The sequence below is a fragment of the Mustela erminea genome, chromosome 14, assembly GCF_009829155.1.
Source record: "Mustela erminea isolate mMusErm1 chromosome 14, mMusErm1.Pri, whole genome shotgun sequence".
Lineage (NCBI taxonomy): Eukaryota > Metazoa > Chordata > Mammalia > Carnivora > Mustelidae > Mustela > Mustela erminea.
The window spans coordinates 80130537-80370064 of record NC_045627.1 but is presented as its reverse complement, the minus strand read 5'-3'; the positions used below and the strand labels follow the sequence as shown (position 1 = coordinate 80370064).

The window sequence follows — 239528 nt, the reverse complement described above, 5'->3', positions numbered from 1 at the left end:
TTGAAAAGATTTCCAACCCTCATTGGGCACTTTCATGATTAAGAATGCAAGCGTGTAAGGTTTTGGACTTTCTTTATCATCAGGCAGTTGGAACCATCAAGGTGTTCTGAAATATATGCTGAGCAAATACTTCCTGGCTATTGACCATGTGCCAGGCACTGTCTACACATAAAGATGAAATGTCCCAAAGGATTTCCAGTGTCATGGAGGCAACTAACATGCAGATGGGCAATTATAATACAGAAAGCTTGCTTTAACCCATGAAGTCATTTTTTAAGCAAATATTATTAAGGGGCGCCTGGGTGGCTCATTTGCTTAAATGACTGCCTTTGGCTCAGGTCATGACCTTAGGTTCACGGGATCAAGCCCCACATTGGGCTCTCTGCTCAGCGAGGAGTCTGCTTCTCCCTTCCCTCTGCTTTTCCCTCTCCCTCTGCTGCTCCCCCTGCTTGTGCTCTCACTCATGTTCTCTCTCTCTGTCAAAAAAATGAATAAAATATTCTAAAAAAATCCAAATATTTGCTGAGTGCTTACTCTGTGCCAGGCAGTTACAGATGCTAGACAGACAGCAGTTGAACAAAACAGACATCCAATCCCTGCCTTCATCAATCTTACATTCTAGAGCAGTGGATCATGAAATATATCAATGAAATGGAGAGAACTAAATAAATGCTGTGGAGGAAAATCAAGAAAAGGGTGCTTGGAAGTATGGAAGGAAGGGAGGTTGTTATTACTTTAAGAGGTAAGGAAAGACAGCCCTGAAAAGGTGACACTGGCCTGGCATGGCAGGAAGGGGGAGGAGAAGGAGATCTGTAGGATCCTGTGGGCCACGGTAAGGACTTTGACTTTTCCTGCCTGAGCTGGGCAGCCACAAGGGGACCTTGATGAGGGGACTGACATAATCACTTACCTTTTGTTTTAAAAGATCCCCCTGCTTGCTGTGGTGGAGGGTAACAAGAAGGGGGCTGAAGAGAAACAGAAAGACAAGTGAATAGGTTATTACATAGTCTGGGGGAAACAGACTGATGGCTGTGGAGGTGGTAGAAATGGGATTGGCTGATGGATCAATCGGATGTAGGCCTGTGGCAGAAAAAGTAGAGTTAAGGATGATGTCTCCAGTATTTTTGGTTCGAACAACTGGAAGAAGGGGATTGCCATTATTTACATGGGGAAGATAATGGGAGGAGTTGATGGGAGGCCAGAGAGACCAGGAGCCTGGTTTGGGGCAGGTTGGGTATATGTTGTATGTCAAACTCTTAACGGATGTTATCATTTAGTCACTGGGGTGTGAGCCTGGCTTTCAGGAGAGACGCAGAGCCCTGGTGATGTAATTTTGTAACTTCTAAGCACAGGGATGATATCTAAAGCCATGAGCTAGAACCAAGGGATGGATGCAGTTAGAGGAGGGCAGACGTCCAGGGGCTGGGCCCTGGGGCTTTCCAACCTCAGAGGTCAGAGAGAAGAGGAGATGGCAGGTCAAAGAGACAGAGGAGTCAGAGAGGTAGGAGGAAAATCAGGAAAAGGGGATCTTGGGAGCCAAGTGAAGACAGCGTTTCAGGGAGGCTGGAGTGAACAGCCTGCGGTGTGACAGGAGATGGAATCCAGGGCACCAGTCCAAAAGGCTGGCTTTAGACAGGAGCACGGACTGAAGGTAACAGGAGAGAGGCAGTGTCGAGTACAGGAGCAGGGGTGGGTCGATGGCAGAGTGCAGAGCCACGTTCTCTTCTAACGGCTCCACTGCTTGCCGTGCTACAGAAAATGAGGCCAACAGCTGAGGGGAGAGGACTGGAGAGAGGACAAAGTATGGCACAGTCACCAGGGAGAATGGGGACAGAGCCTCGAGAAGCAGAGTAGTAGGAGGGCTGAAGAGCAGCACGGGGCCTGCTGCAGCTTGTGGTCAAGAATTTAAAGTGGGACTTGTTGACACGGTTGTATATTTTTCCCCAGTCATGTTGGGCTGTGGGCAAGGAGCAGAAGGATGCTTGGATTGGCTAGGGTTGGGGCCAGATAAAGGGAAAGCAGAGCAAGGAAAGAACTAAATGATGGAATCCGAGTTGGGTGCGGGGTTAACAGAGGACATGAGGGGGGCACCTGGGTGGCTCAGTGGGTTAAGCCTCTGCCTTCGGCTCAGGTTATGATCTCAGGCTCCTGGGATTGAGCCCTGCATTGGGCTCTCTGCTCGGCAGGGAGCCTGCTTCCTCCTCCCTCTCTCTCTCTCTTTCTCTGCCTGCCTCTCTGCCTACTTGTGATCTCTCTGTCAAATAAATAAATAAATAAAATCTTAAAAAAAAAAAAAAACCCAAAAAAACCACAGAGGACACGAGGGATGGGGAGCAGCGGTGAGTAAAGGAAGGATTGATGGCCAGATTGCAGGTTCATCAGGCAGCAGGATTGTTGGGGGTTGTGGTGTACTGGAATGAACGAGAATGTGAGATGCTTCAAATCAAGATCTGGAAACTGAGAGAGCGGTGTGACAAGGTATAGTGTAGGGGTCAGCAAACAGAGCCTAGGGGCTCAAGTGGGCCCACTGCCTGTATTTACACAGCCTTGAGCTAAGAACAGTCCTTATAGGGTGCCTGGGTGGCTCCATCGTGAAGCGTCTGCCTTCAGCTCAGGTCATGATCCTAGGGTCCTGGGATTGAGCCCCACATTGGCTCCTTGTTCTGCGGGAAGCTTGCTGCTTCTTCTCCCACTGCCTTCTCTGGCTATGTCTCTGTCAAATACATACAATTTTTTTTTTTTTTAAAGAATAACAACAGTCTTCACTATTTTTAGTCATTACATTTAAATTTAAAAAAAAATTTTAATTTCAGTATAGTTAACATATATTATTATATTAGTTTCAGGTATACAATAGAGTGATTCACCAATTCTATATATTGCTCAGTGCTCACCAAGATAGCTTTTACGGTTTTTAAAAATATTTTATTTACTCATTTGAGAGAGAGAGACCCCAAGCTGGGTTGGCAGGGGGGCAGAGGGAGAGGGAGAAGCAGACTCCACACCAAGCAAGAAGCCTGACGAAGGACTTGATCTCAGGACCCCGTGATCACGACCTGAGCCAAAAGTAGGCATTTAACTGACTGAGCCACCCAGACGCCCTAGTTTTTACAGTTTTAAATGTAATATACACACATATATACAAGGACTATTCTTCTTCTTCTTCTTTTTAAGATTTTATTTACGTATTTGACAGACAGAGGTCACAAGCAGGCAGAGAGAGAGGAGGAAACAGGCTCCCTGCTGAGCAGAGAGCCCGATATGGGGCTCCATCCCAGGACCCTGGGATCATGACCTGAGCTGAAGGCAGAGGCTTTAACCCACTGAGCCACCCAGGTGCCCAAAGGACTATTATTTTTTCAGCAAGAACAGTTGCTTCAAGAATTGAAGATATGGCCTCGTGGCCTGCAAAACCTCTAATATTTACTACCTAGTCCTTTAAACAGAACAAATTTCCTGTTTCTTAGTCTAGACTCTAGGGTATCACCATGTGTATGAGTGAGTGAGGTAAGGTAGAGGACACAATTGTGAAGGCCAGGTGGCCAGGATACTGGCAGGACCATCCACATGGGTATAGAAACCACTAATAATTATGACAATCGTGTTGGTGACAGAGAGTTAGAAGTAAGAGTTAAGGAATGAGGGGTTGTGACCTGCAGATCTGCAGATGCCTATAGAGGACTGTCACATAGAGGAATCATGTGTGGTCTAGTCTAATGGCATGAAGTTCAATATTCACAGTTCAAGGGACGAGAGAGAATGTTCTAGAAATAGCTAGAGGGAAGAGCTAGTCAGTCACTGATCCAGGCACCAGTAGTTTGAGGGAGGAGTAGAGCCACCAGTTGCTGGGGCAGCAGAGTGCCCAGAGCTGGCCTGGTTACTCACGTTAATGGTGGCCTGAGCAGCTGCCCACTGGCTTTAAGGCTCTGCAGAGGAAGTCTTTTTTTTTTTTTTTTTAAGATTTTATTTATTTATTTGACAGACAGAGATTACTAGTAGGCAGAGAGACAGTCAGAGAGAGGAGGAAGCAGGCTCCCTGCTGAGCAGAGAGCCCGATGTGGGGCTCGATCCCCAGACCCTGGGATCATGACCTGAGCCGAAGGCAGAGGCTTTAACCCACTGAGCCATCCAAGCGCCCCCTTTTTTTGAGAATCTTATTTGCTCTATTCAAAACCTCCAAACATTATATTACAGAAATTATCCAGTTATATGTAGTACAAAACTAGGTTGGTTAGGGAAACACCTTCACTAGCCTGATCATTTCCCTTTACTACTTCCTAAAGTGGTTTCCAGCATATTCAGGTTACTTGCTTTCTACAAAGTGAGCATTAATCAATAAGCAATTGTGCTTTTCTTCTGGTTCAGAATAGATCCTATCTCGCTCCTCATTGTGTACACATCCATATGCACCAGTGATACATCAACTCCTTGAAAACAGGCTATTAGCTGGTACTTAATACCTACTGGCTGAATTAAAAAAATTTTTTTTTAAAGACTTTATTTATTTATTTGCCTGAGGGAAAGTGAGACCACAAGCAGGAGGGAGCTGCAGGCGCGGAGGGAGAAGCAGGCTCCCTGCTGGGCAGGGAGCCCAATGCACGGAGGATGCTACCCCAGGACCCTGGGATCATGACCTGAGCAAACACTTAACCAACCAAGCCACCCAGGCATCCCCTCCTATCGGCAGAATTTAATAAAATTTATTCTGGAAGTTGAGACTATTCACAAATACAGTACTAGATACTAATTGTACTTAATGCACTTAAATGATCATTGGTTATTATATTACCAAATGCTTTATCTACTTTAACTTGAGAGAAAAGACTGAAGATGCAGAAATATTGAATTTCATTTTTTGCTCCAAATTTTCTAGTGTTTGTCTTGTTTTAGGTCTACCACATAATGAGTAATAATCAATGATATTATTTTACCATCTTCTTCAAGATAGGAGAATGAAAAGATAAGAATGTTGGAAAGCTTTTTCTGATATTTAGGTCAGGTTTCCTTTTATTTTATTCTGTTACATTTCTCTATGGCCTACCAAATAGTTTTCTATATAGAGCATTTAAAAGCTTTATTTGCTCTTACGTTTAGCTCTTTAATTTTGACTTAATTACTGCATACACAAATGAGTCTCTTGATCCTTCCCCATAAAACAGTTCCTATAGCTTCTTAGTACTTGTTATTCAACTCTGTCTGGCTCTTAATTTTGGGGAAGTAAATTTAGACATTTAGAGTGGCCCAAGAATTTTGAGGGAAGAACTCTTTGAAGTTAATTTTTAAATAACCTTTTTTAGAAAATGTGATGTATCTTTGATCTTTTCTGCATTTCTTAAGCTTTCTTTGTAGGGATAAATTTAATTGAATAGAAAAATCTCTTTGCTGAGGCAGAAACAATGAGCGGAACATGCTTTTTGTGTGTATGTGCTGTGGATTCCTTGTTCCCCTGTTACAGTACTGTCATTCATTCGCATAGTCCATGCATCATTACAAAATGTGTTATAAAACTGGAACAACTTCTTCCACTGCTGCTTTCTGAATTTTTCTTTTTCTTTTTTAAATTTTATTTACCCATTTGACAGATCACAAGTAGGCAGAGAGGCAGGGAGAGAGAGACGGGGAAGCAGGCTCCCCGCTGAGAGATCGATCCCAGGACCTTGAGAGCATGACCTGGGCTGAAGGCGGAGGTTTAACCAACCCACTGAGCCACCCAGACGCCCCCTGAATTTTTCTTCTGAACTCCTCTTAACTTCACATTTAGGGCTTGAGTTATTAGATTCAGTTTAAATGGCTTTCAAGTTCTAGGTGTTCTAGTGAGTGACCGAGCATTAAAACTGCAGATCAGTAATAAACGACTGTCTGTAGCAGGGGCCTGAGAAATGGATTCCCTGCAGCTAACACCGGTTTTTCTCATGCTTCTTTGCGGCGAGTGCCGAATGTCAAGGCTAGAACTCTCCCATGTATCTTCAAACATTATGCGAAGCCTGTTCTGATGCAGAACGTCTGTCCTCTTGCCAGAGTACGGTCTCCAGTCTGTCCGCGTCCTTCAGACCTCAGCTCCAAACTCACCTTCTCTGAGGGCTCCCATCCTCCGGACAACCTTTGTGTCAGCAACTTTTTAATTGTACCGACATGAAGTAAGCTTGCTCATGGAATTACCGCGTCCCTCCTTCCTCTGCTAGTCCGTCAAGGGGCAGGTCACTGCTGTTAACCGGCGGTGGGCAGCGCGGGCCTGGCGACGGCTGCTCAGCGCATGTCCGATAAACCAATACATCCGGCATTTTCATTCAGCGGCGACAGACCGTTCCTAGGGCGAACGGGACCTGACTGGAACTTTGCATGACTCCGCACAAAGCGCGTCCAAAAATCTGTGCACACGCCTTCTTTCTCGCCAGGCTGAGACTCTGACACAAGTATCACCTTTCTCACCCCCATACTCCCTCAAGGAGAGAGGGGCCTGAGAACCTTCTCCCACAGCTTCTCCCCGACGAGGCGGGAGGGGGAAGCGGCGCGCGAGCAGGATGGCTACAGCCGCCACGTCAGCCGGCGCGCGCGAGAGCAGCGCGCCTGCGCGCGGAGGACCGCTCCACCCCCCCCCCCCCCCGCTCCCCTACATCCGGGGCCTGGGCGGTGGCGGCGCCGCCGTGCGGAGGTCACGTGGCTCCTTCCTTTCCGTCTCTGGCCGGCTGGGCGCGGGCGACTGCTGGCGAGGCGCGTGGAACCTCGCGCTGGTTCCCCTTCGTCTCCTCTCCCGGCCCGGGCCACTAAGGAGTTCGCTGACGCCGGGTGAGCTGAGCCTGCCGCCAAGATGCCGGCCTATTTTCAGAGGCCGGAAAATGCCCTCAAACGCGCCAACGGTGAGTAGGGTAGGGGATCGGGGTGCGCCGGGCTGGGTCGGCCCGAGGCCTCGGAGGTCGAGGAGCCCCGGCCTGCTTCTCGCTGCTCCGCTGCCCGGCTGAGGCGGGAGAGGTGGCCGTATGCGACCTGCCCGCCGCCGCTCGGGTCCGTGGGTGGGCATGGTTTCCCTTCTCGCTCCGACCGACCGGAGCGGGTGGGAGGTGCGGAGCTGGGAACCGTCGCTTTGGGGGCCCTTCCATCCCCCCGCCCCCTCCTGGTGGGTCCCGGGGGCCGCGGTCCGGGAGACAGGTTTCCGGGGCCCGAGTTCCTTACCCCCCTTGACCGCCTCCGCCCGGAGCCCCAGGTCGCCGGGCTTTCGGTTGCTTAGGCCCCGCGCCCCCAGCCGCCATCTGGGAGTGCCGGGGAGGAAGAAACATGGCTCCCTCCCGGGGACAATGCACGCGAGAACCTCGACTCCACCTCCTGCGGGCGCCGGGAGCCGGGCAGTCCCACCTCCGGCCCTCCTGCAGACACCTCCGCCCCCCAAATCCAGCGCCGGCCTTTGCTGGGTCAGGGTCCACTTACCCTTTTTCCAAGTCACTGTATCTCCACCTCGGGGGCTCTGACCCGTTTAACCTGTTAACCTGTTTTTTTCTGGCATTGATTATTGGCAGCCCCAAAGTCCATTCCTGATCACATGAAGTTGGAACAGAGTTAATACTGTAAAAGAGGGACTTCAGTTTCTCGCTTAAAGATAACGAAATGAGGCCTAGAGAGAGTGTTTACCCAAGGTCACTCGGAGTTAGTTGTTGAGCCAGGAGACTAGAACCAAGGTCTCTAGACTTTGAGATAAGGCGTTTTTTCGCCACAGCGCTACTGCCTGCGATTTTTTATTTCTAGGTGTACTTAAGCCACGGGCCCTCTTCAGGAAAACTTGTGCGTGTGCTGGTGTATTCAAGAGGCATTTATTACGTTGGCATTTTTGGGGTGCAAATGTATTATGCATTGCTCTGGTTTTTAAAAAACTTTATCGTTTAGTGTTTTTTAAGCCCAGCAATTTCTAAGTGTGTAGGGCGTTCATGGCTCTTATTTTCACCCTTTCTTTACCAAAACAGTTTTTTGGGTCTTACCCGTGTTGTAGGTGGACACACCGCGCCTGTTAAGAGTTTTATGTTTATGGAGCTTGTTTTGTTAGCTTGTTTGAAAATTCCTCTTATGAAAAGTTCAATTTCAGTCAATACATAAAATTAATACTGCTGATAACTTTTCAGGACTAAAGGTGTGTTTGTCGCATCCTTGTTATTTTAAAAGTAACAATTTGGAGGGGTGGTAAGAGTGTGGGATATAATTCCACATTCTTGGGAATAGAGTACAGTAATTGTTTAAAAAAATCAGTTAAAACCACAACTTAGATCTGATGACTGCTCATTTTAACCAGTGATCTAATAGAACAGGCAAGAATTAAGACTGTTAATTTCTTTTTTTTTTCCTTTCCTAAGATTTTATTTATGTAAGAGAAAGAGTATGCAGGAAGGGAGGGGGAGGATCAGAGGGAGAGGGAGGAGCAGACTCCCCGCTGGGCAGGGAGTCGGAATGCCAGGACCCCAGGATCATGACCTGAGCTGAAGGCAGACACCCAGCCGCTGAGCTACCCAGGCGCCCAAGGATGTTAATTTCCAGAAAAGAAAATAGATTGAAATGGAAATTTATCACTATAAAATGAACTGTAGCAAAGTTAGAATTTTTTCCTATGTTTAAAAACTTAGAATTATATTATGGTTTACAGAATGACTGGGATTCAGTTACTGTTCTAATTGCTATTGTAGATCTGTTTCACAGTCAGTTGGTTTACCGACAGGCTTTTTCCTATGCTAATAGTCTGAAGCGCTGTAGTCTTGATGGCCTAAATATTAGACATTTGTTGTGTTCAGGCCTTGTTTCTTTCATTACTCCTCCCTTCTGTATCTGAATATGAGCTTAGTGTTTTCACTGATTTTTTTTAATTAGAAGGGTTCTCCAATGTGTAGCAAATCATAAATACTTTTATATGTTTTCTAAGTTGAAATAGATTTGATTCATGAAGGAAAGTTGAGGAAAGCATCTGAAATTAAAGTAGGCAAGATGAGCAAGAAGGTGAAGGGACACCCCGGGGGGGGGGGTTAATTTTGTGTAGGTTTTTATAAGGCTGTACTGTCTCCTTGCTGCAGTCTTTTAAGAGGTAGGTTGGATGTTTCTGTAGTAGAGGCCTTAGCTTTCAAGTAGTACCTTCTGTACCTTTGATCTTGTGAATGAGAGCTGCTGTCTGAAAGTGTTAAAGTGAGCAGAATGTGGATGGCACATGGCACTGCTTACAAAACTTAACAAAAGTAGGATTATCAAAGCACATTTCATTTGATGGAGAGAATCTCATTTTATGTATGTGTTTTATCTGTAACATTTGTGGCCTCAAACATTCAGAACTAATCCATTTTATTTTAATAAAATGTGAATAAGTTTAGAATAGTTCAGGTTACTCTGAGTTTGTAATACAGAACAGTATTTTTGGAAACAATAATAGTAATCATTTGGGAAGGTGAGAACTTGGCCTAGCAGTTACAGGAAAGAAATTCATGCACCAGAATCATTTGGAGAAAGCCCCTTTTCCAGATTATGTTGTCAGTAGTATGGAATTAATTGTTTCTGATCTTGTAACAGCCTTTTAGTTTAGATTCTACCAGTGATTTATAAAGTTGTCATTAAACCCACAAATTGTGTAACGTTGTAGCTTGTCCTCGTCTGTAGCACAAATCAACTAGTAATATTGAAGGGCTGACCTAAACTTTATCTTTTAGGATAGATACAGTTTGTCCTTGTGTCTGAAAGGTAAGCTCAGAATGCTGATCCTCTGAGTATTAGTTCATAATTCTAGATTTTAATCTTTATTTCAAGAATATGAGGGAAGTGAACATTTTTAAAAACACTGTAATAGGTCCTTTAGTGTGTGGTATTTCTAGCCTTAAAAACTTTCTTTTTCCTTATTAGATAATTAAGAGGAACTAAATTCTCCCAGTATGTAAATTAGGGTAAAGACTGGAACTCACCCCTCATGGATTATCATGGTATCTATTCCCATTCCATTTTTTTTCCTTAAAAAACATCTTTGCTTGGTATCCATGTTTGCTTTTTTTTTTTCTTGGTGTTGGTGGTCCTAAAAAATATTTTTTAGTGCATTTGCTTTGGTTTCTTTAAACCTGTTGTTTCAGAGTTTGAGAGTGGAACTTGGAATCATAAATTTTGATTGGCTGTTTAGGAAGTGAAGATTACTTTTAGGGATGTCTGGGTGGCTCAGTTGGTTAAGCGTTTGCCTTCTGCTTGCGTTATGATCCTGGGGTCCTGGGATCCAGTCCTGCATCTGGCTCCTTGCCTGGAGGGGAGCCAACTTCTCCCTATATCTGCCATTCCCTCTGCTTGTGCTCATGCTCTCTCTTTCTCCGACAAATAAATAAATAAAATCTTAAAAAAAAAAGAAAATATAATTTTGCCTCTGTCCATAAACAAGATTTCCAGTTTGACATTAAAAACATCACACTCCCCTATTTAAAAATAAGAGATTGGGTAGGTGAATTATTTTTAGACAGTTTATTATTTTGTCATCACCATGCTGCGGTCAGCTCTCAACTTTAACTCTTTGTGCCTGTTCTGTGTTATTAGCATTTTGACAAGTGTTTATATAGAATACTAAAAGATCTAAATCCTCAGTGTAAGACTGGGAATTGGATACAGTGGATTGTTTTGGGTGCTGCTGCTGTGGTATTTATAATGTGAATGATAAATTTATCTAAAAACATTTACTTCCAAATTTTTGGCTGATAGAAACCTTTTCTGTTAAATAGTTGTTAAAAACACCTGAGGTACTGTTGGATTTTACAAAATAACCTTGCATAGGTATGCTTCAGGAAGAAGATAGGCAGGTCCTCCCCTTAGACCAGGAAAGGCTTATTATTCTAACAAAGTATCTAGTTGTATTACATTTTTGTTCCCTCTTAGGTGTTTTTTGTTTTTGGGTTTTTTGTTTTTGTTTTTGTGATAAAATGGACTCCAATGAAAATGGACTTTTCGCCATTCTGCCAGGATTAATGTTGACATTGACTTGAATTATTGTGGAAGGGTTTGTTTTCATTTGCATATGAAGAATATGATTTGAGGGGCGCCTGGGTGACTCAGTGGGTTAAGCCTCTGCCTTCCCCTTCTGGGATTGAGGCCTGCATCAGGCTCTCTGCTCAGCAGGGGGCCTACTTCCCCCTCTCTCTCTGCCTGGGGCTCTGCCTACTTGTGATCTCTCTGTCAAATAAGTAAATGAAATCTTAAAAAAAAATATGATTTGGTATAATATGGGGTGACATATGTTACTGTGTAAAGATACTTATTTTTGTGTATTTTGTAATTTATCTAATTGCAAACTTGTTAATATACCAGAGTTGGAGTTTTGTTTGTAGTTGTCCTGCTGGAAGGAATGTTCAGAAGCAACATTCCTGAAAGATGGGATAGTTGGGAGAAGAAATAATAGAGAATTACTAAATCTGTAGATCTAGTAAAACTCCCAGTTAAGGAACATTTCTGCATGTTGTCTTCCTAGCACAGTTACATGGTTTATAATGTTGTATGGTGTTAACTCTTGAAAATAATTCTTTGTTAAAGATTTTTTCCAAGGAAAATAGTGATTTTTTTTAAAGATTTTTTTTTTTTTTAAACTTGACAGATCACAAGTAGTCAGAGAGGCAGGCAGAGAGCCTGATGCAGGGCTTGATCTGAGGACCCTCAGATCATGACCTGAGCTGAAAGCAGAGGCTTAACCCACTGAGCCCCCAGGTCCCCCGATTTTTTTTTTTTAAGATTTTATTTATTTGACAGAGCAGGAGAGCACAGAATGGGGAGTGTCAGAGGGAGAAACTGGCTTCCCGCTGAGCAGGGAGCCCAAGGTGGGGGGCTAGATTCCAGGACCCTGGGATCATGACCTGAGCTGAAGGCAGTCACTTAACAAACTGAGCCACCCAGGTGCCCCGAAAAGAATGATTTTTTAACAGTGGAAATGTAGTGTTTAAGACCTTTTTTAAAAATGGTGTAAACTAGTGTTTTGGTTCCCCAAATTACTTTCCAAATGTTGGTGGAAAGATTTTTTTTGTGTGCAATTTGGCAGTTACTGATTTTTAAGTTGGACATAGGAGATGACTTAGGTTAGATTGCTCCCCCGCCATCCATTTACTGAGTTTTGTGCATAGGAAAATAAAAGATGAGAAAAAAATAGGTTAAATTTTAACCTTTGTCAGAAATAACGGGTTGGAGGGTGCCTGGGTGGCCCAGTCGGTTAAGTGGCTGCCTTTGGCTCAGGAGTGATCCCAGGGTTCTGGGATCGAGTTCCACATCAAGCTCCCTGCTTGGAGAGCCTGCTTCTCCCTTTACTTCTGCCTGCTGCTCTACCTACTTGTGCTTTCTGTCTCTCTGTCAAATAAATAAAATATTCAAAAAAAAAAAAAAAGGAATGTGATGGAGGAGTCTTTGCTTTGACTGAATTTCAAAATGAGCAGTATACATAAAACCTGAGATTGAAGCTGGATTTTGAAATACTGCAATATGCAGACAGGTTTAGGTGGTAGTAAATTCGTAAGTATATAATTTTTTTTGCTATGCATTCTAAAATTTTTTGTCTTAAAAATAAACTTTGTTTTTTAATAAACTTTTTAAAAAAGATTTTATTTAATTATTTCAGAGAGAGAGAAAAGCAGGCTCCTGGCTGAGCAGAGAGTCTGATAAGGGGCTCCATCCCAAGACCCTGGGATCCTGACCTGAACCAAAGGCCAGTGCCCAACTAAGTGAGCCACCCAGGCACCCCTATTTTTTTAAATAAACTTAATTTTAGAAGTTCAAGACTTATTTTTACAAAAATAATAGGGTGTTTCCATATAAACCAAGCCTATTGATATTGTATATTATTTTGTTATATTTGTTACAAGTAATGAACCAGTACTGATACATTGTTAACAAAAGTCTATACTTCCTTCACATTTCTCTAGCTTTTTCTTATGTCCTTTTTTGAATTCCAGGATCACTTCTAGGATACCATATTACATTTAATTGTCAAATCTCCTTAGACACCTCCCCTTGTTATGACAGTTCCTTAGATTTTCCTTGTTGATAGCCTTGATAAGTTTGAGGAGTACTGGTCAAGTATTTTGTGGAATGTCCCCCTAATTTGGGGTTTATCTTAATATATTTTTTTTCATGTTTACACTGGAAAAATAAGTGGAGAGCTGTTTTGTAGATTGGAAGACTAAATGTTGTTAAATTGTCAGTTCTTCCAAATTTGATATGTAGATTCAAAATCAAATAAAAAATTTGAATGAAAATTCCAGTGAGCTAATTTTATAGATACTAACAAACTAACTCTGAGTTTATATGGAAAGGTAAAAGACTTAGTAGGCCCAACAATACTGAAGAACAAATTTGGAGTACTCATACTACTTGGTTTGAAGACCATAGTATTCAAGACGGTGAGGTATTAGCAAAAGACGAAAAACGTTGGAATAGAGAGTGATCAGAATAGAGAATCTAAAAGCAGGCCCACATAAACAGTCAGTTGATCTTAAAGGGAACAGAGTCAATCTAATTGACTGTCAAATTGCCAATCTAATGATTTTTCTACCTGGAGTCTTAGCATGAACTAGTAAAAATTTCCTCAGCCAGATCACTGTGACTGAAGATACACTTGAGTTTATGGTGTTTGCTGGGGAGAGATTTTTTTCCCCTCATGACTTCAGTTTCTGGAACTTAAAACACATTTGGTACAATGTAATTGAGTGAAACCCAGTTTTATCTGTAGACCGTATTTTGAGATCGTACCAGTTTTTCATTGTTTTAACTCAGAATTTTGGCATAGCTCTAGATGTCAAAAATAAACGTGATCTAAAAAGAGATGGTAGTGACTTCAGAAATTAAAATAGCCAATTTAAGCAAGATTTAGACTTCTGTATAGTATACATAATGAACTTTGATTTTCCTGAATTATTTTTCCAGAATTTCTTGAGGTTGGCAAAAAGCAGCCTGCTTTGGATGTTCTTTATGATGTTATGAAAAGTAAGAAACACAGAACATGGCAAAAGATACACGAGCCGATTATGTTGAAATACTTGGAACTTTGTGTGGATCTTCGCAAGAGCCATTTGGCTAAAGAGGGATTATACCAGTATAAGAACATTTGTCAACAGGTATGAAGCGAGCTGGGTTTTATATTTTTTAGTAAGTGCTTTTAGTAACTTTCAGAGGCATTTACTTTCCAGAGTATATATAGTACGTTTTATATCCTAAAATTAGCTCTTAAAATATTTCATGGTTTGTTGAAAAAGTGTTTTAAGGCTCCTTGCTCTCTTTCTCTCTCTCTCTCTCTTTGGTTAGGTGAACATCAAATCTCTAGAGGATGTTGTTAGGGCTTATTTGAAGTTGGCAGAGGAGAAAACTGAAGCAGCTAAAGAAGAATCTCAGCAGATGGTCCTGGACATCGAAGATCTGGATAATATTCAAACCCCTGAGAGGTATGGAGGTTCAGTTGCTGATAACATTTTCCTCAGTTTTTCCTCACATGTGTCTCCATCATCCTCATTTGAGGTGTAGATTTTCATTAGAAAGAATGCTTATCTTCGGAATTCTAAATGTATAGTAACAAAACTATACTATTCAAAATTTGTAAGACTGGTAAATCTTCAGATAGAGGCAGATACTGATTTCAGTGGTTGTAATATGTGTTGGGGATTCAGATACTTGGATGCGTGACAGCTTTACAGTGCATCCAGAGTTGCAGGAAGAATTTGCACTTTTTTATATTGACCGTTGTTGGTTTTGGTTTTTTAATCATGGAACAAAGTAGGAAATCATGTCGAAAATGCTTTCAACTTTTTAAATGCGTTTTTTGTTTTGTTTTGTTTTGTTTTGTTTTTTTTAGTGTTCTCTTAAGTGCTGTAAGTGGTGAAGACACTCAGGATCGTACTGACAGACTGCTTTTAACTCCATGGGTGAAGTTCCTTTGGGAATCCTATAGACAGTGTTTGGACCTTCTTCGAAACAATTCTAGAGTAGAGCGTCTCTACCATGATATTGCCCAACAAGGTAAGATGAAAACTGATTTGAAAAGTTAACTTTAAGGAAAATATTTTGCAAAAGATGGACAGAGTTAATCTGTTTGTCTCCACAGTACTTATTTTATAGTTTTTATTCTTATTGAAAGATGATTGGTGTTCATTTAAATATTAAACAAGTGACTATAAGAAATTTGTTTTACTTGTTAGGGTAATTCTGTATGAAATCCACTTCATGACTATTTGAAAGACAAAGTCATTTTGGGACTTTACAGGTGACTAAAACCATAATGGAACTTTTTTGATTGCTTTCTGATAAACTTGAGTTCTTCTTTTGATTTCACTGTTTATATTCTCAACCATGCCATGGATTTCTAAGGTCTTCTTAAACTTTGGACTTCTAGGATTGCTTGAAAAATGCATAGTTTTATTTTCTTAAACAGTATCACTGAATATAGAACTAAGTGATTTTGACGAGTCAGGATAGTCATAAAAAGTATCCAGTTGTTACCCAGCATATACAGATAGCGCTTGAACAGCTAGAGGGGTGGGTTGTTAGAGGTGCTGGCAAACATACCCCTTTTCCCCCACTCCTGCACAGTTGAAAATCCGCCTGCGACTTGACTACCCAGAACCTTAGCTACCACTGGCTTGTTAATCAGAAGCCTTATCAGTAACATAAACAGTTGATAAACACGTATTTTGTAGGTTATATATGTTATATACTGGATTCTTAAAACAGGAAGCTAGGGAAAAGAAAGTGTTAAAATCATAAGGAAGAGAAAATAAATTTATGGACCTATACCAAAAAATCTACATGTTCATGTACCTATGTAGTTCAAACCCTTGTTTAAGGATTAACTGTACTTTGAATCTTGAACTATATGAAGTCTGTTTTCTTAATTTTGTATCTTTTCCTTATTGTCACTTGCTGTTAATGCAGCTTTTTAACTATATATAAATGGAATATGCGTGATTTGAGAGTAGCTTTGGCTTTTTCTTACTTTGCCCTTAGTACAACCTTGTATTGCCATTCTTTGCAATTTGGGGACGATTGGCATTTGTTTATTCAAGTTGTAAGTAACTTTAAGAATATTTTACTGTTAGTATTAGAACCTGTGTTCTGTTTTGCTCACATGGCTAGCATATGTGAATTTTTATTTAACATAAGAACATTTGGGGTTTTTGATAATTGTTGATATAAATGTTAACTTGAAGTTAAGCTGCATCCCTTTGTTTTGGGCCTATTGAAATAGAAATCTCTTTTTTTTTTAAGAGCAAAGAAATTCTGAAACAGTTGTTATTGCATATATGATGGTAGAAATTTATTTTAGTACAGCAAGTAGTTAAGGTACACATCTGTGTACACAGTTGAATCAGGTTACCATAAGCCTGCAGTTTGTTGATAGCAAGACTTTTTATATTTCAGGCTAGAATTTTTTGTTCCTTTAGGATTTGAAGTGGTAGATCTTGGAAAGGTGAGTCCCTTCTACACTTTAATTTCAATGGCTTCCCGTTTGTAAACTCTTCTAGAACACCAGAACCAAGTTTTAGTTCTGGGCCAGGACTATGTCCAAAAGATGGTCAGGACATGAAATGAAGTGACCATTGACTTATGATTTCTGAAGACTGATAATAAGTTTGATAAAATCTTGTTAAAATAACTGATTTTAATATTCGAAATAAAACTAATTCAGATACTTGGTGATGGTGGAAAGTACTTGACATATCTTACAATTATGCTTGTAGCTTTCAAATTCTGCCTCCAATACACCCGTAAGGCGGAATTCCGTAAGCTGTGTGACAATTTGAGAATGCACTTGTCACAGATTCAACGTCACCATAACCAGAGTACAGCAATCAATCTTAATAATCCAGAGAGCCAGTCCATGCATTTGGAAACCAGGCTTGTTCAGTTGGACAGTGCTATCAGTATGGAATTATGGCAGGTATGTTTTGAACTGTTTGCTGTCTTTTGTAGTCATAATAACCCATATTACTTTTTTTCCCCCTTGTGAGTAAATGAGTATCTTCATCTTGATACTTACTGGTTAATTTCAGTAGATAATTGAGAAATTTAAGATTGTCTAGTGGATAACCAAGAGTTCTGGACAGGCAGTCTCAGGATATGGGTTCTAGTTGACTGCTGTGAAATCAGAGCCAAATCAGGTAATCTCTTGGACCAGGTAGCTTTCCATATAAAACAGTATATTCTCATTGCTGCTCAAAGTTCAGTGCCTGTCTGCGAACTATGTACTGCTCCAGGATGAAATAATCTCTTGAACCGGGTGGCTTTCCATATAAAACAGTTTATTCTCATTGCTGCTCAAAGTTCAGTGCCTGTCTGCGAACTATGTACTGCTCTAGGATGAAATAATTACAGAGGGGAATATACATTTATTAAGGGTGGGGTTTTTTGTTTTGTTTTTGGTAGCAGTTTCATGGTAATTTCATGTGTGTTTACTCTGTTTAGGAAAACTAATCTTGTCTTTTCAATTTATTTTTGTAATAATTTAGCTGTATTTATAAAAATATTGGCAGTAGTAGGTTGGAAGCTTTAAAAAAACAATTTGTCCCTTTACTGTGGATGTTGGAGAAACACTATAGTAGATGGTCTCCTAGATTTCTTAGTGTTGCTTCGGCTTAGTGTATCTGTGGGGAGAGCCTACATTGGAAATCTCGGTGGTTTTTGGAGACTTGTCAACTACTTGGGCTTTTTATGTTAAGAATTCCACAAAGATACTTTCACATGATTTTGTAGACCTGTTGGAAGCTTTCAAATATTTGACCAAAGAAAAAATCTAATTGAAATTACAGAGAGAAGGGGCACCTGGGTGGCTCAGTAGGTTAAGCTGCTGCCTTCGGCTCGGGTCATGATCTCAGGGTCCTGGGATCGAGTCCCGCATCGGGCTCTCTGCTCAGCAGGGAGCCTGCTTCCCTCTCTCTCTCTCTGCCTGCTTCTCCATCTACTTGTGATTTCTATCTGTCAAATAAATAAATAAAATCTTTAAAAAAAAAAAAAAGAAATTACAGAGAAAAAAGGTTGGTAGTTTTTCTGCCAATTGAAACTAGGATCTGCTCTCCAAAATATTTTCCTTTCTGTAGGGTCACCCTTAGAACACTGCCTGATGAAATAACGAAAAAGATGTTCTATAGAAGACAAACATGCTCATTATTAGAACAAGTGGATAAGTAGAAAGAAGAAACTATTCACCCCTTATCTTATTACTCAGAAATAACCTCTATATTGTACTTTATGTCCTTCCAGATTTTTTCTTACACATTTTTCGAAGTAGTATAGTGATGCACTTAAAAAAATCTTTGTCACATTTGTTAAACAACTTTATTTTGTTTTTGTTTTTTTTTCAAGTATTTATTTATTTATTTTAAAGATTTTAATTTTATTTATTTGACAGAGAGAGAGCACAAGTAGGCAGAGAGGCAGGCAGAGAGAGAAAGAGAGAGAGGAAAGCAGGCTCTCTGCTCAGCAGAGAGCCCGATGCGGGACTCGATCCCAGGACCCTGAGATCATGACCTGAGCCGAAGGCAGCGGCTTAACCCACTGAGCCACCCAGGCGCCCTTGTCACATTTGTTAAAGTGTAATTGACATTCCGCAAAACTCACCCTGAAAATTGAAAAATAGTCACCACTGTAATCAGGATGTAAAACATGTCCTCAAAACTCCCTTGTGCCCCTTTGCAACTGACTCCGCCCTTATCCTTAAGAATCCATTGATCTGGGGTGCCTGGGGGCTCAGTGGGTTAAGCCTCTGCCTTTGGTTCAGGTCATGATCTCAGGGTCCTGGGATTGAGACCTGCCCCCCCCCCCCAATCAGGCTCTCTGCTCAGCAGGGTACCTGCTTCCCCCCCCCCCCCCCCGCCTACTTATCTGTCATATAAACAAATAAAATCTTTAAAAAAAAAAACATTCTTTTTTTTTTTTTTTTTTTTTAAAGATTTTATTTATTTATTTGACAGAGAGAGAAATCACAAGTAGGCGGAGAGTCAGGCAGAGAGAGAGAGAGAAGCAGGCTCCCGCCGAGCAAAGAGCCCGATGCGGGGCTCGATCCCAGGACACTGAGATCATGACCTGAGCCGAAGGCAGCGGCTTAATCCACTGAGCCACCCAGGCGCCCCAAAAAAAAAGATTCTTGATCTGTTTTCTCTCAGAAGGATGATATTTAATCAATAAAATGATCTGTCATGGAAAAATTTGTAAGCATATAATAACATTTTTTAAAGTAGATTTTGAAACATTTTCAAGACAGTCAATAGGATTTAAAAATAACTTGCAAATTAAAGCACAGTTGACAAAGTTGTCAAGATAGTTGTTAGCTAATCAAGTTAAGTCAGGCTTCAGGCTGGGGCTGGTTGGTAGAAAGACTAATAAAATTGAATTTTAAAAAATTCTCTGGGGCAGATATATATCCTTGCAGATAATTGGCATCTTCTTAAAATTCACCCTTGCTGCCAAGAAAGGGACAAAGAAAGCAACAGCCTCTGTTCTGTTTATATTAGTTGGCACATGTTCAGATATACCTTATCTACTTTAAAAGGTTATGAGCACCAGTGCTGAAGTTCATTAGCATCTTGAAGTGGACTGAGTGGAGTGTTGTGTTGTGGCTGAAAGGCAATGCCCCTCCCCCTTTTTTTCCCTAAGTCTCTTCTAATTTGAAGAAGTTTAAGGATTTAGTATTTTTGTGATAAGGCAGTTTTCTGGAATATATCAGATACTAAATTAAAGGTGAATAAAAGGAACCACACATAAAGGTTTACTTTCTACTTTTTGTAATTCAGTATTTTGTGTTTTGATTTCATAAAGAGGAGATTTGAATTGGATTTGTTTGTTTAGAATACAGTGGCTAATTTATACTACTAATTTTAGGAAGCATTCAAAGCTGTGGAAGATATTCATGGACTGTTCACCTTGTCTAAAAAACCTCCTAAACCTCAGTTGATGGCAAATTATTATAATAAAGTCTCAACTGTGTTTTGGAAATCTGGAAATGCTCTTTTTCATGCATCTACTCTCCATCGTCTTTACCATCTATCCAGAGAAATGAGAAAGAATCTTACACAAGAAGAGATGCAAAGGTAAGAGTGTTACAGTCAAATAGTACTGGAATTATGAAATAAACACCTCCTACTAAATGGCATGGTTCCAGGTTAGGGTTTCTCAGCCTCTGCATCATTGACATTTGGAGCTGGATAATTTATTGTCATGGGGACTGCCCTTAGGATGTTTGGCAGCAGCCCTAGTATACCCACTGGGTGTCGGTATGATGCGTACACTGCTCGAGATCAGAAGTGTCTCCAGGCATGGTTGTTCTCTGGTAGAATTCTTGGTCTTCAAGTAACTGTCTTTTGTCTGATAACTCTGCCGTAAACCTGACTTGAGAAAATAGAATATTAGGAAAGACAGTGTTAAGATATGAGCTTTCTATCCATATAGGGTATTTAAAGTCTAGTCATAGGATAAAATAAAAAATTAAAATAAATGCTGCCATGAGGTCACTTTTTCTCCATTATAAAATAAAACTGATTGTGTGTTCGAATATAGAAAAGGGGTCTATAACCTAGCAGTCTAAAGGCCACTTTATTTTTTTTCAACAGTACATGCAGCCCATTTTCTTTCAGTCATGTTTGTTTTTTTTTTTTTTAATTATGTTTCATTTGGACTCAGGGAGCTCACACCCACACTTTTTCTTAATATTGGTAGACCATGTTATTTTGGCCTCTGCTAGAATTTTGTACACCAAATTGTTTTTCTTTAAGCTTTACACCAATACATGCAGCCAACAAAATGAATTTTGCTAGTGTATTTTCTTTGAAACTCTTAAGGAGAGTGGTTATTACGTCATTCACTGTCCTATATGTAATCCATGTCTGAGATTAAAAAAACAAACTTAAAAAGAGGTACCTTAAGGTACCTCTGTACAGAATATCCCTTTAGAAAGTGCGATCATAATAGTATTATAATAATAAACATTAGGCTATTTAACTCTACATAAATTATTTTCTTAATCTTCACAGTAGCCTCCTGACTCAGAAAATTAAGTATCTTGCCTTAGGTTCTAGTCTTAAAACTGGTGAGGCTGATATTCTAACCCTTGACCCTTGGGCTCCAGAGCCCACTATCCTTAATCTACTATATTGCTCTGAATTCAATCTGACTTCCCTCTTGTGTTCTAAGGAAGCTAAGATTTAGCCCCACCATGAGTCCTTGCTCGACCCCACAGCCCCCAGTCATGTTCACCTACATTTTATTTTATTTTTTTTTATGGTTTTTTTTTTTTTTTAAAGATTTTATTTATTTGACAGAGATCACAAGTAGGCAGAGAGGCAGTCAGAGAGAGAGAGAGGAGGATGCAGGCTCCCTGCTGAGCAGAGAGCCCGATGTGGGACTCGATCCCAGGACCCTGAGATCATGACCCGAGCCGAAGGCAGCGGTTCAACCCACTGAGCCACCCAGGCGCCCCACCTACATTTTAAACCCAGTCTTTTTTTTTTTTTTTAAGATTTTATTTATTTATTTGACAGAGACAATGAGGGAGGGAACACAAGCAGGGGGAGTGGGAGAGGGAGAAGCAGGCTTCCCGCTGAGCAGGGAGCCCAGTGTGGGGCTTGATCCCAGGAAGCTGGGATCATGACCTGAGCTGAAGGCAGGTGGTTAATGACTGAGCCACCCAGGCGCCCCCAGAGTCTTTTTCTGTAGCTGGCAAATATTGACAGTAGTAAGTGGGTGGGTGAAGGTCTGCTTCTCCCAGCTATTCGTTTTAGCACAGTCCGTTTCTCTTCATCTCATGTTTTGATGATTAACGTAGATGAATATGGTCCACCAGTATGGTATACGTGTTCTGTCACTCGCGTGTCTTGCCAGATAGTTAAGAAGTGTTTTTTTTTTTTTTTTTTTAAATCAGTTAACATAAATTTAACAGATTTGTAATTTTCTTCTCCAGAATGTCTACCAGAGTCCTTTTGGCCACTCTTTCTATCCCTATTACTCCTGAGCGTACTGATATTGCTCGACTTCTGGATATGGACGGCATTATAGTCGAGAAACAACGTCGCCTTGCAACACTGCTAGGTCTTCAAGCCCCACCAACACGAATTGGCCTTATTAATGATATGGTTGGTATAAGTTTGAGCATTCTTACAGCTCAGAATGAAAACTTTATGGTCAGGTTTTATAATTCATGGCAGGTGGTTCTGATGGATGGTCTAGTTTGGGTCCTCATCGTACCCATAGATAAGTTCAGAAGTTTATAGGAAGGGTAGTGGTCGATGTCAGGACAATAGCTGACTGAGTCTGTCATAGCATATTTCCTCTTTGGGGAAGGGATGCTAAATGGCGAATCTAGAATAATTTTTTTAAGAGACTTTATTTACAGACCGAGATCACAGGTAGGCAGAGAGGCAGGCAGAGAGAGGAGGAAGCAGGCTCCCCGCTGAGCAGAGAGCCCGATGTGGGGCTCCATCCCAGAACCCTGGGATCATGACCTGAGCCAAAGGCAGAGGCTTCAATGTACGGAGCCACCCAGGTGCCCCAAGAGTTTATTTATTTGACAGAGAGTGAGAGAGGAAATAAAAGCAGGGGTAGTGGGAGAGGGAAAAGGAGGCTTTCCACTGAGCAGAGGGCCCGATGCAGGGCTTGATCCCAGGAGCCACCCAGATGCCCCTAGAATAATTTCTTTTTTTTAATTTTTTTTTATTTTTTATTTACTGGATAGACAGAGATCACAAATAGGCAGAGAGGCAGGCAGAGAGAGAGGAGGAAGCAGGCTCCCTGCTGAGCAGAGACCCTGATGTGGGGCTCGATCCCAGGACCCTGAGATCATGACCTGAGCCGAAGGCAGAGGCTTAACCCTCTGAGCCACCCAGGTGCCCCAATAATTTCTTGATAGGAATAAAATTAGAGCTGGAAGAATTTTATTTGAATTCTTATGTCACGGCTAATTTCAGTAATAAGGGCATATATAAAGAGAAGTATTCAAGAAATGTGGACCGTTAGTCATGCATGTGTTTTGTATTGGGGATAGACTAGAGTGTTTATGTGTGGGGATAGGATCTGCCATTGTTTGCCTCAGTCTCTCTTTTTTTTTTAAAGGATTTTTATTTTATTTATTTGACAGAGATCACAGTAGGCAGAGAGGCAGTCAGAGAGAGGAGGGGAAGCAGGATCCCTGCTGAGCAGAGAGTCTGTTGCAGGGCTTGATCCCAGGACCCTGGGATCATGACCTGAGCTGAAGGCAGAGGCTTTAACCCATTGAGCCACGCAGGTGGCCCTGTTTGCCTCAGTCTTGTGACTAGTAAGTAGGTCTGTATGGGAACACACTCCTGTGCTTGTAGGTCTTGGTGTGCCCCTGCAGTTAATCTGTCGCTGGTTGGCAGTTCCAATTTATGAAGGATAAAGGTCCACATGCATTATGCATTCTAGGTTATAGCTTAGGTGTAAGGTAAGATGTACTTATGGCAGTTTCGAGGTCTATGAAATTAGGCCACTTTTTTGTCTCCTTTTAGGAAATGTTATGCAGTGGCATACTTAGCTGAGTTCTAGTGCTATGTAAGAATATAAATCCTAAATGTAATTGGGTAAATTCTCATAAGGTGGTTTCTAGTCACTGCTCCCCCCCCCCCAATAGCCTACCCTGATTTGTAACACCACATACTAGTTTGCCTTTGTACTTTGTATGAGATTTGAGTTCTGTATATATGGAATATGTTAAATTCTTTTTATTAGCATTATATTTGTAAGACTTACTCATATGTTGAATGTAGCTGTTTTTTCTTTGATCATTTTTGTGTAAGAACATCTTACTGGAGCGCCTGGGTGACTCAGCGTCTGCTTTTGGCTCAGGTCATGATCTCAGGGACCTGGGATCAAGCCTGGATTCTGCCTCCCTGCTCAGTGGGGAACCTGCTTCTCCCTTTGCCCCTCCCCCTGCTCATGCTTTCTCTCTCTCTCAAATAAATAATCTTTTAAAAAAAAATCTTACATTGGGCACCTGGGTGGCTCAGTTGGTTAAGCAACCGCCTTTGGCTCGGGTCACGGTCCGGGAGTCCCAGGATTGAGTCCCGCATCGGGCTCCCAGCTCCATGGAGAGTCTGCTTTTCCCTCTGACCTTCTCGCCTCTCATGCTCTCTCTCACTGTCTCTCAAATAAATAAATAAAAATCTTTAATAATTTAAAAAAAAAACAAATCTTACATGTAATTTTTTTTTCCCCCCTAGTTTGGGGCTATTATGGGTAGTGTTGCTAAGGTAATTTTTGTGTGACACAGTTACTTGTAAGGTGTGGTATTTTACTTACTAGTGGTAATAAATTTGCTTGTACACATGAGTGGTCTTCGTAAATATTTTATTGATCATGTTGATTTAGAGTTTTTATATCCTTACTAAACTCTTGGGAGACATTTAACTGTAGATAGATGTATAATTTGGGGTTAGAGACTCAAACATAGTTTTCCTTTGAGTTCTTCTGATGAATTTAAAGAGAGTTGAGGCCAATTTTTCAGATGTTTTCCAGATTTCCAATCCCCTATTTTTCTTACTTCTACTCAGTTCAGTTGGAAATCTAGTTGGAAAATTTCCTTCAGCAAATTAAACCTTTTGTTTATTGTAGGTCAGATTCAACGTACTACAGTATGTTGTTCCTGAAGTGAAGGACCTTTACAATTGGCTGGAAGTAGAATTTAACCCCCTAAAACTCTGTGAGAGAGTCACAAAGGTAAGACTTTGTATTTTAGTTTGGTTATACTACCATATAGCTGGCCCTTGTGCTATTACAGATTCTCTTTATATCAAGAGACAAGTATTGTCCTATACGTTTGAATTCAGTGCACATTTCATTGTCTTTTTTTCTTTACATCAGGAAAAAAGATATTTCTGATGTGCTAAATAAACCTTTGGAGGTAAATTAGCAGCATGACTGATTTAGCCATTGCTGTCAGTCACCTTCAGACAAGCCTCAGTATAGCTTCGTATTATGTGTGTATTTTCCCTCACTGTGCGATGTTTTTATGTTTAAAAAACCAGAAAAGTTTCACAAATGTGTGAGTGTTACTTAGAAAATATAATTCTTTTTAATGTACTGGATTGTACAGGTTCTAAATTGGGTTCGGGAACAGCCTGAAAAAGAGCCAGAGTTGCAGCAGTATGTTCCACAGCTGCAAAACAACACCATACTCCGTCTTCTGCAGCAGGTAAACAGTTGTAAACAAGCGTTCTATTTACAACTGTAATTTTTCCCCTCGGTTGTTTTTTTCATTACAACAGTAAAAAATGTAGGAACCACTAGAAAGTTAACCCTTCACCAGACTCCAGCCTTGCCAAAACTAGTCTTTCCGTTTGATTTGAAAAGCAGTTATTTTATGTAATTTGTAATTGCTTTTTTTTCCTTTATTGTTGAATATCATCTTTGTACATTTTTCCTCATTATCAGTGTAAATTTATTTTACTCCTTTTAATACCTTCATGGTTTTACATTGTCTAAAGGGTACTACTGTGATTTATTTATTTAGACCCTGTTGATGGAAGTCTGTATTTCTAGGGTTTTTTTGCTGTTAGGAAATGTTGCAGCATTGAACATTTCCATATATACATCTTTGCGTATTTCTGTGGCTTTCTATCATCTAGGAAGTGGAATTAGTTACAGGGCTTACACATTTAAGCTTTAGTAGCTCTACAAGATTCTGTTAATGAACCCTCCTACCAGTAGTGATTGGGAAAGCCTTTTCTGTTTCTCATACTAGTTACTGTTAGTCTTTTGTTATATTTTAGTTTGACTTAAATACGTTTAAAGATTATGGTTTATAATATGGCTTCAGTGTTCCTATTTTGTCTTCATTTGTTTCACGGGGAGGGGCTTTTATGATACATTGGCTTGCAGTATTTGTGCACATTCCATTGGCCTGCTTCTCTTGTATAGGTGAGCAGTGTTATTTCTTATGTGCTACACAAATAGTTGAAGGTTAATTAGCAGTATAACTAAATTGTAATGCTGCCAGTCTCCTTCAGACAAATTTATTGAAAGTGTTTAAGTGAATTAGGTAAGTCGCAGGTCTTTATCTACAAATAAAAGGCGATTTAGGGCTTTCTGTTTTATAAAACTAGAATTTGGAAGGATTGGGCTTCCAAGGAATGGTGCAGTGTGGTGGCTCAAAGCATAGCATTTGGGATTTATAACCTTGAATTGAAATTCCAGCTCCAGCAATGTAGTGTCAACACTTAGTCTAAGCTTCAGTTTCTTTTCTCTGAGAAATGGGCATAATTTCTACTCTCAGGCTTGTGTAAGACTGTACCAAAAAAATACTGAATAGGGGCGCGTGGGTGGTTCATTTGGTTAACCGTCTGCTTTCGCTTCAGGTCATGGTCCCGGGGTCCTGGGATCGAGCCCCGATTTGGGCTCCCTGCTCAGTAGAGAACCTGCTTCTCCCTCTCCCTCTGCCTGCCGCTCTGCCTGCTTGTGCTCTTTCTCTCTGTATCTCTGTCAAATAAAAAATACCTCTGTCAAATAAAACTTTAAAAAAAAATGCTGAATAAATGATAGCTGTTGTTACTAACCTTGTGTTTCTTATGCAGGTGGCACAAATTTATCAGAGCATTGAGTTTTCTCGTTTGACCTCTCTGGTTCCTTTTGTTGATGCTTTCCAACTGGAACGGGCTATAGTAGATGCAGCGAGGCACTGTGACCTGCAGGTATGTGCCGGAAGGGACACGGAGGTGGGAGACTTTTAAGGACTGAAAAACACATACCCTTTGTTTCTCAGCTTTTGGTTCACTGGTACCATTTTAAAGTTGTACTGAGTGAATCTTCTGGCTTTTGTATTTAATTAACATTCTTATTTTTTTCCCTCTTACGATCAGTTGAAATTTTTTGTCAAAAGTTATTTATTTCTAGAATGATTTCATACTTATTTATAGAAACTTATTTATGAAACTATTGATGATGTTACTTGATTCTCCAAAGGTTCGTATTGACCACACTTCTCGGACACTTAGTTTTGGATCTGATTTGAATTACGCTACTCGAGAAGATGCTCCAATTGGTCCTCATTTGCAAAGCATGCCTTCAGAACAGATAAGAAATCAGCTGACAGCGATGTCCTCAGTACTTGCAAAGGCACTTGAAGTCATTAAGCCAGCTCATATACTGGTATGTATCTTTGGGGGAAAATGATCTACAGAATTTTTGAGGGGCCCTTATGCTATGTCTTACATACAAAGGTTTGAGACGAGTCTGAGAAAATGGGCTTATTCTATATTTCCTCTCCAGGTGTATTGGCTAGTTTTGGTATTCTACCTGTTACACACATGACCCCCGCCGACACCCATAGGAAGTACTGTGCTTGGGCTTTTCCTCTCGGCTTAAGTTCTTCTTTGTGTGCTCCGTGAGCATGTCCCTGTGGCTTGCACACTTTAAAGTAGATGGGGTGCAGAGAAAACTTGACTTAGCAAATAAAGGTTCTTTAGCTGCATCACTCCTATTGATAAGACTGTATAGGTCATAGTCTTTGGTGCTGGGAACTAGTAGCTTGAATAACATCATCTGTTCTTAAATGCAGACACATGAGGGTAATGCACCAGGGTTATTTAATAATTATATGATGTCTAATGTCATGGTGTGTCACACAAGAATTTTTAAAAATGCATTTGTCTTTAAAGCAAGAGAAAGAAGAACAACATCAGTTGGCTGTTACTGCATACCTTAAAAATTCACGAAAAGAGCATCAGCGTATTCTGGCCCGCCGTCAGACAATCGAGGAAAGGAAGGAGCGCCTGGAGAGTCTGAATATTCAGCGTGAGAAAGAAGAACTGGAGCAGAGGGAAGCTGAGCTCCAGAAAGTACGGAAGGCTGAAGAAGAGAGGCTGCGACAGGAAGCAAAGGAGAGGGAAAAGGAGCGCATCTTACAGGAACATGAACAGATTAAAAAGAAAACTGTCCGTGAGCGTTTGGAGCAGATCAAGAAAACAGAACTGGGTGCCAAAGCTTTCAAAGATATTGATATCGAAGTATGTAACACGTTACTTCTTAACTTGAATCCATCTCAGAAGCATAGTCCTTTACTGTTTATTGATTACGTTGGGTTGTCTGGTGGTTTTCACTCCCTTTGGTACAGCTGATTCATTAATCGGTGAAGTAAACATTTTGTTTTTAATGGCTCTGCAGTTTTTAACCCTTGTTAAAGTGGAGTTGGGTATGTGCAGTTTAGAGTAACGAGAAATAGATGTTAAGATCGTGTTGTTTTCCCTTCATTGAAGTGGAAATAAGACTATTGTAAAGCATTCTTAAATTACTTAAGTTTACGCAATGTGAGCATTTACTCATTGTATAGAAAGTAATTTAGGTTTTTGATTTTTGAAAAATCACATTTTCCATATACATTTCTCTTGTATTCTTCTTAGTGATTGTGCATTTGTAATACTTTCAGGATCTCGAAGAGTTGGATCCGGATTTCATCATGGCTAAACAGGTTGAACAGCTGGAGAAAGAAAAGAAGGAACTTCAGGAACGCCTGAAAAATCAAGAGAAGAAGGTAGGTGGAAGAACTGGTTGTTGATAAACTTAACGTGCCAGGTTAACAGAAAATTTTCCTTTAAACTGCATTTGTTTTCATGTCATTCAGATTGACTATTTTGAAAGAGCTAAGCGCTTGGAGGAAATCCCGTTGATAAAGAGTGCTTATGAAGAACAGAGAATTAAAGACATGGATCTGTGGGAACAACAGGAAGAAGAAAGGGTAAGGTTTTTGTTTAACTGTAACATTTGCAGGCTGTAAACTGTAATTAAATCCTCTGCCAGTAACGGGGCATGGTTTCAAAACCATGATTATTTTGTGTTCTTTAGCCAGGAATGGTGCTTCAATGGCTGTGTACTAACAGATGGGTTGGCAGATAGAAATTTTCACAACAGAGTTTTAAGAATGAAACTTGTACAATACAAAGGACAGCTGAAAAGTTCACTAAAAAAGCAGCTTTATGGGCATATAATTCACATGCCATACAGTTCTCACATTTAAACTGTACAGTTCATGGTTTTTAGTATTGCATAGCCATTTAATTTTAAAACTTACCCCAAAGGAAGCTCCATACGCTTCGGCAGTCATTCCTCATTTCCTCCCCCTCCACCTGGCCTCTTGTAGTCAGCAGTCCCCTTTCTGTCTCTATATTTGCCTATTTTTTAGACTTTTTATATAAATAGAGCCACATAATGTATGGCAGTTCCTTCTTTGTGACTAGGCGGTTTGTTCTGTAGTTTTGTTAGTATATGTAATATTTACCCTAATGATTCAAAAGAAGGTTTGCGAATGCTTGTTGCAGCCCCATTCTGGTTAAAAATAAAAAGTAACTGTAGACAGCACATCTGTGGGGACTGGTGTGGGGGATGCAGCCTTTTGGTTGCATTGGAGTATTTGCATTCTGAGCTTTGTTTGCCAGTGCCTTGCATTTCTTCACAAGCTAGATTTTTTTTTTTTTTTAAGATTTTATTTATTTATTTATCAGAGAGAGAGAGAGCGCACAAGCAGGCAGAGGCATAGAGAGAAGCAGGCTCCCCACTGAGCAAGGAGCCTGACTCGGGACTTGATCCCACGACCCTGGGATCATGACCTGAGCCAAAGGCAGCGGCTTAACCAACTGAGCCACCCAGGTGCCCCTAGAAAATTTTTTTTTTAAAGATTGTATTTATTTGACAGAGAGGCAGTGAGAGAGGAAACACAAGCACGGGGAGTGGGAGAGGGAGAAGCAGGCTCCCTGCTGAGCAGGGATTCCCAATGTGGGGCTCGATCCCAGGACCCCGGGATCATGACCTGAGCCAAAGGCAGATGCTTAACAACTGAGCCACTGAGGCGCCCCACAAGTTAGAATTTTGTGGTAATATGTAAAATTAGGGAAATAAGAGTGCAGACCAAATAAAGTACTTGAGATGATCTGCTGTAGTCTTTGCCCTGAAGCCTTCCTTTTCCCCCTTGGAGTGCAAAGGAAAAGGCCTCCTTAAATCACCCTGCCTTAACCTCCAGTTTTCTTTAAGGGAGAAAATATCTTTTATCATTAAACCATAGTGCTTGTTATCTCTGAAGTATTTTACAGTATATGTTACAGTTTTGCTTTCATAAAAATTTGCAATACTTTTGGCCTAAATAAAAACAGTTTCTTACAGATGCTCCCAGAACTCCGTCATCCATCCTCTGCCCCTGATTGCCTTCCTAGGGACATTGGGCATAGATGTAGTAACATTTCCGTATTTATGGCAAGATGGATGGAGCAGAGGAGTTGCTTGTCATTCTTCAAGAATATCTGTGAAGAATTAAGAGTAAATAAATCAGATAATGATTGCTTTGAAATTTAACTTTATATTATGTACTTGCAGATTACTACCATGCAACTAGAACGTGAAAAGGCTCTTGAACATAAAAATCGAATGTCACGAATGCTTGAAGACAGAGATTTATTTGTAATGCGACTCAAGGCCGCACGACAGTCTGTTTATGAGGTGAAGTTTTCTGGGGAACATTTATTCATGAGCTTTTTAGTTTTGCCTTAAGGTTCTTCTTTAACACAGTGGTATATTCTGTTTTGACTTTTTGTCGTGATCATTCAAATAATATTTTAGTAGAAAGGTTCTTGAAAATATAGGCTATTAGTCAGCCATCACTATAAACAAATTTTTCTGAAGATGAAACTGAACTGGATAAAATTTGCTTTTGATACAAGCTTGTTTACTATTTGATTTAGAAAGGAAAAAGGCAGATCGAAGTGTTCTGCTCTTAAATTCTAATTTAATCCTTTGGTTTGTTTCACATAAAAGCAAACCCAGTAGGTATAGAAAATAGTTGTCAACAATTTAAATTTTAAAAAATTTGACATGAGGGGTGGGAGGTTGGGATACCAGGTGGTGGGTATTATAGAGGGCACGGATTGCATGGAGCAATGGGTGTGGTGAAAAAATAATGAATACTGTTTTTCTGAAAATAAATAAATTGAAAAAATTAAAAAAAAATTGACATGAAAAAGCTCCACAGTCATTTGGAAATTTTTAAAGATCTTACATATTTATGGAGGTGGGGGGCAGAGAGAATCCCAGGCAGGCTCCATACCTAGCGCAGAGTGTGGGGCTCAAACTCTCGACCAGGAGTCAAATACGCAATGGACTGAGCCACCAGGCACCCCCGTTTGAAGGTTTTTATACTTGAAAGTTGCTTCTTACGGTTTCAGGAAGTTTGTAGTGCTTTAGTAAACTTCAAATTTAACTAGTTTATAGGTCTTCAAAATTTTTGATTTTTGTTTTGTTTTTCTTGTGTCTTTTCTGTTAATAGGAAAAACTTAAACAGTTTGAGGAACGATTAGCAGAAGAAAGGCATAATCGCTTGGAAGAACGTAAAAGGCAACGTAAGGAAGAACGCAGAATAACCTACCACAGGGAAAAAGAAGAGGAGGAACAGAGGAGGGCAGAAGAACAAATGCTAAAAGGTATCTATAGACCACGATTGGAGGTAGTATAAGGCACGGTTGATACTCAGTTTATAGCGGTCATATTCAGGGTGCCTCGGTGGCTCAGTAGGTTAAGCATCTTGCTTTGGCTCAGGTAATAATCAGAGGGTCCTAGGATCAAGTTCCACGTTGGTCTCCCTGCTCAGCAGGGAGTCGACTTCTCCCTCTGTCTCTGCCTCTTCCCCTGGTCGTGCCCACTCTGTGGCTCTCAAATAAATAGCACCTTTAAAAAAAGGAAATTTAAATGTAGTGGTCACATTCAGAAACAAAGGAACAAGAGAACAGGACCATTGGCTTCTTTTTTAAAAAATTTTATTTATTTGTGAGAGAGAGAGCGAGCATGCACAAGCAGGGGGCAGCATGCAGAATGAGAAGCAGGCTCCCCGCTGAGCATGGGGCCCGATGCAGGACTGGATCCTAGGACCCTGAGATGATAACCTGAGCTAAAGCAGATGCTTAACTGACTGAGCTACCCAGGAGTCCCAGATCATTGGCTTCTTCATTGCACCTAACTAGAACCTGACTTTTAGTTGCCTGAAGTTTGTTATAGGCGAGGATGTTATTTCCTCTGCCAACTTTCCACATTTTTGGTGTTTCTTAAACAAAAACAGTATCACTTTTTAATATCATCCCTGTATTTTATGTAGTTGTAACATTTATTGAGGAACGTGTGGCAGATGAAATCTGTTGAATGATTCTTTATCTGGAAATCCAGATGCTCAGGAATTGGGGAGGGATTTACATGGTCATTACAAAACTATTCACGTTGAATGGCATTAATATTTGTTTTACTTGAATATCTTCTTGCCCCTTGGCTGGTTATAAACTACTTAAAAATTCTAAAAAGAATTTTCCTTCTACTTTATGCTGCCTGCTGAATACCAACAAAGTAGACCTAGCAAAGAGGGGAAAGATGCAGGTAGAGGCGCACTTGATAACGCTACCTCCTACATTATGCAGAGCGTGAGGAGAGAGAGCGCGCTGAACGGGCTAAACGCGAGGAAGAGCTCCGAGAGTATCAGGAGCGGGTCAAGAAATTAGAAGAAGTAGAAAGGAAGAAACGTCAAAGAGAGCTGGAAATTGAAGAAAGGGAACGACGCAGAGAGGAGGAGAGAAGACTTGGTGATGATCCACTTTCTAGAAAGGTGAGTGTAGGGGTTACTCTGCTTCTGTGCGATGTGTTTGTTATCCGGCTCTCTGGCATGATCCATACGCCTCTGCGCGTGTCAGTGTCTGGGCTTGGTGTGGAGAATTGGTGGCATTCATCTCTCTTAAAGTCTGGTATTTGGTCTTCCCAGCGATAGGTTCTTAATGGGGGAAGATAAGATGAGACTTAGAGCAAAGCGGGGATTTTAGGCTTCAGTTTAGGAATCTGCTTTGTAAGAATGAAGTCCTTAGTAAGAATGAAGTCTTCTAAGATGTCAATATTTGACGAAAGAACACTCTTTAGTTTATGGAAGGACTGTTGCACCTTCCTTAAATGGGGTTGCTGTGAATTCAGAGATGATGTGAGTTCTCTCACTTCTTAATGCTCAGAGACGGTCCGCCGGACTGTTGCGTATTGCAGCGTATTGCAGCATATTCACCGTCTCCCGGCAGCTTGTTAGAAATGCAGAATCTCAGGCCCAGTGCCAAACCTGAATTAGAACCTGCATTTTAACAATATTGTGGGGTGCCTGTGTGGGTCAGTGGATTAAGCCTCTGCCTTAGGGTCAGGTCATGGTCTCATGGTCCTGGGATGGAGCCCCGCATTGGGCTCTCTGCTCAGCAGGGAGCCTGCTTCCTCTCCTCCATCTCTGTGCCTGCCTCTCTGCCTACTTGTGATTTCTGTCTGTCAAATAAACAAAATCTTTTTAAAAAACCCCATTATTCCCAGGTGATTCAGAGGCTGCTCTGAATATTTATTCTAAATATGCATGCATGTCCAAAACTGACCCATGTTTCCCCTCTGTCTTGTGTCTCTGACTCCGGCTCCTGATTGGTGACTCTGTTACCCACTTAATGGTGGAGTTTTTAATTTACCACTCCCTCTCCTTTCTTTTCCTGCATTACTGCCTTAATTCAGAATTTCCTTTTGCCTGTATTATTTATTGGTCTTCTTACTATTCTCTGTGATTGTAATCATTTCCCAGCTTCAGACCTTCCTCTGCATTGTGGTCTGCTTGATTTTTTTTTTTTCCCCATAATGCATATTTGATTATTATACCTGCTTTTGGGTTTCACATCTCTCTTTTGATTGGTACTCAGTACTTCTGGCCAGAGTACCTGCCTTAGCAGTCCAGGCCTTTCTAGTTTGCTGCTTGTAGTCACTGTCTCTTCCTATGCTTCCTATGTTCTATCTCTTCCAAGCCTTCCCATGTTTCTGTGACATTATCTGCATGTTCTTTGTTTTCCCATGGATATGCCCATGTTCCCCCTTAAAGAAGATACTTTCTAAGTTAAGAGGTGAGTAGCTGGGAGATTTCTTGCCTGCCTTTCTCTATTCCTTTATCTCTGCCATACCATTGTCACTTTTCTTTATTGGAGGGCCTGCTCTTTGATTTCTTTTTAAGATGTTTTGTTACTCCTATTGCTAATTTTTATTTTTATTTCTTCGTTATTAGTGAATATGTCCTCTGTTATTTAAAAAAAATATATTTAGGGGGCACCTGGGTGTCTCAGTGGTTGAAGCCTCTGTTTTCAGCTCAGGTCATGGTCCCAGGGTCCTGGGATCGAGGCCCGCATCAGGCTCTCTGCTCAGTGGGGAGCCTGCTTCCCTCTCTCTCTGCCTGCCTTGCTGCCTACTTGTGATCTCTGTCAAATAAGTAAAATCTTAAAGAAAAAAAAAAAGCGCGCGCGTGTGTATGTCTGTGTATGTTTGTATGTATATGTATATATATAAGGATGCCTGGGTGGCTCAGTCGGTTAAGCAGCTTTCGGCTCAGATTATGATCCCAGAGTCCTGGGATTGAGCCCCACATCGGGCTCCTTGGTCAGTGGGTGGCCTGCTTCTCTCTCTGCCTCTGTCTGCCACTCTGCCTGCTTATGCTCTCTCTCTCTCTCTGACAAATAAATAAATAAAATCTTTTAAAAATACATACATATTTATTTGAGAGAGAGGGCGTGCACATTCGCCTGTGGTAGAAGGGGTAGAAGGGAAGGGAGAGGGACAGACAGACTCCCTGCTGAGCCCCATGTGGCTTGATTTAACCCTGGGATCGTAACCTGAGTTGAAACCAAGCATAGATGCCTAACCGACTGAGCCACCCAAGCATGCCTGGTCTGTATAATTTCTGATTTTTTGGAATTGAATACATTTTCCCCTTGTGTCCTAAAACATGTAGTTACGTGTATTCTTTTTCTGTTGGGCACGAATTTCTGTGGGTATGTCTGGAATCAGAAGTGTTGTGTTATTTTAATTTGCTGCATTCTGTTAATTTATGGGTACTTCATCTTCTGAAGAAAGGGAGGTAACTTGGGGCACCTGGGTGGTTCATTAAGTGTCTGCCTTAGGCTCAGGTCTTGATCTCAGGGTCCTGGGATCAAGCCCATCGTCAGACTCTGCACAGCTGGAAGTCTGCTTCTCTCTCTCCCACTCCCTCTGCTCCTCCTCTCTCTCTCAAATAAAATGTTAAAAAAAAAAAAAAAGAGGTAGCAAATGTGCTGTGATTATGGGTTTCTGTGTTTCTTTTTTTATTTAGTTTTTGCATATCCATTCTTTTGTTCATTTTTGGCATTTTATTTCTTTTTTTTTTTTATTTATTTTTTAAAGATTTTTATTTATTTATTTGACAGAGATCACAAGTAGGCAGAGAGGCAGGCAGAGAGAGAGGAGGAAACAGGCTCCCCGCTGAGCAGAGAGTCCGATGTGGGGCTCGATCCCACGACCCTGGGATCATGACCTGAGCCGAAAGCAGAGGCCTTAACCCACTGAGCCACCCAGGCGCCCCTTTGGCATTTTATTTCTGTTTTGTGCCTCCCTCTCCCTCCTTTCCCTTTCAGTTGGAGAATCTTTAGATTTATCCGTTCATATTTAGCATGGTAGTGACTGTATTTGGTTTTATTCTTAACATTTAGTTTGGAGCTTTTAATTTACTTCCATGTTCTTGCTACTTCTTCCTTTAAGCCAAATTTTAAGAACTTTTCTCCGTTCACTTTTGTTTTTTGTGTTCTTTAGTGATTACCATCCCCCTTTTTCCCCCCTAAAATTTATCTAAACTTAACAGACTGTATATTGATTTGAAGAACCTCTTCTCTGAACAAAAACTTCTGAGCTTGTCTTTACTTTGGTTTCATTGCAGTAAGTGCACTCCTACAGCTGTCTTGGCAAACACTGTTTAGTTTCAGATATGTTTATACTGTATCATCTCTTCTCCTTTGCAGATACATTTTGTTGGTTTTGTATATCCTTTCAGGTTGTTTTTTCCAGGCTGTCTTTGTATATGTCTCAAAAGAGCACCCCCTGCCCCCCAGTTGAAAAATTGTGCAGTGATTCAGTCCCTGCAGAATCCTCCCTCAGAAGTTTCAAGACAGTGCTTACTGTCCTAGTACACGGGATAGGAGGAGATCTGATAAAAGTCTTGGTCTTGTTACCTCTGTACCTAGTTGTTTTATTCCTTGGGAACTTTCAGAATTTTCTCTTTCCTTGGAGTAAAGGGGAGTGTAGAGATTCTACTGAGACTGTCTAGTTACCTCAGTGTATATATACTCTGTATTATTAATCCTTTTTGGCACTTGTGCCTTTTTAGTCAGAGGATGTAATTTTATTTTTCTTAGAGAAGATTAAATTTCCTTAGCTGATGGAAGTTGTCTATATTTGCCTTTCAAAGTCCTGTTCTTTCTATTCTAAGTTTCATTTTTTTCATCTCTTTGTCCTTTTGTAACTGGTTCTCTGAGATTCTTGTTCAGTTTATAAGTTTATTAGCAGGGTCTGTTCTGTTTGATCTATCAGCTGAGTTAAAAATTTTTGGCAATCATGTTACTTTTTAGAATTATTTTTCTTTGTTTAATGGCAATCATAGCCATACCTAAAAATCTCTTTTGAGGGGTTAGTTGTAGGAAAACCTCTAATAACTTGAATTCTTTGTTGAGTGTGATTTGTAGAGTGAGTGTGAAGGGTAGGATAAACTTGGTCTTCTGGATATGTACAGACCCTCCATTGTGGTGACTAAGTTCCATTGGCATTTGTGTTTTTTATCCCACGGTGTCCATTCAGGAAAGTCTCTTAGAACAATGTCCACCACAAGAGTTGAGAGTCACTTACAATGGCAGATGACTTACCATTCGGCTTTTTTCCTTCACTGCAGCTTATACTAGTTGTTGTTGAGGGTTTTGTTTCCAGAACACTTTAAAATTTAAATGAAGATCCTCTTAATCATCTGCTTGGGATTGTTAAATTTGTCAGATTTTTATCTTTCTCTTCCCACCCCCGCCCTAGGTCTTATTTCGGTTTTCCACAGCGTTCTTAATTGCTGGTTGTGGCCTCAAGTTATGTTTGTTGGAGCAATCAAGCTGTGTCAGAGGTGTTGGTGATAACATTGTGTGCGTAGGTCTCTACAAAGACTGTACCACATTTACATTTCTACTTGAAGGGTGTTTATCTCCCCTTTCCATAATTTCTGATGACAGCATAGTATTTCGAAGAGGGAGGTAACTGTTAATTGAACCACTTCCCCATTTGACGTTTCATTTGTTCAACCTCTGTTTAGTAGGAACTGTGATGTATGTTTAGGGCACTGAGCTTTTTTCACATAATCTCAAAAGGAAAATTTGAGGTCAGAGGAAATCTGTAGATATTTTAGTAATTCCAGAGGGCGGGTGGGGGTCAGATTACTTTCAGGTGGTATTTTATTTGATTTATAAAGTCACTCAGAATAAGTGAGAATGCCGGTTTCACTGTACTGTCACTCTGACTTAAGATTAAAAAAGAAACAACTTTAAAACTTGTTTATATTTAAGGGCTTAAGATTGATGTAAGTGGTAATACCAGTAGTTGTAATAAGTGTTGCCATTGTAGTGCCTCATGTTAACTTTGGTGAATGTAGGACTCTCGTTGGGGAGATAGAGATTCAGAAGGCACATGGAGGAAAGGACCTGAAGTAGATTCCGAGTGGAGAAGAGGCCCACCAGAGAAGTAAGTAGAATCGAGGAAAATAGTATTAATTAGTCATAGGTCCTATTTAATGCCTTATCACAGTTTTTAAGTTCAGTTTATTTTGTGGAGTTGGGGAAAGGAGAATCGTCAAGAACTGTGTGAATGTTTGTTCCTGAAATTTTTTTTTTTCTGAAATATTTTTCATAGTTTACCTCAACAGTGCTGTAATTACCGACTTCTAAATATTTTGACAAATATATGCTTCAGATTTGTTTTGTTCCCGGAGTGCTGTAGAGATTACAGTAAGAGTGAACAGTTCTAGAGCTTTTTTTTCTTTTTCTTTAAATTTCTTAAGTAGATTGAACCATCCTTTAAAAATGACTGCTCATGATAAACAAGATTGCTGGTCATAAGTCTTACACAGAAATTAGATTTTGAAAGGCCATCGTAAAGATTAGAAATGGGATGCTTCTTATAAAGTACAGTTAGATAACTTTTTAAGGCAGTTGTCTGCTTAATTTGTTGATGTGTAAGATTTTATATTGTGTTATTTTTTATCAGGCGCATATACTCTTTGAGGAGTAGGAATAATGAATTTAGACTGAAATGGTTTTTAAAAGGGAGAGAAATAATTCCCCCCAAATCATGTGCTTTTAAGAAAATGGACTCTTAAAGATGTTTGCCTTGTTGCTCTGTAGGGAGTGGAGACGTGGAGAGGGGCGGGATGAGGAAAGGCCTCATAGAAGAGAGGAAGATCGACCAAGGCGTCTGGGAGATGAGGAAGAGAGAGAGTGCTCTGTTAGACCAGATGATGATCGCGTTCCCCGGCGTGGCATGGATGATGACAGAGGTCCTAGACGTGGTCTTGATGAAGACCGGTTCTCTCGCCGTGGGGCAGATGACGACCGGCCTTCCTGGCGTAATGCAGATGACGACAGGCCTCCCAGACGAATGGGTGATGAAGATCGGGGGAGCTGGCGTCATGCAGATGATGACAGACCACCTAGACGGGGACTGGATGAGGACAGAGGAAGCTGGCGAACAGCTGATGAGGACAGAGGACCGAGACGTGGGATGGATGAGGACCGGGGGCCACGGCGAGGAGGTGCAGAGGATGAGCGGCCTTCCTGGCGTAATGCTGATGACGACCGGGGTCCCAGGCGGGGCATGGATGACGACCGGGGACCTTGGAGGAGTGCTGATGATGACAGAAGTTCTAGGCGTGGTGCAGATGATGACCGGGGGCCTTGGAGAAACATGGATGACGATCGGATTCCCAGAAGGGGTGACGACTCAAGACCTGGTCCCTGGAGACCATTTGTCAAGCCAGGTAAGATTCTGGTATTCTCTCAACTTGCTTAGATGCTCCATAGAATCTGATGCGTTTTACAAATAGTGAAATCTTACGTGAGTTAATCACTGTTCCATAGTTGATACCAGGTTATTTCAAATAGGGGTCCTCTCAAATGACTGCTTACATTTAGATATCTAAATAAAAAGTTATTTTTTAGCTAAAAATGTGAAATTTTAATTATGTCTGACAGCAATCAGGCTGTATTATTATTAGTTTCCAGATGGATGGGTTTTTTATCTTTCCTTGGTTATCTGTGCAGTGATTTTTATGTTCAGAGTTGGACTTTCATGTCCCACACTCCAAGAGAAGTTAAAGAATTTTACTCCTTTTTCTCCTTTAGTGATAGGCACTTTGTTTTCTTTCTGCCTGTTGACCCCTTTGGGGGCTCTTGTTCCCATGCCTATCCCTGAAGTATTGGTGTTCCTCTGGTTCTGTCCTAGACCAGCATTTGCACATAAACAATGAAAAAGTTACTAAGTATCTGTCTTGCACTCCTCTGTCAAACATGGGGTTATTCTTTTTTTTTTTCCTTTTTTTTTTTCTTTTTAAAAGATTACTTATTTGAGAGAGAGCATGAGAGGGGAGAAAGTCAAAGGGAGAAGCAGACTCCCCTTAGAGCTGGGAGCCTGATGTGGGACTCGATCCCGGGACACCAGCATCATGACCTGAGCTGAAGGCAGTTGCTTAACAAACTGAGCCACCCAGGTGCCCGCCCATGAGGTTATTCTTATGGGAAGAGCTCAGTTTCTTTCTTTCTCAGTCTTGGGCCTGCTCATCTTTTCATATTTTACTGATTTCCAGTACCATCTTCTCCAGGTGCCTTCTTTGCTTACCTTCAGACCCATGTTTCCAGCTGCATGTTGCACATAGTACATTTCTACGTAGAAGTGTCTGTGACATGTCACATTCAACCTTTTGAAACAGTTCTCACCCACACCCATCTCTTAAGGGCCACCACCGTTCATCTGATTGTATAAGTTAGGGGTCTGGGAGTTCCCTTTGCCTTCTTATGTCTTTTTATGTTAAATGTTTCATTTAGTTCAGTTCTACCTTTTTAATGTTCTTCAGATCTGCCCACTTCTCTTTTCCCCTTGCACGTACGTGGGTCTGAGCCGCCATCATTCCTTCCTCGAACTCCTGCTGCTACTGGTCCCCACAGGCTCCCCACTCCCAGGTCTAATCTTGGTGCAGTAGCCAGAGTAATCCATTCTGCACGAAGATTTCAACGAGTAGCCTCTTTCCCTTGCCCTTTGTGTTTCTGTCTCATATTTCTGTCTCCTCTGGTCTCAGTTGATTCCACTGTCTGACTGTGTGACTTTCCTGTTCTTGTGTGAGTGGGGAGAACAGTGTCATAGATTCTTATTAAGTCCCGATAAATGTTTTATGTGAAGTTGCTATGAATACTGAACCATTACTGTTCTCCTAAGTTCTCTGGTCACAAAATTTCTGTCAACCAATGAATGTGACTTTTTGTGTGTTTCTGTTTTATCTTTTTTTTTTTTTTAAATTAAAGATTTTATTTATTTACTTGACAGAGATCACAAGTAGGCAGGGTCAGGCAGAGAGAGAGGAGGAAGCAGGCTCCCCGCTGAGCTGAGAGCCCGATGTGGGACTCGATCCAAGGATCCCGGGATCATGACCTGAGCCGAAGGCAGAGGCTTTAACCCTCTGAGCCACCCAGGCGCCCCTGTGCGTTTCTGTTTTAAAGATAACCTTATTTAATACACGTTGTCGGTTCATTAACATTGAACTCCTGGCCAGTAGCGCTGTAGCTTCTGAATGGGGCTTCTCTAACACAAGTATTTTTCCTGTAAGGCACATCCACTGCCTTCTTGTGCTTGGGACACTAGACAAGCAGCATTTGAGCACAGTGCCTAAGGGCCCTTTGGAACAGTGAAATCCCCAACAATGCAAGAAAATGTGAAAACCTGTCACTAAACAGACCACCAGAAGGGTACTTGGTTTAAAGTATGAGAGCTGCAGCGTGCAGCAGAGCGTTACCTCGTTCAGCCTCGACTGTGAGCGTGCTCTGTGGGCGGCTCAGGGACCCGGTGGGCTCTGCACGAGTGCGGGGGAGGGGCAGAGTGCCCGGGTGTCTGTGGATGATTTGCAGACATGTTTCAGCAAGTAGGTAAATTAGCGGGTATGGGATCTGTGTAGCTCAAAACTGTGGCTAGAATTAAATGAGTTCATACACAGAGAAGGTTTATAGTAGTGCTGTTGGCACATGGTAATACAAATATAGTGACAGTAATTAACCTTGCAACAGATTTTCATTTATATTTGCTCCCTTTGGCCTTTTTGTGCATATATATATGAAGTTCCTTGATTTGGGTATCCCATGTCTAAGTGTGAGATAGTGGTCAAAGGACTTCTCTTTGTCCCATGATTGCATGGGTGGTAAGTGATGGAGAGCAAGAATAGAAAAGGAAGTTATTGGTAATATGTAATTTTGATAATATGTCGTTTTGAAAATGTAGGATGTGAATGAACTTATAATTGGGGCTCTCTCAGAGATCTGGCTCTTACCCCTGACTCTTTAGGTTTTTTGTTTAAAATGAGTTGTCTGTTTACTATCAGAACAGATTTTTACATCTGAAATCTCAGCACATGGAACACTCAACCCAGGCTATGTAAATGTCCCTTGTCTTACATGGTCCTCCCTTTATGTTAGAGAAACAGTGGTAGGTAGTCATAAATAGGAGCTGGTGATTCTGTAAAGTAACATAAATAGCTTTAGTTTTCTCTCTCTCTCTCTCTCTCTCTTTTTTTAAGAGTTTACTTATTTGTCAGAGAACGGAAGCACAAAGAGCTGCAGGCAGAGCAGGCAGAGCAGGCAGAGGGAGAAGCAGGCTCCCTGCTGAGCAAGGAGCGGGATGGGGGACTTGATCCCAGGACTCTGGGATCATGACCTGAGCCAAAGGCAGACACAACCTACTGAGCCACCCAGGTGTCCCAAATTTGGTCTTCTTTTCCCTCTCTTTTTATTTGTTTTTGTTTTTTGTTTTTAAAGATTTTATTTGTTTATTTGACAGAGATCCCAAGTATGCAGAGAGGCAGGCAGAGACGGGAAGCAGGCGCCCTGCCGAGCAGAGAGCCTGATGTGGGGCTCGATCCCAGGACCCTGGGATCATGACCTGAGCCAAAAGCACTGGCTTTAACCCACTGAGCCACCCAGGCGTCCCTTTAGTTTTCTTTGAATGAGGTTTGGAGTGTCTTAAATTAGCACCTGCAGTGGTGATATTAATGTCAGCATTCACATATCTATTCATTGTTCCTGAGTTTCTTGAGTATAAAAATGTTTTTCCTTTTTTAAAAAATAAAAACAGGTGGATGGAGAGAGAAAGAAAAAGCCAGAGAAGAGAGTTGGGGTCCACCTCGAGAATCGAGACCATCAGAAGAACGTGAATGGGATAGGGAAAAGGAGAGAGAGAGAGAAAACCAGGATCGTGATGAAAACGACAAGGACCCAGAGAAAGAAAGAGACCGAGAGAGAGAGCGAGAGCGGGACAGAGAGCGAGATGGGGATCGAGAGGACCGCTTCAGACGACCTAGGTTTGCTTTGGAACTCTCTGGAATTACAGTTAGGAGTCTCTCAAATTCTCTGGGAAACCATGTAGTCTTGAGAAATGGTGTGCCTCATGCCTCAGTTGAACGTTCCCCTCTTTACAAAGTTGAGAGGGTGAGGCTGACAGTGGGCGGCTGTCTGCAGGTGGGTAGGACTCTAGTTCCACAGGTATCTTTGCGAGTCCATGGCCTTTCCCCTGTGGTTTAGTTACTCAGTTTTAGAGCCCTTAAATTATTCAGAGCTCCTTGACTTTTATTAGCGGTAACAGTTCTGACTTGCTCCTTCTGACCTGAGTGGCTTTGTGCTGATGGCACTGTTCAGTGCCGTTTTCTGTGAGGATGAAAGCACACTGTCTGCAGGGCCCAGTGTGGTAGCCGGCAAGCACATTTGGTGTGGAACATTTGGAGTGTGGTTAGTGCTACTGACAGGACGTCTTGATTCTGATTCAGTTAATTGTATTTAAGTGGCTGCATACAAGTAGTGGTTGCCGTGCTGTTGAGCACAGGTCCAGATGTTCTCACTCAGCTTCTACACGTGAGGCACCAGATTGAGATCAAGTTAGAAAATCAGAGGTCATCCCGGTTACATTTGTAAACTCTCGAGCACCAACTTGGATGTGCTGTCTGGAGTCTGACGACAGAACTTAACATGACATTTTGAATGGTTCCAGGGATGAAGGAGGCTGGAGAAGAGGACCAGCGGAAGAGTCTTCGAGCTGGAGAGATTCAAACCGCCGTGAAGATAGGGATCGGGATGACCGTCGTCGGGAGAGAGATGATCGCCGTGATCTAAGGGAAAGGCGGGATGATCGAGACAGAAGAGGACCTCCTCTCCGATCCGAGCGTGAAGAAGGTATGCATGTTGGGCGCGTTGCTGACTATTGGAAAACCATGATCTCAGGAAATTGGCGGTTTTACTACCTCATCTGTTCGTACAAGCATCAAAAATAAGATCGTGAATATTCAGTTTAGGTTTCACAGTTCTCTGGGCGCATGGGTGGCTCAATCAGTTAAGTGTCTCACTCTTGATTTTGGCTCAGGTCGTGATCTTGGGGTTGTAACATGGAGACTCACATGGGGCTCCACGCCCGGCAGTGAGTCTGCTTGAGATTCCCTCCTACCCGCTTCCCCCTCACCCCAGCTCGCTTCCTCTTTCCCTCTCAAATAATAAATAAGTTTTTTAAAAAAATTCACAGTTCTCATAAATTTCGTAGTACCTCTGGAAAGTAGCTCATACCTAAATTGAAAGTATAGTAGTAGGCTAATTGGAGGGTAAGCAGTATATATTGCTCTAGAAGTTTATGTAACTAGGAAACAGTTTGTCAGTTGTTTAAAAGTAAGATTTTGGTAGATAAGTGTAAAGTGTAAAACATTCTTACTCTGAAATTGTGATAGTTGAAACTTGAGTTTAAAAAAAAAAGTTTTAGGGGGGTGGGAAGTTGGGGGAACCAGGTGGTGGGTATTAGGGCACGGATTGCACGGAGCACTGGGTGTGGTGCAAAAAACAATGAGTACTGTTACGCTGAAAAGAAATACAATATTTTAAAAATTAAAAAAAAAAAAGTTTTAAAGTTGAAAATGGCCATTGCACTTAACTAAGTAGTTACTCACAAATGTTTTTCATTTGTACAGGGGGATTACAAGGGTTTTTCTTATACCTGTAAAGTACAGTACGCTAATGGCCATTTTGGTATTATTTCTTCAACGAGAGCCAAAAGGTTTTTTTTTATTTTAAAGTTTTCATTCAGATTTTTTCTTACCTTATCTTAAATTATTGTGACAATTAGAACACCTCCCAGGCCAGTGGTTTCTTCTTGTTGGCAAATTTGAGTTGTCTCTCTCTCTCTTATTTTTTTTCCCCAAAGATTTTATTTATTTATTTGACAGAGAGAGATTACAAGCAGGTGGGAGGGGTGGGGGGGAAGCAGGCTCCCCGCCAAGCAGAGAGCCTGATGCGGGGCTCAATCCCAGGACCCTGAGATCATGACCGAAGCCAAAGGCAGAGGCTTTAACCCACTGAGCCATCCAGGTGCCCCTGAGTTATCTCTTAAGTCTGTATGTTATTTTGAAGGACTTGTCAAAAATTGTATCAAAGTGATTAAAATATATTTAGGTTTTACTGTTTTTTTTTTTTTTTTTTTTAATGGGGATTCTGTATCCTTATTTCTACAGTACAGGATTTCTGAGTAATTGGAGGCATTCCTTTCGCTAAAGTTCTGTTTAGTCTGAGCCAGTACAATATGGTACAAACTTGACTCTTTTTCATTTAATTAAACTTTTTAGTAAGTTCTTGGAGGCGTGCTGATGACAGGAGAGACGAGCGGGCGGAAGAGCGGGAAGCGCCTCGTCGCCTTCCTCCCCCAGCTCTTTCAAGAGACCGAGAAAGAGACCGCGACAGGGAAAGAGAAGGTGAAAAAGAGAAGGCTTCGTGGAGGGCTGAGAAGGATAGAGAATCTCTTCGTCGTACTAAAAACGAGACTGATGAAGATGGATGGACCACGGTACGACGTTAAATCTCAAGATAATGGATTCAGACACATGTCTCACATAGGTTTGGTCACATTCAAGGATTATTATACTTGTGCTTCAACCAGTCTAAATTGGATTCTTTAGTGTTGTCTCACCGTAACACAAAAAGCATGAACTTGTATTAATCCTCTATAATAGATTGATCGTGCACTGTGTCCACAGGAGGTTGGACGGCCAGGCCATTTTCTGGAATTTAAGGTGTTGCATTATTTCATCAATCATTTGTTTACAAAAAAACAAAAACTAAAAAATAAATTTAAAATGTGAACCTGTCGGGTATGGAGTAACACCTGTATCTTGGTATAGAACTGATCTTTCTCTTTTGTTTTTGAAATACTTTATTGATTTGGAATGAGGTATGGTTCTGTTATAGAAAATGTATTTGAAGATTCTTCAAAAGCAGGGGCTGAAATGACTTTCACATCATTAGCGGTTGAGACGTACCTCTAGGTATTTTGAGGTATTTACTATATTAACTACATTTAGAAAGTTTTTAGGTTCACTATAAGTGCAGTAAACATTACAAACATTGGATACAGTGGGATTTTCTGTAGATTTTACTTGAGAGGTGAGTATAAAGCAATTTGCAGTCATTATTGTAATGACAAGAATACTACTCAAGTATGAATCCAAAACAGTTAGAGCTTTTAAATTTTAAAGCATTTGGTAAAACTATTGCTGAGTTTTTTCTGTTGCCAATAGCAGACTGCTTTTCCATTAATGGAGAATTCATGCCTTTCAAGCATTTTAAATATGACAATATTTATAAATGTGTGGTTTGGAGGAATTGTTTAAATTCTTTTTCCTAATTTCCTTTCTCTTCAGGATAGATTCTTTCAACAAGTAATTTGTAGTAATGACTGTGTTGACTTCAATTTTGGAGTGTCGTAGCTATGTCAAAGATTAACTATTTGGTTTTATTGAAGCCAACACAGAACTTGCTGCTGTGTTTTTTCTTCAATGATAAATAAAATACTTACAGAATTTGTTTTAGTGTTGATTTGTAGTTACAGTCAAAGTGTTGTACTTACTGTGGTGAGTTTGCATATCCAGTTGAGTTTGTTGTTTTGAAATTTTTTTTTTTGTTGTTGCCATTAAATGTCTCAGCATTTAGAATCAAAATAACTCAACTAGAAAAACATGGCTAGGATGCTTCCTTCCTTAATTAAGGAACCCCTTAGTTTCCTTGTAATGCTGTCCTCTCTGTGAGCCTTGTATACAAGGGTGTGGGTAGGTGGGTTGTTTACTATTTTGGGTGTTCCCCTGAAATTAGAAAAAATATAATTTGAGAGAATGTTAGTAGCAAATTGATAGTGGCTACAGGTATGCAAATTATTTCCAGTATTGGGTGGTGGTGAGAATACTTGTTGGTACAGCTATAGTAAGGCCAGAAGAGGGAGTATTGATCCTTTTTTTACTTAAATTATCAGATGCAGCCTTTTCTGTTTGATACTACCCGTGACAGAAACCTCCTTTTTTCAACATTCAGTTTCTTAATACCTAGTATTTCAAACAAGTGGAAATCTTAAAAGGTCTTTGAGGAAAGGGCCTGCTCTTTTTAATAAATGACAAAACTTGGGGCAGTAACCTGCTGAGTCTCCCCATTCATTAGAAATAGGACAGCACTGATGGCCCCAGGGGACTGTTCATTTAAGCTGATATTTTAGGTGAGTTATGGATGTATGTCTGATGATTAGGTTAGTCTGCAAACGTACCCTTCCTGTCAGGACCCTTTCCCAGGTAAATACTATGCCCCAAGTTCTTTGTCCTAGGAGTTGGAATCCCAAGCACAGGATGGGGGCAGAAGAGTCTGCTGCTACTTTGTGGTCCAGCTCTTAAGTTTCTACTCAAGGCCTCACAGCCTTCCCCTCCGTCCCCCAGTATTCACATGTGTCAAAGGAAACTTCGGATGTTCAGTCCAGCCTACTCAACTATGTCTAGAATGTCCTCATGTTCCCAGCGGCTTCTGCATTTTTAAAAGGTTTTATTTATTTATTTGAGAGAGAGTGTGTGAGAGAATGAGCATGAGAAGTGGGAGGGTCAGAGGGAGAAGCAGACTCCCTGCCGAGCAGGGAGCCGGATGTGGGACCTGATCCCAGGACTTTAGGATCATGACCTGAGCTGAAGGCAATCACCTAACCAACTGAGCCACCCAGGCACCCCCCACCCCCGCTTTTTTTTTTTTTTTTTTAAGATTTTATTTATTTGAGAGAGGCTTCTGTATTTCTAAACAGGAGCGCCATTGCAGTTAATACATGTGGATCTGAGGGTGGAGACAGTGGCCCAGAGAAGACTACACCCCCCCAGTAGTCCTTACTGGCTTCCAGAAAGAGGTGGTAATGTGGCTATGTGTGGGGATGCTTTTATGTGCTTTACCTGTGTTGTTTTTTTTAACCAAAGATATTTTGGTTAGACATTTAGACATTAGACATTTCTAATCTTACAAGTCTAATTGACATAGATACTGGACACAGGAAGGAATGCAGGAATGTTTCTTATGTGGCTAAGCACAGACCAGAAAGTGAGGACTAACACTGAAACTTCCCTGTCTTTTCCTTTGAGGTAGACCTATGTGTAGTATAATTTTAAAATAGACAATTTTGGCTTACAATTAAAGCCAAAAGTTGTAATCAAAGTTAATTCTGTACTTTCCAAAAGGGACTGCGTAGGAAAATTAAATTCCAAAGAAATAAAAAGCCACTCACTGCAAATGTGTCTATAGAAAAGGATAGGCAAGGTAAGGTAAACAGTCTACCTGCACAGCTGGTAAAGCACTTTCGAGGCTTCCATCCATATGTTTTGTTTTTAGCCAAATACAGACATATTCTTATAAAAACAAGGTAACTTTGTCACACTAATTTTTTTTTTTTTTTACTTTTTTTTTTTTTTTAAATTAAGTAAAGTCAACTTGCCAACATGGGGCTCAGATGTAAAACTCGAAGTGCAAGAGTGACATGCTTTATCATGGAACCAGCCAAGTGCCTCACACCCTAAATTTAATTTTTTGCAAGTACATAAAGTTTTAGATTGAGAGTTCTAGGCTTGTTCCTCTTAAGTGCCTTAGAGTGTGGTTAGTATACTTTTCCTAACGGATTTTTAGAAGATTAACTGTAGTAATACTCTGTGCATGCTCTAACTCTCAGTGTTTTAATATTAGCTGGAAAACAGGCAAATTTGAGGGGGGCCGTTATTAGTGTGTTTCAGATGAATGAACGTGATGGTTGCTGGTAAAACTGTGATGTTGTCAATATGAAACTCTATTAGGCACTTCTCATCACTGAGGGAGTGATGAGAACATTATTGAACATGTCAAAGCCATGTGCTTGACAGCTAGAACACAGTGTAACAGTTTGGCTCTTTGAAAATCCAAAGTAGTTGCCTGCTTAGTCCTTCTAAGTTGGAGAATACTTTGTAGTGCTCTTCGAAAAGGTAGAAGTAGGAGAGGTAACAGGAATTCTATGACCTGACAACTCCCCAAGACCAAAATTAAACCGCTATATCTTCTAGCACAACAAAAGAGAATAATCACATGCTTTTATTAAGCTACTTGAATTTAAGACTGGTCACATCCGGAGTTCTGTATTCTGGGGCTGGACTAGCAGGCATGGATTTTCTCTTGGCCAACGTACTGTCTACCTGCCCCTCTCCCCCCTGTTCTGTTACCCCTTCTTTGACCAAAAAGGCTCACAGCCTTCCAATATTATTTACCTCTGCCTCTATTTGTATCCTCAAAGGAGTGTTCAAGCCAATTTGCTGTGGAGGAAGTTAGCTGTTTGATACAAAAGCAGTCTAGAGCTGAGCTCTACGACTTGAATCTGTATTCATGACTAAGTCTCTTGCTGGCATTTTCAGATAGTGATGTATTTTGTACATTTCATATGCATTCATCCTAATTCACTTCCATTTTTGCCTCTTGGATCTGCCCTGATGGTAGCTACAAGCCATGGTGTGGCATCTGGCATGGCTATTAATGAGGGTGGGAGCTAAAGTTAGGGTTAGGAACGTGCATCTAAGGATAGGGTCTAATCTCCTTTGTGGTAAGTGGTGGGATTCCAGAAACAGACTAGGGTCGTCTAGGGAAAAAGGGAGCACGGGGGGGAAGCTGTGTTTGTCTTCAACCCCCATTCCACAATTTAATTCCTTCAGTGCTTATTCTGGTTTGAGGACGGCTTGCTCCCTAAAGCCAGACAAAGCCCATAGTGGAACCTTCTTGAACACAGGTTGTTACATTAGCCTTCCAGAGCTCAGGATCGCATCTTCCATTTAGTTTGAGAGGCTACAGCTGCAAGGAGCTTTCTGCTATTTGGGAACACTGAAATGGAGCAGGGTGAATTAATATTGTTCCCTTTTGATCTTAATGTCACAAATGTTTTTAAAGAACTGGAAATGGGGAGGTGGGTGCATGGACAAAAGGCCAAGTAGCAAAGTTATAGGCAAGATAAATGAATTCATATACTGTTACTGTATAAATACACAAGTCAAGTTTTTAAACAGCACCAATTTTCAAGTGTATACACAACAGGATTATAACTTGGCACAAATTTTCAAGGTGGAAATGCTAGTTGCTAGTTTAGTAATAAAAAGATCTGGTACATAAAAGATAAGGAGCTATATTCTACCTGCTACGGATTGTGCATTTTTATATCTCCAGCCAAGTCTGAAACAAGCCACAAGGAGGGAATACCCACACAAATTAATACTGGAAAGTTTACTAAACCTTCACTTCTCAAAAGGGTGATGCTGCCAGGGGCTTGCTTCACCTGGAATTAGAGTAACTGATTAAGGACAACTAAGAAATATTGTTTCTAAACAATAAAATAGTCATTTTGCCGACATTTCATAAAATCGCCAGTTTTCAGTAAAGTTATGAGGCTTTTAAAAAAATATTCTAGACCTAGTAAAGTGCCTCCATAAAATTAAACATCCGAGATTAGATTGAGACAATTCATACTGATGCGCATCTAAAATAGATCGACGTATACAGTAAATAAACAGTGCCATTAAGTTGCCAGATTTCAGGTAGTGGGAAACACACCCAGCCTTCACCGTCTGGATGTGCACAAACTAGAAACCAGAGATAAACAAATCAAAATTGTAGCGTCTAGTCTCAACCGCTCTTCGACAGCAAAATAATCTCCGCACGGCCGGCTTGCTTTCAAGAACAAAAAAAACCCAAAACAAGACTTCCCCAGTGGAGCTAACTGCCGAGCTCCACGCCTCTCCAGCAGCGAGGGAAAGCTGGTGCGCAGACCGAAAATGAGAGCGAGCAGGCGGGGGCCCTGGTGGCGTCAGGTGGCAGCAGAACGGAGCCCAGGCCGTCAGCGCGGCTTCTTCCCGGGCTGGCAGTCCCTGGCGCTGCGCGGCGGCGGGCGGGCAGCGGGCGGCGGCGGCACTTTGGAGAGCGGGCAGTACTTGATCGTGTGCGCGTTGTCGCCGCTGGCGCCGCACAGGGGACACGTGTAGCGGCGCAGCACCGGGCACAGCACTCGCCCGTCGGGTCCCTTCAGGATGTGGGTGGTGTAGAGCGCCACCGCCTCCTTGTTGTTCCGGCAGAACACGCACACCTGCAGCTCGGGCTTGAGCAGTCGGGCGGCCGCCGCCCCGGAGGCGGCGTGCAGCCGGGGCTCGGCCGCCCACGCCGGGGCCCGCTCCTCGCGCGGCGCCACCTCGGCGGCGGTCGTGGCTGCAGCGGCGGGCGCGCAGCCCAGCAGCACGGCGGCGGCGCGACCCGCGAACGGGCTCAGCTCGGCGAAGCGCTCCTCCAGCAGCCCGGCCTCGGCGGGGCCCGCGGCGCACAGCTCCAGGGCGCGCAGCTCCAGCGAGCCGCCCAGGTAGCGGCCGCGGGACCCGGGCTCGTCGCTGTCGTCGTCGTCGTCCTCGTAATCGGGCGGCCCCAGCGCCGGCCCCAGCGCCCCGAGCCCGGTCCCCGCGTGGGGGGAGCAGCAGGACGAGGAGGAGGAGGAGGGCGGGGAAGTGCCGCCGCCGCCGTCCCCGCCGCGGGCGCAGCCAAAGCGCGGCTCGCCGTCCACCGCCTTGGTGATGAGCGTGGCGAGCCCCAGGTAGTCGTTCCACGAGCTGAAGGGCTGAGGGTGCGCCGGGCCCTGGGCGCTCACGTAGCGGGCGCTGGGCACGAGCGCCATGGGCGGGGGGGCGCGGCCGCGGCTGGGCGAGCGGGGCGCCCAAGGGAAAGCCTCCATGGGCGGGCTGCGGGCCGCGCGCACCGCCTCCCCGCGACCCGCGCGGGCCGGACGGAAGGGGAGCGCCGAGCCTGCCCGCCGGCCTGCCGCGGGGTGCGGCCGCCTCGCAGCCTTTTATCGGGCCCCGCTCCTCCCCGTCCACCCCCCCCACCACACACACCCCCCTCGGCCCCCCTGCCGCCGCCCTGCCCCCTGCGCTACCCCGCCCCGGCCTCCTCGTCCGCGCCTCGGACGGAGGCGGAGCGGAGGCGGGCGCGCCGGGGGCGGGCGGGCAGTGCGCGCGCTCCGCTCCGGCCCGCGCAGCTCCCGCGCCCCGCGCGCTGCGCCAGGCGAGCCAGCTGCGGGCGGCTTTCATTCTGCGAGGGGGCGGGCGAAGCGCCGCCTCGGGCCCCGGCGCTAATTGGCTGCTGACCAGAGCCCCCTGCGCCACCGGCGCCGCTCGGGACGCCGATTGGTGAATCTGGGGGAGGGGGCGTGCCCTGCCTGCGCTGCTGGGAGGGGAGGGCGAAGTAGGGGGAGACGAGGGGAAGGGAGGGGAGGGGCTGCTGCTGGGGCCCGCCTTCTCCTGAGCGCTGTGCTTTGAGTTTGGAGCAGGTGACCAGGCCTGAGTCTCCCCGGCCGGGTGGCGAGACTCCCCGAGGACACCGGTAGGCGCGGGGGTGGGGGAATGCCCCAAGGTTTGCGCACCGTCCTCCCAGCCCCGAATGCCCCAGGTCAGCCCTTCTCCCCGCTCACCGGCATCAGTAGGGCAGGCTGTGGGGAGGCAGGGTTTGGCGCGCTCTGAGGATGCAGTCATCTAGACAGAGCTGCCCAGCAGTCGAGTAACTTCCGTTTGCACAGTGCCTTGGGCAGCTTTCAGCGGGTGAAATCTTCGCACGAACGTCGGAGGTTGAGACAGGTTATGGTTCTCGCCGAAGTAAGTAGTGGAGGCATCAGGACTTCATCATGCAGCAGACTCCCAACAGGTGTTCAGAGCCTGGGTGGCCATTAGCTGGTGACTTAGGTAGGGATGGGGGCTGGGCCAAAAAATCTGCCATCCTCTGACAGTGGTTGGTGTGTGTGTGAAGGGGAGGCTGCATCAAAAAATGGGCTGTATGTGCAGCTTGAAAAATAAACCATATTCAGGGTCACAATTTAATACTTCAAAATGAGTCAGATATTTTTGTAGAAACGATGGAAAGCATATTGGAAGATTTATGCTTAGGAGGGTGCGGGGTGGTCATGCTCTTCCTAGGAGAAGACACAACACCTTTTAAAAAATGGAAGGTAGGAAAGACCTTAGGTACTGGGAAGGATTCTTCAGGGTTCTGTGGGACTGGGAAAATGCCGCCTCTGGTAACTGGGCGGCCAGGCAGGTGGGCAGGTCAGGACTTTCCTTTCCCTTTCTGGTGGAGTGCTCTGGCTGGGGAAACAGGGGCAGAAGGCAGCTGGGGCTGACAGCCCTCCTGGGGCAGGAGGCTATGCTTCTGGCTCTGTGTCTAGCAGGTTTAGAATGGCCCAGGAGGGGCTGCCCAGAACCTCACGCTGGCACTGGTTTACTTGAGAATGAATGAGGGAATCAGACTGTCAGCTGTGGAAGGTACCTTTGGGATCATTCAATCCAGCCTTACTTTACAGATGAAGAAAATGAGACTCAGAAAGAGAAGGATTTCTTCAGGGTCACATGGTGAATATGTCACAGCCAGAACTAGAACTCAGGGCCCTTCACAAATGGCTTGCTGGCCTTCCTGTTACACATGGACCCCGAAGGTATGTCTGTGTGTGCGTCAGCAGAAACTGAATGTGGAACACGGGGGAATCAAGAGAAATGAGATGGGGCCGTGTGCCTTTTGCTTGGACCCCTACCCTCAGGGAGCGGGCCAGAAGCCAGGTGGCGGCCAAAGGGAAGGACCTGGGGCAGTAACTTGATGCTTTTTCTAGCCCCCTGTCTGCATGAAGGGTTGAAGATATGTTTCTCAGCCTCTTCATCTCCTCCTCCCTAACGGTTGATTTAAGTCATGAAACCGGGCAGTAGTAGTCTGCATGTGCCAACCCAGTTCCTTTTTCAAGTTTGTGTTGGCATTCCAGTTAAAAAGTCATTCCTTTTTTTTCCTCCCCCTCTCCCACCAAAAATAAATAAAAGAGCCCGCAGAAGCGTGGCAGGTTTGCTGACACTGAGCTCCAAGCTCTGACCACAAGAACACCGGCCCCTAGAGTGGTATGAAGATTATTATTCTATAAATGGAAAATTCCATTCTGTTCGCACAGCCCTGCAGCTCTCATACTTTCAAGGTATGCAGACTTTTCAGCTCTGAGGAGTGGGAGTCACTGTTGTGAAAAAACTTGTGGAAGGAAAGGAAAGTTTAAAACTGCCAGCTTCTGGGTCGGCTTCCCCTGGGTTGGGCCAGAGGGAGTGTGGCAAGTAAGTGAGACCTTTCCTCTCCCACATCACATGATTTTTAGCCCTTGTGGGTTTTTTTTTTTTTTTTTTTTTTTTGGGTTTGGTTTGTTTACCAGGGGAATGAAAACTTTTCAGTGAACCCAGGTGAGAACAAATGCCATGCTGTGGGGCTGTGGGCCAAGTGAGTGGGTTGTGGGGACAGTGGAAAGATGCCCTGGAAAGAGGTGGAAGGGAGCTCATGTGTCCTGTGGGGCTTGCTACCTGCCCTTCCCCCAGGCTGCTCACCTTAACTGCTTGGGGCCTTGCCCACAATAAGGCCCACAATAAGGCTTCCCCCCACACCCCCCAGCACGTGCAGCCTCAGTGGACTGGGGAGCCTTTGCTGTTAGTTACCATAGAAAGGCCCAGGCGGGTGCCTGATCCAGTTCTGGCTTTAGTAAACAATTCCTTCTGTCACAGAACACAGACCTTAGCCAAGCCATGAGCTCTCCAGCTCTCTTTGAGGTGGTGGAACTCGCTTTAGAGATATTCTTAGTACCTCGGTGAGGTCTGCCGGCTTTTCATCCCCCTTCCAGAAGTCTGGAACCAAAACAGGCAGAAATGGCCAGAGCGTGAGAATTTCTTCAAGGGATCCCCTTGGATAGGTGGAGGCAGGAGACGGGTTGGGACAGGCCTCCTCTCGGAGGCTGGAGGGTGTGGCTCAGTTTCTTCTGGAATGGGGCCTGCCCAGCACGGGCAGGAGGCTCTGGCGGGACAGGGGTGGGTGTCCAGGTGGGCTGCTGGGACTCAGCATTCCCCCTCTCCGCATGGCTCCCAGCCCCCAGGCCGAGAGGCAACACACAGGCCTCAGGCATCTCGAGGATCTTAAGAAATATGAGGTCAGCCCTGGGGAGTGAGGCAGCTTGGCAGGTGTCCAGGAGGCTCTAGAGATGCTGTTCGTCAGGCTCTGGACTCCTGCTGAGCTGCCTGCCAAGCTCTTTCCAGGTGGGTTGGGCATATTTCGGCACCTTGGGGGTGCTCTTCTGTCACAGGGTTGACTCTGTGTTGACTCTCCATATCATGCCTTTGGCCAAGCTCAGGGAGTCCCAGGGAAACCCCATCCCTGGGCTTAGAGTGAGCTAGAGTTAGTTGAGAAGCGCCGTGGTGAAGTGGGGGTTGCTCCTTGAGCCATGGCTATTTTCATCCTGGCGCTTCTGCAGAGTCCTGTGTGGCCTTGGCTGAGGCCCTTAACCTCTCTGGGCTTCAGCAACTTCCTCTGATCCTCGAGGGGCTCATCGTGTCAAAGGGCAGGTGCTTCACCCTGCTTGCTGACTTACTCCAGTTCCAGACGAGTCTCTCCCGTGGCCTCTGGGGTTGAGCTGTGACAGGTGTAATCCAACCAGACAGATCTCATTTCCCCGGGCCTGATTGGTTTAGGAGGGGCTGATGACCCAGTTCTGGTCCCTGAAATGTCAGGGGAGGTCTGTTAGCACTCCGGGAGGGCATTTGCTCCCTTGTGTAAAAGGAAAAGAAACAAAGACCAGGAGCTTCCCTTTCTTCCAGCCACTGGCAGGTGACGGAGCTGAGGCTGCCCTGAGGTGTGATAAGTCTCAGGGGCCAGAAGCTGGCACACTGGGGATGGCTTCTTTTTTAAGAAGGCGCCATGTGTAGCCCCCACGTGGGGCTCGAACTCACCACTCTGAGATCAAGACCTAAGCCGAGATCAAGAGTCAGACACTTAACCGACTGAGCGACCCAGGTGGCCCCAGAAAAGTTATTAAAAAAAGCCTCAGGGACATTTTTGTGGATGACTTGGTGACTTGTTGCAGAAGACCATTAAACAACTTTATCGTTTCAGCCACTGTCAGGAAGGGATTTTACTTAACAGCTGAGTTCGTTCTAAGTGAAACTCGTAGCACTCTGAAAGAAAAATGCAAAAAGGTAGGATTCAGCAGTCTGGCCAGATGGAGGGGACAGCCACGTCAGAACTGTGGGCTTACGGACGGGGGGGGGGGGGGGGGGGAAACAAAAGGGGAGCCGGAGCAGGGGCTTCATAGTGTCTCCTCTGTCACCAGCCCTGTCTTGCGCCAGAGTCTCCCAGCTGAGAGTAATAACCTACCCCTTCAGACCAGAGGCTTCACATCGTCGCCTCACAGACCCCCCACCTGCTACCCGGCTGCCCCGAGAGGCAGGTTCTATGACTGCCCTCCTGGTGCAAACGGAGAGGGGTCAGGGCTCCCAACCAGTGTTCCTCTCACTCCAAAGCTGGGCTTGTCCCTCCTTGGAAGTACCTGGTCATACCCTGGCCACGGGATGTCTGGGGCCCAAGAGGTGGAGGCGGCCAGCCGGGAGGCAAAATTGGGCTCATTCCACCACGAGTCAGAGATTGTCCCCCAACAGAAACAATTCTGGTTGGAAGAGGTTAGATTTTTCTATTTATCCAGTGGCGAGTGCATTGGTCGAGTGAGGAAGGCTTTCTCTTTGTGACACTCGCCACAGTCTTCCCAGCCACGTCGTCTCCTCTTAGAAACCTGGGTTGTCCCAGTTTTGTTTAAAGCACATACTGCCCGGAAGGCTGACGGCCGGCAAGGCAGGTATCCTGGAGTCGAGGATGCCCAGAGTAATCATAACAATAGCTCACAGGTATGGAGCCCTTTCAAGGCACTGAGCATGAACTCCTGTCCTTTCTTAGACCTTCCCAGCAGTCCTGAGGTGATACCCATTTCACAGAAAGGAAAAATGAGGTTTGGGGAAGCGGAAAGAGTGTACTACTCAGCTTCACCCAGCTAGTTAGTGGGTGGAGTTTCTCCATGGCCTGTGCTGTAGGCCTGGACGGGCTCCTGGCCCGTGGACATTCATTCAGTTAGAATTCACAAATGCTGCCTCCCGTCTCCCTAAATGGGACTACCGGCCTCCCGTCTCCCTAAATGGGACTACCGGCCTTCTCTTGTTCCTCTTCAACACCCTCTGTCTGCAGGAGGGGAGGAATCATACATAAAATGATAAGCTATAAGGTCAAGATTGTTCTCCAGTGATGCATGAAATGGTGAATGATAAGGTCAAGGTTGTTCTCCAGTGGGCCTGAGGGCTGGAGTGGGGGCAGGGAGGAGAAAAGGTCAATGAAGGGGATGAGACCAGAGTGCCAAGCGGGGCTGCTGAGTATGCTTCTGCAAGTTGTGCACTGCACAAGAGCTTTCCACGCAAGGGGGTACCGTTTACTTCACAGCTGGGGTCATGTGTATGAGTGAATCTCAAATAGTTTTCTGGCAGATGTGGAGTAAAGTATCTTTTTCTGATGGACTCGGTATATTATGACAGTTTTTCTCTGACAGATGGTTAAAGATGTCGTGTGGAAGAAGTACCTTTTCTTAATTGGCCCAAAGCCCAAAGCTTTGGCTCTAGGCAGAGGCACGAAATGCTAAGCTTCTTGAAAGCAGACCTCATGTGTGCCATTGGCTAGGTGCCCAAGGAGCCTTTTTAAAGCTGCAGGTGGAAACATCTCGCTAACTGAGCAGACCAGGTAGGGGTCTGGCCCAGGTCTGCTCTCAGAGTTCTGGGTGAATTTTTTCTGTCATTTTGGACATCTTCTCCTGGCCCTAGCTGACTTACGCTTGTATTTTCCCAGCTGTTATGAGTTCCCCAGGGATTTCTGGGGCCCTCAAAGTGCCTGGCTGAGGATGAGTGGGCAGCGGAGTCTGTCCTGGGGCGTCTCCGGCTCAGGAAGCAGAAAGTACAGTGATGGCCTAGGACGGTTTGAGTTGAGTAGCCTTGAGCAAGTCATTTCCTTTCTCTGGACTTCAGTTCTCGCTCACTTACAATGACTAGTTGGGCTGAGTGGTTTCTTGGTCCTCTCTAGTTCTAAAATTTAGGTATTCACCATCAAGGCCTGGGACCGAGTCCCAGACCGAGTGGTGGTTGCGACAGATGTCCTTCTGACTTCATGGAGCAAACAGGTGATGAGGTTTCAGTGGGAGGCATATTAGTTTCCTGCCGTAGCCCATTACCCCCAGCCTAGAGGCTTGAAACAACCAAGAACCTCCTTTCCTACCATCCTGGAGGTCCGAAGTCTGACATGGGTCTCACTGGGCTATGGTCGAGGTGACTGCAGGGCTGGAGGCTCTCAGGGGAAGCTGCCTGCATTCCTTGGGCTCCTGGCCTCCTTCCTTTTTCAAAATCAGCAACAGCAGGTTAAGTCCCTCTCTTTGTTTCTTCTGCCTCCCTCTTCCGCTGTGTGATTTCAGCAAACCTACCCTGATAATCCAGGCTAATCTCCCCATGTTCATGCCATCTCATTAGCAACCTTAGTTCCACCTAGAACCTTAACTCCCCTTTGCCATCTAAGGTAGCATTCTCAGGGATGGGGAATTAGGATGGGGACATCTTTTGGGGCCATTATTCTGCCTCCTCCCGGAGGATAGGGGGAACCCTTAGCAGAGGAGTGTCATCAGTCCCAAGACCTTATCATATCCAGAGGTCACCTGGGCTGGTAAACTTAGGTTTCCTTTGCCTGTCAAGACCTGACATGGTACAGGGGAAGCTGTGGGGTAAGAGGGCCCTGTGCAGTGTGCGTGAGTGTGTGTGTGGCCCTCAGGCAGACGGAAAGGTCCGGGCTGCAGGAAGGAATGGAGAGCAAAGGAAGTAGTTAGTGTGTGTGTCAGGGCCTCTAAACAAACTTAAAATAACAGTTATGATGATGTCACTTAATTTGTGATTAAACCAGACAAAACAAACAGCCAAGTACAACAACAAAATAACTCAGCTAGAATAAATGCTCTACAGTCCTTGCCTTGCTCAGGAGGAGGGTGAAGATACTGACAGCTGGAATATTCTCTAACTTATGGAAAATTTCAAGCATTACAAAAGTAAAGGTCATGGTAAAAAGAACTCTAACCCAATTCACCCTTGATGTATGATGAATCTTATCTCCACTCTGATTTTTCACTCCGTCTCCCATGCCATGGATCATTTTGAAGAAAATTCTGAACATCAGTGTTCATTAAATTTAGATTTTGATAAATTAGGTCTCTATATATAAATAAATAGGAAACCAATGAAAAAGATAGAGGGTATAATAGCAGATGTAAGGAAATGGAATGAGGAAAAATAATCAATTCAGGAGAGAGCATGACAGAAGGAAAATCATCACGGAAATGGGAGAACGAATTGGGAGTATACAATAAGTTGGTGGAAATAAATCCAAACATAAAATTCCTTCTAGTAAATGTAAGTGGACAAAATGGTTCTGTTCAAATACAAAATTTCAGGTCTGGATTTAGAAAACAACTATAAGGGCACCTGAGTGGCTCAGTGGGTTAAGTGTCTGCTTGCGACTTGGGTCATGATCCCAAAATCCTGGAATCGAGGAGCCCCACATCTGGCGCCCTGCTCAGTGGGGAGCCTGCTTCTCCCTCTCCCTCTGCTGCCTCTCTCTGTCTGTTAAATAAATAAATAAAATCTTCGAAACAAAACAAAACAACCCAGCTATATGGGGGTATCTGAGTGGCTCAGTCGGTGAAGTGTCCAACTCTTGATCTCAGCTCAGGTGTTGGTCTCAGGGTCGTGAGTTCAAGCCCTGCATTGGGCTCCACGCTGGGCATGGAGCCTACTTAAAAAAAAAATACAGCTATAGATCCACTGTCAAAAACACATATAAAATGTAAGGATGCAGAAAGGTTAAAGTTAAAAGTATGAGAGAAGACGTGCCAGTAGACGCTGAAAAGGAGCTGACAGAGCTGTGCCAACAGCAGGCTAATAGGCTTTATGGCAAAAAGCTTTACTAGAGATCAAAGGGTGGCTATGTCATGTAAAGGGTTCACTTTACCAGGAAGATATAACAATTCTAAGCTAACATATATCTAACAATTTAGCTTCAAAGCATATGAATGAAAACCTGAAGAAATCTCAGCAAGGATATAGGAGATTTGAATGACAGTTAACAAGTTTGGCTTTATGTATTTTTATGTACCTGTATACATACATACATGTCATTATATAAAATCGTATGTAAACACTGCTTTGATAATTGCAGAATTTGGGGCACCTGGTCAGTTAAGCATCTGCCTTCAGTTCAGGTCGTGATCCCAGGTTCTGGGATCGAGTCCCACATTGGGCTTCCCGCTCCTTGGGGAGTCTGGTTCTCCCTCTCCTGCCCACTCATGCGCTCTCTCTCTCTCTCTCTTTCAAATAAATAAATAAAATCTTAAAGAAAATAATTGCAGAATTTACATTCTTTTCCAGCATTCATAGCGCATTTATAAAAGTTGACCGGATTCTGTACCATCAGCTAGTATTAACAAACTTGATAGGATTGCTGTCACATCGGATTTTCTGGCCGCAATTCCATTTCATTAGGAATCAACAGCCAATGATAACGAGAAAAAGAACATAATACAGGTAAGCGAAGGAATCGATGAAATGGGGAACAAAGATATGATAGATGGCTGACAGAGCTAAACAGTGGCTTCTTATAAAAGACGAATACAGTTAATTTGGCAAGGTTTATCAAGACTAAGACATGATGCAAATGAACAGTTTCTGTGACTTGATGCTTCATAAATCCGAAAATGTATAGGAAATGGAAAAATTGCTGGAAAGCAAGAACTCACTCAAGAAGCAGTATGTATGTATGTATGTATGTATGTACTTATTTATTTGAGGGGGGGAAGGGCAGAGAGAGAGAGAATCTCAAGCAGACCCCCTCTGAACACGGAGCCTGATGCGGGGCTTGATCTCACGACCCTGAGATCATGACCTGAGCCAAAATCAAGAGCAAGGGGTGCCTGGGTGGCGCAGTGGGTTAAGCCTCTGCCTTAGGCTCGGGTCATGATCGGGTCTTGATCTCAGGGTCCTGGGATTGACAAGCCCCGCATCGCATCGGGCTCCCTGCTGAGCAGAGAGCCTGCTTCCTCCTCTCTCTCTGCCTGCCTCTCTGCCTACTTGTGATCTCTCTCTCTCTGTCAAATAAATAAAATAAAATAAATCTTAAAAAAAATAAAATAAAATCAAGAGTAGGATGCTTACCTGACCAAGCCACCTGAGTGCCCCAAGAATTGAAAAACCTCGATGTTCTGCAACATTTATATAAATTGAGTCAGAGTTTAAAAATCTTTTCACAAAACACTAGATCCAGTTGATATAACGTTTTTTCTTCAGTTGACTTCAGAGATAAGTTCTATTTTTCAAGGAATAAATAATTTCAGTTCTACACAATCCATTCTAGAGTTTAGAAAATGAAAGAATCATTTTCTAATTCATTTTACAAGGCTAGTGCAACCTGATATAAAACAACAAATATAAGAAGGAAAAATGACAAGCCATGCTCTGTTTGGACCTACAAGAATCTGAAACAAAACACCAGTGAGCAAGAGAATGAGCAGTGGGGAGGGGCTGGGGGGGGGAGAAGCACACTCCCCGCTGAGCAGGGAGTGGGACTCAGCCTCTGGGCTGGACCCCAGGACCTGAGACCAGGACCTGAGCTGAAGGCAGACACTTAACTGAAATGAGCCACCCAGGCATCCCAAAACTCTAGCTTTTAAAAGACAATGTAGAAAAATATCCTTATGACTTTAGGGCAGGAAAGGATTTCTTAAACAAGACACACACAAACTCCACTAACTGTAACATTAATAAATAGTACCTAATTAAAATTAAGCACTCCTGTCCCACAGAAAGCACCATATAGTAAGTAAAAAGACAAGTCACAGAGAGGAATTATTTGCAATACATTATGATTGGTAAGGAAGGGACTTTGCACCCAGAATATGTAAAAGAATACTTAAAAAGTTGCTATGATTTATATAACCCAAAAGAAAAACTGATGAAAAGTTCCTGATAGCAGAGGAAATTTGAATGGCCAATAAATAAGAGAGTAAATACGATTATAATGTGGGAAGTTTATACTGACTTCTAAGTCCAAGGTTATGTGTGGTTTCAACTTCACTAGACATTGTCAAATTTTTTTCCAAATAGATTTTACCAATTTCACCCCCTGTGGCCATGCACAAGAGTTCCAATTCTGCCACATTGTTTTTTAATTTTTTTATTTTTTAAGATTTTCATTTATTTATTTGACAGAGAGAGATCACAAGTAGGCAGAGAGGGAGGCAGAGAGAGGGGGGAAGCAGGCTCCCTGCTGAGCAGAGAGCCCGATGCGGGGCTCGATCCCAGGACCCTGAGATCATGACCCGAGCCGAAGGCAGAGGCTTAACCCACTGAGCCATCTGCCCCTGCCACATTGTTTTTTAAAGAGGTTTTATTTTAAAGTAATCTCTGTGCCCCACATGGGGCTCAAGCCTACAATCCGCAGATCAAGAGCGGCACACTCTACTGACTGAGCCAGCCAGGCGTCCCCGAGTTCTAGTTCCACCACATTCTGGTCAACATTTAACAGTAACAGAATATTTGATTCTGCCAATCTGGTGGTGTATACATACGTCCTCTGATGTATCACTCTGATGATTGGGCTTCTCCAGTAAAGCTTCTCCACCAAGGCAGACACCAGTCAGGACTTTGGGTGGCTTCGAGGAGTTTCCAGTCTTCCTTCTGGTGGCGGCAGATCATGGATAGGGAAAGGAAGTGCAGGGAGCCCCAGGGTCGGACCCTTGGTCCTTAGTGAAGCTGAAGGTGGTGCGGTGGGATGAGGCAGTCCAGGAAAACACCAGTGTCTACTCTGATGATAAAAACAGGATGAGGAAATTTGAACCTGGGTCTGCTTGTGTGAGGAGCCCTGCTGGGCACAGCAAGAATGCTTGTAATTTAGGTGTGTCGCATTTGGGATTGCTTCTGGCCCAACTTCAATGTCTCCTGGGTAGCTATTTGGCTCTGTTTACGGCTTTAAAAAGTTGCAGGGAACTTTGCCCTCATGGCCAGCAACTCTAGATCATAATGAAGTTATAAATCAAAGAGTTAAATTTAAGAAATGAAATGACACACACGGACAACTGAGAATGAAATGCATGTAAACATTTCCCTATCTCTGACCTGGAAGGGTCTTTCTAAAAATTTAGATGATGGATGCAATCCCAAAGGCAAAAGCATTAGATCAGACAACATGAAAATGTGTAAAAAAGTAACAACAACAAATGCTAAATGGCAACAATTAACAACTATTCATGGCAAATGTTTCCCCCAAACAAAAGTGTATGGCACATATTTTCCAGAACATATTTGTCATATGAAGATACAGGGTCACAATTTTTAAGGACCACATACATAGGGTCGTGTTAAGAGCTGAGCTTTGAAGTCATACAGACCTTCCACTGCCAAAGCCAGCAATGGCCAGTTGAGTCTCTTAATTCAAGTCTCACTGATACTGAGGCTCCTGCCTCCACCTTTTGTAGACAAGGACTCTTGGATTTACGTTGGACCCACCTGGATAATAATCAAGGCTAATCTCCTCTGTTAAGGTCAGCTGATTAACAACCTTGATTTCTTCTCCAGCGTTCATTAGCCTCTGCCGTGTAGGGTGACACACTCACGAGTCTGGGTGCCCGTTATTCTGCCTGCCACACCAGCTGTGTGACCCTGAGCAAGTTATTCTCTTGAACCTCAGTTTGTCTTCAGTGGGGGTTTTTTTTTTTCCCCCACCCAGTGGTGTTTCTTAACCTCAGCCTTATCAACCTATTGGGAAAGATAAGTGTTGGTTGTAAGGGCTATCCTGCACATGATAGGATGTCTAGCAGCCTCTGTGGGCTCTATCCATTAGATGCCATAGCAACCGTCCACCTCCCAACAATGTGATAGCCATATACGTCTCCAAACTTTGCCCCATGTCCCTTATGGGCAGAATTGCCCCTTGTTGAGAAATGGTCTGTACAACAGCTGTTCTCACCTCTTAGTGTAGCCGTTGCGTGTCAGACTAGATGGTACGAGTGTAGCCTTGACTGTCAGGCTAGACGGTACGTATAAAAGATTAATAGAGTGGCATGTGCCTAGCAAGGTCTCCCCACGTGGTATAGATCTGCAGCTTACTTTTCTTTTTTTCCCTTCTTTTTCAAGATTTTATTTAATCTTTACACCCAGTGTGGGGTTTGAATTTAAAAACCTGAGATCAAGAGTCCCAGGCTCCACTGACCAAGCCAGTCAGGTGCCCCTAGGTCTGTTAGTTCACTTTTTTTTCCCCCCAAGATTTTACTTATTAATTTGTCAGAGAGAGAGAGAGTGCACGAGCAGGGGGAATAGAGGAATATGCAGATTTTCCTCTGAGCAGAGAGCCCGATGTGGGGCTCGACCCCAGGACTCTGGGATCATGACCTGAGCCGAAGGCAGACGCCCGACAACTGAGCCACCCTGATGCCCCTGCAGTTTGCTTTTTTAACATTGAATGTGCCTCAGAGGCTTTCCAGGTCAGTATATACAGAGCCACCTCACTCCGTTTAGCTGCTGAGCAGGTGGACCTGCTTATTTCAGGGGTGGTGACAAGCTCCCTGCCCCCTCCTGTGTCTGGCAGGTGCTCAGTGAACAAGGATCTCTCACTGGATCGCCAACGGGGCGAAGTGCTCCGAGGGCTGGAGCAGCCTGTTGATATTTTAGTTTTCATCAACTGTGCGAAGGCTTGGAGTTCTTCTGGTTTGAGTGCGTCAGAGTCTGGTCTAGAAGTCTACCCGAGATTATTTTTAGCCTACTTGGCCGGAGGACCAGCCGCTCAGTGCAAACGTGGGCTTGGGGCTGGAGCCCGTTCTCACATGCTGCCTCTAGCAGTGGCCACAGACTTGGGAAGGTCTGCCCGGGTCTAGGGTGGATCTGACCGATGTGGAACCTTGGGCTCCTGAATCTTAAAGCAGGACTGGGGATTTCCTGGGATCGGCTCCAGCCAGTAAGTAAGGGACCCCAGGGGATGCCTGGGTCCTTTCCTGGCCCTGCGGGGACCGTGTCTGTGTTGTTGGTGCTGATGGGACCTTCACACGCTGGCCTCAGCCTCTGCCCCAGCTCTCCCCGAGCTCCAGATAAGCTCTGAATGTCCGCCTCACTGTGCCTTTGCTCAAGCTGTTTGCTCTGCCAGGACCTTTCCTCCCTCCTTTTTGGCATTCAAAGCTCAGCGCAAATGTCCGCACTTTGGTCAAGCTTCCCCCTTTCCTATAGGGAAGAGCTCGTACCTGTTAACGTCCTGGTCACAAGGTAGGACTGACCTCGTACCTGTTAACGTCCTGGTCACAAGGTAGGACTGACTTCTGCTATCTGCCTGCTCCCCTCCCCAGAGGGGGGCTTCTGGAGGCCAGGAACTTGGTGCCCATCCTAGAGCCTGGCACAGGGTAGAGCTTTGCGAATGTCTGCCGGCGGAGGGGAGCTCCCTGAGTGCAGGGTAGTGGCTGGGAGGAAGGTGCCCGGGGAACGGAGTGAGTTGAGAAGACCAAGCTGAGGGATCATGTGGTGTGGAAACCCCCGCTGTCCAGAAGAGGCCACGCCGTGGCTGTCCTCAGGATAACGTCCGCATTGTCTTCAGAGTGTCCTTATGGGCTAAAACAAGAAACACAGCACATCAGAGGCTTTCGTCCAACTCAGAAGAAATCTCTCATTTCTAGAAAAATACTACAGGAAGATGGCCACTGTTTCAGGGATGATAAGGATACGTCTATGTGAAACCTCTTCAGCCACTCTCCGTGTGAGCAGTGTCATTAGGTAGACACCGCAGTGGTCACTTGTCTAGGGTCTGACCCCCAGACCCTCAGCCATCCATGTGCGATGGGGCTGAGGAGCGGGAAGTGAGTGGAGAGGGCTTGGGTCACGATCTCAGAGTTCTGCGAAAGCATTTTTCTGTGCAGAAGGGTCGGGTCCTCTATGAGAACCTATTAACTTGTACTTTCCGTGCATTCGTAAGCAGCCCTTGTATCCTGTGCCTCAGCTCGGACCGCAAGCTGGTGGTGATGGAGAAGGGAGTGATGTTGAAAGCAGAGAACCTGGCCCGGAGGGAGGAGACCAGCAAACTGTCAGAGAAGCTCGCGCGCGGGTAGAGCAGAGCCACCTTGGGTTGGGTTACTGAACATTTGAGCAGACAACTCGCATCCCGTCCTCTCTATAGAGAATACTGTGTGGGGGCAGGATATAATCATTGGGTGCTGTTAATTCTGAATTATCTGTGTAAGAAGGCAGGCTGTGTAGAGCACCGTTTAGAGAGTGATTAACACATAGACTGGTGTGTGGCGTGTCTATCCTGCACGTGTACTCACTTAGGTGGTCTCTTTCCGTTTAATCACCGGGTAAATAATGGTTGACTGTGGGTCCTGTGTCCAGCAGTGTAGGAAGAGCTCCATGCTGTTACCTAATGTAATCTCCGGCCCCCAGGGAGATAGGTATTATGGATAATCCCATTTTATAGCTGTGGAGGGTGAGGCTCAGAGAGGGAAAGAACACCGCCAAGGTCACACAGCCAGCAAGGGCTGGAAAGGACTTTGATCCCAGGTCGATAGGCTCTGAAGCCAGTGCTCTTACCCCATTGGCCCTGACTCTCCTGTGGTCTTCCTCCCTGGCCTCAGTGGACTGCAGTCCTGTTGGGTGTGTCCCCTGCTGTCCTTTAATCTCTACACTTGCCCTGCTCAGGGAAAGTTTTAGCCCTGATGGAATTACCTCCCGGGAGGCTGGAGACACGTCAGAGCCCCTGAGGTCCCCTGTTGTGACATTTTGCTGATGAAAAGCTCCCTTCCCGGAGCCAAAGAATATTCATTGTCCAGGCACAGGAAAAACACACCACGTGTCCCCTGACAGTCCAAGGATGAGTCCTGACTGTCTGGACACGCTCAGGGTGTACCCATGGCCTTTGGGTGAACCAACCGCACCTTGTCTCCAGGTCAGAGGTATAATTGAGGGCCGTGGGTCTGCCTAGTGACTGGGTCCAGCCGGAGGGCCGGAGATGGCAGTCCCGGGAGGCAAGGCCCAGGGTCCTGGCCGTGGAGTCACGTGATTGCCCCGCAGGCTGCGGTGAGGTTGAGGGGGCGTGAGCCCTGGAATCCGCGGGGGTGTCTGAAGCATGTTGAACAGAACTGTCAGGTTCAGAAGGGAACTCGCCACACAGCTGCAGCATGGACTGGAAAGGGCCCTCAGTGGGCCAGCCCTGGGGCAGCATGAGGGCCCACCTGTGTGATAGCGGCACGTTTCCTCCCCGGAGCTCAGACTCTCCGCTGCTCAATGAAAGGACAGGCACTGGCACGGGAAACGTTAATGCAGATCACCATTAAACAATATCATGGAACAGTAGAACCCCCCCTTTATGGTCCTGTGAAACAGTTGGCATGTATATTTACCTCTGTATATGTTGTGTGAAAAATGTAGAAATTTGTAGGAGCACCTGGTTGGCTCAGTCGATAGAGCATATGACTCTTGATCTTGGGGTTGTGAGTTCAAGCCCCACATTGGGCATAAAAAAAAGTATATATATGTATATATAATATAATATATATATTTCATATATATATGAAAATATATGTAGAATTGTTATACAGTGGTTTTCTCTGGGTGGTGGAATTATGAGTGATTTTTTTTTGTATAGTTATATATTTTACTTATTTCTGAAAGAGACACAAAACTCAAATCCAGGACACTAGATTACAAACCCTGTGCTCTGGGCTCGTCTGTGCTACTGTCAGTGCTACTGAAGCCCAACAGTGACTGTCCCCGCCTGTCCCCCGAGACTGCAGCCAGCTTGCTGCTGGGACCAGGCACACCTGCTGGAAAGGCCTTGGGAGCTACACCTGCTCCTTCGCCTGCTTCCCACTGGGTCCCTTGCACTGCGCATGCGTGTGCTTTCAGCTGGGATTTTGTGGTGCCAGATTCCTTTCTCAAAACAGCCCAAATGAAAGTCTGGGTCCTATATGTTTCTTCACCTCCCACCACTGCATGCCTGGCCCCCACCCCCAGATTCAAACCTCATGATGGCCCTGGAGAGATGGGCTGGGAGAGGGAGGCAGGCGGATGGCGCTGGGTGATGTCTTCTCCTCTTTCCTCTGTCTTAGTTTGGGCTTCTATGAAAGACAGCATGGTATCATAGGTTGGGTGGCTTATAAACAACAAAGATTGAGTTCACTGTTCTGGAGGCTCAAGTCCAAGATCAGGGCACCAGCAGATTTGGTGTCTCGTGGGCATCCTATTTCCTGGTTTATAGACGGCCATTTTCTCCCTGTGTCCTGACATGGTCTCTTTTATCAGGGCTCTAATCCCACTCAGGAGGGCCCCAACCTCATGACCTAATCACCTCCCAAAGACCCCACCTCCTAATACCCTCACACGGGGGGATTAGATTGCAGGTTAGGAATTTAGGGAGAACACAAACATTTAGTCTATGGCACTCTCCTTCTCAGCTACTCTCTGGGGTCACTCCTGTCCCACACCTCTACCCTCTGCTCTCCTCCCTCTCCCCCAGGAAATCCTGCCCAGCAATCTGGGCCAGCTCACCAGCAGCCTTCTCAGTGAGACCCTTAGGAACAGACTAGGAAGGTATGGGAAAATGGGAAAGTATGGGAAAGTATCGTCAGCCTAGCATGCTTTCCCACACTTCTTTCCTCTAGTCCCTCATGCTTCTAGGTTTGGTAGGGCTGTCAGTCACAGCCCAGCCTCTGCCGGAGGGTGGGCATGTGATACAAGCTGACCAGTCAGAGGATACAACACCCCTCGGTCTCAGAGACAGGATCAGCGATGGGCATGTGACTCAAACAGGACCAATCAGACCCCTTCCTGAGATTGGTAGGAGAATATGGCAAGAGAGAAGTATTCTCTGCTTACCCATGATGCCATGACTCTGCAGCTGCTGATGGCCCTTTCGCCTGCATAGAAAGAACACTTCTGTGCAGAAGCAAACCATATACAGACAGAGCCTGAATGACAACATTGCTTCAGCCTCTGGATCCAGCTATACCTGAAGCAGATACTCTTGACTTCCCCGTTAGGTGAGCCAGCACATCTCCTTTTTGGTTGAGCTGGTTTGAAGTGGGGTTCTTCTCCTTGCATCTGAAGGACAAATGACCAGCACAACTTCCTTGACACCCCCGGGGCCTCCCACCATGTGCCTCCTTGGAGTTAGTAACTCATAATTCTGTGCTACACTATTGCCACTGGCAATAGTCGTCCTCCTCAGTAGGACCTCCCTCCTCCTTTATCAGCCCACAGCTCTGAGACCATGTATCACTAAAATGAGTGAATTGAGCGATTGAGCGAATCAGGGGAGGGATGAGTGCATGGAGACCCTTTCTGCAGCGCCTGACAGTTCTACTCAAGGACAAGCTGGATCTGATCTTACCTTGCAAGGAGACTTTAAGAAAACAAACAGACCTAGCCCCACCAGCCAACATTTCTACTTCAGGAATGAGGCTGGGCTGGGGCAGTGCCTTGATGATCCAGTTCGGACCTGCCAGTGGCTGAGAGAAGACAGAACTGTTTCCGGAGGAGTAAGAGAGCCTGAAGCTGTAGCACTGGCACCTGTCGGGGACAGAGCTGACAGCAGAGTGCTTTCTGGCCCCTTGGAGGGCAGCCAGAAGCTGGCCAGGAGGTCAGGGGCACATCCCCTTGTGGTATCGAGGCCAGGATCCAGACAGGAGTCCATTTGAAATGACGGACAGAAAACTGACTTCCTGCCAGGAATCTTAGCCATGCACAGCTTCAGCTCCTGGGGAAGAGTTCAGATTTATTTCGGGTGATGCAACCCTGGGACACAGGCACTGTTTTTAGAGTGGCTACGAGAATAAAAGTTATGATGGATTTTTTTAAAAAAATGGAATCAAGTGATCAGCATGTTTCCAGGTCTGCAACTTGTTGAAACCTTGGTGGACAGTTGAAGAAATGTTTTCCTATAATAAATTAGAAGGTGTTTTATTTTCCTTTGGCTAATCTTTCATCGTAATTTCAATTGTGGTGTGGTGGGGCAGGATTCTTTTTAACGAAGTCTGCCCTGAAACATAACATCTGCTGGTCTCAAATTGCCAGAAAAAACCGTTGATAAGTCTGAAATCGATGGAGATTAAATATTAATTCTACAATTTGTCCATATTTTATTTTCATATGTGGACAGCACCATCTCCTCCTTACACTGGTTCTCCAATAAATACCACGATTGTGACTTGGGTATCATTAAGTCCATGGCATGGTGGTTTCAGCAAAAGCATGGGCAGCAGGAAAGGCAAATCCGTATTTAAATACTCTGTTCCAATGAGAAAACATTGCTACTTCTTCCATGATGGAAGTGATCCATAGTCATCAGCTTGCCACCAGATCACGAGCTGGTCACCTTGGGGAGTGGAGACATTGTCCCCATATGAGCCTTAAGGAGTGGAGGGGCGTGTTGTTGAGCTCATGCATGTTTTCCAAGTGCCAGGTGTCCGTTCAGAGCCAGTGTCCAGTCATCTCTACCAGTCTAGTTATTTTCCCTTCTCCAAAGCAAAACCTGGTAACCTGGTAGAAGGCTGTTTCAGGGCAGCCGAGTTCGTTCTCAAGGGGACTGTGGCAGATTGTGTTTCCCAAACTCATGGCTCACAAAAGGTGGTTCATCCCACACGGTTTTCTGTAGGATACCATGTTGAGATCCCTCCACTGAGTGGTAGGGCCTGTGATCTCTTCCTTTGAATCTGGGTCCATCTTAGTCCTAAAACATGGGCTTAGTCCATGGAATGTGGCTGTGATGGTAAATTTATGGGCCAGTGTGACCAGGTTAAAGGACGCCAGAGACCTGGTAAAACATTATTTCTGCGTGTGTCTGTGAGGGTGTCTCTGGAAGAGATCAGCAATTGAATTGGTGAACTGAGGAAATCAGAGGGTCCTCCCGGGTTTGGGTGGACACATCCAGGGTGCTGAGAGTCTAACTAGAACAAAAAAGCTGAGGCAGGGAAAAAATTCAGACACCAGCACTCCTGGTTCTTGGGCATCCGACTCCCATCTGGGTTCACACCATTAGCTCCCCCCTCCCCACCTGCATGCTCAGGCCTTCGGACTCAGACTGAATGACACCCTGGGTTTCCTGGTTCTCCAGATGGCCCATCGTGGAATTTTCAGCCTCCATAACCATGTGAGACAATTCCAGCAGTAAATCTCCTCTTCTGTCTATGTATATCCTATTGGTTCGTTCCTCTAGAGAACCCTGACTAGTACAAAGGCAGTAGTGATGATTGACGTGAGGCTAGGTTATAAAAAGCAATACAGTTTCCATATGGTTCTCTTTCTCTCTCTTTCTACACACACATATGTATGTATATACACACATATCACAAACACACACATGTTGCACACACCTATACACACACATGCACACATATATGTGGGACATATGCCTTGGAAATCCTAGCCAATGTCTACGAAGTCAACCAGGTTCCCTGAGGCTGCCATCTTGGAGAGAGCACATGTGAAGTCCACATCAAGATAGAGAGGGGTGGTTGAAGGGCCCAGGGGTTCCAGGCCTCAGCTGTGTGCATGTTTATACCCTCTAAGCTTTAACAGCCAGACTTCTGGATGAGACTTCAGATGATTTCAGCCCCCCGCCTTTGCGCTGCCCAGCGGATGCCAAGTAGAATAGAAATAAGCTGACCATAATGCCAATTTATGAGCAGGATAAATGGTGTTTTAAGCACTGAGTTCTGGTTTGGCATAAGCATTATTTTCAGGGCCTCTGGGCCTCTGGACTGGCTAAAGTCTGGGAAGGGTTCAGGGGCTTTGACTCTCTGGTGCTATTCAAGCCAAACCTTTGTTCACCTGGCCTAGAGCTTTCCTCTTTATACAAACGAAATAAGTAGCAGGGTGCCCATCTCTTTAGGTCCTAGGAATGTCATGATCTTTAGCCAATGTCAAACATCTCTGTTTATCAGACCAATGACACTAGGTTCTGCACATTACAGAGGCCATGCTAACCTTGTCTCTGGTGATTGAATACCATCCCTTGGCTTCTGCTTCCTAGGATGTCAGCTTTCCTATTGAATTCGGGAAGCCCAGTTTGATGCCACCATCATTCCTGGTCTACAGAGAACAACCACTAGAAAGACCTTCAAGATGCTGTGCAACTACCAGCAAAGTATTTCTTGGAGTTTTGGTGCAGGGAGTGTCCTCTGGATCCTCCCAAGGGTCTCGGTTTTAGGGTGGGTGAGCAAGACTCCCACAGTCAACCCATGCCAGCATCCCAATCTCCTCAGGTCTTTGGACACCCTCCCCTACAGTGCACCAGGCAATTCTGACTCCTTAGCTTTATTCAAATAGATATGTTTGGGCCTAGGGCTCAGTCAACCCAACAAACCGATGAAAAACTGAAGCCCTGTGCCTGTGACAGTCTTCTGACTGAATTGAAACCCATGGTAGGGGACTTTTCCAACTGAGATAGTGACGTAAAAATGTAGTCCCTCCTAGACACCTTGCAGAAGCAAATATGAAACGTTTAATGGAAATTCTTTCATAAGTGACATCCATGGGACTGCTGTAGATAAATTCAATCCCAAATCACAAAGGATATGATAGGAAGAATCACCAGGAGGAAGAGACAGCATATAGGATCAGAATTTTAAGAACTGGAGAAAATGTAAATGTACTCAAGAAATAAAATGAAAAGAAGCAATAAGGAAAGAACAGGATCCAATAATAAGAGCAAAAGCAGATTTGAAAAAGAATTACATTGAATTTATAGAAATGAAAGAAAGCCACCAAACTGAAGATACGCAGGAGATGGGATGAATCGTAGGTCAGACACAGGCCAGAGAACGTGAGTGATGACATTAACTCAAATGCAATATGAATGATAAAGGGAAAATGAGAGACATTAGGTGATACGGAAGATTGAATGAGAAAGTCCAGTATGCATGTAGGAGCCGTTCCAGGATGAATGGCGGTGGGGAGAATAAGAGAGAAGTAGTGTTCAAAGAGATACTGGCTGAGAGTTTTCTCAAATTAATGAAAATGACGAATCGCCATATGGATAGCAAACAAAGAGTCCTCTGAAGAGAAAAACAAGTAAGTCTACACTTATATATGGTGAGTAAAATTGTAGAAAACCAAAAACAAACAGAAGTCTTAAAAGCAACCATATGGCATTGGTAGATTCCTTATACACGGACGGCGATCAGGCTGATGGCAGACTTAGTAACCATGGAGGCCAGAAGACAATGGAACTGTATAAAATAGATGCCACTATATCAGAAATTATGTAGCCAGCTAAGAGTGAGAGCAGAGAAAGGACATGTTCAGACAAAGAGAAGACTGGGGCTCTCAGACCCTTCCTGAAAGGATCGCTAAAGGGTATGCTTCCTTAAGATGGAGTTTAGCCCAGAAGGAAAAGGTAAGACCTAAGAAATAATTTGAGACAATAATTTGGTAATTGTGTAGGTAAATCCAAAGAAATGTTGAGTGTCTGAAAACCAGTCATTAAGTAATAGCCAGTTTTGAGGACCCAGAAACAGGTAGGACAGAACGACTAGATCACAACAACTTGGTGAGATGGGAAGCAAAGTGTTCTGGTCTTTGTGTCATTGATGTGGGGGGTGGTGACGTTGCTTGACTTGGAACCTTGTTAAGTATTCATATTAAAATATGCTAGGAACTAGCTACAATAGTATTGAGTGTGTGACTTTGAAATCAGCAGAAAAGGAATCTTTAAAAAAAAAAAAAAAACAACAACTCTCAATGGAGCACCAGGATGGGTCAGTTGGTTAAGTGCCTCACTTTTGATTTCGGATCAGGTCAACTCAGGGTTGTGAAATCGAGCCCCACATCAGGCTCTGAGCTGGGTATGGGGCCTGTTTAAGATTCTCTCTCTTCCCCCTGGGGAGCCTGGGCTCAGTCGGTTGAGCGTTGCACTCTTAGTTCTGGCTTAGGTCGTGATCTCTGGGTGGTGGGGTCCAGACCCATGTGGGGCACCGGGGTCAGTGGGGAGTCTGCTTGAGATTCTTTCTCTCCCCCTGCTCCTCTTAAAATAAAACAAAACCCTGATTAATTCAGTAAAAAGCAGGAAAGGATTAAAAAGCAGCAAAGAAAAAGAGTAAATGGAAACCACAAGACAGTAGGAGAGGAAATCTAAACACTCCAGTCATCACAATACCTATCAGTGGGCTGCACTGGGTATCTACAAGAAAATTTCAGAACAGATTAAAAAATGCAAGACCACCAACACCTCACATCCAACTTTGTACAGCCGACGGTGGTTCATTTAAAACAGTAGAAAGATAGAAAGGTAGAAGGATAGGGAAGAAGATACATCCAACAATACCAACCAACAGAAAGCCCCGGTAGAGACGTTATTATTGGACAAAGTGAATGAGAAACACGGCCTTCCATCAGGCAAAAGGAATAACTCACTAGGAAGATACACCTGGACTTGTATCCTCTACCGACATTATTACAAAATATACAGAAAGTACACAGAATTATGAGAAGAATTGGAAGAGTTACAGTTTTAGTGTGAGATTTTCCACAGCTTTCTGGAACATGAGAGCTCTTGTAGATAAAAAAAGTAGTAAAGATACAGAAATTTTGAATAACATCTTTATCAGTCTTGATAGGATGAATACAGAGAGAAGCCTAACCTTGCACTTACCATTTAAATATGCATTTTCAGGCATATGTGGGACATTTAAAATAATTGATCACTTGTGAGCCCAAAGCTAGTCTCAACAAACACCAAAGAATGACTATCATCTGGAGACTATATACAACAGAAGCAAGTTACAAAAGAGGTGAAAAGTTAGCCCAAAAGGAGAAAGATTATTTTCAGAATTTTCCTCTCCACATCCTGACATCGGACACCGGAGCCAGGCTGGCATTTACCGCTGTGGGCAGTGATCGTCTCTTATTCGGGGCAGATCATCCCTCCCTCGGCCAGTGTGTGGGTCGGAGGGAAGCCGGCGAAGTCCGCGGGCATAGTAGCTTGTGTGTGAGTCCCCGAGGCCGGTTCTCCAATGGCCGCGGCTGAGTCAAGGGACAACCTGGGGATGACACCTCAGGTGTCTGCTCTTTCCCTTTCTCCTGGTTCCCCACCGACTCCAGATTCAAGTCTCGATGAAAACAAACAAACAAACAAACAAACCCATGTTCAGGCTCCAGGCAGCCTCTGCCTCAAGCGCTATGGGGCCCCTCTCTTTTTGACCTTCGCTTATCTGTGGTCTGGACCTGGCCAAGTCTTGAGATTGGGGTGGGATGTTGCTGAATGAGCATCTCACTCTGTGTGTTGGCTTTAGGGTGGCTTTGGCTGTGAGCCAATGCCGGACTTCTGGGCAGGCGAGAAGGAGAGGTAACGAGCGCATCATAGGGAGAACGGTCTGCAAGCTAGGCAGCCCTAGTTCTGGGCTCTGCTGTCTCACTAAGCAGCCCCGTGACCTCAAGCAGGTCACCACTCCTTGTGCCCCAGGATGTACGCTCTCTAAGGCGCTCAGTACAACAGAGGCGAGTTAGGCATCTGGGAGTTTTATCCAGGACTCTTTGGTGGTGGGCGACAGAAACCCATCTCAGATGGCTCAAACCAAAGAGGGATTAATTGGTTGATGAAATCAGGAGGCTCAAGAAGGCCACTGGCTTCAGACGTGGCCGGATTCAGAGCTTCACACAAGATCATTAGGATTCTACCTTTCTCTCGGTTGCTCAGCCCTGCCCTCCTCAGAGCCGGCTTCGTCGCGGGCATGTGCTCTCTCCCGCATAGGGGAGTGGACACCTGCAGGTCAGGCTCCCACCCCCTCAGCTGCAGATCCCCCTGTGGGAAGGAAATGCCTCTTTTCTGGCCATTGGAGCACAAATCCCAGGACTGAATCTCACTGGTCTGACTTAGGTCACGTGCCCATCTCTGACCCCATCACTGTGCTCAGAGGGAGCCGAGACCTGCACTGACGCCCGGCTGACCCGGGAACCGGACTTGAGCCTCCGCTCCACCTGCAGGAAGACGTTGAGAACCGGCCGCAACCGTGCAAATCTGATTATGGGGAACAGAATGGCTTCGAAGGACTCCTGAGGACCGTGGTTGTGCATGTCTTAATATGGAAATTTAATAGCCATGCTCGTGCTAACCCTACATCTCTGTGCCGCTCCAGAGAGAAAATTCGTCTTGGTGTTTGCAATCTTACAGACATCAGGAACTGGGGCAAGAAACTCGGGTCCCTGAGCTGGCGGGTCCCAGGTGACAGCAGGCTGGGTTGTGGGTACAGAGTGAGAGACAGAAGGCCTGAGCAGGGATCCGGCCAGGGCCTCTTCGTGTGGAATCTGAGACACTGTGTGTGTGTGTGTGTGTGTGTAAGTGCACGCGTGTGTGCCGTAGGGAGAGGCTTCCTTGCTTTCATCAGATCCACCAAGGGGTCTGTGAGCACCAGAATACTAAGAGGCCCGAACTGGGCCCAAACCTCTCATTGGCTGATGGAAGAAAATGACGCCCCGAGGAAGAGTTACCCCAAGAGAGGCCCTCGGGTCAGTGGCTAAGTGGGTACTGACCCCCAGACACGCAGCTCCTGGGCTGGCGGCTCTTCCTCTAAACCAGGGGTTCCGAAGCCTGCCAGGCCTCAGAACTCTCCGGGAGGCTTGTGAGCCACCTGGTTTCCTGGGTTGGCCCCAGACCCACTGAGGAGATGAGGCCGGGCCCCGGGAACCTATGTGGTCAGCGGGCTCCCCAGGCAGGCGTGAGGCAGGCCCCCAAGACCCGGCAGTGGGACGGAGGGCTGGGTCCACAGCGTGGGGAGAACATGGCCTGAGTGAGTGGAGGGTCAAAGGCCATCTTTCGTGGGGGTGGGGTGGGTCGGTGGGCCTGCAGGGGTTTCATAAGATCACCCTCAGGTTTCCTGAGTCCCTACGGGGACCCCCAGGGCTCAGCAGGTAGTCACGGTAGGGTCATGGCTAAGATTTGCTATAGCAGATACAAAGGACAAGGGGCGGGGACGAAGACCGGAGGACACCGGGCCCAGGTCTCCAGGAGGCCAGACCCCGGGAGTCACCACGGACTCCAGAGTCAGATTGTGACGGCAGGTGTGTGTTGTCTATGCGGAAGCTTGTGTGTGCCTGGGCGTGCAGGGTTTCACTGGGGGTCAGCTACGTAGTTACCCTCCGCCTGGCATGTGCCAGAACTCCAGACCCCCAGGAGGAAAGCGGGTGTCGGCCCAAGCCGCAGACATTTCAGACGTTCCCTCCCCGAGGAGCTGAGACAGGCCTCCTCTCCGTCCGGAGAGGCAGCAACACTAGGCGAGTCCAGGTTCTCGGATGAAGCCTTTCTTAGGGCAGCAGTCCCAGGTCTATTGTGGGAACTCCTTCCTGCCCCACGGGGACACCAGCTGACTTGACCTTGACCAGTGCTTTGTCATCAGTGCTCTGGAGGAAGGGCCGAAGGGTGGCCGTGTGCATCAGCCCACCTGTGTCTGCTGCAGGCAGGTGGTCGCCGCAGCTGTGCAGCCCCCTGGGGGCTGGTGTCGCCGGGACCTGGTGAGCCTTGGTCCTCTCGCTCGACTTCCAGTCCCAGGGCAGCCCCTGGTGTATTTGGCGCCTGCAGTCTCTCATCAAGGCTCACGGGGTGGGGGTAGGGGTGTGTTTGTCTGCTGGGGACAAAGACAGGTGTGTCTACTTGCCTGGTAGACAATAGTGATGTCTTGTCTCACAGTTCTGGAAGCTGGGAGTCTGAGATCCAGGTGCTGGCAGATCTGGTTTCTTCCAAGGCCCTCATCTTGGCCTGGAGAGGGTGGTCTTCTCCGTGTGTTCTTGTATGGTCCACTGCCTGTGTGGGCTAGCGTCCTGATTTCCTCTCTTGGTAAGGACACTAATTGTATTGGATTAGGACCTACCCCAAAGACCTCATTCAACATCCACGACCTTTTCTCCAAACACAGTAACGTTCTGAGGTCCTGAGGGTTAGAATTTTGACATATGAATTTGGGGGTGGACCCAATTTAATTGACAATAGTAGAGAATTCCCCAAACCTAGACCAGCGGCTTGGAAGTGAGGCATTCCCCCCCGCACCCCTCAAAGGACAAAACTGGGGTTTTAATGTCTGGAAGCTTCTGCGGTCATGGTCCTCGTGTTCCGAGCTCTTCCCTCGGCTAATGTGAATGTATTCGCCGCCTCCCAGCCTCTCTATAACCAGCCCGGGGTTTAGAGGAGAAAATGCAAACTGGTTTTTGTGCCATAAAAACAAACCCAGAATCCAAATACAGTCAGTCCGGAACTTGCGGCTGAGGTCGGAAACTGGCCTGGGGTCTCAGCCACACGGGGACTGTGGGAGAAGTCTCTGACCTGCGCCTCACTGGCTGGCTCGCTCCGCCGGCCCTGGGTGCCCTTGGCTCTGACTTGCAGATGGAAGAGCCGGAGGCAACTTCCCCAGCCCGCCCAACAGATCCTTTCTTGGTTTCCTGAAGAAAGCATCCTGGTCCCATAAATGAAAGTCCTTGGGGTGAGGTGACAGCTAAAGGGGCATTTTGGGAGCAGTGGCTGAGCTCTCACATTTCTCAGGCGCAGGCCAGAGACCTCTGAGAGCCTGTGGCTAAAGAGAGAGAAGAGCCCTCAGGGTGGGCACAGGCCTTCCCCCCCCTGTGCCTCCCACTTTGATTTTGCTCCTTGAGGTCCCCTAAGGCCTGCTGTGACCAAGAGGCAAGCTGTCACCTCCTGCACAGAGGTAGAGCCAGGCAGGCAGAGCACTGGCTAGGGGACCCCAGGAGTTTCAAGGGAGAGTCCTATGACTTCCTGGGCCTTCATTTCCCCATCTGCAAAATGGGAGCAATGCTCCTTGCTCCGCCTCCCTCACAGGACTGGGTGAGGATGGTACAAAGAAGGGAAAGCTTCATTCCCAGGGACCTCACAGGTGTAAGGAGGCTGCCTGACTCTAGGGCTCGATGACGGGGAGGCCCAGATTTCAGCCTGTAACTGCCCCAGGCGGGTTCATCGAGTAGGCCCCTACCCACCGAGGAGCCCTCCAGCCCTTGGGCAGCTCTTATGCAGAGGGCGAGTCCGGTGCTGGAGCAGAAGGGGCTGGTGTTCCGGCTTGTATTCCCACTGCACTCACACGAGCTCGAGGCTGCTTTCAGGCCTTCCCAGACCTGGTCCCTTAAAATGACAAAACACGTACCTTTTGGTTTTGAAGGGCAAAGGCTACTGCTTTCCAGCCCGCACACCTGGCGAGAGACGCACACAGAACTGTGATGATTTGCGGGAGTCTGCAGGCTGGGGAGGGCGGGAAACAGGGCACTAGTTCATAGTGCAGCCCGTCGCCCAGGCCAGGGAGGGTGCTCGGGATGCACTCGGAATGTGAATGAATATGGATGACAGCGGGAGTAGCCAGGAGACAGGGGTCAGGGAACAGCTCTGGGAACTGGGACCCCGCCTTCCCAGGCTCTGCTGGCGGTAGCCGCTCGTGGCCTTCTTTGACAGTGAGTTCGGGATGATTTGTTGTCATGCTGGGCTCACTGGCCCTTGAGGTCATTGTCAAGCCACAGATCCTTAACAGACTTGTTTCTCTGGAACCCATCTCCCTGGTCCCAGGTCCCTGAAGCTCAGGTGAACTCCAGACATCAGGAAGGTCTGTTCCCAAGGGCAGGGTGAGAGGGAGCTAGAAACTCCCAACTCAGGCGTGGGGGTGGCCATGGGAAGATTCTGTTAGCTGTCTGAGCACGGGGGCCAGAATAAGGCCTTGACCGTTTGAAATTAAGTCTGTGCTAGACATGGGGCACCCAGCCACCTGGGCCTTGGGTGGGAGGGCAGACTTGCCCTGGGGTATGTAAGGTTAGGAGCTGCACCTCCAGCCCTTAGGAGAATCCTCTTCCAGGAAGAGGAGGCAAAACACATTGCAATTCAGATGGATTTTTAAGTCAGTTCCTGCACTGCTCCTTGTTTGGCTTCTAATACTTAAAGAATGTCTGCGATTATTTTTATGAAGACTTAAAAAGAGCAGTTTTAGGTTCCCAGCAAAACAGAGAGGAAGGTACAGAGTGTTCCCATATCCTCCTGCCCCCACGCGCACAGCCTCCCCCATGATCCACACCCCCCCCTCCACATTTCTTACAGTGGATGAACCTACACTGATACAACGTTGTCACCCAGAGCCCGTAGTCTACAGTATCGTTCCCCCCGTGTTGCACACTCTGTGGCTTTGCCCACAGATATGTCCCGTGTCCATAATAGAGGATCGTGCCCATCCCCCCCCACCAGGTTTATATACTTTGCCCACACTTATGTCTCTAAACCGTGTCATGACGTTTCCCAAGAACCTCTTGGCAGCTGGGATCTGGGCAGTAAGTGGGCACTAGGTTCGGGTGTTGGCCTTGGTATCCACTTGCTGAGAGACCTCAGACAGGTCACCACCCTCTCGCTGAACCTCAGCCACACTGTCAACGACACGGGGGAGAAGCTCCTGACCAGGGGAGGCTAAGGGGAGGAGGTGAAGGCGTTCTGTGAGCTGAGAGGGTTTTGGGGGGCACAGTGGTACCTCAGCCTTTCCTCCCAGTTGCGGACCTCTGCAGGCGGTTCTGATCCTGTCACCTCACTGCCAGAGAGGAAGGGGGGATAGGGACAGCAGGGACACACAGGGCCAATTGACTCCAGCCAGAGCGCAGGCCAGGGCTGGATGCGCTGTCTGAAGGGCGCCCCCTGGTGTCCATCACCCAGAGCATCGGGGCCTCGTTTGGCAAGACACAGTGATGGGCTCCCGTTCCTTGAGCTTCTAACCTTCTCTTTTCCTGACGGAATTCCGAACTGAAATGTGAAGTAGAACTTCATTCGCTGAGCAAATTCTGCCGGGCCGCCCTTCTACTTTCCGTGTGTGCCAGGAGAGACTGTGCATGGGAGGAAATGGGCCAATAACGCCCTTTGCTTGCTCTGAACTCCAGGAAGCTTACAGTTTCTCTGCCCTGCTTATGCAATTTTGGCCCACCCCAAGGTCGTGTAGATAGCCTAGGTACTTTCTAGAAGCTTCTGTTTGACTTCGTGTGGACTTTGCTTAAAAAACAAACTAAAATTTGCTTAAAGCATAGAGATTGGTTGGTCTGGAACGAAATTACATTTGGGGCAAAAAATAGGCGATAACACTTAAGCTTTGGTTTCCTTCACTGGGAAATAACTGGACCAGGACGTTGTGATTTTAAGGGAGATAATAAAGTGCTCAGAGTAGGAGCAGGCTCGCAGTAAGTGAACTTAATGTAGTCTATTACTATTGTTTTGGACCTAATTAGGTCCAAATTAGCTGTAGCTGGGGGGGCAGGCCTGGCAGAGCCCCCGGCTCCTGGGGTCCCAAACAGACCAGGTTCAGCCACTCACCGCTGACAAAATCCAAAGACAGAGAAAACCAGTGACGGGGAACAAAAAACGAGAACTTACTTCAGTGAGGCCAACACTGGTGGCCTCTTAGGTGCTGGAAAGCCTTCCAGGTTTATATAAGGAAAAGGTGGGGCAAAGGTGGGCGTGTGTGGCTAGGTCGGCAGTGAAGGTCAAATCCATTCTTGTCTTGGAGTCATCAAAGGGGTGGGGCTTGAGGGAGTAGTTTTGGTTCCCATCAGGGGGTACTTGGCCTTAGGGTCTAACGCCAGAGCAGAGGTAGACGAGCTGGAAAGAGCCCAGCTAGAAAGTTTGAGGTCAAGATGGAGGCAGCCCAAGTCCTCTTTCGTGGTTCTCCGGTATTCTATTTGACAGTGACGGTCACGGAGGTGGTTTCCTTTTTTTCCACTCTTACAAATCCAGGCTGCATAAATATGCTTGCAAACACAGGCATTTACGAGTATTTTTCTGCAAGACAGATTGTATCTATTTTTTTAAGACTTTTTTTTTTAGAATGGTCTCTGCACCCAACACAGGGCTCAAACTTAGAACCCCGAGATCAACTGTCACACGCTCTACCAACTGAGCCAGCTAGCCGCCCCAGATCGTATCGATTCTCCATGATTGTGCCTTCTTCAAATGTCCCCACCAAGTGAACCAGAGGAGGGGGCGGTGCAGGTGTCCCCCCCAGGTTCCCAGCCCGTCTGCGGGAAAGGGTGGGCGAGTTGCTGGCAGTGGAGAGGCTGCTGGAGGAAGGCCAGGAGAAAGACAAATCTGTACGATTTGCCCTCAAAAGGGGGAGAGTGGCCAGGATGCAGGTGGAGAAGGAGAGTGTTTGCTACAACCGGTGAGAAAATAGCTCCTGGGAGCCTTTGTTCCTTCCGAAGAGTGATTGCCTTTGATGGGCTGTTAATAGAAGTCATTACGTGGTTATTAAGAAGGGAAGGCAATGAGCCCAGCTCCGAAAATGCTAAGTTCAGCGGTCTTCTGTCTTTCCCTCTGCAAGTTAAGGTGTGCAGGTGCCATCGGTGGTGGGAGTGGGGGGGGGGGCTGACATTTTAGCTTTGCAGGATGGATACTGCCTGCAAGGGCCACTCACCACCTGGGGTTGCTAATGGGAGGGCGGGGGTGGGGAAAGCGATGGGCTCGAAGAGGCCAGAAGGGAGGTGGTGGTGGGCATCAGGAATCGGGGTGATGGAGAGACACAGGAAGAGAGGGTGCAGGGGGGTGAGTGGGAGAGAAGCGAGCACAGAGAGAGGCAGAGAGCGGAGGAAGAGGGTGTGGAGAGAGAGAAGGAGGGGGGAGAGGAAAGGGAAATAGGAAGAACCTGAGTCCTTAAGTCTAGAGCCTGGTTTCTGGCCCAGCGTCAGCATCAGCACCTCCGGCAAACGAATGCAGATGCCCACAGCGTCCAGCCCCGCACTGTGCTTTCAGTATTTAACAAGATCCTCTGGTGATTGCTGTGCATGTTCAAGCTCGAGGAGCCCTGGCTGGGAGCCTACCAGGGTGAGGCACCCACACTGGTCCATGGGCCCGGAGCTAGGTAGGGTTGGCCATGCCTGAGCCATGCCTGACTCTGCGTAGGGGCAGGCTGGGTTTGCTCTTGATCTGTGACAGCAGAGATCTGCCCAGTGCCCGCTCTGGGAGACACCGGTGTTCTTCCCACAGCCAGACACCTCTGTGTGTCCGCCAAGAGGGGGGCTAAAAATGCAGTTGGGTAGTGGGTGGGGGGAATGACAATGAGGGGCTATGGGGGGACAGTTCCAGGTGTCCTGTACAATCCCCTTCCAGGGGCTGTGGTCAGGAGGGTGACCTGCTCAGGGTCCTTTGGAGACCCCTGGTCCCGCAGTCAGAGCCTAAACCATACAGGGACGCTGGCCTGTCGGAGCCCGGAGACGGCACCGCAGCCTTCTGTTTGGGGATCTGTGATGTCGGACTCAGGATCGGGAGGCCGGGCTGCGAGTTCAGCCAACGCCATCGGGCAAGTCCCTTTACTTCTCTGGCCTTCACTTTCCTTACCTGTAAAATGGAGGGATTAACAACAGTTCCCAGCTGTAGGGCTGTTGAGAGCGTAGCTGTTAGCAGCCGGGAGAGATGCATTTTGTATCACTTTGCTCTCCTTGACGCTTTGCCTGCCTCCAGCTCTGGCTCCCCAGTTCCTGCTTCTGGAGAGGAGCCAGGGCTGCCTGCAGAGCGCCAGTGGTGCGGAGCCACGTGGGGGCCACGCGGGTCACCCACGAGCCAGGGCGAGCCTGGGTGGGGGTTGAACAAGGCCGGGCATGGAGTTCAGACGGGAGAACGAGGCCTCTGAGCGCAGTGGGGCCGCCAGCGCCCCTCACCCGAATTAGAGGAGTTTGCAAAGTTTGCAGCCACCTGCGGGGACCGGAGGAGGACCTGTGTTCCTCTGCAAGTTACAGTCCTTGGTGACACCCCCCTGGCCAGCTTTCCATCAGCTGCCCCAGGGGTGTTGGAAAGAGATGGCAGGCGTTGGAGGTGTTTCATGAATCTCCCCAAAGGACTCTTACTTTTTTTTTTTTTTTTTAAAGGTTTTATTTATTTATTTGACAGAGATCACAAGCAGGCAGAGAGGCAGGCAGAGAGAGAGGAGGAAGTAGGCTCCCTGCTGAGCAGAGAGCCCAACACGGGGCTCGATCCCAGGACCCTGAGACCATGACCTGAGCCGAAGGCAGCAGCTTAACCCACTGATCCACCCAGGTGCCCCTCTTACTTTCTTTTTACCTTCCGTCTATAAAGGGGCCACATGGGTGTGTGCCAATGACAGGCAGTGGGGAGTGACAGGGGGCTCAGTCCAAAATAGGTTTAAGTACATCCAGGGCTACATGTCAGGCTGGGGACGGCTCAGAGCCTCTGCCCCTACTGGGGTTTTCTCAGACCAGAGTCCAGGTGGCTTGGGCCAAGTCCAGACTCCTCTATGCATAGCCAGTAGCCCTCCAGGGCCCGGACTGGGCCTGTGCCCCAGACCCCCGTGCCCTGGCCTTCTCCCTCTCCTCACCTGAGCAGCTGGAGGCCAGGATATGCCTTCCTGTGTCTCCAAACGTTTGAGGGAGCTGGTCTCCCTGCCCAACAAGCCCTGCCTACCCTGTTCCCTCCTGACTTCCATGGTCAGTCCCTGGCGGGGGAGGGTGCCCACGACTCTCAGGCAAATTGTCCTGCCCCCTCCCTGACCTGGCGGGCACTTCCCACCTGCTTGCGGACCACCTCCCCCAGGCTGTGGGCTCCTTGCTGGGTCAACATCTTGTTTCCAGACTTGCTGGCTCAGTAAGTGAAGGAGTGCTCCCCCGTCTCCCAAAAGAGATCCCTGTGTTTGCTTTCTAGAATTAAGGCTTTCTCGTTACAGTCTCTGCTCCTACTTTCCACCAAAATGTCAAGGAGTTCCCTCTTTTCAGACAGATAGGGAGGGGAAAGGAAACTAAATTTATCTGGGGTTTGTTTTGCATGAATAGCAATGGAGCCAGGCTTTATCAGACTGTGTGTTTCAAACGAGAAGTTCTGGCTGAAATGTTATTTTTCTCCTCCGGTCTTTTCCTTTCCCTCCTCATCCTGCCAGGGCTGCGGCCCTCCTCGTGAACCAGAATCTCTGGGGAGTGGGACGAGGCTTGAATGTTTTTTTTTCCTTTTCCTTGTCTTTCTTTTAGGTCTCCCAGGTAATTCTCAGGGCTTCAGGGAGATTGTTTTCATTAGGACCAGAAATCCCAGAGGCCGTACATGTGGAAGGGGACCAGCAGTAGCTGCAGTGATACCCTGGCATGTCTGTCTTTCCTTTTTCCTCTTGTCCTTTGTGTCGGCTTCTCTTTCAAGCCCTAACCTCAGAGTCACAAGATGGCTGCAGCAGCTCCGTGCTTCACAACCTCTCAGCTTCAAACCCTCAGGAAAGAATGGCTCGGTGATGACTGCATCTCATTGGTGCTTGCCCTCCCCAGCTCTGGCTGGCTTGTTTCTATTTTCATCTCTACATGCAGGCTTTCTCCAGCAGGTGGACTGGTGTAGTTTCAGTTTGGAGGGGGAAGTAGTTGTAATCAGGGATGTGTGAGGTGCTGTGGGAGCAGAGAGTGGTAGTCCTGTCTGGGAGAGGTTTGGTAACAGTGAAGGGAGGCCTAGAGGAAAGAGTGTTCCAGCAGAGGAACTAAAATGTACCAAAGCTAGAGGGGAGCCTGGAAGGATTCAGGGCTGTTTAGATCCCATGGTCATATCCGGTGAGTGGAGGTGTGATATTGTGGTATATAATAAGAAATATGTCTTTGGGTGGCTCAGTCATTAAGCCTCTGCCTTTGGCTGGGGTCATGATCCCAGGGTCCTTGGATCGAGCCCCACATCGGGCTCCCTGCCCTGTGGGAAGCCTGCTTCTCCCTCTCCCTGTCCCCCTGCTTGTGTTTCCTGTCTCGCTGTGTCTCTCTGTCAAATAAATAAAATCTTAAAAAAAAAAGAAAGAAATATGTCTTTGATCTTGATCCTATTCCTGACACCTCCTAAAACCCTTGGAATTTCCTAAGTAGTAAGGACAAAGGTGTCTTTTGTTATTTATAACAAGCCCCTTTCAATATACAGTAGTTTATGTTGGTGAGGGGCCTTTTGGAAAGCCCTTAAGGCTGGGGCCTGCTGACCTGGGGAGCCAACCAAGTAGTGAGAGGCTTGGAACCTTCCGCCCCACCCCCCACCTCCCCTCCCTCGACCTTGGGGAAGGAGAGAGGAGCCAGTTGCCCAAGGCCCATGACTTAATCAGTCTTGGGGATATAATGAAGCCTCGGGTGGGCGCTCCCAGAACTTCAGGATTGGTGAACAAGAACGCACCTGTGTGCTGGGATGGTGACATCCGCACCTCCGTGGGGACAGACCTCCTGTGCTGGCGGCCCTTGCAGACCTTGCCCTACGAATCCCTTCTTCGGGCTCTCCATTTGCATCCATCAGCATACAAACCGGTTATCTAGGAAGTCCACTTCCTAGAAGCTGGGGCCTTCTCATTTATAGTCCGTGGGTCAGAAGTACAGGGGACCGCTTTGGGATTTAGGATTGGCGTCTGAAGCGTGACTGAGGTTGTGTGGGCTTGGGTTGGTGTCAGAATTGCTTGGTGGTATGGGACAGCCTTCCCCCATGTTGAGCGGCCACACGTGCTGGACGTGTTGAGTACGGAGTAGACTGGGCACAGGTGTCTCCCATGCTGGAGGTAATACGTACACACAGCTCAACAAGGTACAGAGTTCGACAAATTAAACGTTAAATAGTGCCCTCTGAGGCTGACAGTGTAAAAACTGCAAACCCTATCCCTGCCCTCATCTTGCTGCGAAGCGGTAACACATGTTTTCTGCTTTTTTCTAGAAATGTCTTCTAGGGGCACCTGGGTGGCCCCGTTGCTTAAATGTCTGATTCAGGTTATTGATCTCAGGGTTGTGAGATTGAGCCCTGTGCAGAGCGTGGGGTCTGCTTAAGATTTTCTCCCTTTGCCTCTCCCCTAACCTCTTAAAAAAAAAGACAGTAAGTTCTTCAAATTTCTGCATCTGTATTCCAATATTTCTGCTGCTCCTTCTTGATGTTCCCATTTTAGACACTGATGACTTCCTACTCTGGAAGATGGGAATTTAAAGCTATGTCAGCCTCCCCTGCCCCAGCCCCTAGATGTCCATCCCTTAATCCCCCAAACCTGTATTACCTTATATGGCAAAAGAGATTTTTTTTTTGCTCATGTGATTCTGGTTAAGAATCTGAACATGGGAGATTATCCCGGGGTGTCTGGGTGGGCTCAGTCTAATCACCTGAGTCCTTAAAAGTGCAAGGCAGCAGAGGGAGTGGGTTGGAGATCTTGACAAGGGAAGGAGAGGCCAGGGAGAGCTGAAGCCCCTTCCTCTGCTGCTGGCTTTGAAGAGGGCAGAGAAGGGGACCTTGAGTCAGGGACTTGTGGGCAGCCTCCAGAACTGGGGACAGACCTCAGCTGAGAGCCAGCAAGGGAATGGAGACTTCAGCCCTACCTATGGTAAGGAACCGAATTCCACCAACAACCAGAATGAACACGGAGATAGATTCTCTCCTGGAAACTCCAGAAAGGATGCAGCCGTGCACACACGTTGATTGTAACCTAGTGAGACCCATTTCAGACTTGACATCCAGAATGGTAAGAAAATAAGTTGGTATTTTTTTAAACTACTATATTGGTTTGTTTAAACTACTAATTTGTTACCACAGCAATAGAAGACTAAAAGACTTCCCACCCTGACACCACATGCTTGCTCTGTCCCTCTTCTGGTGTATTTATACATTCATATGCGATTACAGTGTTCTCATTAATAAGGTGAAATGTTGCTCCCAACTGGCCCATGTAGTGAATCATGATTATTGTTTTCTTACACATTTTGTTTACTTGGAATTAATAATGGTCCTTTCGGTTTACTTAATTTTTGGTATACCTATGAATTCAGCCCTAAGTATTTTGTCACAGTTGATCCATCACAGTTGCAAAAAATAACTCATTCTAGCTAGAAGAGGAGTTCCTTACAGGATGTCGACCAGCTCTAGGAGTTCAGGTTTGGTGATGTCACGACTAGGCACAGTTCTCAGACCGCAGGGCTAAATGTCTGGGATGTCCAGCTTCTGTGGCTCTTGTCCCAGAAAGTTAGGTGCTTCCCCTGAGAAGCAGGGGACACCTGCTGTTTTTTCTCTTGAAATGAAATCTCACGTGGATCCCCCAGTTGGTGGGGCCAAGGCCACATGTTCACACCCTCGCTGCAAGGGACTCTGGGAAAGCTCCACTGCCATCTGGATTAATGGCTTTCCAGATCTGCTTTACAGAAGTGATTCTGGGAGCTCCCTTCAACATCCTTCTATGTGTTCCTTTTTTTTCCTTTCTGTGCCAGACCCCCTGCTTCCTGGATTCCATGTCTTCCTCTTCCTCATTTTAGTGGAACATCTCTAGTAACAAGAGGGAGAATGTTCTTGATTCTTGCAGGTCTGAAAATGTCTCCTCTATTGGTGAATGGACAGTTTAGCTAGAAATAGGGTTCTAGATAGAAAACATTTATCAGAATTTTGAGTTGTTGCATTGTCTCCTAGCTTTTTTTTTTTTCTTAAAGATTTATTTATTTATTTGACAGAGCAAGATCACAAGTAAGCAGAGAGAGAGAGAGAGAGAGGGAAGCAGGCTCCCCGCTGAGCAGGGAGCCTAATGTGGGGCTCGATCCCAGGACCCTGAGGTTATGACCCGAGCAGAAGGCGGAGGCTCTAACCCACTGAACCACCCAGGTGCCCCTTGCCTAGCTTTTTTTTTTTTAAAGATTTTATTTATTTATTTGACAGAGAGATCACAAGTAGGCAGAGAGGCAGGCAGAGAGAGAGAGAGGGAAGCAGGCTCCCTGCTGAGCAGAGAGCCCGATGCGGGGCTCGATCCCAGAATCCTGGGATCATGACTTGAGCCGAAGGCAGAGGCTTTAACCCACTGAGCCACCCAGGCACCCCCCTTGCCTAGCTTTTAATGGGGAGAAACTTCATACCGTTATAATTTTTTATTTTTTTTTCACATGTAGACATTTTCCCCTCCTTATCTCTGTAAACCTGTAGAATCTTCTCCCTGTCTGAAATATCATTGTCACCATGCCTTCATGTAGGGTTGTTTTCCCACATTATGCTGCTACTTGGTAAGCCTTTTTGATCTGGAAGCTCAGGGCCTTCATCTTGGATTATTATTATCATCATACCGTTTTTTTGGATGTTTCTCTTTTCTCTTTTTTGGAACGATGCCAGATCTCTCGACATTGTCTTTTACCCTTCTGTTTTTCTTTCTTCTATCCGCTCTGCTTTTTGGAGAGGTTTTTTGTTTTTTTTTTTTCTTTTTATCTTCAACTTCCAAACCTCAATGGACGATTTTATTTCTACTGTCTTAAGACTGTATTTGGTTCTAAGTATTCTTTTTAAAGTGATAGCATCCTGTTCCAATTTTACAGATTTAATGTTTTTGCTAACTCTTTGAGAATCCAAGAAATTCTCTCCTTCTCACCAAATATTTTTGTTCTCCTCCTGCAGTTTGTTTCTTCCTGATTGTTTTATGTGTAACTGACCCTTGAACAACACAAGCTTTGGGGCACCGACCCACCGTGCAGTTGAAAAATCTGTGTGTAAGTTTTAACTCCTCCCAAACTGAACTCTTCATAGCCTGCTGCAGATCACAGGCCTTACGGATAAGGTCTATCAACACATACTTTGTATACATATCATATATGGTATTCTTACGAAAAGCAAGCTAGAGAAAAGAAAATGTTACTAATCCTAAGGAAGAGAAAATATATTTACAGTATTGTATCCCAAAATTTGCATCTGATGGAGCTTTGGAATGTAGGGGAGGTTGGGTGGGCTGAGGTCTGGAGCCAACGACCAAGAAAGAATTCTTGAGACATCTTTGGGGCAAAATGGTGATTTATTAAAGCACAAGGACAGGGCCCATGGGCAGAAAAACTGCTGTGGTGGGGGCAGGGATGTGTGTGTGTGTGTCTTGAGTGGTGATTATAGACTCAGGAGTTGGGGGAATGAAGGAAAGTGGAGGTATTATTTATTTATTTTTTTAAAAAGGCTTTAAAAATTTATTTATTAGAGATCACAAGTAGGCAGAGAGGCAGGCAGAGAGAGAGGAAGGGAAGCAGGCTCCCTGCTGAGCGGAGAGCCTAATGCAGGGCTTTATTCCAGGACTCTGAGATCATGACCTGAGCCGAAGGCAGAGGCTTTAACCCACTGAGGCACTCAGGCACCCCAAAAGTGGAGGTTTTAAAAGAACTTTAATAGGCTAAAGGAGACCGACCTACAAGACACCAAAGACCTTGTCATTGTCGAGTTAAGGTTGTTTTCTCCTCTAGCAAGGTATTAACATTCAGACCTTTGGGAGATTCCTGAAATCACGCCGCTGTCCCCCTCGGGAGTGAGGGGTGGGGAGAGGTAACAGGGTGTCAACCTCTGCTTTCTCTTCAGCTGGACTTCTGCTCCCTCATCACTTTTTTTTTTTTTTTTTTTTTTATTTTATTTATTTGACAGAAGGACAGAGAGCGAGAGACGGAACACAAGCAAGGGCACTGGGAGAGGGAGGAGCCCACTTCTGGCCGAGCGGGGAGCCTGATGCAGGGGCTGCATCCGCGGACCCTGGGATCACGACCTGAGCTGAAGGCAGACGCTTAACAACTGGGCCACCCAGGCACCCCTTCCTCATCTAAGTGGACCCACACATTCACTTCGTTCAAGGGTCTACTGTCCTTGGTTATTTCGGTCTTTCACATTAGAGATCTTCCTCAGATGCCTGGTGGCCCTGGCCCATCTAGCCGTATTATTTAAAGGTAGATATTAGTGTGCTGGTTGGATACTCTGATTATACGAGTGGGCTTATCAACTCTAGGCCTCACCGAGGCGCTGTGGTTTTCAACTTGGGCTGCACGTTAGAGTCACCTGGGGAGCTCTGACCACGCCAAGGTCTGACCCCTCCCTGACTAATGAAATCAGAATCTCGGAGGGCTGGGCTCTGGGATTGGTTTGTTTTTAAAACTCCCCGGGGAATTCTAATTGCAATTAAGGTTGGCCACGCTGCTGCGGGGTGGTCTAGGTCAGCTGTCCCGGAACACTGATAACAGCAGAAATATAAGTAAATTCCCTACCCTGGTAATCCGACGTGTCAGACCCACTGTACCCTATCCTGTCCTGAAATAGAAACTACAGCAAATAACAGGGAGTAGGTGGAAGAAACTGTGTTTTCTCTGACAGAAGTTAATTCTAAATTATGTATTCCTGAAAGAAAAACAGGGAAAATGTTTTTTTACTTGTCTATCATTTGTCCTTAGAGGACACAAAACAAACACGTCCGTACCCGGAGCTCTTTTCGGTTGAGAACTTCCCCCACAAAGGATTTTCCAGGGGCACGTAGTTGGCTCAGTAGGTTGAGCACCTTTTGATTTTTGACTCAGGTCATGATCTCAGAGTCAGGGGATGGAGACTGCCTCGGGTTCCGTGCTCAGCAGGGAGTCTGCTTCTCGCTCTCTCCCCCTCCCCCACTCACGTGTATACACACACTCTCGCTCTAAAATAAATCTTTAATAAAAAAATTTTCCAATCTCCTGCTTCTTTTTGGCTAGCATTCTGAGATCTGAGTGAAGGAAGAACACTGGGGTTCTCAATATCCAATATATAAGCTTTGATTTAATTTCCTGTTTTTGGCACAGGTTCCCCTCCCTTTCCCCATGGTTCCTGGATGTTCCCCAACGTGGAGACCCTGTTTACTGTCTCCAGGGAACCAGCCTCCTGTCTTCCACAGGGGCAGAAGGGATGTTGGGCGCAGTTACAGGAGGCGGAGAAGTAGTCAGGGTCTCACTGTTCCATAGGTGGGCTTTCAGCCAATCATCATGTTTTCAGTCCTCCTTTTTCCCCTTCCGCAGTGGGTACCCTGATTTGGTGTAGATCAGGTTGAGACTGTTTTCTCCATTCTGTTCTATCAGTGACCAATTATCCCTCGGCTTTCCAGGTTCCAGAATCTCATTGTTGCTGTTTCTCTCATTCTTTTTATCCTGGTGCATTTTGTTCCTTGATTAAGGTTTTAATGGGATTCGGGGAGGAATCCCGAAGGTGAATGTGTCTTTCATCAGATGTTTTCACTGTGCCATAGTAAGAATTTATTGTATCGCTTTGTGAGTTATTTTAACTTCAGGGAATGGCTACTTGAGCAGTTTCACAGTTAACTGCTCAGGTGTAATTTATTTTCCTGTGAAGCACAGGTTTTGCTGCGAACAAAATGGTCTTCTGGAACCTTCCAGGGTGATGGGCTGTGTGGGTGGAAAGGCTCTGTGTTGAACATTGATGGCACAGACTTTTTAATTTATTTTTTTTGGGACCACTTGGTTCCCGTTTAGCACAGAAATGTCATGGAATGTCTCGCAGATGCCGCTGCGTGGTGAGCTTGGGGATATATGGCATACTTCTGGCTTCCTGTGGATTTCCATTCACAATTGCTGCTGGAATGTGTTCTATGGACTTTCTTTGCCAGAGAGTGGTACAACCACTTAAAAATGGTACAACTGCTTAAAAATGTGAAAGATGTCCTGAAATACTTGTACGTTTGATTTTGTTTGGACATAAACATTTTTAAAAAAGACTTTATTTGTTCATTTGACAGAGAGCACAGTAGGCAGAGTGGCAGGCAGAGGGAGAGGGAGAGGGAGAAGCAGGCTCTCCACTGAGTAGGGAGCCGGATTCGGGACTTGATCCCAGGACCCTGGGATCATGGCCTGAGCTGAAGGCAGCTGCCCAACCGACTGAGCCACCCAGGCAGCCCCTGAACATTTTTGTTGCCGAACTTTTAGACTTGTAACCTTGTACTCTGCACTGTGGACTAAGAAATGTGTTTGACTGAAATATGTCTGTGTTCCTGGGTATTGGCTCCCCGGGGAGATGTCCTGAAATAGCGGGGATCCATGTGGCTCTATTTTTGACTAAGTAGTTCAGGCAAGAGTTGGAGGGGTGAGGGTGAGGGGTCCACGGGAGAAGCCGTTGTCTCTGTGGCTCTTGGCCACCAGCTGGGGATGAGTTGGGATGAGGATCAGTTTGCTTGAGAAAGGCCCCAGACAGCAGGTGGGGAAGGAGGCGTCCAGAAATCCGGACTCTTGGCTGCAGGCAGGCTGCCAACTCAGAACTTTGGACGCACCATTTCAGTGTTCTAGCCTCCCCAAGGTGGAAGCAGGGCTGGGGGAGCAGGAAGAGGCCGTATTACAAGGCCGGAACCCAGATCTTCTAGTTAGAGAGCTTTCTTCCCCTCCAGCTCCCTACAGGGGTCTGCAGAATTTTCCTGACCAGCACGACCGCGCACATGATAGGCTCTGTGGGCTGTGCAGTCTCTGTTGCACATATTTTTGGTTTGGTACAAGCCCTTAAAAATGTGAGTGTTTTCAGCTTGCTGGCATCCAAGGAGGCTGAGGGCAGGATTTGGCGGGAGGGTCGTGCTTTGCCAAACCCTGTGCTGTGTCACTCCGTGCATTTCTCTCCTGCGACCTCCCACAATCGGAATGATTTTATTCTGCTTATTTTTTTGTTTGCTCTGTGAACTTCACAAGGGCGAGAGCCTTGGCTGCTCTGTCCTCTGCTCTGTCCTCTAAGGCCTCGGGCCGTGCGTGGCGCAGAGGGGCCCTCCAGTATGAGCTGAATGATTGAATGTGTTATTAGTTCTAATTTCATCTCTGGTAACTCATCTGTGAAACAAGGGACATGACCTGGGTGGTCTCCAGAGGGATCTTCTGGAGCTTAAATTCTGAGATTCGAATTCACAGAGCAGTGTGGGCCTTGGGTTGGTATTACGGCTGCGTGTGGATTCTCTGGGCATCCCGGCCCACGTCTGAGCCCCTCCTGCCTGACCTCAACACAGGAGTTTTCTTTAAAAACAAATTGGATCCTAGCAATCCTAGTTTGCTGCTCTGAGCCCCTGCCCAAACAGGGTCTGATAGTCCAATTGTTTAACAGCTGGTCCGAGCACAGGTACTGACCAATCAGGACAGGTGCTGGCCACAAACAGTTGGAGTTGCCATGGTGACGCCCACAGCTCTCCTCTCTGCCTGCTTCTTCAGCCCTACCCAGCCTGTCCTCCTGGGCACGAGCACTCCATACCTCTCTTCTTTGTCCCTGCTGATTCTTCCAGTTGGAATGGCCTCCCCCGCGCTGCTTTTCTTCTGCCTAGCAAACTCCTATGCATCCTTTAAGACCCAGTTTGGCTCTCCGTGTGTCTGTCCCCCGGGCATACCTAATTGCTCCCTTGCCTACATTCCACTGTACTTTAAGTCTCTGGGTATCACACTTCTCTGGTGAATGTTGTCGTTGACTTCTGTTTGTCTCTAATCTGGACTTGGTCCTCAAAGCCTGGTTCCTAAAAGCCTCAGTAAGTGTTGACAGAATGAAAGCGATTTAAATTAGACGAATGAGACTCACGTGGGACAATGTGTCTGGCGTGAGTATGACATTTCCTCACTTGGCTCCATCACCGTCGGAAGGAGGCACTTCTGTGAGGCTCTTCTGCATGTTGAGTTGGATGGCAGCACCGGGCAGCTGGTCCTTTAAGAACTGGCACCTGTTCTAATGGTTCCCTGGGCCCCTGGGGCTGCCTGCAGGGAGGGGCCAAGCACTGGGAGCTCCCTCACTTCTGGGGCCCTGGCTGCCTTCCTTCTCCTCTGGAGGGATCACTTCTTTGCCTCTGAGGTCGCTTCCGGAAGTAGTGTCCGTGATTCCACAAAGGAAGGGTTGGGTTATTAAGTCGGATTCTTTATCTGCTGATCAAATACTAGCCCGTCCTTAAAGACTGATTTATTTGAGAGAGAGAGAGAGAGAGAGAGAAAACGAGCATGAGGGACAGAGGGAGAGAGAATCTCAAGCCAACCCCCTGCTGAGCCGGGAGCCCGAGGCAGGCTCACCTCATGGCCCTGAGATCATGACCTGAGCTGAAGCCAAGAGTTGGCCGCTCAAGAGTTGTGCCACGCAGGCGCCCCAAACACTACCCAGTCTTTAGATGCCTCCTCTGGGAAGTCTCCCAGGCACCAACCTGCAGGCACCAACCTGCAGTCCCTCTGCGGGATCCCCGTGCTCCGTCCCGTAGCTCATGGACACGTGGCACTGCTGTAGTTCTGGAACGTCGCGGCTGTCCGTGCAGAGCCCTTCTTGACTGCTCAGCACTGTGTGGAGAAGGCTTCTGGAACTTCCTACCACTCAGCCTTCCCAACACGTGTGCCCGTTTCTCAGAGAGGTGAAGGGAGTGGCTGAGGATGTGTTCCCCAGCCCATCCCTGAAGTCCCCTGGATAGTCCCTGCACCCTGGTGACATCCTGTGTCTCTTTCCGAGGCTGTTCTCGGGGGCATGTGCTGGTCTGTGTGCGTGGCTAGTCTGAAGCTCCAGGCAGTGGCTCTCAGTGGGACAACTCCGGGTAGCTCTGCCTGGTCTCCGGGAGTTTGCGGTGGATGAGCCCGCCACCCCTGGTGGTCAGTACCTCTCGCGGGCCTTCCTCCCTTCCCTGCCGTACCTGCTTCAGGAGCCTGTGCTTCTTGTGATCGTGTCCCAGATAAACTACCTGTCCTCCCATCCTTCATCAGGGTCTCCTTTTGGGGACCCCACAAACTACTAAGCTCAGGCTGACTGGATCCCCTTCTCTGATCGGTGGAGACTTGGAAGGTCGAGGCCAGAGCCTAGCCCGCATCTAGGTCTTGTTGTTTATGGTGCAGAGGCGTGATTTTGGGGTGGCCTGGACAACCTTTCGACGTTCGCTGACTGGATGTGTTTTCTTCCATGCCAGACCTTGAGGACAGTCCTGCCTCTCGCCTTGGGGTGGGCCATTGGCTGCAGGAAGCAGGAAGGGGTAGGGGGAGGAGGGTTTGAGGGATGCCTCCACTCTGCCTTGACTCTGGTCACTCATGTTCTTGTTTCTCTTTCCCAAGCTCATCCCGGCTCTCCCGGGGCGTCCTAGCCACTGCCTTCAGGCCCATGAACTTGACAGGGAAAAAGGGGTTTTTCTCCTGAAGGGCTGACCAGCTCAGCCAGATCACTCTCTGTGGGCACTGTGGGAAGGTGAATGGTTTGTACAGTCTGGTTCCTGCCCGGGAGGGCCAAAACAGGCCTGGCCAACTGGACTAGTATCTGAAGACCTACTGTGTTCATTAGCGACTCAAGGAAGGAGGCTGGAGTCGTCCAGGGAGAACTTCTGGAGGTGGGAAGGTCATTTGGGCCTTGGCAGGAACTGAGGGCACACCCAAGGGGGTCCCTGAGGTTGCTGGGCTTAGGCACTGCTCACAGAGGGGAGGATGGGGAAGAAAGGACTGCCCCCCCTTCCTGGGATGAGGTGCTTACCATGCTGGCCAGCTAGTGGTGTCCGAGCCTGGAGCAGAGCAGAGCACCTTATCCAGAGCTGTTGGCTGGAGGGTGGGGGATTGGGAGATTGCGAGATCTCTCTTCCCCCACGACCCTGTCCTGCCATCTTACTCTCTTGCCGGGACCGCCACTGGACAAGCCCAGCCCAAAGCTGAGACGCGCAGAGCCGGGTGGGGAGGCCAGGAAGCCGTCCAGCTGGTGGGGTTGCCGCGGACCAGCCGGTAGTCGCGTCTGAGCCATCTCTGGTACGAAGCACCGCATCCTGTTTGCACTATCCCGCTGCTCCTGCTCAGTCAGAAAATGTGCCAGTCCCGGAACGCGGTGTGTGGCTTCATTTCCAACTGGATGCCTCCCTTTCTCTAAATGTAAAGCGTCTGAACGGTCCCACGTTTGGAGTAATTGCTCCTTCTGTTCCTTTGCTTGTACCGCCCTGACCTTGAAAGAGCCATTTCCCAGGGCTGCTGCTAATGGACCTTCACACGATGACAATAAAATATCCCGGCGCTCAGAGAAAAGCAAGGAGAAGCCGTCTTGAACGATTCTTCGCATTAAACAGTGTCTTATGAATCGGCCAAGGTGACGGATTCCCTCGGCCGCGCTCCCACAGTGCCGCGGCCCCGTTCATTTGGCCCTTGCGGTGCTGGGAGGGAGGCCAGGTTTTAAAATTCTTTACCGTTTTTGCAAAACCCACCTGGGGTAATGTCATGGCCCACTGCTGACGCTCCGGGTGGCTTCACCACCCTACTGAGGGCAGGATCCTGCACGGGGATGCGCTGGCAATGTTCAGTGAGTTATCTGAGACCTGAGAGATGCCTTTCCCTGGGGAGCTGGAACCTCAGGCTCCCATACTCGCCACTTCCCTCCACTTCCAGCACGTAGCTGACCTTGGCGCCTGCTGCCTGTCCAGAAGGGCCCATAGGATATGCAGATCCCCGGCTGGGCCTGCTTAGGCCCTCCCGGCCAGAGGGTGCAAACGAATCGTTGTGGGACAAGCCTCCAGAGCCCTCCCTGGGAATGAGTTTTACCATGTGCTTGGCAGCCTTGGTACTTGTCTCAGCACTGTCTGGAAGCTGCAGGAGGCTTCCCTGAGATGGTGCGGGGCGTTGTGGGGCACCCGGTGGGCTTGTGAGCTGCCTTGGGAACCAGGTCCCCAGAGGCTGCGAGTGCGGGATGCAGGGTTCTTGTGGGACCCGAGATCTGTGCCTAGGTAGAAAACCTCCATCAGGAGCCCTTGCTATGATGCAGGGAGCCTCCGCCGAGGGCTGCAGCCCTCTTGGCCTGCTGGCCTGGATGGTGGGAGACCTTGGTTCTACTTTGGCTCTGGCCGCTAACTTCCTAGGGACCCCGGACAAGTGTCCTTTCTCCGTCATGTTTCTCCTTAGCAAAGCAAGTTTACAGGAGTGATGTGAGGTCCGACAGCCCAGCTTTCCTGTCCTCTGGGGTCCCTTTGCTCATGTCCCGGCCCCAGAGCAGTAACCACAGCTCCGAGCACCAGAGGTCTCCTGCCCCATGAGTCCAGCACCCCAGCAGCCCTTCAGTGCAGCTGTGATGAGCTCCTCACTCTCTGGAGGGGACCCAGTGAGGACCTTTGCAGTTGGAGGGTGGGGACCAGGGTCAGCCTCGCTTCGCTTCTTAGACCCTGCCCGGGCCCATCCTCTTCTCGGGGCCAGAGTGTCCAGCTCCACCCACATGAGCTTTCCCGTGCTGCAACCCGTCATAAACTTAGTGGCTTAAAACCGCACAGACTGATTTTTCTAACAGTTGGGCCAGTGTTTGGCACAAGTCTCACCGGGCTAAAATCAGGTGGGCGGGGCTGTGTTGCTCCTGGAGGCTCAGGGACAACCTGTTTTCTTGCCTCTCCCAGCTTCTAGAGGTCACTGCATCCTTTGCCTTATGGCCCCTTCCTCCCCGCTGCAGAGCCAGGGGTGGAGTCTAATATTTCCGAATGCTCCTTCCTTTTCTCCGTTCTCCCGCTCCCTCTGCCACCTCCTCTTTTAAGGCCTCCAGTGGCTCAGGTACCAGGTGATCCAGGATAGTCTCCCCATCGAAAGATCCTTAACCTTCTTCACATTTGTCAGTCCTGTGGCCATGCAAGGTAATCCCAGCTTCCGGGGCATGAGGGTGTGGACATTTTGGGGGACGGCATTATTTTGTCTACCACGCTACCCGCCCTCTGAGGCTTGGAACTGGAGCCCTAACAGTTTTTCTTTGGTATCTCAGTTCAGGTGCTGGAGAGGAGTCCTGGATCGGAGGAGGCTGGGGAGCCGGGCTCTCCTCTGTGCTCTCCTGGCCCTGGGTGTACTGTCCTGCATGTCACGGTGGCAGGAGTGTGGCCCCGACTCTCAGAGGAGGTGGCAAAACAGAATTCTAACTCTGGCCTGCTCTCAGCCACTGTTCCTCCTTCCTCCATCTCCCTGAGTTCTTCTTCTCAGACTGCCGGTTGGGGGTTGAATGTGACCCCCACAAACTTCCATGTTCAAGTCCTGGTCACCAGTGCCTCCGAATATGGCCCCAGCCCTCAGTGGTAAAGCCCGGCTGAGCCAGCCCCTCCTGGGCCTCCAGCCTCCTCTCCCGTCCCTCTCCGGCCACCCCGGCCTCCCATATTCATTTCTTAACATCTTTGGTGGGCCGTCGTAATGGAGGGTGAGTAAGCTGGACGTTGTGCAGTTCCATGAGCTTTGACACAAGTATACACCTGTGTAGCTGTCACCACCGTCAGGATAGTGAACAGGTCAGTGACCCTTGGTAATCTCTCCCCTGTTCCGCCTCCCAGCCCAGGCAACCACTGCCACCACAGATGGATGACTTTTGCTAGAACCTTCCAGGAAGTGTTCTTGTCTTATATACGGTCTCTTTCCAAGTCCTTGGAATCCTGCTGCCCTCTTGCCATGGGGCCTAACCTTCCTCTTTCCTTACTCTTCCTCACCTCTGTTTGGCATCCCTTAGCTCTCCTTGGCTCCTCAGAGAAGCCTTCCCAGACCTCCTCCCACCCCTGCACCAGAAGGCCTCCATATCCTCCCCTGGCCACCTTCCACGGGTGCATTTTGTGTCGTCCGTGTGATGAAAGCCACCTTTGCCGCCAGCTTCCAAAGGCAGCAGGCTTGGGACGGGCTCTGCTGTCTGTGAGCTGCACCTGGCAAGTCTGTGGCACAGAGGAGGCAGCGGCTGGACAAATCCATACCTGGCACAGGAGCTGGGTCTTTGCCGCCCGCTGCCTGACGATCATAGGCAAGATCGTCCTGCTGCCTTTATGCCTTTGGTTTCCCGTCTTTAAAATGGACACAGCAAAGTGCTCACTTCACTTTGTTGCCCTGAAATCTAATGGAGGTGACACACGGAAGGAATTTCAGAGAGCCCCTGACACATAGTTTGCGCTCAGTTAATGACGGTCACTTCGGGGTTAATGAATATAAATAAGCTTGTTCTCTGACTCAAAGCTAAGCTTCTCTTGTTCCATATGATGAGTCTGCATGCAGGGCTAGTTTTTTTCCCCTTCTTGCTAACAAGCCCATGGTTACAAGTCTCTGGTTGGATCGGTAATCGGGGAGAATTAACTGAGCGGGGATAAATCACTGTGTGAGCCTGGTTCCTGTCCAGGGCTGGGATTTCATTAGCTGTTGGCAGTGCTGTACACTCCTCAAGTCCTCTTCCCGGGGACTCGGGCTAGATTTACTCGGGGCATATGTTTATGCTGTGGACCCTGAATAATGGTCCTGCGGGGCGCATTGGAAAGTAAAGCCGAGGGGCGGGGAAGATGGGACTGCGGCTGTGGAAGGTGGATTTCCTGCTGTGCTGACCTGAGTACAGCCCCCCAGCCTTCTCCAGCCGGTCCTCCTGGGTTGTGCCGTGGCCTCAGATAGGGCTTGGTTTAGAGTGAGAATCGGTTGGGACCAGTAGGCTTTTGAGTGTGATTGTCTGTCCAGGCTGATGAGGCCATGCTCAACTGAAGGAGTCCAGAAGACCAGGGCACAGGGGGCTTTGGGCTCTGTATAACTGGGGGAGATGCTGGGCCAGGCCTCTGTAGGGTCTGGACTCAGGGCAAAACTCTGGGCATTGTACTCCAAGTGAATGGTACTCCCTGGAGTTGTGCAGTGTGCAACCTGTGTGGCTGTTCATGGTTGCTCTGTCCAGGGTACTGGTTTGCAGAGGACTATTTCAAGGCAAGCACTCAGAGCCTTGGGAACATTAAGGAAAGCAGTAGAAAGTGGAAGAGAAAGCTGGCAGTCTGTGCATAGGGCAGATGGCACAGAGCCAGTTCTTCCATTAAAGCTCAGAACATCAGGCAAAGCCCTCAGAGCCTCTGCTGTTTCATCTGTAACACAGGGATCCTTGGTCCTGCCCTGCTCACTGCACAGGGTTCTTGGGAGGATGACGTGAGTTGGGGAAAAGCTGCTGAGTAGGATGGACAGGTACTGCTTTGCTTTCTGTACTCCGGTCCCCTCAAATTACAGTTGTCCCCAAAAGAAGCGTCAGAGCAGGCAGTGCCTTGCCATGAGGTCAAGAGAGAGAGAGCCAGAGCCTCTCCTGGTGCTTGTTGGGAGGCAGAAGGTGGCACGAAGGAGCCCCAGGGCAGATACTCCTCCCACATGGCCTCTTATCCCGGGGACTGTGCTGCAGAAGGAGGCCAGGGAAAAGCTGACAAAGCAGGCTCTTAGGGGCTGGGGCTTGGCGTTCCCCCGGCAGGTGCTTCCTGAGGCCGAGGCAGTGCTCTTCTCAGTGTCCCCACATGACCTCAGTGCACACTGGCAGCAGGCCACGGGCCCGAGGTACCTGGAGCAGGTTCCTTCCCATCTCCTGTGGTATCAAGTAGTAAGCGTGTGGGTTCTGGAGTGAGCCAGAACGTGGTTTGAACCTCCCATGGCTCTCTGGCCTTGGGAGAACTGGTCTACCTCCCTGGGCCTCCGTTTCTCTACCTCAAGTGGGGATAGCAGTAGCCCCTCTCAGAGTCTGCTGTGAGAATTCAGTGAGCTTGATGCTAGGTTTCTCCATGTGGACTTGGCACTCAGGGGAGGCCAGAAACAAGAGATGCCATTGGATGTGACCTGTTTCCCCCGGGGGGTCACCAGGTCCTGAAAGCGGAGAACTGGGAGTGGCTCCCTTTGTGTCTGGGGGCTTTGGGACATAGTTGTGAACCCCGGGCTTTACAACTCGGTTGGGAAGTGGGGGTGACCTTGTCTGCTCACAGGCCTAGGAACTGCTAGGAATTTTTTTTTTTTTTTTGAGGGAAAAACACCAGCAAAAAAAGTCCCTAGAACAAAACCCAAGAAATCTCAAAGACTCCCATAAATGAGATGGTCCCCAAATACTGATCTGCCTTTATAGACCCCTAGGACAGACACCTGCAAAGAAAGTCCCAGATACACCGGTTGCCGTACAGTATCACAAGCTCCTGGTGGTCCCACTTCTTACTTCTAAATTCTCAAGGCAGCCCCCACGGAGGAAAAAGCCAGCATTTCTCTAAGCTGTCACCAGCTGGTCGTGGGTGTTTTCAGGGTGTTTGGAAAAACAGTAGGTTGGCAAACACTCAAAGACACTTCTATCTTTTGGGATGAAGCCTGTGGCTTGAGGCTGCCCCTGGACTCCTGACAGATGAGTTAGGCTCCATCCATCAGCGTTCTGGAACCTTCTGGGCTGCCCAGGGGTCCAATGGGCTGTTCATTTGTGGGTGCCGTGGCCTGACCAGGAGGCACCTTTCTCCGTGGGTCTCTAAACTCGAGGTACATGAACGCTCAAAAAGACAACAACAACAACAACAACAGGCACAGGCTAGGTTGGGTGTCCGTGTGGGGAAGGAGACTAATGACCCAGGGCTTTGGAGGCTTCTATTTGGGGATCCCCCTCCTCGGATCAAACAGTCTGAGTGGATTATTAGTAACAGCCAAAGAAAGATCATTTATTTAGTATTGACTCTTCCAGACACTGAGTTCGAGGTAACCGGGTTATTACCACGGGTCCCCTGTGTCCCGGTCTCTGTGGGAAGCCGCTTTCAAGGAAGAGAGTGTGGCACCTTGGAGGCAATTAAAGGTAGCGCAGATGCCGACTCTGTCTCTCGAGGAACATCAGAGGCAGGAAAGTAGTCTCCGTGTGGCGTGTGAATTTCTTCAGAAACACGTTACCCTCGTGCTTTCTGGTAACTTCCACATGGTTGCTCTCCCCACACTTGACAGTCAGTGGCTCAGTCCTCGGGGCCTTCAGGGGACATTTCTTCTCACGTTTCCCCTCAGCGGCCCCACCCTTCTCTTCTGACCGGCAAGGCGTGAGTCCAGAGAGGCAAACTGTAGCTGGTGGCATTTGTGAGTTGGTGAGTCATTTTATTTTGTTTTTAAGTAAATGAGATTAAAATCCCCTCCTCCCGCAAAGGGCAGTTTCTTCCGTATGATTTATTATAATCAGGGTTATTTTAGAGAATCGGTATTGGGGGCGCCTGGGTGGCTCAGTAGGTTGTTTCGGCTCAGGTCATGATCTCAGGGTCCTGGGATCGAGCCCTGCCTCAGGCTCTGGGCTCAGTGGGGAGCATTCTTAGGATTCTCTCTCTCCCTCTGCCCCTTCCCCGTGTGGCGCTTGTGTGCACGTACTCTCTCTCTCTCTCTTTCTCAAAATAAATCTTTAAACATAAAGAGGGGTGTTTGGAGGCTAGTTGTACAAACCAGAGTAAGACCTGGTTTCTCCCACGGTGGCCTGTGCTCACCATGACTGACCAAGCCTGAAGGCTGTGGAAATACCGAGGTCAAGGGTCAAGGAGCAGCCGCTCCCCCATTAGACCCAGGGTGGCTGAAGACTGGCGTTGGGGTCCTGTTTCCGAGGATTCCCACTAGCTGGGAAGGCCAGATGACCGCTTGAGAAGTTTCCTGGGAAGGTTTCCGCGACTCTGCCCGGAAAGGGATCCAGGTGCGGGTTGCTCCAGCCTACGGTTCTGTCTGGTTATTTCTGTTTTTGTTTTTGTTTTTAAGATTTTGTATTTATTTATTTGTCAGAGAGAGAGAGAGAGAAAGAACACAAGCACGTAAAGTGGCAGGCAGACAGAGAGAGAAGCAGGCTCCCCACTGAGCGAGGAGTAAGGAGCCCGACATGGGACTCGATCTCAGTCCCCGGGGACCATGACCTGAACTGAAGGCAGCGGCCCAACCAACCGAGCCACCCAGGTGTCCCTGTCTGGTTATTTTTAATGGTTACTTTAAACCCGCTGCTTCCCTTCCAAATTCAGGAGCCGTGGGGAGAGCACACCCTTGTCATAGCTCCTGGAGCCTCCTCCCTGCCTGTGCAGCCTGCCCTCCCCACGGCGGGGGCGCTCCACGTGCACCTCCTGCCGTGTTGCCCAGGGACACAGGGGGTCTGGTGAAGAGGCAGGCGGGTGGGGTTTCTCCCTGCTCGGCTGGCTTCCTCACGCGGAGAAACCGCTCCATGTTTTCCTCTGCGCCGTGCGTTTCTGCTTAGGGCTGGGGGAAACTCGCAGTGACCTTTCTTGGAATTTCAGTGCAGCTTCTGGGCTGAGCCTTCTTTTGGGAAGGAGGAGGCAACCTGAAGATTTGGGTCAGTCGTGGGAGGGTGGGTTTCCTGGGGTCTCGCTGATGCCAAGACTTAAGATTCTTCTCCTTCGTGAGAGCCGCAGGCCAGCCTCTCTGCTTCGCTGGACCCTGGGCCGAGTGTTGCCTTGTGTGGGGCTGATGCTCTTGGAGGACAGTGAGGAGGCCCGGAGCCCTGGCCTCTGGAGAGGCCAAGTGCTTGCCGCTCCTGTCACCCTTACGGAGCCCTCTTTGGGAGCTCCTGCTCCTTTCTGCGTGCTCCAGACGGGGGGAGCTGTGGCCCAGAGGGGTGGTTTGCCCAAGGTCACCCAGCTAGGAACAGGTGGGGTCAGAGTTCATATCTAGGTTTTCTAGCTTGAAATATGGCCGAGGGTCAGAGCGCTTCCTTGGACGCAGCTGGCTTTAGTCTCTTGCTGCCCCTCCTTTTCCTTCAAAGGCCCTCGCCATCTTCTGGATTTAGTCTACCACACGTCTGCCTTTCTACCTGGCCAATTCCCACTCCTTTTCAGGACCTGACTCTGCGACTGCTTCCTCCAGGAAGCTCTCCCTGACCAACACCCCCACCCCCTCCCCCTCCAAAGACCAAAGACTGGGTGTTTCTCCTGGCTTTCCCTCAGTAGACTGTTGACCACCCACTGTTATAATTAGGGGCTCTTCTTGTCTGTCTCCTCCAGCAGAGCAAGTGTCTTGAGGGTAGGGTGCTGCTCACCAAATGTTTGATGAATGAATGAAAGCGAATGATGAACCCCTGTCTCTTGCTGCTGTGTCTGGGATTAGCAACTCGTTTGGGGTCAGCATGCAGCCTGGTTGCTGGGCTTCCGTTTCTCATCTGGAAAATGGGGGGGATCGTAGTTCATCCCTCTGCGCTGTCGTGCAGCTGGAACGAGTGAACACACGCAGCACTCAGCAGCTCTGGCTGCCCGCCGGCGGGCCGTACTCAGCCAGGCGCTTCTGCACCCCGGGCTGACCTACTTCTCCCTCAGGCCCTGCTCCGGGGGTGAATGACTCAGCATTTGGAAATCGGTTTTCTTTTTTAAGGAGCCAGACCGTTTGCCCCCTCAAACCAAAGATTTTAGGCGAGGTTAAATGTCAACTGATGGGGTAGGGGGGTTGGGGAGCTGGTTGGAACGGGTGAGGCTGGGGGTTGGGAGGTAGGTAACAAAATCAGATCAAACCAAGAGACTGTTTGCCATGGGGGGCAGCAAATACAGCTGAGAGTGTGTGTGCATGTATGCGTGTGTGCGTGTGTGCGTGTGTGTGTGTGTGTGTGTGTGTGTAGGGTGTGCGGGGGGATGAGGCAGGAGATGCCTGAACATGGCCATGAAATGACACTTGAAGTAACCCTTGTGGCCACAGGTCTGTAGCTGCAGCAGCCTGCAGTCTCTGTGCCCTGACTTGACCCTGGGGTGATGCCACCAGCAGGCAAATGTGTCTTCTGGTGTTGGCAGGGCCGTGCTCCCTCTGCCGCCTCCTGGTGGGTGCTGGCCTGTGACAGCTTCATCCTGGGCTCTGCCTCGGTCTTCGTGTGCCCATCTTCCATCTGTTGATCTGTCTCTGTGTCTCTCTCTCCTTGCACTGGATTAGGGTCCCACCCTACTCCAGTGTGACGTCATCTTGATGAATTGTATCTGCAACAGCCCGAGACGTGAGGTCACATTTTGAGGTCGACAATCTTAAGCATTCAACATATCTTTGGGGGGGTACATAATTCAATCCCTAAGCAAAGCCCTTCTGTGGCAGGTGGCTCTGGGTTGGGAGGGAACTGTCACCATCCAGAAAGACATCTTTTCCGCCTTCCACAGTCTGGCAGCATTTCCTGTGTGTAGAGGGTTCACTGTCCGCCGGTCCCTGAGCTGACGTACCCTAGCATCTCACTGAAACTTACCACAGTCCCCAATGCTGGGTCCCATCATTATCCGGTTTAGAGACGAGCAGGCTCAGAGTGCCTGGACACAGCTAGGGCACGCACTGGAGTGTAGCTCCGGCTGCACAGGCTTTTATGTTCTGTGCTGTGTGGCCTCAAGTGGGCAGGAGTAGTTGGCCTCTGATAAGTCCTTGTCCTTGTCATGTGCATCTTCCACTCCCTCCCTTTTTTTGGTCTTCAGATATTTATTAGCCATTTAGATTGGATTTTTAGTGAATTTATGTCTGTATCCTTTGCCTACTTCTGTTGTCTTTCTTTTATCAATTTGTGAGAACTCTTTATACAGGACAGATAGTAACTCTTTATTCTCTCAAATGAAAATATTTTCCCTACTCAATAATTTTTCCTTTTACTTCTATCCTTTGCTATTAAGGACTGTTTAATATTTTTGGTTAAAACTGCTTTTATAAACTTGGAATTTTCTCTCTCCATTAAAAAGTTTCCTCAGGGGGCACCTGGGTGGCTCAGTGGGTTGAGCCTCTGCTCAGGTCCTGATCTCAGGGTCCTGGGATTGAGCCCCGCATCGGGCTCTCTGCTCAGCAGGGAGCCTGCTTCCTCCTCTCTCTCTGCCTGCCTCTCTGCCTACTTGTGATCTCTGTCTGCCAAATAAATAAATAAAATATTAAAAAAAAAGTTTCCTCAGGCCTCACTTACATTTTGTTTGGTCTCCTAAATTGTGTGATTTTTATTGTTTTACTTTCTTACATGTGAATACGCATTCCATCTTTTGTGAATAGTTTCAGGTAGGTACCTGGTACCATCCAGTGGTTCTTTCTTCCAGAAGGAGAGCTACTTGGGCTAGCATCCTTTGTAAAGAAACTGTCCTTTCCAGTCAAATGACCACTTATTTGCTTTTTCTCCAGGGAGGCTAAAACTGGGAGAGTGTCGTGGAGGAGGTGGGATTTCAGGAGCTGCGGGAAGAGGGGGATGAGGGGGTGGGGTCCTGCGGAAGAGGGTAGAGGGCGGGGGATAGAGGCATCTGGCCTAGAAGGGGCAGTTGCTATGGAGACAGAGAGCCAGGCTGTGCCAGGTTAGGTCTTACAGGATGGGGCACCCCTCCCTGTCCAGTGTGGGCGGACCCAGAACTGCAGGAACACGGAGGCCCTGGACAGAATGTGACCGTGTCCATAGGGTGTGGTCCCAAGTGATTGTCCCTGGAGATCTGGGGTGTTGACAGGAAAGCAGTGCACAGGGCCTGGGAAACCGGGGGATGCCTCAGAGGCTGGAAAACTAAGCGGAAGCCCAGTTGCCCGATGGGGTGGGCACACGTAGCGGCTGCCATTGGACCTGCCCGCCTCCCTGGGTGCTCACGTTTCTGTGAACACTGATGAGTCCATCCTGGAAGCACCTGCTGGTCTGCCTGGGCCTGTACTCGCCCAGCACGCGGGCAGGCCAGGAATGCTAATTAACTAATGTCTCCAGGAGCAGCCCTCAACCCGAGAGGCTCAAATTTGGTGTGTAAACCCTTCGCTTGCTTGGACCTCAGGTGGGCGGGCATCTACACCCTCTCTTGGAGGTCTTGGGAGGGATCGTGGTTACTAATGACCGTAACCCACATGGGGACACTCCTTCCGTATCTCATTTATTCATCCTCTGCCCCGACCCGTGCTTCCTTATCTCAGGCTCTGCTTCTGGGGGAACCCAAACACAGATGTTCGGTCAGGCCCCTGAAGGCTAGCGGGAACCTGTCTCATCTCTCCTGCTGCACACGGTGGGCACCAAGGATGGTGGAAGGGGCGCGGGAGCCTGTGGGGAAGCGGGGAGAGACTTACAGGGCTCGCCACCAGGGAAGGCTCAGCTTTGGAGGTCGTGAGCCACAGAAACTCCATTCTAACTAGTTTAAGCAACGAGGAGGAAATGTTGGCTTATGGAACTGAGAAGTTCTGGTGGTGACACGAACTTGAAGCATGGCTGGTTCATGGAGCTCAAATGAAGTCCTCTGTTGTCTCCATCTCTCCTGTTTTCTTGGCTGTTGGCTTCGTTCTGGAAGGGGGGATGTTCTCCGTGTGGTTTCCCTCTCCCCTAGCCCCAGTTTATATTCTACCGGCTGAGCAATCTCACTAGAAAGACTGCCTCTTTTCAGACGATTTTAGGAACAGTCCCAGCCCAGAACCTACTGAGTAAAGGACCAATGTCCGAAGCAGGCCCTGTGGCCAGGGGAGGGAGGAGTTGACTGGCCAGGACTGGGGCTGGGCTGCCCGCTGGGGAAGGGGCTCGGCCTCCTGAGAACTAAATGGTCTGACACTGGGTTTGACATCCTTTCTCCTTCCAAAGATGGGCTCTGTTCCCTGTGGAGGAGGGACAGGGAAGCGAGACCCACAGATAAGGACGGTGCTGGGCTGAGAGGACAAACAACCACCGGGAGATGAAAGCAAAGGGCCAGGGTCACAGGGAGAGGAAAAACCATTTCGACAGCTCTCTTATGGGGCCCAGGCTGTCCAATGTCCACCCTGAAACACTGTTACACACACACACACACACACACACACACACACACACATTTTTTCTTTTTTTTTGGTGGGGGGAGGTGGTTTGTTTGAAAACTTTGTTTTGCAGTAATTTTAGGTTTAGCTGAGAGTTGCAAGGCTGATGCCGTTTTCCTGTACGCCCTCATCGGGTTTCATGGTAGCAGCTTACATACTTGTCACGCATTTATCAAAACTAGTAAGTGAACATTGCTGGTACTATTAACTGAACTGCAGACTTAATTCAAGTCTCCCCATTTGCCCCCCACTGATGTCCCTTTTCTGTTCCAGGATTGATCCAGGATCCTCCTTTGCTTTTAGTTGTTATGTGTCCTTATTTTTAAAAGGATTTTATAGATTTATTAATTTTTTATTTTTATCTTTATTAACTTTTATTTTTACTAAATTTATTTATTTATTTTTAATTTTTTCAATTTATTTATTTTCAGAGAAACAGTATTCATTATTTTTTCACCACACCCAGTGCTCCATGCAATCTGTGCCCTCTATAATACCCACCACCTGGTACCCCAACCTCCCACCCCCCTGCCACTTCAAACCCCTCAGATTGTTTTTCAGAGTCCATAGTCTCTCATGATTCACCTCCCCTTCCAATTTACCACAACTCCCTTCTCTCTAACACCCCTTGTCCTCCATGATATTTGTTATGCTCCATAAATAAGTGAAACCATATGATAATTGACTCTCTCTGCTTGACTTATTTCACTCAGCATAATCTCTTCCAGTCCCGTCCATGTTGCTACAAAAGTTGGGTATTCGTCCTTTCTGATGGAGGCATAATACTCCATCGTGTATATGGACCACATCTTCCTTATCCATTCATCCGTTGAAGGGCATCTTGGTTCTTTCCATAGTTTGGCAACCGTGGCCATTGCTGCTATAAACATTGGGGTACAGATGGCCCTTCTTTTCATGACATCTGTATCCTTGGGGTAAATACCCAGGAGTGCAATAGCAGGTCCATAGGGAAGCTCTATTTTTAATTTATTGAGGAATCTCCACACTGTTCTCCAAAGAGGCTGCACCAACTTGCCTTCCCACCAACAGTGTAAGAGGTTTCCCCTTTCTCCACATCCTCTCCAACACATGTTGTTTCCTGTTTTGTTAATTTTGGCCATTCTAACTGGGGTAAGGTGATATCTCAATGTGGTATTAATTTGAATCTCCCTGATGGCTAATGATGATGAACATTTTTTCATGTGTCTGATAGCCATTTGTATGTCTTGATTAGAGAAGTGTCTGTTCATACCTTCTGCGCATTTTTTGATATGTTTGCCTGTTTCGTGTGTGTTGAGTTTGAGGAGTTCTTTATAGATCCTGGATATCAACCTTTTGTCTGTACTGTCATTTGCAAATATCTTCTCCCATTCCGTGGGTTGCCTCTTTGTTTTTTTGACTGTTTCCTTTGCTATGCAGAAGCTTTTGACTAAATTTATTTTTATTAATTTTTAAAAAAGAGTTTATTTATTAGAGAGAAAGCATGAGCATGAGTGGCGGGGGCAGTGGGGGAGGGAGAAGACGAGTCTTAAGCAGACTCCCCATTAAGTGCTGAGCCTGATGCCAGCAGGGCTTGATCCCAGGACCATGGGATCACAACCAGAGCCAAAACCAAGAGTCTGGATGCTTAACTGACTGCCGACTGCACCACCCAGGCGCCCCTTCCTCATCTTATTTTATTTTTTAAAGACTTTATTTATTTCTTTGACAGCAGGAGGGACACAGGGAGAGAGGGAACGCAAGCCAGTTGAGCTGCAGAGGGAGAGGGAGAAGCAGGCCTCCTGCTGAACAGGGAGCCCCACTGTGGGGCTTGATCCCAGGACCCCAGCATCATGACCTGAGCCAAAGGCAGATGCTTAATGACTGCACCACCCAGGGCCCCCATCCTCCTCTTATTTCTGAGTCCTCACGTGTCCCCAGCTGGTGAGCATTTTCTCCATCTTTCCTGGCCTTTCGTTACCCGGACACTTTCGAAGAGAAGGGGTCCGATAGACCTGATGTCTTCTCACGAGCTGACTGAGGTGGTGGATTTGGGGAAGAAACCCACAGGGGGACCCCTTCTCTGTGCTTGCTTTCGGAGGGCACAGGTTACCAAGTGATTGAGACTGACCTTGGCTGCTGTTAACCCCATGGCCGCTGGTTCCGCCCCTCCCCCCCCCCCACGGTCCTCCGCAGGCAGGTTCCTCCTCCCTCCCCATGCTCTGCTGGGAGGCAGCGGGTTTTGGACCAGTTTGGCTTCTCTCTGCGGCCAGGCTTCTTCTCAAAGGTCCCGAATCTCAAGCCTATCCTGTTGGCCGGTTCGCAGAACTGATGGGTTTCAGGTACAGCCGGCTGGGGGCTCTGGTCGGCCACCTCCACCACTTCTGCACTGAAGGCAGAATGTGGTTTGCACTGGCTTCCCGGAGGAAGCTGGCATTTTTTCAGAGGGTTGACTCCAGGGGAGGAAGGAGAGTTTCTCACAGAAGCTGGGAGTCCCCGAGTTACGCAGGGGGGCACTTGCTGGGAGGAGGTCGGTGTGTCTATCAACAGGAGGGAGGCAGAGGTGGGGAGCTCACAGTGCGGGAAGGGGCTACACGAGCCCTGGCCCATCCGGAGACACCACTGGGGACAGCCTGTTCGGCAGCGTATCCATTGATCTGTGGCCGCCCTCTGAATGTGAAACAGTTTGCAGATCCATTCGTTAGGGTCCTGTTTGCAGTTATGTCCTGGAGGAGAATCAGTTGTTGGCCCCAGTAAGACCCTGTGCTTTAAAAGGAAACCAAGGAGCGCCTGGTTGGCTCAGGAGGTAGAGCATGTGACTCTTGATCTTGAGGTCATGAGTTTGAGCCTCATGTTGGGTGGAGAATTTACTTAAAAAAAAAAAAAAGAAGGAAACCCAAACTAAAAGTAACTGTGGTTGATGACTGAAAAAAATTGGAGGTTTGTACAATTCCTGTGCTCCTGTGGAATTTAGACACTTCAGCTTTTACCGGAACCGAGGGACAGGCTGGGAAGAAGGTGTTTGGTTTTGTATCAGCCCTGTGAGGTTCTGGCCTTGGCTCTAGCCTTTATTAATCTGGTGTGACCTCTGGCAAGCCGGAGTCGAGTCTCTCCTTTGAGAAGTGGGAATAATAATAGCCCAGCCATCTTGTCTTACAGTATAGGGGCTGTTTGGATTCGAGGTCATTAGGTAGGCAAGAAATTAAAAAACCATCTCGTGAAAGATATTTTCTATTTGGCCCAAGGAGGAGAAATAATATTTGGGCATGGTGTGCCTGGGGCTGAGAGGGGCACTGGGGAGGGAGTATGGAGTCTGTCTGCTTTCCTCCTCAGCTCCAACGACTCGCTTTAGGTCTCTCTAGAAGCAGGAAACGGAAGTAGTTGCTTTTGCAAGACATGGGGCTCAGGCAATGCTGCTTCGGGCTGTGGGGACACCATGGGGCCCTGACTGGGAGGGCCCCTGCACCATTTGAGCCTGGCACACAGAGGGAAGGACGCCCGGCTGGCTGGCACCCTGGGAGATGGTGTCTGAATACCAGCACAAGGGGCAGCATGAGACATAGTCCCTGAATGGTGTGTGGGCAGCAGGGAAAAGGCCAGAGTGGAGGAAGGTGGCAGATTGTAACTGAGCCCCTGGTAGCCCCCAGCGGTTCTGGGGAGGCCCCTCCTTCCCCCCACCGCTGGGCAGAGTTTCGAGGTAAAGCTGGGACTCTGAGGGTGGTGTCCGTGACCTGGCAAGATGCAGGTTCCATGGTCACGGGGCCCACAGATAGTCCCCACCTGTGAGGGTGGCTGAAGACCTCTGGGTCACTGTGCTACCTGCCACCTAAGGCGGGGAGTTGAGCAAGAGCATCCGGCAGCTCCCGGTGCTAGGACGAATGCCGTGCACCCCACCCAGCCGCCTTGCCATTGCTGGGAGACTTGGTTAAACATTTGTGAACTGAGGTTGGTGAGCGTGACCTCCTCCGTCCAGGGTTGTTAGGAGGATCCAATAAAGATTACTTCTGTGAGATTGAAAGACCAGCACAAAGTCCCACAGCTAAGAGAGTTGGACCAGCTTCGGTTTGACCTTGTGGTCCACGCTGCATCCCTGCTCAGCGGATGTGGTCAAAGGAACGAGTGAATACTGTTTCTGTGTCCCATGGTGTCTCATTAGAGCTCAAAAGCCCTATCTGGAGGGTCCTGCCATGAGTACACTGCAGAGGAGAGAGAAGACGGAACCTGACTCACCCTTGGCAGTGAAGGCAGCTAGCGGTCACGGGAGGCTGGCCCCCACCCCCACCTACAGCACTTTGCTCTCTGTAATCCTCACAGGGATCCTCTGAAGCGGGTCCTATCCTGGGACCCAGTGCCCCTTGGATAGAACTCCCGTGGTGCAGAAAGAGAACCCCAGTCTTGGAGGGAATCTGCCCAAGGTCACAAGGAGGAAGGAGGCAAAGCCAGGACTGGAGGCAGGTGGTTTTCTTTAGAACCTGAAGTCTCCAGTCCTTGGCCATTTTGTGGTGGCTGAGACCATGGAACTTGGTCTCTGTTCCCAGTGGGTGGGCTGTGCCTACATGCCCCCCCCCCCCCGCGGTTAACCAACCCTGGACCCCCGCTGTGCCACCCCGCCAACGAGCAGCTTCTAGGAGGTTGCTGCCAGGACACGAAAGACGTCAGGCTTCCTCCAGGAGCTACAGCAGGGGATTAAGAGGCAGAGATGGTTTCCGAAGAGCTGTTGGAGCCAACAGTTATTATTTTTTTGGTACAATGGGTAAAATTTTCCTCTGCGTTCTTACTCCCCTGCTAAAAGACTCCATTGAATAAGTAAGAGAAACAGCAGCATGTGTTATTTGAAAACTGTTTAGTGCAATTACTGCCGCAGACTTTACGGAATTTGAGAATGATAGACGGCAGATCTTAATTTCCCAAGCTCTCCATCCCGGCGAGCAGTTTGTTAAGGACTAGCGATGCGGCTAATCGCCAGTACCTAATGCCCATGAATACACGGTTTTCCTTTTTATATAACACATTATGCTAATCACCCCATATTCCATTTTTCAATAAAAGGTCAGCAGAGCACTGTTTGTTCAGAATGTGCAATTTAAACTTCATGTCTGTCATTAGAGATAATCTAGGTTTGCTGTATCAAGTGGGGTTGTCATAGAAACCAGACCCGCAAGCTCTGTGTACGGCCTTTGGAGAATAAACACTTTGCATTTATTTCTCTGGAAAGAAAAAAAAAAATCAGAAATCACCGAACAATTAAGTAAGGTTTGAAAACAAAGCAGTGATAGCTCAGAAGCGAGAGCTCTGTCATTCATCAAAAATCAATAACTGTCACACTGTTTGTGTACCTAGGCATTCAGGCAGGTGACCGACGGAAGTGGTCAAGTGTTTCCCCTGGGAAGAACAAGTAAGGGAGAGTGGCTGTGTTATTACGCTGAGTGCAGAATTAATTTAAGTGTGCTAATGGGTTTTATCCAAGCTATTATGCCCTTGAAAAACATTTGGTGTAAGTTGTACTGAGTGTCTGATCAGGCTTTTTATGGTCACTTGTGAACCCCGGATAGCTCAGATGATTCCATATTATGGTTTCTCTGATCTTCCTATCATTTAGAAGGACCTGCTCTGGAAGAGATTCAGGGGTCCTACACCTTAGAGTTTTTTTTTTTTTTAAGATCCTGCTTGAAAAGTATCACCATCTTTATTAAGTAAAAATACAGGACACCTGGTTCAATTTGAAACCTCAGAAATCACCGAATATCTTTTAGTATAAGTAGATCTCAAGTATTGCATGGGACATAGTTATGTTACAATTGTTTGTTGCTTGTCTGAAATTCAAATTTTCACTGGATGTGCTGTCACTTTGTGTCTGAGGGTCCAGGGAGATGTGGAGGCAATTCTCTGACCTACCAGCCTCAGGCTTTCTTTCTTTTTTATTATTTTTTCAAAGATTTATTTATTTATTTGTCAGAGTGAGTGAGCACAGGCAGACAGAGTGGTAGGTAGAGGCAGAGGGAGAAGCAGGCTCCCCGCCGAGCAAGAAGTCCGATGTTTGACTCGATCCCAGGACGTTGGGATCATGACCTGAGCCGAAGGCAGCTGCTTAACCAACTGAGCCACCCAGGCGTCCCTCAGGCTCTCTTTAAAAGACGAATGAGAAGTGTGTGCCCAGGATGTGCCTGCATGACTAATCCTGTTAAATTACAATGTAATTGTGGCTCTGATTTGCTGGAGGAACCAACAAAGTCAAGTTGAAAAAAGGTCACCTGCGGGGCGCCTGGGTGGTTCAGTAGGTTAAGCCTCTGCCTTCAGCTCAGGTCAGCATCCCAGGGTCCTGGGATTGAGCCCCCCACTGGGCTCTCTGCTCAGCAGGGAGCCTGCTTCCACCTCTGTCTCTGCCTGCCTCTCTGCCTACTTGTGATCTCTTTCTGTGTCAAATAAATAAGTAAAACCTTAAAAAAAAAAAAAAAAGTCACCTGCTTGCAAATGACCAAACACCTGCTTGGCATAGCTACTCTGTAAGGGGAAAGCTTCTGCTTCTCCACCCGTCCCGACCTGGGGGTTTGTTGGAACCTTCTTTCCTGGGGGAGGAGCTAACCACTCCTGGGTATTTTTAGATCTGGTCTCTCTTTTTTTGGAGCTGGGCCAGGGGAAGGATCTGAGTTTATCTTTTGGGTATGAAGTTCAGTCTGGGGCTGAAAGGGTGGGGTTCTATGAACTGTGATGCTGCCCAAGGGCAACCTCATTGTTGTAACCTGCACCCATGGAACACGGGTCACAGAAGTCTGGTAACTGGTGGAAGTTGCATTCATCAGACTACTCTCAGATTCAGGTTGATGGAGCTGCATAAAACCCAGTACACACACTCAGTTTATACCAAGTAGGAATTCAGTATCTGCTGCCCTGGGTCAGAAGCTCTAGGGGACCCAAAGCCAGATGATGGTTGGTCCTCCAGGGATGCCGTGACCAGGGGAAGAGGGTTGAGCACAGGTGTCATTTTAGAACCAGCAGACGGGGCCAACTGCCTGACGAAGTGCCATGGGAACATGGGAGGAGAAGAAATGAACTTCAGCTGGGGACCAGGGGGCCTTCTTAGAGGAGGGGGATTCTCAGCTGATCTTGGAAGTGGCTGTTTATTAAATCAGATTAGTTAACACTAGAAATGTTTGTCTTACGAGGACACCATCACTGGATTTTGGGGGCACTTCAGTATGATCCCATCTGGATCCTTATACATACATCTGCACAGACCCTATTTCCAGATATGGTCACATTCTGAGTTTCCAGGTGGACATGAGTTTTTGGAGGACACTCTTCAACCCATTCCACTGGGCAGGGATCAAAACTTGATAGCTGTTCACAAACTTCAGAGATTTTTCTTGAACAATCAGCTTGTCCCAATAGGTGTGCAGTAGACCAGGGCAGAGGGGCAGGTGGCCCTTTCCCTAGGCGTGCCTTCTCCAGGCACCTGGGTGCCCTGCTCTGTTCTTCACCTGCCCAGACCCTGATTCGGTTCACGTGGAGTAGTCACAGTTCAATAATTTGGAAAGATACTAAGGTATAAAAGTTTCTTTTTACTGCAGGACTTTTCACAACTTTTAATATGTTAATATGCAGTGTGGATTTCCTAAGTTAGAATAACACATGGAGCATTTCCCAAATATATTTGGCCATAGGAAATGTCTCCTTACCATCCCAGTGTTTGGAACTAGCGTAGTGTGGAGCCCAATGCTGGGAAAATACACCATGATTTTGGATGGCTGTCCCTCCACCAAATGCTAGGCGTTCTTGTAGATTTTAGGAGGCCGCTAATCCTGGATGAAACTGTCCAGCTGCACGGTCCTGTGATTTTTGTTATTTAAAGGACAGGTTGCTCAAGGAGCTTTGGGCATGTAAGGAAACCACCAGGCATGGAGACCATTGACAGATGTCACCTTAAGGGAACTGGGGAGAGATTCCTTCAGGCCATCGGCACACTGCCCAAATAGGAAGGGCTGGGGAGAGCCAGGACAGGGTCCTGCTGCCTGACACAGGCGCTCCTCTCTCTCTGCTTCCACGTCCTTCCGCACCAAGTCTAATCTTCAGAGGAGCTCCTGGCAGCACCTGCTACGGTGCCTGAGCACAGATGGGTCTCCCTGGGGCTGGGGAGGGCCTGTTCTTTGAGTTGTCACCTTTAGGCGCCTTATCTCTCTGCCACCAAATCCCACCACTGACTCGACGCAGCAACCCCTTTTCCACCTGGGCCTGACAAGTCAGGCAAAACCATCCACCTTAAATCCTTTTACTTGGAAGTCACCTGGTATAATTTCTTCACTCATAATCTTGGTAATTCCGTCCCATAATTCTCCTACCTACAAGGGAGGCTGGGAACTAGGTGTTCTTGTTCCCACCAAAAAACGGAGGCTCTCTTAAGAAGGAAGAGAGGCATACCCGGATGGTCCTGGGGTGTAGCTCACAGTCTGCTATCATATCCCTTACTTCGCACAAGACACTCTTTTTTTTTTTTTTTTTTTAAAGATTTTATTTATTTGAGAGAGAGAGGGAGAATGAGCAGGGGCAGAGGAAGAGGGAGGAGCAGGCTTCCCACTGAGCAGGGAGCCCCATGTGGGGCTTGATCCCAGGACCCTGAGATCATGACCTGAGCTGAAGGCAGACACTTAACTGAGCCACCCAGGTGCTCTGGACAAAATACTCGTTTGATTTATTTTTTTTTTAATTAAAAATTCCATACATGCTCATTGATGAAAATTGCAAAATATTGACAATTTTCAAAATAAAAAGAGTAATCAGTGACCACTAATACTGCTTCCTAGAGATAACCATTATTAGTACTATATATAGATGTTCCCCTGCCTCCCAGTTTTCTTAATTTTATTTATTTTTATTTTACCTTAAAGATTTTATTTATTGGGGCACCTGGGTGGCTCAGTTGGTTAAGCAACTGCCTTCGGCTCAGGTCATGATCCTGGATTCCCAGGATCAAGTCCCACATGAGGCCCTCTGCTCATCGGGGAGCCGGCTTCTCCCTCTGCCCCTCGCCCCTTTCATGCTCTCTCTCTCTCTCTCAAATAAATAATATCTTAAAAAAAGATTTATTTATTTGACAGACAGATCACAAGCAGGCAGAGAAGCAGGCAGAGAGAGAGAGAGGGGGGAAGCAGGCTCCCCGCTGAGCAGAGATTCCCGATGCGGGACTCGATCCCAGGACCCTGAGACCATGACCTGAGCACAGGCAGAGGCTTAACTGACTGAGCCACCCAGGTGCCCCAATTTTATTTCATTTTTAAATGTTGTTTCTTCCTTCCTTCCTTTCTTTCTTTCTCTCTCTCTCTCTCTTTCTTTCTTTCTTTCTTTCTTTCTTTCTTTCTTTCTTTCTTTCCTTCTTTCTTTCTTTCTTTCTTTCTTTCTTTCTTTCTTTTAGATTTCATTTGGGACAGACAGAGAGTGAGCATGAACAGATGAACAGGGGAGGGCCATAGGGAGAGGGACAAGCAGACACCTTACTGAGCAGGGAGCCCAATGCAGCCAGGACTCGGTTACAAGAGCCTGGGATCATGACCCGAGCCGAGGGCAGATGCTTAACCAACTGAGCCACCCAGGCGTCCCCCTCCAGGTTTTTAAAAATATTTACTCATTTTCTAGAGAGAACGATAGAGAGCATGAGTGGCAGGGGCAGAGGCAGGGAGAATCCCAAGGCGACACCCCACTGGGCATGGAGGCTGACCCGGGCTGGGTTTCACGACCCAGAGATCACGAGCTGAAACCAAGAGTTGGGCACTAAGGGACTGCACCACCCAGGTGCCCCTTCTGCCCCCCAATTTTGAGGTCATATCTTACATTTGATTTTATAGCCTGCTTTTTCACATTTTTGCATGTCACTGAAAACTCTTCACAAATATGTTTTACCGGTGACATGAGAGTCTATCATATGACCGTAATTATATGTACCACGGTTTACTTAGTCATTCCTCTAATGGATGTTGAAATTGTTAGCAATTTTTCATTAACAATCACGAACATTTCCTGGGCTTTAGCCTCATTTTGGATTATTTCCTCCGGATTGATTCTTAGAAGCGAAATTACTGGTTCATCTAGGCTGATATTTTAGAGTTTTCTTGACATGCAGTGCTGGATTGCTTTCCTGAAAAAGCTGGTTCACATCCCTCTTATTGGGACTAAGAAGAAATACAAATTTAAAAAGTTATCGGGGCACCTGGGTGGCTCAGTGGGTTAAAGCCTCTGCCTTCAGCTCAGGTCATGATCCCAGGGTCCTGGGATCGAGCCCTGCATCGGGCTTTCTGCATAGCGGGGAGCCTGCTTCCTCTTCTCTCTCTGCCTGCCTATCCCCTGTGCCCCTTTAGCTCACTGGTGTGCTACCACATAGCTGATGCCATCATGTTGTGGAGAGGTTGGCAGCCAGAGGCATGGTAGCCCACAGACTGGGCAGCCATCGGGTCTCACTGACATTCCAGAGAGATCTTCAGCCTCAGCTCGGTGCTTTCTGTGTTAGTGTTGCGGACCGTTTCATCAGGAGGGATGTTTCCAGGCTTCTCTCTGTTTTCCTGCTTCTCTCTGCTCAGGGCTGGTTCTTTGAGGACTCTGATGACCAGAAAAGGGGTAAAAAGTTCCATTACATTCCAGTCTGACCATTATGGAGGGTCAATTTTACTGCTGTCCTTGGCTCCTTCCATCACTAGAACTCTTAGCCTTATCTTTAAAAAAAAAAAAAATTAAAACACCCCTTTTATTTTAGAACAGTTTAAAATTTATAGTGAAATTGCAATGATAGTATAGAGAGTTCCCATACACACCACACCCAGTTCCCCCTATTATTAATATTTTACAGTTAGTGTGCCACATTTGTTATCGTGGATGAACAAATATTGATGCATGATTTTTTTAAAAGATTTTACTTATTTATTTGACAGACAGAGATCACAAGTAGGCAGAGAGGCAGGCAGAGATCGAGGAGGAAGCAGGCTCCCTGCTGAGCAGAGAGCCCGACTCGGGGCTCGATCCCAGGACCCTGAGATCATGACCGGAGCCAAAGGCAGAGGCTTTAACCCACTGAGCCACACAGGCGCCCCTCGATGTGTGATTATTAAGCCATACCTTATTCAGATTTCCTTAGTTGTTAACCACATGTTAAAATCCCCATTCCATGGGCACCTGGGTGGCTCAGTGGGTTAAAGCCTCTGCCATTGGCTCAGGTCATGATCCCAAGGTTCTGGTTTTGAGCCCCGAGTCGGGCTCTCTGCTCGACAGAGAGCCTGCTTCTTCCTCTCTCTGCCTCTCTGCCTACTTGTGATCTCTCATTGTGTGTCAAATAAGTAAATAAAATCTTAAAAAAAAAAAATTCCCATTCCAGAATCCCACACAGGAGACCATATTATGTTAGTTGTCATATCTCCTTAGGCTCCTCTTGGCTGTGACAGTTTCTCAGACTTCCCTTGTTTTTGACGACCTTGACTGTTTTTGAGGAATACCTATCAGGTATTTTGTAGAAAGTCCCTCGGTTGAAATTTGTCTATTCTTCCCTCTGTCCCCCCTTGGTTTTTGGGAGGAAGACCACAGAACATAAAAGTTATTCACATCATATCAAGGAAATGTACTACCAACATGATTCATCACTATTGATGTTGATCACCTGGCCTAGGTATTTTCTTCCCTGTAGAGTGGTATTTTTCATCCCTCCTGTCTATACCGTGCTCTTTGGATGGAAGTCACTACATACATGCAGCTTAAGGACTCGGGGGTTATGTTCCACTTCCTTGAGGGCAAAGTGTTTACATAAATTATTTGGAATTCTTTTATACTCAAACTTTGACTATGCTTCCCCATTAAAAAAATTTTTTTTTTCTTTTAAAGATTTTATTTATTTATTTGACAGAGATCACAAGTAGGCAGAGAGGCAGGCAGAGAGAGAGGAAGAAGCAGGCGACCTGTCGAGCAGAGAACCCGATGCGAGGCTCGATCCCAGGACCCTGGGATCATTCCCTGAGCCGAAGCAGAGGCTTTAACCCCCTGAGCCACCCAGGCACCCTATGCTTCTCCATTTATATATTTATTTGTTCAATCATTTATATCAGTATGGACTCATGGATTCCTTTTGCACAAATTAATAAAGCTGTTATATATGTTCATAACAGCTTTATTGACACCATACAATTTGCCCACTTAAAGTATATGATTCAGTATATTTTTTTAAATTTAAATAGTCACTGTACCTGAGGTGGGGCTCAAACTCAGGATCCTGAGATCAGGAGTTGCATGTTCTTCCGACGGAGCCAGGTAGGTGCCCTACGATTCAGTGGTTTTTAGTATACCCAGAGTTGTGCAGCAGCCATAGCCACAATCAATTCCAGAACATTCTTGTCACCTCAAAAAGAGACCCTGTATCTATTAGCAATCTCTCTGCATTTCTTCCAAGTCCCCATGAGCTTAGGTGACTACTAATCTACTTTTTGTCTCTGTAGATTTACTTATTCTGGACACTTCACGTTAATGGAATGATACAATGTGTGGTCTTTTGTGACAAGCTTCTTTTACTTGGCATAGTGTTTTCAAGTTTCACCCATATCGTAGCTTGTGTCAGTAATGTCTTTATTGACAGTTGTATTCCATTGTGTGGATCGACCACATTTTATCTGTTCATCAGTTGACGGTTATCATGTGGTTGCCATTTTTTGACTATTATGAATGATGCTGCTATAAACACGTACAAGTTTTTGTGTGACATGGTTTTAATTTCTCTTGAATATATAACCAAAAGTGGAATTTCTGAGTAGTGGGTGTGAAGTACTATGTCATTGTGGTTTTAATTTGCATATCTATGAAGGTTAATGATGTTGAGCATCTTTTAATGTACTTACTGGCCATTTATGTATCTTTGGAGAAATTTGGGGAGAATTGATATCTTTGTGGTGTTGCGTGTTCCAGTTTATGAACATGGGATATTTCTTTTTATTTAGAAATTATTTGATTTCTGTTGTCAGCATTTTGTCATTTTCAGCATTCAAGTCCTGTCCATATTTTTGAAGGATTTGTTAGATTTATACTCAAGGATTTCAATTTTTTGGAGTAATTTAAAATGATACTATATCATTTTTATTTGTGTCTACATGTTGGTTGCTAATATATAGAAATACAATTGATTTTTATGTTTCTCTCCTGTCCTCTAACCTTGCTGAAATCATTTATTAGTTTCAAGTTTTTGTAGGTTCTTTTAGATTTGCTGTGTAAATAATCATGTTACCTGCACATAGAAACTCTTTTATTTCTTCCTTTCCCATCTGTCTGACTTCCGTTTCCTTTTCTTGCTTTACTGGTCTGGTTAAGACATCTAGCAGTATGTTGAATAAGAGTGATAAGAGTGAATATTTTCCCCTTGTTTCCAGTTTTAGAAAACGTTAGTCTTCACTGTTAAGTAAAATGTTAGTTGTAGGTTTTTTTGTAGATGCTCTTTATTAAGGAAGTTCCCTCTTCCTATTTTGCTGAGAGTTTTTTTTTTTTTTTAACATCCATGTGTTCTAGATTTTGTAAGATGATTTTTGTTTTTGCATCCGTTGAGATGATCATGGCATTGTTCTTTAGCTTGTTAATATGGTAGATTACATTGATTTTTCAGTGTTGAGCTAGTGTTGCATCCATGGAATAAACTTGATCTTAGCATATAATTTTTAGAATAAATGGCTGAATTCTATTTGTTAGCATATTGTTAAGGATTCTTATGTTTATATGTATGAGGGATACTGGTCTGAGTTTTCTCTTATTGTATTGTCTTTTTCTGGTTTTGATATCAAGGTAATAATGCCTTCATAAAATGAATGGGGAAGTTGTTACTTCCTCTTCTGTTTTCTTGCAGAGATTGTGTAGAATTCAGCCTTGAAACTATCAGGGTTTATAGATCTCTGTTTTTGTTTTGTTTTGTTTTTTAGGATGATTTAAGTCATAAATTTCCTCAGTAGAGGGCTATCTAAATGGATCTCTTCCTCATTGGATGAGTTTTTTTTTTTTTTAAGATTTTATTTACTTATTTGACAGACAGAGATCACAAGTAGGCAGAAAGAGAGAAGGAAGCAGGCTCCTTGCTGAGCAGAGAGCCCAATGTGGGGCTTGATCCCAGGACCCTGAGATCATGACCTGAGCCGAGGGCAAAGGCTTTAACCCACTGAGCCACCCAGGCACCCCTGGATGAATTGTTTTTTGACCACTTCATCTAAGTGGTCAAATTTATGTGTGTAGAGTTGTTCATAGTATTCCCTTTTCATCCTTTTGGTGTCTGCAGGGTCAATAGTAAGATCCTCCCTTTTGTTCCTGATACTGATAATTTGTATCTTCTCTCTTTTTCCTTGTCCATCTTGCTAATGGTGTGTCAATTCTATTGACTTTTTTCAAGGAAACAGCTCTTTGTTTTGTTGATTTTTCCTCCTATTGATCCTCTACTAAAAAATTTTTTTCCCTAAAAAAATATTTAAAAAAACTATTTTCCCTCTTCAATTTCATTTTTTTTTCCGCTCATAGCTTTATAATTCCTTTTGTTCTGCTTGTTTTAGTTTTGTTTTGCTCTTTTTGTCTAGGATCTTGAGGTAGTTTAGATTACTAATTTGACACTGTACCTTTTTTCTTTTTCTTTTCTTTTTTTTTTAATTTTTATTTATTTATTTGATAGAGATCACAAGTAGGCAGAGAGACAGGCAGAGAGAGGGTGGGAGTGGGGAAGCAGGCTCTCCCCTGAGCAGAAAGCCGGATGTGGGGCTCGATCCCAGGAGCCTGGGATCATGACCTGAGCTGAAGGCACAGGCTCTAACCCACTGAGCCACTAAGGCACCCCTGTACCTTTTTTCTAATATATGTAGTTAGTACTGTAAATTTCCCTTTCAATACTGCTTTAGATGCGTACCCAAATTTTTGATATATTGTATTTTCATTTTCATTCACTTCAGTCTATTTTTAAAATTTCTCTTGAGACTTCCTTTTTTGCTTAGAAGTATGTGTTGTTTCATTTTCAAGTGTTTGCAGATTTTCCTGTTTTTGTTGTTGTTGTCGATTTCTAGTTTGATTCCGTTGTGGTTGGAAAACACATCCTGTATGATTTCAATTCTCTTCAATTTGTTGAGGTTTGTTTTGAGGCCCAAACTATGGTCTTTCCTGATATATGTTATGTAAAACCAGAAAAGAATGTATATTCTGTTTTTGTTAGGTAGAGGGTTCTAAAAATGTCAATTAGATTCTGTTGGTTGACACCGTTAACTTCTGTATTCTTGCCGACTTTCTGTCCAGATGTTCAATCAATTATTGAGAAAGGGTTTCTGAAATCTATAATTATAATTGTGGGTTTGTTCATATCTTTATCCAGTTTATCAGTTTTCTTTTCATATATTTTGTAGCTCTATTATATGGTATATACACATTTATTTTATTTTATTTTATTTTTTGGTATATACACATTTAGGACTGCTGTGTCCTCTTGGTCATTATCAAATGTTCTTCTTTGTGGCAATTTTCTTTGCTCTGATGTCTCCTTTGTCTAATATCAGTAAAGCCACCCCCCATTTCCTTTTGATTAATGTTTGCATGATTGTTTTTCAGCCTCTTACTTTGAACCTGCCTGTATTATTATACTTTGAGTGAATGTCATGTAGACAGCAGATAGTTGGTTAATATTTTTAATCTACCCTGCCAGTTTCTGTGTTTTAATATGTTAGATCATTTATATTCAATTTTTGGTAGAGTAGGACTAAGTTTGTCGTTTAACTTTTTGTTTTCTAGTCTCTCTTTTTATTTCTCTATTTTCTTTTTTCCTGTGTTCCTGTCAGTTACTTGAACATTCTTTAGAATTCCTTTTTTATTTATCTGTAGTATTGAACGTATCTCTATTTAACTTTTTTATTGATTGTACTATCTATAGGTATTACATTATATATATGTAACTTATCAAGTTAAACCAGTATTGTCATTTTTACCAGTTCAAGTGAGATATAGAAACCTTACTTCCTTTATGTCTCATTACCCTTTTTCGCTTATAATATGATTATCTTCACGGTTTTTTCTACATGCATTTAGAACCACACTGACAGTTTTGCCTCAAGCTTTAAAAGGAATTTAGATAATTCAAGAGAAGGAAAGTTTATTGCATTTACTCCTATTTTTACTTAAGTCCTTTCTTCCTGATGTTCTAAGGGTCTTTTGTTTTGTTTTTAATGTTTTTCTGTTTAGAGAACTTCCTTTAGCTATTCATTTAGAGTTACATCTGCTGGGAAAAATTCTATTAGGTTTTCTCAACCTGAGAATGCCTTTGTTTGCCCTTTGTTCCTGAAGGATATTTTTGTTGGGTATAGGATTCTAGGTTAACAGTTCTTTCTTTCATCACCTAAAAATTATTGTGCCACTTTCTGCTGGTCTCCAGGGATTCTGATGAGAAATCTACTGTCATTTTAATTGTTTTCCCCTAAAGATAAGGTGTCGTTTTTTCCTCTGGTTGCTTTTAAGAATTTTTGCCTTTGGCTAAAAAATTTTTTTTTGAAGATTCTATTTATTTATTTGACAGAGAGAGAGAGGGAGAGAGAGGGAACATAAGCAAAGGGAGTGAGAGAGGGAGAAGCTGGCTTCCTGCTGAGAAGGGAGCCCAGTACGCGACTCGATCCCAGGACCTTGGGATCATGACCTGAGCCGAAGGTAGATGCTTAATGACTGAGCCACCCAGGTGCCCCTAAGTTTAATAATTTTAATTATAATGTGTCTCCTTGTGAATTTCTTTGGGTTTATCCTGTTTGAGGGCTCACTAATCTTAAATTGGTAGATTTATACCTCTTGTTAAATTTGGGGAGTTTTCAGCCATTATTTCTTTGAGTAACTTTTCAGCATCCCCTTTCTCCACTCCTCTGGGATTCTGCTCCTTTTGTTTGTTTTGTTTTTTTGTTTACTTTCTATTGTTCAGATTGGGTAATTTCTATGGTTTGTCATCCAGTTCACTGATTCTTTCCTCTGTTGGAGGAAATTTGGTTATTGAGGCCATTCACTGAGCTTTTATTTCAGTTACTGTATTTTTCAGTTCCAGAATTTCTGGTTCTTCTTTATATATTCTTTTTCTTTGCTGATGCTTTCTGTCTTTTCATTGGCTTCAGGTTCATTTGTAATTTTGCTTGTTTAAGCATTTTTGTTATGGCTGCTTTTAAATTTTAAGTCACATAATCCTCACATTCTTATCTTCTTGATGTTGATGCCTATTGATTGTATTTTTTCATTTGGTTTGAGCTCTTCCTGGGTCTTGCTATGATGAGTGATTTTTGCTTGAAACCTGGACATTTTTGTATTATGTTATGAGATGCTGTATCTTATTTAAACCTTAGGCTGGATTTCTCTGACACCACTTTAGTAGGGAAGTTGTAGTGCTACTTGTAGCTGTCAGGTGGAGGTAGAAGTCCAGGTTTCCTACGTGGCATTTGTTGACATCTGAGGTGGGGGTTTCTCCTTGTGACTGCTGTTTGGGAGTTCTGGATCCCTATGTGGTCTTCACTGACATGGCAGGGCTGTGTTACCACTCTGCAGGGATGAAATAAAAGCCCTGCTTCCCTACTTGGTCTTCTCTGATATTGACTGATATTTGGGGCACCTTGTTATAGCCTCATGAAGATGGAAATACAGGCTCCCCACTTGGCCTTTGCTGGCATCAGTAGAGATGGGATCACAATTTTTATTATAGTATTTGACTTAAGTAGAATGGTTATTGGCTAAAAATGTTCTGTCTTGCTGGACTGGTTCTTTCCAGACCCTTTGGCTAGAGAGAGCAGGATTTTTCTTTTTCTTTTCTTTTTCTTTTATCTTCTTTATCTCCCTGTGTGTGTTGGCATTTCTGGATTGTTGGCTTCTTCATTCTATGTAGGGACTATATGAAGCAAAAAGAAAGCCGAGGGAGCTCACAATCTCATTTCTTGGATACTGAGATCCCTGGCTGATCTACCTTCTGTCCTTTACCTTTCAGTCTACTTATGTATTTTATATATAATGATACAATATTTAGAGTTTTTGGTTGTACATATTAGAAGTAATAAGGAAAAACATGTCTATTCCATCTTCCTGGAAATGGAAATATCTTCTGGACTCTTGGATATTTATTTTATACTTTAGGTTCTAATTCAATATTATTTTCTTTTTTGCTCAGAGTTTTCAGGTATATTGGGAGTGTCGTTGGGAGTGGCTTTCCTTTTTTGCATTTGAATCCACCTGGGTTGCTTCAAGGGTCAGGGAAGGAAGGAACCTCACCTCATGGAAGGGCCAGACCTCCATTTCAGTGTAGAAGGAGAGGCTTGGCTTCTTTCAAGCCCTTCCTCCATCTGACAGCTTGGGTAGAGGCCTTACTTGTAGCCATTTCCGTGGCTCCCCAATAGTTTTCCTACATAAATTGTAGGTAGCTCATTAACTGATTGCCGGGCCAAGGCACCAGACTCCTGTCTCTTTTCCTTGGAGCCTTGATCTTGCCTATTTGATTTCGATGATTCTTCCTCCCATCTTAGCCGTGAGGAAATGGGATACAGCCAAGATGATCACTTATCTGGGGTGACAGCAAGTAAACATGAAAAATGTGCTAAGGAACACAAGAGGACATTGATCAGAAAGGCTTTTTCTTTCAACCTAAATCATGATGTTTTGGGCGTCGGCTAGAGTTTTCCAAGTTATTTATAACTGTCCATCCCTGTTAGGGGATATATGTTTTATCTAAAAATAGGTAATCTCTCCTAATCAAATGATAAATGTGTGTGTCCCAGATGGAGGCCCCATAGTTACCCACCTCATTATGGAAGTTCAGGTGAATAATGAAAATATTACCGCATGACACTGGATCAGATGCCTCAAAATACCCAGTATTTGGAATTTAGGGGTCTTTAAGTATTTTTGGTGAAAGGTCCTTCATGTTAGTAGAGGTAGCACTTACAGGCCAAGTCCTTTTAGAATGATATTCAAAGTACTTCTTATTCCTAGCAGCTAATGATTGTGTGTATAGGAGGTTATCTTGTGTTCCTTTGGAGTTATGTTGCATACAGCCAGCATCTGGCTCTTTATCTCCACTCTTTCTTGAGGGATCCCAATGGGGCATCTCAGCCCCAGACTTAGTGGGTGTCTAGTCCTCATTTCCTTTTCACACAACAGGAAACTCAGAGAGTATTAAAGCTGGTGGGAACCTAATTATTGTTTCTTAACCCTGATTTCTATTTAGAAATATCTGGAAAAATAAAAAACACTAATGCTTGGGCCCCATCTCTAGAGATTTTGACTTTTTACACCAGCCCAATAAAATAGGTAGTGTTATTTTTTTCACTTAACAGATATAGACCCTGAAACCTGAGCTAAATTTCTTTCAGACCCCATAGTTACCCAGGGAAGAGCAGGATTTGAGCCCAAGTGGTCTGAGTTTGGAGTCCCAGATTATAATAATCCACTACCTAGTGGTGGGCCTTGACACACATGGTTTCCTTTTCCTAAGCTAGGGATTCTTTAGTTAGAATCACCTGGGAGGGCGCCTGGGTGGCTCAGTGGGTTAAGCCGCTGCCTTCGGCTCAGGTCATGATCTCAGGGTCCTGGGATCGAGTCCCGCATCGGGCTCTCTGCTCAGCAGGGAGCCTGCTTCCCCCTCTCTCTCTCTGCCTGCCTCTCCATCTACTTGTGATTTCTCTCTGTCAAATAAATAAATAAAATCTTAAAAAAAAAAAAAAAGAATCACCTGGGAGATTTTGACAAACATAAACACCTAGATCCCAACCTCATATTCTGGTCTGGGGTGGGGCCAGCACATTGATTTTTTTTTTTAATATCTCCAGGTGATTTTTAAAAAATGAATTTATTGATTTATTTGAGAGAGAGAGAAAGATTGAGAGCAGGAGATGGGGGAGGGTCAGAGGGAGGAGATTCCTGGCTAGCAGGAGCCTGATGAAGGGCTGGATCACAGGATTCCAGGATCATGACCTGAGCCAAAGGCAGATGCTTAACCAACTGAGCCACCCAGGTGCCCCTCTCCAGGTGATTCAAGTGGGCATCTAGGATCAAGAACCACTGTCTAAGCTTGATCATATGGACCACCTGCCACTTTTAGAAACAGACCCCAATGCCCAGGTGGAAGTGAGTCAGAGGTAGTGGTAGGACTCAGATGCTGCCAAATTTTCTACACAGAAGATGCATGTGCCCAAATGAGGCCCTTGATATTTTTATCTGTTTATTTATTTTTGAGGGTTGCATTTTCATTAAAATATTCTTTAACCTGTTGAGGGCATTGCAAGATTGGGAAATTTCACACAGGGTTCCAGATTTCACTAGAAATGTCAGAGGATCTGGTGACACTTGGCTGAAGTTGAGCTATAGCTGATGCCTTGGGGCAGGACTGTCCTCACCCATCAGACCTACTCCACTGCCTTCCAGGCATTCCCTTTGTTGGCTACCAAGGGTATTGGAGTTTTCAACCACCATATTCCTCCCATGCTGTCCTTCATCACAAAGCATTGTGTTGTTGTCTTAGTGGCTCTTCTAGATTGCGAACGCCTTAAGATTCTCAACCTGGGGCAACTGTGTTCCCTAAGAAACACATGTTGGTGTCTTAGAGATCTGTTTGGTTGTCATACAGTGGGGTGGGGGAGGCTGGGAGAACAGCACTACTAGCTTCTAGTGGGCAGAGGTCACAAAGGCTCATCCTACAACAAATAGGACAGCTCCCGCAACTAAGACTTAAATGGCCCTGAAGGTCCGTAGTCCTGAGGTTGAGAAAGTGCTTCTTGCTCACCTCCAAGTCCCCAGCCTGGCTGGTGGCACATAGTAGACAGTCAATTAAATGTCAGCTGGCGGCCTGACTGATGTCAGATTGTTGGCTTTTCCCCTGCTCCCGCTGAGCTTCTGCCTAACGAGTCCTTGCTTTGCTCTGTGGGCACCATATGGCCCCGCAGTAAATGAGTGATTCAGTAGAAAGCCTGCCATATGCGAAGTCAGTGATCTTATGAATGGAATCCAGAGCAGGGACACAATTATTTCATCTGAAGAAGGAGACTAATTAAACACACAATTGCAGCAAGTGCATTTGTTGGGAGAACTGAAGGTGTTCTGCTGCAGGAAGATGTATTGCTCATTCCTAAAAAGGGGGGATAGGAGGAAGTCTTAATCATGCTTTTAATGACCAAAGGTATCTTTAAAATCAATCCTTTCATTAACTGGATGAAGAATGATACAGACCTAGTAGGACATACATCTCAGGCCATATGAATTAATTATAAATTGCCTCGAATGATCGGCCTGGTGTCTAGCTCCCGTACCTTTGCTGGAAAAGGGAGGAGGAAATTGAGTGAAGGCTCTGAAAGAGCTGATAATAAGTGAAAGAAGCTGGGGTGTGTTGAATTAAGGCTTCATCTTCCTGTCACCCTTTTGGTGACCACTTGGGATCAGAGCCCATGCTGGACTTAGCCTGGCTACCACTGTGTGTGGCCTTGCAGCGGTGTCTGGAGTGAGGTGGCAAATTTAGGCTTGGGAAATGACCAGCCATCTGGGTTTGTCTGGGACTGTCTCAGTTCTAGTCCTGAAAACCTGTGTTCTGGACAACCCCTCCCCAGGATGTGAAAAGTTCTGGATTTCAGTGACGAGCATTGAAGATTGTGGGAAAAGTACAGAAACCACACTCTGACCCAGAATATTGGGCTAAAAGGAACACTGTTTTAGTGTCCAATAGATGTGACACTAGAGGTAGTCCTTTGCATTCTGTAGTTGCTGTGGCTGTTTTTGCCACTGGTTGCTGATGTTGGCAGCCGCGGGCAGCCTTTTGAAGGTTCCCTTTGTTCATCCTTGCTCATCCAAGACTCGTTTCCCCCATTTATTCAGTAGAGATAAGAGACTTGTAATGAGTGTCAAATGAGATAGTGTCATCAACTGCCTACGGAAGAGCTTGGTTCAGAGCAAGTGACCCATGAATGTTAACTGGCACTACTAAAATAATTGCCCTCCAGTGATTATTGTTCTTATTACCATTAGCGTAAACCACCTGGTGGGTGTGATCGGGCAGGATGGGGCTGTACAAGTCTCTGCTTGAACATCTTTCTTGCCAAGCACCCCTCCTCTGTGGATGCACAGGGGTGACGGGGACTTCCATTGTATGTGGCAGGGAGACATGTGAAAATTGCCTTGGATCATGCTCTCTGATTGGCTTGAACTCCAGTCACTTGGGCAGGCACATGGAGGGTGGAGGTGGGAAATAGGGAGACCAGTTGGGGCCCCCAACGACCCAAGTGTAGAGTGATGATGGACTCACTCATCCTTCCCCCAAGGGAAATCCTTTCCATGAGTTGTGATCTTGGTGTCCTAGATACCGTGAAGCTATTGCCGCCATCAAGAAAATGAACACATCCTTCATGCCCACAAGCTTGTAATCTCTCATTCCCTAACCTAAGGCCACAGAGATTTTCTGTTTTCATCCTGAAGTTTACTGCTTAACCTTTTACATTTAGATCTATGATCCATTTTCAGTTGAACTGCAAGGTGTGGATCAAGGGACATGTTTCTGGGCCATTTGTTGATAGCATTGCCTGTGTGTATGTGGCCATTTTCTCAACTCTCTATTCCATTCCATTGATCTCTTTGTCTATTTTGGTGCCCTCAGAACACTGTCTGGACTATTGTAGCTTTATCATCATTCTCCAGTGTTCCTCCTTTTCAGTGTATCCTCTAACACAATATTAAATAGAAGTTATGAGTTGGCATTCTTGCCTTGTTCCTGATCTAAGGGAGAAAGGCATTCAGTTTTTTTTTTTTAATCAAGGATCATGTTGGCTGTATGGTTTTTGTAGATGCTCTTTATAAAAGTAGAGGTTCCCTCTTTTCCTAGTTCACTGAGAGTTTTTATGAAGAATGGATATTGGATTTTGTCAAGTGCTTTTTCTGAGTCTGTCGAGATAATCACATGGTTTTCCAATTTTTAATTTATTAATGTATATTGAATTTTTTTGAAAATATATTGATATTTTGATTTTTTGAAAGATTTTATTTATTTATTTGACAGACAGAGATCACAAGTAGGCAGAGAGGCAGGCAGAGAGAGAGGGAAGCAGGCTCCCTGCTGAGCAGAGAGCCCAATGCAGGGCTTGATCCCAGGACCCTGAGATCATGACCCAAGCTGAAGGCAGAGGCTTAACCCACTGAGCCACCCAGGTGCCCCTGAGTTATATTTAGTTTTTTGAATGTTATACTGGTCTTGCATTTCTAGGGTAAATCCTACTTGGTTACAATGTATATTATTTTTACATATTGTTGGATTTGATTTGATAAAATTCTGTTTAGAATTTTTGCATCTATATTCATGAGGAATATTGGTCTCTATTTTTTTTTTTTTTTGGTGATATCTGTCAGGCTTGGTATTGATCCTGGCCTCAGAGAATGAGTTGGGAAGTATTCTCTCCTCTTCAATTTTCCGAAACACTTGTATAGTATTGGTATTATGCCTTCCTTAAATCTTTAGTAGAATTCACCAGTGAAACCATTTAGACCAGGAGTTTTCTTTGAGTATAGTTAAAAACAATTTTTAAAAAAGATTTTATTTGTTTATTCGTCAGAGAGAGAGAGAGAGAGAGAGCGCACAAGCAGGCAGAGTGGCAGGCAGAGGCAGAGAGAGAAGCAGACTGCCCAATGAGCATGGAGCCTGATGCGGGACTTGATCCCAGGACCTTGGAGTCATGACCCGAGCTGAAGACAGCTGCTTAACTGACCGAGCCACCCAGGCATCCCCCCAAAATTGTTTTTTTAAAGGTTTATTTTTGAGTAATTTCTACACCCAACACGGGGCTTGAATCATGATCCTGAGATCAAGAGCTGCACATTCTACCAACTGAGTCAGTCAGGTGCTCCTCCCTGTGTGTAGTTTTTATATAAAGTTTCTTTAATAAATTAAGGGTTATTCAGGTATTTACTCCTTTTTTTTTAAAAAAAGATTTTATTTATTTATTTGAGAGAGAGAAGGATAGAGAGAGAGCATGACAGGGGAGGGAGAAGAGGGAGAAGAGGGAGAAGCAGGCTCTCTACCAAGCAGGGAACCCGATGCGGGACTCGATCCCTGGACTCCACGATCATGACCTGAGCCGAAGGCAGTCACTTAACTAACTGAGCCACCAGAGTGCCCCAGGCACTTGTTACTTCTTGAGTGAGGTTTGGTAGTTTGTGTTTTTCAAGGAATTTTTCCATTTTATTTAAGTTGCCAAGTTTATTGGCATGAAGTTGATCATAATATCATGTTTGTTATCATTGTATTATCAGTAGAATCTATAATAATATTCTCATTCCTAATGTTGGTAATTTGTGTCTGCTTTCTTATCTTTTTTCCTGAACAGTCTGGCTTAGATTTATCCATTTCATTCCTGTTTTTGAAGAATCAGCTTTGGGTTTTATTGATTTTCTTTATTGTTTTTCTTTTTTCTTTCATTGATTTCTGATCTTTCTGATTTCTGATATTTTTACTTACTTTAGGTTTGATTTGTTCTTTACTTCTTTTAAGAAGCTGAGACCATTGATTTGAGAATTTTATCCCTTATTTAAAAAAGATTTTTATTTACTTATTTACTTGACAGACAGAGATCACAAGTAGGCAGAGAGGCAGGCAGAGAGAGAAGAGGAAGCAGGCTCCCTGCTGAGCAAAGAGCCTGATGCAGGGCTTGATCCCAGGACCTTGATATCATGACCTGAGCTGAAGGCAGAGGCTTAACCCATTGAGCCACCCAGGCACCCTAGAAATTTGTCATTTAGTCTCTAAACATTTGAAGACTTTCTAGAGATCCATTATTAGTTTTTATTTTTAAAAAGAGTTTAATTATTTATTTTGACAGAGAGAGAGAGAGAGCACAAGCAGGGGGAGTAGCAGACAAAGGGAGAAGAGGTTTCCCGCTGAGCAAGGAGCCTGATGCAGGACTTGATTCCAGGACCCTGGGATCATGACCTGAGCTGAAGGGAGATGCTTAATGACTGAGCCACCCAGGCGCCCCATTCTTTGCCTTTAAATGCACTTTGTCTGATATGAATATAGCCCTCCTGACCATGGAAACTGTGAGATAAAATTTGTTTTATTATAAGGCTCCAATTTATGATAGGTAGCAATGGAAAAGTAATACACAGGGTATAGAGTTCTAAGTTAGAGATTTTTCTCTTGTACTTTAGAGATGTAATCCCTCTCTCTTCTTGCTTACATTATTTCTGATAAAAAGTCTGCTGTCACCCTTCTCTTTTTTTCTGTGTATGTGATGTGTCTTTAAAAAAAATTCTGGCTACTTTTAAGTTTTTTTTTTAATAGATGATTTTGAGTAACTTGACTACAATGTGTCTTGGGATCATTTCTTCTTATGTCTTATGTTTAGGTGCATTGAGCTTCTTGATCCGTAGGTTTATAATTTTTATTAGATTTGGAAGTTTCAGCCATGAATTCTTCAAATATTTTTTTCTGTGATCCTTGCTTTCCTGTCTTTTCTCCTTTGGGGACTCAATTACACATATTTGAGGTTGCTCAAAGTTGTCCTACTGCTCACTGATACTTTGTTTATTTAAATAATTTTTTTCTATATATTTTTATTTTGAGAGATTTTATTGCTGTATCTTCAAGTTTGCCAATGGTTTCTTCTGTGATGTTTAGTTTTCCATTAACTCATTGAGTGTATGTTTTTTTTCTTAAGGATTTTATTTACTATTTGACAGACAGAGGTCACAAGTAGGCAGAGAGGCAAGCCGAGAGAGAGAGTGGGGGAGGAGCAGGCTCCCTGCTGAGCAGAGAGTCTGATGTGGGACTCAGTCCCAGGACCCTGGGATCATGACCTGAGCCGAAGGCAGCAGTTAAACCGATAGCCACCCAGGTGCCCCATTGGGTATATTTTCAAACTCAGACATTATAGTTTTAATTTTGTGGCTTCAATTTTTTTTTTTTTTTTTTTTTTACGTCTTCCACTGCTCTCCTTAACTTTTGAAACATATGAAATACAGTTTAATACTATTTTAACATTCTTGTCTGATAGTTCTAGTACTTTTGTCAGTTCTGGAGAAGTTTCAGCTGACTAACTTTTTCCTCATCATGGCTGTTATTTTTCTGTTATTTGTTTTTCTGTTTTCTTTCTTTCTCTTGATTTTTTTTTTCCTTTCCTGGTAATTTCTCACTGGATTCTAGAATTTGACTTTTACCTTTTTTTTACATTGGATGTGTTTTCCTATAAATACTATTGAGCGTTGTTCTGGGATGTACTTACATTACTTGGAAACATTTGATCCTTTGGGGTCTTGTTTTTAAGATCTGTCAGGTTGGACCAGAGTTGTGTTTAGTTTGGGGTTAATTATTGCCACTACTGAAGCAAGGCTCTTGCTCTGTGAATTAGGTGGTTTGGTGGGACAGGAAATTTCTGGTCCTCTGAGTGCTGTGTATTGTTTCCTCTTATCCTTTTGGGTTATCCATTTTCTAGTCTTGGATAGTTTCCTCACACACTGTGCTAATCAGTACTCTGCTGAATGTTCCTAGAGGACCCTCTGCAGGTCTCTAGAGTTTTCTCCCTGTACAGGTGTCTCCTTTGTGATACTTGTCCCGTGAACACTAGCTGCTCTATCTGCCTGGACTCTCCATTCTGTCTCCTCAGCTCAGGGCTTCTCCTGGGTGCTGCCTGGATTCTCCCTCTTAGTGCTGCAATCTGGAAACTCTGCTAAGGCAGCAAGCTTTCCTGACTCTCTGGACCCCACTGTCTTTCATCCTCATAATCAGTCTTTTGAAAATTGTTGTTTCAAACATTTTTGTCCAGATTTTTAGTTTCAGGCAGCAGGGTAAATCTGGTCCTTCTTTTCCACCTTGACTGGAAGTAGAAGTCCAAACTTATTTTATTGATCAGTTTCTACCTACATTCTTTTTTTTAATGAAAGATTTTATTTATTTATTTGACAGACAGAGAATGCAAGTAGGGGGAGTGGGAGAGGGAGAAGCAGGCTCTCTACCGAGCAGGGAGCCTGATGTGGGGCTCGATCCCAGGACCCTAGGATCATGACCTGAGCTGAGGGCAGATGCTTAACAACTGAGCCACCCAGGCGCCCCTCTACCTACATTCTATTTACACTCATTGTTGTGGTTGCAAGAATTAGAATATTTTGGTGTCTTCCTCTTCTTTTTTTTTTTTTTTTAAGATTTTATTTTACTTTATTATTTTTTAAGATTTTATTTATTTATTTGATAGAGATCACAAGTAGGCAGAGAGGCAGGCAGAGAGAGAGGAGGAAGCAGGCTCCCTGCTGAGAAGAGAACCCAATGTGGGGCTCGATTCCAGGACCCTGGTATCATGACCTAAGCCAAAGGCAGAGGCCTTAACCCACTGAGCTACCCAGGTGCCCCTTTAAGATTTTATTTTTAAATAATCCCTACATCCAGCATGGGGTTTGAACTTACACCCCTAGATCAAGTGAGGCATACTCTACAACTGAGCCAGCCAGGTGCCCCCGTCTTCTCTTCTTATCTAGTCTGCTTTCCTATAGTATTTTGGTGACCTCTATGCTTTCCCCTGAATTCTGTGACTTAATAAATTCTATTTTTACTCACTTACTAATCTTGATTGACTTTTGCCCTCTAATGTAATAAATGTCTTTCCTGACCAGTACCATCTGACATACACACAATGTGTGTATTCACTTTCATATCCATCAATGAAGGAATGGCAGTACGGCCCTGTTGCCAGCGACTGAATCGTGTCCCTCTAACATCATATATTCAAGCCCTCATCTCTATCTAGTGTGATAGTATTTGGAGGTGAGATCTTTGGAAGATAATTAGATTTAAATGAGGTCATGAAAGTGGGACCTTATGATGGGATTAGTGTCCCCACTCTCCCTGACCCCTACCTTTTTTTAGTAGTACAGGGCCCAATACAGTACTTGAACTCATGACCCTGAGATCCAGACCTGAGCTGAGATCATGAGTCACATGATTGACCATGTGGGCATCTGGCTGCCCCAGGATTAGTGTCCTTACAACAAGAGCTCCCTTTCTCCAGATGCACACACTGAAAAAAGGCTGTATGAGGACATACTGAGAGGTGGCTGTCTACAAGTCTGGAAGAGCTCTCACAAATCAAACCCTGCTGGGCCTTGATCTTAGACCTTCCAGGCTCCAGAACTATGAGAAAATAAATTTCTGTTGGGTAAGCGGCCCAGTCTGTGGTGTTTTTTTTGGTCACCCAAGTAGACTAATAGACCTGCCATCTTTATGCAGATGTTTGCTCAGTCTCATCAGGTCTTTCTCAGGCTGCCATCTTGGGGTCTTTTTTTTTTTTTTTTTCCCATTCAAGCTATTTTACAACCTGTAGTCTAATCCGTTTCTTCTTCTCCTTCCCTTTTTAACCCTTGAACTACTCTAGGCCAAGCCTTCCTGGTCTGTAACAGCCTTTATCTTTCTGGCCTTCTATTCTACACATGATACCATGGTATTTCTATAAAGCAGGGATCTGTTCATGGCACACCTCTTTCATATACCTTCAGTGACTCCCACTGTCCTCAGATGGGGCACTGAAAGTTTTTGAGTTCCTTGCTCCAGAATGCTATTTTTAATCTGCCAACTGGATGGATATAGTTTCTTCTCTGTGCCCCCATAGGGGATTTCTTTTTTCATTTCCACAAAGATTTTATTTGTTTGTTTTATTTATTTGTCAGAGAGAGGGAGAGATGACAAGCAGGGAGAGCATCAGGCAGAAGGAGAAGCAGACTCCCTGCTGAGCAAAGAGCCTGATACAGAATTTGATCCCAGGACCCTGGGATCATGATCTGAGCTGAACACTTAACCAACTGAGCCATAGGGGGCCTTTTTCCTCTGCAGTCCTTGCACTTACCACTTTCTTCCTGCTAATTAGCTATAAATGCTGTCTTCTTACTAGCCTACAAGCTCCCTGGTAGTGCACCAGGATTAGGGCACTTCCCAGGGCTTTGCATGTAGTAGGTTCTCGCCAAATGTGTGCATCACATGATCTTGATTTCATGGTCTAGATTTAAAAAATGACATTAAAAGAAATGTTTAGGGGCTCCTAGGTGGTACAGTTGGTTGAGTGTCCAACTCTTGGTTTCTCTTCCGGTCATGATCTTGGGGTCCTGGGATGGAGCCCTGTGCCAGCTCCATGCTCAGCACGGAATCTGCTTGATATTCTCTCTCTTCCTCTGCCCCTCCTGCTCATACAGTCTCTCTCTCTAAAATAAAGAAATAAAATCCTTAAAGAAAACCTCAAAAGAAATGTTTAGAAAAGAGGAGAAAACCACCGTAACATCCCTACTTTAACACATCTTGTCTTATTTTTGCTCTTTACCTCTCAGACTTGCGTCTGCACTCTTAGAGCTATATTCACAGCGAACATACAAGTCAAAGTTTGTTTTTTTTTAAAGCTACTACCTTGCACATATCCCCCTGTATATAGCTTTACCATTTTAAGGAACTGTAATATTCCCTTAAGTAGAAGTACCATAATTTACTAGATTATATTAAGATTTAATGAATTCAAACCTGTAGAAATGTAACCTGATATCAGGTCTCCCCTTTTTCCTTAAAAGATTTTATTTATTTATTTGACAGAGAGCACAAGTAGGCAGAGAGGCAGGCAGAGAGATGGGGGAAGCAGGCTCCCCGCTGAGCAGAGAGCCCGATGTGGGGCTCGATCCCAGGACCCTGGGATCATGACCTGAGCTGAAGGCAGATGCTTAACCAACTGAGCCCCCCAAGCGCCCTCAGGTTTCCTCTTGTTTGGGGACTCTGACTCAGTTTTGGTTCCCACCTTGTCCTCCAATTAATATAGCTTAGCCCCTTCCCTGGTTTCCATGAGAAATAAAGGCAGACAAAGCACTTTTTGGCCTTGTTTACTAAAAATGTAAGGGCCTAGGCAGGGATCACATCATGCAGTGGAGAGCCTTTACTTGAAAAATCTTCACTCACTATAACCTCTTCTCTAGAGAGAACCTTCACTTCACCCCCATTCCGCCCCACCCCACACCCGGTGTCTAGCCTTCCTTCTCATTTTCCCTAGAAGAGCACGTTTCTTACTGTGTTATTCAGAGCGGGTCACTTTGCCCCAGTAACTTCTTTCAGTGAGTAGAACCAAACTCAATAAAATAATCCTCCAGGTGTGGGACTCGCCCCCCTGAATGGACACAAAGTGTAGGGGGTTATAAATAACATCCCTCAAACCACTCTCCACCCCAGGCTATATAAGGGCTGGAAAGAAGCATGGTGGGCACAGCATTGGGCTTGCTGTGGGGCCCCCACCTCTCTTTTGGGGTGAAACTTAGTCTGAGTCTCCCTGGGGTGCCCTGCCCCTGAGTAGCAGTGGTGCTCAACCCAACCCAAGGTCTGTCAAGGTGGGTGCTGACTCATCTCAGAGGGTGTTGGCGGGGCTTAGCTTTTGGCATACAGGAAGGGGAAACATGCATGCATGGGTGCTTTCCTGGCAATGCATAAACTTGAACCAGGATTCATGTTGCCATGATATTGCCAAGTCAGGTGCGTCTCTCACCTCAGGGAAGCTGAGCGGCCTGCTTGTCTTGGAGGGGCAGCTGCTGCAGGCTGACTGTACCCGTCTTCTTTATTTCCACCTTCTGGGGAAACCAGGGTCTTAATGGTGCTGGGCCCGTACTTTCCATAGCCAGTTATTGGGATTCTCTGGGTTGAAGTAACCCCAAATCAGACGGGTGTCAGCAAGAGGGGTTTATGGCTTACATTGCTGGAAAGGCTTCTGTGACAGCTCATGGGGTTGGTAAAGGAACTACAGCAACCAGGTTTTGGGCTGACATTTTACTCACACCAACTATGGCTTGCTTTATCTCAAGTATGTCCTCATTTTATCTCATGCTTGGTAAATTTTCTCCAACTGAAAACAGACCCCTTTCTCCATGTTTCAGGGTGGGAAGCCAATGGTACTCACCTCCCACCTCTGTGTTTTTCCAGCACCGATACCTTTGGCTCCATATTGGTCTCAGGGGGTGACATTTCTGCTCAGTCTTTTCTGTTCCTCTGGACCAATCCCACCCTGGAGTACTGGGTACCCTTCTAGGTCTCAAGTCCCAGATGTAGAGGTAGATAGCAGAAGCGGGGTGATTAGAAAGCTTGTATGTCAGGGAAACAATTGTCTGCTCTGGCAGCTGGGGGACTACTCCTTCCTGCATCCAGCAACGGCTGCTCATACTGGTGACTCAGTTTTGAACCGATGTCTCGTTAGATTCTGCACCTGATTCCAGATCATTGAATTTCACTTACCTTGCTTAAGCTCAGGTGCAATTATAACCTTTTTTCTTATTCTAACCATTTTGAAACTCTCTTCTAGAAATTGTATTGAAATGAATGTGATTATATGATCTATCACACAGTAACACAAACGAGCCCCTTTCTACTCCCTTGTATAAAGGTCTTAAATCTCTGGGTATACATTCCATACAATGCTTGTGTGTATGATCAAACACGTCCAATTCGAACTACTTGTGGAAAGAGCAGTCCGGACTAGAAAAACATCTGAATCCTAACTTCTGTTTTAAATAATTCAAGTTCCTGAGTTACTGATTAGGTTGCTAACTACAGACAAATGATACCACTGTGGGTGGTTTAGGTGGAAATGACTCACTGGGAGATCTAGCTAGCCCACAGAATGGTTGGGATGGTGGAAGAGACAGTCTTGAGTCTATTCCAGGAATCACTTCCAAAACTGCACTGCAGAATTCAGTCGCCACGGGAGCTGCTGCCTCTCCATGGTCAGAGAGCTTCTTAACAGGGACGGCACCTGCCGCAGGTCCTGGGCCAGACCTGCACCATCTCTGCTAGGATCAATCAGCAGGATGGATGCCTTTGCATCTCTCTCTCCCCATGTAACTCCTTCCCAAGTCAAAGCTTGCTACAAGCACCTTTCCCTCCATGCGACTTCATTCTCAATATCTTGAGATCTTAAGATGCAAGTGCATGTGACTGTTGGACCTAAATCACACCGAAACCTCTAGCTGCCAGGAAATTTAGGAAAGCCCTTGCATGAGCTTCCTCTGAGCAGACCTCTGGGCAGCACAAGGGGGTTGGAGGTTGGAACAGACGTTGAATGAGCATCTTTTTTTGTTTGGATTCCCCATCAGGGCTCCTATAGAAAAGGTGCTTGATGGATGTTGGTTCCGACGTGTGTGTGCATGTGTGGGCGTGCCCACACTATGGGCTGAATATTTGTGTCCGCCCAGAATTCAAACGTTGAATCCTAATGCCCAGTGTGATGGTATCTGGATGGGGCTTTTGGGTGGTGACCAGGGCATGAGGGTGGACCCGTATACAGGGCCTAGGTGCCTTATAAAAAAGATCTGGGGGCTGCTCGGCTCCTTCTACCACGTGGAACCACAGTGAGAAGATGGTCATTTATGAACCACAGACCAGGCTCTCACCACAAACAGGATCTGCCAGCACCTTGATCTTGGACTTGGTGATTTTTGTGGCCACCCAGTCTGTGGTATTTTTGTGATAGCAGCCTGATGGAGTGAGACGGAGTGTGAATGATAACAGGAAGGCTGACCAGGAGTCAGCCGATCGTCATTCTGGAGTCAGCCGATCGTCATTCTGGAGTCAGCCGATCGTCATTCTGAGTAAGTTCCCTTCCCTATCTGGGCAGCCCCTGTCTGTCAGGTTACAGGATTTGACTCAAGGGTCTTGAAGGTCTCTTCTAGTTTGAATGGTCCATGATCCTCTGAATTCTTTCTTGATAATTGAAATCCACTGAAGGAAATCAGTGAAGTCAGTAGAAAAAGCTTTGGTTTTTGATTTCTTGATGCCTGCCCATTTCTTTAAAAGGATGTGAGGAAAAGAGTGATCTTGAGATATTTTCACTCTGTCTACGCACACCCGATCTGGTCTTTACCTAAGGGAGAGTGACTGTTCTTTTGAAAACATAAGCTCGTTAGCGTGGTAGAAAAGCCAGGGAAATTCCCTTCCTGTCGCTGCTGCCTTCTCCTATCTCAGAACAGCTCTGGTTTTGGGGATCAGAACATCTTGTGCCTGTAAGCTGGATAAAATATGTAAAGAAAATAAGACTTAGGGACATGGTGTAACACGTGCCTCAAGTGATCTCGCCGTGGAAATTTAATTTTGTTTCTAGTTATTTGGGGTTATAGATAGGATTATATCTCTCAGGCAGAGAAAGTCATTAATCAGGAAAGGGGCCTCTTAATCCTCCTCCCGATTTTAATGAGGCAGTGTAAAATGCCTTCCGATGGCAAGTGGCAAGTACCAACTGGGTGTGATTAGCAGGCATCCGTGGCTGTGTGACCATGGTACTGTGCACCCGGTTACCCACCAGCATAATCTCATTTGCCTGTCTTGGGGGCAGAAATGGGCAGAGGCTTTGTGGTCTCCCTCAAATGACAGGCGGACGAGTGAGGATCTGGACTGGGCATCTGGGACAGTCCTTAGGCATCAACCTCGGAATTGTAGTCCCTAAAGAGAATTTCCAAGGTGTGTATTTTATGCCAGGAAGAGAGCATCACTGTCAGCCTGAGGGTTCGTCCCTCCTTTGTTGAGGTCAGGACTTCAGACCTGCTAGAGTGGCATGCGAGAGCCAGTCTCCTTCTTCCCTTCTCCCCTCCCTCCACATACGAGGGGCTGCCCTAGTCCCTAGGGAGATGGCAGTGCCTAAGATGCGGTTCCTATCTGTGAGAAGCCCAAAGAAGAAGAGTGACAGATGTCTTGCATGGTCAGTTATTGGGGCATAATGACAACCTTAAGATCTTGGTTCAAGAGCAAGCGCTTACTTAGCTCACACATCTGTGAGTTGGCTGGAAGTTGATTGATCTAGGCCAAGCACACATGTCCTCCTCATGATGTGAGGAGCAGTTCACCAGGGTAAGCAGACACGGGCCAGGCTTTTTAAGGCCTAGGTTTGGACTGGGCATGCTGTCACTTCTACCTCATTCTAGTGATCAAAGCAAGTCGCATGATTCTGCTTTGAAAAATCAAAGGACGAGCAAATATGCTTTGCCTTGATGGGGAAGATTCCAAAGTCGTATGACAAATGGTGTTGACACGGGGAGAGGTAAAAAACAAAACAAAACAAAACGGGAAAAAAATGCAGTCAATCAGGATGAACCAATCAGAGCGATAAAGCATTCTTAGTATCACACACTTTCTGTTGCAAGTATCAGAAACACTGTGCATACAAGCCCGAGCTCACGTAGCTGGCAAGCGCGGCTCCTGCCTGGCTGGGTCTAGAGGCTCAGATGGTGTTGTCAGGGCTCTGTCTTTCACCGCTTGGCCTGGCTTTCGGCTGTGTTGGCTTCATCTTGCAGTTGGTGTGTTTCATGCAGTTGGATAAGATGGCTACAGCGGTTCCTGTTGTGTCTTCTTCTGGCCTCTCACTGCCCCTGGAGGAAGACTCCCACCTGGTGAGTCTACACCGAAGTCTCAGAGAAGTCTTTGATTGGCCCACGGGAGGCCATGTGTTCATTTCGGAGCCAGTCATGCTATCCAGAGAGAGAGCATTCTGATTGGCTAATCTGTGTCACATGTCCAACTCTACGTTAAAGGGACTCAAGGACCTGTGATAGGCAAGCCAGGTGCAAATAAAGTGGGGAAAGGTAGTTTTCTCAAAAGAATAGCAGAGTGTTTTTACCAGATGGCAGAGGAAGGGGTGCTGGGCACAAGAGAACACCAGATGTCACTTTGGCGCAGAGTCCAGTGGGCAAAAAGGAAGGAATGAAATAATCCTGCTATTATTTATTGATGGCAGACCCATCCCATTGCTATAAGAACAGCACAAGGGCCAGTGATGTATTTGGGGCAATAGGTCATCACCAGGAAAGAGCACTGGTCCGGCAGGCAAAAGACAGGTTTATGACCCTGCTCCACCACCCAGTTAGGGTTGACAATGGACTGTGCCAACCAGATAGGTCACTAAGTAATCTGTAAGGTCCCTTCCTGCTCCCTTGCTTTGTGATTCTGTCATTGACCTTGGTCATAGGATGGGCTGGAGCATCTCAAGGGTGACTTTCTCACCTGAGCCATATAGATGGAGACAGGCATGGGGCGGCCAAGGTGGAAGATGGCGCCCAGCATTAGTGCCCATTTGGATGCAGCTTTTTGGTTTTTAGAGTAGGCAGTGGGCTTTGGTGGGGGACCATGGGGTACAAATGCTTTAGCTCTAAGTTTTTTTGGGTTTTTTGTTTTTGTTTTTAAAGTAGGCTCCATACCCATCATGGTGCCCAGTGTAGGGCTTGAACTCATGATCCAGAGATCAAGACCTGAGCTGAGATCCAGAGTTGGAAGCTTTACCGACTGAGTCACCCAGGGTGCCCCACTTTAGCTCTAAGTTTTATTGATCACCGCAGTCGGTGTGTCTGGCACAGGAAGATGGGCTTTGCAAGTTCACAAGCCAGATGCATATGCTTTCAGACGGAAGCCCAGAGTTTCAGGCTTAGATGATCACTTTGCATCTTTGAGTCTCAGTCTTCTCATCTGAATGGGGCTGATATCTATCTTGCTTACATCTCAGGAGAGTTATTAGGGTAAGTTTATAGAAAAGCAAATGTGTGGCAGTACTGCGTAAAGGCATCATACACCTGTGGAGGATTATATTAAGATGGGATAGTTATCTAGTTGGGAACAGTGATTTCATCTGTTGCTTACTGACACTCTCAGGATTGTCAGAAAACACTCACCAAATGACTGACATGGGGAGACTGGGGTGCAGAGAAGCAGTGTGACATAGGCAGGCTACGTGGCATGTCCCAGAGTGGACTCAGGATGTCAGATCTGTGATCCTTACCTGGAGCCCCGTTAGTGGGAAAGCTTTGATCTAATAGGATCTAATTTGATCTAATAGGATTAGGCCCCCAAGTGGCATTAGAAGGCATCCCTGGCATCTCTTGGGCAGAGCCCACCTGAGCACTTCTGGGAGGAGTGTGTGATGAGGGAGGGGGCTGGTGATAAGATGATGATTCTCCCCTAGAACTTCTGTACTTTCAGCCTCCTACCTGCTTCTTATCTCTCGCATGATGTTTCCTTTTCTCCTCTGCCCTTTGTTAACATCCTGAAGGTCTGGCCCTTTAAATAGCAGCTCTGCTGCACAGCAGCGGGAGACACAACCGTGGCTGCCTCCTCCGGGCACATTGGCCAGACTACGTTTACTGGGGCCACTTGTGTCCTTGAGCTCTGTCCCTACCTAGGGCTGGAGCAGAAGCTTCTTCCTGCAGGTGGGTGGAAGCATGGGTTGGCAGGACAAGGATGCTGGGCCTTCTTGGGTCAGGCCAGGAGAAGCAGCCATGGGATGCAGAAACTGCATTCTGCCTGCTTCCGTGAAGGAGTTGGAAGGGTTTCCTCTGCTTCCATGGGGCTGGAGGAGTTACGGTAAAAACACAACTGTGGGTAGACAGGGTCAAGTAAATTACAGAAAACAAAAACTACGTGGATAAGGAGAGATAGTAGCAGAAACAGAAATTAAGTGATTGCTGTGATTGAGGTCTAAATTTGGTCCTGAACTTCCTGGCAGATGGAACAGAGGCGGAGATACGATGGGCTTCCGATGAGTCTCTTCATGGAAAGAAATGAAGTGTTCAGAGAAGGCATCTTTCCCCCTCTGGCACAAAGAGGGAGATGATGTTTATCGCCTGGGTCCTTATATCAAGGACGTTGACTAACAAATGCCGCATGTACGTACCCTTGATCTTGAGCTCAGAATTAGCAAATACCTCATGAGCTGATGCGTTTGTGGGCTTTGCTGTTTTAGTGTCTGTTTCCTCATGGACTGTAGGCTCTTTGTAGACAGCGGTCTGGTTTGTCTTGTCGATTGCTGGGACTTTGCATGGGACGTAGGTCTCCAAGTGTGTCATTAGGATTTAGTAAGTAGTATTTTGGGGGAAAACTAAGTATTTTGTGAGTCATGAGAGGGGTGTCCAAGCCAGACCTGTGTTGTCAGTGCAAGGGAGACGATGGCTTCCTCGGGGAAGCCACATCTTAGTGGAGACCTGCAGGACTAGTAGGGATTAGATGAAAGGGCAAGACGGGGGGTAGTTTGTCAGGAAGAGAGAATAGCAGTGTGAAGACCTGAGCGAGAACGCCACTGGTAAAAGAGATCAGCTCTGGACTCTGCATGGACATAACATGGAGAGTGGGGAAGGGGAAGGTTGGAGAGACAAGCAGGGGCCTCCAAACAGACAGGAAGTGGGTTCTTCCTTTCAGACCATGGGGAGCCCCTGAGGGGTGGGACATGATCATTCGGCCACGTGTCCCTCCGGATGTCTGGCTCTGGCCTCTCTAGGCTCAGAATGAGGGTCAGGATGGCAGGTACCCCAGGTGGAGCCTCATGCGCATCGGGGCCCGACTGCCAGCTCCACAAGGTCAGGTGCACTGCTGTGCTCCCCAGACGCTGTAACTGGACGCAGAGCCCGGTGACATTTCATCCCTCGCCCAGGGTCGGGTCCAGCTAAGCGCATTCAGCCCAGCTAGCAGACGGAAGCCAAAATATTCTCTTTATTCCTGTGTGAAGGTGGTGTTTGCAGATGTGGCTTGGGCTGATTTCCCAGAGACAGGAGGCCCTGGTGTCGATGAGTGAGGCAGGCCCCTTAGACACTGTCATGCCGAGGGACCTGAGCAGACGGCCCGTTTCTTTCTCCAAACTCACCAACGAGGCCAAGCTCTTCCTCTCTGGGGAAGCGGGAGGTGGTGCAGGAGAGTTTGTTCGTGCAGCGCCTTCCACAGGGAAGGAGACATCAGAAGTAGGAAAAGCGTTACCTGAAAACCCGAAATGGTTCCTACGAACGGAAGGCACTCAATGAATTCTCCCGAAAACTGGATGGGAAGCTTGTATGCATTGCAGGTTGAAAACAGTCTTGTTCTTTACCGACCTGATTCCCAGAAGCCAGTCTTGCCCTCTGTGTTGACAGCTACTGCCACCCATAGACCAGGGCTCCACGTCCGTTCTTTCCCTGAGGAAGGCCATCCCTTCCCCGCCTCTGGAGCTCTTTGCTCCTGGTGCTTAGGTCCCCTGGACTCCCCTGTCCAGCCCACCTCCTTGGATTGCCAGCCCTCTGTGCACCAGTGGGCCTGATGTGACCCATGAGTCACCTGCCGTGCCATCTCATAGGTATGTGTGTGTGTGTTTGTGTGTGTGCCTGTGCTGACGGCTGTCAGCTGTCCAAGCTGGCCCTAGGGATCCATGTGGGCCTGACAGGGAGGGGAGTCAGGTCAGCTCAGGTTTGGGGGGCTGGAAAAGAGCCCAAGGCCTGCGGATTTGCAGAAGGAGGGAATGGACTCATCAGTATTCATGTCCCTGCATTAATCCCTGAGTTGAAATCCTTAAACCAAATCCGAAGTTTCCCTTCCTAGTCTCTCCGGAGCAGGAAGTTGAGGAGAAGAGAGAGGAAAACCTATAGATCAGAACATGAGGATTAAGTCTTGGGGCGTGTGTGTGAAAGCCCTTGGGGTAGGGGTGCTAGCCCGGGGAAGGGAAGGGTCCGTGTCAGTGGCCCATGGCCGGGAGCTGAGCAGCCCTGGGCGCTTCCTGGGCTCTTTCTGGGTTCGGGGCGGTGGCAGCAGGGGTGGCCTGCCCCCTTTAGGGAGGGGTGGGGTGGCTCCGGTGAGACGGGTTCTGATGCCACCTTCCCAGCTGATCGGTGAGAGGGAGAAGAGAGGGGCTGGCCTGGGGGGATTCTCTCGACTGCGCTTCTGTCCCCACAGGGTTGTCGAATGTGAGTGCGCTTGTCTCCCGTTGCTGTCGCCATGAGTTACCCCCGCCTAGAGGATGAGAGCAAATTTATTCTGTCCTGGAGGCCAGAAGTCCTAATACCAAAGTGTGGGCAGAGCCGCATTCCTTCCAGAGGCTCTAAGGGAGACTTCGCCTCCTCACCTTTTCCAGCATCGAGGGGACACCTGTGTTCTTAGGCTCGTCGCCCCTTCCTGTATCACGCTGCCTTCTTCTGCTTCGTGCTCCTGCTTCCTTTTCTTAAAAAAATATTTTATTTATTTATTTATTTGTTTACCACAGGAAAGCGGCAGGGAGAGGGAGAAGCAGGTTCCCGCTGAGCAGAGCGCCTCATGTGGGGCTCGATCCTGGGACCCAAGCCGAAGGCAAACACTTAACCAACTGAGCAACCCAGGCGCCCTTCCTGCCTCTTTAAGAGGATCCCTGGGAACACCTCGGGCCCATCTGGACAGATGTTCCCATCTCAGGATCCTTAATCACATCCCCAAAGTTCCTTTTGCTGTGTAAGGCCACACATCATGGGTTCTGGGGAGGAGGACATGGCCATCTTTGGCGGGCCCGTCACTGGCCTGCCACTGTGGGTATTTGGCTCAGAGTTTTCCAGACGATTGCTCCATGGGTCCCAGCACTTGGGGCTGGGGGGCTTCCAGGGTGGGGCAGGAGGGGCCGCCCTGATGCCCGTCACCTGCCGTCACGAGAAGCTGTATTTTTGCCTCTGGTATCTGGCTTTGGTCTGATCTTGTTAGAAAGAGAGCCAGAGAAGGAAGCTGATTCACCCAATAATGAACAGTTAAATGGTGGACTCAGTGCTAAACTCTGGTCGCCGGACTCCCAGGCAAGTGCCCTTTCTCCGGGCCCTCAGGGATAAAACAGCCACTGAATGAGGAAGGGACGTGTGTGTGTGTGTCCTTATTTATTGGCACAAAGATCCTGAGTGAAAAGCAGAGGGCGTCACATTTTTGTGGTGGCCTCTTGCTTTGTTTCACCTCCATTTATAGTGAGAAAGGCTGTGTCTGGTGACTGCAGGTGAAGTCCCTGGAATGTCACCAGGAAGATTCTGGAACCTGGCTGAGGCCTTCCCACAGGCCCCCATTCCCACCCTCTGCCCCCATGATGCCCCCCTGCCACCCCATCCCGGCTCTGCCTAATTGAAATTGGTGCCGAGTCCGACCCTCCGTTGCATTCCCGCTCTGGGGCTTCAGGACCACAGATTGTCACGAAATTAACTGTGAAGATCTTCTGTGTGCCCTGGGGGGTGGGGACGCCGGGGACATGGCAGGACTCGGGAGCTGTCATTTGCTCCTCTGGCCCCCGCTTAGAGCTGCTGCCTGAGTGCCTGGAGATGCGAGAATTCAATCGGGGGAGCCCTTCCTCCTCCAGCCTGGGCCGGGCCCAGACACACGGTCCCAGCGACCGGCAGCCAGACGGATTTGCGAAATGGAACAATTAAATCTAAAGCGAGCTGTCTGAACTGATTTTTCCCCTTCATCCTCAGCCAGTTCTGCAAACCCTTTCCCGGCATTGTCTTCATTAGCGGCCAGGACACCCGGGACAGGACTCAAATGCCTGCCTCCAGATGGTCCTCCGTGCCCTGAAACATCGGCTTCTGTTCTACGCGCCACCTGCCTGCCCGGTTTAGCTGTCCCTCTCCTGGCTTCCCTGACGTGAACGCTCTGGGGCATGCCGCGCCGTGTCAGGGGTGGGGCAGCTGGGACCAGCCACACGACTGTGCTGCACCCAACCCCCCATGGCAGTGGTTGCTTGGGGCCCGATGGGAATGGTGCCGCCTTTCCGGGCTCCCCTCAGACCAGAAAGGAGGGATCATTCGTGGGGTTGGTGCTTATGTTATGACTCTTGTGTGTCTGGGGCTCAGTGGGGATGTGCTGGAAGAAGGCAGGCATTTCTCTCCACCCATTTCAGTGCTCACTTTCCGTTGGACCTGATGAGGGGACACAGGGTTGGTGACTCTCATCAAGGGGTTTACATTTCTTTAGGTTGAAAGTCCAGGGGCAGGACCAACAGGGCTAGAAGCTCTAGGCAGCATTCAGATGTAGCCTCTCAGATCCCATGCTGGTACTCAAGATGGGGAAACTGAGGCTCAGAGAGGAAAGTGCAGGCTTCCCAAGCACAGTGTGGAAGGAAGGAGATGGGTCAAGCCCAGCTGCTGCTGCTGCTGCCTTTTTTTTTTTTTTTTTAAAGATTTTATTTATTTGACAGAGAGAGACACAGTGAGAGAGGGAAGGCAAGCAGGGGGAGTGGGAGAGGGAGAAGCAGGCTTCCTGCTGAGCGGGGAGCCCGATGCGGGCCTCCATCCCAGGACTCTGGAATCCTGACCTGAGCTGAAGGCAGAGGCTTAGTGACTGAGCCACCCAGGCGCCCCATCTTAGCTTTTTTGTTGTTCCATGAGCTCCTGGGCACAGAGCTCACCTGGTGCTACTGTTTGTTGGTCAGCTGAATTAATGGGAGTAAGAATAAAGTATCGGAGAAGAAATGGCTACTAGACCCTCAGCCAGGGTCACGTTGTTTTCATCTCAGTATTCCTGGAGCCGAGAACAGCTGGGGATGCAGTAGATACTCAGTAAGAATGCATTAAAGGCAGGGCGCCTGGGTGGTCAGTCAGTTAAACATCTACGCCTTTGGCCCAGGTCATGATCCCAGGGTCCTGGGATGGAGCCGCACACATCAGGCTCCCTGCTCAGCAGGGAGTCTGCTTCTCCCTCTGCCCCGCCCCCCATCCATGCTCTCACTTGCTCTCTCCGTCTCTCCAATGAATAAATAAAAAAATCTTTAAAAAATGCATTAAAGACAGTGTAATTGGGAGCAAGATGGCTGGTCTTGAGGCAAAGAGGCCATCCCTCCCCTATCTAGTAGTAGTTTGGGTAAAGTAGAAGGAGCTGTTCTCACTGGGATTTTTGGCCAGCTGCAGGGAGTTCCAGAGCGAGGGACATTCTTCAGCACTGGGGCGGTTGTCAGGAAAGTTGGACTCTGGTCCCCATGATGTATTGACAGCCGAGTCCCTTCTCTTCTCTTTGTAAAAGAAGGTAGTCAGGCCAAGTGGTCCCCTGGCCCCATCCCGCTCCAATGTCTTGAGAAAGCCTAGGGGAATTCTGATGTCGCCAAGACCCAGGGCGCAGGAGGCTGAGCTGCTGGCTTCTTGTCCTCATGACCTGGGAGACATGGAGAGTGTCTTCTTCCCAAACGCTTCCAGTTACTAGTGTCTGGAGCAGCCTGGGTCTCAGGGCCGGGAATCTGGAGGGCAAGTGAGGTCGGGCCCTGGTCTTTGGAGTCGTGAGGGACCAGCTCTTTAGCTGCCCAAGGAAGGAGGGCCTCTGGGAGGAGGCAGGACCAAGCCATCAACTGGACCTTGATGGTCCTGAGGCCGATGACAACCCAGCTCCACATGGGACTTGTTGCTGACCTTGGGACACCACGTGACAAAGTTGCCGTTTCAAATGCCACCGTTGCTGGTCCTGTGGCAGGGGCCGTTTCTGGGGAGACAGGCTGGGCCCTTAGAAGGACTCTGGTTTCTTGGTATTCCTGAGTGAACTCCAAACTGCTCTGCAAGAGCTGAAGGAAGACAGGTCGTCCCGGTGACCTCAGGGTCTGTTCCTGGAACTGCTGAGTGACCGTGATCTGCCGCTGAAGCAGTCCCGTGCAATGACTCCTCTCTTCCCCAGAAATCTTAGGGTTGGTTTTTCTCCTCTAATTCATTCTCTGGCCATATTTCAACATTTCTTATGGTAGACCTTATCCAGGCTCTAAATAACATCATCTCAATAGGTGCAAATGCCAACGTTTAATTATTGTGGTTATACACACATGTGCAAATACACGTATATGTATACCAAATAAAAAAAAATACACAAGCTCTCGATGCTTACATGAATCTCTGGAGCCTCACAGGCCAGAAGTGTCTGAAGCTGTTCAGTGAGGCTGCCCCACATTGCCCGTGGGCCCAGCACAGCAATTCACTGAGAAACCCAGAGTTCCTTGTTTCTTACTCGTGCATGTGATTTACCTCCAAGCCCTGTTGTTTTCCACTGTCCAAGTGGCTCTGGATTCCCGTGCACCATCTCTGGGTTATCTGGGCCATTGGCTCCTGCTCTCTGATTTAGCCCCATCTCGATGCTTCCCTCTGGTCTCCATGGCTCAGCCATTCCCAGGACTTGTGGTTCCTTGAAGAGCCTGGGCTCCTTCCTTTGTCTGCCTTCCTCTGCTTGGAGTAACTTTCTACACCTCTAGAGCCCTTGAGCATTTCTATGACCAAAGTGGATTTATTTTTACCGATTCCTCTGGATTCAGCCTAGACATCTGTTTCTCCTGCTGCCTTTTATGTTCTCTCATGTTGCTGTGTAGTCTTCATTAAAATCCCTTTTGTGCCTTCCTAGGATTCTGTCAGCTGGCGTTCCCACCATCACATGTTACTGGGCAGAAAATGTTGCACCGTTGTTGCACCATTGGAGACAGTGCTGCCTAGCATTTTCTTGATCTTTGGGAGCACTGTAGGTTAGTAATTTAGAAGACTGGCTCTAGATTTGGCTCCCAGTTCTGTGGCTGTATGAAAAGTTGTCAAAGTCTTAGGGCTTCAGTGTTATTGTCTATAAAATGGGCATAAAATAGTATCCATCTCATAGGGTTGTGAGAATTAAAGGAGAAAATGCATAAAGTGTTTGGAATAGCATCTGGCTCAGCTATTATAACGTATTATTTCCTTTCTTACTGTGGTTTTTGATTTGCTCTTTACAGATATGTTCCCAGAAGTGAGATGATTGGACCAAAGGTTAGAAGGTTTTATGGCTCTTGAAATGTTTTGACAAATTGCTTTTGAAGAAATTATGCCTCTTTCACTCGCATCAGCAATGCCCAAGCAACAGCTCGTTGCTTTCTCCTGTCTACACTGTAATTCAAAGGGCAGGTCTTAGAAGACGAAAACCATGATGCACTCCATGTCTGTGCTTTTGGACCCTCTACCTGCTTGCTTCCACTCGGCTCAGTCCTCCACTTCTAGCCCCGAGGGTTCCCTCTTGTCTCCTCGGCACTGCAATTTTCAGTAATTGTTTGGTGCTATGATGACTTATTGAGATATTAATTTATGTTTTGCTCTCACTGATTATTCTCATTCCCTCCCCAATTCAAGATGGCAGCCAAGCTTTTTCTGTCCCCTTAGTGTGTTTGTGTAGAGGCATCATGGGACCCATGTGCAACATGGGGGTGGGCAGGGGAAGAGCAAGGAGATGATGGGCACTAACATGACCACTGGGGCTGCCGGTCAGGATTCAGGCTTCAGCTGTTGAAGCACTCATGGATGGGACCAGGTGGGCAGGTGGTAATGTGGAGTCCAGTAGAGCTGCCTTGGGGACCTGGGAACGCAGGGAGTTCATCTGTCTCATTCCCTCTTGGATCCTGAGCACTTAGCACAGTGGTAAGTGTTTAAAAATACTTGTTGAATGAATGGATGTATATTGAAGGTCAGATCTCTGTGGGTGGGTGTGAGCATGAAGCCAGGGTCCTGGTCAAAGGCCCTGGGCCTGCTTTGGAGGGAGTGGGGCACCAGGCAGATTTCAGAGTAGAGGTCAGAGTAGAAACCCAGGCAAGGGGAGTTATCTACCATCATGGGAAGAGGGGATGGTGGGATTTGGGACCTAGAGTGGTCCTGTCTGCTCCTGGCTCGGGCAGGCTTGTAAGTTGTCATTCCAGGCCATACTGAATGGTAGCCTGGAGTCACCCCCCCATAATGGTCATGGTAGTTCTGGCCTTCACCCTCAGTATGAATAGCAGTGGCATGACTGGAGAAGGCAAAGGTCCCAAGGTCATCAGTCAAGACCAATAGCTGTTGTGGGCATGACTGTTGTCCCGACAAGCTTGGGTGAGTAAGAAATGCCCCAGTACCTCTTTAAAACCGTACTGGCTCTCACTCCAAGCCCTTCATCCTGCCAGGCTGGTGATGTCTTCTGATATGATCGTGACTCCTTCCCCTGGCCAGGGCTGTGTGCAGGTCTTAGGGGTCTTGTGCTGAGCAAAGGCTTCTGTAGCATCTACAACTGCCCCTGCTTGGCCTTAGGAGACCTGGTGCCCCAGCCAGCACCTCGGGGATCTTTACCATCACCTCCTCCAGAGGTTCTTTGGGTTACTTTGGGTCTGTATCTAATATCTGCAGACTTCTGTCTTCCTGACCACTCAGACAAGCAACCTCGCCTCCCCCAGTTTCCTGCCGTTCCTGCTCTGCCCCTCTTCAAAGAGACTCTGCCCTCCCTTCTCATGTCCTGGACCATCTAGCATCAGCCACTAATGAGCTGATGGTCTCATAGAAGCAAGCAGATTTTCTGCAAGCAGCCTCTATTTCAGGTCCTGGGTGAGCAAGCTGCCTTTGAGCCAAGGGGCCCTAGCCACCTTCTTGGAGGGCAGGGTAGGGGTGTGGGGAAAGTGCTTCCAGAACAAAATGAAGATGGAGATGACAGCAGATGACCTGTCACCCCAGCATCAAGCCATGCTGGGAATATGATAGGAGTTTCATAAATTTATACCTGTTAATCGATAGTTCAGGTAAAAGAACAATATTCCCTGACATTGTAGAAAAGGGGGGCCTTTTGTGTGTGTGTGTGTGTGTGTGTATTTGCTCTGGTGATCAGAGTGTCTGATCAGAGTGTCTGAAGCACGATTTGCAGACATTGAATTCAGCGTGTGCTACCCAGAACTTCTTGGAGACTGCGGGTTGGTGAAAAGGTTTATAATTAAGTTAATACTGCGCTGTCATTTCAGGTTTCAGACTGGGAGATCTTTAACCCCTCTCCTCCCCCACAGAAAAACTCTCAAATTTACCACTAAATTACAGTCAACACAGCATTGATTTAAAAGAACAGCATGAAATTATTCATTAGGCATCGGGTCCAACAAATCTGAGTTGGTTTTCCTAAGTCATTTAATAGCTAATTACATGCTGCATGATGTAAAAATGCAGAAAGGCCTCATTAAGAATAAATCCAGTTGTTTGCAAGGCACATTATAGAAATTCCAGTTCAGCCGCTCCTACCTTCAGTGACTGCATACAGCGTACCATGGTTTTTGGCAAATGAAAGACCCGGAAATAGAACCGCTGTTTTTATAACAACCCTGTTACGTTTAATGACCATTTTCTTCCCTTAAGTGCAGCAAAGTATGAAAATATTGCCATGCTCTTTGGTGCAATTTTCCTACTGTGATTTTTTTTTCTTTTTTTGCCATTAAAAGCCCAGAGAGAGTGCATTTCTCTACCTACTTATTTGCTACTGTCAAAAGATAGCAAAATTCATGAAAAAAAAAAACCCTCAACTGTCAATCCCCAACAAATATGCAATTATTTCAGGCTGGTGTTTTAAGCAAAAATGGTTTTTTTTTTTTTTTGTGGCAGAAACTTGCTTCTATTTTCTGAACCGGGATGGGGGGGATGTTTTTGCTTCTGGCTGTTCCAATTTCTCTGGACATCTCCCAGGAGCACCTGTTCTCACACGCAGAGGTGAATTTCCACGAGCAGGGCCCTGACATTTGGGCTGAATTAAATGCCAGTTTTGGTGCCCTTTGGTGCATCCACTGGTGAGGGGAGAGCACAAAGTAATTTCTCTAACAGCCTCACAAAGCCCATCATTCCAGGACGTTACACCGGGATGCTGGGCAGTGAATGACAGAAGGGCTTGGGAGGGAGGGGAAATAGATGATCTCGTCCCTCCAATAATACAGGGGAGATATATAAAGGCAAGTAAGTGGTAATGTTCTTGAAAGATAAACAATTGGCTGCCTGTCACAAATAATTGATGACTGAGATCTTGAAGAATGTGGCCATGATAAAAAAAAAAAATACCTAGAGGGGTATACACTCACCATATTCTCTTGACATATCGTTGCTTTCCTCTTTGTGGGAATCTTTGCAGGATCAAATTAGAAGTACTGTTTGCTGAGAGGCAATATTCTGCACTCTGAAAGCAGAGCTCCTCGTCTCCCAGGGAGCCTTCATTTGACTTTCATCTTGATATTGAATTTAAGCTGCGCATTTTATGATCAACGCACGTGGCCCTTGGCCCACCTCGTAATAGGTACCGCCCTACAGTGGACGTTTCATTCACCAGAAGGACTGGGTGGGGACTTGTCTGCTCACATGCACTTTTTGTATTAATTAATGAAAATATTCCTCTGGTTTGCACAGTCCTTTGTGGGAATTTTTTCCCGAAGAGCATTTGCTTGCTTTGCTGTTTTGCCTGAGTTAAGAATACCATCATGAAGGGAATTGAATTCCTGGAGGGAAGAGCCTTCCTGTGGATCTGCATGGCTCAGAGGGCAACGCCGAGACCAGCAGGTGGAAGCTGCAGAGATCTTAATGTCAGGTCCCTGGGGGGTGCAAACTTCCTACCCCAGAAGGCTCCCCGGAACAGAAATGCTGGGCTGCCTTGGGAGGTGGGTAATGGGTTCCCTATTACTGGAGGAGATCGTCAGTGTTGCTGGAGGAACTCTTGGAAGGTCTGCTTACCAGCTGGCATCACAGAATCACACAGCCTTTAAATTTGGTGACGTCATGATCCACCCAAATGCCCGCATCCTTACCGAGTTAGGGCAGGAAAACCTGACTTCCAACCCTGGGCCCTGGAGGGCAGTTTTGAGGCATTGCAACCATTTTATTTACCCATGCTGCTCATGCTGGAAACACTGAGGAATTAGTGCCACCTCTCTCTGGGACCCCCAGCTAGTGACCGGTGGGTCTGAGTAGCTCGGTGCCTTCACCCCTAGGGTTTTGCGTCTGTGCACACCATGCCTCCATCCCCTGCAGCAGGAGCTGGCCTGATGAAGCACCGTTCACTGGATGAGGGTGACGGGTGCCTTCTGCACACCTGTTCTTCACCTCCCAAATGCACCACAGATCCTTATCTCTGAATCTGCTTCTAGGGGAGCCCCAGTTAAGGTAATGACTGTCCTTTCCTGACACCAAAGCAGGCTGGTCCCTGACAGTAGGGCATATTTGAAGTCAGGACTGGTGAACGTGGTGTGGAACTCCCAGGCTTTCTCAGGCCTGATGAGAACAGAATGAATTCTAGGGTAATCCCTGTCCTCACACCCTTTGCCCTCACCCCACAGCCCAGTCGGGACCTGGTGCCTGCTCTGCTCTGGCTACGTCCTGCCACAATGCCCATGTTCCAGGAGATAATGCCCTGGTTTTGTTTCTTTTGATGCACTTCTACCTTGTACCCCTGTTTCTTCAGAACTGAGGATCCCCTCCACTTGGTACTAGGGTCCATCCAGGTGCCCTGGGCCGATTTCCTGCTCCGGGGCATTCCTGAGAATGGCTCTTGACCCACTTGGGCTTTCCCTTGCCTGTTCCTGAGATTGCTCTTGGTTCTGGCATCTTCTGTTTAGCTGCCAGTATTAGGGTGTGGTTCTCACGAGTTTGTAAGGCCAAAGAGGCACCATTCTGGATATTCAGTTTTATTGTAGATTTAAAGACAGAAACAGGAAGAGACTGGGGAAGACCAGACTGAATGTGTCCGGCCTTAACTGGATGTGAATGCATTTGGATTTCAGGGTGTCTGCCTCCGTGTTTTAAAAGTTCAGGACATGGGTCTTGGAATTTTGGTGAACTGAAGCCCGTGGTGCTGAACATACATGAGTTTCTGAGTTCTACGCTGGATGAAAATCACGGGCAGTGCTTGTCTCTGGGTGTTTTCAAGGAATGAATGGTCTTGAGTCAGCTTCTCGTTTAAGGGCCGGGAGAGAAATACTGGACTCAAACACCGTGACCCAGTCCTAAGTGCCACGCTAAGTTGCAGATAGCTTTCAGAGCCTCACCGTCACCGTGTTCAGGTGGCGTGCTTCCCGCTCTTTCGGCTTCTGTCCATGGTACCCAATGCGGACCTTGTCTACTTTTGGTGCATCAGAATGGGAAGACAGAGCCTGGTTGTCTCCTCATGATTTATGACCCTTTAAATGATGATAAATGTTCCACCTCATTCTAGACTAGAATAGATCTGATGTTTCCTGCTAACTAGTCTCTGATATTACTTGCCTTGTCTGCTTTAGATAGTCTTTTTTTTTTTTAATAAAAATTTATTTATTGGGGCGCCTGGGTGGCTCAGTGGGTTAAAGCCTCTGCCTTCAGCTCAGGTCATGATCCCAGGGTCCTGGGATCAAGCCCCGCATCAGGCTCTCTGCTCAGCGGGGAGCCTGCTTCCCCCTCCACTCCCCTCCCCCCCGCCGTCTACTTGTGATCTCTGTCTGTCAAATAAATAAATAAAAATCTTTTTTTTAAAAAAAGAATTTTTTAATTTATTTGACAGGAGGAGACACAGCAAGAGAGGGAACACAAGCAGGGGTAGTGAGACAGAGAGAAGCAGGCTTCCCACTGAGCAGGGAGCCCGATGCAGGGCTCTATCCCAGGACACTGGGATCATGACCCAAGCCGAAGGCAGACACCCAACAACTGAGCCAACCAGGTGCCCTTGCTTCAGATAGTCTTATTTGAAGTATGGACTTCACCAAATCAACACTGTTCTAGCGAGGAAGGAACACTTTATTTCCCTTAGTTGGGACAAGCGTTTTCTTTTGGCTTCCAGTCATTTGCTAGAAAGTACCCAGTAGGCTGCATGGTTTGAGTCTGTAGAAATAGCATAGCATTAACATGAACACCAAGAACATTGGGCGCCTGGGCGGCTCTGTCGATTGAGCATCCGGCTCTTGATTTCAGCTCAGGTCGTGACCTCAGGGTTGTGAGATTGATCCCTGTGTTGGGTTTAAGGTGGTGTGGAGCCTGCTTATGATTCTCTCCCTCTCCCCCTGCTCACTTGTTCTCTCTCTCCACCCCTCCCCCCTAAATACTGAACACCAAGAACATAAAAAAAAAATTCTCTGACTATGCCTCTTCCCAAGGCAATTCCATTTTTGCATGTCAGCCTCACCCCATGTCTACCATGGCTTTTTCTCTTAACGTTCTATCAGAAATGTTTTCCCATGTTCCTACAGAGGGCTTTGTAGTGATTCTTCCAAGGGCTGCAAAATCACTTTGCCAGTTTGCCCAACTGCTCCCTCGTTGTCGGTAACTGAGGGGGTTTCCAGGCTTGGGTTACTATAATGAACGTTGTCACAAAGAAAACTTGTTTTCATTTAATTACTTCCTTAGCATGTTGTCCACAAGTGGAATTTTTGGGCCAGAGGCTGGAGACGGCTCCTGGCTCCTGATGCTTTTCCAGATGGGTGAGCTGATGTCCTCGGCCATCCCGGTGGGCTGTATGCAGCCCTTTAGATCGGCATGTGTAGAAAACAGTTTGTAAGGGTTCCTAGCTCTCGCTTTCTTTCAGAATGTCAAAAATTAGGGGCACCTGGGTGGCTCAGTGGGTTAAAGCCTCTGCCTTCAGCTCGGGTCATGATCCCAGGGTCCTGGGATTGAGCCTCACATTGGGGTCTCTGCAGAGCAGAGAGCCTGTTTCCTCCACTCTCTCTCTCTGCCCGCTTCTCTGTGTACTTGTGATCTCTGTCTGTCAAATGAATAAGTAAAATCTTTAAAAAAAATTATCTCCATCTGCCTGAGGAAGAGTTAGAAATGACATCTTTAACAAAAAACAAAAGCAAAAAACCACAAGCAAACAAAAAACCGAAAACCCTGGCATTGCACACTCCCTAATGAAGACCCTAAGTGTCCCCAAAAGATTGGTGATGGCGGTCATAAGGTGTCCTGTGTGCTAGGCAGGAGCTTGCTGTCCCTCCTGTGTTATTTTACTTAATTCTTAGAATAGCTATCTAGAGCATATTATCCTTTTTTAAAGATGAGAAAATCGAGCGTTGGTGAGGTGAAGTAACTTACCTCAGATATGTAACTAGGGTCAGAGCCATTTGGGTCTATCCTGTTTTATGGAAACAAAAATTGTGATGTTAGGTATTTAAATGTGGAGTTGAAAGGATGACGACGGAGACCATGAATGTCAGTGCCTCTTAGAGAACAAGGACGGTGACCACAGCTGTGGGGGCGAGGCCATCCAAGGGTCAACCAAACTCCATTCAGTCTAGACCTACAAACCAAGGTGACACTGAGGTTCACAGGCCCTCCTCACAGGGTGTGGCTGAGTAGGCGGCCCACTATCTGCTAACGATCAGCAAATCCTTACTGCTAAGTGAGCCTCTAATTGGGGAAGTTGATCCTGTCTGGGGAGTTAGGGAAGGCTTCCTGGAGGAGGCATTGTTTGAGCTGCAATTCAAAGGATAACATTAACTTGAAGAGGGTGGTGGATGGTGAGGTGGGGAGACCATTCTAGCAGAGGGAATGCATTGTGTGAAGGCCCTGTGGCTAGGGTGAACTTGGCACTTTTGAGAAACTGAGAGAAGGCTGGTGTGGCTGCATTGAAAGGTAGACTTGTGTCCATCATTGGTAACTTCCACGGGCAGGCAGAAGGGTGGTCATAGGTGTGCTTCCCCTCTGAGAAGCTCTGGATGGTGATGAACGCACAAACTATGTGTGAGTCATTAAAGAGCATGATAGATACGGCACGCTGGCTTCCCCAACCTCTTTCCACCCTCCTTCCAGTTCAAGAGTTGGAAAGCTGAATACCACATTGCCCAGTGGTCTGACAGCTAGCATTCAGGATGTGAGTCAGGGCCTGTCCATTAGACATAAGCACACGAGACCCCCTTAGGCTGCTTTCTGATGATTTGGGTCATGGAAACTGAGGATTTCTGCAGCCGTGTTGCAAAGCCCATGTTGTAGCCTCCTGGCTGTGCAGAGATTTGGCGGGAAACAGCCAACAGCAGTGGTGACATCACAGGGCAAAGGTATCCTGGTGAGTCTGTGCTTTTTTTTTTTGTCTGGGAGTCATTCCTGGAGACCAGCCGAGAAAGGCTTCTCTGGCCCTTGCAGTGAGTACCTAATTCCTGTTAAAATGCTCTACGGGAAGGCCGCCGATCCCAGCTTCCCTTCCGAAGTGGCTGAGCCGAACTTGGTTTCTGACTCAGGGCTGTTCCTTTACCTCAAACTCACTCTGCTAAATGCAGGGGCAAGCTGGAGGGTGAAGGTGGGAATGTTCTGGGGGCAAATTTCAGCCAGTGGGGGATGGGGTTTTGCAGTTAACGGCGCAGCTTTCTGTCCCCGTGGGAAAATTCTCAGACACGGTTGGTCCTCAGTGAGAGAGAACCCCACTTGCCCAGAGTGGTAACCTCTCATTTTTACACCTTTTATAGATTTTTTTTTCTCCCCCTCCTGTCTCCTTCCTCCTACCAAATAAACCACGTGCACCTTAACCCTTATTTCAAGGTCTGCTTTAGGGGGAGCTCAGCCTATAGAAGTTTCTAATTTTTGTGTTCTGCATCTAACTAGGGTGGAGAGACCCAAAAGACTAACTCACAGACACAGGTATTGATAATTTTTAACCAAGTCAAACAGATTCCAGGCAATCATATCTCTGTGTTTTGAATTTATGCCCCAGGCTTTCAGCCTCTCCCTAACGAGATCAGTGTCTCAACCCATTCAAATAAACTGCTCAAGGTGCACACTGGTCCATCCAACCATTCATCCATCTGTCCCTCTGTCCAGCCAGCGATCACTGACCAGACATCTGCTGTGTCCAGCACTGGGCTCGGGGCAAAGGATGGAGGAACTAATTAGACTGTCGCCTGCAAGTTATTCACGGTGTGCTTAGATCCAGTGGCAAATGTGCTTCTGCGATTTTGAGTGCGACTGATTGCTGTTTATAATGCAGTTAGCCTGTCCATGTAAACTCAGCACGAATGCCAGCCAGTGGTCTTATTATATAAACATACTCCTAGCATTTCCGTCTACCCTAAAAACTGTCTCCAACATTCAGACTGTGTCTCTATTTTATTAAAAAGTCTTGTATTAAGACACTGCTTCTAAGGAACTAAATTTAGTCTGAGAAGCTGCTCTGAACTTTGGAGTCATTAAATGTAGCCTGTGTGTGTGTGTGTGGTGTGTGTGTGTGTGTGTGCCTATGGCAGAGAAAAATTACAGCCAGCAGTGTCTATATTGAAAATCCTGCATTAGATTGCCATCAGTTGCTAATAATACATCATAATTATTCTTACAGGGTTAAGCGTTCCTCTTTCCTCTTCCGCCTGCCTTGCAGAGATAACCTCTAAGGATGTCCTGGAAGATGGTAGGGCTGGAATTCAAAAGCTTTCCTGACAGCTGAGCTCTCCATGCAATTCATTATGTTGAAAAGATGGGGCGGAGAGGGGTTGTCTGCAAAGATAATGACTGTGCAATTTCCAGTCCATTCTCTTGCAGCCAGATCTTGGAGGCAGCCCTCGGACCAATTTCAGCAAGCGGACTCTGCTCATCTCTCTTCCATCTGTATTGGGAAAGAGGTTGTGTCTGGCTCAAGCAGGAGCATGGGCCAGTGTGGGGGAATCAGGATCCGGAGATGGCTGGGGAAATCGAATGGGGCTCATCCCCAGAGTGCTTGGTGGGGGGAGCTTAGGCATGGTTCCGGCTGACATCAGTGGCAAAGGTGCTCTGTTCAGGGGGTGTGCTGAGAACACAAGACGGACTCCCAGTCTAGGCCACGGTTCTGAGCTTTCTCTGTTTTCCCAGCTTTGAGCCCAGAGCCAGGCAAAGCAAGAGCTCAATAAAGGTTGCCCCACTGAGAAAGCACTGGTATAGGGTTACATGCAGCAAGGAAATCAGTTGTGGGTGTTTTCAATGGGAAATGAAGTCAGGGTCCTCTCCAGTTCTTGCCTATGGAGTGAGAGTCTCCAGAGGAAAATTCTAGCCCAGTAGCAGTGTCAGCTTTGGACTGTTTGTTGTCAGGAAGATCTCCTGTGTCTCTGGCAGACATCCCAAGCACTTCAGTCCCCTGCATGGACCCAAGACTTCCAGGAACTGGGAATGCTCCTGTTACTGTGTCTCTCCTTACAGGTTAAAACCAGAGAAAGCCTGTGTAGCCCCCGAAGGAAGCCGGGTCAAGTTTTAAACACAAAAGGAGGCAGTTTCTTCTGACTGGAAGGTGGCAAATGTCACACATGCTGAGTCTGCGGTGTAGGTTTTCATTCACACTTTCAAGGCTGTTTCATTTTCCTCTCTAGCCCTGCTACCCTCCTTCCTTTGTCCCCCTCTCTGTTTGTCACCAGCATGCCCTTGGCAGATTCTCAAGGTTACGGTCATTGCAGCAAGGGTGGACTTGCTTATTACAGTAAGGAAAAGGAAACATTGAAAAATTATAGAAAGTAGCATGACAGCAAAAATTAGAAGAATTATTAAATTAAAAGTGTCTGAAATCTTCCTTGAGGCAGCCCTGCCCTCTCCCCACAAAGAAGAGTCATTTCTTTGCTTGGTTGGCCAATAGCAGAGACTATTAGTTGTCCCTCTAAATCAAGTTTCTGCTTCTGCAGTCAAAATACCCCCCAATTTTAACAGAGCATAGAGCTACTGGGAGGAATGCCTGTAGCTCCTCGTCTCTCTGACAGCTAAGCATGGCCACGTGACTAAATTTTAGTCCTTGGGATCCAAGCAGCAGTGGTAGGTTCAACTTCTTTTTCTTTTTCTTTCATTATTAAAAAAAAATGCAGTAGGGGCACCTGCGTGGTGCAGTGGGCTGACGTCTGATTCTTGGTATCAGCTCAGGTCTGATCTCAGGATCATGAGATCGAGCCCCAAGTTGGGCTCCATGATGCTTGTGTTTCTCTCTCCCTCTCTCTCGGCTCCTCCCCCGCATGTGTCCTCTCTCTCACTCTATAATTAATACAAATAAATCTCTTGTAAAAAATGCAGTGTAATTTACATACAGATCTTAGGTGTACTGCTCAATGAAATTCGACAAATGTATACATTCCAGTCAAGATAAAGGACATTGCTAATAGCCATGAAAGTTCCCTACATCCCCTTTCCAACTAATCCTCTCTCCTTGCCCTAATCCAGACAACCTCCAACCCTCTGCTAACCACTATCCTGATTCCCAACAGCTACCTTAGGTTTGTCTTTCTTGAACTTCCTATGAATGCAATTACACAGTGTGTACCCTCTTGTATCTGTCTCTGCTTCTGTAAGTTTCATCCTTATTGTTACTTGTATCAGTTCCTCATTCCTTTTTACTGCTGAGGTCTTGTACTGCAATGGATGTATCACATTTTCCTTGTCCATCTCCTATTGATAGACATTTGGGAGGTTTCTGGTGCTGGATTACAGGATTAAAGCTGCTATGAATGTTCTTATACAAGTCTTTTTTTCAGACATATGTTTTCATTTGTTTTGGGAATAAGATTGCTGGGTCAGTAGGTAGGAGTATGTTTAACTTTTTAAGAAATTGTCAAAGAGCTTTCCAAACTGGCTGTCCTATCTTACATGTGTGATGAGACTGCCAGCTGTTTTCTGTTCTCACCAACATTTGGTATGCTCCGTCTTCAATTTCAGCCATTCGAATGGATGCAAATTGGTATCTCTTGGGGTTTTCATTTTCAAACTAATGGAAGTCAATCCTGTTGACAAATGATATTTTGTCAAAAAATAAAAATGACCTTTTTATTTGCCTCTCCATGTGTATTTTTTTAAATGAGATGTCTTTTTAAGGGTTTTGCCCATTTTAAATTTGGGCTGTTTGTATTTGGGTGGGGAGGGGGCTGCTCCTATTTTTGAAAAACCTAATTTGTTTTTTAAAAAGATTTTATTTATTTATTTATCCATTCATTCATTCACCTTAGGAGGGGGCAAGGAGGAGGGAGGGGGAGAGAATCTCAAGCAGACGCCATGCTGAACCCAGAACCCAATGAGGGGTTCAATTTCACCACACTGAGATCATGACCTAAGGTGAAACCAAGTCAGCTGCCTAACCAACTGAGCCATCCAGGCACCCCATAAGAATCCTAATTCGTTGCATGCAAAAAAAAAAAGCATCAATTTCTAGTGTAGAGTTCAAAGAATTTTCACAAATGCATGTACCTTTAAACCAGCACCACAAGCAAGATACAGAATATTTCCATCACCTCACAAAGTTCTCCAAATGCCTCTTTGCAGCCAATTTTCATTTGACCACCCTACTCCCAGTCCCGGGGCAGCCACTGATGTGCTTTTGCCCTAATAGATTAGTTTTCCCTTTTGTAAAATTTCAAATGAATGGAATCATATGGTATATGTTCTTTTGTGTCCGACTTTTTTTGCAGCGTACTGTTTTTGAGTTATATCGACATAATTGCATGTATCGATATTTTTTTTTGGTTACAGCTGGGTAACATTTATGGACGGGCCACAGTTTGTTTATACGTTCATTGATTGATGAATGGTGGATCAACTGGTGGGTGGTTCCCAGTTTGGGGCTATTATGATAAAGCTTCTATGAACACTTATATACAAGACTTTATGTGGATATGTTTTCATTTCTCTTGTGTAAACAAACACCTAGGAATTGAATTACCAGGTTGTATGCTCAACTGTGTAAGAACCTATCGTGCTTTTCCCCGAAATGATTGTACCATTTTACATTCCTGGCATCAATGTACAAGTGTTCTAGTTCTCCATAGTCTCATCGTCACGTGGTATTGTCATTTGTTTTAATTTTAGCCACTTTAGTGGGTGTGTAGTGGCATCTAATTGTAGCTTTAATTCACATTTTCCTGTGACTAATAATGTTCACATTTTCATGTGTTTATTTGCCATTCAATATCTTATTTTGTGAAATATCTCTTCAAATCGTCGCCCCCTCCTTTTTTTATTTGGTTGTCTTCTTACTGAATTGCAAGAGTAATTTATGATTCTAAACATAGGTCCTTTATCATGGACATACTTTGCATGTATTTTCCTCAGTCAGTGTTTAACAGTATTCTAAAAAAAGCAAAAGTTTTTGATGAAATAGAAGTTGTCAATTTCCTTTTTTTATGGTTTACACTTTCTGGGTGCTCTTTGAGACATTTTTGTCTACCTCACATTTGTGAAGGTATTCTCAAATGATTTCTTCTAGAAGCTTAATGATGTTAGCTTTGGGGCACCAGGATGGCTCAGTTGATTAAGCATCTACCTTCACCTCAGGTTATGATTTCAGGGTCCTGGGATCAAGTCCCACATCGGGCTTCCTGCTCTGTGGGGAGTCTGCTTCTCCCTCTCCCCTTGCTCATGCTCTCTCTCTCTCTTAAATAAATAAATAAAATCTTAAGAAAAAATAAGATTAGGTTTTACCTTATGATCTGTGACCCATCTCAAATTAAATTCTGTATATGGGATGAGGAAGAGTTGAGGTTCATTTTCTCCCCCCATGGATGTCTAGTTGTTCCAGCACAATATCTTGAAAGCACCCCCTCCAGGCCTTGAATGACCTTAGCGTCTTGTCAAAAATAAGCTAGCAGTATATATTTGGATGTAGTTCTGGACTCTGTTCCATTCATATTTTTGTCCTTATTTAAATACCACACTGTTTGGATTACTGTGACTTTGTTGTTAGTTTTGACATCAAGTAGTATGAGTTTTCAAATTTTTTTTTCCAAAATTGCTTTGGCTAGTCTAGGTCCTTTGCATTTATTTCTATACAGATGTTAGAACCTGTTTTTCAATTTCTACAGAAATGAAGTATTTATTGGAGTTGTTTTGAATCTGGAAAGAATTGACATCCTAAAAATACTGAGTCTTGATAATCTATAAACAACAGTACACCATTGTATTTTTTTAGGCCTCTTTTAATTTTTCTCAGCAATGTGCGTGATTTTCAATGTAAAAGTTTTGCATGTCTTCTGTTAAATGTGCCCCTAAGTATTTTAAAAATGCTGCTGTAGGTATGATTCTTCTAAAAATTTTATTTTGTGGGGCGCCTGGGTGGTTCAGTCAGTTAAGCATTTGCTTTTCGGCCCAGGTCATGATCCCAGGGTCCTGGGATCAAGCCCTGCATTGGGCTCCTTGCTCAATGTGGGGTTCCATCCCAGCACCCTGGGATCATGACCCGAGTCAAAAGTGGATGCTTAATTGACTGGGCCACCCAGGTGCCCCTGTAGAAGGTTTTAAATTATAAATGCATTGGTTTTGGGGGCAGATAAAGGGCTCTTATGTCAATTTTGCAAAATTATGTCTTACAATGCATTTGTAAGAAGTCAACTTTATTGCATAGGTTATTCATGTTCCCTTATTACCATTTAGTATATATATGATATTTTGTGATGCCCCATTTTTATTCCTAAGACTGGTAATTTTTTTTTTTTCTTGCTTAACTTTGCTAGGGTTTATCAATTTTATTAATCTATTCAAAGAATTAGCTTCTAGATTTATTAATGTTTCTGTTGTTTATATGTTTTCTATTTCATTGATTTTCATTCTTTATTATTTTCTTCTACTTATTTTGCATTTTTATTCTTATTTTTTCTAGCTTCTTAAAGTGGAAGCTTGGGTTATTGATTTTAAATCTTTCTTCTCTAATATAAGCATTTAAGGATATAATTTTTCCTCTAAGTGCTCCTTTAGCTGCATCCCTCAAGTTTTGATGAATTGTGCTTTTATCATTCTATTGGAAATATTGTCTAATTTCTCTTGTGATTTCTTCATTGACCCATGGAGTGCTTAAAAGAGTGTTGCTTAATTTTCAGATATACAGGGATTTTCTTGATTTTATTATTGATTTCTAATTTAATTACATTTGGTCAGAGAATTGAACTCTGAATTATTTTGATCATATAAAAATTTTAAGGGGAGCCGGGGTGTCTCGGTTGAGACTCCAACTCTTGGTTTTGGCTCAGGTCATGATTCCAGGATCCTGGGATCAATCCATGCATTGGCCTCCATACTTGTCAGGGAGTCTTCTTCTCTTTCTCTCCCTCTCCCTCATACCCCCTCACTCACTCTCTCATTCTCACAAAAATTAACAAATGAATATTAAAAAAAATTTTTTTTAGGACTTTTATCATGGCTTAGTATATGTGAACATCAATTTGGTCCAGCTGGTTGATAGTGTTTTTCAGATTTGCTATATTCCTATTGATATTTTGTCTGCTTCTATGAATTTCTGAGAAGATAATGTTAAAATATATTTTATGGTTATGGACCTATTTCTCCCGTTTTTGTCAATTTCTTGCCATATGCATTTTGAAGTTATGTTATTGGTTATATATGCATTGAAGATTATTGTGTCTTTTAAATTAATTGATCTTTTTATCATTATGAATTCTCTCTTTTATCTCTGGTAATATTTTTTATCATAAACTTTGCTTTGTCTAATAGTAGTATCGCCTCTCTAGTTTCTGTATGATTAGTTTTCACATGGAATATTATTTTCATCCTTTTACTTTAATCTTTGTAGTTAAAGTCGGTCAGCATATAGTTTGGCCTAGGTTTCATAGCTAGTCAAACAATTTCTCTCTCTCTCTGTCATTGTTTTACAAGATTTTTTTTTTTTACTTTTGATTATATGTATTTATTTGGATCTATGTATATGCTTATGTGGAATTTAGGTTAAACAATATATCATAACTACATAATATATCACCTACATAGTAAAATATATTTGAATTTCTGTTAAATATTTACATTAATATATTTTACTCAATGCATTTTGTAAGCTTAATGAGAGTAATACATAATTTAATATAAAAGTATTGAGAATCATTGTCTTCAAATATTTTTTAAAAAATTTAAAATAATAATTACAATCATAATGTTTACAGAAATGTATTGGGTACTCACTATGGTTTTTTGTTTTTTTTACTTTTATTTTTTAAATTTCTTTTCAGTGTAACAGAATTCATTGTTTATGCACCACACCCAGAGCTCCATGCATACATGCCCTCCATAATACCCACCACCAGGATCCCCCAACCTCCCACCCCCCGCCCCTTCATAACCCTCAGATTGCTTTTCAGAGTCCATAGTCTCTCATGGTTCATCACCCACTCCCAAGTTCCCTCAACTCCCTTCTCCTCTCTATCTCCCCATGTCCTTCGTGTTATTTCTTATGCTCCACAAGTAAGTGAAACCATATGATAATTGACTCTCTCTGCTTGATTTATTTCACTCAGCATAATCTCTTCCAGTCCCGTCCATGTTGATACAAAGTTGGGTATTCATTCTTTCTGATGGAGGCCTAATCCTCCATAGTGTATATGGACCACATCTTCCTTATCCATCGTCCATTGAAGGGCGTCTTGGTTCTTTCCACAGTTTGGTGACCATGGCCATTGCTGCTATAAACATTGGGGTACAGATGGCCCTTCTTTTCACTACATCTGTATCTTTGGGGTAAGTACCCAGTAGTGCAATTGCAGGGCCATAGGGAAGCTCTATTTTTAATTTCTTGAGGAATCTCCACACTGTTCTCCAAATTGGTTGTACCAACTTGCATTCCCACCAACAGTGTAAGAGAGTTCCCCTTTCTCCACATCCTCTCCAACACATGTTGTTTCCTGTCTTGCTAATTTTGGCCATTCTAACTGGTGTAAGGAGGTATCTCAATGTGGTTTTAATTTGAATCTCCCTGATGGCTAGTGATGATGAACATTTTTTCATGTGTCTGATAGCCATTTGTATGTTTTCATTGGAGAAGTGTCTGTTCATGTCTTCTGCCCATTTTTTGACATGATTATCTGTTTTGTGTGTGTTGAATTTGAGAAGTTCTTTATAGATCCTGGATATCAGCCTTTTGTCTATACTGTCATTTGCAAATATCTTCTCCCATTCTGTGGATTGCCTCTTTGTTTTGTTGACTGTTTCCTTTGCTGTGCAGAAGCTTTTGATCTTGATGAAGTCCCAAAAGTTCATTTTTGCTTTTGTTTCCTTTGCCTTTGGAGACATATCTTGAAAGAAGTTGCTGTGGCTGAAATCGAAGAGGTTACTGCCTATGTTCTTTTTGATTCTGATGGATTCCTGTCTCACGTTGAGGTCTTTTATCCTTTTTGAGTTTATCTTTGTGTACAGTGTAAGAGAATGGTCGAGTTTCCTTCTTCTACATATAGCTGTCCAATTTTCCCAGCACCATTTATTGAAAAGACTGTCTTTTTTCCACTGCATATTTTTTTCCTGTTTTGTCGAAGATTATTTGATCATAGAGTTGATAAGTCATCTCTGCACTCAATGTGGGTTTCAAATTTACAGCCTCAAGATCAAGAGTTGCATGCTCCACCAACTGAGCTAGCCAGGTGCCCCTGAAAGTTTTTCCTTTTAGTAGCAGTGTTTGATCCATTTACATGTGATGTAATTATTTTTATAGTTGTATGTGTGTATGTATGTATGTATTTTTAAAATTTTATTTATTTGACAGAGAGAGAGAAAGAGAGAGATAGCATGAGAAGAAACACAAGCAGGGAGAAGCAGACCCCCCATTGAGCAGGGAGCCTGATGTGGGACTCGATCATAGGACATGACCTGAGCCAAAGGCAAATGCTCAATGACTGAGCCACCCGGGTACCCTATAGTTGTATTTAAACTTACCTTCCTCTTATTTGTTTTCATTTTGTTCCATTTGTTCTTTGTTTCTTCTTTCCTATCTTTTGGATTAAGCCAGTACTTATTTCATATTTTATCTTCTAAGTTCTACTGGATTTTTAGCTGTATATATATTTTTTAACTTTTGCAGTGGTTTCTCTAGAGATTAAACATGTATCCTTAATTTCTCATAGTCTACCTTTAATTCATGAATATTATAAAAACTTTTACTCTCCTTCATCTTTGGTGCTATTTTGTCATATTTTACTTTTACATACATTATAAGTCTACAGTACAGAATTATTATTTTGCAGTTTTAGAGTTTCTATTTTTTCAATTTTTTCTTGAAATAACCCACATATTCAGCCATTGTATTCATTTTTTTCCTATAACTTATCTAACGTATTTATAACACCTGATTTAAATTTCTTAGCGGTTAATTCCAACAACTAGTTTGTGAATCTGTCCCTACTGACTGTGATTTTCCTGACTTTTGGTTACATGTTCCTGCTCTTTCCATGTTTCATAATCTTTTGCTGTGGAGGTGAAAGTGTAGTATTTGTTTGTTTCCTGGAGCAGGCACGCCAATTCCTCTGTCTCACAGATAGAGTGCAGGGCTAGTTGGTCAGACTCTTCCTTGAGTCTGGTTGGCCTGCAGCCTTAATGAGATTGAGTCCACCATGACTCCCGCCCTGTACCTGGTCAGTAGTTGACTTGGGGGGAGATTGGATTGCAGTTCAGATATTTTTGGTTCATTTTGGATTTAATTCCTCAGGGCCCCCAAATCCAATCTCCATGTTCACGATGAAGCTGAATGGGACTAAGCGGTTTGTCTTTGCTCACTTGCCCTTTCTTGATGACTCCTTCCTTGGCAAAATTTTTGACGGGGGCAGCATTGCTGAGCTGAGTAATTTACTATTGCATTTGGAGCTCTTCCAGATGGTAGCCCATCCTGTCAGCCCACACAGTCTGTAGTAACTCTGTATTTTGTCAGTGTGGTTGAACTGAGAATGTTTCCTAGAACTTCCCTCCCTGCACTTCTGGGTCAGCTTAGACCACAAGAAACATTTTGCACAAGGCTTGAAAGATGGGAGGTAAACTGCCGCTGTATTGTTCTGCATTCTGGGGCTCAGCAGGGGCACCAGGAAGGTTCACTCCCTTGGTGTGGGACATTTGACCCCAGCTCCTCTAGGTCCCATGAACTCCCTTTTCATCTTTGAGTTGTGGGTCAATTGCACAAGGCAAAGGTTATTGGCTTTTCCTATCGATAATGCACAGGATTAAGCTTGGAAAGTGTGAGCAGCAGATGTGGGTTCTAGTTTGTCCCCATAAATCCTGGTACATCCTACAATTCCAATTTGTCCTGACCTTCCATCCGCATTCATTTTTCCTTTCTGAAGGCCAGTCTAGCTGGCCTCTAGTGATTCGGGGCTTAATACTAGTTACAATGGCAACACCCTGTGTGGACCGTTTGCTTGCTGCCCATCTTGCATAAGGTCAAACCCATGAGATAAATCCCTGATTTTGTACCACAGGTGGTAGCTCTGTTTCTCTGATTGACCCTGACCCTGATTGAAGAACTGACTGAGCCCAGTTCTTCCTCATTCTTGGAAAATCTCTCCCCTCCTGGAATGCCCCAGGTACCCAGACCAGCTCCCCATCCCTTCTCAGGTAGGGAAGCTGCTTGACCTTCTGCGTACATGTGACAGGTTGTTTCTTTCTGGAATTCAGTTCATCAAGATTTCCTTGAATCCTTCCCACTGCTAGACTCATAGAAAAGTGTGATCTTAATTTTCATCCCAGTTATTCTTGTCATTACCACAGGATCAAGTCCTATACATCCTTTTAAATTATAAACAGTGGCAAACTGGAAAGTGTCTTCGGAGGGTGGGTGTGGGATTTCTCATCCCCCTTTCTGCTTTCTGGGCCTGGGAACAGACATCATGACAGGTGCTACAGCAGCTGCCCTAGACTTGGTGACCGAGACCACTCCCGGCGGTGCACAGGGCAGAGTGGAAGGTTTAAAGGGCTTGCTGTACAAGCTCTGGACTGCTGATTGCCAGAATTGTGATGCGGGAAGCTAAGACCTTGAGTGTTTAAGCCAGTGATACTTTTTATTTTCTCATTCATGCAGCCAAACTTGTTTCTGAGGCTATCGGCAGCTACTGGGATTTTGCAGGGCTATGCGGAGTGGGTAGCAAAGAGGAGAAGGATAGAGGCCGGGAGCAAGCCAGGAGACTACAGAAGACAGGTTGGGAAGGTGTGCTAAGGTTGGCTTTTGGCTGTGGCAGGGGGGACTTGGAGGTGTGTTGAGGAGAGGGTTTGCAGGCAGAGAATGTAAATTATTTTTCAGCTTTGCTCTATGTAGCGACTTCCCTTTTGCTACTTCCTTTAGAGTTCTCCTGTCTGGATCTATGTTTCTTTCCAAAGCTGTGAGCAATTGGACTTGGATGACTTTGAATGCAGCCCTGTGTTGAGATGGGCTCAGTTTTATTTGGGTTCCAGCAAATTATTTGAAGAGAGCCCTAGGACTGGGAATGGTTAGGTTACTGTGTGTCCCCTGGGGAGGGGTGGTTCAACAGCCTTAGAGACATAGAATGTCCATTCTGGAAGGGTCTTGGGCAACTATCCTTCCACATTACTCTGTTGCAGATAAAGGCAATATCTGCCTTGGTTGAGACTTGCTCTCACTGGCCATTTTCTCCATTGGATCAGATTTTTTTTTTTTTAAGATTTTATTTATTTATTTGTCAGAAAGAGAGCGAGCGAGAGCGAGCACAGGCAGACAGAGTGGAAGGCAGAGTCAGAGGGAGAAGCAGGCTCCCTGCGGAGCAAGGAGTCCGATGTGGGACTCGATCCCAGGACGCTGGGATCATGACCTGAGCCGAAGGCAGCTGCTTAACAACTGAGCCACCCAGGCGTCCCTGGATCAGATTTTTTTAATGGTGAGATTTCCCACCTACGTTTCTTGGTCCTAATTGGGGGACACATCTCCTCTTCCCCTAGCTAGGAGTTGACAATCAAGAGTTCAATCTTATCTGTATCTAGGTTTCCCAAATGGGGATTCAGCATGTGAAGGTGATGAGTAAAACTTTGATCATTTCTATAATCTTCATTGAATGAATGAAATGGAGGGGAAATCCTTTGGCCAACCCAGAAGAGGAAACTGAGGGGAAGTGACTCAACCAAAAGCCTATAGCTAAGAGGGACTGAGCTGGCTTTAGAGCCTGTATCTCATAGCTCATCGACCAGAGCACTTCCTGCTCTCCTCTGACTTGGGGGTAACAGTGTAATGGAATTAACATGAGCTTAGATGCCAGATAGACCGGCTTTTTTAAAGATTTTATTTATTTATTTGTTAGAGAGAGAGAGCGCGTGAGCACAGGCAGATAGAGTGGTAGGCAGAGGCAGAGGGAGAGTCAGGCTCCTTGCCGATCAGGGAGCCCGATGTGGGACCTGAGCTGAAGGCAGCCGCTTAACCTACTGAGCCACCCAGGCGTCCCTAGACTGGCTTTTTATCCTGGCTTCCTTCTAAGTTATTGTTGAACTTCCTTCCAACCCTGTGGCAGCAGAGAACAGGATGTCATTGCAGCAGCAGCATCACCCTGAGCAGAAAAACAAACTCCACATACATGTCCCAGTCCTGGGTTTTCCTTCATGTACTGATGGTCCCAGGCAGAATAGATGAGGCAACATGAATTCATAAAAATGCTTTTATCTATCTAAATGTTTTAACTGTCCTTCTACTTCTCAATGGAAGGATACCTACTTCCTCCCCTCTGTCTGCCTGGGAATATTTGGCGATGCCTGGAGACAATTTGGGTTATCACAGCTCATGGTAGGGGTGAGAGTGGGAGGGGGAGGAGTGTGGCGAGGGATTGGAGACATTACTGGCATCTAGTGGATAGAAGCCAGGGATGCTGCTAAACTTCCTACAGGGCATGACAGCCCCCACTGACCGCAATGGAGTATTACCCAGGTTCCATTAACACCACCCTGGTAACCTAACCGTGACCAAAGCAGTGGGAGCTTGATCACGCCCGTGGTACCCAAGAAGTACCAAGTGTGCAGGCTCAGTTCGAGCCCTTTCATCGACAGCCTACGTTTGTCTTTGTCGGATTTCATGCTTTGTGGACATCCTCATCCTTTCCCCAGCTCCCCCGTTCCCAAGCACAGAACTAGGAAGACCAGAGCTTTCCAAAGGGTTCCGTGCACATGAATCACCCAGGGATATTGTAACATGTGCATTCGGAGTAGGTGAGTCTGGGATGGCATCCGAGATTCTGCATTTCTAACAAGCTCCCGGGGAGTGATGCCCAAGCTGCTGGTCCACAGGCCAGACTTTGAGTCTCAGGGAATAGGACCACATGTTGCTCTTTCTCTAATTACTATTTACTTCTTGCATGTGGTTTCCACATTCGATCACGAGTATGCCGGGGGCGGCATGTTTTGTAGCTGGGAGACCCTGGAGAGGGGGCTGCCGCGTTCAGTCTCAGCTGTGGACCCTCTCCTCCACTGGCCGCGCTCCAACTTGGCTGGCTTCTTCGAGAGACTGGAAGGATATAAACAAAACGCTCAGGAGGTTTGATGCATTAACGCTGGCAGGCTCGTCTTACTGGTTGTGTCCGTTTTCCCTGATACCTTCTCTGAATAGACTAACTTAACATATTTCACTCCCACTAACTAAATCCACTACAGTTTCCTCCTAAAATAAAACTTGTAATTTTCATGTATAGTACTCAGCACATACCAATATCTGTAACACTTGTTGTATCTCTGTTAAAAAAAAGTCCATTGCCCTACCCTGAGCTCCTGATCAGTATTCCTCTTAAGCATCAGCCGCGAGGTACCCAGCCCTCTGAGCTCCACTTTCTGCACGTGCAAGATGGAGCTAATTGTTTCTCCTTTGCAGGAAGAGTGGGGTAGACATTACCCAAGACAGGGCCAGCTTCCTCTTCCTATCTTCCACGTCTTCTATATTTTGAATCGCTCTCGCCACCGCTTCTCTCTCTCGCTCTCTCCCCCGTCTTCCTCCTTTCTTCCTTTTCTCTCTTCTTCCCTCCGTTCTTTCTTTCTTTTTGTTTTCCCGAGTGTTTTTTTTTTTTTTTTTCTCATCTTGCTGATGTTTTTCATGGCTTGTCCTTATCCCACTTTCTGCTGCTTTGAGATGGAGAGGGCAAAGTCTCCTTGCCATCCTCTTAGGTGAGCTCCTGGGAGGGCAGGGTGTGCTTTCTCTTCATCCTGCTACGGTGCTGGAGTTGATGACTGCGGAAACCGGGCTGAAACACAGGGCCACCCTTGAAAGGCACAGCTCGGTTCCTGGCTGGGGTCCTTTCAGATGTCCTGACTGGAGTTCCGCCACCCCCCCAGCCAGCCAGGGGTGCAGCCCTCCGTCATGGACTTCTACACGCTTTACTCACTTCATCCAAGACATGTTCTCAGACGCCATTCCAAGCCTTTCTTACACTGTGGATGTGGCCAGGGGACCTGACTTCTCTTTTCCTGGCTCTTTCCAATGTCGGGTTATCTGACTTAAAAAAAAAAAATCTGCCTGTTTTATTTCAGATTTGGTTCATTTTCACTTTGTGATCTCCTGTTCTTTTGCATGAATATTATCTCTTTGAGGATTATAAACTTACATATTTTCTAGTTTTTTTTTAATTTTTAATTTTTTATAAACATATATTTTTATCCCCAGGGGTACAGGTCTGTGAATCTCCAGGTTTACACACTTCACAGCACTCACCAAAGCACATACCCTCCCCAATGTCCATATTTTGTAGTTTTTAATCAGGTTACTCTGCTGTTTTTCTTTTGTCTGACGTGAACACTTCTCCAGATTAAATTTATTATGTTAGTTTTTATTTTCTTCACTGTTTTGGAATTTGGATTTGTGGGCTCATCTTTTTTTTTTTTCTTCTTCCTTTTAGTTTTCCAGAGAAAACTCCTAGTTCTCTCTGGCCTAAATTCATAGCTACATTGCTAGACCTTCCCCCACTTTCTACAGAACTTGGCGCCACCACATGGGGGGTATTTTGAAGCCTACTCTGGTTAGGCGGAGGACTGGTTCCCAGTGAGTGGACTTCCAGAAACCTCCATGTAATCTACTTCAATATACTGTTGAAGGTGTTTCTAATTTTTCCACCATTTCTGGTACAAGTTCTCCTATTTTAAAATTTGATAGCTCTCTTCATAATAGTTTGTCTTCTAGGTTGCACGTGGTTTTTAACTGTGAACAGAAGTGTGTGTGTGTGTGTGTGTGTGTGTGTGCGGGTGCGCGCACGCACGCATGTGTGTGACAGCCTCATCTGGAATGGAAGGTTTTCTCTTTCTCCTTGGAGGCCCAGTTCAAAGGCCAGGCCTTGCCTGTTCCTTCTGACCTCTCAACTTTCTCTACTCAAACAAGCTAATATGTGCTGTAGCCCCTGGCAGTGGCAAGATAGTTTTTTCAGTCACTGTCTGACTAAAAGAGCCTGCTTCCCATCTCTGGTCTTAAATGGGGCATATTTGGTTCTCAGTATCCCGGGTAACCAAACTCGTTCTTGACCAACTCTGCCTCCTTCCAGACCTATAGGCAAGTAGCGTCAAACTTCAGCCCATTTAATGTTTTATTTTTGGGGGGGTTGGTCCACGGACATATTTATCCTGTTTTCAATGAGGATGTATTATCTTTAATTTTTTCCTTTTATATATTATTTGTTATTGCTTTGAGTTTGGAGTCAGAGCGTGAGGCTTAATGTAGGTCCTTGAATGGTGTCTAGTCTGGGTTCTGTACAAACAACGGAGGGGAAGGCACTTGGGGGCTCAGTGGGTTAACCGTCTGCCTTCAGCTCAGGTCATGATCTCGGGGTCCTGGGATCAAACCCGTCATGGGGCTCCATGCTCGGTGGGGAGTCCGCTTTTCCCTCTGCCTCCTCCCCTTCCCCCAACGCTTGTGTGCAAGCATGCCCCCTCTGTCTCTCTCCCAAATAAATACATAAAATCTTTTAAAAAATGACAAAACAGAGGGGAGTGCTCCCCAGATGGCTGCTTGACCACAAGAAACAATGTCCTAATTTAGCCATACGTGCCAGGGTGGTAAGAGAGGAATGACAGATGCACCATTGAGCAGGGATTCAAGAATCCTGGGTCTTGTTTCCTTTAGTATCCTCTACCTATTAACTTGCTGTGTGACTTTGGACAAATGATTCAACCGCTCTGGGCCTCAGTGCCCTCCCTTGAACAACAGTGATGTTGGACTACTTAACCTCCACAGTCTAGAGTTACAGGAGTCTACAGGGGGATTGTTTCAAACAATGTTCTCTGTTGCACTTAGAAGGACTGCTGAAACTATTTGTTTAGTTCAGGCAAATGGTAAATGTGTCCGCCACTCTAATGAAATGAGTACATTTTTGCTCTAAATGTCATGGATGTTTATTATCAGATTAAACTACAGCAGGCCTAATTTTAGCTCTTCCAATTCAAGTGGAGCAGTGAAGATTAAATGTTAGGCATAATTAAAGATGCAGATGTAGTTATATTGAATTATAAACCTCATTAAGCACAACGTCCCAGGAAGGCCCCTGAGACCAGCTACAAAGGACTTCCAGTTGCAATGCTGCGGTTATTAAAATATTGTAAAGTAAATCTCACTCCAAAAATATTATGACTTGTGTGGAAGGTTTTTTTTTTTTTTTTTTTTTTTTAACATGGCTGGGGTTGGTTCTGTGGGTAATTTCTTTGCTCTGTTTGCACAAGGTTGGGAAGGGAGACTCTTCCCTGACCCTCTCCAAAGAAAGCCTCCCTGGGGCAAGGTGCTGGAGGGCCCCCCCACAGTGGGTTCTGTTCTTCTGGGCCAGTGGTGGGGAAAGGCAACCTCAAGGTCAGTCAGTCAGAGTCCGTCACAGAAGTTGGTAGCAAGGGAAGCTGGGGGAGAGGGCAGAGGTTTTCTTAGGACTGGAAGGCCACGGTTTTTACGTAGAGAGAGAAAGGTTTTCTTAGTGACATTTCCATTTTTACCCCTTTGTGTAAAGATAACGTTGTCATTTTGCAGATTCATATACTACTGGAATAGGATAAAGAGTAAAAAATCCAACCACTCCAAGATAATGGCTGTTAATATTGTGATGCATCTCTCTCTTTTTCTCTCTCCAGAGTTCACAGAAATAACAGATCATAGCTTAAAAGCTGTTTTTCTGTTTTTAAAAATGTAACATGGAGTGGATGTGTTTCCTTGTCAATACATATTGATATACATGACCTTTTCTCTTTTTTTATAGGTTTTATTTATTTATTTGAGATCAAAGAGAGAGAGTGCGAGTGGGGGAGGTTGGGCAGAGGGAGAGGGAGAAGCAGACTCCCCGCTGAGCAGGGATTCCTGAGGCAAGGCTCCATCCCCAAATTCGATCCCAGGACCCCAAGATCTCGACCTGACCAGAAGGCAGATGCTTAGCTGACTGGGCCACCCAGGCACCCTTACATGAGCTTCTCTCATAGCTAATGACATTGTAGCTAATGACATGTGGACTGGATTTTATTTATTTTTTTGCATAAACTTGACTGAGCATTCAGATTTTTTTTTTAAGTTTTTTTTTTGTTTTGTTTTGTTTTTGTTTTTGTTTTTTTAAAAACTACTGGAAACAAATGCTGTAAAGGATCCCCTGTTCCCACATCTTTGGATGTTTGTCTGATTAGCTCCTTGACAAGCTCCCAGAAAAGGATCAGGCGGTGTCAGTTATGTATCTGTGCAACAAAGCCATGTTACAGACCACCCCACACACCGTAGCCACCGACAGTCATTTACTTACCATGTGAGTCTGAGGGTTGGCAGTGTGGTAGGTCTGTCTGAGCTGTTCCGGGCTCACTCACATGTCCTCCGGTCTGCTGCAGGTGGGGTGATTGGGATGGCCTCAGCAGGGACGGCTGGGTGGCCCAGCTTTGTTCCATGGCCCAGATGTGTCCTCAGGGCAGAAGCAGAGGAGTAAGAGAAAACACAGTAACACTGGTCTACCAACATCCCATCCATCAAAGCAAGTCACATGACTGAACTCACCATCAAGAGGTACAGATGAGAAGAGCTACACAGTTATGGTTTTTTTTTTTTTTTTTTAAAGATTTTATTTATTTGATGCACAGAGAGAGAGATCACAAGTAGGCAGAGAGAGGGGAGGAAGCAGGCTCCCTGCTGAGCAGAGAGCCTGATGTGGGACTTGATCCCAGGACCCTGAGATCATGACCTGAGCCGAAGGCAGAGGCTTAACCCCCAAAGCCACCCAGGCGCCCCTACACGGTTATGCTTTAAAAAGCTACATCCCACAGGGTGGGATGTAGGCTGTGGGGGGGGGGGCACTTAGGAGATCCCTGTCCCATCAGCGGTCATAACACAGGCACATTTAACACATTGACACAAATTTGTTAAATATTTTAAATATTTAAATATATATATATTTTTTAAAGATTTTATTTATTTGACAGACAGAGATCACAGGTAGGCAGAGAGGCAGGCAGAGAGAGTGGAGGAAGCAGGCTCCCTGCGGAGCAGAGAGCCCGATGTGGGGCTTGATCCCAGGACGCTGGGATCACGACCTGAGCCGAAGGCAGAGGCTTTAACCCACTGAGCCACCCAGGCGCCCCCATTGACACAAATTTGTAAACTGTCCAGCAGGAGGGACCAATTCATGCCGCCACCAACAAAGCGTGAGGATATGCTCTGTGTTTTCAGTACTGGACTCTACTTCTGCTTCCACAGGCTCTCACTGCTAGAGCCGACTGATTCCTCTCCTCACTTCCCCACAGGCATTCCGGTCTGGTCTTCTTCCAAGCTCCTGCGGATCCTCCTATCTTGAATGTTCTTTCTCCATCTACCCCACCATGTCCCACCACCATATATCCGATGGTGTGCAATCATCAAGGTCCACCTTTGTCACCACTGCGATTCCCGTGGATCCTGCCTTCCTCGGGACTTCTCTAGAGCAGGTAGGGTGACCAACGTGTCCCGGGTTGCCCAGGATTTTACTGGTTTCGAAACCAAGTCCTGTATCTCAGGTACACGCTCAGTGCTGGGAAGACCCAGACAGTCGGTCACCATAAGACAGGGGGTTGGCGAGCTTTACAGGGTCAGATGGTGAGGATTTTAGGCTTTGTGGATCACGTGGTCTCTGTCACAACTCCTTGGCTTGGTCATGGCCGTTTGAAAGCAGCCATAGAGGATATGTAACAAATGGGTGTGGCTTTGTTCCAATAAAACTTTATCTACAAAAACAGGTGGTAAGCTGCTTTGTCCACGTACTGTGGTTTTTTGACACAGGCTTTAGAGCTTACCATTTGGAGTGCACAATTTCACCTTCTGTCCTGTTTTCCTCTTAGGTTGTTTCACGTGGGTTAGTCTTGCCTCCTTGGTTGGAATGTAAGGGCAGTTCCTGATTTGACATCATGCTTAGTCACGTGACAGCTTTGTGACCTTGGGGGAAAGTCACTTAAATTCTTCGTGTCCTCATCTCTCAGACGGAGATAATAAAGGGACCGATCCCACGGGTATTTCTGAAGATTAAATTAGGTAATCTTTGTCGGACACCTGGCCCATAAGGAGTGTTCAGTCCGTGCTAGCTGCTGTCACCATCACGACCACCACGGTCGTCATCAGTATCACCATCCCATGGGTCTTTTCCAGTAGCTAGCGTAGTTCTGGTTACAGAAGAGTCCCGATAAGCAGAATGCTAAAGGTGTTCAAGTGGGAAGGATCCTTAAAAACGTCTAATTCAACACTCATTTTAGAAGTGAGCATCATGGAGTTACGCTGTAGGAAGGAGAGTTGGATGCTGTCAGTCGCCTCCAACCGTGCACTTCCTCCGGTGTCGCCCCTCCGCATTTAGTGGTTGGTTACCTGCCAGCTGTGTGTGCCTAGAGACGAAATCCCAGCTTCCACGTCATGAGCACTCCGTCCTTGGAAAAGGCCAGATTTGTCTCATTGTCCATCTTCTGGTCTTATTCAGAGGATGTTTCCAACTATCTGGGCTGTGTAGGTGAGGCTCAGATAAGGGACCGGCCTGAGATGGTGGCTGGAAGGTTCAAAACGGGTGAAATCAAGCACAAGGAGTACACTGAAGACAGTGGTCAGAACTAAGCCGGGGGTACACAGGTGTCCGGGGTTGGCCTCCAGCTGGGGCCTGGCGTGTGCTGCGTGGGCAGACCCTTGGCTCCAGCAAGCCATGCAGGGTCCTGGACTATAGTCTTAGGGTGCGTTGGGAGGTTGGGATGAACCCTTGGGAGATGCTGGTCCAGGGACCAGCATCTGGTCTGGACCCCAGTACCTGGTTCTTCCTCAAGCGTATCTCATCTCATCAGGACACTTCTGCCATCTTGGCGCTGGCTCAGCTTTGATCTGGGAAAGTCCAGGCTGGGTCCCCTGCTGCCAACTTTTGCAGCAAGAGTGAGACTTCATGATCCTGCTGGCTCAGGCGCATTTCATTTCCCGGTAATTAAACAAGTGGAGATCAAAGCAGACAAATCTCCCTCATCTCTCAGCATAGGAGATGAAAGGTAAATATTTCCAGCAACAGTATTTCTCCTTCATTAAAAGTGAGATGTGAACTGTCTTCTCCTGACTTTGAAGAATACTGATAAGTTCAAGGTCACTCCAGAAAAGATATCTGGTCTCTGTACCTCTATTATTCCACATCAATTTTTATCTTACATATATTGGGCTAACTTAAGGGATTTCAGAGCCTAAATCATATCAAATTAGTCAGAAGACAAAGGAAAGTAAAAGATACCAAAACGTAATGGGTCAGTGCTGGAGAAGCCTACACATATGGCCGTGCCAAACGGAATTTCTCTTTGTTGGGCGGGTTTGAGGGCTTCCAAGGCCAGCATCTAAACTAGGCCCTGGAGTCCTATGTACAGGATCTCAGGCAGACGTCCAGTGCCCTCTCAGCGGGGCTTCTGAAGAGGTCATTTGGGACCTGCTATTTTCTTTGTAAGGAATGACTTCTCAGAGAACCCATCCCTAAGGCCACGAATCCGAGGGTGTTCTCATCAGATTCTCTTAGTGCAAAGAACGGATCTTGCTCAGATGAGCTCAGGTGATGGGCAGGTGGTTACTGGGAAGATACCACAGGGACTCATGGGAATCTGAGAACAGGAATTTGAGTGCAGCTCAGGGAGGCTGCAGCGCCACTGGAAGGAAAGAGGCCGACCTTTCCGCTGCCTACTCTTCCTGCTCCTCTGACAGTCCTCCTGGGCTTTTACATCATTGCTGCTTCCCCCTGACTTCTGCCTTCTCACCTGCTCCAGTGGCTGCTTTGAATGTCGGTCGTCCTTGTGTCCTCTCCACTCCTTGTGTGTGGTTTCACTCTCTTGTGCCTCGTTCTCCGGTTCCAGATTCCAGAGAGATCTGACTTAGATAAGCTGTCATCTCCAGCCAGGCTGTTGAGGTCTCAGGTTTCTGGGCAGGCTGTGGGGGTTGCAGCCCACCCCCGCCCCCAACCCGATCAATCCAGTTAGCTGTAAGAGTGATGTCCCTCTCTAGATCAGGTGATAAAACAGTGTCCCTTCAGCAACAGATGTGGGTAGCAAAATGCCCCCTGGCATCCCCCCTACCCCCTGCCAGAGAGACTCTGGTTGTATTAGGCTGTAATGGACATTGTGAGTGATGTTGGAACAGAGGATGGTTGAATAATTACTTGGGTTGGGCTCTTGGCGGGCTTTTTATCAGCTGGGCTTTTTTTTTTTCTTTTTGAGATGTAATTCACATATGATAATATACACTGTTTAAAGTGCACAATTCAGCAGTTCTTACCGTATTCATGAGGCTTTGCATCCATCACCTAATTCTAATTTTGCTTTTGTTTCCCTCGCCTTTGAAGACATATCTAGAAAAATGTTACTATGGCCGATGTCAGAGAAATTACTGCCTGTGATCTCTTCTAGGATTTTTTATGGTTTTAGGTCTCATATTTAGGTCTTTAATCCAGTTTTGAGTTTATTTTTATGGATGGTGCCAGAAAGTGGTCCAGTTTCATTCTTTTGCATGTAGCTGTCCAGTCTTCCTAATACTGTTTATTAAAGAGACTGTCTTTTTCCCATTGCATCTTCTTATCTTCTTTGTTGCAGATAAATTAAATCATGGGTTTATTTCTGGGCTGCCTATTCTGTTCTGTTGATCTGTGTGTCTGTTTTTGTGCCAATACCATACTGTTTTGATTACCACGGCTTTGTAGTATATCTTGAAATCTGGAATTGTGATACCTCCAGTATCATTCTTCTTTTTCAAGATTGCTTTGGCTATTTGGGGTCTTTGTGGTCCCATACAGATTTTAGGACTATTTGTTCTAGTTCTGTGAAAAGTGGTGTTCTTGTTTTGGTAGGGATTGCTCAGATCTGTAGATTGCATTGAGTAGTATGGACATTTAAACAACATTTATTCTCCCAATCTTTGAGCATTAAATGTCTTTCCATTTGCTTGTGTCATCTTCAAATACTTTCATCACCAATGTTTTATAGTTTTTCAGAGTACAGGTCTTTCACTTCCTTGGTTAAATTTATTCCTTGGTATTATTTGATTATTTTTGGTGCAGTTGTAAGTGTTATTGTTTTCTTAATTTGTATTTTTGCTACTTCATAATTAGTGTATAAAATGCTGTGGATTTCTGTATATCAATTTTGTATCCTGTGACGTTACTGAATTAATTTATCAGATCTAGTAGTTTTTGATAGAATCTTTAGGGTTTTTTATATAGAATATCATGCCAACCTCAAATAATGAGGATTTTACCTTTTTCTTACCAATTTGGATGCTGTTTATTTCTTTTTCTTGTCTGATTGCTATGGCTGGGACTTCCACTACTATGTTGAATAAAAGTGGTAAAAGCAGACATCCTGGTCTTATTTCTGATCTTAGGGGAAAAGTTCTCATTGTTTCACTACTGAGTCTGATGTTAGCTTAGCATTTTTCATATATGGCCTTTATTTTGTTGAGGTGTGTTTTCTCTAAACCTACTTTGTTTAGGGCTTTTGTCATGCAAGGATGTTGTACTTTGTCAGATGCTTTTTCTGAATCTACTGAAATGATTGTATGGTTTTTATCCTTTCTCTGGTTGGTGTGATATATCATGTTGACTGACTTGCAAATATTGAAATATTGAATCACCCTTGCATGACAGAAATAAATTCCATGTTATTGTGGTGAATAACCTTTTCAATGTATTATTGGATTCAATTTGCCTATATTTTGTTGAATATTTTCATCAAATATTGGCCACAGATATTGTAGTTCTCTTTTTTTTGTAGTGTCTTTTTCTGGTTTTGGTGTTAGGGTAATGCTGGCAATACATTTGGAATCTTTCCTTCCTTTTCTATTTTTTGGAATAATTTGAGAAGAATAGGTATTAATTCTTCTTTAAATGTTCGGTAGAATTCACCTGTGAAGCCGTGTTCCTGAACTTTTGTTTGTTGGGAGTTTTTGTTTTTGTTTTTTACAGAAACTGTATTTTTAGTAAGCAAGTACCTATGCTGCCTTCCAAAGTTTAAGCATTACTGGTTTGGGAGAAATTTGCTAAGGAAAAGGAAAGGCTGTGTATTTAAACCCAACTATTTAAACCTTGGTTAGAAGAAGGCACTGTGTTCTTTCTTCTGTAGGAAGCTATCAGGAAATTTGAATATCTAGAAAAAGTCCTTCAGGTTTGTGTAAGAAATTGTTACTTTTTTGTAAGTATAAGTCACCTGACTTTCCGAAGATCTTAGCAGCCTATGCATATAGAAGAGTCATGTTACAAGTTACAATTCCAGTTAAACTTATTCTACCCCAGCTGCACACACAGGATCTCTAGTCCACAAGCCCAAGAAATTTAGGAAGTACCCATGAACTAACTTAAACATGCCGAGGTTCAAGTCCTTTTCCACCAGGTGGCGCCATGGGCTTCCCAAGGTTCTGCTAGGCATCTGCCATCTTTGACCAGTTCTCTCCTGGGTACCCCAGGGCCACCCCAGCACCATCACCCCCACTGAAGCCCAGGCCCTGAGGTCTTCCAGTGACCCACATATTCAGAGTTCAACTAGAGTCACTGTAAATATTTCAGGATGCATCTGAGATAAGGATGCCTCAGATAAAGACTATTTGTAAAACACATATCCATAATAGAATGACCACCTCTAAAATAAATTAATAACGATTCTTAAAATATCATCAAATATTAAGTCAGCATTCAAATTTCCAGTTACCTAATAGATGTCATAGACTTTACCTTTCTCAGTGAGTCTTGCTTGAACTGAGAGGCTGCTTGGGTTTGATGTGAAGGCTGAGGCATGAGAGTATTTCAGGATGCTGAGGGCCTTATCGCCATGGCGTAATGAAAAGAGCACAGATTCAGAACTAGCTGACTTTATTTCTAGCCCTCACTCTGCCTCGATAACCTCCCTGAACCTCAATTTTCTCCACTGTAAAATGGGATTCCATGTGGCAGATGGGGTGGTGACAAGCCCTGCTTGCCAGGTGATTGCGGATTCAATGGAATTCTGTATAGGAATGGGGCCATGACTTGCATCTGTTGACCAGTTGTTGCCCAGGGTGCAGAAGACGATGCTGAGAAGGGGTTTGGGTCCCAAACATCATTTGTTACTGGTGGCACATCAGGACCAGAGCATCTGGCCTGCCGAGGCTGTCAGGGAATTTATTTTCCCTCTAACTGCCTCGGTAACCCAGCAGCCTGCGTGGTCCCCTTGCATGGTGGGTGTCCTGAGATAATTGCTCAAGTACTTTGTTAAGAGAGAAAAACTCTCCACATGTCCATTAACTCCCTGCGTGGGGCAGTTACAGCCCATGGCTCCAGGCACCATTTACAGATTCACAGTTCAATTTCTCCATCACGATGGACTGAAATACCTGAGACTCGCCTCTGCTTCCCTCCGTAACAACACACATCCACAAACAGCAGATTCACCAGCTGGCTCTTCCGCCGTCCCTTCTCATAATCATCTGCTCCTCCTGATCTCTCTCCCCCTCCTCTTCAGCTGATAGAGGCATGAAGGCAGTTTCACTTTGAACTTCAAATGTCCCAAGAAGTGCTTTCATCCACAGTGGGGACTGATGAGTTAGGTGCTTAGGAAATAAACTGAGCACACGGGAGTGGTTATAATTCCCGGCCCAGTGCCAACATCACAAAGAATAGCACAGTAGCGCATGAATCTACTACTTGCATATGTTTACTTAATCACATTGGAATTCTCTTTGAACTTGACCCCAGGGGATAAAGATTGCAGAACTGGCTGGTAGCTCAAATAATCCACTGAAAAGTTCAGCATCACACAAGAGCTTCAGGATAAAATGTTGAGGGGCTACTTAGGAAGAGCTCCCAAGCAATGCAACTTCTGACCACAGGCTTACCCAGGGCTGTGTATGCCTCTTCACTCCAGGCTATGGGTTGCAAAATGGTTGGGAGGGTATGATTTTCTCTGAAAATATATGTGCCTAACCTTGGACTTCCATGTAATGTGCTGCTTAAGTGTTTGGTCTCTGCAAAGCACGGCGGTCTGGGGGCTGTGGGCGAGGCTTGGTGAGGCTGGGTGATACGGTGGGTAGTGCCAACTCTGCGTTCAGGCACAGGTGGCGAGTGGAGATCTGAAAAGGAGGTCAAGCTGGGCAGCTGCAGGGACAAGCAAGAAGGAATATGTATGAGTGGTTTGGGGTTCAGCGGGAGGGGCAGTGAAGTGACAAGTCCCAGAGCAAAACTGCCCACAGGGTCCAGACATTCCTCTCATTGCTATGGAGAGTTGCTGGCCGGTTGCGAATGGATTGGTATAGGGGTTGGCAAACTATGCCCTGTGGACCAAATCTGACCTGATGCCTGTTTTTGTATGGCTTCTGAGCTAAGAATTTTTTTTTTTTAATGATTGGAAAAAAAAATCAAAAGAAGAAAAATATTCTGTGACTTAAAACATAGGAAATTCACATTTCAGTATCCATAAAGTTTTATTGGTACACAGCCATACTCACTCACATAATGTGGAAGGCCGCCTTTGTGTCATCACAGCCGAGTTAAGGAACTGCAACCAAGGCTGTGTGGACCGCCGTGCCTAAAATATTTACTGTTTGACACTTCACAGAAAAATTCTGCCGACTGTGCATTAATGTCCACAGATCTGAGACAGTTTGGGTTCTGGAGGGATGGCATTAAAGCCAAATGCAATGAGCCATGGACCAGCTGGTCTCACAGGGGTCCAGTTTCCTAACCTGTGAAACGGCATATTAATAGTACCTGTTTCACAGGTGGCTGCCTCCCAAGAACCCACTCCAGGAAGTCCCATGCGTATTTCAAGGTAGTTGCATGGTTGGGAGAAACCAAAGAAATTGGCTGGAGAATGTTCTCAGGCTTCTTGAGTCATCATCTGAACCGCTTGCCGAGCTTTCTAAAGCAGTCCTGGGCCACCATTCTTTGGAGAAACTGATTTGTTAGGTCTGGGATGGGGCTGAGAGTTTATTGTCACCAAGCTGCCTAGGGGTGAGGAAGCTGTGACCTGGCCCATGTACTCTGAGCCACAGATGAAGAGACACAGGGGTTTGATCAGTCCTTCTGGATCCAAATTCAGTGGCTCCTATTCCTGCATTCCTTCTTACTGAGAGCTCACGACCCCATGTTTCTTCTCTTGTCCCCACACGGAACTCAGGTTGTCCTGTGGTGTTGTGGCTTGTGGACACTATTCTCTGCTGCTTTCTGAGGCCAGGCTCCGAGGTGCACGTAAGTCTCCACACCAAAGCCCTGGGATAAGGCCGCGCCTAGTTCCGCGGGCCTGGAGGTGGGAGGTATGTCTTTGACTTGGACTTGGCTCCTGCCTAACTGGGAGCCCTCAGGCAAACCATTCTACAGTGACTCTCTGCCACCCCAAGCCTTAATTTCTTCATCTGTAATACATGGCTGGTCCTCTTCGTCTCATGAGGCTGCTGTGGGGCCCAGAGAGATGATAGTGACAAAAGCACTCTGTAAATGGAGAATGTTGGATGGGGCTCTCAGATGCTCGAGAAATGTGTTCCATTTGGCCCAGAACCTGGATCATGATGCCCCTTTAGCTCATACTCTGGACATTGGGATTTACACTTTCCAAGCTACCTGCTATCTGCTGTTGGACCTCCACTGCCCACAAAAGTGATACTGGGCCTAGGTTGACCGGCACTGAAAGGCCTGCATCCTGGGAAATCCCTTCAGTCTTGGTCACCCTGGTGGGTGGGGCCTGACCTAGGAACTGAGCCTTGTGCAATCAGCTGATTGCAGGAAGGGCTTGGAACTGCGGTGGAACAGGGGAGTGGGCCTTCGGCATCCTGTTGAGGCCCCTTTCCTCCTGGCCAGAACCCCAATCCCACTCCTAAAACCTCTCTTCTTCTGGGCTCCCTCTGAGCTTAAACACAGCCTAATTTAAGGCTGTATTTAGAGTTTATCCACTTTTCTCCATCTCCTTCTCCCTCCCAAGTCTGGGCCACCATCATCTTCACCTGTTTGCACTCTGGCTCTCATCAACTGTGCCCATCATACAAGTCTTATTGTTTATTAACAATAAGTCTTAATTAATTAAAGTGTAGACTTAATTAGTTATAAGTCTACACTTATAGTTTATTACTAACACACCTGTTGCATCAAAATGCTGTATAATCATGTAGTCTATGCTTAGGTTTTCCAAGGTCACCCCAGTTCCCTTAGGGCACAGAACAAAGTACTCACCTGGCCTGCAGGGCCAGCCCCTGGTCCAGCCTACCTTCCAGGCTTAGCTGTCGCCCCCTTGCTCACCCTGCTTGCTCACCTCCCTCCCGGTTTGGGGTCCGACTGATTCTTTTTTTGTTTTTTTTTAAAGATGTTATTTATTTATCTGACAGACAGAGATCACAAGTAGGCAGAGAGGCAGGCAGAGAGAGAGGAGGAAGCAGGCTCCCCGCTCAGCAGAAAGCCCGATGCAGGGCTTGATCCCAGGACCCTGGGATCACGACCTGAGCCGAAGGCAGAGGCCTTAACCCACTGAGCCACCCAGGCGCCCTGATGTCACATCTCTTCAGGCCCCAGCTCCAGCAATACTTCCTCTAGGAAGCTTTCTTTAGCCTTCCAGATGGGACTGGTTTTGCCTGTACTTCTTCAGAGCATCTAACACAAATGTCATTGTGGTCAGTATTTGTGTGTAATCACTTGTCCTCTGTCTTCCCTGCAAGGCTTTACACCTCCTGAGGGCAGGGACCACATATCTCTTGTTCCTGCTGCATTCCCAGCAGCTAGCACAGTGCTCAGTAAACCTTCTTTGGATGAATGGGTGGCTGAATGGATGGCCAGATGGACAGACGGATGAAAGCTGAGGGCAGTGGATGGTGGGTAGATTATGGTCGGATGGTAGCTGGAAACATCCGTGGAATGAACGGGTGGTTGGGAGAATAAGTGGCTAGATGGCTGGGCTGATAGAAAGATGGATGAGATGGGCGGTTGCATGGATGTACAGGTGGACAGGGGCTCCTGAGACCCTGTTCTCCCCGTCCTTGGGTTGCCCTAGTAGAGAAGATTATTTCTGGTCCCAGTCTCATGCCATCCATTAGTTTTTCCTCCTTCACAGTAATAGCTACCAACACTGCTGGCAGAGGGGACATGCCTTTCCCCATCTCTTTGGGAAGATGGTTGTCTACAAGGTGGCAGCTGAGTGGTTCCAGAAGGCCCTGGTGAAGATGGGGTCCAATGCCCTGATCTCATTTCTACCAAATTCTAGTACCTGTTAGGATTACTTGCATGTCACCTAGGAAACTAGCCCTTAGCAACAGCTTCCTCTTGGCTGGGCCCTCTTGAGTCAGATTCTGCATTGTGAATGGCAGTAGTCAGCTGCTGGTCCCTTGGCTGTAAACACTTGGGGCCCCACTTATCTCCTATAGTGGGAGTGAGCAAAACTCTTTGGTATACGACCAAATAGTGAATACTTTAGGCTTCCCAGACTTTAAGTCTCTGTTACAACTCAACTCTGTTTTTGGAGCATGAAGGCCTGCCATAGAGAATATGTCAGTAATATGGCTGCATTCCAGTAAAAATTTACAGAAGAGGTAGATTTAGCCCTTATAGGTTGCCAATTCCTGTTTTAGAGCAAGAGTTCTGAAACTTTGGACCAAAAGCTTTAGCATTAGCTGGGAACTTATTAGCAATGGAAGTTCTTGGGCCTTGCCCTAGACCTAGTAATTCAGCAACAAATATTTTCTGTTCACAACCCCACTTCCTTCTGAACACCAGTTACACATATATTAGGTTGCTGAGAGTTGTCTCAGAGCTCAATGATGTGCTTTTAATTAAAAAAAAAAAAACTTTCCCTCTGTGTTTCATTTTGGGTAATTTCTGCTGCTGTCTTTAAGTTTACTAATCTTTTCTTTTGCAATATGTAATCTTCTCCTAATCCTATCCAGAGTTTTTTTTTTTTATTTGAGATATTGTAGTGTTCATTACTAGAAGGTAGATTATGGTCTTTTAAAAATATCTTTCATTAAAAAAACAACCTTTCATGTTCCTTTTTCTTTTTTGTGAGAGAGAGAGAGCGAACGAGCTCATGGGGTGGAAGTTGGGGGCTGGAAGAAGGAGACAGAGAATCTTAGGCAGCCTCCCCTGAGCGTGGAGCCTGGCAGGGGCTTGATCTCACGACCTAAGGGGCTTGATCATGACCTAAGCCGCAATCAAGAGTTAGACGTTTAACTGACTGAGCTATCTGGGCGCCCAAAAACTTTCATGTAACTTTTCGACATATGGAATACAATTTTAATAATTGTTTTAGGGGCACCTAGGTGGCTCAGCGGGTTAAAGTCTCTGCCTTCGGCTCAGGTCATGATCCCAGGGTCCTGGGATCGAGCCCCGCATCGGGCTCTCTGCTCTGCGGGGAACCTGCTTCCTCCTCTCTCTCTGCCTGCCTCTCTGCCTACTTGTGATCTCTGTCTGTCAAATAAATAAATAGAATCTTAAAAAAAATAATAAAATAATTGTTTTAATGTCCTTTTGTGCTAATTCTAACACCTGTGTCAGTTCTGGGTTGATTTCAATTGACTGAATTTTTTCCTCACTCTTGTTCTGCTTTTCTGTTTCATTGCATGTCTAGTCATCTTTGATTAGATGTCATGTATTGTGATTTTACCGTGTTGGGTGGTGGGTTTTTGAACTCTTGAGCTTTTTTCTGAGATGGAGTTAAATTACAGTTTGACTCTTCCGTGTCTTGCCTTTAAGATTGGCGGGCACAACCAGAGCAGTGCTCACTGGGGCTAACTATTCCCACTACTAAGTTTCCAGTCTGGCTGGTGGGAATAGGTACTATTCCTGGCCCTACGTTTGGGAGGTTCTTTCCATGACCTACGATAGTTTCCTTGTATGTATGTGCTGATCAGTCTCTGCTAAGTGCTCAAGGGGGACCCTCAGCAGGTCTCCAGATCTCTCTCCTCTCTAGCACTCCATCCTTCAACTTGTAGTGGCCCAAGCCTCCCTAAACCCTTAGCTTTTTTTCTTCAATTCAGGGAGTCTGTGGAGCTCCTCTTGAGTTTCCCTTCCCTGCACCTTGTTTGGAAATTTTCTGAAGGCAGCAAACGAGGCAATCGTAGGTCTTATCGTATTTATTCCCTGTGTCTCAGGATCATTGTCTATCATTCCTTGAAGTCCAGTGGTGTTGACAACCATTACTCCGTCTTGGTTGAATGTGATCTGTAAGCTAATGTGTTGATCTCAGATATAAGCAGTAACTCAGACCTTATAAATTATAGTCCATTCATTCCTCAGAAACCGCGATGAAGAATTTATTTTTGGGGCGCCTGGATGGGGTCAGTGGGTTGAGCAGTCCGACTCTTGATTTCAGCTCAGATCATGATCTCCAGGTCATGAAATTGAGCCCTGCTTTGGCCTTTGCACTAGGCATGGAGTCTGATTAAGATTCTCTCTCTCGGGGCGCCTGGGTGGCTCAGTGGGTTAAGCCTCTGCCTTTGGCTCAGGTCATGATCCCAGGGTCCTGGGATCGAGCCCTGCATCAGGCTCCCTGCTCGGTGGGTAGCCTGCTTCCCTTCCTCTCTCTCTGCCTACTTGTGATCTCTTGTCTGTCAAATAAATAAATAAAATCTTTAAAAAAAAAAAAAAGATTCTCTCTCTCTCTTACCCTCTGCTCCTCCCATCCCCCGCTTGCACACTCTCTCAAATACATAAATAAATCTAAAAAAAAAAAAAAAAAGAATTTATTTTCATTTTATAGCTCAGGAAACCAAGGCTCAGACATGTGAAATAACTACTCATTTGACACCCAGGCTCTCGGATGTTCATTATTTGATACTGTTTCCATATGCGTCTGGGCTGTCTCCTCTTCACGCCACAGCACACACTGGGAGCACAGTAGACCGGGTCAGAGCCTCCTCACTACTCAAAGTGGGGGCTGGGAGCCCGAGTCCTCCGCATCTCCAGGAGCTTGTTAGCTGTGCGGGGGGAGCTTGGCCCCATCCTACCTGCTGCATCAGAACCTATGGGTCGTTAGCAAGATCTCAGGTGACCTTCTGTAATGCATTACAGTTTGAGACACATTAAGTTAGAAAATAGTTCCGGGTCCTTGATCCCCCGGCCCAGTCCTGGTTCCCTGGTTGCACAGACTGAGTGAACTACGAGGTGGCACGGCCAGACACCGGCGTGCAACTGTAGGTCTTCACCTCTATTCCAGTGGCGGTTCTCGCGCTGGTAGCAGTCCACCCTGGACATGGCTCCTGGAGAAGCCGGTTTGTAAGCAGAAAGACACAGGGGTTCCTGGGCAAAGACAGAGCTTTCTTGGTAGGAACAAACAGCCCCTAGCAGGCCAGCAGGTGGCCTAATCATATCAAAGACAATGAACCAGTGCAAAAGTTCCTGGGCTGATTCAAAAGTGAAGATTGACATCCTCAAGCTATCTTCGTAGGATCTAAACTCGTTTGAGCACTAGGGTATGAGACCAATTAGAGCCAAAGAATTGAGGATGACTGCCCCTTGCCAGCCCTCATGACTTTGACCTGGGCTCAGTCACCTGCAGATGACTTTTGCCCCAGTTCCACGCTGTATTCCCCATTGTGCAGGCCCTTCGGGAACATGTACGCATGCTTAGCTTCAACCGTCCCCGTGTTATTGTTCGAGGAGACGCCCTATGGGAAACATGGTTGGTGTTCTCCTTACTTGTTGCAAGTAAAACTGCTTCCTATTCTTTGGCTGGGCTGCGTCTTCTGTCTCGATACCCACCTGACCTCTGAGAGTTCATCTAGACCCCAGTTTTGCAGGAAGGGTGACTCACTCTGCCTTTGTCTACCTGCCAGGTGCAGAGGCCAGTGGACTGATCTCGGAGAAGGAGCCAGGAAGGCCTTTGGGAAGGGAGGGCAGGAGAGGAGCAGAGGGTCGTGGAGAGGGGCTACAGGCCCTGGTGCCTTCCCTGGGGTGGGGAAGGGTGGCGGGGCAGAGGGGCAGTGCACTATTGCCTGTCCACTCCCCGGTCCCCCGGCTGACCACGGCCAGAGCAGGCCATCACACAGCTTCCCAGGCTGCCATGCATTTTCCTTCTGAGGCTTCGTCTTTGCATTTCAAGGAGAAAACGTCTGGAAAAGCCTCTGGATTCCTTCTCAGTAGGACAGGGCCTTTTGAGCAGATGGTCCTATAGGACTAAAACCACAGGGGAGGAGAGGCCAGGCTGTTAAGAAGCCATTTATTTCTTGTTTATTTCCTCTGAAGCCAATACCAGGCAATTCGCATAGTTTGCTCCCAGGAAGAATGTGGCACCCTAAGGTCCAAAGAGCTCAGAGGGGAGCGCTTGGGTGGCTCACACAGTTAAGTACCTGACTTTGTTTCAGCTCAGGTGTTGATCGCAGGGTCATGAGATTGAGCCCCCCACTGGGCTCTGTGCTTAGCTCAGAGTGCGCTTGGGACTCCCTCTCCCTTTGCCCCTCCCCCTTGAGCACTCTGTCTCTCTCAAATAAATAAATCCATCTTAAAAAAACAAAAACAGAACTGGGAGATGCTTAACAAAGTTCTAGACCAGCCTCCCCTTCCCAGGCAAGCATGCGCTTTGTATAGACAGAGAGCTCCAGACACAAGCAGAACTTCTCTTCTAGCCAGGAGACTCTGCAGCCCCTCTCCAGGCATGGGGGTCCCAAACTCCTCTTTCTACCCAGAGGTCACGAGCCATACTGCAGCCAGGTGCCCGAGGAAAGTGAACAGCACTCTGTGCAGTCACGGTGACCCTGCTTCAGATCAGGAAGGCACGGTCTTAGCTGTGAGGCTTCTGGCAAGCCCGTTCTTGATCTAGACAATGGGGTGATCATGAGACCCACCTGAAAGTGTTTCAGTACAGTGAGTTACTCTAGGGGCCAGGTGAAATGGTTAATTTTATCCATCAAAGGTCAAGTTGATGGGGTCAGGGGGTGCCCAGATATTTAGCTCAACATTATGTCTGGGTGTGTCTCCAAGGGTGTTTCCAGATGCAGTTAGCATTTAAATTGGGGGAGTTCAAGTAACTAACGAATCCGGGCTAGAAAACCACCTAATTCAACTATGAATACGTGTCTGATTTATCTGGCATTTTGCTTCAAATCCCTGATTTTGTCATCTAGATGCACCTTGTCATTAACCCAACCCCGCATCTTATTACCGTCGCTGAAGAAATGAAGAAATAACTCCACTGTGATATTTAGCAAATTATTTTTAATCTGATGAGTAAACTCACATTAGTGCAGCTGCTCATGTCAAAGAGAAAGGAACAGAGTGAGGGGTGTTTGGGGCTCCTGCTGGGCGGGCTCCATCAAAGGGGGCTTGTTATCTCGCATTCTGTCTCTGGTCATGCTATTTCTGCTGGCGTATGCTGTCACTGCCTTGTCGCTGGTGGCAGTTATGACACTTGAAGAATGGGGAAATGTCCTAATTCAGTACGAAGGCCCTGACTAAGCAAGTGAGGCGGTTTTCCAGACGAAGGAGGATCCTGGCCGCAATCTCCTGTTCCTCAGCCTTGTGCTAGGCGGGCTTCCTGCCTGGCCCCCTCTTCCCTGGGTGTTCTCTTTCTTCTGGAGAACTCACTCCCCAAGCGGAGAGTGTCAGCTGCCTTGTTCGTTGGCCAGGTGGGTTCACCTGCCCATGGGAGAGCTTCCAAAATAGAGCTCCTTCTGGAATCCTAGCCTTCATAATTGCTGTGGAGCAGGTGACAGACTTCTCCCAGGCATCTGGATCGCTATCTCTTTCCCATTCAGGCCTCAGCAAAAATGTCACCTCCTCAGAGAAGCCCTCCATGATCGCCTGTCTAAAGGGGTCCCTACCCCTGCTTGCAGTCTCATCCACTGTCAGCCATGTGACTGAGCCACTTCAGACACCCGGCTCAGGCCTCGAGGTGGCCGTGGCTCTAGCTGATGGCTCTAGCTGACTGTAAGGACAGGAGACTCCCACTGCGAACCACCCAGCAGAGCCTTGTCAGCTCACTGACCCGAGGGAGGTAAGCTATTATTGTAAGCCAGAGTGGTAGCTAATTTCACTTCAGTACACCTACCTCACAGGGGGAGGGGGGGCATCCTTCTTATTTTTTAATTTTTTAAAAATTTTAATTACTTGGTGTTCATCACAAGTTCCCTCCTTAATCCCCATCGCCTATTTCCCTGTACTCCTACCCACCTCTCCTCTGGTCACCATCTGTTTGTTCTCTATAGTTAAGAGTCTGTTTCTTGGTTTTTCTCTTTTTCCTTTTCCCTTAGCTCATTTTGTTTTTTTCCTTAAACTCCACATACGAGTGAAATCCTACGGTGTTTGCCTTTCTCTGACGGACTTGTTTCACTTACAGTACCATTCTCTAGCTCCGTCCCTGTTGCCGCCAATGGCAAGATTTCATTCTTTTTATGGCAGAGTAATGTTCCATTGTATATATACTCCACACCTGTTTTATCCGTTCATCCGCCGATGGACACTTGGGCTGTCTCCATGATTTGGCTATGGTAGATAGAGCTGCTATAAACATAGGGGTGCATGTATCCCTCTGAATTAGTGCTTTTTTATTCTTTGGGTAAATACCCTGTAGGGCGATGGCTGGGTTGTAGGGTACTTCTATTTTTAAGTTTTGAGGAACCGAGGAGGGACAGTCTTATCCTCTTTAGAAACGAGGAAATGAAGCCACAGGGAGTCTGTTTTGTCCCTGCAGCCCAGATGCTAGGGGGCATTTCTAGCCTCATTTGGTAGAGGATAAACTGAGGTCCTCGGTGGTGAAAAAGCTTGTCTGGGAGTCGTTGCTGGTGGCTTTGGGGTTGCTGAGAGGCCCAAAGCCCTCAAGGCCTGAGCCGCCAGCCTCCAGCCTTGCCACTTTTCAGGCCTCCTGTCACACGAGGGCCGTTTTCCAGCGGCAGTCTGCGTTTCTCACCTTCCCAGGGAGCCCCACCCTCGCCGAGCAAGCACCAGGGGCTGACATTTTGTGAGCTGTGCTAGGAACAGGACTGGGCAAAAATAAACTCCAGATGGAGCAAAGAGCTAAACAAACAAAAAGAAACTAAGATAGAATATTTGCGGAATATATAGGAGAATATTTTTGTCATCTTGGGGAGTGTCAGCCTTCCTCACCAAGTCACCAAACCCAGAAAAGATGGACACTCTTGACAACATAAAAAAAAAAAGCCCTTCAGATCGACAAAAGGCACACTGAATGGAGGGAAACGCCATCACAGACCAGAGAAAACTTTTTCTTTATACCTCACAAAGAGTTAATATTCAAACTATTCAATGAGAAGAAGTTAAAGTACCCAATTTAAAAAATGGGCAAAGGATGGAAGACAATTCAGAGATGACCACTGTAACTGGCCATCAACCTTTAAAAATGTACTTGGCTGTATCTTGCATGGTCAGGGAAAGGCAAACTAAAACAAAGGCACTTTGTTAAAAACTCCAATGGACAATTTTTTAAAAAAATTGGTGATACCACATGGTATCGGGGATGCAGGTCAAAAGGCATTCTCAGACCTGGCTGGTATTTGTCCACAAGGGGCTCATGTCCACAAGGGGCATGAAGTTTTCCCACGAAACTTCTAGAAGTGTGCCATTCCACAGGGTAGCCATTCACACCAGATTTCAAAGACTTGATAGGAAAAAGGCAATGTAAAACACCTCATTGCTGATTTTCTAGGATGGCTAACCGGTTGAAATCATAATCTCCTGATATATTGAATCAGATAAAGTATTATTAAAGTGAATTTTATGTGTTTCCTTATTCTTTTGTGTGGCTCCTGGGAAAGTTAAAATTCCATATGTGACGTACATTTACCTCACATGCACAGCACTGTTTCAGGGTATGGCTAAGTTAACACTTTCTGCGGACTCTACAGAAGTATGATTTGGCTCAGCTTGGGTTTAGGTCCCCCCCAGGCCTTAATTAATGGCCACATGACTGAAGGCTTCTGTCCTCCCAACCCAGGATGGGCAGCCAGAGAAGAGGGGCAGGGGGAGCCCATGTTGGTGTCTGTATCTGTCCGGCTAGATGTCAGGCACACGCATCCCTGCCTCTCCTAGTCTTTGTTTTCCTCTTGGACGTGACATGGAGGAGTGAGGCCACCTTCAGGGCCTCAGCTGCCCTGAGAGAGGAAGACTGGATGGCTTCCGCCTTCTATTACCATGGTGGGTGCAGGCGACTCTTGACAGTAGCCATTCCGGGCCTCTCTACGAGGCAGATGGACAGATTTCTAGGACTTAGAAGGAGGCTACCTCCCTACTCAGTGGCCCCAGAGAGAGGGCTGCCAAGCAGAGCGGGGTGTGGATGAGGTTCTGGAAGCAAGGACCATGGCAGCCCAACACACACTCAGGCTGCATTGGCCCCGTTGACCTGAACACATGGGCAAAATGGGCTTGAACCTCAGAGGAGCTGGAATATTCTGAACCAGTGAGAGGAGAGCAGAGGGAGTGTGCTTAGCGTGTGTGTGTGTGTGTGTGTGTGTGTGTGTGTGTGTGTGTGGTGTGAGGGGAGTCACTATGACCAGAGTCCTCCCTTGTCCCCTGTTCCACAGGTGGTTCCCCCTCATGAATATTGTTTCTTCTTCCAGCCTGACAAACTGAGAGAATCAAACTTTTGGGGTCCCCATTGCAAAGGCCAAAATGTCCGTAGTCCTTATTGTGTGAGTTAGAGACAAAGAGACAGCCTCCTCACACCCCCCAATAAAAACCCTAGCACAGACATACTCCCTGAGGTGTTCTGTTTTGTTTTGTTTTCCTCTCTCACACAGAAGTCCAGAGGCAGGCGTTCCAGGGCTGGTGTGCTGTCCCAGAGTAATCAGAGACCCAGACTCCTTCTGCCTTCTTGCTCCACGATTGTTAGTAGCTTTCATCCCTAAGTTTGCCTCTGCTTCAAAAGGATTGTTGGAGCTCCAGCCATCACACCTGCATTCCAGGCAAGGAAAAGAGGAAGAGAGAAGAGCAAAAACGTGCATCCCAGCTTTCTATTCTCCAAGATATCGTACCCAGTAACCTCTGCTCACATTTCATTGACCAGAATTTCACTACTTGGGTGCAGGGGACTCTGGGAAATGTGGTTTTTCGAGCTGGGTGCATGGTCACCTGGACTTAAACAAGAGTTCTGTTTCTAAGGAAGAACAGGAGAATGAAGTTTGGTGGGCACCTAGCAATTTCTGCCTCACTTAGCGCGGCAGTCAAGGCCTTGAATGAATTTTCACACCAGCGAGCTCATTCTGTTCCTTCTTCCTGCTCAGCAGGCATGTCTTGCAGATGGGTCAGCAGGGAAAGTCCATTATTTGGCCATTAGGTTTGGCTGCCCTGACTGACATGCACCTCCTGAACAAGCCCGAGCTTTCTGCCTTCCGGTGCAGCACTTCTGCTGCTTCCAAGGTAGCATCTGGAAACCCACGTAAAGGGCAGAGCCGCTAATGACTCTCACTCTGTTCCCCAGCGAGCAGAGCAGTCTCCATCCCACTGCCCTGGAACTGCCCACTGAGAAGACGCTGAGTTTGCACACGCTTGCACGTGCATACACACACCCCTCAAAGAAAGAAACCTATTCTAGTGTTAGTACCTTCTCACCTGGAGCAGGATACACAGGTAAGCGGCTTCCCATAACATGGGCCGATCTCCGTAGGACCTGAGCCCAGAGGAGGGGTGCAGGTGGCCTGCTGTCCAATCCCTGCAGGCCCCCCACAGGCCCCTGTGTCACCCTTCCAGCTGCACAACCTCACAAATCAAATATCACGTCTAATTCTTAAAGCTGTTTTCATGACAGCGGTTTTCCATTTAATCCCCAGAGCTAACAATATGTAATCAGTTTTCCTTAACAAATGACCTCCTTTAACTTCACTAGTTCATAATTAATTTGCTAGCTTGTAACCAAGATAATGAACACTGCAGATTAGGGACAGGAATACTGATTAAAATCTGAGCTATTTCCCTAATTTTCCTCGCAATTTAATTCATTGGTGGTGGTTGGTGATTGGTGGGTTTGGTTGAAAAAATCCAAGTGGAGACCAGACGAAGGGGTCTTGCTACAGAGTGCTCTACTCTGTTGGTGACTACCGTTTTAGATAATTTTGCTTTCTCGTCCTAAGGTACAGAGGTACGAAGTCAGATAATCTAGTGGCAACTGAACACGGTTAATGGAGACTTGAAATTCTTCCGAGCCCTTCCGCTCAGGAGGCAGGTAGGGCAGGGGAGAAGTGCTGGGCTGCACCAGGACCATCCTGACCTGTGAGCATCGTCTCGCCAGTGGTCCAGGGCCTGTGGTGTACAAATCCCACACACTCCTTTCTCTTGTTTGCTCCCCAAAAAGCTCCAGGCAGGGCATGGTGGAGAGGGGCCACCGTGATGAGCAAACAGCCCTGGAGAAGCGAGAGAGGCTGCACCCCGCCTGCCCGCTGAGAACACCCATGGAGACGTTGGCCAGTGCCTGGGGGCTGGGCTCTCTCACACGCCCCACGCATGCGATCGGCCGGGTAAGCCAGGTGCTAGGACAGAAACCTGAAGGAGCCCTTATTCTCAGGCCCCTGCAATTGGTGCCCTCACTCCCTGCTGGTTTCACCCCAGCCCTGCACCCCAGCTTGCTTAGCCTCTGTTTCAAGCTTACTCCCTGTCCAGCCCTGCACTACTCATTTTTAAATGTGTTACCTCATTTAATTCCTGCTGTCCTAGCGATATGGGTGCCATCGGTGTCTGCGTTCCTACAGATGAAGACGGCGGAGCTTAGAGAGGGAGGAACTTGTCCAAAGTCACAAGGCTGGAAAGGCACAGTTTGATTAGAATCCTGGCTGGCTGGCTGTAGGTCCTACTCTCTGCTAAGCAGGACCCCAGATGCCCCACGGAGAGAAATAGGCGGATCTGGACATCATCTCCCCATGGGCTGCTTGCTCAGCCTGTAATGGCTGGGGGTTCCCTGGAGAGGGGCCGGGGAAGGGACAGCAAGCCAGGTGCAACGCAGCTTGGGAACGCGGCCCTGGGGGTGGGGGGTGGTGTGTGCGCCCGTGGAGGGGGGCGGTGCAAGGCCAAAGGAAGGGGCAAAGAATCATCCTTGCCCTCAGTCTGCTCAGGTCGGTGGACCCTGCTGGTAGAGACAGACCTGCTTTCACCCTGGCCTCCTGCAGCCTCACAATCTTAAATCCGGAATTCCTTTGTGTTCGGCTCCTCCTCTGGGTGTCCACAGCTGGAGCCCTTCCCCGGGGACAGAGGATGGAGTGGGCATGCTCAGTGCGGCTCATGCTGTGGCCTGCCCCACGTCTTGGAGGCTGACGGCAGGGCAGCTTTCTGGGAATTCTTCTGGGGCACCCCGCCTCCCCAGCCCAAGGAGCACTTGCTCTTTGGGAGAGGAAAGCTGGGAGCAGGGATCCCTTGGGCCATGAATAGTACTTTGAGGGAGCCCGCCCAGTCCCCCGCTGCCCACAGTAAGGCGAGAGCCAGAACAGCAGCAGATCTGAAAGACTGTGATCTATAATTTATATTCAGCTCCTTCCAGAAAGGACTGGCGGCTGCCTGCCAGGGGATTTGTAACTGTGGGTTTTGCTTTGATGAAGCTAACGGGATTTTAGGTGGTCCCTCGGGTTAGGTGGTACTGAATGAAGACTGTCTGTGAAGCATATTAACTTCTCTATCTTCACACCGCAGCGGCAGAGTCAGAATAATTCTCTCCTTGTGGCAGATGGGGAAACTGAGGCTCAGAGGGTGACATGACTTGCCCAAGGTCCCACCCCTGGGGAAGGCAGGATGTAAGTCTGGGTCTCTTTGATTTGGGCATCACGCAACACTGTTTCCTAGGGAGCAGATGTTGATATCATTTAAAATCTCTGACCGAAATTTCTTGGGTGCCTACAGGCATTTTCGGTACCACCCAGCTCTGCATGTTGCCCAGATAATTCTAGCCACCCACAGAACTCTGGCCCCTGTCTCCTTGGGGACATTTCCACCTAAAACCTGGGTCTTGGTGAGTCCCAAATAGTGGCTTTTGTTAAGTAGAGTAAGGAGGAACTGGGGTGAGATTTGACATCTGTGTACTTTGTACTCACAGACCTGGCGGTCAGGAGCTCGCCTCCCCTCCTCTCCAATCAAGGAATTGTAGACGATGAGGTCCTTAAGGATATGGCTCTGAGGGGCGCCTGGGCGTCGGCCTTCAGTCCGGTCATGATCTCAGTGTTAGAGATCATGATCTCATGACGGAGTGTTCACTGGGCTCCCTGCTCAGTGGGAAGCCTGCTTCTCCGTCTGGCCCTCCCCCCACTCGTGTGTATGCTCTCCGTGCTCTCTTTCAAATAAGTAAAATCCTCTTTTCTTTCTTCTTCTTCTTCTTACTTTTTTTAAAGAACACGGCTCTGAAGTCAGATTGCCTGGTCTCCGTGTTGGCTCTACTGTTGGGGGATGGGTTTGTCAGCTTGGGTGGCCTTAACAAAGCACAGACTGGGTGCCTTGAACCCAGAGATGTATTCTTTCCCAGTTCTGGCGGCTGGAAGTTCAAGTGTCAGCAGGATTGGATTCTTCTGAGGTCCCTCTCCTTGGCCTGAGATGGCCACCTTCTCGCCATGTTTTTACATGGCCTCTCCTCTGTGCACGTCCCCTCCTCTTCTCGTAAGGACCCTCATCCTCTTGGCCCTTACTGGATTGGGGCTATACCCTTATGACTTCATTTAACCTTAGTTATCCCCTTGAAGACCTCATCTCCAGCTACAGTCCATTGGGGGTCAAGGCTTCACATACCTATTTTGGAGGAACTCTGTCCCGTCCATCGTCGGTGAATAGGGGCAGGAGCCTTGCCAAGCCTCAGTGACACGAGGTTAAGAAAAGTGACTCTAATGTGGAGCTGTGGAGGGAGCTAAACGAGGGAGCTAAACATGGCCTGTAGCAAGAGCTCAGTGGGCGAGGGGCCAGCCCCGTCCTCTTCAGTATCACCCCCGGTATCACTACTACATTATCTCTGCCAGTCTGGAGGGAATTATGAGGACCCAGAGGGCTGCTGGGTTCAGGCCTCTAATCTCAAATAGTCCTGCTTGTCATTCTTGGCTCAGGCTTGCGGTCACAGAGGACCAGAGCAGCAAGGATCTTGAGCTTTAATACCAAATGCTGATTTTTTCCAAATGGAAAGACTGAGGCTGAGTAAGTGGCTCACCTCGGGTCAGAATATTGGTGCCCTGGTGCTGTTCTGGTGTTCCCATGGCTTTTTGACCCAACTCAGGGACCCCTAGTGGCCTGAGGGTATCCCCTCCTTGTTGGAGCCACCATGAACTATCTGGACAATTCAATTTGGTTCCCCCCTGCCCTTCATATTTTAATGCTGATTTCCCTCCTGTCTGGACAGAGCACCTGCCACACAGTGAACAAAGAAAAGCCTTTAATTAGTTACCAACGCCCTACACATGGGTGCCCGGCCCAGCCCCCGTCCACAGACCCAGCGTCCCAGCTCCTGGTGTGAGGACAGCAAATCCTTCCAAGGGCAGCCTGACATCTCCTTGCCTTGTCCCATCCAGGCATCTGTGTCTCCCCAGGAATTTGGATGGAAGTATTAATAATCCACCAGGTTTCAGTGAGAAGGGCATAGTGACTCACTTGTTTTGACAGTACAATATCTCCAGTTAAAAATAATGCAAATGTGAAAAAAACAGAAGTCTCAACAGGGCCTGGCAGCTCGGTTGATTTCTGACCAAACATCCACCCCTTCCCTCTTCCTTCCAGCAGAACCCCAGCTGTGCTCAGCGGGTGCCGTGTACTCAGCCTGTCTTGCGTCAAGGCTGGGCACATGACCCAGTTCTGGCCAATGGGACTTGAGGGAAGTCTCCTGGGGACTTCATTTAGATGGGAAGGCCCCTGCCCCCCAACTTTGGGTCTTGGGATGCAGTTGTTTGTGGGAAGTGATGGCTGCGGCAGCTCCCCTACATCCTGAAGGCCAAGGTCAAAACGGATGCTCAGAGGATGGACTGGGAGCCTGGATGTCACAGAGCCATGAACCCACTGCAGAACCTCCTGCCTCCAGCTTCTGAACTGAGGTGTAACCTCTGTTGTCTGAGCCGGGTTTGCTCGGGTGTTCTTGCAGCCAAAGTCGTCCCAAGCAAAGCTAAGTTAGTGATGAAGCCCAGGCCAGGTACAGCCAAGGGAAGGTGTCTGTTCCTCCTCAAGGGTAGAGGAGTTCGTAAGGACCCTGGATACATTTCTCCATCCTGATGTCTCACCTTGTGACGGGTGCTCACATAGTTGCCCCACAGCCCCCTGTTTCCTGTCCCCCTCCCCCACTGCATGCAGCAGACTAGTGGGCACCACCCTGAGAGGTGAAGGGACGGTCATTCCCCCCTTCTCCAGCTTCAGTCAGTCGCCTCTGCTTTCCCATGACTGTTTCTCCACCACCATCTCCTTGGCTCATCCTGGTTCTGGACTTCAGTTTTCCTTACAGATCCAAGAAGCAGCTACTGAGGACTACACATGTTGCAGGCCATAGATGCCCTACGCTGGGCCCTTCCACGTACAGATTTGGATCTACGGGCCCCCAAGGCGGTCACAGTGTTCACCAGATTTTGCAGATGGGAAAAGGCGGAGCTGCAGGAGGCCAGGTGACACGCCAAGGTCCTGTGGCCAGGTATTACACCTAGGTCTCTTTCTGCTCATTTTTCCCTTTAAGATGGGGCAGGGTTGGGAATCTAATGTCATTGGTGAGGCTGGTGACCTCATTGGTGATCCAGCATAGAGGCTGAATGGATTCAGATGTGGCTAGGCGTGGCTGGGTGTGGGCATGGGGCGAGGTGGGCGCTGATGGCCTAAGGAATTTGCTGGGATGAGAAGTTATCTAAGGAGAGAGTCAGCAAGATGAGCTCAGCTCAGGACTGACTGGGGTACAGGGGAGGGGGCTACGGAGGTTGCACTGAGCCTGAGTGCAGTTTGCGATCTAGCAGTCTGGGAGGCATGGGTGGCATTTCAAGTAAGGACCATGTCAGGTTGGCCACACTACAGCTCGGGGGCCTGTGGGAACTGTGTGGGGAGAGAGCCCTCAGCAGGGCCTGGTGGCAGGCCAGGACTGGAGAGAGGCTGATGTACCAATGGGCAGGTCCAGCCCCCAGGTAGGGTAGGTGTGCAGTGGGGGCTGTGTGATCCCCCAGACTTCTGTGGCCCCCACATTTGAAGGCTTTGCCTTGTAGGAAAGCTGTAGACAGCCTCTCCTGCCGGCTTCCTTGCTTGGGGACTGGAGTCCAGGAGTTGGCAAATCTGACCCACCACCTGCTTTTGTGTGGCTTATGAAATAAGAATGGCTTTTAAATTTTTAAGTGGTTAAGTTTTAAGTATTTATTCAAGTACCTGCACAATGTACCCTGTTTTGCCTCTTGGCCTACAAAGCCTAGATGTAGGCCTTGACAGAGTTTCCTGGCCCGTACTGTGGTCTAAGAGTCCAGCCCCAGGGACAGCTGGCTGCCAGTGGAGAGGCCTGGCTTTGCCCATATCTTGGTCCCGAGAGTGGGATGCTGGGCTTCCTTGGCTTCTGGCTCAGCGTACCAACATGCCCCCACGTCTTCCCTGAGGCCCCCCAAGTAGAGAGCGGTAGGTCTGGGAGAGGGTGCCAAGCTCTAAGAGCAAGGCCCATGGCTCCAGCCTTCCCACAGAAGCCATCCCAGGGCCATCGGTGCTCCTAGCGGCCACTATTGCTGGGGGCAGGTGTGTTCCTGCCAACGGAGCAGCATCTTACTGATAAAACCTAATGAACTGCATTTAACCACAACATGGCCCTGCCATGTGGCTTCCCCCACCCAGGGCTGCCCATCTGTCGGCCTTGGGAGACCACTCTCTGTGCAGCTAGAACCTCCCCCACCGTTGAATCAGGAGAGAGCTGAGGTCCCCCAAGCCAGGCCCAGCACATAGGCCAGAAAATCTCTGTGCTTAGCCTGTGCCAGCTCCTGGCCACCTTCCAGGGCCTCAGTGACATCGCCAGATGGTGGCTAATGAAGGGTGAAAGCTCCCGGGGAAGGCCTGGGCACAGAGGAGCGTGGGAAGGCCAATGAAACAGAAGGCACCCTGACCCCGGTGGTGGGAAGGGCTCCAGGTGTGGCCCGAATTTGCTTGGGGTGACCAACTTTTATTCCCGACCCCTTGCCAGCGGCCCTTCCTTTTCTCTTCCCATCCCTGTCTCCGGGGACCTGCCCGTTGGACGCTTTTACATTGCAGAGGACAAGCCAAGGCAAGGCGTTAGCAGATATGTGGAATCCACAGGCCAGGCCCGCGTGTTCTGGGAGGTTCACTGCTCTGTGGTCTTCTCACTCGCAGAGGTCCTAGCAGACCGAGCCCTTCCTTCTTCCTGGGGTGAAGGGTTGGGCCTCACACATCTGGGATCTCTGTGGTTCATCGTGTGCCCCTGCAAGCTGCAGGCTGACCTGTTCAGGTAAAATAATTTGGCCTAACGTAATCAGAGCCGTGACTGATGTTCCCGTCGTCCCCTGATGCTTCCAAGTGTCGTGCTAGAGAGGCCCGTTCACAACAAGTCCTGTCCCCACCTGGGCCAGGGATGCCTTCTCCCATCTGGAACCCCAGAGGGGCAGGTGGGTGGGGCCAGATGGGAGAACGGGGCGGGATTAGGGCAGATCCAGCTCCACATAATGGAGAAAATATTGTTATAAAACAGTCCAGGCCAACTCCTGGATGCCTGTGGCGTGCTTCCCCCGGCTGTGAGGAAGTGAATGTGGGCCGGAGGCAGGAGGCACCACAGGACGTGCTGGTGCGTTAGGAAAGCGAGCCATGGTGGACAGGCCCGGGGCCTCGTGGCTGTTAGGTGGCTGGAGCTGAGAAAGCTGGGGGGGAGTTCTGCGCAGCAGGGCGGGGGCGCCGCGCAGCAGGGTGGGGGTCCACGCAGGAGGGCGGGAGTTCTTTCTGACGTGGCAGGGCAGCCGGTAATGAAAAAGGATCCCGAACATCCTGGTAGGCGTCGGCTGTTGGAATGGCTGAGGTTCTTTTCGGGAGTGGGCCCATCCGAGAGTTAATTTTAAGCTTGTTTTGCGGATCTATCTGCCCTTCCTCTTTCCAGATCACCTGTGCAAACTGCTGCCTTCTCAAGGCCCGGGGTGGGTCTGTGGCCCGTGGTTGGACAAGGTCACGTGAGCACACAGAACCAGCCAGGGGACTGGGAGCAGAACACAGGAATTCAGAGGAGGCAGGATGAGAGGGAGAGTGACCCCGGGCATGTAACGCTTTGGGATTGTAATGCTTTGCGGGAGGCGCAGGGTTGGGGTGTGGGAGGTGGTTCTGAGGCAGTGTTGTCTAGATCTTAAGAGGCAGAGAGACCCCAGGTGACCTATGGGTTAGAGCCACTCTAGAAAAGTGAACAGAGCCCTGAGCCCACAGTGGGTGGATGATGGTTTTGCTCTGTTGCACGTTTTCCCATTTTCCTGGCAGTTTGCCAGTCAGATGCCTGTGTCTCTATCTCTCTGGCTTTGGAAGCAAAGATCAGTGTCTACAGCCCAGGGCTTTGTCAGGTGGAGCAGAGCTTTGAAAGGGCCTCAGTCATCCCTCTGGGTAAGGGAAGGAGCTGGGCATTTGGGGCATCTGCTGATTTTGTCTCACTGCTGGGGAGTCGATGGCAGAAATGACAAGTCCAAAGAATCGTAAAAGCTTTAAGACAATGGGGATGGGAATCTGCCTGGGTGGGCTCCAGCCTCCTTGACCCAGGACCCCTGCAGAGGCGGACATGGTTCTGGAGCCCGGCTTCCCCAGGCCTTCCCCTGGCTCTGCTTAGCCCTGCTCTGGTGGAGGTGAGGCAGTGGGGAGAGAGGCTGGCCCCAGAGCTACTTTCCTGCTATGGGCTTGGTGCTTTCTGGCTGGAGAAGGTCTTGCTTGACTAGGGCCTCCAGGGCCAAAGAAGGTGGAGCAAAAAACCCAGATGCACCCTCTCAGTTTTGACTGGACAAGGAGCTGGGCTTGCTGGTGAGCCCAGGCTGTAGTGACGTTTGTCACCAGGCTTCCGTCCAGGCCTCTGGGGAGGCACCCTGCTGGGTGGGGCACGGGACAGACTAGTTTGCGGAAATGGCCATAGCAGCAGGCACCCCAGCTCATGCTCTTCTTACACTGTAACATTGACCTCCATCATGCAGGAAAACCTGTGTTCCACCCTGGTGACCACCTCCAGCAATGAACTGTGATGAAGTGACTTCTGAGGCTCGGTTGTAAAAGGTCATCCAGCTTCTGCCCAGTTCTCTCTTTTGGGGCGTGCACCTATGGAGCCCTGAGCCCCCAGGTAAGATGTTTTAGTTACATGGAAGACACCACGTTGGGAAGAGCATGTGGCAAGACCGTGGAGAGAGAGAGAAGCTCAAGGAGCCTGAGCCACCACGGTGGCCCAGCAGAGCAGTGGACCTGAGAGGGAGTGAGCCTTCAGGGGGGCCCAGCCCCATCGTCCATGTGTCTCCCCCACCCGAAGCTGAATGCAGCAGAAGAGCTCCCCGCCCAGCCCCACCAACACTCCAGCTTTAGAAGCAGAAGAAACATGCGGCTGTTCTAAGCTCACTGAGTTTTAGGCTCTTTGTTACGCAGCTGTAACTGACTGATACAGGGCAGGAGGAGGTCATGACTGCATAATAAGTAGCAATTTTGCCAAATATTTTACAGGCACGAACTCATTCCATTTCCACAAGAGAAAGGTAAACACCGCTGCTGGTCTGCCTTTAAAGATGCAGACACTGGAAGTCACAGGAACGAAGTAGGTGGACACAGGACACCTGCCTGGTGACAGGATCAAGACTGGAACCCAGAGCTGAGCTGGAGCCAAAGCTGTGTCCCCTGGTGGTACCTCCCAGTTCTGGAATTCTACCCCCAGCTCTGCTGCAAGCTGATTGACCAGCCTGTAACAAGACTGTGTTCTCACCTGGGCAACAGAGACTCCTAGCCTTGTACCTGTGGCCTGGCCCAACCTCTTCCTTTGGATGCATGAGGCTGGCCCCTGTGGGCCTATAAACTTAGGCCTTTTTAGGCCAGTGGAGCGGGACCCAAGGACACTTGTGAGGAGGGGCTCCCCAGCAACAGTGGCAGTGGGAGAAAATTGTGCTCTGGACCATGGAGCTTTTTGCGAGGGAGCTAAGAAGTCATCTCTTTTGAGGTGCCTGGGTATCTCAGCTGAGCATCCAACTCTTGATTTCGGCTCAGGACATAATCTTAGGGTTGTGAGATCGCGCCCTGTGTCCGCACGCCCAGCGTGGAACCTGCTTAAGATTCTCTCTCTCCCTGTATCCCTCCCCTGCCTCTAAAAAGAAGAAGAAGAATCTGTTTCTCAATGTCTAGCATTTACCCTGTGCGGAGCACTGCTCTAAGGGTTTTGTGTAACCCTAATTAATTGTTACAGCAGCCCTGTGAGGTAGAGACCTGGTGGTAGGGATAAGAAAATGGAGACACAGGGCACCTGGGTGGCTCAGTGGGTTAGGCCGCTGCCTTCGGCTCAGGTCATGGTCTCAGGGTCCTGGGATCGAGTCCCGCCTCGGGCACTCTGCTCAGCAGGGAGCCTGCTTCTTGCTCTCTCTCTCTCTGCCTGCCTCTATGCCTACTTGTGATCTCTCTCTGTTAAATAAATAAATAAAATCTTAAAAGAAAAAGAAAAAGAAAAAGAAAATGGAGACACAGAGAGCTTACTGAATTTACCCAAAGTTATGTGGCTAGTGAGGGCTGGGACTGGTATTTGGATCCATCAGTTTGGTGGAAGAATCCCGTGTGGAGTGGTGTTAAAACAGCTCTATTCTCAGGCTGGTCCAAGCAGATTCTGTGCTGTGTTTTCTTTCCTCTTCACATCTCTTGTTCCTTGATTGGAATCTCTTAGAAAACAGGGAGACATGGGCTGGCACCAAAAGGGGAGATGGGGTGCTCTGGGCTTCTGTCTGGTCCCTGGGATGCATTCAGTGAATAACCCTCCCCAGCCCAATGAGAAGACAGAGGTCTGAAATGTCCCCGGAGAGATCTTCCCATCTGAGCAGGCTCCGAGTCTCCGCAGTGCCTGTTGCCATGACAAACAGCCATTACCCAGAGCCAAGCAGATCCTTCCAGAACCCCCGCACCACCCGTTACCTTGTGACCCAGCCCAGTAAATAGGCTGAGCTTTGAAGATGCGAAGTCTCATTAACCTGCGTCTGAGCTCAGTGTTTGGCTTCACCCTGGAGAGGCACATGCCCGTGCTCCCGCTCTGGACCTGGAAGTAGCTTTCCTCTCACCCCGCCGTTCTGGAGGGAGACAGTGCAGTGTTCAGATGCTCACGGCCCCTCAGCCTTAGAGAAACACAGGAACTCTCCAGGCTCAGGAGACTGAATCCTTGCATTTGAGCTATTGCTGAATGCCAGTCCTGAGCTAGTTTCCCCCTACATCAAACACTTGGGAGCAGTTCACTCTCCAGTGACTGAGGCTGGGTTATTGTTTCGTTGGATTAACGAGAATATCGCCCTTTTTGGGCTGCTGGGTAGACAGATTGAAGTATAGTGTATCGAGGATTTAGCATAGGGCCAGGAAGGGGCAAATTCATGCTGGTTCCTGTTTCTTTGTCCTGTCCTGCTCCTCATCCCTCATCCTGCTCCCCAGCATACCCTCCTTTGTCCTCTCTTCCCTGAAAAGTACTCCAGAAACTTGAGAGAAAGCCTAGAGGGCTTCCTGAAGGTGATGTCCCTATACCCAAAGCAGGATATATGTTTTCCAATAAAACAATGGCCCCTATTCCTAGAATATCTGCTGTGCGCCATGCCCAGTCGGTGTGCTATCTCACCTGATTCTTATTGCAGCCCTTCCAGGTTTCAGTTTGTCCGTTTTTCAGTTGAGGAAATTCAGATGAGACGCAGAGAAAATGCGTAGCTTACCCCAAGGCCACAGAGGTTATCTGAGCCTGGGGAGTGTGACATCAGAGCCTGAGCATTTAACCCCCACGGAGTCCTTGTTTGTGTCATATTTGGGTCTGTGTCGGCGTTGAGCCTCTTCCCAGCTGCCCTTAGTACCCTTCTTCCTGCTCTGGCTCCTCTGAGCAGCTGTGCCTATCTCCCTGAGGGACTGGGTCCTTTGTACCTCTGCCCCCCACTTTGGATCCTCTATGCCTTCAGTCAGGCAACGGCCATTTGTCCTGGACCACACCTTTCAGTCCACTGAATGAATACGGAAAGAGAAGGGAAAGAAAGGAGATCAGGTCAAGTGTGAGCCTGACTGGGGCCATAGCCATGGTGGTTGGCAGGCTCGTGGGAAGGGAAAAGGCCCCAGCGATGGGGCAGCTGGCAAAGCCAACTGAATGGTCACTATTTAATGCCCAGCAGCAAGCTCTGGACAGTCTAGGAAGCAAGCTTCCACTTTGAGAGAAGTAGCTGGAAAAACTCAAGCAGTGTTAGGTCCCCAGCAAAGCAGACAGAGGCATCAGAGCTGGGCTCCTGATCTGTGGGGCAACAAAGTGCTGGGAGGGAAACTGAGGCAGGAACCTTGTCCTCCATGCTGGCCCAACCCAGGGGTCCACATGCAGGGTTCTGACCCCTAGCGTGACCTGGCCGTGCAGCCTTAGGCCTGGGGACGGTAGAACTTTATCCCAGTCCCAGGGGCCATTACTAAAACTGTTGAGACTGCCTGTTCGGATGGTCCCAGACCTGGGTAGTGCTGGGTCCGCAGGTGGGCGTGTGCATTCCAGCTCAGGGGGCTGGGAGAGAAAATCGGGTGAGAAGACGTGAAGGTGGCGCCTCTCAGCCCCCCATCTCCCCTGCCAGAGGATCCTGCATGCACAGAGCTCAGCCTCCAGACCTCTGGGGTGTGCTCTCCAAGGATCCTTAGGATTGGTGTCACCGAGGGCTTAGGAGAGAAGGACCTGATACTCTGATTGTAGAACTTTATACTAAAATGTTGATGAATAGTTGTTCTTTAGAAAAAGGGCCCGAGGACCTCAAAGAGGCCCTTCTTGTTGTGATGTGGGGGTGGTGGTGTTGACTAAGCTGGGGGTGCCGTATATGCCAGTGCGGGGGTCAGCCGTGGCGGGGGGTCAGCCATGCCAGGGGTCAGCTGTGCCGGCGGGGGGGTGGTGGGGCGGTCCAGCTGGGCTGGGGTCCGTTTGTGGAGGGGGTCAACCAGGCCAGGGTCAGGTGTGCTGGGGATCAGCTGTGCTGGGGTCTGGCTGTGCCGGGCATCATCTGTGCCAAGCGGTCAGCTGTGCTGGGGGGTCAGCCCTGCTGGCCTCTGCCTACAGCTGTGGCCACCTCCATTCCACCAGCTTCATTCCACCTAATGACTGCTGGGCACCTGCCCGGGAAGATAGATGGCTGCTGTCACTCCGGCAGGTGTGCGACCCAGAGGCACAGACTATGGGCCACAAGGGCAAAGGCGCGGTTGCAGTCAGGCTGGGAGCCGGTTTGGGGTTTCCGGGAGGACGGGGGCTCCAGCCTGCACGCTCCTGAGAAGTGCGGTTGCTGCTCTGTCCTCCCTGCCTTTTCCTCATCACTTCCTTCCTGGAAGCCAGCCAGCTCTCCCTGCCAGGGCCGTGGGCAGCGTGGGCTGTCCTGCAGCTCCTCTTCTCCCCCACTCCCTGCCCCCAGGGATGAGAAGGGGGGCGCCTCAGTCCCACGTGACCCAAGTGCTGGCTCCGGCCTTCTGTCTTTAGCCTGATGTCATCATTACAGTCCTCAGGGGAGGAGGAGGAGAAGGAGGAAAAAGAAGGGGAGGGAGGAGGGGGGAGGAAGAGGAGCAAGGGTCATTGATTCCCATGGGGCACTGTGCTGGGAGAAATCCCTTCCCACTGAGCTATGGAACTTGAGTGACCAACAGGTTCAGTCTTCCTGGGACCAAGGGGGTGCTAGGAGGTGGGACTTTGAGTTTTAAAACCGGGAAAGTTCCTGGCAAGTTGGGATGAGTTCACCCTGTGTGGAAAGTGGGGTTGCATGGGGCTGGAGGCAGTGCCTTATTACCCTGGGAAAAAAGTGTCTGCTTCCCTTGTTCCCTGGACCCTCTCCAGGAATGCAGCTTTTCAGTCCCCTGGCTATGTGAACCCAGGTATGGCTCCCGGGGGGATGAGGTCTTGTCTTTTCTTCCACACTGGGTAAACCTCTGGTGAATTCCATGTTCTAAGAATTGGTGCACTTGGAATCTTGGCAGTGCCCTGAGAATGAGATTGCCCCATTTCACTGGCACTTTCCCATCCCTGGGTGGTGGCCCAGAGCCTATCCCTGAGAGCGGAAGGTCCTAACCCGAGAAACAGAGGCACTGTCAAGTCCAAGGGTAAAGGTGGGAAGTGAGGGGTCAAGGACATCTGAGAACAGGAGACAAAGCCAGGGTCAGGACTGTGTTTGAGACTCACGTTGATGACTGTCTGGTTTGTAAAAGTCACTGTCACCCCCCAAAACGTCAGATTGCCCACGGAGTCGGTGCCAGAGCGTAGGACAGGGAAGAACTGGATTAGTGACGTCTTTGACGCTAGCTTTGCGGGGGATGCCGCAGGGCAGCAGGGCTGGGTCCTGGGGAACGTGGTCAGCTGGGGAGGTCTCATGTGGCCTCTGTCCCCAAGAACCAGCTGCCTGCTCCCCTGAAGCTGCGCTGAGGATTTCCAGCTCCCTGGCCTGGAACCTCTGCGCCTGCCCACTAGTGGCTCTTCTGGAAGACTCAGCCCAGCTGCCCACCCTCCAGGTTAGCACTTCTGCTCATTCCTTCACAGGGAACCTGGGGAAGGTCTGAGACCTCAGGCAGAGACACAAAGGCACACAAATGAGCTTACCAGGCACATAAACAAGCTTCAACTTTACTCAAAAACAAGCAAACAAAACCCCCCAAAATCCAAAAAACCCTTAAAAAAAAATAACCACCCAAAAACCCCTCCCGCCAAAAGCAGATTTCCGGTTGGCTTCAGTGAAGAGGAAGTTTTCTGTAACTTCTCAAATCTTTCAGATCCCAGTGCTGGCTCTTCTCCCCATGAGGCACCTATAGCCCCAGACCCACCCGGGCGAAGGGTTTCCCTGTATGTGGTCGGCATCAACGACATCCAGCTTTTGCGTAGCTGATTCCTGCCAACCTTCTCCTCTCCCCATTTCCAACCCCAAGAACACTGCAGAGATTAATTAGAGAGGAGCTATCTGCAAGAAGGCAACCACACCGAGTCTCTTGAGAGCCCAGGGCCCCTGTCTAATTCAGCTGTGCGTTCCATAAATACGGATGGAGTGTGCCAGGCATTCTTCTAGGTGGTAGAGAAGAGCACTGACAGGCCTGGGCTCTGGAACAGGACTGCCTGGGTTCTTCCCTTAGCCACACCACTTATAAGTTGTAGGACCTTGGGCAAGTTAATTAACCTCCTTGAGCCTTCGGGATAATAATATTAGCTACTTTGTAGGGTTTTAAGGATTAAATGTTTTTTTAAAAGATTTTATTTATTTATTTGACAGAGAGAGATCACAAGCAGGCAGAGAGGCAGGCAGAGAGAGAGGAGGAAGCAGGCTCCCCGCTGAGCAGAGAGCCCGATGCGGGGCTCAATCCCAGGACCCTGAGACCATGACCTGAGCCAAAGGCAGCGGCTTAACCCACTGAGCCACCCAGGTGCCCCAAGGATTAAATTTTATAGATAGATTGATAGATAGATTTCTGAGAACACGGAATGAGAACATATTTCCAAAACTTGTACAGAAATGTTCCTAAGAGCCAAAAAGTAGAAACAACCAGAATGTCCATCCATCGATGACTGGACAAAATCTGGTACCTCCGAACTGTAGATTGTTCAGCAATAAAAGGGAATGAAGTCCCGACAAATGCTACAATAAGGATGACACTCAAGAACATTCCACGAAGTGACAGAAGCCACAAAGAACCACATATTCTATGATTCCATTTACACGTAATCTCTAGAAGAGTGAAACCTGTAGAGACAGAGTGGGTGAGTAGTAGTGGGGTCGAGGAGAATGGGGAGTGATTGCTAGTGGGTACAGGGTTTTCTTTAGGGACAATTAAAATATTCCAAAAGTGACTGTGGGTATGGTTGCCAACTCTGTGGATACAGTAAAAGCCACTGAATGGAAGCTTTAAAGGGGTGATTTGTAGGGCACATGGGTCCTATCTCAATAAAGCTGTTTTTCAAATGTCTTCGAACAAGGCCGGGCATATATTAAGCATAAATAAGTGTTAGCTAGGATTGCTTGGAGCTAGGAAAACTGAGAATGGAAAAGATGAGCAGATTCTCTGCTTTGCGAAGCTCACACTCATCAAATTCACGTCTGTATCTTGTGCATCGTGGAGTGCAGGGCTGGCTCGCCGCCTACACTAGCCATCATCAGACTGCGTGCCTCCTGGGATGTCCTGTTGTCTGACTTAGGTGGAGCCACGGCTTCTGATGTCTGCCTAGCTCCATCAGCCTGTCCGTCCTTGGCCCTGAACAAAGCTCTCTACCCTCTCATAGCCCACAGGTTTGGCTCACCAGTTTTGCTTCTGGATTTTCTCTCCTCCTGACCTGGCTTTGTCCTCTTCTGAAAAGCAAGCAGGAACTCAATGTCTCCTCCATGTTGCTGTTCAGAGTGTGGCGCCAGGATCGGCAGCATCTGCAGCACCATGGAACGTGTAAGAAACACATCCAGATCTCAGGCACCGCCCCAGAACACCTGAATCAGAACCCAAGTTTGGACAGAATCCCCAGGTGATTCATTGGTACATCGAAGGTTGAGAGGAAACTCTGAAGCCCCTTCCGGCTGTCAAGCGCTCTGATCCTATGGGAAAGTATCCGGTAACACCAGCCAAGATACATGGAGCCCTTACTCTGTGGCAGGCCTCTCCCGCGATTCTATCTCCTCTCCACACGAGCTCTAGGCAGGGCAATCGTGCTGCTAGTTTTACAGGAGAGAAGCTGAGGCCTGGCTCAGGAAAGCTGGCCTTCTCTGCGGGGGTCACCTCACTCACTGGGGACAGAGCTGGATCCCAAAGCAGGGGGGCCTGACTTCACCCACCCTCCATGCTCTGTTGCCTCGGCTTCGGGTCAGGCACTGGAGAGGAATTGACATCAGAATTTTGCATCACCAGGTGATAAGACGTTCGTTAGGCATTTTGCCAGTTTGCATCGATGGCAGACATTCCAGGGAAAGCAAGAACAAGGGCAGTGGTCCAGGGCGGGGAGAAAGTTTGGCAAATCCAGAAAGCCGCCTGAAGTGTTGTTTTTAGTAAAATGAATGATAATTTGGCAAGCGCTGGTTTCTGCTGGGCACAGCATGGGAGGAGGGGGAGATAGTCAAGTTACATAAATTATCAGCAAGTTTTGATAAAATCTAATGACATTTTAATGTGTTTTCTGAAGATGCTACGTACTGAGGTGAAATGTATCATACTGAGCAAATGTATCATATGCTCATTGTGTGGGAGAGAGATGATTCTTGTGCACTGAGTTTGCTTTTTATAATTCAGCTTCCATTTGAAAAGGGTTAATTTCACTCTAGCCAGGCAAGCATCTCAAGGGTCATAGACCCAGAAGTCTCTCCTTGGACAGCAGGGTCATCACCAAGGAACTCCAAGTTTGTTGGAATACTTTCTGTGTTTGCCGGTCCACCCAAGGTTCTGAACTTGTCCTCAAGGGGTCCCCATATCACTGGGCAAATGTCACAGAGTCATAGTGGTGAGGCCAGAAGTCATTTCATAATAGATTGTAGCCATGGTGAAAACCCTCAAAATCAAATCTCAGAGGTAGCCACTGGAAGGGACATTTTTAAGCCCATCTTTAAAGATTTTGTTAGAGTCTTTGCCCCAGTGACATATCACTTGGTAAAACCAAAAGAAAGAAAAGATAATCAACACATCCTTTTCTTTAACATGGATTTTCCTCTTCTGAGGAAGTGTCTGAATCAGGAAGAATTGTGCTGTAAGGCACAGAAACTGCAAGGAAACGTGGTCTAAATAGAGAAAAGATATAGTAAGTAGCTCCAAGTTAGGGCAGTTCCGAGGGCTTACTATATGGGATGGCTTCTCAAGGATATCCTGTTTTTGGGTTCGTCCCAATATATCTGTCCTCTTGTTGCTTTCCCTCGTGGTTCCAGGATGGTAGCAGCAGTTCCAAAAATCTAGTTACAAAAAAAGGAAGCATCACCTTATGGGTTTCTTTTAAAGGTTTGTTTTTAAAGGTTTGCCTTGTAGAAGGCCCCTCACCAGTCTCACATTTCTTTGGCCATAACTTTGTTATATGCTCGCCCTTCCTTCCTTCTTTCCTTCCAGATTTCATATATTTGAGAGAGAGAGAGAGAAAGCGAGCACACAAGTTAGGGGGTGCAGGTAGAGGTAGAGGGAGAAGCAGACTCTCCATTGAGCAGGATGCCCAATGTGGGGCTCCATCCCAGAACCCTGAGATCATGAACTGAGCTGAAGGCAGAGGCAATCAGTAAGATTTGCTAATAATCACTTAATTCATGGCAATGGAAATTTTCTTGAAATTCTGAAATCAAGGGGTGTTACAGTCAACTATTGGTACAAAAGTGCTGTATGACAACCACAAAAATTTCCAGATGCATTGGAAAAATAACCATTTATTTAACTCACTGATCTGTTATCTAATCTCCGCGGTGCATGGCTAGGGGTCTAGACTCCTCTCCGCCTGACCCTCACCCTCCTCCTGTGACCATTAGACTAGCTTGAGCATAGTCTTCTCATGGAGGCGGCAGGGGTGTGAGAGCCCAAGTCCCAGTGAGTAAGCGCGTCTCAAGCCTCCACTAGCGTCATGTCTGCTAATGTCCTATTGGCCAAAACAGGTCACATAGCCAAGTCTGCAACCTCGAGGGCTTCACCCATTTAGTGGGAGGTGCTTCAGCATCAGATGGCTAAGGACCAGGATTCAAGGAAGGGGACAAATTGGAGTCAAAGATGCAATCTCTAACAGGAGGAAACAAAATATTAAATCAACAAGAAAACAAAGGGTAACTTTAACAATATTTGCTTTTAAATTGCACATTAAAGATTCAAAACCTTTTCAGAATATAGAGACATTTGGGGATGTTCTGTGAATACAAACATTTAGAAATTGTGTGTGTGTGTGTGTGTGTGTGTGTGTGTTTGTAGAGACTGCAAAGGATCTCAAAAAGCAGATTTTTCTTTTTAAAAGATTTTATTAGAGAGAGAGCAAGTGGAGTGGGGGGAGGGGCGGGGGTGCAGAGAGAGAAGCAGACTCCCTTCTGGGCAGGGAGCTCAATGATGTGGGGCTCTATCCTGGACCCCACGATCATGACCTGAGTTGAAGGCAGATGCTTAACCCACTGAGCCTCCCAGACACCCCAAAGCAGATTTTTCTAGGTGTGAATACCACCAGTATCTGTGGTTGTACTAACACCATATAACAGAGTACTAGTTTCCACGGGCTTACTACCCTCATTACCCTATCCTTCTCTTAAAAAGCGGATACCTATGGTCTATACTGAGGAAATAAATAAAGACCACATGAACAAGAACAAACAAGCCATTTGCTTAGAGCAGAAACTCAAAAGCAGGCAGGGGAGTTGGGAAGCTTTATAGGAGGAAGAAGGAAGACTTTGAGCGCGCCCCAGTTGGAGATTGTTGGGGAAGTTGGAGGTGCGTAACTGGAAATGGGGTGTTTTGTGTCATTGGCCCTGAGTTGGAAGTAGGAGTGAAAAATAGGGAAGCTGGCAGGCATCGCCTGAGCCACAAAGGCTGTGCTCTGGCTTCCTGGCGAGGTTGCTGCGGAGGTCTGGTCAGAGTTCTGCCGTCAGCCATGGTCTGGCCATCGTCTCTCGATGCACTGATGGCAGGAGAGAAGCCCCAGCTCCCCAGCCTGGTGAAAGGAGCCCTGCACTCTGGGCTCCAGACTCTTCTGTCCCTCCTCCAGACATCAATGCCACCAGCACCCCAGAGACGCATACAGCTGGCCCCTCACCACCCTGGCCACAGGGGCTCCTCCAGAGTCCCGGAGTATAGTGTGTTCCTCATGTCCTGCCTGCTTTGCACCTGTCCATCCGGGTTGGCTCAGGAGCCCCACCTCTGCACCTCTCCAAAGCTCTTTCCCTCTTCCTCCCTGCCGCTGGACAGAACGAATTGTTCTTGCCTTTGTGTCACCCAATTGTGGGAACATTTATTAGGATGGGACCGGATCCCATTGTGCAAAGGGCGTGCGTTACCAGCTGGTCTCCTCCCCTGTGCTGTGAATACCGTGAAGCAGAGCGTGCTGCTTTACCGGGGCCTGGTAAAGGACTTGGCAGAGGACGGGCTCAAAACAAAGGCTTATGAACATTGCGGAGGGTATGTGCTACGGCGAGTGCTGTGAAGTGTGTAAACCTGGCGATTCACACACCTGTACCCTGGGGCTAACACTACATTATATGTTTATAAAAAAATAAAAACATTATAAAAACAAAACAAAGGCTTTTTGGAAGGCAGGGTGGGAGAGAGGGCCATAGATTGGGTTGATGGATAAAATGCAGGATACTCAGTTAAATTTGAATTTCAGATAAACAATTTTTAAAATATAAGTATGTTCCAGATACTGCATCAAAATTGGGTGCCTGGGTGGCTCAGTTGGTTAAGTGTCTGTCTTTAGCTCAGGTCGTGATCCCAGGATTGAGGCCTGCATTGGGCTCACAGCTCAGTTGAGAGTCTGCTTCTCCCTCTCCCTCTCCTCCAGCTTGTGCTCTCCCAAATAAAATCTTCCAAAATTTAAAAAAAATTATGCAGTATAAGTAGATACAACAATAATGCATGGAGGCATACTTACACTAAAAAAACAAAAACAAAAACAAAAACAACAAAACCTACCCATTGTCTGTTGGAAACACAAATTCAGCTGGGCATCCAGCATTCTAATTTGCTAAATATAGCAACCCTGACCACTGGGCAAATGCCTAGTTAGACTTCAAAATCGTTTGACTCCGAGGCCAAGAGGAACTCTTCCCTAGTCCACTCTTCCCTTCCTTGTGATGCCAGAACTCTGCCCCTGGGGTTGGTCAGGCTGTGCTGCTGTTAGTGCCCACTGTTCAAATCCCAGATGGCTGGCTCCTTCTCCAGAGATCAGAAATTAGGCTACTAGTTTCCCAGAAAATGCTTTGAAGATTCCCAGAGACGAAGTACATGGAAATGGTAGTGGAAAGACAGGAGGAAGGAGGCTTATGGTCCTTAAAGGGCAAGAAATTGCTTCACGTTGCCTTCACTGGAGATACAGGAGTTAATCCTGAATGGCAACAAGGAAGTGCTTCTTTGCATGGGGAAGTCTTCTGTGATGAAGCATAGTTTTTAGAGAAGCCCTGCGTGGTCACGAGAGAGGAAAAGACAGAAGTTGGTCCACGTTGCACCCCCGTTCACCTTCTGGGCTCCACTTTATCTGTAAAGACTGTGGGGAGGATATGCATTGTGGGCTGAATGGTGACCCTCAAAACCTGCAAACGTGATTTTCTTTGGCAGTGGGATGTTTGCAGAGTGACTCAGTTAAGGATTTTGAGACGAGGAGATCCTCCTGAATTATCTGGGTAGACTCCAAATCCATTGACAAATGTCCTGCTGAAGAACACAGGAGAAGAGAGACCCACGAAGGGAAAAGCTATGTAAAGGCAGAACTGGGTGAGCTACAAGCCCAGGAGTCATCACCAGAAGCTGGACAGAGTCAAGGGGGGATTCTCCCTGAGGGGCTCTGGAGCGAGCATGGGCCTGCTGACACCTTGATTGACATCTAGCCTCCAGAATTGTGAGAGACTAAGTTTCTGTTGTTTTAAGCCATCATTATAGGATACATACATATATTTATATATGAAATGGGTTATAGTAGTTGTGATGATGACTACAGGAAACTGATGCAACACAGGGCTAGGGTCCTACAGCTCGGTGTGTGGACTGAGGCCTGGAGTTAAGGATGTCTTCCCCGAGGGCCACACACTGATGGTAACATGAAGCCTCTCTTAGTTTCTTATGAGCAAATGGCCTGCCATCCCATAGACTTCCAATTTTATGTAATTTATGTACCTGATACTTTATATTAGCTACTTGGCTGTTAAAAACATTGGGTACAAGGTGGGCTCTTGGGTGGCTCAGCTGGTTAAGTGACTGCCTGCAGCTCAGGTCGTGATCTTGGAGTCCCAGGATCAAGTCCTGCATTGGGCTCCCTGCTCGGTGAGTCTGTTTCTCCCTCTGACCCTCCCCCATCTCATGCTCTCTCTATCTCTCTCAAATAAATAAAGTCTTTAAAAAATAATAAAAACACTGGGTATAAGGCATTGTTTTAAATTTGAATATGATGTGAAAAATCACACATGTATTTTTTTTTTAAAGATTTATTTATTTATTTAAATATATTTATTTATTTATTTGTTTGACATAGAGAAAGAGATCACAAGTAGGCAGAGAGGCAGGCAGAGAGAGAGGAGGAAGCAGGCTCCCTGAGCCGAAAGCCTGATGCGGGGCTCGATCCTAGGACCCTGAGATCATGACCTGAGCTGAAGGCATTGGTTTAAACCACTGAGCCACCCAGGCGCCGCTTTATTTATTTATTTTAGAGAAATCGGGGCGAGAGGCAGATGGAGAGAGAGAATCCCAAGCAGACTCCCCGCTGGGTATGGATCCTGACAGGGGCTCGATCTCACGACCCTCAGATCATGATCTGAGCCGAAACCAACAGTCGGACGCACAACGGGACTGAGACACCCAGGCGCCCCTCACATTTTAAAATGAAGTTTAATTCTGTGAATATGGGGAATCCATATAAATGTGAGATTCTCCTTATGTTGTTTTTGACAGAGCAAATCAGTCATCTCCAAATAGGGGAGCTCAACACAATCCACTCGGCTGCAGGAAAAATGGTAGAAATTGAGGTTAAAAAAAAAAAAAAGAAGAAAGCAATGATCCTTTCCCATTTCCCAGTCTTTATCCATTGAAGCCCTAACCCCTAATGTGACTATATTTGGAGATAAGACCTTTAAAAAGGTACTTAAGGTTAAATGAGGTCATGAGCACGGGGTCCTAATCTAATAGAATGGGTGGCCTTCTAGGAGAGAGAGGGAGAGATGGATCTCTTGTAGGCGCACATTGAGACGGCCACCGTCTCTAAGCCAGGAAGAGTGCTCTCACCGGAACCTGATCGCCTTGGCACCCTCCTCTCACACCTCCGGCCTCTAGACCTGGCAGAGAGCAATTGCTGTTGTTGTGAAACCCCCAGTCTGGTATTCTTATGGCAGCCTGAGCTGACTAATCCAGGGATGTGTTATCAAAAACATCCGGGGGCTACTGAAGTGCCCACTGTGTGGTTCCCATATATTCCTTTTCTAATTCTTACCAAATTCCTTTTCCTCTGAAAAGTGGGAATGGCTCAGAGAGGTTCCGGCGGCAGTGATGGCTCTTGTTCTTGCTTCCTTTGTTCATTCCCTGTGCGCGACCCCGCCCACATTCGCCTCGGCCTTGTGGCTTGCGTTGGCCAATACGGCGATAGGTGCTGTGTCATAGGCAGAGGCTTGGAAAGTGCTTATGAGTTGGAGCTTGCTTCCCCTCTTACTGTGGGGCCTTCGGGCACCTAGTGAACAAGTCTACTACATCTCAGAAGGCTGAGAGACCATGAGGAGAGCAGCCGAGGAGGGTGGGGCCTGTCCCTGGGGCCACCCTGGCCTACCCAGCTCTGACCAGCTGGCCCTGAACACAAGAACTGCTCAGATAACCTGTGGAGTCATGGGAAAGTAGGGAGATTGGTCATGAGAGCTCACGAAGTTTTGGAGTGGTTTGTTCCAGGACAAAAGCTAAGTGACCCTCGGGGTAGGTAGAGTATAGGGTCTTTAACCCAGTTTAGAAGAGCTGCAGTCCAAAATGTGGATGGTCACCAGATGAGATGATTTCCAAAGGTCTTTGCACATACTACACGCTCAGACACAGTTGTCAAGGGAAGATGGATGGTAGCAAACACCCACCAAGCATTTCCTTAATATGCTTACATGGATTGGGGTGCCTGGATGGCTCAGGGGGTTAAGCCTCTGCCTTCAGCTCAGGTCATGATCTCAGGGTCCTGGAATCAAGCCCTGCATCAGGCTCTCTGCTGAGTGGGGAGTCTGCTTCCCCTCCCCCCTCTCTGCCTACTTGTGATCTCTCTCTCTCTCTCTCTCTCTGTGAAATAAATAAATAAAATCTTTAAAAAAAAAGAATATTTAAAAAAATATGCTTACATGGATTATTTTACTTAATCCTTCACCCCAAATATGCAGTGGGTACTATGATCACAATGCCCATTTTAAGATGGGGCAGCTAAGGCTTAGGGAGGTTAAGTAACTTGCCTAAGACCAGACGGTTGGGAGCAGCCAAACTGGGACGTGCTCTCTCCGATATGTCTGCTTTCGCACCTGCATGACACCACATGTTCTAAGCTGCCCGTCCTCTGCCGGGAGAATTCTGACGAAAGCCAGGAATGGCAGTTTCAGAGTCCTTCTGTTACTCGTGTTGTATTCAGGACACACATCTGGCTGCTGCAGGCATATGGTGCCAGGCAGGGTCTGAGCACTTAGCTCCGAGCACCCCGTCTCATGCTGGTGCAGCTGTGGCCCTGGTGAGACCTGCCTGATTGAGAAGAGGTCACTGACGGAGGTTGTTAGGAGTAAATGACATGCAGCCCAGGAGCTGGGAGCTCCCAGTGCCACTACCTGGGAGGAGAGCCAGAGCGCCCCTGTGGTTGGGCTCACTGAAAACTAATTGATGCCAACTGCCTTCCCTGGGACCCAGGTGGTGCCCATTATGCAGAGAGACCAAGCCAGCTCGGTGGAAGGTGTCTGCCAGGCAGGGTCTGCAGCCAATAGTTTTCCCTACTGGCAGTCTGTGTGAGGCCTTCTGTCTGTCCGTCCTGCTATCCATCCTCAGATGGGCAAAAAAAGCACAGATTGAGTTACCTTGGTTGGGGCTGTGCACGAGCTGCCTGGGGTGATGGAGGCACTTGGGCTTTGTGCACGGCAGATCGCTCTCCGAAGGGAATCGGTCTGGCAGCTTCCGGGCAGGGGCTGTAATAGGAACTGGGAAGCGTGCTTGGAGCTTTCACATGACATTGTTCCCTTAGTCCTTGCAGGGGATGATTTCCCAGTTCCCTGTACCCCTGCACGCTGTTACTCTCCAGCATCGTGAACTGTTCACTATGATTATTTTGTTTGCTTATTCATTTGCTTTTTGCATCCGCTCTTCCTCATGGCATATGCAGCTCCAAGAAGGTAGAGACCTTGTCTTCTCCATGGCATCCGAGCATAATGTCACGTAGGTAGCAGATGCACAGTAAAAATGTGTTAGGCGGACTCTTCAAGACAGACCTTATTCTTATTTAATAAAACAGAAAACTAAAGTTCAGAAATGTTGGGTAACTTGCTTAAGATTACACAATAGCGAATGGTAGAAACCAAATTCTAAGCTGGGTTTGCATGACTGAAGTCTGGGAGCTTTCTCTAAAACGTGAGATCGGTACCACCTCTGGTAGGAGAGAGAATTTCGTGCCCAAACACATTTGAATAATATTGAATCATAATGCAAAATTCATTTCCTTTCCACTTATCTTTCGATCCTAATTATCTCAAATAATTTTTTTCAAGAAGGAGCAGGCCCCAAACTTAGAGCCAGACTATCAGCATGAGGTTTGGCTGTGAGGAGCAGAAAGTTTGAAAAGTTTGAACAAGGGGCGCCTGGGTAGCTCAGTGGGTTAAGCCTCTGCCTTCGGCTCAGGTCATGATCTCAGGGTCCTGGAATCAAGCCCGGCATGGAGCTCTCTGCTCAGTGGGGAGCCTGCTTCCTCGTCTCTCTCTGCCTGCCTCTCTGCCTACTTGTGATCTCTGTCAAATAAATAAATAAAATCTTAAAAAAAAAAAAGAAAGAAAAGTTTGAACAAATAAAGTATGTTTCTCTTTCATGGAAATGAACCATAGGCAAGTAGCCCAGAGTTGGAAAGGCTGTTCTATGATTGTCAGGAACCCACCTTTCTACTCTGTTGTTCTGGTGCCTTTATAGCCCAAGACAGCTGCTGCAGCTCCGGCCATCATGTCCACCTTCTAGCTATCAGGAGAAAGGGAAGATCCTGCCCTTTTCATTAAGGGCCACTTCCTGGAGGTCATGTGCAACAATTTACTTTATATTCCTTGGCCAATGGAGAATTTTATTTCTACTGCTGTTCGAGGAGTTTGGCTTTCACAAGGCCCATGGGCTCATTGCATTTGGCAGAGCCTCCAAGACTGGAAGCTTTGATAAGATCAAGAAGCCTTCTGTTGTTGGACAGGCTATAAAGTAGGACTTGCTCTATGGCTCTGGGCCCAAGACTGATGAGGACAGGGAGTCAATCTGTATGGGGCTGTGTGAGGAAGGTCTGTGAGGGACAATTTCCTCCCCACAGTATGTGTGTATTGGTGGGGGAGCGAGGGAGGGAGGGGCTGCTCCACTGTGTTGATCCCCTCATTGTGCTATGGAGCCCAGTGAAGGGGAAAGGTTTCAAAAGAATCCCGAGGGTGCCCGAAGGAGGGGGAGCCTGGCACTCCGTCCTGATCAGATAGCGCTCAGGCCCTGGACATGCTGATCTCCAGATGAGCCTCACTGAGCAAGGGGGAAGGGGCTGGAGAGAGGTGGCAGGGTAAGGGCAGGCACCTGTCTACCAGTGTGTTCTCTGAACAGCCACGTGTGTGAGTTTCTCAGGTGTCCGTGGGACATGGTGGGAGGTGGCTACCCCGGGGCCAAAGGACCCCACCAATAAGTGGCTGTGGGTATAAATGCCAATAGGGGCAGCTTAGGTGTGCGATGGAGTGAAACCAGATCCCTCACTCAGAGAACTGGCAAGCAGGAGACCTCTTGGATCCAGGAGAGCTCAAGCCTACGCCCGCAGGCACTAGCATCTACAGGCTCCCCCCAGTAAGGATTAGCCAGGCACCCGCACCTCCTGACCCAGAGAAGACTGCGATGTGCCAGCTCAGCAGGAGACCTCTGTCCTCTTCCCTGAATTGCCAAGTCCCACCACCCAATCCCAGACAAGCTGGAGAAGGAAAGGGTTTTCTCAAAGGCACACCAAGTTCTCCTTCACTAATAGGTGTGGGGAGGAGGAGAAAACAGCCTGCCTGTCCTCACTCTGGTCCCCAGGCCCCAAGCCCAGTTTTGATGGGGCAGGGGTGACCTTGGAATCAGACAAGAAAATAGCATTCTAAACCAGACTGGGCTGTTTTAATGAGGAAAGGGATCTGAGAGTTCTGATACATGCCCGAGATCTTGTTAAGGGACGGGGAAGGGGTCACAGCAGAGGCTGCCTCATTGTTTTATTTGACTTAGGTACTTACCCATCTATTACTATGTGCTAGTCCCTGCCAGATGCATCGGTCCCTGCACTCGCCAGGGGGTGCGGGAGACAGAGGTTGGAAGAGAAACCCATGCTCCTGGGGTGGGCCGTGAAATGGGCTATGGAGGACTTTGGGAGGACATGGAGGTAGGTAGCTGTGTCTCTGAGGAGGGGAAATTGAGCAAGGGCTTGAATGAGCACGGGAGGAACTCCGCGACCGTTGGGGACTGAGATCAGAGTTTTGTCCCCATTTCCTACCGGAGGAGGCCTCGCCAGCCTGGTGGGGTATCCTCGAGGGAGGGCGTCAAAACTGGTGATTATTAGAATCTCAGATTCCCAAGCCCAACTCTGGGATTTTCATCTGGTTCAGTCAGAGATGAGCCAGAACCTACCTGAAAGCTCCTGATATGATTCTGATCATTTGAAGGTCTGATCTGAGGACCAGATGGACTCAGTGATCACATTTGCTGCTCACCATGCACCTGCTGGGTTCAGGCAGGAGCTGGAATTGAGCTCTCGCTGTGTATCAGGAGTGCCTTGCCAAGTACTTTGCTAACATTATCTTTTATATCTATGTATATCTCTATCTGTATCTATCTATCCATGTATCTATCTATCTATCTATCTATCTATCTATCATGTTTGCAATAACACTGAAGTAGGTACTATTCTTCTACCCATTTTATAGATGGGGAAACCAAAGCTCATTAATGTTGTCACTTGCTTGAGATCACAAGGTGGCATGTGGGAGTGCTAGCTTCTGACCCCAGCATGAAACTGGGGCTGTACCTTCTCCCTGCAGAGATGAGATAAACACTCACTAAAACAGGAATGAGCCACCCAAGGCAGGAATTCCAAGTGACAGATAGGAGTGGACCAAACACTGTACAACTAGCAGTGTCATGTTCAACATATCTAAGAATAGTAGTAACTCAGTACACAACTGAAATAGAAAAAGTGGTCTCCTTGAGTCTTTGTGACGGGCACTCAGGAACCTGTGTCCCTCTGCTCTCCTCCCTTGCTGAGTCTCTGATTGTTTGCATGATGCTTGGATATACTTTGTCTCCAAAGTCCATGAGAGCCCAGTAGGCTCATAATAAATGCTTCTGCTATTCAAGTGGTTTCTGATCCCTGCAAGCAACATATCCTTGTCTAGCATAGAAATGACAAATCTGGTGTCTGGTCTGGGTCACGTCTGGGGGTGGGATCATTCAGGGAGACCTCTACTAGGAAGCTGGGAATTAAAAGATGGACTTTGAGCCATGCATTGAAGATAATGCCAGCTGCTGTGACAGATACACCCCAAAACCTTAGTGGCTTAACACCCTAGAAGTTTATTGCTTTGTTTACACCATGGTGTGTGCATGTTCCTGGTCAGGCGTGTTCCCTCATCCAAGGACCCAGCTCCCTCCATGTTGTGGCTCCTCCCTCCCTTCTGTGCTCAGCCGGGACTGTGCTGAGCCTGGGGGATGCACCTCTGCCCAGATGTGACGATGATCCCTTCCACTCGCCATCGCCATCGGTGAGACTGAGTCATGGGTCACACCATCTCACCAAAGTGCAAGGGGGCTGATGCTGTGGAAAACAGTCTGACAGTTCCTTGAAAGGTCAAACACAGGATTACCAAATGACCTAGCAATTCCACTCCTAGGTATGGACCCCAAAGACTTGAAAACAGATGTTTAAACAGGTGCTTGTACATGAGAGCTCACAGCAACACTGTTCACGATAACCCAAAGGTGGAAACAGCCCACAGGTACATCAAGAGATGAAGGGATCAGCAAACTGTATGGAGATCCATACAACAGAATATTATTCAGTCACAAAAAAGACTGAAATATTGGTAAATGCTACAACATGGGTGAACCCAGAAAAGTGACGTTAGGTGCCAGAAGCCAAACACGAAAAATCCCATGCTGAACAAATGATTCCTTTTCTTAATAAGAAATATCCAGAGTAGGTAAATCTATAGAGACAGAAAGCTAATTGGTGGTTTCAAGAGGTTGAGGGGAGGGAAGAATGGGGAGCAATTGCTTAATGGGCATGGCGTTTTCTTTTGGGATGATGAAATGTTTTGGAACTTGATGTAGGAGGTGACTGCATAACACTTGTGAGTGTGTGGAGTGCTGCTGAATGGTACCTTTCAATAAGTGAATTTTAAGTTAATTTCACTTCCGTAAAGCAAATGCAAAGGGGCTGGGAAATGTCATCTCAGGGACAGCTCCACGCTCCTGAAGGGTGTCAGGTGCCCTTGGTGACCAGCTAAGCATCTGTGTGCATCTTTCTTCATCTCTCCCCCAGAATACATCACCTCCCGAAGGGGGATAATTCAAAGACCTCCGAGGTCACCCTATCTAGCTTAAAGCTAAGGGTATCCAGTCCTCTCTTGAGTTTAGATGTGGCTTCGCTTGCTTTGATGTCATATAAACCAGAAGGACGAGTTAGCCGAATCTCCCACCTTCACAGCCAACACACAGAGGTGTAGCAGACACAGCAGGACTACAATACAAACTTACATTCAGAAAGGGGAAGCCTGGCAGACAGAGCAGCCACTGGCCCCTGCGGGGACGTGTGAGCTGGGCTGGGCAGGCACCGAGGCGGGTGGGACCATGGGTGGAGAATTTCCCTGATGAGACTCTGTTCTAATTTCTAGGAGGAGCTCCCTGGTCCATTGTTCTTTACGGCCCGCACTGGCAGATTTTGCCTTGATCATTATCTCCCGGGCCACATCTAAAGTGCATGTTGGAGGGTTTGCCTGACTGCGGTGGGCGGTTGCTCAAGCCAACTTCCTGCCTGTGCAATCTCAGGGCCCCAAGGGTTGTTTAATGCTTGAACATTCAAAATATTGGCTAGTTTGGGTTTGTCATTTCTTTGGCAATGAAACACATAAAAATCGTAGTAGGCATCTTATGAGACACCAAGCAAAGTACCTTGTATATGATTTTAGTTATTTGATGATCAAAAACAGGCAGAACAAATCCATGATGACATCTTGTGTTTGACTGGAATCCCATGGACCCGTAAGGCTCAGAGGGGCTAAGTGGCTTGCCTAGAGTCACACAGCCACCAGTGAGAGCAGAGGCAGGACTAGACCCAGGTCTCCAAATTACAGCCCAGGAAGCTCGCTGTCACCCTTGGCTCTCATAGGGAGTGAGCAGATACTGCAGTTTCCAAATGCAGCTTTTTCTTTTGGTGCTTTTAATTAGCATATATGAAATACACTGCCAATCTAATTTAATTATAATTAGGTAACCAGAAGGCTGATTATGTTGTAAATTTAGATTAAAGAGCTGTTGTTTTCAATTAGGTTTGATTGTAAAGTGCTTTGACACTTTTCCTGGCCTCCCGGAAAGTTCACTGAACAACTTCCCACTGACTCAAATTTTGCCCACAGGTCTGGGATGGTATTAGCCAGACTAAGTTTCCCAGGACACTCCCAGTGTGGTGCAGATTTGGTATCTGGTACCTACCCATTGTGGCAAGGGCCACCAGATGCTACTGGGCTGTTGTATGAGGGTACTTTCAGCTGCCTGTAAGTAAGGGTCCAACTGGAAGAGCTCAGACCTCGACGGGACTTACAGTTTCACGTGGTAAGACATAGGAAGGTACACAGGTCCAGGGTGGGTTAATGAGCTTTCAAAACATCCTTGGGGACTCGGGCTCATTTCATCTCCCCCTGCTCGACCAGCGTCATCATGCTGGTTTCTGTTCTCAGGCTTGTCCTAAGAGGCTATGTGATGATGGTTGCTTCAGCCCCAAGCTTTCCCCTGCCCCCAGAAGGGGACGTTCCTTCCTTGCATCCCTTGAGCCTCCAGCAGCCTTCTCATGGCTCCTTGGCCAGGACTGCGATATGGGTCCATCCCTAAGTTGGCCACTGTTCCTGAGGAGTCACCCTGACTGGCTTGGGTGTAGAGACTCTCCGGGAGCCCAGGGTTGCCTGATGCCTCCCAGCAAATTAGTAGACGTTGCGGGGACAGGGAGTGGCTGTTGGCTGGGCTACCAGAGGTTCACGCCAGAAGCCTGTGTGGCCATACCCTGGGCAGACCTGGCTGAACTCAGCTCAGGTTCTTGACTCTCCGTCAGATATCTGCTATCTGTTTCTGAGGGCTAAGCTTTGGCATTGCTTATGGGTGGTGTTGGCAGTCTAGGGTATGGTTAAGCAAGAACAAGGATGAAAAAGAGAGGACATTTTAGATGATGCAGGCTGACTAGAAGATGAGAGAGAAGTGCACACAGCTGGGGCCAAGCCACCCCAGTTGTCTCTGGGGAATATGGGGAGCACGGCCTTATAAAGAGGCTATCAGAGAACGGGTTCGACCCTCAGCACCTCAGGTAATGCTCCCAGCAGTCCTCGGAGGTATAATCTGACCCAGACTCTACTGTTCTGCCATCCCAGGCTGCCTCCAGAAGAGACCATCCTTTTGCTGGTGGGTCACCTGAGGATCCCACTTCCTGCTGCTGCATGGCCCACTTGTGGACAATGGAGTAGGGGGGACATGTACGTAGTTCCTGGGGTCAAACTCCTTGTGCTCACATTCTAGATCGTCTCACCCCTGACCTTGGGAGTTTTCTTAAACTCTCTTAGCCTCAGCTTCTTCATCTGTAAAAACTCTATAGCGTTCTTACGAGGATTAAATAAGATAATCCATAGAAAATGCCTTTGTGCAGAGTCTAGCACATAGCTAATAGGCAGTAAGTATTTGCAATTTTTACCACTCCTCTTGGTAGCCTTAATGTTACTATTATTATTATTCATGGTGTTCTGGGCCGTGTGGAAGAGCTGGCGAATGCTCTGCTTTCATGACCTCCATAATCCTTTTTAGCATGGGTGTTAAGGGTTGTTCTGGGCACAGAGAAAAGGCAGCCCAAGCTGGCTGGAAAGAGCCCTGGTATGGGACTGGTACATAGTAGGTGCACAATAACTCGTCATTGTCTTCCCTGCCTTAAAATTCTACAAACAGCTCAATGGCTTTCCCGTTCTCTCCTGCCAAGTCTTGGAACGATGCTTCAACTGTCACCTTGCAGACTAAGTGCTCCAGGAGAGAGGTTTCCATTTTGACTCTCTGATGACTGCCCTGACAACCTCTATTTTTAAAAAAAGATCATGTTCCTCAAAATATTGGTGCATCCGAATGCATCCAAGTTGAACAATGGATGATCCCCATAGTTGTAAAAGGTGGTTCCATTCTCAGAAAGCTAAAAATATAAAATCCTCGGTCGTAAGTGTCCTTTTCGACAGTCCTTGATGGTGTTTTGTTACCTTCTGAAATGAATTTTGTTCTTTCATTTTGCAGTGAAACACTGGAGTAACTGGCTGAAATCCAGTGTTTGGCCAACAGGGGTTCAAGGCTCTGCAGCACTCGTGATGGTCTCCATCTGTGACTACAGGGGGTGAACTTCACAGCTTTCTAAAAATCGTTGGTATCAGTTCATCTGGTTTTCCATTTTCCCATTTTTACCAAATAATAAGGCAAAACCATGCAATTTTCATGACCATACACTGTTGACCAGATAACGAAACGGAGCTGCCCAAACCCACCTGTTGACTGGCAGCTCTGTGCCAGAGCTGGAAATGTTTGGGTTTCACATCTAAAAGACAATTTGGGGTATATAATGTATGTGAAAAAAGTGAAGATGAGACCCATTTATATCTGCCCCTTCTTGAATATGACAAGATAGATACTAACTCCTACCAGATAATTGGCGTGGCCTCTAAAAGGGGCTGGCTTCTGCCTACGGCTAATCTCCTGGGGCTACTGGCCCCATAATCACCTGGAATGCCAGTGAGAATTGCCGAGACTGCCTGGCCATGAAGAATCGGGTGTTTTGTGCTCCTTGCTGCCAACCACAGACATGCCCACGGCACCTGCCAGTGCTGGCTGATGGCGGAGGTCCAGTCCTGAATTCCACCCACGGGAAGGGGCTCACTCCCAGGCCACCGCTGAACTGCATTGGGCCCAGGCATTCCCTTCCCCTAAGGCTCCCCTGGGATTAGATGCACACTGGGTCTTTCCAAGCTATTTCATCACTCAACGCGCCAACAGTGACTTTTAATAAACTTCTGCATTTTCATCTCGAAAGTTTCCTGTAACCTCCTCTCCTGTCACCCCACTCCTCCTTCACAACCCCTTTCACTGCTGCAGGATCAGCACGTTTTCTGATGTTTTTTTTTCTTCAAGTTTTCCCTCCAAGTCTCTGCTTTAACCCATCGTCACTGTTCTCTGAGCACAGCTTCTCTGCGACCTCTCAAGGAAACACATGTTTCTCGTACCCCGTAGTTCTCCAATGGGACAGTGCTGCTGGCTCCCCCTTGTAAGCTCCACTGAGACGCACACCACGTTGTGTGTGTGTTGTCCCCCCTGCTCCCACGTGGTGACCATCTCCAGGTTATTAGTTCTCACTTTTGTTTTGGGGTGACCTTTATCTCCACATCAACTCCTGCCATTGTTCCCATGAGGCAAACTTCAACATGCATGTGGGTGGCCCTTCTAGTCTTCTGAGCTCTTACAGGACCCGCCCCCGCACTCCCCCAGCCAGGCCCAATTCTAATATTTGCAGCAGGAGTACAAATGGAAGCTCCTCTGTATGTCCTGATATTTAAATGTTATACATGCAGTTGACCAACTGTTAACACATACCTTATTCCCTCTCCTTGATACAAGAAAAGGTACATGTAATATTATGGTAAAACATCTAAGATGATGGAATTAAGCTGCTTTTGTATATGTCTGGGCACTCTTTCCAGGAGCTTGTTATTTGGGTAAGTGATAAAATGAGGTCATACATAATTCATAAATTATATTTATTCCATAAAAGTTAATTTTCTTGGCTTCATTTAAGTAAATTACTAATTATGTTGTTACAATCAAGGCTTTCACATAATTTGTGTTCTATTGAGAGTAATGACTAATTAGAAAACCTTCTGGGGACCCTGTGATTCTTAGGGTGTTTTTCATTGATTTCAAAGTGGAGAAACTATGTTTGGCTGAGGTTGAAGAAGCTGGAATTGTCCATTAAATTCTTGAAGCAATGCTTGGATTGGAAGGGAACCATGAGCTTACTATCACTTTCATAGGATCATGTTATATCACGAGTTTAATATATGACATTTTGATGGGGTTGAGCTGCATATGATCAATTGGTGTCATAGAAGATAGATATTTTAAATCTCATTATATAAATTGGTAATCACCAATATCATGAATTTCATTGTCACTTGAAAGAAATATCCAGGTCCATACAGTATTTTAAAGTATTTTCCTTTTGAATTCTCCAATGCTGACAGTAGCACCATGTTTTTAATTTGTTAAAAATTTTCTCTAGATTACATTTTGAGCTGTAACTGTCCAAAATAGTCTCTATAGAAATTTGGGGAAATTTTGTATGATTTTCCTTCATAATCATGCAAACTTTTTTTTGTTTCCTTTATTTATTTTTTTTTTTAAAGATTTTATTTATTTGACAGACAGAGATCACAAGTAGGCAGAGAGGCAGGCAGAGAGAGAGGAGGAAGCAGGCTCCCTGCTGAGCAGAGAGCCCAATGTGGGGCTCGATCCCAGGACCCTGGGATCATGACCTGAGCCAAAGGCAGAGGCTTTAACCCACTGAGCCACCCAGGCGCCCCTTTTTGTTTCCTTTAAAGAGTAAAAAAATTAATGCTTTAAAAAGTGAAATATACAAACTTAATTCTGGTTTTCTTTTGTAGGCAACGCTTTGTAACAGGTAGCTGTGGGTAGTGCAAATACACTTTCTACGAATACATATTGTACTGAAGACTATACTTCACTCACATCTGAGGATTTTCTGTTGTTTCATTTAACTCTTCAAGTGCATCTCATCTATCTTGTCTAAATTAAACCAAATTGCTTTAACACAGTGAGTGACTCTAAGACTGTGAATTAGAACATGAAAATGGACAGTTGGCACAACTGGGAAATGTTACTTTGTTATGCAAGAATCCGTTGCATTAATGCCAAGTGGAAAGGATTTCAGAAGTTAATTAATTTGTCTTCTCTTTCAGTTAAGTGCCTCTGTTGCTCAGGTCCTCCCCGCATTCTGATAGATCGCTATTTTGTATGTAGGTGGTGGGCACCACTCAAAAGCCTTCAGGTATCCAGGAATGGTCACTTGTTTTGGGGACGTGGGGTGTAGAGAAGCCATACCAAATTGTTAATTCAAACAGTCTACCTTTTGGTTATGACTTATCCTCTGGTTTCTTAATTAAGGACAGACATCCTTGTAGTAGCTCTGACCTCATGGAGACTTCTTATCCAAAAACAACTTTATTTTCTCTCTAGTCATCTGCCCCATCTGGTCTTTATTTTCTCATCCAGCTTGAAGTCCCGGACCGATTCATCGTTGCTATCACTCACCCAACTCTCCTTCCATTGCATGCATTGGATAAAATCCCAGCTGTGGATGAGCCTGACCATCTATGCAGGTCTCTATCACAGTGGCTGTGTTACCCTTCAGATCTTCAGTATTTAATGCAAGGAATCCTGTCTGGCCAAACTCCAGAATCAATCTGCAGTCCACCATCTCTTTCCATGTCCACTGACATCTCCCTAGTTCAAGCCAGCATTGTGACTTAAGTATTTGCATAACTCTCTACTTGGTCTCTCTGTCTACTCTTTCCCTTCCTATGAGGCCATTCCCCCCAGGGCAGTTGGACACCCTTATAAAACCTAAAGCACATCACAGCGCGTCCTTACCCCTTTTCCATTCAAGCAGAAACACCAAATCCTGGAGCACCTGGGTGGCTCAGTGGGTTAAAGCCTCTGCCTTTGGCTCAGGTCATGATCCCAGGGTCCTGGGATGGAGCCCCGCATTGGGCTTTCTGCTCAGCAGGGAGCCTGCTTCCTCCTCCTCCTCCTCTCTCTCTCTCTCTCTCTCTCTCTCTCTCTGCCTGCCTCTCTGCCTACTTGTGATCTCTGTCTGTCAAATAAATAAAATCTTAAAAAAAAAAAAAAGAAACACCAAATCCTCAAAAGGACGTACAAGACTTGTATAATCGGTCTCTCTTCCTTCTCCCTTCCCTCCATATGCCGTATCCCCTTCCCTCTCCCTCACTCCAACTGAGTCTCATTACTTTCTTTAGGTTCCTAGATGATGGCAAATGCCTTTTCCCATGTTGATTTTCCTGCCTGGAATGTTTTCTCCCCAAATTGCTGAATGACGAACTTCTACCCTCCTTTCATCTTAGCAGAAATATGCTTTTTCAGGAAAATTCTCCTTGATCATACAAAGTAAAATAATTTTCTGGAACACCTTCTCATAGCATCTAGTAGTTTCCTTCACGATGCTTTGTCATACTTTGGCTCATGTGGTTGTTTAATACTTGACACCTCAGTGGAAAAGAAACTTCTCGGGAGGCAGAAACTCTTTTTGCCTGTTTACTCTTCTAGCCCCAGCACGTGCCCGGCACAGAAAGATTTGTGAATGACTGAGTGGAAGGGATAGGCCTGCGACACGGTGTGGATAGAAGCAGCTTTTACTTGACGGCCTCCTTCGGCCTAAAGTCATTTTCTTCAGCTTCTGAATTCACCATGTTTATAGAGAGCATCTGCCTCATTATCTGTTTCCCTGCTGGAGTGGAATTTAAGATTCAGACGCTAAGATGTAAAAGGAAGGAACAAAATCCAATGTGGAAAGAAGTACCAAATAGAGAACACTCCCCCGAGTGGCTAGACATCTTCACTGTAAGCAGGAATCTCAGTGTGCAACTGTTAAGGCTTGAGTTATTTCTTTGTCTCTAATCCTCTTGCCTTCCAGTCAAGATCATTCCAATAGCTTGGCCTTTAGACTTCCAGTGGCGTTATGCATCACAAGTCATTTCTTTGTCAAATGCTGTATTAGTCTATTATAATCTTCTAGGGATTATAAAAAGCATTCTTCCTGAACCTAATATAGTTTATCTCTAGCAAAGTCATGTTTTTAAGTTTTCTGTGCTAATGGCTTTGTGAACTTAATAGTAAATTTAAAGTAAAACAATTAAAACAAATCATTTATGTGCTGTATGTTGTCTACCACATCTTTGGTTCAGTTCTTGCTTAACAACTGAGAAGAGGCATGTATGGCCTATGGATTTTTTCACATCATTTTTTCTTATCTTCTTTCCTCTTTTTTGCTCACCTCTGAGCAATGTCATCCTTTACTAACAATGCAAGAATTAGGAGGGTAGAGTAGATAAGAAGATGTAAAAATGGCAATAATCATTTTCACTTTCTCTTAGGGAAAATGTATCTCACCGTACAGATCACGTTTTAAGAGTTGACCAAAAAAAAAAAAAAAAAAAAAAAAAGAACTGTTGATATGAATAAGACTTCAGGTAGAGTTCAGCTAGCCATGCACGTATTTATTCAAAAGTATTGTACAATCACAATGAACTATTCCATGGGAAAAGTGACATGACGGTATTTAAAGCCAAACAAAGAGAAATTCTTTTTTTTTTTTTTAACATTTTTAAGTCTTTTTTTTTTTTAAGATTTTATTTATTTATTTGACAGACAGAGATCACAAATAGGGAGAAAGGCGGCCGGGGTGGGGGGGGTCCAGGGAAGCAGGCTCCCTGCTGAGCAAAGAGCCCAATGCGGGGCTTGATTCCAGGACCCTGAGATCATGACCTGAGCTGAAGGCAGAGGCTTTAACCCACTGAGCCACCCAGGTGTCCCCAAAGAGAAATTCTTAGTGACAAAGCCTAGCTCCCTCACCCCCTCCAAGTTTTAACTATTTTAGACAGTTAGTCATATATTTATCTAATCAGTGTATATGCAGTTTTGCATAAATATGTTAATTAGGGAGGTGCTAATGAAGGGGACAGAGTGGAGAGGCTGGGATGAGGCTTTGTAGTGGGCAAGCTCCAGGAGATTAGGTTCCTGGGCCTGTGATGGGCACTGTTACATACCTCGCACCTATTTAAACCTCTCCACTTGACCCCAATTTTTTTTTCTTATATCCATTCTTCACTTTTCACTTCTCAGCCAGGGTACTTAAGGAGAAGCTGATCGCACTCTGGGCTTCCGGGGTGGGCTTATTTTCCAGAAATAAATCCATACCGTTCCCAGTAAATGGCTCTGGAATATATCTAAAATGTCATCGGAATCGGTTGTGGAAGGAACCAATGAGACAGAGAGGAAATTTCTTGAGGGCTTCTGGGAAAGAACTTGCTGTCTCATAATAGCTACCAGAAGTTATGGGCCTTCTTCTTCTTCTTCTTCTTCTTTTTAAAGATCTTATTTACTTATTTGGAGAGCGAGAGCTAGACATTGTGAGCAGGGGGAGGGACAGAGGGAAAGAGAGACTCAAGCAGGCTCCATGAGTTGGATGTAGGGCTTCATCTCATCACCCTGAGATCAGGACCTGAGCCAAAATCAAGAGATCAAGAGCCAGTCGCTCAACTGACCAAGTGGGCCCTCTTCTTGATATCTTACCCATTATAAGAGGCCCAGAGCTGTGACAGCCATTTTACCAACAGCTTGAGGATCAAACTTATGAAAGAGGAGATCAGGACAAAGACCAATGCAGAGAACAGAACTGGAGCTCTGGCTGAACCACACCTTACCTTTACCCTGCTTGTCAGTCTGGTGTCAATGAAGAGCCTTGATTTTTATGCAGTTTTTACTTGAGATTTCTGTTTCTGGGAATCAAAAGGAACATTTTAATGCCCAGAATCCCAATTTATATTTTTTAATGTTGTGTTTATTTACTTATTAATTTTTTAAAGGAATTTATTTGAGAGGGAGAAAAGGTGAGAGGGGAGGGGGGAGGTGCACATGGATGCTCGTGCCTCCGCAAGCAGGGGGAGAGGGAGAAGCAGGCTCTGCGCTGAGCAGGGAGCTTGATATGGAGCATGATGCCAGCCTGGGTCATGACCTGAGCTGCCCAACCCAGGTGCCTCTGTATACTTTTTAAAGTTTTAGAATTTTTTTCTGATTATAAAAATAATACACACTCATTGTAAAGAACATAGAAAATATTGAAAGATACAAAGATTTAATCCGCCCATAAGCCCATTATCCTAGATAACTGCTATTAGTATTTTGAATCAGTCTTCTCTTTCTGTATACAAACTTATGATGCAGACTGGCCAGGTCTGAGGAGCCAGAGCAGGTCCCACATGACCAGCCAAGAGGGTCCCTGGTTTTGCACAGGACAATCAAATGCAAGCCAAGAGGAAGTAAGAACAGAGTTTATTGAAGACACAGAGAGAATACAGAATGTCCAGGAAACTCAAAATAAAGGGAACAGGAGTCTTGTCTTTGCTCAGGGGTCTGGAGTTTTTATTGAGGTGGTGGTCTGGTGTACGTGTGCTCTTACGCATCCCGGGACTGGTAGAACAAGGATGAGTGCTCAGGTGTCCTGCATAAGTCATTTATGCCCTGAAGCCAGGGGTCTTGGCATCAAGGTGTTTGTAGTCAATGGTCTTGGGGAAGTTTATGACCCTGACCCGTCACTCCTTAGACGTTATGTATTGTGCTGGAAGACTCCAAAGAAATCATTAACTCCTGACCTTTATAAGAATATACGTTAAGGCATGTGTAAGGCAGGGGTGCAGGTCCTAGCAAGAACAGAAGCAGGAAAAGGAGCAAAGAAAATGGCTTTCTTCCCTCCATGGGGTCCCTTTATATAGATCTATCTTAAATATATATTTTATATATATCCTGATTTAATGAAACCGATAACCTAGAGGGAAATAGACACCAACCAGCCAACCAACCTAAAAGCCAAACAGATACATCAATACTTGCAACCATGGGAGCTTGCAGTAATTACTAACATGTGTTATAACTGTCCAATGTTGGGTCGCTAGTAATGTTATTGCCTATCTCCATATCCTGCAACAAATCATCTAAGATTTTAAGTTAATAACTATTAAAATATACTTTAATTACAGCATCTTATATTATAAAATATTGTACATTTTAATATGTAAATTACACTTACATATTAACAGTTGCCTTAATTTACATATTACTATATGTAAAGTTGTATTTTTACATGTGTAATGTAAGAAATAATGCCTCATAATGTCCATAAAAATAACCAGTTATCAATGTACTCATTTGGTTTCCTTTTGGTAGGTGGTATTTCTTATTTATGGCAAGTTGCACCCTGTTAGTGATTGTTTTGGCCCTGTCATCATTAGCTTTTTCCTTAATGGTGCGTTTAATTACAACTAAAATGAATGTCTTATATTGGTCATTTTGTCAGTATACATGTGAAGGGTTCAGTGTTCACCAGTATGTGGAGTAAAAATCTCTGGAGTGGGGCCTTGCCAGGATGGAAGCTGTATTGCCAAGATAGTACCAATCCCTTAAGTTCTAAATGTTTCCCAATTTCCATTATCATTTTCCTGACTTGTGAGTTGATTGGAAGAGTAGAAATACGAGGGTTTACTAGCTGTTTGTTGGTTATTGATTTTTAATTTAACTCCATACTGGTCAGAAAATGTGGTTGCTATGATACCAATCTTTAGACATTGTAGAGAGACTTGCTTGACGACCTAATATGTTCTTTTTTTGTCGACTTTTCACATGTTCTTGTGTATATTTATTCTATGGTTGTCAAGTGTAATGTGCTATTTGTATACATTAACTCAAGCTTGGTCATTGTGTTATTCAGATCTTCTAGTTCCCTAAAGATTTTTTTTATCCTCTTAATCTATGTATTAGTTTCCTGTGGTGCTATAACAAATTACAACGAATGGTGTGGTAAAGAACAGAAATGTATTTTCTCACATTTCTGTAAGCTAGAAATCTGAAATCAAGGCACTGGCAGGGTGGAATTCTCTGGAAACTCTAGAGGAGAATCCATGTTTTGCCTCCTCCAGATTTAGGTGGCTGTTGACATCTGAGTGGGAATGTAGCTTCATCACTCCAATCTGCTTCTGGGGTCACATTACCCTGTGTCTGTTTTGTCTTCTCACATCTCCTGCTGCCTTTCTGTTAGCAGGACACTTGTCATTGGTTTTATGGCCCACTAGGCTAATCCAGGTAGATCTCATCTCAAGAACTTTAATTTTATCTGCAAAGACCCTGTTTCTAAAATAAAGATTCACAGATTCCACTGACTAGGACACAAATATATCTTTTGGGGGGCTACTATTCAACCTACTGCAATCTACTAGAGATGTGCTAATCACTTACTGTGACGGTAGATTTCTTATACCTTCATGAACTTTTGCTTCATATGTTTTGTGATCATGTTACTAGAAATATTTTTATGATTTGTATCTTGTGTATTGAATATTTTATTATGTAGAATCTGCATTATCTCCAGACATACCCACCAACCCACCTACACAGAAAGTCTGTTGATTAACCACCAGTTGCTGTTTGTAAAAAATTGTAATTTGTTTTCCTTTTTCCATCTTCTTCTTCTTCTTCTTTTTTGCCTGGCACGGAATTCTGAGGTTACATTTTTTCCACCCTTAGCATTTGACTCAATTATCTTTCACTTAAGAAAATACTCCAAGAATTTCCCAGGGCCGGAGAATTAGTATAGTTCCAGGTTCAGGGAATTAAAAACATGCAGTGCTTCAAAAAGTATGTACCATTAATATGTGGGAGCACTGTCTAGAATTAAATCATTGTTAAGTGACTGGTGAACAGTTGCTTTAAGTATAGCACAGAATATAGTGGGAAAACATGCTGAGAAGCCCAAATACATGTGGACACTGAAGTGCACCCGAGACAACGGTTTTTCAGCGGCTGAAATGATTCTTCACACTAATTACATACCTCTGGAAATAAAGATTCATTATCTGCTAGAGTAAATAGTAACAGGTTTTTCTAGACAACGTTAACACCAGTAGCTGGGATGACCTATAAACACAACGATAACGTTTGTTCTCCTATAATATACTATTGCTTTCATTTGAGAAAGCAGAGAAGTTAAAGAAATTATAATATAGTTACGTAACCTCTCTTTTTTGCCCCTCTGGACTCTGAAACATAAATCTCAAATTTGTAGTCAGATTTACGGAACATGGCGTGAAGCTTGGCATTTAAAAATCTAAAATTCCCGGCCTCTGTGTATGGAGAAGTTAAGGAACTTAAAAGAAAATCCATGAGTAGCTCAAACGCATTTTTTTTTTTTTAAAAGCCACCTTGCTATGTTTCGGTTTTTATTCTTGGTTTTGAAGGTTGCGGTTAGTGTGGGTTGAGGCCCATCAGCAGGCCCATCAAGGGCCACCCAGGGCAGTCCCATCCATTTGTAATGCGCGACCCCAGGCCTCTTGTGGCCTCCTAGCTCCGTGTCGACCAAAGGTCTGGACGGCGAGACCCTGTGCGGCGCAAAGACACAGTAAATCCGGCGGGCGTAAGAAAAACACCACCCACACCGGAGCCCTGTGCCGCAGCGAACGCCAGAGGGTTTGGTGCGCATCTTCAGCAGCCGGCCAGATTCCGGTCGCCCTGGTAACCAGACACAGAACGCGCGTGCGCAAACTCCCTTGTCACGTGGGGCC

The 239528-nt window shown here is 46.5% G+C and overlaps 2 protein-coding genes, 1 long non-coding RNA gene and 2 other non-coding genes across 10 annotated transcripts; 4 read left to right on the top strand and 1 right to left on the bottom strand.

Moving 5' to 3' along the window:
- The first annotated feature begins 6633 nt into the window (after positions 1-6633).
- Positions 6634-45941, top strand: EIF3A (eukaryotic translation initiation factor 3 subunit A). 5 transcript variants are annotated; one of them, XM_032311934.1, is made up of 23 exons: positions 6634-6857; positions 13888-14078; positions 14266-14402; positions 14810-14973; positions 16692-16891; positions 19828-20036; positions 21902-22073; positions 24565-24669; positions 25046-25144; positions 26523-26639; positions 26911-27096; positions 27606-27953; positions 28373-28477; positions 28568-28681; positions 30310-30432; positions 31256-31409; positions 32391-32575; positions 37454-37542; positions 38202-38340; positions 38644-38833; positions 42187-42412; positions 43096-43277; positions 44708-45941. In XM_032311934.1, the coding sequence occupies exons 1-23, from the start codon at positions 6809-6811 to the stop codon at positions 44935-44937; spliced, it is 3714 nt and encodes a 1237-aa protein (XP_032167825.1). In that variant the 5' UTR covers positions 6634-6808; the 3' UTR covers positions 44938-45941. The 5 variants fall into 5 exon arrangements, with proteins under 5 accessions (XP_032167825.1, XP_032167823.1, XP_032167826.1 ...); XM_032311932.1 differs by having other exon boundaries at positions 38202-38833; XM_032311935.1 differs by lacking the exon at positions 42187-42412 and having other exon boundaries at positions 38202-38833; positions 44708-44834.
- LOC116573813 lies at positions 24779-24908 on the top strand. The gene has a single exon (XR_004279019.1). It is a non-coding gene; the product is annotated as a small nucleolar RNA SNORA19 (small nucleolar RNA).
- On the top strand, positions 25836-25964 carry LOC116573812. Its single transcript, XR_004279018.1, has one exon. It is a non-coding gene; the product is annotated as a small nucleolar RNA SNORA19 (small nucleolar RNA).
- A 2513-nt stretch (positions 45942-48454) lies between the features above and the next one.
- On the bottom strand, positions 48455-51503 carry NANOS1 (nanos C2HC-type zinc finger 1). Its single transcript, XM_032311938.1, has one exon. The coding sequence runs from the start codon at positions 51148-51150 to the stop codon at positions 50272-50274; it is 879 nt and encodes a 292-aa protein (XP_032167829.1). The 5' UTR covers positions 51151-51503; the 3' UTR covers positions 48455-50271.
- A 183-nt stretch (positions 51504-51686) lies between these two features.
- LOC116572716 lies at positions 51687-206432 on the top strand. Of its 2 annotated transcripts, XR_004278493.1 has the most exons (7): positions 51687-51797; positions 52768-52899; positions 178241-178420; positions 193653-193891; positions 196650-197478; positions 202280-202474; positions 205965-206432. It is a non-coding gene; the product is annotated as an uncharacterized LOC116572716 (long non-coding RNA). The 2 variants fall into 2 exon arrangements; XR_004278492.1 differs by lacking the exon at positions 193653-193891.
- Positions 206433-239528: the final 33096 nt, after the last annotated feature.

Coding starts and splice junctions, on each gene's coding strand:
- EIF3A (XM_032311932.1), top strand. CDS start 6,809: ATGCCGGCCTATTTTCAGAGGCCGGAAAATGCCCTCAAACGCGCCAAC. Junction 28,682..30,309: donor AACAACAGGAAGAAGAAAGG/GTAAGGTTTTTG, acceptor ATGTACTTGCAG/ATTACTACCATGCAACTAGA. Junction 37,543..38,201: donor AGAAGAGGCCCACCAGAGAA/GTAAGTAGAATC, acceptor GTTGCTCTGTAG/GGAGTGGAGACGTGGAGAGG.
- NANOS1 (XM_032311938.1), bottom strand. CDS start 51,150: ATGGAGGCTTTCCCTTGGGCGCCCCGCTCGCCCAGCCGCGGCCGCGCC.